General features: G+C 47.0%; 4 protein-coding genes across 4 annotated transcripts in view; 1 reads left to right on the forward strand and 3 right to left on the reverse strand.

Annotated features, from left to right (window-relative positions):
• Nucleotides 1-12,725: 12,725 nt before the first annotated feature.
• Nucleotides 12,726-152,523, reverse strand: BCR (BCR activator of RhoGEF and GTPase). Its single transcript, XM_063144376.1, has 23 exons — nt 151,002-152,523; nt 87,784-87,968; nt 73,652-73,756; nt 73,285-73,470; nt 71,599-71,706; nt 69,917-69,977; nt 69,306-69,358; nt 66,820-66,960; nt 57,852-57,973; nt 57,241-57,409; nt 56,312-56,431; nt 52,985-53,060; nt 52,347-52,451; nt 50,360-50,434; nt 48,644-48,741; nt 42,172-42,303; nt 34,083-34,142; nt 30,432-30,541; nt 27,248-27,387; nt 25,524-25,658; nt 22,715-22,820; nt 19,302-19,464; nt 12,726-16,629 (listed from the first exon to the last, which is right to left on the reverse strand). The coding sequence occupies exons 1-23, from the start codon at nt 152,521-152,523 to the stop codon at nt 16,540-16,542; spliced, it is 4,062 nt and encodes a 1,353-aa protein (XP_063000446.1). The 3' UTR covers nt 12,726-16,539.
• A 7,573-nt stretch (nt 152,524-160,096) lies between these two features.
• RAB36 (RAB36, member RAS oncogene family) lies at nt 160,097-178,078 on the reverse strand. Its single transcript, XM_063144025.1, has 11 exons — nt 178,023-178,078; nt 176,482-176,569; nt 176,194-176,285; nt 174,591-174,656; nt 173,309-173,410; nt 167,297-167,361; nt 167,154-167,205; nt 165,581-165,662; nt 161,384-161,474; nt 160,858-160,974; nt 160,097-160,357 (listed from the first exon to the last, which is right to left on the reverse strand). The coding sequence occupies exons 2-11, from the start codon at nt 176,548-176,550 to the stop codon at nt 160,293-160,295; spliced, it is 801 nt and encodes a 266-aa protein (XP_063000095.1). The 5' UTR covers nt 176,551-176,569; nt 178,023-178,078; the 3' UTR covers nt 160,097-160,292.
• A 9,171-nt stretch (nt 178,079-187,249) lies between these two features.
• Nucleotides 187,250-236,641, forward strand: part of RSPH14 (radial spoke head 14 homolog) — a 98,855-nt gene continuing 49,463 nt past the window's right edge. The window contains exons 1-3 of the mRNA XM_063144024.1: nt 187,250-187,448; nt 188,345-188,447; nt 189,923-190,041. Coding sequence (XP_063000094.1) covers nt 187,250-187,448; nt 188,345-188,447; nt 189,923-190,041 — 421 coding nt within the window. The remainder of the gene's footprint in view (nt 187,449-188,344; nt 188,448-189,922; nt 190,042-236,641) is intronic.
• GNAZ (G protein subunit alpha z) overlaps nt 199,151-236,641 on the reverse strand; it is a 68,736-nt gene continuing 31,245 nt past the window's right edge. Inside the window, exon 3 of the mRNA XM_063144020.1 lies at nt 199,151-201,186. Within this exon, the coding sequence (XP_063000090.1) occupies nt 200,842-201,186 (345 nt within the window). The 3' untranslated portion in view covers nt 199,151-200,841. The remainder of the gene's footprint in view (nt 201,187-236,641) is intronic.

A 236,641-nucleotide genomic window follows, 5' to 3' on the forward strand; every position in this document is an offset into this window, starting at 1 on the left:
CGGCCGCTTAGAGCACTAAGCTAAGAGGGGCGCCGGGCACAGCGCAGCACTCACGTGCGTTGGTTGTAAGCCGGCCCGGCCCGAGGATTCAGCTGGGCCTGGGTGGGCGAGATGGCGCCCCGTGCCCACCCAGCTGAAGCAAAGCCAGGGATGCTGGGGTGGGGGTGGGGCGGCTCCACGTTCGGACTTCCAGAACACGCCCAGAAGAGAGAGAGAGAGAATGTATGGGTGAATGGGGTGCAGGGGGTCTTTGAGTGAATGCATGTGTTCATGTGTGTGTTTGTTTGGAGTGAGTGATGCGGAGTGTGTGTGTGCGCACGTGTGTGTGTGAGTTGGGGGGATGATTTGGAGGTGATATTCCTATTAAATAATGCATTTTAGACCCATAGATGTCCCTTTCCAATTTGTTTGCTATAATTGGCATGATGTATTTCTTGCACTTTAAAATAAATTTCGCCGTTTCAAGTTTTGTGCTTCTTATTTTTTCCAGGAAACATTTGTTCTTAAAAATCAAAGTTGGCATTTTTTTGCGGGTGTGTGTGAAAGTAGCTCACCTTGCCCTAGGGCGCAAAATAGTCTGGCACCGGCCCTGCCCAGCCTGCATGGCCAATGGTTAGAAATGCTGGAACTTGTAGTCCAAATTATCTGGAGGGTACCAGGCTGGCATACATGTTGTGTCGGTTGCCACTTGAATGCCTCTAGTGTGGGAGACCCCATGACCTCCCTAGGTAACTGGTTCCAGTGTTGTACTGCTCTAACAATCAGGAAGTTTTTCCTGATGACCATCTGAAATCTGTCTTCTTGTAAATTGTGTCCTGCACTCTAGGAGGATTGAGAAGAGATCCTGGCCCTTCTGTGTGTGACAACTTTTCAAGTATTTGAAGAATGCTATCATGTCTCCCCTCAATCTTCTCTTATCCAGACTAAACATATCCAGTTCTTTCAGTCTCTCCTCATAGAGCTTTGTTTCTAGACACCTGATCATCCTCATTGTCCTCGTCTGAACACCCTTCAGCTTGTCTGCATCCTTCTTGAAATGTGGTGCCCAGAAGTGGACGCAATACTTAAGATGAGGCCTAACCAGGGCTGAATAGAGGGGAACCAGTACCTTGCGCGATTTGGAAGCAATACTTCTATTAATGCATCCCCAAATAGCATTTGCTTTTTTTGCAGCCACATCACACTGTTGGCTCATATTCAGCTTGTGATCTACAACACGATCCTTCTTGTTTCTAGTATTGCTGAGCCAAGTATCCCCCATCTTGTAACTGTGCATTTGGTTTCTTTTTCCTAGATGTTTCCTAGATGATTTATAAAACCCTTAATGACTTGGGACCAGGGTACTTGAAGGACATATTTACCTGCCCAGACGTTAAGATTTATGTCTGAGATCCTGGTCCAGGTGTCCTTGCATTTGGAAGTGAAGTGTGTGTGGGACCATAAGTGTGATAATACAGATCACTCTCATGTTCGTTTGAATTCAGAGAGGCTGAGATTGTGGGCTGAGTTGGAATCTAGACAGGTTAGAGATACTGCTGGTCTGGAATTCAGTGTATAGCCTATTGAAGGATAAAATTTACTGTTTGGGTAGGGGGTTCTGGAACTTGGTTCTACTCCTGGGTTCTTAGATGGCAGTTGTGGCCAAGAGTGCTTTTGCACAGCTTTGGCTGGAGTGCTAGCCTTACGCTTTCCTGGGTAAAACATCTCATTTAGCACACATACCTTGGTCATAATCAGATTAGATTGCTGTAATGCTCTCTATGTGGGTCTATCTCTGAAGCATTTGGAATTTTCAGCAGCTGCAAACTACAGCTGCCAGAGTGTTTTGGGGGCATGGTAGTGGTAATGTTAACTTTAAAAACGGGGTTATTTCAGGGGTGCTGCAGGTGTTATTTGTCACCCCTCCTTATCTACAGAGTTAAGTGGTTCATTGACTGAAGCCCCTTCAACTACTGGCAAAAATGCCTTCTCTTATATTACAAGACGTAGAGAAGATTTGCTCACTCTTTTTAGCATAACACACACACATGTCTTTTACATAACTGCTTTCATTCCTCCTTTCACACCTAAAGTATGTTGTGACAATTTAAAGTTGATTGATACCAGTTGAGTCTAACTTTCTAAGCTAGACAAATTATTAACCCCAGTATATCAGGTCCTCTTTGGATGAAAATGAGAGCTAACACAACAGTATGAATTTTATACACTATTTATGTAACATTTATTAATGGAAGTGTAGGCCTTAGCTAGATGGGGCAAAATTCTGGGGCGATCCCTGGGATCGTCCCTGTGGGTCCACATGACGCACAAGGAATCCCAGGGTCAGGGAGGGATGATCCCTCCCTTGCCCCAGAATCTCGCCCTACACTTTAGGCCTGCTTTTTCCACGGTCTTGGGTCTGAGACCATGGAACATGTGGCCAGGCGTCATGGTTTGTCACAGTTCCTCGCGAGGAGCCGGGACCCGTGCATGGGGTGCAGAGCTCCTCAGGAGCACTGTGCCCATTGGGAGTGGGGGGAACGAGGGGGAAAATTAAAATTAAAAAAACCTTACCTTTTGCACGCAACCATTTGTGGGCTCTTCTAGGCGACCAACCAAGGACTGGGATCGAGAGGGCAAGTCATTTTTCTCACTTGTCCAAGCAGCTTGTCTACGTCCTCGGTACTCACCAACTGAAACTGATCCAGTGTAATCCTATTCACAGAGTTGCTGGACACTTCATTGTCAGCTTCTGCTATAATGACAGCATCTAAGTTGGCTCTTATCTGAGAGATTTTATCTGTGAAATGATCGTTAAAGGCATCACAGCGAACTACTGAAGGCTCTAAAGTCAGGTTCAGGGGGGAAGGTGTCTGAGTTAACCTCTCACCACCCTGAACAGTTCAGCTGGACGCGAATACGCAGACGCAATGCGTGCAGAGAAGAAAGCTTTCTTCGCTGCACATATTGCCACCCCATAGGAACGAAGATGTTCTCTATGTCATGTCTTGTCGGATATAAGTTGAGTTTTCCACCATCGGCGCTCCAGTTGTCATCCTTGCTGCTTCATCTCCTTGAGAGCTTCTGTATACCAGGGTGCCCTGTTAGAAGCAGGCCAGAGAGGACATTTGGGAGCGGTGTCAATAGCCCTAGTCAGGTCTCGATTCTATCTGTTAACCAGGGTTTCAACAAGATTGTTGCCAACACCAGCCATAGAACCCTCTAAGCCTTTCTGGAATCCAAGAGGATCCATCAGGCTTCGATGGCAGACCATTTTAATAGGTCCGCCACCCCTGCAGGGGCGGATAGTAGCCGCGATACTAACCCTGACCAGTGAGTGATCTGTCCATGACAACTCAGAGGTATTTAGCACCTCCGCCCACAGATCTGTCTGTTCGGAACTGAAAACAGCATCGAGGGTGTGACCTGCTGAATGTGTGGGTCTAGAGACCAATTGGGATAGGCCCATGTTTGTAATGGATGCCATGAACTCCCGAGCTGCACCTGACAAACCGGTCTCGAATGGGATGTTGAAGTCGCCCAGGACCAAAAACCTAGGCGACTCCAACACCAGCTCTGAGACCAGTCCCGTGAGCTCGGCCAGGGAGTCTGCTAGGCAGCGGGGTGGCTGGTACACTAACAGAATCCCCAGTCTATCGCTCGATGTGATTCAGTTTACGGACTGGAAGTCTGGCCTGGTTCGTTCTCCAAGTTCCCCAGGTTGGCAGGGCGACCGGAAGGTAAGATGGGTGAACCACCCAGAGAGCTTCGGCTATGGGGCAGTATACAAATGCAATAAATAATAATAATTGACTTCTTTATAATCTGCTCCAAAATTTCCCTAGGGATGTATGTCAGACTGACTGGTCTGTAGTTCCCAGGTTCCTCCTTTTTGCCCTTTTTGAAGATAGGGACAACATTAGCTCTCCCCCAGTCGTCCGGCACTTTACCCGTCTTCCATGATTACACAAAGATAATAGACAGTGGTTCTGAAAGTTCTTCCTCCAGCTCCTTTATTACTCTATGATGCAGTTCATCGGGCCCTGGAGATTTGAACTCATTCAAAGAGATAAGGTGTTCCTTGACCATTTGTTTATCAAGCTTCAGTCCTCCCCCTTCAGCTCGTACTTCACTTTTTCCGGGGGGGGGGGGGGGAGGTCATAGACCTGCTTTTGGGAGAAGACTGAGCCAAAGTAGGAATTGAGCACTTCGGCCTTACCTTTGTCATCTTATCAATTTGCCATCCTCATTAAGCAGTTGAACCACCATTTCTTTCCTCTGTCTTTTACTATTCACGTATCTGAAGAAAGCTTTTTTTATTGCTTTTAGCATCCCTCGCTAGTCTCAGCTTTAGCCTTCCTGATGCCATTTTGGCACTTCTGTGCTACCTGTCTGTACTCTTCTTTTTTTAGCCTGGCCTTCCTTCCACTTCCTATATGTGTTGTTTTCAGGTAATCTCTAAGCTTTTTGTGAAGCCACATTGGTTTCTTTTGTCTTCTATCTTTTTACCTTGTTGGAATTGTTTGTAAGCGTCCTTTTTTTAAAAAAAACTCCTACCCATCTTGGACTCCTTTTCTCATTAGGGCTCCTTTTCTCATGGGACCTTACTTATCATAGTTCTGAGTTTATTAAAATCAGCTTTACTAAAATCCAGAGTACATGTATGGCTACACTCAGCTTTTGCTTCCTTTAAAATCAAGAATTCAAGTATGATGTGGTCACTTTCCCCCAGAGTTCCTCTAACGGCCACTTTATTCACGAAGTCGTCCCTATTGGTCAGTATTAAGTCAAGGATAACCAATCCTCTAGTTCCTTCCACTTTCTGTAGGAGAAAGTTACCACCCACACATGTCTGGAATTTCTTGGAAGGGCCACTTTTGGCAGAATTTGTCCCCCAACAGTTATCAGGGTAATTGAAGTCCCCACCACTACTACATCACACTTCTTTGAATTTGCAATTTGCTTTTCAAATAAGATCAGCTGAGTCCATTAAACAGGTACAGAAGAAATTTATTTAACATTGTGTACAAACAAGGACTTCAAGTGCCTTGGATCTCCTTGTTTCCAAATACAGTGCTTTTCCAATCCCATTTCATATCCATCAATTTTTTAACATGACACCTTTTAACTTTTACTTTCATTGTTCTTCTTGGACCTGTTCTTAGACAAAAGCAGTACAAAAACAATTGTCTTCAATAGCAGTTCCAAGTGCTCAGCACTACTTCAGATTAATTCATTGCTTCTCTTTTCTGATTTGGAGCATTTGGAATATTGAAGCAGTATAAAATACCAAAGCAAAATGCTTTAGAACATGAAGGCAATGTTAAAAACAATGACAACAAATATTAGCTTCATGGTGGAAAACAGTGAACCAAAAAACCCTTCTCCTACAGCTGAAAATGCCAGCAGTAGTTATATAATTTAATTGCATTTATTTTTAAATAAATAGTTTTGTTCATTTGCTTTCCTATCAATTCAACCTGGACTACAAATGCTTATAACAGCAGAGAAAAGGAAAAAGTTACAGAAAATAAGAAGTTATGTAGGCAAGAGAAGTCTACATGAAAACATAGAAAAAGGATGCATGTTTCATATTGTCCTGCTTGGAAGTGTTCACCTTAATAGAGCTTATTTAATCTTGATTGCCACAATTGTACCACTCTATACTTTTACTCTTTATTGTTACTGCTGTGTTTAAATTTGTTCTGGATATAGATGTAGTGAACAGAATCATCCCTACATTGAAGATTTATGTGATGCATTTCCAACTGTTAAGACAGTTTTGTGATCCTATTTTTGAGATAATTCGTCTGAGATAAACCCTAAAACTAATTTCTTACTTATATAGTCAAAACTCCCTGGACAATCCAGAGTATTCCCAATTTGAGTATCTTTTTAAACCTTGGGGTGAGTGTAATGTAACTGTCATGAGGGCACGAACCACACAAAATCGCTTCTCAGTTTCCCTGATTTCAGGGGGAAGCAAAGAGAGCTTTGGCTATGGGGTAATATAGAAATGTAATAAATAATGTTACTTAATAATTAGCTCTCCCACTGAAATCAGTGAGATTTAAAAGGGCAAACTTTGCGTCATATGCCTTGTCATATATGCATTGATGAGGTGTCCTTGATCTGAGTCAAGACAGAAAATAAAAGGTCATGATTAAAAGTTTGGGATTCCCTGCTTTTATAAGCAGTGGTTGTTGAAGCAGCATAACAGTGCAAAATCAACCTCATGTTTTCCAGCTTGTTCAAGCAAAAAACTCACTCAAGTTGTGAGTGTTTTAGGTGAATAAAAGGAAAGATTAAGTCAGAAACTCCTGATTAATAAAGTACCCTATCCACTATTGTTCTTTCCACACAGTAACTTACAACCATATCTAATAACTTCCTCTAAATTCTTTATAGCTTACTTTGACTGTAATACAGTTTTTATGGACACACTCAAGGGCAAGCCATTCCTATGCTATTCATGTGATAAATGCAGCAATCACATGATAAACCTTCATGAATCCTTGCCTTTATCATGGGAAGCAGTTATGCAAAGGAACCTATCTTGGTCAAAACATGCTGTTGCTTTACCAGAATGTTTATATTCATCTTGAATCTCATTTATATGAGTGGCTTTATTCCCTGGTTACTGATTTAAAAAGAAAAAGCTGGCTTCGCACAGGACATGAGCAGAGAGGAGGAATTATCAACAAACTTCCCTTAAAAATGTATCATCATCATTTTACTGATATAGAGCTGATCACTTGTGATTAGCACTCCCTACTGGAAAGATGATGGCCAGATCTATCCCATCAGGATATAACACTTTGAAAGTGGTTTGAAAATGGTATATGGAATTTGTCATGGGCCTCAACAGCTGTCAATACCGTTATAAAGCAGTAGTATAGATCCTGCCTATGTCTTAATATTACTTCCTTCATTATTATTATTATTATTATTATTTATTTATTTATTTATATAGCACCATCAATGTACATGGTGCTGTACAGAGTAAAACAGTAAATAGCAAGGCCCTGCCGCATAGGCTTACAATCTAATAAAATCCTAGTAAAACAATAAGGAGGGGAAGAGAATGCCAACAGGCACAGGGTAGGGTAAGCAGGTACAGGGTAGGGTAAAACTAACAGTATAAAGTCTGCACAACATCAAGTTTTAAAAGCTTTAGGAAAAAGAAAAGTTTTTAGTTGAGCTTTAAAAGCTGCGGTTGAACTTGTAGTTCTCAAATGTTCTGGAAGAGCGTTCCAGGCGTAAGGGGCAGCGGAAGAAAATGGACGAAGCCGAGCAAGGGAAGTAGAGGCCCTTGGGCAGGCGAGAAACATGGCATCAGAGGAGCGAAGAGCACGAGCGGGGCAATAGTGTGAGATGAGAGAGGAGAGATAGGAAGGAGCTAGACCGGGAAAAGCTTTGAAGGTTAACAGGAGAAGTTTATATTGGATTCTGAAGTGAATTGGAAGCCAATGAAGAGATTTCAGAAGCGGAGTAACATGGTCAGAGCGGCGAGCCAAGAAGATGATCTTTGCGGCAGAGTGGTGAACAGAAACCAACGGACTGATGTGAGAAGAAGGAAGGCCAGAGAGAAGAAGGTTGCAGTAGTCCAACCGGGAAATAACCAGCGCATGAACAAGCGTCTTGGCAGAAGAGACAGACAAAAATGATCGAATCCTGGCAATATTATACAGGAAAAAACGACAAGATTTAGCTACTGCCTCAATATGAGGAATAAAGGAGAGAGAGGAGTCAAATATAAAGCCAAGGCTACGAGCTTCCTTGACCGGAGTAAGCGTAACATCATTGACAGTAAGAGAGAATGAGAGATGAGGAGAAGGTTTAGGAGGAAAAACAAGCAATTCAGTCTTTGCCATATTAAGTTTCAAACGACGATGAAGCAGCCAAGCTGAGATATCTGAAAGACATGCCGAGACACGATCGTGAACATCAGGAGAAAGTTCCGGAGATGACAGATATAGTTGTGTATCATCGGCGTACAGATGATATTGGAGGCCATGAGATTGAATAAGCTTGCCCAAGGGCAACATGTATAAGGAAAACAACAACGGGCCAAGCACTGAGCCTTGCGGAACCCCTACTGAAAGGGGGAAGGAGGAAGACGAGCTGCCATTAGCCAACACGCTGAAAGAGCGACCCGCTAGATAGGAGGCAAACCAGTTATAGACAGAGCCACAAAATCCAAGGTCATGAAGGGAATCTAAGAGAAGATCATGATCAACCGTGTCAAAGGCTGCAGTTAGATCAAGGAACTGAACGCACCTTGAGCGATAGGTAACTTTGAATATATGACAAGTTACTGTATGAGGTTCTACAGTCACTATCATGTCTCAGGGATTGAATCCACTTAAACAGCCAAATAATGCTTCTTAAGACAGCCATGTGGATTCCACCACACTTCTAGGCAATCTGTTCTACTGCTGTACTAGCCCTAAAGTTAGAAAGCTCCCCCTTACCCCCACCCTGTGACTTCAAACTAGTGGGGACTCCCCACACGAGGGCCCATTTTTGCTGTCCCCAAGTCCTGTATCTTTCCCTCCATAGGAATGAATGGCAACCACACATTTCTATAAAAGAACGTAAATAGCTGTTAATTGATGGACAATAAATGCAGACTAAACTTGCACCTGATGGCCGGGGTGGGGATGGGGACAGGGTGTGGCAGGCTTTGGCTCTCCTAGTAGTCTGCCTGATGATAGCCAATTCACTCTGCCCTATGGAACTCTGCAGGCGCTACTGATAACTAAGCAAGCTTCTGCCCCTTCGAACTCAACCCTGCCCTTGGTTGTTTCTTGACTAGAGATGGAGCCCAGGAACTAGCTTTTACATACTAGAAAATAATTGGACAGACCACTACAACAGAAAGAATTGTCAGTGAAGAGAGAACTGTAAGTTAATGGCGGGGAAGAGAAGATAAAAGGCAATGTACAGTTTCTTCTCAAGCCTCTTTTTCTTAACAATTTGAGTTCTAAGAAGCTTTTGGATGGAAAACATTCCTGGACACCAACCTGGAGAATGAGGTTTATAATACAATGGCTATACATTCCCACTGAGATATCATAAGTGGCAACTGTTTTCTAAGAGTGATGAAGGCATCCTGTCTTTGGAGCCTCTTCATGGTCAGAGCCAAGAACTTGGCAGAATGTAGGAGAATAAGAAGTTGGGTTGTCACACTCTACTAAAGAGTAGTGAGAGCACCCACTACACTGTTTTAATTGCAAATGTTAGGCAGTCATGGCCCAGTAACTCCAATGTGTGCACACAGCTTCATTCAGGTAGAGAAGTTCCCCATTCCCTCCTACAATTGCAGGAACATTTGGTCTGTGAAGTTTTGCAGATGGTAATAGGAAATACTTGCCTATATTAGGCTTTGGATTGCTCCTATCTATGGGTTCATCTACACCAAGCAGGATATTCCACTATGAAAGCGGTATATAAAAGGCAGGAGCCACACTACTGCTTTATAGTGGTATTGAAGTGCACTGACAACTGTTGGGGCCCATTGATACATACCGCTTTCAAACCACTTTCATAGTGTTATATCCTGCTGGTGTAGAGGTGTCATGGGCCTCAACAGTTAATAGTGCACTTCAGTACCACTATAAAGCAGTAATGTAGATCCTGCAGTGCACTTCAATACCGTTATAAAGCAGTAGTGTGGCTCCTGCCTTTTATATACTGCTTTCATAGTGGAATATCCTGCTTGGTGTAGCTAAGCCCTATGTCTAGAATGGTGAAGGTGATCCCAGTAGACAAGACAGTTTTGCAAAATGGTCCCGCCAGCTCAGGATCTTATGTTTTTGCCTGTGAGCCTCTTCACAGGTACTTGTTACATGGGCACAATCTTTGTGTTACCTCCATTATGGTGTATGTGAAATTAAAGCAGCATCAGATTCAGCACATGCAGGGATATGTTGCTTGTCAACATTATGTGATTATTTAATTTACAGCCTGCCCCTTCTCAAAGGGTCAATGCAGGTAATGGTAGATTAAAAGGCAAATCTAAAGATATCCCATTATAATTCAATTACACTCCAAATAAAGCAGCTAATCTCTCCACTACTGGTTCCCCTGCAAGTTCAGCTTAGGGTTCCAAAAGCCTATCTAAAGATACCCAGAATTGTCTTGAGTGCTCATAGGAAGAGAATTCCATAGTTGTGGTTCACACTGACAATGCACTTTATGAGTCCTTGCTTCTAGATGTGGCCCATGGGTGATCTAGGTCACTCTTAGGGCTTTGCTAGACCTGCCTGTATAAGCCGGCAGGGAGACGGCGCGCTGACGTTAGTGTGCACGCCCAGGGCTTCCAGACGCCGGACGCGCAGGGACCTCACGATCCCTGCAGCGTCCGCCATTTTTTTTTCAGTTTAATGGGGCCATGTACGGCCCGAAGACTGCGGAGAAGGTAAGGTTTTTTTAAAAAAAATTTAGCCCCCCCACCCGCTGCTGATCCCTCCCCATAGGCCCCTGCCTGCTCGCTCGTCCTCCCCGCATCCGCCATCCCCGATCCCGTCCCCGATCTTCTCCCCCCCTCCCTCGGCAGCCCCATCCCCGATCTTTGCCCCCTCCCTTGCCATCGTCGATGTCCGGCTTCCCCCCCCCTCTCCTGGTGGGTCCGGCCTTCCCCCTGCCCCTCTCCCCCCCCCTTGGGATCTCCCCTGGCTGATGGGCACAGCGCTCAGCGCTGTGGCCAGTCCGCGGCTTTCTGTGGCTACTCGTGAGTAAGCGAGTAGCCGCAAAAAGCCACGGAAGTAGCTAGACGTTTCGCAGCTCCGGCCTGAGGCCGGGGCTGCGAAAAAGGCGCACCATAAGCGACTTTGCTTATGGCGCGTTAGGGGAGGCTTCAGCGCGGCCTGGCGCCGGATTCCCCTGTGCATCATCTGGACGCACAGCAGGGAAACCGGCCCACAAAGCGCGCTAAGGCCTTGTCTAGGAAGGCCCTTAGTTATTAAGACACAGGGGAGGTAAGATTATAAGGGTTTAAGAGTTTTACTCATTCTTATCCAAGAACTTTAGGATTTGATACTTTTGATAGGATGTTATGAAATGGAATATTTGGTAAGTTATTTTTAACACCATCGCATTGAGGAAGCTGGATCTGGAACGACAAAGGGAGGAATAAAAACATGCTTGGTTTCTAGAGGTTATAGAGACTTGGCCTTCTAGAATTGTGTTCTGTAATATTAAGGCCTTGAAATTAATCTCCAAAAGATTCCTTAATAGGCCCCTACATGACCTTGACTTATCCCTGATCTACGAAACTCGTAACTTACATGCCTGCCCAGTTCTAAAACTCTTATGCCCAGCTATCCCTGAAAAATGGAACTAGGTAAAAACTGCCTTTTGGAATTGGTTAGCTGATGCCCAAAGCAATCCTAACTTGTGAGAAATAGCTTAAGCACACAATGGGGCAGAGACCTCCTCTGGAAGGAGGGAACCCCAGTCTGTGTTTCCATAGGAGAGCGACTGGCCATACTGATATGTGAAGAGGCAGTCATAGTGGTTTTAAGAAAATTCCAAGTATGGAAGGAAGGACACCTTCACTTGCAGTTCTGAATCTTTTTACACTGTGTTCCCTGCATAACTTTTTTTTTTTAAGTAATCCTTTCTCAATTTTCTTATCAGTTTGAATTGTGTGGACTAGTTTTCCCAGGCCAAGAATAACACTTTTGAGGAAAGCTTAGGTTTATAATAATAAAAAATGAAATGACGAATGCTTAAATTATGTACTCTCTCCTATATCAACATGCCTGCATGTAAGAATTTGGGTAACAAAGCAGCCCTCTTAAGGATTACTAAACCAAATCACCACCTTTGCAATACAAAGCATCAGTTCAATATTAAAATTACAACTATACATAAAATTTAAAAAATCAAAAGAAAAATCATGCAAACTAAATTGGCACATATGTAGTCTTTGAAAGTATTGCTTTTCCAGTTTTAAACTGCAGCCATGAATATAGAACAATCAATGAAGCAAGGAGGAAAAGAGCAATCATCCCAGAGAAGTGGTGCAGGTCTAAAGTTATCAGGCAAAAAAGGTGAAGCCCTTAAGAAACACCAGTTTTCAAAATAAGATAAAAGCAAATCCCCCCTACCCCTCAAAATAGTCTGGAAACATGTTAGCCTTTCCAAAAACTCTTGTGACATTTTAGGGATTTGATTTGTATTTTTAACGCCACTAATCTCTGCAGCTTTCTTGTACTGACTCTTCAGAGAACAGTGATCCCGCCTGCCTACACAAAAGAGTGTGACTGTGAGGCATGTGGGAACTGACATGTCTGCAAAGTATTGAGAAGGGGAGGAAAGGTATCTGTTTCTACCACCTTCCTGCTCCAAGTACAGCTGAGATCTTGGGCTGTCCGCTGGAAGGACTCCTCCTTACAGATTAAGCCTGTATAAATATTTTGGGTCTGGCACGGCATCTTTAATGCCAGACCCAAAATTGGCTCATAAAGGATAATGAGAACTTTTTGCTAACATGGTGTCTTGACCTGTGCTCTCCCTGCTTTTCCATATAAGACAAGAGCCAAGGGAGTGGAGCCAAGCTCAGTTCTGCCTGGATCCACCAAGTGCTCCTAGTATCTGAATTCGCCATTCCCCAGTTCCCCAACAAATAGTGGTTTAGTACACAGCATTGATAATCAACCCTGGGTTGGGATTCATTCCAATTCCTGGATTGTACTAAAGCCGGGGGGAGGGGGGGGGAGAATGGAGATGATTTAAGCAGTCATTTCCTAGCCCTGTAACTCACATGTCCCTATGCAGGTTCACTTCACCATGTGAGAACCATTGCCTTAGGTCAGCGATGCACAACTTTTTGCCCCCCCCCAAAAGGTTTGTTATGACTTTGGGGCCAGGGCCAGGCCCACCCCACCCACCTGCTTATACAAAAGCCTCAGCAAACAGAAATGGGGAAGTTTCCTGTCTGCTGAGATTTAGGGATTGCAAGTGGGTGATAGAGATGATGCCTTCTCTTGTCCTCCAGCTATCTTCATGGAAATTGCTGTGGGGACAGGGGGAGTTTGAGAGAGATGATGAGGTGGATTTGGTGGTGCAGTGGTCAGTTTTGTCTACTGCCTTAGACAAACAGATATGCGAATGGCTGATGTAAGGAGACAAAGCAAGGTAACTGCAATTCAGAAAACAAATTATTTCTCAATATAAAACTATCCAATTTGTCTTATCAAATACAAAATAATATAAGGTGAAGCAAAATTTATTAGCATATTTATACCTTTAAAGTGCTTTGTAGCACCTTCTCAAATTTTTGTAAACTATGTTTTGGGTGTATATGTGCCAAGGTTGGTCCACAAGCAAGGAAAATGGGAGAGGCAGAATTTGGAATGTAGTAGAATCAGTCTAGAGCAGAACTGTTGTAATGCTTTACGGCCCAGTTCATATGCAACATATCTTGGCTTATCAACCTTGTATCCCCACAATCTGCCCCTGCCCTCTTCCCTTCTTGGTGTGCTGCAATTGAAGACATTTTGAGTTAACTGACCATAGTTTCCTGTTGCATCCAAACTGAGAAACAATTTCCCGAAGGGCAGCCATGTTAGTGTTTTGCAGCAAAAACAATCAAGACTGTGGTATGTTAAGGACTAACAAATTTATTATGGCATAAGTTTTCACAGGCTATAATCCACTTCATCAGATCATCACATTAGCATGCTTGGATCTGAAACTAGCTGAAACTGGAAATTATGCTTAATTAACACAGGAAGACTTCAATTATGCTGTGCTATAAGAGCATAAGGAAAGCCCTGCTGAGTAAAACCAATATCCTCTCTTGTCCAGCCAGCATCCTCTTTCCCACAGTGGCTAGCCAGATATCTTTAGAAAGTTCATAAGCAAGACCTGAGCGCATTGCCCCCCCTCTCATCTTCCCCAGCTACTGGTATTCACAGGCAGTAAGTCTGGAGATAGGATAGCCATCATGACTAGAAGCTAGTCCAGCTTTAGCCATCATGAATACATCTAGTCCCTTTTAAAGCCATCTACATTGGTGGCCATTGCCACATCTTGTGGAAGCAAATTCCATAATTTAAGAAAAGAATGGAGGAGAAAAGGGGTGATGCATGCAGGCACAAGGCTTGTGCATAACTTCACTTAATAAACAGATTATTATTACATCCAAACTGGGACAATATCACAGATTCAGCTTCCAGATCTAGAGAGGAAGAGGAGCTATGCAATGTGAATTTCTTGTATGAATAATTTCCAAGAGCATGAAAGATGTTGAAATACTCAAAGATGACAAAACCTCTCCTCTCTTTCAGAATGGTGCTGTTTGCATGACATGACAATCCACAACATGACAGCATGTGGCCAACATTTCAAATATGCAGCCCCCACTTGGGGGTTGTCATGTGCGAACCTGTTGAGTGCGGGTGTTATAGAGTTATGTGAGGGGTAACTCTTGCATAACCCACGCTCACCAATTTCGCATGACACAACAATCCCTGAGCAGGCCTACCCAGATGTTTTTTTAACATGTCCAATTGTTATTTTAATACTGTATCAGTTTAATGCATTTTTAATCTGTTTTATGCATTTTATGGTGATTTTGTATTTAATGTTGTTCCCCGCCTTGATCCAGAGGGAGAGGCGGGTAAGTAATAAATATTCTATTCTATTCTATTCTATATGCAACTTGGCGCCCGTGGGTTAAATAACTCATGACAAGCCATCCGAACCCAGTCAATGTGTGAAGGAGCTACCAAAGACAGCTGGCATTATGTAACAGTAAGAATCAGACCAGCTGTCAAAACGTGCTTTTCCCCACTGCTTGTTAGTCCTCTTTAGTCATCTGTATGAAATATGAGGGACCGGGGGTGGGGGGGATTCTTCATTCCCTACTTCAAAATCTTCCCCTGGACTAAACCAACTATTTAACTTCATAGCCCCTTACACTTTAATAAGTGTGAGGAGGTCCGTCTCCTCTCTTGCCTGTAAGTAGTTCCTGAACTTTTTGCTAACTGGCAGTAGTGGGGGTATGACCAAAAATTACACTGTGTGACTAAGTAGCAAGTGCTTCCACACGAGGCTGTTATGCTGCAATTGCCCTGTTTCAAACATGGAATTTTATGTGTGTGTGTGTGTGTGTGTGTGTGTGTGTGTTCAGACAAGGCTGTCTTCCATTTATAACCCTCCTTCTTCGGTCTTTTTCTTACCACAAAAATCCATTAAGGAGGGAAAGGCAGAACAGCTGCACAGTGTCTTTTCATTAGACGCACTAGGAGTGACCCCATGTGGAAGCACAGAGCAAAAGCCGCACTTCCCTGTCCTGGGACTCTGCAATTAGTTCATGTTTTTAATTCCCAGCACTGATACTTTCCCAGTGCTACACTTCATTGATATGGCTGCTTTGATGCCATATCTCCTAATGGAATGGCTGGAATTTCTGAAAAATACAAAATGATCCCTGCTCATCAATCATCATTGTATAGGCCATTAAACATCTTATCAAAACATTTCTTTTTACCTGGAAAAAAAGGGGAGTGGAGGTGGAACAGATACCAAGTCTCAAGAAAAAACAAAAATTCAAGTATCAAAAAAAGCAATTCTGAGAAAAGTGTGGTTAAGTAGCCAGGGAGACAACCACTGGCATCTGTCTCCAGATCTTTATGTGGTTCTTATGCTTGTATGGCCATCATCTAGTTGGGTTGAGAACTAGTTTCATGTGGTACACTACCCATCTTCTATTATATTCAGTATGCCTGAAGAATTTAACAAGTCTTTCACACTACTATTACTCATTATTTTTGGTCCATATAAAAAGGAGGATTAGCTCATCCCCTCCCATTATCTCACTTTCCCCCATCTCCCTTAGCACAATGAACTTTATATTATATGACATAACGGAGTGTGCTCCCTTTTAATAACTGCTACCCAAAAAGGGTCAAAGGGAAGATAATGGGATTCCCCTTCCTTTAAGATTCCAAGAAAAGCCTGGGGGGGAAAGAGCTCTGATTGTACATAAAGCCTCTAATTATGTAATTAATTTATTAAAAAGAAACGTGGAGAAATCAAGATTTGAATTTTCAAGTAGAGGGTGTTATAGATGAATATGTTCTGCAGTATTCCATTAAAAACTGAAACAATAGCTATTAGAGCCACAGTTTTGATATAACCATTTGCCCTTCACAAGTGGTCCAAGTAGAAATCTCAAAGCTTCCCAAAGATAAAATTAATTCCATAAAAAACCCACAGGAATCGGTTCTTGCACATTCCCCACAAGAACAGTTTTTGCTGCCCATTGCTTCCCTCTGCTGGTAGAAACTCATGGTGCAGCTGCTCTGGCCCAGTTCTTTTCCTGATCTAATGATCAAGAGAGGAAGGAATCTCTTCTTTTTAGCAGCGTCTTCAGTCTGCCATTGCCTGACAAAAAGCAAAGGGACTGAACACTTCACTTCCTCTTGGTAGACAAGGACAGGACAGGAATGTCTGAAGGAGGAATGAGTTTCTCCCAAGCCCAGAATGGAGCAGTTCAGACCAACAGCAAAGTTCCACAAGGCCTTTCACTGACCAGTCAGGTTCCTACACTTCTGTGGAGAACAGGATACTCTGTCTCTTGCTGTCAGGGGTCGGGATAGTCTCTAGTTGCAGGAAGTAAAGAAGAACTTGAACCTGGAAAGTAGAGGAGGAGAAACTGGATCAATGAGAGCTCTTATGCTGGGTGGGTGGAGCCAGTGCAATGGCAGAAGGGACATGATCATGAGCATTGAGTCAATGTGAGGCAACTGTTTTATGTAGAGGTTTTGGGTGCCGTATCCAGGGAACAGAGTGGGAGAGTAAGCCATGACTACCCAGCATAGGCCAGTATGTCGTGCGAACCTGAACAGCTTTCCATGGGTTGGATTAATTTTTTAAACAACCCACAATAACTACCAATGGGTTGTTCTAGGAGTTGTTTTACCCACGATGGGTTGGTGCGTAGTTCAAACCTGGGACAACAATCCATCGTGGGTAGAGGGCACTGGGCAGCGACCTGTTCTGCAAGAGCGGCAGAATCCCCTGCTGCTCTTCATGACCGTGGGCAAGCTGCTTCCACTGCCCCTTTGCCCTTGCCTGGTATTCCAGGGGACACAGTGGCAGAACCTGTCTTTTCTGCCGCCAAGCCCCCACTCTATGATCCTGGCCACAGTCCCCTTGCCAATGGCAGCCCCTCCAGCTGTGCTGAAATGACACTTCGGTGGTGGTGGTGGGGCGTTGGTCCTCCCTCCGTATATCATCACGTATTATTATTATTATTTATTAAATTAATTATTTATTAAATTTATATACCGCCCATAGCCGAAGTTCTCTGGGTGGTTTACAAAAGTTAAAAATAGTGAACATTAAAAAGTATACAAAATTTTAACCCATCAAAAATATACAAACAACAGTATAAAACAACAGTATCCATTTAAACCACAACAGTTCTGGGGTCCATTAAAAAAACCCAACAACTTAGCATATGTTGTTAAATGCTGTTAATCATAGAATCATAGAATAGCAGAGTTGGAAGGGGCCTACAAGGCCATCGAGTCCAACCCCCTGCTCAATGCAGGAATCCACCCTAAAGCATCCCTGACAGATGGTTGTCCAGCTGCCTCTTGAATGCCTCTAGTGTGGGAGAGCCCACAACCTCCCTAGGTAGCTGATTCCATTGTCGCACTGCTCTAACAGTCAGGAAGTTTTTCCTGATGTCCAGCCGGAATCTGGCTTCCTTTAACTTGAGCCCGTTATTCCGTGTCCTGCACTCTGGGAGGATCGAGAAGAGATCCTGGCCCTCCTCTGTGTGACAACCTTTTAAGTATTTGAAGAGTGCTATCATGTCTCCCCTCAATCTTCTCTTCTCCAGGCTAAACATGCCCAGTTCTTTCAGTCTCTCTTCATAGGGCTTTGTTTCTAGACCTCTGATCATCCTGGTTGCCCTCTTCTGAACACGCTCCAGCTTGTCTGCATCCTTCTTGAATTGTGGAGCCCAGAACTGGACGCAATACTCTAGATGAGGCCTAACCAGGGCCAAATAGAGAGGAACCAGTACCTCACGTGATTTGGAAGCTATACTTCTATTAATGCAGCCCAAAATAGCATTTGCCTTTCTTGCAGCCATATCGCACTGTTGGCTCATATTCAGCTTGTGATCTACAACAATTCCAAGATCTTTCTCGTTTGTAGTATTGCTGAGCCAAGTGTCCCCCAAGTGTTAAATGCCTGGGAGAAGAGAAAAGTCTTGACCTGGCGCCGAAAAGATAACAATGTTGGCACCAGGCAAGCCTCATCAGGGAGATCATTCCATAATTGGGGGGCCACCACTGAAAAGGCCCTTCCCTTGTTGTCATCCTCCGAGCTTCCCTCAGAGCGCAGTGTACAGGTAGCTTCATGTCAGGAGAGGTGGTCCGTCAGGTATTGTGGTCCCAAGCCGTCATGTATAATCACCCTGCATAGTAGGCATTCATAGCCTTTCTATTACCATCATCAGCATCGATGGCCCTATTCAGATAACACATTAAGCTATGATGGTTAAGTGTTATGAGTTAAACATGGCTTAGCGTGTTGTGTGAACCATGGCTACATAACCATGGTTTAAACATGCTCACTAACCACTTGCTGCAAAACAGTTAGCAGCTTAACCATAGCTTAGTGTGTTGTCTGAACAGGATGATGATGATTTGGGGGATTTAACTGGAACATGATGTCCCTGGCTGCTGTCAGTTGGTCCGGAATTGCAATAGAGTGACATGAAGAAAAGACAAAAAATATAAATTGGTAAAGGGAGCAGTTACTTTCATATGAAAAGCTGATATGCTTCTTCAAATCCCCATTTGCCCGAGTCCCCAGCAATGGTTTTTAAAATGTTTTTACGATGTTTTTTAGGAAGTTTTTAACAATGTATATTATGTTTTAATTATTATGTATTTTATCATTTATTCTTGTTCCCCGCCTCAATCAAAATGGAGAGGTGGGCAAGAATTATTATTATTATTATTATTTAGCGTGCCCCATATAGCTCCATTTTTTACTCCCTATTACTTTAAGAGAGGTTAAAGGACAAGGAGTCACATAATGGGGCACCCTAAAAAATTGTCACTGGGGACTCGGGCAAGTGGGGATTTATTTATTTATTTATTACATTTCTATACCGCCCAATAGCCAGAGCAGGGCACCCCAAAGTTCAGGGGAAACCCTTGAACCCTGTGGACAACCGTGCTTAAGTCAAGCCTCTCTATTTTGGACAACTGCTGTTGTGCAATATCACAGCCAGAGCAGGGTCGAGGGTAGCAAAGGGCTGGACTATACCGCATCATTTTTACCTGGGACATGACTTCTAGTGACCAGCTATCAGCCATTGCTATAGGCTGGGTTGGATTAGCAGGGATTTTGCTGTCCTTTTCTGATGGTCTGAGCAGCGTTGGTCCAAAAACAGTTGCCAGATTGTGAAGTGACATCTTGTTGATGTTCTCCTTCTCAGCAACTCTGAAGCAGTTTTCAGGGAGGAAAAGAGAGAGAAAGACACAGTTGGAACAGTGTTCTCATCCGCATCGCTTTTTCCAAGGCTTTACTCCTACCAAATCATAGTTTAAGTTTTCATTCTAAAACCAAGGTCTACACTGCTGAAAGGCACTTTTCATGATGACAGCTGTTCTCCTTTGTGGCAGCAGTAGCTGCAAAGGAGATGCAAGAGTATGAATGCTCTTAACCCAAGGTTCTAAGCATGCCAAATTTTCAGTAGAATCTGGCCTGAAATCTGCATTATGGATACTCTCAACTTCACAGAATCATGGAGCTAGAAGGGGCTTTAGAGGCCATCTAGTCTAATCCCCTTCCTCATGCACAATCTGTAAAGCACCTCTAGCATTCCTGACAGACGGCTGCTTAAATACCTATAGCAAAGCAGAGCCCACTACATCCCAAGGCAGTGGGAGTACTGTAGGATAGCTATTACACCCATGATCTAGACACTCTGCTTCTGTTAATGCAGCTGAAGATGGCATTAGATTTTTTTTAACAGCTGCATTGCACTGCTGGCTTATTTCAGGTTGTTATCAAATATTAGATGCTTTGCACATGTACTGCTTCCAAGTCCAATGGGAGAGGTGGGTAAGAAATAATAATAATAATAATAATAATAATAATAATAATAATAATAATAATAATAGTGTCCCCACCTAATAAAGGATTGTGCCTTTGACATGCTGGATTTTACATTTATCTCCGTTGAATTTCACTTTGCTGGTTTCGGAGCATTGTTTTAGCCTGTTAAAGTCATTTTGAATCTTTATTTTGTCTTCTATGATGTTAGCTATAACTCCCAGCTTTCTACCATCCCCAGATTTGATAAGCATTCCTTTACACCCCCCAATATTTGTAAAACATACTGAATAGCACATTGCCTGGGAACAAGCCCTTTGGGGTTCCACTGGAGAGCCTTTCCAGGTTGATGATGCAGAGCCATTCAGTACAGTTCTTCAACCAGCTGTGGATCCACCTAGCAGTAGTATTGTCCAACCCACATTGAACAATTTTGTCAACAAGGATATGGGTGATTTTGTTAAATGCTTTTTCATGACACGTCCATGATTTATCAAAAAAAAAAGGAGATAAGGTTGGACTGACTATTTGGCTCCTTGTAATCAATGCATTTTTTCATGATGTTCACAGCTTCAATGTAAAAAGAAATGTTTTTATTCTTTAAATGTTGTTGGATATTAATTTCAAAACTTTGGGCAAAGATGGGTGGTAGGATGGTTTCCCAATACGCCCATGAATGTTGTATTTACATGGAGAGAAGGGCAGGTATCACAATCCACGATGTGTTCAGAGAGAAATGGGGACAGGATGTGACACCCCAATACTTCTGTGTATAAACTACCACTGCAGTCAAGCCAAGATGGAACACTAATCCCTGTTGACCAAGCTGAAAAGAAGTGATACCTTGAACAGTCTATATTTACCTGTATTCAATTACCAATCCCAATAGTGCTAAGTGCCTAAGAATAGGCTTAGGCTTCACTGTCAGGAGATCTATGATTGGTTCACCCTCTGCAGCAGGTACAGAGATCATGGAAGAGGATCCCACTGGGTCTATGATATGGGAATATGTTAACCCTTTTGCCCTATGGCACTTTCCCAATGAAAATCCTCTGTTACAAGGTAGCTTCTGTGAGCAGTACTGACTCCATTTTGAAACAACCCAAAACCCCACCTACAGACTGAGAGCATTCACAAAAGGCCTGGGTCAAGTAACCATTTCCTGACAGACTTCTTCAAATGCATTCCCCAGAGACAAAGGTAGGGGTAAAACTAAGCAGAATATGAATGCTGGATAGCAAGAGTCATACCTGGTCGTACACATGCTAATGCAGCCCTGTGGCTGAACTCCAGGCTGCATCAAGTACAGCCATCATCCCAAATCACCCTCTTTTGTTCCAATAGCAAGTAGATCTTTAGATAAGATCATACAAAGACCCTCAGGTTTTGGGGGACAGGGAGAAGCTAGCTCCCTCTGTCTCATACCAGAAGCACAGAGCATACTACTCAATCCAGCTTGTGCGAGCAAGCTGACATTGGTGAGTGTATTTTTTCCCCACCTAAGGCCAGGAGTTGCAATGCTCCCCAGTTCCAGTCTACAGGAAAGGGCTGCAGCCCAAGGAAAGGTATATTGCCTTTAAAGATTCCCTCTACTCTTTCCCCTGTTGGCTCTGTGTGTATGTTCTTAAGTCTCAAAAGGTCTATTTTTCAGTCTTGAAACTGCTTCTAAGCCTCTACTTGCTCAGCTAACTTCCCCAAAACTAGCTTGTGCCTTTGTATTTGTTTCAACCTCAATAAATGTGCCATTGTGGCGTTATCCCCTTCAGTGCTGTAAGAATTCTTGAGTAAGAATCTTGAGTAAGAATCGCCTTACTTAGCCACAGACGCTCTATTGCCAATGTCAAAAGATTCCTTATAAGCGGGTGTAAATCTCATTAGAATGTGTACACGGGTCTAATGAGAGCACATCATGTAACACCTCTCTCCCACGTGCTAGTTTCCCTCTGGGGCAAAACATACACACAGATTCCATGCATCATGTCTAATTTAACCTATAGTCTCAATGTGTGGCGCAGAGCAGTAAAGCAGCAGTTTCTGCAGCTGAAACTCTCCCCACGGCCTGAGTTCGATCCCAGCGGAAGCTAGTTTCAGGCAGCTGGCTTGGGTCGACTCAGCCTTCGATCCTCCCAAGGTCGGTAAAATGAATACCCAGCTAGCTGGGGGAAAGGTAATAACGGCTGGGGAAGGCAACGGCAAACCACCCCACTATAAGGCCTGCCAAGAAAACGTCAGCGAAAGCTGGCATCCCTCCAAGAGTCAGTAATGACTCAGTGCTTGCACAAGAGGTTCCTTCTTCAATGCTTATTTCACAGAAGGCTCAACCTGCACATTCTATCAATGAGGGATTACATTTAAATAGACAAGACATCTCAGTTCCCTATATGCAATAAACTGAGCGTTTGCTGAAAATCAGAGGTATATGGATAAAAACCTTGCATCATCATGTGTGCTTCAAAAAGCAAGATGCCAGAACTATGTTGGCCAATTCCTTGGGGAGTAAGTAAGGACATGTTCATTTGGATAATCCAGTTCCTTTTACATGAATTACGGCCCCCAGACTGACCTCCATTTTTTAATTTCTCCAGTGCTAAGGGCTCAGAGATGGTCAATACTGAAAAAGGAAATCAAGCATTACCTTTTCAAATGGTCCAGGAGGAAAAGGAATGTGACTAGGTTGGGTTCTGGAAGAGACAGCAGTAAGTTCAGCATACAGCTTTCCTTTGCAACTGGATCTGAAAGTGCTAGAGGGGACAAGTACAAAGATCAGAAATGCAACAGGAGTTTTACCAAATGTGCAGTTTCACAAGAAATGGAAAGGGGATAACACAATGTTTCATAGAATAGCAGAGTTGGAAGGGGCCCACAAGGCCATCGAGTCCAACATTTTCTTGTAATTTTCATGCCCTGAAGTTACAAGAAAATCCAGAGACAAATGAATCCTCACCACTTCCTATGCAGCCCAGCATAGCTGCCTAACTTCTCTTGGGCAGCTGAATCCTCTCCTAAGCAGAGGTCTGTAGCACCTAAGAGTGTGTGTCTGGGAGCTGAACCTACTTCCAGTTTGGTAGAAGCCCTCTAAAAATCGCTGCAACATGGTACAGTGCAAACCCAGGCCCACGTCACACACTGCAGAGCAAAGCTAGTCAAGTCCTTAAGCCCCAGTTATGAAAAGGGCTAATTCCATGCTAGGGATACTTAAGAAAGGGATTGTAGAATTGTTAAAATCTATTGCACAGCCACACTTGGAATACTGTGTACAATTCTGGTTGCATATCTCAAATAGGATTCCCTAGAACTGGGGAAAGTGCAGAAAAGGACAACAAATGGCAGATGTGGTTCAATGTAAGCAAGTGTAAGGTGATGCATTTTGGGGCAAAAAAAACCAACTTCAAGTATAACCTTATGGGATCTGAGCTGGTGAGGACCGAACAAGAAAGAGTTGTGGACAGCTTGATGAAAATGTCAACCCAGAATGTGGCAGCTGTAAAGAAGGCAAACTCCATGTTAGGCATTGTAAGAAAAGGAATTGAGAAGAAAACTGCCAGTATCATACTGCCTTTATACAAATCTATGGTGCGACCACACTTAGAACTCTGTGTACAGTTCTGCTCACCACACCTAAAAAAAATATAGAGCTAGGAAAAGGGCAACTAAAATGATTAAGGAGCTGGAGCATCTCCCCTATGAGGGACAGTTACAACAGCTGGGATTGTTTACATTGGAAAAAAGGAAGCTATGAGGAGACGTGTACAAAATAACGCATGGTGTGGAGAATGTAGATCGGGAGACTTTTTCTCCCTCTCAAAATATTAGAACCCAGGGTCAACATTAAAAATCAATATACAAAACTTAAAACCATAGAAATGTAAAAATAGACAACATATAAAGACAATATACATTTAAAACAACTTTAAACTCTCAGCGAGGCTTAATGATAGATCTGGGGTCAATTAAAAACTCAACATATACTATTAAATTTGTTGGTCCCTTGTTGACAGCTGGCTGGCCCCTGTGTGAACAGAGTGCTGGACTAGATGGACCCTCGGTCTGATCCAGCCTCAGGGCTCTTCTTATGTTCTTATGTCCTTAATCTTCCCTGAATCCCCCACCATTTAGCTTCATTGGATGGTCCCATGTGAGAAAGGGAGAAAAAAAATCTATCCATACCATGCATCCCCCCTCAAATGTTTGAACCTTTCCTCACAGGGGAATAGCTTCAGCCCTCTGATCCTTTTTTTGTTGTCCTCTTCTGCACTTTCCCCAGTTCTACAATAGCATTTTTATGTGTGGTGACCAAAACTATACAAAATATTCTAAGTGTGGTCGCACCATAGATTTGTATAAAGGCAGTATGATACTGGCAGTTTTATTCTCAATTCCTTTTCTAATTATGCCTAACATGAAGTTTTCCTTCTTTACAGTGGCCGCACACTGGGTGGACATTTTCATCGAGCTGTCTACTCCAAGATCTTTTTCTTGGTCAGTAACCTCCAGCTCAGATCCCATAAGGTTATACTTGAAGTTGGCTTCTTCTTTTTTTGCCTCAATGTGCATCACTTTACACTTGTATACATTGAACCGCATCTGCCATTTGGGCCTCTCTCCCTGCTTGAAGATCCTTTTGGAGCAACTCACAATCCCTTTGTGTTTTAACAGCCTTATATAATTTGGTGTCATCGGCAAACTTGGCCACTTCACTGCTCACTCCTAATTCCAGATCATTTATGAACAAGTTGAAAAGAACTGGTCCCAATATAGATCCCTGTGGGACACCACTATTTACTTCCCTTCATTGGAAGAATATGCCATTTATTCCTACTCTCTACTTTTGTTCTTTAAGCAGTTACTGATCCATAAGAGGACCTCTCTCCTTATTCCATGGCTGCTAAGTTTGCTCAGGAGTCTTTGGCCGGAGACTTTATCAAAAGCCTTTTGGAAGTCCAAGTAAACAATGTCTACCGTGTCTCCTCTGTCTACATGTCTATTGACATTCTCAAAGAACTCTAAAAGATTAGTAATATGGGACTTACTTTTGTGGAAGCCATGTGGATTCTTTTTCAGAAGGACATGTCCTTCTATATTCTTAGTAATTTTGTCTTGAACAATGCTTTTCAACTAATTTACCTGGAACAGACGTTAAACTAACCAGCCTGTAATTTCCAGGATCCCCCCTGGATCCCTTCAGTTTGCTGGCCGACTGTGGGAACCAAAATGCCGGACTGGATGGACTTTTGGGCTGACTGAACATACGTTCAGCTGCTGTGCAGACAGGCTGATAGGAAAATGGACCAGCAAAGTCTGCAAGATCTGTAGAAGTGCAGATTTAAGGCAAGGGGATGCCCTGAAGGCGTTTCTGCCAAACATCTTCAGCTCTATTTCCTCAGATCTGATTAGGCAACTATATGTTCCTTAGCCATCACATCTGGACCAATACCAGTACTCACCAATTCCTTCCGCAAAGTTGGGATAAAGCTCGTCTGTGAAGAGGGGCTCAGGCAGCTCTCTGAAATAGAGCTTTAGTGTCCCTGCAATCGCATTGACATCCATCTCACTCATCATGATGGAGACATCTTTGTTATCTGAAAGAGAGAGACAGCGTATGTACAGGGAGAGAGATATGAGGAGAGCAGAAACCGATGCTCTTGAGCTTTCCTTCTATTAAGATAGCTCAAATCAGACATGATATTCTCCAAATCATGATTTGGAGTCCTAAGCACTACTGATTAACTACATACTCTGAGGACTGTGTACTTTTGGGTGTGCCACATGTTCATTTCTGCTCCCTTGGATTGGGAGAGCGAGTTCCTGCTCCATGTTCAGCTTTTACAGGGGGCAGGCTTCTCAGGAAAGCAAAAGGGATAGAGATCAGCACCATGGAAAGCTCTGAGTGCTGATGGGGCTGAAAGCCAGGAAGGGTTGTCTTTATGTTGCTCCAAAAATGAGCAGATCAAGACTGAACCTTAGGGACCTGGTCTATTTTAGCAGCCTCAAGCTGCAATGATGTAGCAGTGGCTGTGCCATGTGAGTGTCCTCATGGAAGCCTCCTCTGGACATGGGAGCTGATTCCTGGGAACTTTCTAGGGAATTGCGTCCTAGGGAGGTGGAAGCTTTGTGATAACTTTCTGTGACCAGATCTTCTCCCTTAAGTGTTAACTCTCTAGCCTCTTCTTCAGAGGAGAAGGGATTAAGTTCCTGGTCCACAACAATATGCTGCCTTTGAAAGCACATTGAAGCCTCGTCCCTGTTTGGTATTTCGATGTCTGGTTAAAATCTGGCTCTTTAGGAAAGTGCTCTATGTTGGCTGAAGGTGATTAGGTTCCATTTCTGTTTGTGCTGATGTTTTTGTATGCTTTTATGACTGTACTTTAATTGTGGCTGGTTTTTGGTTTGTTTGTTTTTACAAACAGGATGTTTATATTGTTTTAATATAAATAAATATACAACAAAAAAGGGATAGGACACATATTCTTCAAGAAAGAACAGGTTCAGAGGCGGTCAATAAGGTCAGAGGAGGTGAATGGTATGGAAGGCAAATACTATGAGGAACCGAGTATGTTTAGCTTGGAGGAGATTCGTAGGGGACATGATAGTATCTAAAGGGATGGCACAAAGAAGAGGGCAAGGACATGTACATAAGCTACAGGAAGCTAGATTTTGGTTGAACATTAGGACAAACATCTTGAAGGTAAGAGCACTTCATGGTGCTATATAAATAAATAAATAAATAAATAAATAAATAATAATAATAATAATAATAACAACAACAACAACAAAAGAGCCAATTTCTTCAAGGGGTGGTGGTGTTTGCTCTTTAAACAAAGGCTGGACAGGGGGATGCCCTAGCACTGGATTACCTGTGACAAGCCTGGTGTTTGATTAGATGCCCTATGAAGCCCCTCCAACTCTATGATTCTATGACAAGGTCTGGAAAGTAGGAAGGGAACAGGAATTGGAAGCAATTACAGGGGAAGGACTCCCTATACATGGACACACACAAACATCTGGCATCTTCCAGAAATTGGTAAGGAAGAGGAAGTGATGGGCAAATGGATCACTTCCTTTTGCACACGACGTCAGCTGTGACTGGTCCTGGTCACTGCTAGGCGAGATGGAGCACAGGCTTGATTCATTCTTAGTGGAAAGGAAAACCTCAGAAGCAAATACTCACTGATATCAAAAGCAGCTTTTAAAGCCTGGATATCTGTAGCAACACCAGAGACTCGATAGATGCCCACCTCCTCCATGCCACGGCGCTCTATCTCCTCCACGCACTGGCGCACAATGTAAGGCACCTTTGATCGCTCTCTCCTGCAAGAAGTGGTTGGTTTAGTAAAGGCACAGGGCACTTGGAGTGTCAGTCTTTTGTTCTACTTTATTTATTTATTACATTACATTTCTGTACTGCTTAATACCTGAAGCTCTTTGGAGGGTTCACAACAATTAAAAGCCTAAAATACAACACAATAAAATCCAACATAAAAGTTTAAAACTACAGTATAAAATAAAAATAATAACCAAATAAAACCTAGCAGCAGTACAAAGATTTAAAATACAATAACAGATTTAAAACAACAAAAACAAATACTTAAAATTCCTGGGAAAATAAAGAGGTTTTCACCTGGTGTCAAAAAGAGTACAATGTAAGCACCAGGTGAGCTTCTCTGGGAAGTTCATTCCACAACCTAGATGCCACAACAGAAAAGCCCCGCTTCTTAGTCCCCCACCTCACTGCCTTTGGAAGGGGCTCTCGGAGAAGGACCACTGAAGACAACCGTAGGGTCCAGGCAGGAATATATGTGGGAGATTTTCCTTCAGGTAACCTGAGCCCAAGCCATTTAGGGCTTTGAATGTTAATATTAGCGCTCTTGAGTTGGGACTGGCAGCCAGTGCAGATGGAAAAGGACTGGCATAATATGAACATAGACTAGCCTTTTCCAGCAGGCCTACTCAGATGAATGTGAAACCAAGAAGTTTTTAGATCTGTTGATTTGTTGTACTAATGTTGTTCCCTGCCTTGATCCAAAGGGAGAGGCGGTAAGAATTATTATTATTATTAATAATAATATTATTTATTATTAATATTATTATTATTATTATTATTATTATTATTATTATTATTATTATTATTATTATTATTATTATTATGGCCAGTCTCTATTAACAATCTCCCTGCCCTATTTTGGACCAGCTGAAGTTTCCAGACCATTTTCTAAGGCAGCTCCATGTATAACACATTACAGTAATCCAGACATGAAGTTACACTGTCCAGATAAGGATGTAGTTGGTGTATCAGCCTAAACTGATAGTGGCACATGTGCTCTGTGCCACTGAGTCCACCTGTGTCTGTAGTAATAATGCAGGATCCAAAAGCAACCCCACACTACAAACCTGATGGTTTATGGGGAATGCAACCCTCTCCAAAACAGGTTGAACATCACTTAGCCAGGCAGATGAACCACCCACTAACAGTGCCTCCATCTTGTCTGGATTGAGTCTCAATTTATTGGCCCTCCTCCAGTCCATTACTGCACCCAGACACTGGTTCAGAAGGCCCACTGCCTTTCCTAGATTTGATGAAAAAGAGAGATAGAGCTGGGTGTCAGCCACATATTGGTAACACCTCAGCCCACACCTCTGGATAAACTCCCCCATCAGTTTCATGTAGATGTTGAACAGCATGGGGGATAAAATAGAGCCCTGTGGCACCCCAAGGGACAGAGCAATAATCCCCCAGCACCACCTCCTAGAATTGGCCATCCAAGTAGGAGGAGAACCACTGCAGAACTATGACACTCCCTTATTACCCGCAATATTTGTGGAACATTCCATCTCAAGGGTATTTTCAGGGGAGGGTGATGCCCAAAACACTGGCTGCTGTAACCTTCTGTCCAGTGTAAATGAGTTGAGAGAGAATCTAATTTCACTGATAAAAGTGATTTCATTCTGCACCAGATTCTTTAACTTCTAAACTTTGCATTTTAGACTTCAATTTGGCAAAAGCTTTTCAAATGCCATCAACTTCCTATTAACTCCATATTGTCTTACCAACTGTCCTAGAAACTGCAATTATTTGGCAATATTGAAATGGATTTAATATTCTTTCCTATATTCACAAATGTCACTGTGCTGGTGATTCTCCATTTATTTTTTAAGAATCAGCTTCCCAAACCTGGAAATTCCTGATTAATCTTATCTTAAATGTTTAAATGAATTTAAATACTCTTAAAGAAGAAAAGAAAATGATGAGGTTATTATCTTCTTCATCATCATCTAACAGATATCTTCATTCTCCAGAGAGGCTTGAAAGTGGTTTAAGACAGGATTCACTTCCTGTGGTATAAAAATAATTTTTCATTCGTCCATCTGCCACTTCTGGTCAAACAGGTTTAAGCAGGTTTTCAAAACAATACAAAACAAGCTGCAAACCTTGTTTGACCAGAGGCAACAAGTGCGTGAATATGCACACCACAATCACCAATTCCTCTTTCAAATTGCCCTTAGCTCTATAGACATTTATGCACTAATCATGTGGACACCATTTTGAAGCACTTGCCAGCCTCTGACATGCTGTGCTACTTGAAAGAACGTTTATGGGTGTGTGGAGAAATAACAGGGCCAAAACTGACACCCATATCCTCCCACTTCAACACCCTTTCTTAAGTTCCACACATTCCTAGTCACCTCTATTCATACAGGGCTATCAAAAACTACCTATGTAGCTAAAGTATTCATTTGATTCCAGAGAATCACTCTTTTATGTCCTCTTTTAAAGAAAAAAGCTAGTATTTTGGAAAACAAAATTCTCATTCAGCTTCTCAATCAATGTGTGCTATTTATTTATGCATTCATTCATTGTCTATACTGCCCAATAGCCGAAACTCTCTGGGCAATTCACAAAAAAATACACATCACAATACAAAAATAACTATGTTTCTTCCCAATGAATAATAATTTCCTTCCATATCCTCCAACACCAATAAACACTGGGCAAATGAGTCATGCTAAAAGATCAGGAGTTAAAACTAATGCAGCAGAGTCAAGATGGTGTGAACATTTCTGAGCATGGAAGAAAACAGCTGCAGCCTGGAAAATCCCAGGATGAGTCATGTCAACAGACCAGGGAGAGTCCAAGATCTGGTTCTGGTGAACAGCAGAGCACATAATGCTCAAAGTAAACAAACAGGTTCCAAGCAAAAGAAGGTGGACATAGTTACATTGTTCTCCTTGAAGGTGATGCAACTAGCAAAATAAGCTATTCACAAGAAAGCAGTCAAGCAATACATGGCACAAGGAAAAGGTACCTGCTTTGAGACAAAACCGTGAAAGTAAAAAAAAAGGGTGGAATGACTCACTTGGTGACAACCGCGATCTTTACTCCAAACACTCCTGTCTGCTTGCGAGAGGGCACCCTCTTTAAGCTGAATTCCCTGCTTGTGAACTTCACAGACAGTTTCACTTCAACCTTGGAGAAAAGGAGCTGCACAGTTAAGTCTTTCCAACTTCAGCAATTCTCATGTTTGATTTTCCCTTTGCAAACCATTCAGAAAATGAGTTTGCACAGCATGTTAACCCACTCTCAGGGGTTGAGTGTGATTTGTTTTCTGAACGGGTTAGCGTATTGACTGAACCCAGGACATTTTTTGCAGGGTGCAAAAAACCCATGGTTCATTATTGGGTTGTTCAGGGTGGTTAACAAGCCACAATGCATCATTAACAAGCCACCCTGCAGAAAATGTCCTGTGTTCCGACAATACACTAACCCATAGTTCAACAAACAACCCACACAGTTCAACAGCAACCCACACTCGACCACTGATTGTGGGTTAGCTTGTTGTTGTATGAACAATACTAAAGAGTTCCATGGACAGACTGCTGGCATGAATGCAGATGACCTGGGTCTAAGCCCCTGCTCTGCTCTGAATTACATGGCCAATGTGGGTTAGTTTCCTTCACCCAAACTGCCTTCCCTGAACTAGGAAGGGAAAGAAAGCTCAACAGAATAATGAATATCATTCACCATTCTCAATGCCATACCATAGCAGTGTCAAATCATTACAGAGTCCTCTGACATTTTAAAACAGTAAGTGCCAAAAGGTAATAGAAAGAGCAAAACTAGTGGGAAGAAAAACAAAGACTAATATAAATTGAACAGAAGGGAAAAAATGTCCCGAACCCAACCATCCCCATCCCCGCCACATTTATAGTTTTAGGCCTTATACTTGCAAATTTTTGTTTCTTGAATTTACACTGAAAACAGTGCTGTTTCAGCAAGAATTCATAAAGTATAGTCTCTAATTTATTAATTAAATTTATACCTAATCTTTCCACCAAAAATGGCAACCAAGGCGGCTAACTAATATGCCTTACTTTGAGCTATGTTTACCACTGCTTTTGACTAATTTCTGATGCCTTATTTATGTTTTGTTTTAATGTGTTGTTTATTATTTGTTGTTTCATAATAAAAAGTTTGTATTGGGGGATTCCTGTTCCATCCCATGGCCACTAAGCTGTGGGGTGCCACAGGGCTCTATTCTATCTGCCTTGCCGTTTAATATCTATATGAAGCTGCTGGGTGGGGTCATTAGGGGTTCTGGGGTTGGGTGCCATCAGTATGCTGATGATACTCAGCTCTATTTCTCCTTGTCATTGGAGTCAGCTGGGGCAGTGAAGATGCTGGACCAGTGCCTGGAGACTGTAATGAGCTGGATGAGGGTTAATAAACTGAAGCTGAATCCTGTTAAGACGGAAGCTCTGTGGGTTAGTGGTTCCCGAGTCTGGGAATTGAGTGAGCAACCTGTCCTGGATGGGGTTGCACTTCCTCTGAGGGAGCAGATGTGTAGCTTGGGAGTGCTCCTAGACCCATCCTTGTCACTGGAGGCCCAGGTGGACTCCAAGGCCAGGAGTACTTGGGGTCAGCTTTGGCTGATCCACCAGCTACGGCCTTTCCTGGACAGGGATAACCTAGCCACAGTAGTGTACGCACTGGTAACTTCCCAATTAGACTACTGAATGTCCTCTTACTTGGGGCTGCCCTTGAAGACAACTCAGAAGTTAGAGCTACTGCTAAATGGAGCAGCTAGACTGCTGACATGTACATCCGACAAAGACCATATAACACCGGTCTTAAAGGAATTACACTGGCTGCTTATACGCTTCCAGTCGGAATTCAAGGTATTGGTAAAAGGATTTAACGCCCTAAATGGCTTGGGACCTTGATACTTGTGGGAGTGCCTCTCCTTATATATGTCTGCCTGAGAGTTGAGATCTGTTGGAGGAACCCTTCTCTGCATCCCACCAACATGTGACATACACTATGGTGGGACATGGGAAAGGGCTTTCTCTGTGGTGGCTGTGGAATGCCAGGTTGGACCCAGCGCTGGCCTCACTTTGACACCAAATTATGTCATGATTAATGGTTTGATTTGTTTTTAGCTGTGTATATTGTTTTATATTGTTTGTATGATTTTATCTGTACTGTACCCTGAGATCCCAGTGATACAAATGTAATAATAACAATAATAATGATTATGATATTGTCTGAGGAAAGAATCTGTTGCATTAGATGAAATTAGATGAAATTAAGACATTTAACACCACAATAAGCAATTAGTTGTACCTGAGGGCCAAAGACAATTCTATATATTAGATTTTATTGTCATTGGCTGCCTTGCAGATTTTTGTAAAAAAATGGAAGGGTGAGATATAAAATGGTGATTGGAGCTCTTTAAATGAAGAGAACCTGGTGGATCAGATGCCTATATAATGAGGATGCCCATGTTTTGATTGTGGCCAGGAGTGTGTTTGTACAGCTGAGGTGAATGCACCAACTGCACTTATTTCTAGAGCTGTCTGATCTGGGCAGTCACACATGCCTTAGTTACATCCAGTCTGGACTACCGCAATGTGGTCTTCACAGGGCTGCCTTCGAAAACTGTTCAGGAACTAATTGGTCCACAATGTTGCAGCCAGACTGTTGACCAGGGCTAGTTAAAGGAACCACAGGACTCCCTTCTTACAACAGCTTCACCAGCGGCTGGTCTGTTTCCAGGCAGAATTCAAAGTGCTGATTATGACTTATAAAGCCCTATGAGGACTGGGGAGGCCATATGAGCCTACCCAGTCCTTAAGGTCTTCTGGAGAGGCCCTTCTTTTGAAAGCACCACATTCAAGGGTGTGTTTGGTGGCAAGGGGAAAGAGGGCCTTCTTGGTGGCTGTTCCCTGGCTGTGGAACTCCCTGCCCAGGTTGGCGAGGGTGTCTCCCTCTCTGCTGTCCTTCCACTGACAGGCAAAGACTGCTCTATTCAAGCGGGCCTTTGGTGTTTAAGTGGGCTGGTTGAGCTGGATGCCGTTTTTACTCCGTTGTTGTATTTTTAGTTGTGTTTTACTATATTTACTTATTGGTTTTATCAAGTTTTATTAGTGCCTTGAGTGCCATTTTTTGGTTAAAAGGCAGGTTACAAGTGAAATAAGTAAATAACTAATAAAGAGGCATAAGGAAAAAAACAATGAATATAAGTTTGCATGGGTATCAAGGTGGCTATGGGGTTCTGTTGCCATGCATATTCTGCGTGCTTCCTGGTCCTCTGCAATGCAACACGATTGCGCTGGAAAAACAGCTCTGACATCTCTCCCACCCAGGAGGTGTGAAGGCACTTAACTTGTGGGGAAGATGCAAAGACAACAGCTCCATCCAACCATGGGAAGCGCAGGGAACTCACACAAGTTGTTCCTGGATGGCCGCCCTTTGCGATCTATACCTGCAAATGGCTCCTGCAAAATCTATGATCTATGAAGCTGGCTCCCCAGCAGTTCACAGGTCTGGCAAGACATTTGACCTGTATGTTATATCATCATTGGACATTTACAGATGTGTGCAGTTATTGTTCCATGTTTAAGGAAGAACAAACATTGAAAACTGGTGGTTGGTGACAAGGAACACAAACACAAAAAGCAAATAAGAAAGGAGCAGTCAGCGGCAGCCAGACTGAATTATTGGTACTTACTCCATTCATCAAGATGACTGTGCGTTGCCAGTCTTTATCTTGCAATGCCTGGGGATCCAGCTGAAAAATGTAAAATTGTCAGAGGGTTAGCTTGCATTACATGAATTAGTCAATCACATCTAATTAGCATGGATTAAGGGTATCTGGAGAATCTTACCAGCTTTCCTTATAAAACAAGAAACCAAGTTTATAGCCCTCAAGAGTTCTCAAAACAAAAACTTCATTAACTTTGATTTTCCTCTATCACCCTTTTCCATGTGGAAAAGAAGAAATATAGATGTTTGAAAACAAGGATCAAATTAATATATATTCTTGTTTTACTATATAATAAAACATTGCTTGAGAGATATGTACTATCTAATATATTTAGTTCAGTTTACATTTAATTCATTTTTGGATGTTTTCAAATTCTATTTTATACTAAATTTACTTAATTTATCCTTGGAAGTTAATAGGTATGTTATGCCGGGTATTGCTGTTGAGTAGCTGAAATTATTGACAGTGTATAATGAATATGTTGTATAACAGTATGTTGTATATTTTTATTAAATAAATAAAGCATTTAAAATTAAAAAAAGAAAACATGGATCACAAAAGCAATATAGAAGTTCTGCAAAACTAAGCAAATGCATTCAAATATAAAATGTACCTTATTGATCTTAATCACTGAAGTTAACATTTATTTATTTTTTGCACAGTGTGCCTACTTCCACCTAACAAGCTAGCAGATGACTTTGAGCAGAGTCTGGTTTGCTGATCTTCCTCAACCTCACTGTGGCTTGCTCCCAAATCCATTTTGGGTCATCTCCTCTCATAGAATCATAGAATAGCAGAGTTGGAAGGGGCCTACAAGGACATAGAGTCCAACCCCCTGCTCAATGCAGGAATCCACCCTAAAGCATCCCTGACAGATGGTTGTCCAGCTGCTTCTTGAAGGCCTCTAGTGTGGGAGAGGCCACAACCTCACCAGGCAACTGATTCCATTGTCGTACTGCTGAATCTGGCTTCCTGTAACTTGAGCCCGTTATTCCGTGTCCTGCACTCTGGGAGGATCGAGAAGAGATCCTGGCCCTCCTCTGTGTGACAACCTTTTAAGTATTTGAAGAGTGCTATCATGTCTCCCAAAGACTCTCTCTGTCTTTGATGAGGTGGCAAACCTGTCTCTGAACTGTGCCACCAGGTGACTGCAGATTGACACAGAGCAGGGAGGCTCATATATGATAATACTTTCACCAACCAACCAACCAACACCAACACCCCCATACATACAAAGAAAATTCACATGCCAGGCTGAGACAATTTCAATGAAAATCACAGGTTCACCAAGTCTTGTGTAGTTTGTGAGAACTTGGTGTTTGCCTCCACTGGTTGAAATTCTCCACCAACTTTGCCAATAAGTGGAAGCAGGTCCTCAACCTTCACATACAGTGCAGCTCAAACAACTGAAGTGGAAAAAAGGAAATAAAGCCAACCTTTCCTTGGTACGCTTTGCTACAGAACTGGGTCCACAAAGTGGTGCCTCTGGCATATGTATGTTTCCCAGTTGAATCCAGCTGAGTCCTGCAGGAACAGCTGTGGCATAAATACTCGAACACTCGCTGAGTGGTGAAGTGGGTGAGCAGCAGCTCCCACATCTCTCTCCGTGCTGTGTGAGGGTCTGGCAAGTTCACTGTTGACTCTCTAAGCCTGTTCCTCTTGCTCTGTCAGGAGCTTTTTGACAAGAATTCTTCTGGGGGGACCTGCCCACTCCGGTTTGGGCAGCCAAGTCCCAACGAACCTTCTGTAATATTTGTTGTTTTCCTTCCCAAAAGCATTTTTCATCAAGGTTGTTGGTTTCCCAGAATCAAGAGGAAATTGCTTCTTGTGTCTGGTTTCCTTTGGGGAAATATTGAACTCAACAAACCTAAACGAATTTCAGTGATTGCTCTTCACAACATTACTGTCACAGAGTTAACAGTAAGCCCAACTCACAAAGCACCAAACGAGACCAAGTTAATCTACATTGCAGATACTGGGAGAATTCACATGCTTTAGCATTATGGGGATAAGCTTCTATGAGCTTTGGGATCATACACTCCCCACTCCTCCCTGAGCAGAATGGAAGCTTCCACTTCTGTTTTAGATTAACCATAGTTTAGCATGTTGCTAAACCCTAAACTATGATTAATCTTAACTATGGTTTGTTCAAATAAACCAGCAACATAACCTATGATTTGAAGTTGGCTTGTTTTAATCATCTGTTGTAACTACAGTGTCAGATTATTTATTTATATATTTATTTATTTATTTTAATTTTTTTTACTAAATAAAATACTGATTCAAATAACATGAAAGTAAAAGCTTCCAAATGCTCACGATGGAGGAGACAATGGGAAGAGGGGTCTATGCATGCCTGGGGCTCACTGCAGTTCAACTCATAATGCTAAACTATGAGTCAGCATTGCACGCCAACCAGCTCCCTAACTAAAACTGGTGTTATTGTAAGTCATTCTGAGACTTATGAAAAATCTTGGTGAAAAAAAATCTATATAAATAAATGGAAATGCTGCCCAAGTTACTACACATACATACATACGTATGTACACACGCACCAAGAATACACACTGCAACAATTCAAGGCTAAATTTGGTTCTAACTAACGATGGGAGAGCCCTACCCAATTCAATTTGAAATCAGAATAGTCTTTATGAGCTCTCTCAACAGGTATTCCACACACACAAAACCTCTTTTCCAAGCGATTCCTCCTTACTCAAAAGGGTGGCATATGCATGCCAACCTTTTGAAACATGACAAAGAGTCAAGAGGAAGTACATGTTCAGATTAATTATATTCCGTAATATTAGGATTATCTTTCCAAGTTGGCCAAGTAAGCGGCTTACATGATCAACTAGGCAGAATGTAAAAAGGCCCAGTATTGGGCAAAAGGCAGGATACTAAGAAGAAGAAGAAGAAGAAGAAGAAGAAGAAGAAGAAGAAGAAGAAGAAGAAGAAGAAGAAGCCAAACAGTGTGGAAATAAACAAAAAGTGGGTAGCAAATGAGAAAGCAGAGAATCAAAGTTGCTTAGTTATCTATAGTGTGACTCACTGGAAATCCCAGGTGTAATACCTACGTGGAGATCACCTGTGCTGCATGAGTACATTTGACAATACAAATTCCTTGTGACAAAGCAAGGGTGCACCAATGACACAATCCATGTATTTGGGTGGGTTCATATGTTCACTTCTCTCACACCACATGATAAGTATTGCAGTTGACCCAAGGTGAAATCCACGTACAATTCAGCCTTGTGAAAGGGCTTGAACCATCATGGATTCCCAGGCAACAATTCAAAATGTCAGGCGCAAAGGGGTGGGGGTGGGGGTACCTTGTGATCGTATTTCCAATGGCAGACCGGATGAGCACTCCAGCACGCCCTGAGATTGAAGACTCTATGCCAACATGGTGGCAGCTCAGCCAAAGACTTCAAAAGGTAACAAAAACAGTTGGGTCCTCTATCTTGGAAAAATAAATTATTTCATAATTCTAGCCATTGAGAATGGGCCTAGCAAAAGAAGGGCAAAGACTCTAGCATTCATGTGCTCCCCAAGTAGTAATCAACTGCTGTTCATGAAGGACCTCATAAAAACTTAATGCTTTCACACAGGGAGTGGTAACAATGGGAGGATATTTCAGTGAGGTATTTAATGAGAAACTAGACTGGAGCACTTCAATATTTAAATCCACTAGGATTTCCAATAACCCTTTAAACCTAGACACTTCAAAAGTCTTGCCAGATTCTCAGAGGAGCTGGAAAGACCAGGAAAAGATTTTTTATTTGGCTCAGCAGTGAAACTATTTCAGAATTGATTGCATCTTAATTTCCAAAGACATGTTGCCAATAATTACTTGTGCAGACATTGGTAATGTAACAGTATCAGGCCATACTCCAGGCAGTCTTAAGATAACTCTTGTGGAACCACAAAAGTCTTCTCTAAACGAGTGATTTATAGCACGCTTGTGACTGACCACTCACAGAATTTTCTGCAGGTCAATTAAATGACTTCAGCAACAGCCAGACATCAACATATGCGGTTTGTTTTTTAATGGACCCCAGAACTGTCGTTGTTTAAAATGGATACTGTTTTACACTGCTGTTTTTATATTTTTGATGGTTTTAAATTTGTATACTTTTAATGTTCACTGTTTTAACTTTTGTAAACCACCCAGAGAGCTTTGGCTATGGGACGGTATATAAATTTAGTAAATAAAATACAAATAAATAAATAAATTTAAGATGGAAACCTCTGAGCCTCCACCTCTCAGCCTCCATTGTCTGGGTTGTCTAAGCAGAGAAAAAAGCCTTGAGACCATACAGGAGTTGGACTAACGAACACAGCAACCGTCTGTGCACATCCAGCCCATTTCCAGGACAAGCGCCAGGCAATCTTGCTGACGCACAGCCAGAAGGGCAAACAAAAGGCAGCTGTTCCACCGAGTGCAAAGCAGGCCGGCCTGGATCCAGTGGGTAAAAGGAGTGCCCAGATGTCATGACAACGAAATGAACTGAGTTAAAACAGACATTACCGTTCCTCCCAGTCGAAAGGGGCTGGCTGTAGGCCTTGTATTTCAGCTAAAATTGTGTTTTTAACCTGTTGGATGTTTCTGTGGTTTTAATTTTTGTGAACCGCCCAGAGAGCTTCAGCTATTGGGCGGTATAAAAATGTAATAAATAAATAAATAAATAAATAAATAAATAAATAAATAAATAATAAAAATAAACCAACCAGCATCTGATGCAACAAAAAGACGACAGAGAACCAAGAAAGACTCTAGGCCTCCATTTTGCTACAAAAAGTAGTCTTACAGCACCTGAAAACTGGGCTAGGAGGGCTAATTATGGGTAATATTAATTGCATAGTTTACAGCTACATCAAAAATAATAATAATCCTAGCATGATGATAGAGGCTCTTTCCTGTGTCCCTTTCCTTCCCCAGTCACACGCCCAACTGCCGTTCTGTGCTGCAATTCAAGAGTGGAGAAAGCTCCCACCGGTGCCAAATAAAAGAGAAAACACTTTCCAATTCCAGTTTGCGGAGGCATCAAATGCTGCTAGGGAAAGTGATACACAAATGTAGAGCAACGATAAGTTGTGGGTATTTTTTAGCATGAATGGAACACTGGGATTCTTCTAAAATGTTACATTCTGAGGAACCCCTCCCTGCACCCCCACAAATCCTGAGGTAAAAATGCTATGGAAGTCTCTGTCTCTGGGGAAAAACCAAAACCATTGTTTCTCACAATGAAAAGAGACCCTCATCTTCCAAAGAAATTGGAAAAGGAAACATTACATCTCTGCCTTTCGTGCTTTCAGGCACATGGACTCAGCCAATGGCTTTCCTTCCTATTCAGCCTGCTGCATGAAACCAGAAGGGGAGCGAGCTCACCCTGCCCAGTTCAGCCACCAAAGCTCATTGCCTTCACCATAATACAAAGGGTTTTGCAATCTACAACTCCCAGACTGCCAATCATGCAATAATAAGTATAAAAATACAAGGATTAATTACACCCAACAGGCCGCTTACGGCAGAATAATTCATTCTTAGCTCTGGCAGAGGAAGGGGAAATCTGACCTCAGAGGTCGTGCTCAATTCCCAGCAGTTCCAAAGAAGTAAAACCAGGTTTCCCCCAAGCGGGGGCTCTGATGTTGGGGAGGGGCACCACCACCACCATCAAAGAAAATTGGGGCAATATCGAAGTCCGATGAAGAGGAGGGCAACCAGGATGATCAGGGGTCTAGAAACAAAGCCCTATGAAGAGAGACTGAAAGAACTGGGCATGTTTAGCCTGGAGAAGAGAAGACCTGATAGCACTCTTCAAATACTTAAAAGGTTGTCACACAGAGGAGGGCCAGGATCTCTTCTCGATCCTCCCAGAGTGCAGGACACGGAATAACGGGCTCCAGTTCCAGGAAGCCAGATTCCAGCTGGACTCCAGGAAAAACTTCCTGACTGTTAGAGCAGTACGACAATGGCATCTGTTACCTAGGGAGGTTGTGGGCTCTCCCACACTAGAGGCCTTCAAGAGGCAGCTGGACAAGCATCTGTCAGGGATGCTTTAGGGTGGATTCCTGCATTGAGCAGGGTGTTGGACTCGATGGCCTTGTAGGCCCCTTCCAACTCTGCTGTTCTATGATTCTATGATAAGTACCCCAGGGAGGAGCAAATCTGTGCTTTTTGGTTTCTCCCAATTTCTCGTTCAGTTCATTCCATCCTGTTTCCAAAACAGCTTGCAAATTTTTTTTTAAAGAAAGCACAGAAATTCCTGAGGATTTTTGCATACATTTCTCTTAATATGTGTATTTCTGTATGCACTTTTGCCTAATATATGCATTTTAATGCTGCTTTCCCCTATATAAAATTTTGGTATGTTTATTTCACTAAAAATGCATTTTGAGGTGCATTTCTCCTAATATACCATTTTTTGTACATGTTTTTTGTTTAGAGAACTGAGAACTTGAAGGGCAGCGGTGTTCCAGTTCACATACTGATCCAGAAACTGTAAGTTTGGTATCAGTTAAATTCTCCCTCAGTCCTCACCGCACAAGCATGGACTGTCAGAAGATTTGACTCATTCTCATCTCAGAGTTTACTCTACAGAGATAGCAGAGGTTCCTTGAGAATGCGCAGGAGGGCACATTTCTTGCGGAAATCAGAAGTGCTAAACCAAGGTAGGAGCCTTGTTCAGTCCAAAAGACAAATTCCATTTAGATAGGATGACCCTATGAAAAGGAGGACAGGGCTCCTGTATCTTTAACAGTTGCCTAGAAAAGGGAATTTCAGCAGGTGTCATTTGTATTTGCGGAGAACCTGGTGAAATTCCTTCTTCATCACCACAGTTAAAGCTGCAGGAGCTATACTAGAGTGACCAGATTTAAGAGAGGGCAGGGCACCTGCAGCTTTAACTGCTGTGATGAAGAGGGAATTTCACCAGGTTCCCCATATATACAAATAACACCTGCTGGAATTCCCTTTTCAATACAACTTTTAAAGATACAGGAGCCCGGTCCTCCTTTTCATAGGGTCACCCTAATTTATAAAGCTCTTGGGGGCTGCACTCCATCTGTGGGTGGAGCCCAAAGGGAAAGTGGGCATGGCCAGAGGCAGAGTGGTCACGGCCACGATGTGATCCTTCCTGATGCTATGCCTACTCAAAAGTAAGGCAGTACAAACTTCAGAAGTAAGCAAGACTGCGTCAACCAGCAACTTTCTCCACACGGCTTGCCCTCTTTCTCCTACAGGGAAAAGTTCTTGTTTTGTATGAGAAAGGAGCTTTTCCCTGCCAGGAGAAGTGGGAGGCTGGAACATGGCGAAGAAGCTGGTGAGGGATGGGCAGGGAACCTCCGTGGGCTCCTTTTGGCCGGAAGGCGGGAGGCTCCCCATCCCTGCTCCAGACCAGAGGTGGGAACGCCAAGAAGAGCACTCCCTCGGGTGAAGACGATTGGGAGCCACATGCTAGCCGTGGGAGTGGCTAGACCCACTCCTCCCTCCTCCCCTCCCTCCTATGCACACTTCTGTTCTCCCTCCCTCTTCCTCCCCTCGCTGCCTCCCCACTCCCCTCAGCCCTTCCTCGGTGTAAGAATAACAGCACAACTATTCGCTCCAGTGAGAGCTTCTTTCAAAGCCTTACAGTACCACTGGGTGGTTTTCAGGGGGTGTCACAGCATGTGGAGAGGGAGGACAACGATTCCCCCTTCGTCTCCCACCCTGCAATCACACCCCTTCTCTTATGCAACACTTAACGCTTATTTTTTTTAAAAAACACACACACCACTCCATCAGTGCCAACAGCAGCTTTTTTAAAATACAAATTGCTATATGGGGAGACTGTTTGGGGAGCTGTGGTGCACAGCAATTAAACTTTTAAAAAACTTTCATTGGCACTAATGGAGGTTTTTTAAAAAGCTTAACTCCTGGTGGGGGGGGGGTGCTGGGGGCCAGATGCAGATTCCTGTGGGCCAGATCTGGCAAAAAGGCTGCCAGTTCTCCACCCGTGCGCTAATCCAATACTTCCAGCTTGCCTTTTTAAGAGACTGGATGGCAACAGCTCACCTGGATTTGGCCTTTGCCCATAATTCGGTCTGTGGTCTCTCCATCTTCTTTGGCGAGCTTGGTTTTGTTGTAGCATTTCTCATAGCACAAGATCCGCAGGGTCTGCGAGCCCTCCAGTTCTATCTCAAATTCCTGCAGAAGGAAAACAGCAGCAGAGGTAATGGAAGAGACAGAACAGACATCCAACAGAGGGATGCAGACAAACCTCTTCCGCTCAATGGAAACCATGCTTGTACCTAACCAAAGTTCTTCCTATTTGCAGTCTCTGTGGGGGTGATACCCAAGTGATGGGCTGTACCCTTCCCTAGCAGGACTCAGTCAGCTTAGGATGACACACCTTGTCCCTGCCAGAGGGAGATACATTCACCAGCAAAGATACTGCAGCTTCAACACACATTTATGTATTCATTTCATTTGATTCGTAGCCTGCCGTTCTACCAAGAAAACATTCAAGGCATTTCCTTACAAAATGTTCGTGAGCTAAACTATCCAGAACAGGTTTCTAAATATGGACCCGTGACAGAACACTGAGGCCTGCAGGAGCCACAGAAAGCAGAAGGGCTCTTTGGAGGCCTTGCTGCTTAGATCCACAGTTCATTGCTCCGTCGCTCCAAATGACAGCCCAGATAGATGCGACGGCCAGGAGTGCCTACTATCAGCTGCGCCCCTTCCTAGAGTTCGAAGACCTAAAGACGGTCGTGCACATGCTGGTAACCTCAAGGTTTAACTTCTGCAATGCGCTCTACATAGGGCTACCATTGTACCTAGTTCAGAAACGTTGTTGTTGTTTATTTGTTCAGTCGCTTCCGACTCTTCGTGACTTCATGGACCAGCCCACGCCAGAGCTTTCTGTCGGCCGTCGCCACCCCCAGCTCCCCCAAGGTCAAGTCTGTCACCTCCAGAATATCGTCCCTCCATCTTGCCCTTGGTCGGCCCCTCTTCCTTTTGCCTTCCACTTTCCCTAGCATCAGCCTCTTCTCCAGGGTATCCTGTCTTCTCATTATGTGGCCAAAGTACTTCAGTTTTGCCTTTAATGCCATTCCCTCAAGTGAGCAGTCTGGCTTTATTTCCTGGAGTATGGACTGGTTTGATCTTCTTGCAGTCCAAGGCACTCTCAGGATTTTCCTCCAACACCACAGTTCAAAAGCATCTATCTTCCTTCGCTCAGCTTTCCTTATGGTCCAGCTCTCGCAGCCATAGGTTACTACGGGGAATACCATTGCTTTAACGATGCGGACCTTTGTTGTCAGTGTGGTGTCTCAGCTCTTAACTATTTTATCAAGATTTGTCATTGCTCTCCTACCAAGAAGTAAACGTCTTCTGATTTCCTGGCTGCAGTCAGCGTCTGCAGTAATCTCCAGAAATACAAAGTCTGTCACTGCCTCCACGTTTTCTCCCTCTATTTGCCAGTTATCAATCAAGCTGGTTGCCATAATCTTGGTTTTTTTGAGGTTTAACTGCAACCCAGCTTTTGCACTTTCTTCTTTCACCTTTGTCATAAGGCTCCTCAGCTCCTCCTCGCTTTCAGCCATCAAAGTGGTGTCATCTGCATATCTGAGATTGTTAATGTTTCTTCCTGCGATTTTAACTCCAGCCTTGGATTCGTCAAGCCCAGCACATCACATGATGTGTTCTGCATGCAAGTTGAATAGGTAAGGTGAGAGTATACAACCCTGCCGTACTCCTTTCCCAATCTTAAACCAGTCTGTTGTTCCGTGGTCTGTTCTTACCGTTGCTACTTGTTCGTTATACAGATTCCTCAGGAGGCAGACAAGATGACTTGGTATCCCCATACCACCAAGAACTTGCCACAGTTTGTTATGATCCACACAGTCAAAGGCTTTAGAATAGTCAATAAAACAGAAATAGATGTTTTTCTGGAACTCCCTGGCTTTCTCCATTATCCAGCGGATATTGGCAATTTGGTCTCTAGTTCCTCTGCCTTTTCTAAACCCAGCTTGTACATCTGGCAATTCTCGCTCCATGAATTGCTGGAGTCTACCTTGCAGGATCTTGAGCATTACCTTGCTGGCATGTGAAATAAGTGCCACTGTCCGATAGTTGGAACATTCTTTAGTGTTTCCCTTTTTAGGTATGAGGATATAAGTTTATTTTTTCCAGTCTGATGGCCATTCTTGTGTTTTCCAAATTTGCTGGCATATGGCATGCATCACCTTGACAGCATCATCTTGCAAGATTTTAAACAGTTCAGCTGGGATACCGTCGTCTCCTGCTGCCTTGTTATTAGCAATGCTTCTTAAGGCCCATTCAACCTCACTCTTCAGGATGTCTGGCTCTAACTCACTGACCACACCGTCTGAGCTATCCCCAATATTATTATCCTTCCTGTACAGATCTTCCGTATATTCTTGCCACCTAGTTCAAAATATGGCAGCCAGGTTGGTACATCTAGGGGTGAGCATATTACCCCAACATTAAAATCACTCCACTGGCTGCCGATTAGTTTCTGGGCGAAGTACAAAGTGTTGGTCATTACCTTTAAAGCCCTAAATGGTTTGGGTCCAAGTTACCTATGGGATCGCCTTCTCCCATACAGTCCGCCCCACACACTCAGGTCCTCTGGGGAGAACTTACTTCAGTCAGCCAAGACTAGGCTGACATCAGTTTCCCAGAGGACCTTTTCTTCTGTCGCCCCTGGATTATGGAACGGCCTGCCAGAGGAGATTTGTAATATTAACTCACTCTGTGATTTTAAGGCAGCTTTGAAGACTAGCCTTTTCCGGCAGGCCTACCCAGATTAATGTAAAATCAAGAATTTTTTAAAAATGTGTTGATTCCTGCACTAATGTTGTTCCCCGCCTCGATCCAAAGGGAGAGGCGGGTAAGAATTATTATTATTATTGTTGTTGTCACCCACAAGCAAGTCTTGGGGATGCAGCCTGAGCAAACAAGCCACAGCATTAGCCTTCAGTTTTGCAAGAAGTACCTTTGTTTCTAGATGTCACTATGAACTCTGACTGAATTTTCAGAGAGAGATTTAGATCTGTTTCCTGACTCCTAGCTGAGCAGAGAAGAAGAAGCTGCCCCAGCTGGACTGGAAGGTACCTAAGGAAGGAAGCTCCCAGAGAGTGAGTGATCAGAGCGAGCAAACAGGGAGAGCAAACAGGAGTTTGTCAGGGGGAGTGTAGTAGAAGAGGAGACCAAGGCAAAGAGGAGGGAGGCTTCGAGTAAATCCAGGAGACTGCCTGTTCAAAGTCGCCATGTGCTCGCCATTTTCATGTCTAGCCCTGCTCCCCTTAGGTTGGGGGGAAGGAGTTTCAGGCAATCAATCAGAATCAGATTCTGAAGCCAGAAACATACCCGCCTATACTACAGTGGGAGAGGCGGCTCTCATGGGCTCTTCACCAGCTGGGAATGAACCTTCTCCAGAGCTTAGCTCCTCAAGGGTAAACAACACAGTCAGTGGGAAATCAGTATTCTTTCGAGAGGCTAGCCGATCCGAGAGTACACCGCAGACTAAAATGGACGGAGCTAAAAGAAGGTGAGAGAAAGTCAGCCTGACTAGCATCTTGTCAGAAGCTGCATCAGAACCAGTCTCCATGAAGTTAAAGCATTTTGGGAAAAGGCTTTCCGTTCTTCTTCTTGAAAGGACAATTGTCTCTCTTAGTTTGCATAGTTTTGCCTAGAGGAAAGTTCCTAGAGATTAGACTCTCTTCAGGTATGAAGAGATGTTTATTGCTTGAATAAAGCTTTGAGGATTACTTGGCAGGCCTCTTTATTGTCTCCCAATAAGGCAGGAGTTCTTGGAAAACACGGCAACCCTGTGCGCTTCAGAGCTGTGATTCAAGGGGTGTGTCCCGAGAGCTGCTGCTGGGCTGGAAGGGTCCTTGGCCTAATGGCTCTCAGTAGCTGAGTGGGAGTTTCATTCTGGCTACGTTCAGGCAACACTTTAGTCAGTGGTGGATTAATAATCAATTTACAGTTGGTTATTTTGCGGGCACTCCCCTCATGTTCCTACACAACTGTGGAGTGGTTGGGGCTGGCGCTGAGTGGACTAATAGTCAACCCACTCTTTGACTGACACAGCCCCCGCCTCTCTCCTTGTCCTCCCTCAGTGTTCCCAGTGCTATCCCATTAGCCTCTGTGAGTTGTGCTGGCTGTAGCAGAGTGGCCAGTGCAGTTTTAGCCACTCTTCCCCTGGAACTCTGTAGCCAGCTGAAATAGTCTACTCAACCTTGCAAAATAGTCCACTGAGCCCGACAGACAACATGTTAACCAATGATTGTGCAGATAGTCAACTCTGCAGAGCGTTGGTTATCTCAGTTGGTTATTTTGGAGAAATAGTCAAGTGTGGGGTGGGTTTTGCCCAGCAGACAACACAATAACTAACCGTTGACCATTCAACTGATGGTTGACTACTTAAACCACCGCTGGTTATTGTGTTATCTGAACCTACCCTCTGTTTCCTGACTCCTAGCTGAGCAGAGCAGAGCAGAGGAAGCTGCCCCAGCTGGACTAGAAGGTACATAAGGAAGCAAGCTCCCAGAGAGAGCAAACAGGAGTTTGTCAAGGTGAGTTCGGCAGGGGAGGTTCCTAACAAAAAAAATATTTTTTCTTATAACACACACCCATATAAGGTACTGGTTCCCCTCTGTTCGGAACTGGTTAGGCCTCATCGTGTGTATTGTGTCCAGTTCCAGGCACCACACTTCAGAAATGATGCAGACAAGCTGAAGCGTGTTCAGAGGAGAGCAAAGTGGATGATCAGGAAACAAAGCCCTATGTGGAGAAAGAACTGGGCATGTTTAGCCTGGAGAAGATAAGATTGAGAGGAGAGCTTCGGCTATGGGGCGGTATATAAATTTAATAAATAAATAAATAAAATACTTGGAAGGTTGTCACACAGAGGACACAATACACAAGATTAGGCCTAATCAGTTCCGAACAGAGGGGAACAAGTACCTTGCGCGATTTAGAAGCTATACTATACATCCCAAAATAGCATTTGGTTTTTTGCAGTCACATCACATGGTTGGCTCATACTCAGCTTGTGTCTATAATTCTAAGACCCTTCTTGCTTGTAGTATTGCTAAGCCAAGTGTCCCCCATCTTGTAACTGTGCATTTGGTTTCTATTCCCTAAATGTAGAACTTGGCATTTATCTCTATTTAATTTCATTCTGTTGTTTTCAGCCCAGAGCTCCAGCCTGTCAAGATCACTTTGAAGTTTGTTTCTGTCTTCCGGGGTGTTAGCTATCCCACCCAATTTTGTGTCATCTGCAAATCTGATCAGCGTTCCCTGCACCTCCTCGTCCAAATCATTAATAAAAATGTTGAAGAGCACTGGGCCCAGGACTGAGCCCTGCGGCACCCCACTCGTTGCCTCTCCCCAGTTTGAGAAGGTTCCATTGATAAGTACTCTTTGAGTCTGATTCTGTAGCCAACTGTGGATCCACCTAATAGTTGTTCCATCTAGCCCACTTATAGCTAGTTTGTTAATCAGAATATCATGGGGCACTTTGTTAAAAGCTTTGCTGAAGTCAAGATATATTATGTCTACAGCATTCCCACAGTCCACTTCAAGAAGGATACAGACAAGCTGGAGCTTGTTCAGAGGAGGGCAACAAGGATGATCAGGGGTCTGGAAACAAAGCCCTATGAAGAGAGACTGAAAGAACTGGGCCTGTTTAGCCTGGAGAAGAGAAGATTGAGGGGAGACAGGATAGTACTCTTCAAACATTTAAAAGGTTGTCACACAGAGGAGAACCAGGATCTCTTCTCGATCATCCCAGAGTGCAGGACACGGAATAATGGGCTCAAGTTACAAGAAGCCAGATTCTGGCTGGACATCAGGAAAAACTTCCTGACAGTTAGAGCAGTACGACAATGGAACCAGTTACCTAGGGAGGTGGTGGGTGTTCAAGAGAAGCAGCTGAGGTGTTCAAGAGAGGCAGCTGGAGAGCCATCTGTCAGGGATGCTTTAAGGTGGATTCATGCATTGAGCAGGGGGTTGGACTTGATGGCCTTAGAGGCTCCTTACAACTCTACTATAGTATGATTCTATGATCAAAAGATTCTCCTGTCTATAGATGGGAAATCCAAAAGTGAATGCTCTTTTCCTCAACCCATACAATTAACAAAGGGCACAATCCACCAGGAAGGTCTCCCGGGCTAGCCTCCTTGAAAAGATTGGGAGGGGTCAATAATACTGCCACGTTGACCCCAAAATCAGGGAACTGAATTTGGTTCTGACAAGTTTTCAGATGGGATGGCTTGTTGTAACCACTGCTGCATAGACTGCTCTGGTAAGATGAAATTCATCTGCTGTTGAAGACTTTGCTCTATTAGCAGACATACAGACACACACACACACACACACACACACACACACACACACCCCTACAGGAATCAAGAAAACCCTAGACAAGGAGAAGGCATTTTAACTTTTCAGAAATACTTCTGAAAGACCCTGTTTGCAACTTGTGCATAAAGGAAACACTGTTTCAGCTTACCTCATTCCAGTTGGGCTCTGCTGTGTCTCGATAAACTCTAGTTTTTGCCTTGTTCACAAAGTACCCAAAGGAATCCACTTCTAAGGTGCAGTACAGATCTAGGAACAGGAGGACAAAGAAGCAATCACTCAGTTAGGGTCACCAGCATCTCTCACTGACGCACAGAATGCAGATTCAAACTCAGAGGATTACTGCTGGCCCTCTTTGCAATGGTGACTTACATTTTGAACTGGGACCAGGCATTATGGGCAGATGATGCCAGGACTTTGCTGTTGTCACTGGCTCCTGGCGAGGCGTCCCTTCCTGGCATCCCCCTTCCTGGCATCCCCCTTAGCGCTGAGGGGGAAAGGAATGAGGGAGCAGGAACAAGGCAGGCAGGGGCAGTCAGAAGGACAAGGAGAGGGACACCTGGTGCCTAACAACCTCTCCTCCCTCTGACCTCCCACTGGCTCCCTGTTCCTCCCTCCCCCAATACAGATAATAACAAAAAGGGGGGAGGAATGGGCCCCGTTCCTCTCCCCCCCCCTTTTTATTATTTTCCATGGGGCACAGGGCTCTCCTGAGCTCCTGAAGTCCACCCCCCTCCTGTCATGTCTAACCCTACTGCCCTTGTTTTGGGAGGTGTTTCAGGTAATCAATCAGAATCAGATTCGGAATTAGAGGCGGCAGCGCCAGACACCAGCCAGCCTGTACCAGTGGGGAAGAAAGCTCTCATAGGCGATTCACCAGCTGGGAGTCAGCCCTCTCCAGAGCTTATCTCCTCAAGGCCAAATCCTACACACTGAGTGGGAAGTGAGCTTTCTTCCAGAGGAGAATGCCCCGACAAGCTAGCTGATGCTAGGGTCCGCCGGAAGCTGAAACGCATGGAGCGGAAGGAAGGCGTAAGAAAGTCAGTCCGACTAAGGCCATAGCTAGACCTAAGGTTTATCCCTGGATCGTCCAGGGGTCAAACCTGTTCATCTAGGTGACACACAGGGGATTCAGTGCTCAGGCAGGGGTGAACCCTGGATGATCCCAGGATAAATCTTAGGTCTAGCTGTGGCCTAAGATTGTGCCAGAATCTGCCTCCACACCAGGCTCTTTGAAGTTACAGGTGTTTGGGAAAAGGCTTCCTATTCTCCTTGATCGGACAATTGTCTCGCTTAGTGTGCATAGTTTTGCCTAGGGGGAAGTTTCCAAAAGATTAGACTCTCTTCAGGTGGAAGAGATGTTTGTTGCTTAATAGAAGCTTTGCAGATTACCTAGCGGGCCTTGTCCCATCGAAAGCAGGAGTTTTCTGAGAAACACGACACTTCCCTGTCCAGCCCATGGTGACCAATCAGGGGACACCATGGGCTGTGACAAGCCTCCACTGCACAAAAAGTTGGGGTAAGTGCCCAACTTTTTTTCAGCAGAGTTTCTGGGGTTTGCCCCTGGTTGGCTTCGCAATGGCGGCTGTGTCATGTAGACGACATGCTGCTATTGCGAAGCCACTCCAGGGGAAACCCTTCGTGTAGACGTGCCCCTGGTCTCTCTCTCCTGTCACAAAGAAGGCCATGCTAAGGCAGCAACGCTAGTGCCCCTCTGTGGACAACCAGAGTTTGGCTTGAAGAAAGGGGGATGACTTTCATTTGGTGCAAATCTAGTTGCTAACCAGGACCCTATGTCATACTTAGCACATTAGTTATTCCAGCCCTTTGCAGTCACACACACACCTGTCGTGCAATTACAACTCACTTGAGCTCTGCTTGAAGCCAGTGGCTGAATGGACAATGACATTCAGGAATCCATAGAGACCAGGTGATTCATCATCTGTGTTCAAAAACATACAAAGGTGAGACTAGCTCTGAGGATTCAGCAGTGAACAGATGGAATCTCCCAAAATCTGTTAACATAGCATAAATTCCAGCGTTATGGGTGGGGTGTGTGAGTGTGTATAAAGCTTGTAGGCCAAAATCTGACAACCTCACACACATATGATTGTGGTTTGGGATAAGATCTCCAAAGATTTAGTCTCATAATGTTAGGCCTTTATAGTTCCAAATACAACAAATTTGTCAGCATCACTCCCAAAATCCAGAGAGTAAATGAATCTAAGGTTTATTTTGGATGTCCCATTTGTGTGGAGAGAACTGGATGATGACTTTTATCACTGCAATCTCGGTGCGTTAGATAGAAACATCCCATATTTCCCTCCTAAGGAAAAGAATGCAGTGGGACCACCCACAAGTCAAGCAGTGGTTCCTGCAGATGGAGGGGCCTCTTCAGGCACACAGAATACAGACAGACAAAGACACAGACCCGCAAGCACGAGTGAGGAAGGCCCGGCCCATGCGGACTGAGCACACTCACTGCTCTTCAGGAGGCACACAACGCTGAGGGAGTCAGGCTGTGTGTGTGTGTGTGTGAGTGTGTGTGTGTGTGTGTGTGTGTGTGTGAGAGAGAGAGAGAGAGAGAGAGAGAGAGAGAGAGAGAGAGAGAGAGAGAGAGAGAGAGAGGCTTAACTGAGTCACTAAACTTAGTGCTCTCACTCCCAATTCCCCCCACCCCATCCCAAACACTGTTGCTGCCAGAGGTCTGAGGCCCTGCAGCCAGGGGCAACCCAGAGGCACCACAAATTGCTGGGGACATTTGGGCAGCAGCAGAGCAGAGTTGTGCAACAAGGGCCAACATGGCAGCTGCATACTATTTTACTTTAAGTAAGGCGAGACTGGCAGCAAATCCAGCAAATCAGGCTCCACTGAACCCTTTGCCCATCCCCTTGCAGCTCTGGTGCTTTCATAGGCCGTGCCTCCCCCCCCCCTCCCCAAAGTGGCATCTGATTCGTTGACCTGGCTGCCACTAAGGGCGGGTGACTACAGCCTTGGAGTCGGACAGTGCAACGCTTTGCTTTCCCGTGTGCGCCTCCAGCAGCTGCCCCCTGTGCTGCTTTGCCAGCCCGGGGAGGGCACAGAGCCCAGCTCAGCCCCACACAAGATCCATGCCATGGTGAAAAAAGGGGGGGAGAACCACGGGGCAACAGCAGGGAGGGAGCAAGCAGAGTGGTCTTGCTGCTCAACAAAAGCTTAAGAGCAAAGGAGGGGGCTGCCCAGGATAGCAGCCTCCCCCCCCCGTAGGGGCTTTGCCCCGCATCCCTCAAGCCTGGGTGGTGTGCGGTGGGCAGCTCCCTCCCCAGCTGGCCCCAAGCCCAGCAGTCTGCCCTTCCTCTAGGGCAGCTGTACAAGACCACAGCGGTTTGGGGTGAGGTGAGCGGGAAGAAACACACCTAGAGCCACCAGTCCCACCACACTGGGAGAGGGCATTTCCTGCTCGCCGACGTCCCTGCCACCAGGCCCCCAAATTGTACCCTGCGTAAGGCAAGCTCGGTACGTTCTCCAGCTTGAGAATAAAACTCTTGAGGCAGAATCTCCAACAGCAATCTGACCTGAGCAGACTTTGCACTTCCTCCAAAGCTCCAAGACTACATCTGGCACACCAACACTTCATTCCCACTCTTGCTCAGTGGGGAAGATGGCAATGCAATGAACCACTCCTCTTTATGCACAAACAACAGGGACAGAGAGCGCCCCGTGCCTAGAAACACCTTTGTGCTGTGAAGACCCAATGCCCGGCAAGAGTGACCATCGACCATCAGTGGCCACATGAAAACTCACACTCCAAGTGCTGTCCTTATACCGAACCTAAGGGCAATGGCAGAGGAAGTGGTCTGGTCCTAACGCCTTACCTTCTTTGTTTATTGTGAGGGGGATGTGATGCACAGTCTGGAGTTTCACACAGGAATTGGTCAGCATCTGGAGCTCCACTGATGTCAGGGAGAAGCTTTTGAAGCCTGCAATGCAGAGGAGAAGAATGGCTTTTCCAAGCGGTGGCAGAGGCAGTCTTTGTACTTCTGCAAACTTGGGGAAAGAAAGAGCTGCAAGGGGAGGTGTGGGCCAGGCGCCCTTCGCCTCTCTGCTTGGAAATTAGTGCCGCAGAGATCGCTACATGGCTTCCTCTGCAAGGACTGTGGGAACAGAATACTCCGGCGGTGCCTGCTTTGCGCGATTGGCCACGTCTGCCCAAACAACGTGCCATGCGGAGAAGCCTCTTCTCACACTTGAAGACTTCTCTCAGCACGGTCCCTGATGGCAGGACCAGGGAGACCTGATGGGTGATCTACCACTGCACAGAATCCGGAGATGATGCCACCTGCATCTCGGGGTTGGGGAAAGTGCTGATCCAAGCAGACACACCTCTTTCTGGCATGGACTCTGGCTGAGAGCAGCTTTCACACATTCAGCCGCCCACACAGAGACAAAGGGCATGTTTAGCCATAGGAACGCAGAAGAACTGGCCCCAGAGCCGTGAGCGAGGGGTACGTACATTTCTTCTGCTGCTCCCGGATGATCTCTCGCCATTCTGCCCGTTCATAATCGGACGAGATGAGGAATGTGTAGCTCTAAGTGACCAGGAGAGACAGTGGGAGAGAGGGAGCTTTCATTTAACTTTATACCGTTTTATCTAAAAAATCATGGTGATGTACAAAAACAATCTGAAGTGTTAATTTAAAAAAGGAACATACAAAAGTCATGACACAGCCAACATATATGTATACATTTTTTAAAATACAGGTTATTCATTTATTTATTTATTGCATTTCTATATCACCCAATAGCCAAAGCTCTCTGGGCGGTTCACAAGAACATTTTCCTGAACACAAAAAGCAATGCCCAGAGCCTTACGATACCTCTGCAAGCTTTGGCTCAAGCAGATTCTCACAAGCAAAGGAGGACTAGAAAGTCTTGATGCACAAAAGCAACGCCTAACTTGCACTGGCTGCCTGTATGTTTCCGAGCCCAATTCAAGGTGCTGGTTTTGACCTATAAAGCCTTACACGGCTTGGGACCACAATACCTGACGGAACGCCTCTCCCGATGTGAATATACCCGGTCACTACGTTCAACATCTAAGGTCCTCCTCCGGGTGCCTACTCCGAGAGAGGCTCGGAGTGTGGCAACGAGGGACAGGGCCTTTTCCGTGGTGGCCCCCAGACTACGGAACGATCTCCCTGACGAGGCTCGCCTGGCGCCAACGCTGCAATCTTTCCGGCGCCAGTTTAAGACTTTCCTCTTTGCCCAGGCATATGGTGGCACATCTTAATCACCCACATGTTTAGTTTTTTAACAGTTTTTAATGCTTTATGTGTGTATGTTCTGTGTTATAGAATTTTAAATTTTGTATACTCGTTTTTATCTTAATTTTAGAATTTCTGTAAACCGCCCAGAGAGCCCTGGTTATGGGAGTGGTATATAAGTGCAATAAATAAATAAATAAATAAATAACTGAAGCAGCTGCAAAGCTAAACTAAACGGAAATCCCATGGCTACCCAGATCTATGCATTTCTATTGTTCCACTTCAGAAATTGGTTCCTTAGAGGAGAACAAGCAGCACTTGGCCACTGTTTTTCAGAAGTTCTTGGATGTCATTGACTCTAATTTCTTTCTTCAGTGTGAAGAAAGGGGACCAGTTCTAGAGTTAACCCATCACTACCCATCACACTAGTTTCCTAAACCTGCTTCCGTAGCATGCTAAAAAGAAGCATTTCAATGCCATCTGACCTGCCGCTGCAAGAAAAAAAACGTGTCATTCAAGCCATGCAAAAATCAATGTGAAAGATGCAAGACATCATCTTTGAAATATTTATTGCTGTGTTTGCTAAGACTAAACTAGAGATGTAAAATGCCCGGAAATTTTGAAGCCATTGTGGAAAAATGTTTTCCCCCCGGGGGGTTTCAGAAAAGAATGGAAATTTTCAAAAAAATTGAAACAATGCAATATTAGCACTTTTTACAGATTGAAAGTCACTTTGTAACTTTAGGAACATAAAAAGTAATTATATCCAAGTTGGTTTGGCATAAAATTATTACATTTGGTATATTAAAAGTACAGTGTATTCAAACAACTATTACAAATTGAATTTACTTTTTTAAATTTTAAAAAACTTTTTTTTGGTAACAAATGGAGCTACAAGCTCCTGAACTGCGAGGAACCTCTTTGGTTCTGCCAGTTTATGAGGGGCAGGAAAAAATCAATTTAAAACAACAACAGAAGAAACCACCAACATTAGTAGCAAAGAACATTATTTATGTCTCCTCTAGTCCTCCAGTGTCAAGACATAAAGCCCCCATTCCCATAAAGAGAACTGAGAAAAATGGGGGGGGGGGCACCAAGATTCAGTGAATATGCATGAAATTAAGCAGACTCATTTTCTGACCTATAGCTATCAGAATTTGTTTCAGTCTCTGCTTCCATGGCAGTGCTGCCCCCTAGAGGCAGAAAAGCATCTTGCTCTTGCATGTGAGAGTTGTAGTCTCAATTTGCAACCTGGGATTTTTTCCGATTTTTTTCCGGGCCTTCACACCTCTAGACTAAACCGGCAAAATTTAGGCAAATCTAACATTTTAATCACTTCAGCATCTCTGTCTGGATCAGAAGAAGAGGTCAGCAATGAAAGACTGAGAGAGGTATCTGCTGCAAAGTACTGGGACCTTTGTATGGGGAGAAACTTGAAGGCACACAGCCTGAAGAGTTTGGGATATAATTTTTATATAAGGAAAATAACCATTTCACAAAGTTCTAAGTTAGGGTTGCCTCCATCAGAAAATGTTGAGCAGAATACTAGCTGCCACATGTCCATTCCCAGCCCCTCCTCACTCACAAGGCTCTTTGTAGCCACGTTCCTGTCCTTACAGCCAATGATAGGAAAGGGTGGATAAAGAACTCCAGCCAGTCACAACTGACTTGAGTCTTGCACTGGAAATACTACTGAACACCATCCAATGGGCTCGCAAAATTATCAGTGAATGAGGTGCACACCACAAAGTTACAGGTGGAATGAACAGAACTCTGTAAAAGCTGTTGTGGAAAAGACTTTGAAATTAAGGATTGGCCAACAGAGACTATGCAGAGGACCAAAATATGAAGTGTAGTATGTCAGAAGCTTGGAGTGGCCTCTCAGATTTCTCACTAACATTTGCACATAGAAAAATCTCTTGCACGTTCTTATTTATTATTTATTTGTTGCATTTCTATTCCACCCAATAGTCAAAGCTCTCTGGGCCATTGACAAAAAATAGCCTACGTAACTGTATACTTCAGAAGTTTTGTGCTTGCAGTTGTCCCAAGGCAGGATAAAACAAAGTCGTTTCTGCAGGACTTGGTCCCATCGTGCGGAGTTCTTTTTAAAGTACTATGCTGCCTTCAAGAGAGCAGCCTCATCTGGTAGAAGGCTTGTAGAAACAGAGGTTTTACAGGTAAAATGCAGCATATTGACTTGGGTCTGGAAGTCCACCAATACAGCATTTGAAGCAAGGATGTTATATATACACAAGGCAACCACATTGTGCAATGGTTAAAGCTTCCAAGACACAGTTCACGAGCAGCCGTATTTGCCTTGAACTCTCCTTAGTATTCTTGCCCTCCTCAAGGGTAAGAGGACGCTCCCTTCTTAAACTTTTGGGGAGGAAAGATAGTCACAGATGTATGTCTGGTTTCACATTCCTTTCCTGGGCCAGTGGGCTGCTGTTGAACTCAGTTTCAAACCACCACAGGTAAACCCAAACAGAGAAGGCTTGATGACTGAGCCACCTGGGGTAGACTCACAAGCAAGCCTTCAACCAATTTCCTTAGAAATCCACTGGGCCTCTCACCTTGCCATTGCGATTATGCACTCGGAACGCCATGTTAGGAGACATCAGCAGAAGCAAGGACTCCTGCTCCGAAAGCTTCTTTTTCAACCTCTCCATATTCTTGCTGCCCTTATTAGCCCTCTGAGAAAGAGAAAAAACCCAAGAAGTGATCACATCCTGCCCCCTTTTACGATTCGATGGAAACAGGAAACTCGGCATTGAATCCAAAGGTGTGGGTGGCTCTGCCCAGGAGTCCCCACCACTCAACTGCACCCTTACGCCAGAGCTCTCCTGCCACCTAGCCTGGGAATGACCATCCCCGCGCTCCTGACAGCCATAGAGCCAAGTGTGGATACCCCGGGGAAAACCCACTTCTCAGGCCCCCTGGCAGCAGGGATGCTGCCATAGCAGCGTTCAAGCGAGTCCCAGCGAAGGCCTGTAGCGAAGGCCTCCTTGCTCGCTGCTGCTGCTGCTGCTGCTGCTGCGGCCACCACTATCACCCAGGCAGGAAGTGAGAAGGGGGCCGCCAGGCAACCGCGAGGTCTCGCGGCAGTGGCTGGGTGTCCAAACTGGCCCAGCACTAATTTTGAGTTTGGGTTTTCCATGGCACCAAGTGTGCCCAGCGTTGTCCACATGGAGTCATAGGAAAGCACCCCACACCAAATTGCCTTTGCAGGGTCAGGACTATGCGGAGGGCTCTTCACTCCAGCTGGCTCTGCTCTTAGCTGGCAAATTCACCCCGAGCAACTCACAGGGCTGCAGCTAAGAAGCTGAGCCGGTCCAGATTTCTCCTCTGCACACACTGAGGCAAGCGGCTACCTCTCAACCTAAACCTCCCACAGGGCTGCTGGAACATGTGTCCTTGAAGACCCTCCACAGCCACACAAATGCTACGTATTAGTGGTGCTATTCATCATCATCATCATCATCGTCTCCTCCTGCGGCTTTACTTTTTCTCGCTGGATGTCACTCTTGAGCTGAGAAATCTTAATCTTCATGGCATCCAGCTCCTCGTCCGGCACAAGGGAGATGTTGGCCATGGCCTCTGAATCGTCCACCATCTGGAAGCTGAGGTCCGGCAGTGGAATGTACCATTTGCAGTCATACTGCTGGCTCTTCCTGCACGCGAAGGACAGGGACGGCAAAGCGTTAGTAAGCTCTGCCCTTCCGCTCTTGTGGGGAGGGGGCTGTAGCCTGCAGCTTCCCGAAAGGAGGTTCCAAGGGCAGGCCCATGTGCAGCACAGGAGAGCAATCAACCCTGGCAGGCTGCCACCTAAGGAGAGGAGCCAGGAGTCAAGCCTCTTAACGAGGAGTCCTCCCTCCCCCCAAGCTGGTGGAGGGCAGCTTCTCTGACGCGGTGACGCGGCACCCTGCACATGCTCCGGCCCGCTACTCTTCTACATCTGATACAGGGGAGAACAAGAACAGAGGCTGACCACTCTGCCGGGGGAGGCACGGCGTCCCTGCCCCCGCCAGCCGTCCAAGGCTCTCCTGCACCTCCTCCTCCTGCCCGCGCCCACGTCCTCCCCATGGAGCCCCCTCCCCGCCAGGAGAGCCTCACCCTGCAAGCTGCTTCTTGAGCTTGGCACACAGGAGCAGGTCCGTGAAGAGGAAGACGTGGCGCAGTTTGCGGGCTCCTTCGACCAGCTCCACCATGAAACTGTCCTTCAGGAGCTGCCGGTGCTGCCAGAAAGAGGGAGGGAGGCGGCTCAGTTAATCCACAGCCAGAAATGAGGGCTGGGCTGGGGAGAGGCAGGAATTGCCCACTGCCCGTAAGGGGCATTGTGGGGAGGGGGCATAAGAGCAAGACAAACATAATTGTGTGCACTTCATTTGAAACAAAAAACAACAACAACAACGGCATTTATTCCAGCATTTCATCTCATGGAATCGGCCCTGCCCAGACTAACTAACAGCTCCTGCTCCCTTGGAAGCTCTGGGCTTTCCGTTTCTGCAAAAACACAGGCTAGATGGGATTGTGTAGCTGTGCAGGGGGTGTAATGTTTTAAAAAAACACATTAAAGATTGGATTGGATTTTTTTTTCAGCCCGGTAATGTTCAAACTTTGCTTTACCCTATCAGTCATTGACAGTTTGTTTTTGTTTGCTACTTTGCTTGGTCTTGACAGACTAAAGCAGGATGGAGCAACACTAGAAAGAAAAAGGGAAGACAAACTTGTCTAGGGTGCATCTTCCTGAATTCTCATACTAAGGCTCCAATCCTGTGCCTACTTAGGAGCAAGCCCCACTGAACTCAATGGAACGTATTCATGAGGAGAGAGATATAGGGTTGTGCTCTTAACCTCAAGCTCTCATGGGTTCTGGTCATTGGAAAAACCTTATATGGGTGTATTTTAAAGATATTCCCTCTATAGCCAAGGTAGAATTCACGGACAGCAGGTTAGAGTTGAGGAACCGGCCTATGCAGTTCAGCAGTGGTCAGAGGTTAGTTCAGGAGGCTGAAAGTGAGGGCAGGAGGGGCATAAGCCCTTGGGCCAGCCAGCCAGCCAGCCAGCCAGCCGGGGCCGGGCAGGCAGCCACGGAAGGGGGCCGGGCACAGCTCTCCTGGCAAAATACAGCCTGCCTGGTCAGCAGCAGCTCACGATATGTACAGAGCACCCTCAACTATGAAGTCGCTGCAGAAGCAGCCTGCAGCGCCCCTGTGCCACACTGTCTGGATAACAGGTGAGGGGAATGCTGCTGCACACGAGGGTTGCACGAGGATTCCGTCTGCGCTCGCAAAACAGTCAGACAAGCCCCATTTGCAACCCCCAAAGCAGGTGCAAGCGGGAGAACACGTTCTCAGAAAAAGGCCACAAATTCTCAAGCACACAGTCCTGTTAAAAAAATGCACAAATTTTATCAACAAAAAAATGGGTTGTGTTCCACTGTGCAAATCGAACACAATTTAGTTGTGGTCAATTTGCACAATTTTCCTTCACCAAAGGGAGGGGCTGTGGCTCAGAGGCAGAGGCCTTACTTTGCATGTGGAAGGTCCCAGGTTCAATCCCGAGGGAAGCCCTGGAGAAGCATTGCTTGCTAGTCAGTGCTCACAGTACTGGGCCAGATGGACCAATGGTCTTTCTAGGTCTAAAGCAGCTTCTGATGTTCCTAACCCTGGAAACTGTAGTTCCATGAAGAGGCTGGGAAACTTTAAGGGAAATTCCTTCACACTTTCCCTAAATTATTCTTAGAGGAACACCAGGGTAAATGAAAACAGATTCAAACTGGTTTGAACAGGCACACTGGTTCAGTCCCAAGAAACTGAACTGAAACTGAAGTCCCAAGAATGTCCAAACCTACGGGCCTCTTGAAACTGAATGAACAAAATCCTTATGTGTCACTGGCAGTATGGCAGGACTTCACCACACGGGGGGACTGGTTTGATGTTGCACGAAACAGCTCACGTGGTTTTCTAACCACATTCAACAGGGTGGGTAGTTCTGGTGCCAGCGTTACATACTCCTGAGGAGCAGAGGCTTTCCACAGGGTAAGTGACTTGCAACGCCCCCTGTTCCCATGGAAAGTCACGCCTGCATGACCATTTCCACGTGGCAGCCATAGCCCTTGAATGGCCTTCCGCTCCCAGGCGACGGCATTCCCTGTCCTGGGAGGCCCCGTTCAGCTGCCCTCTGCTCTCCTCCTGTCGGCAGGCAAAGGTGTTACTATTCACGCAGGCCTGTGGCGTGTCAGCAGGTTTGCTGGTGAAGGGTTTTTTTTTCTTTTATTGCTGTGTTTTTCACTGATATGTTTGTTATGTTTTAATCAAGATTCTATTTTAATCTATATTTTGTTACTTTTGTCTGCCTTGACCACCATTTTTGGTGGAAAGGTGATATGTATATTTATTAAATAAATAAAGTAGTTCCGGGAAGCATCTGCCCTCCACTTGCACTTTCCTTGCATTGCCAGCTTTGTCCCTCTTTTCAGCTACTCTTAACCTCCTCACGAAGGCAAAAATTCTCTGCATTTACAACTTGCGCTCCATGTTCCAGGAGGCTGACTTTACGGTAAGTTTACGGCCAAGCATCCATGACACCACCAGAGGGCAGCAGAAAACTATTCATCAGCTTCACCTCTCCAATGACCCTACAGGGTGGAAATGCCCTCTTGCCCTTTTAAGGGATGGCTTTACAAATGCAGGCTCCTGGTGGCTGGAATCCAAAAGCCACAGTTGGGTGATACCTTCAGTAGGACTAACCCAAATGCTGCATGGTTGTGCCCAAGCTGTCAAGTCCCCCATAAAACTTTTCTTCCAGCTGGAGGTTAAAGAAACCAGGGTGGGGCATAGATCCGTTGAGAAAAGCTGGTGTTTGCAAACTCACCATAAATGAGCAGAGATATAAACAGCAGCAGGATAGGTTTCATCAATTATGAAATATTATTATTATTATTATTAATTTATTTATTTATATAGCACCATCAATAGGGCTGGGCAGCGTGTGGCCCTCCAGATGTCGCAAGACTGGTTTTCCTATCATCCCTCACTACTGGCTAGGGCTGATGGGAGTTGCAATCCAACAACACCTGGAGGGCCACAAGTTCCCCACCCCTGATATAAAGCCAATGTAGATTTCCTCTGAAGTCCACCACCACCACTATTCTTCCAGAACAAAATTCTAAAATTCCAGACGCAAAGGAGGTTCCCCAAGTTCATCTCAGTAGTCCCAAGGTTAAGGTTTTCGATCTGAGTCCATTCTGATGTAAGTTTTCACCCAGGCCATGCAGCTCTCAAGGGCATGTGCACCTAAGACTGTTCCCCCCTCCTGAAGGGCAATTGTCCATGAACAACCCAGGGGCTTCTCTACAACCCAGGGGCTTGTCTACAAGGACCCCTTCAGACAGCATGTCTTCACCTACACGGAGCCAGCCGTGGTCCCAGGCAGTGATTGAAAACATTCCCAGGAACATCAGAACATCAGAAGAGCCCTGAGGCTGGATCAGACTGAGGGTCCGTCTAGTCCAGCACTCTGTTCACATGCTGGCTGACCAGGAAGGCCCAGGGAAGCCGCTCCAGCTACAACAGAAGCACAACACACATACACACACACCCTCCCCGGTGGGAGCTCCAGGGCCCCAGCGCTGCATGCCAGAGCAGCCCCAGGCAGATGGAAATCGGGGCAGGGCCCCCGGCCTCCTCTATCCCCAGCAAATGGGGCAAAACCCTCTTCAGAGCACAGGCAGTCCAGCCAGCTGCTTCTGAACGCAGCCGGCTCATCCCTTCAGACCTTACCTGCTGGTCGGGATCAAACAAAAACACCGGCATGGCCCCCATCACTTTCCCAGTCAGTAAAAAGGGGGAGGGGGAGGGGCAGACACAAAGGAGACAGAAACACCAAAGCAGCACTCGCCGGTCACGAGAGACCCTCCTTTCGGGCCAGAGGGCCCAAACGCCGCCCCCTCCCCACAGGCAGGAGGACAACCTGCTCCCTGGCCCACCATTCCAGCCTCCATCTCTGGCAAGGAGAAGAAGAGTCCAACATGGAGCCAAGCCAGGAGGGGGCTCCCGGCCCCTCCCCCCGCTTCTCAGAGGCTGCAGCAATGTCGGCCGGTGTTAATATCTCCGCCCTGCCTGCCTGCCTGCCTCTTTGCCCCCAAGGACTGACTAGAGAGAGCTACAACGCCAGACAAAGACAAACGGGGGGGGGGGGGGATTTGCAATCCGCTGGGTTCTGCTGCACAGGGCCATAAAACGAGGCATCCCTTCAGCACCCGAGAAGCCCACCTTCATGCTGTTAAAGAGGAGATGAATATGGATTAGAAGGCAAATCCGCTCGGCTGCGCTGGGGCACGACAAGCCCTTGCATAGGGTCGGCCATGCCTCTGCCGAGGTGCGAACGTGCTCCTGCGCTCCAGGGGCGCGCTCCGCTGCCCTTCTCTCCGGCCTGCCCTGACACTGCCTTTGAAGAGGAGGCTGGGGCGCTTGATGCTGCAAGCCAGCTGAGCCTCCTTGCCCATCCCTGGCACACCAGAGAGCCTCAAGGCCAGGACAAGAGGTCTGGCAGGCTGTTCTAGGGTGGAAACATCAGCGGAATCCGGAACAAGAAACCGCTTGTGGTGGCGAGTCATTCCAGGGTGCAGCACTCCTCTGACCGGTATTTTTCAGGGTGTGGGCAGCCTCCATTTGGACCTCCGCCGAAGCAGCCTCATGGCCAGCTGGCCTACGGTGGCCCCCCTCCACATAGGTTTGCCTGCATCAGCCTCCCAGCTCAGGGCCCTCCCAATCCCTGCAACGGCCGTGCGCCCGTGTCCTGCTCTTTGAAAGGGCTGGGGGGGAGGGGCTCTTCTGTATCTCCCTCCGCCGGGGAAGCCAATGCGCGGGTGAAGGGCTGCCCAGAAAGCCCCGGCGTGGCCCTGGCAGCCTCCCTGCCCAAGCTGGGGGAGAAGCTCCTCAGAGCCGCCCTCTAATGTAAAAGCATCCTCCAGACACAAACAACTCAGGCCGCCTCTTTCCTCCTCCCAGGAGCAGGACATTCATGGGAGGCAGGATTTGTGCCAGCAAGGCTGTGTTCCTCTTTCCAAAGCCAGGCTGCCATCTTTGAACAACATAACCTTTTATTATTATTATTATTATTATTATTATTATTATTATTATTCCTATTATTATTATTCCAGACAAAATGTTCTCTGGGCCGATCACACGATAAAAGAATAAAAACAGTACACAATAAAAACAACAGTGATCAGCACAGGAAACATATAAAAACAGCCATTCTGGCATCTGTGAACAAATCTAAATTGTAAGACCGAGAAACTAAATTCTAAAATGCCTGTGAGAAAAGGGAAAGCGTTTGCCCAACGCGGTGAGCGTGCTTGGGGAGGGAATTCCATAAACAGGGTGCCACATCCAAAAAGGTCCTTTCTCTTGTAGCCTCCCTTCCTGCCTCACTGGGCATCCGAGGCCCTCTGAAGATGATCTAAGGGTGGATGTTCCTTCCATACTCTGGTCCCAGGCCATTTGGGGCATTAAAGATCAACACCAACAGTTTGAATTGGCCTGGAAATGGACTGGAAGCCAGTGCCAGCTGAAAAAGTACTGGTGTCACATGATGGTATCAGGCAGTCTCCGACAGTAGACTATCAGCTCTATTTTGGACTAACTGAAGTTGCCAAATCATTTTTAAAGGTAGTTGCACATACAACACTTTGCAGGAATCCACCATCACCACGAGTGACAGTGATCGATCCATAAACATCTCCAAACTGTGTACCTTCTTCCTCACAGGGAGCACAACCGCCTCCAGAACGGGTTGAACACCAATCAACTAGACAGACAAACCACCCACTCACAGGACCTCTGGCTTAACTGGGTTGAGATTCAGTTTATTGGCCCTCATTCAGTCCATTACCCTGCTTAGGTACTGATTCAGAAAGTCAGAATCGGGAAATCAGAAACAAAACAGAAATAAAGAACATGGACGGAAAGGAGTCTCTAGTGGTGGTGACCTAGAAAGTGTGTGCAATGTTCGTGTTCCTGCCTGAAATCGACATGGCGTACACCTGCAAAAAGTGCAAACTGGTTGCACTATTGGAAAAAAAGTGAGAGGACTTGAGTGGTGAGTGTCCACCCTCCAAGGAATAAGAGAAGGCGAAGAGTTCTTAGACAGAACAGTGGAACTGCAACAGAAACAAGAAACACAAGAGATTGAAGAGCAATAGGAACATGAAGCAGAAGCGGAGAATGCCGAGATGAGGAAAGCCAATGAAGAGGAAGCTCGCTGGAAAGGGTGACAGTTAGGAGCAGAAGAACTAGAAGACATTCTGCACCAGTGGAACCATTAGGGTTAAGCAACCGCTTTCAGCTACTGGTGGATGAGACAGGAGGACAGCCTCCAGAGGAAGAATTACAGGGGACACCATGCAACAGTGAACAAGAGGCAGAAGGCTGCAAAAAAAGCAAATGCTATTTGGGGCTGCATTAAGATAAGTACAGCTTCCAAATTGCGTGAGGTACTGGTTCCCCTCTATTTGGCCCTGGTTAGGCCTCATCTTGAGTACTGCATCCAGTTCTGGGCACCACACTTCAAGAAGGATGCACCTCAGCTCACATCCCTAGATAACGTGCCCCAGAGGTTTTATGTAGATGTTAAATAGCATGAGCTTGAGGGATAAAATCGAGGCCTGTGGAACCCCGTAATGTAATTGCCACAGAACAGAACAACCATCTATTGGAAAAAGCTGCTCAAGTGGGAACAGAACTATAGAACAATGCCTCCAACTCAGACAGCCTCTTCAGAAGGACACCTAGCATAGGGACCAGGTTTAGGTCAGGTTTCTCAGGAAGAAAGACAAAAAGATATCAGCACCATGGAAAGCTCCAAGTGTTGCTAGGGCTGGAAGCTAGATAGGGTTCTGTGTATGTTGCTCCAACAAGGATCAGAACAAAAATGAGGTTTAAATAGGAGTGCTGGCACAGTTAGACTGGTTGGCCCTACCTCCATGCTGACTGAGGATTTGTCTCTTAAAGGGGACTGGCCTGCGACAATGTAAGAGTGACAGTGGCAGCATGCCAATTTCCTCATGGGCCAAGTCCACAGAGTCTGAGGACAGTTGTACAATCTCCTCTGGATGCAGTGGTCTCAAAAGTTGCTGTAAAGTCCAGGAGAATCAGTAAGGTCATCACACTCCCCCTGTCCATCTCCTGGTGAAGGTTAGGGTGACCAGGCTTGCAAGTGCCACCATCTTCATTTCCTAAGAACCCCTAAGTGTGGCCAGAAACATTCATGGGAGCAGTTAGAGGCACTCACTTTGCCATGAAGTGATCCCAGCCGCCATTAAACAAATCTGTTAATTATATATATATATATATATATATATATATATATATATAGTGAAAGGCGTAGGGTCTGATGACGCAGAAACCTTGTCCCAAGCTGGCTTTTGAAAGGAACACTCAACAATTGCCGTGATAAACACTTTTCTTGAAACGTGTGGGAAACCAGGTCCCCTTGGGCACCAGTTCTGGACTTGGGGGTTTCCACAGCTGTACTTGATCCTCTCCATTTCAGCCTCTACCACACCAGCCCCCAGGCTGCAAGCCACATGGATGAGCTCCAATGGACAACATCACAGGAATGCCACAAAGTGAGTGCCAGGGGGAGGCACTCAGGCAGCCTGTGTGGGCCCCTCTGCCGAGTCCGCCTGACAGGAGGCGCTGACCATGCTGCCCCTCCCGCCCCCCATACCCACCGCAGTGAGCAGGGCCATCCATCCCTGCAGGCTCCCCCCAGTGCAAAGCCCAGGTGAGAGAGCCGGAGACCCTTGTCAGCTTTGGTGCCGAAGGATTGGGGGCAAAGCCAAGCCCTCACCCTGCCAGGATAAAAAGAGGCCAGACTGGGAGCAAAACAAGATTGGAAAAGCCCCCCACCTGGGGGCTTTGAGCTTTACAGCAACATGGAGAGAGGTCTCCTCTTGTGGGTAGGTGTAGGGACCCCCACCCCACCGCTTGAGGGAGAGGGCACACCTCTCCAGGTGCATCAGCAGCTACTCGTTTCAATGGTGCAAACAACAAAAGAATGAGTGGCCCGAGGGAACGCCAGCCCACGCACAGCCTTGCCCTGCCAGCCAGGCACTCTTGGCCTCCAGCGCCACCTTAGTAGGATGCTGACGGCGCTCTTCAAAGCCAGAGACATGAACAGAGAGCCGGGCCCGCTCTGCTCTCTTCTCGCTCGTAACATCAGCATCCCTTTAAGGCCGCCTTCGATGGCCTCTAGCATTTCATTCTTAATCATTGTTCATAGAGGTTCAGTTCGCAGTAAGCAACACCCTTTATCATTCTCCGTTTCTACCGGTCTGTGGGGCTGGGTTACCAAGGTGGCAGAAACACCATGACTTGCTCCAAGCCCTGGAACAGAGCCCCAATTAGAAGCCTGATCTCTCCACTCCAAATGCAACAAGACGACACCCACAAGCCTCAGCCCATTCCATCTAGATCCAGTTTAAGCCCTGAAGCTCCAACAGGACACCCCTACTGTGAGCGTCCCTGGGCATGGGCAAGAAGGCAACCAGAGCTGGAAAGCTGCGGACGTCCCTCCACTCCCACTTGAGCTAAAGGAGCCAACGCAGGGGGAGCCAACAGCCCAGAGAATGGCAGCGTGCCCACACAGCCTGGGGGGACTTCACCTGCTGCGGTGGCCTTTGGGACTCACGCCGGGAGCATCTTCCAGGCCTGGCAATTTCAGAGACGGTAAGGCCACCTATCGAACCTAAGAGGGGACCTGGGCCAAGCAGATGCCTCTGGGAAAGCCACAAGCCAGGCCTGAGATGAAGAACCCTTGCCAGCAATGGGTATCCAGGGGCAGGCAGCCTCTGGCCACGAAGGGAGCATCTAACCATAGTGACGAGCCCAATGTTCTGCTCAAATGTAAACTACGCCCCACCAGCGCATGCACCCTTCCCAACTTGCAGCACACGGTGGACACACCCCTAGTATAAAGAAGTAAATGCTGGTGCAAATTGGGTGCGCACACGCAAAATACAAGAGCCCCCCACCCCACCCCCGGCAAGTGCTGTCAGCACCAGAACACGTACCTCTCCTTTCTGGACCGTCATGGATTGTCTCCTGGGCGTGATCTCCTCATTGATGCTAGACAAGAAGTTCTGGGAGATGCGGAGGGCATCTTGCAGGAGCAGGTAGTCAGGGTGGCTTGATGGCGTGTGCTTCAGTAAATCCTGCACCACCGAGGGGAAGGGCAAAAAAGGCAAATCCTCAAGAGGACGGCAGTTGGCAATCCAGCCGGATTCAGCCCCACGGGGGAGACACACAGGCTCGCCTGCAGGCAGCACTCCAGTTTAGCAGAAAGTAGTTATCATTGTTGAATCACAGCGATGGAAGGGACCACGGAAGCCATCGGGCCCAACTCCTGCTCAGTGCAGGAACCCTGACAAGTGGCTGCGCACTCTCTGCCTGAATACCTCCAGAGCCTGCCACAATGGCTGGGTTCACAAACACGCTCACCCACCCAGTGTAGGTTGTTGTTGAACCATGGACTAACGTGTTGACTAAGTGCAGTGCATTTTCCATGAGGCTACTCGTTAACCGTGTCGTGTGGCTTGTTAGCCACCCTCAACAACCCAACAACAAGCCATGGCTTGTCTGAGAAAAGTAAGGCCACACTGCATGGTTAACAAGCTACCCTGCAGAAAACACACTGCATTCCGACATGTTAACCCCCCTCCCTATGGAAAACATGCTAAGTTCAGACAACACAATAATCCATGGTGGGTTAGTGTGTTGCGTGTATCCAGCCATTGTCTGACTGTTCTGACCATTGGGAGGTTTTTCCTGATGTTCAACCAAAATCTGCTTTCATGTAGCTCAAGCCTGTTCTTTTGTGTCCTACGGTCTTGGATGATAGAGAATAGGTCGGGGTCTCTCCCGTGTGACGATGCTTTAGGTGCTTGGAAAAGTGCCACCACAGCCACCCCGTCACCTCAATTTTTGTGAACCGCCCAGAGAGCTTCGGTTATTGGGCGGTACAAAAATATAATAAATAAATAAAGGCTCAACATATTAAGTTCCTTCAATCTTTCCTCCGAGGGACTTTGTTTCTAGTCTACTGATCATCTTTGTTGTCCTCCTCTGAAATCATTTCCAATTGGATATAACGGAATTTAAATCTCAAAGGTCTAAGATTGGTCGAGGGCCACCATCTTTCTTTGGGATGGTAAAACAACGGGAGTAAAAGCCTTGATGTACTTGGGATTTCGGTACACGAGTGATGGCACCCTTTGCTAGGAGGGTATACACTCTGTTCACACAGTGGCCAACCAACCATCGGCCAGGGATGAACAAGGTAGGACATGGTCTGTGGGGAGAAGCTTGTTTCCACACCTGACGCACTTTCTAAAAGGCACCTTAACGGCCATAGGCGAGTGTGACCAGTGATCACAACAGAATTAATCCAAAACCTGGATGAAATAAAACTGAAAATAGATAAAGAAGAAAAAACGAGTAGACAGAAAGAAAGAATAAAAGAATTCCTCAGAAACACGAGTCTATTTGGAAGCTCCTTCAAACGAGTGTTGCCACAATGGCGGTCAACAAAGAACTGAGGGTTGGGTGGGAACCTCTCGGACAAGCGCAGTAGCGGTGGGGGAGGGGTTCCCGCCAAAAAAGTTTCCCTCAGCTTTTGGGAAGTGTCAGAAATGAGCCTCCGCGCAGGCGCAGAGCCCATATGGGTGAATGCATAGATGACCACGACAAAAATCCAAAGGTGCCTGACAAATGCCAATGGGAAAGGTGCGCATCTCTGAGCACACCACAGGCCTGTTTTGTATAGAGCAGCCATTGTGGAAGAAGACAGACTCTTATTCCCAAAGGGAAATGTTATTTTTAAATTCTCTCTCTATAGCCAATATCCATACAGCTTCTTCCCGCTATGGCGTCTTGGAGCCAGACTACATGCTACCTGGGAAATCCCTGATCAAATCTCCCAATTCATTTTCTTTTATTCAGTTTTGCTCAGGCAGCAACATACATATGTGTGCACGTGCGTTTGTGTGTAACCCTTTCCACACAATCTTAAGCTGCTGTTAATTGGAGGGATGGGAAATACTGGCAGAGATGTTATCCCCTGGGGACGAGATGTGGTCCTCGTCCCCAGGACCAACAGAAACTGGGTGGGTGGGTGAGTGTGCAGGTGTCAGATTGTGAAAACAGTGTGGGAGAGGACAGTCAACTCCCCCCACAACTGCCCCAGAGGAAGTAGCGGCAGCCCTTTGCAGCTGTATCTGACGAACCCTGGGAGAGGGGCTTGTGGATCTCCAAAAGCACGCATAGCCCAAATGGTGGCCCCAAGTATCAGCAGGGTTAAAAAAGAAATCCCTTGAAAAAGGAGTGTCTCTCAAAACATCTTGGCAATTACAATATATATGTGCATATTTCTTCCAAGTCCTTTGATCCCCTTCTGCTCTTTCCTCTGGTGTCTGACTCTCAACGTTCCCCCACCTGCCCCATGCCGATCCCTCGCTTGCATGCAGAGACGGCAGCTGCACGAACGTGCAAAGGCACTTACGTGGAGCACGAGGGTGCTGCGCGTGACTCGGTCCACCGGCTTGTAGAGGAGAGCTGTGGAGAACAAGGAGCAGGGGAAGGGAGAAATACGACAGGCTAACGGAGGAGGCCCCAGGCGGTCTGGAGCAAGAGCATTGAGCATGGAGCAGGGGGTTGGACTCGATGGCCTTGTAGGCCCCTTCCAACTCTGCTATTCTATGATTCTATGATTCTATGACTCTAAGAGAACCCGCGCCACCCACTGTGGAGAGGAGCACGGAGCCAGAAAAAGGGACGCACGTTTGCGAGCCAAGGGGCTCACAGTGAAATCCCGTCTTTGGCTGGGGTCCACCAGGCAGAGCAGGACCACTCCCACACTTCTTGCACTAGCAGAGCACAAAGCTACAACCCCCAAATGCAGGCAACCCTTCCCCCGACGCCCCGTGAAGGGACACACAGACCCTTCTGTAGGTGAACTCTAGTAGTCGTGTCCAACTACTGGTACTGCTGGCCAAAAGAAAAAAGAGCCGTCACCCCCTGACTCCCGTCAAGAGTGCAGACAGAGCTGCCTGCCCCAGGGAGCAGGAAGCCCTGGCAGCAATGGGGCCCAAGCCCCTGGGCGCTCTCACTCACTTTCCAAGGAGTTTTTTGTCGTCTGGTCTTTTGAATCCTTGGTGCTTCTTGCTTTGAGATTCTACAGAAGGGGAGAAAGGGAACAGCCCTTGGTTAGTTGTTGCCAAAGTCCAGCATGGAACCACCAGCACTTCTCCGAGTGAGCTCCTAGGCTGCACGTGAAGGACACGCCACATGCCAAGGACAGGAAGCACCGGCCAGGGCACACGTCCCTCTCCACATGACGGCGGCCTGTTTGGAAGAATGTGATGCCTCCGGGGACACGGAGCACACCCCAGGCATGCAGGGCCGGGCCCACTCCAGCAGAGCCCCCAACCCAGGAGCCCCCAGCGCTAAGAGCAGAAACTGCCGCTGAAAGCCTGCGAAAGCGCTGGGGGCCCTTCCAAACTCGGGGGCAGATCCCTGTGATTGGACTTGCCCACAAGTAAGAGGGCTTCCTTGCAAAGGGAGCAGATGTGACACAGATCTGCACATGGAGAGTGGGGGGCGGGGGGAGGGTCTGCGCCACTACGCCCCCTCCTTCTGCACCCCGGGTCCTCTGCATGTGGAGAGGGGGAGCGGCTGGTTCCCCCTTCGACGTGGGCAGAGGAGTGCCAGAAGCTGGCACTTCTGGCAGGGAGCCAGGAGAGCAGCGAGTTGCAGGCCTTTAGAGGGGGGGGGGACATCAAGGGAATTTTGTGTCTGGGTGGAAGCAGTTTCCCTGATATAAACAGTAACTAATACCTTTATCCATGCTGAGGAAAAGATGGAGGCAGAGAGGCTAAAAGGGGAAGAAGGGATCAACTCAATCCCCTGCCTTTCTGAACCAAAGTAGCCGCCTCTGGCAAAGTGAGATCAAGCCTGGCCCCTCTAGCTCACTATTGCCCCCAACCTGGTCCCCTCCAAATGTGCTGGACTACAACTCCCAGCTTCCCCAGCCAGCCCCAGATGGGCTCCTTGGGAGCTTCAGGGCTTGGAGGCCAGGCGTGGTTTCTTTCAGCAGCCCCAGGCATTCCTGGGCCTCTGCAGCGGGTGCGAGCAGCTGGAAGGAGCTGCCCCGTGGGAGAGGGCCTCCCTCCCAGATTAATAAGCACTCGGATGATTCTGCTGACCGTGTGGAAGACCAGCCCCGTCGGGCGCCCTCCTGCCTTGCGGTGCGCCAGAGGTGAGGGAAGCCTGCAATAGGCTAGCCAGGGATGGATGGCTGCCACCCGAGGGGGCCTTTTTACAGCTCACTCGTGCCTCTTTTGCCAGTCATAATTTCACCACAGGCTTTCAGATCACCCATCCAGCCCTTATGCGACACAGCAGTGGTGCTAGAACAGTCGACGGCTAAAAGGGACCAGCCCCCACCAGCAAACGGTGTGAGCCAGGAGCCACGGCCTGCCAGCCTGGAGAGGGCCCTGCGGAGGCGAGCACCGAAGGACAGCCAGGCCTCTCCGGCGCGGCCGTAGCAAAGGCCGATCAGAGGCAGCTCCAACCCGGGAGGAAGGGAAGACCCTGGGCACCACGCAGGCCAAGCCATCTTGCCTGGGGAAGGCCTCTCGTGCAAGCACCACTGAAGCAGGCAGGGGCCGCGCGCACGCCTGAGCACCACGGCGGAAGGCCGAGGGCCGCAGCGGGAGCGGCAGCGTCCCACGGGCTCCGGCCAAACGCATTCACCAGGCCGAGGCACTGCGTGTGCCTGAACATCAGAGCGTTACCTCGGAGATTTCCGCAAACTGAGCGTTGGCCTGACAACACTTCTCTGCCGTCTCCATGGCAACCTCATAGTTATCCACGAAGGCCCGATACACTCCCAGCTGGCTGGCCTACAGGAAGCAAACGTGAAAAGAAATAAATACTGGGGGTGGGGGTAGAGAAGATGGCTGCTGGCTGCCTTCAGCTCCAGAGGGACAGAGGGAGACCCACACAGAAGCCGCACAGGGACACGTCCAGCAAGAGAACCCAGAGGATACACGGAGCGTGGGGGGGGGGAGGTCACTCGCCTGCTCAAGCCTCTGAGCCCACCTCTGGATTGCCTCCCCTCCCCTCACCCCCGGCTTTCAGGAGCCTCCAATTCCCATCTGAGCCAGGAGATGAGGCGTCGCTGGGGCCTTTGTCAGCGCCTCCAATTCACACAGACAAGGCCCAGCTGTGCATGCCGAGGGGTGTGTGTGTGTGTCACAAAGGAGACCTGCATGCCTCCCAGCTGCTGGAGACCCGCGACAGAGACCCTCCGCGAAGAGCAGCAATGAGCGCAAGTGACAGGCGAGCCCACAGGCCCCGAGGGAGGAGGAGGAGGAGGAGGCATTCTCTGCATTTGGAATTCACATGCAGCAGCCAAACAGGCCTTCGATTTAAGACGTCTCTCTCTGGAATTGTCCTGGTTTGGTTTTTTTAAACAGCCGCTTATTTTTATTTGCCTCTTGCTCATTCTGCTGAGCTCACTGGAGGAAGAATACACAAAGAGACACGACTTCAACAACATCATCATCATCATCATTATGTCCCACAGAGGAGGGCCAGGATCTCTTCTCAATCCTCCCAGAGTGCAGGACACGGAATAACGGGCTCAAGTTAAAGGAAGCCAGATTCCGGCTGGACATCAGGAAAAACTTCCTGACTGTTAGAGCAGTGCGACAATGGAATCAGTTACCTAGGGAGGTTGTGGGCTCTCCCACACTAGAGGCATTCAAGAGGCAGCTGGACAACCATCTGTCAGGGATGCTTTAGGGTGGATTCCTGCATTGAGCAGGGGGTTGGACTCGATGGCCTTGTAGGCCCCTTCCAACTCTGCTATTCTATGATTCTATGATTCTATGATTAAAAGAAAACGGGTTTTATTCAATGTTTAGCCTGTAGCAAGGCAGACCCTATTTCCGAGGGGCTCCCAGCCTCTTCTCCGAGAGGAAAATGTGAATGCCCCGCCCAGCCAGAGGCCAGCACAAGAACTCGGACCCTCTTCCCTGAGCAAGGGCTGTGCAAGTGGCTGACCAGCCAGGGGATTCAAAGCAATGTCTGGCCTCCAAACCAATCCTGATGAAAACTTACAAGGGTGAAAAACGAGCCAGAAAACGCATTCTCTGTACCCCTGCACGTACACCCCTGCACAAAAGCCCGCCACACCAGGATGCAGGAGATGCCAGAAAGAGCGGAGGGTCAGAGAGGCGGCAGCGCCAGGCTCCATCCTGCCACAGGGCAGCACCGCATTGCCCTGTCCGCCCGCTCTGTGCCGCACGGCTGCTGCTCCCAACCTGGCTCCCTGTTCACCACACAAGCACAGCCGCAGGGGGGCAGAGGACAATGGTGGCAGCTGCGGGGGGGGGGCTCAGCAGGGGCCAGTGGTCCGGACGCGCCCTGCAGCCGTTTGGCCAGAGGCCGCAGGGAAGAACGGGGGTTTGGCTCACCAGCTTCTGGAAGAGGTCCCCCACCCGCTGCTGGTGGCTCCACTGCTGAACCCGTGGGGAAAGTCCGTCGTAGAATTCCTTGTGGATCTCGTAGAGCTCAGGCACTTTGAAGAAGATGGTTTCAACCTGCTGGCTCGTCAGCACTGGCTGGGAGGTGGTGGCAGCTGCTTTCAAAGGCTTCATGGGCTGAAGGAGAGAGGCAACAGGCTCAGACCGGCCCTACGCACAGCCGGCTGGCCAGCCAGCATTGGGCCTCCTCCTGGCCCAGCAGAGACTCCCAGCCTTCTCACCAGTCCATCAAAGCACACGTGCCTTTAGTTGTCCCTCCCCCCCATGCCCCCACTGACACATTCCTGGGTGCCCTTACCAGCAGCAGCGCCTCAAGGTGGCCTAAATAGGCTTCCTCGCTAGCCAGGATTCCAGATAAGACCCATTTCCTCATCTCCAAGCCCTTTTCCAAGTCTGGCTCACTCTAGAGAAAGTGAAAGAGCAAGAAAAACAATGTTAAGTCAAGGGAAAGGAGTTAGTTACTGATTTATTGCACTTCTAGACTACACAGTAATCAAAGTTCCCTGGCTGATGTACAAGTACGGTAAGTAAATAAAAACAAACAAACCATAAGATATAAAATCACAAAAATATAAAACAGCATAAATAAATAAATAAATAAATAAATAAATAAAGTAAAACTGGTGGTAAGGGTGCTTTACATTATTCTGTACATTATTATGTGCTTTACATTATTCTGTAAAGCACAGAATAATGCTACCAGCCAAAAATAGGACAGGTCAGAGATCTAAAAGATCTCAAACAGTTCAGTGCCTTCAGATTTCTTCTGTGTGGCTGGACGTGGCTGCCACTCGAGCCTGGCTTCTTGATGGGCCCAAGGCCTGCTACAAAAGCTGGCCTTTTATTCCTTATGAGAGTGGAGATGACCCATCATTCCACTAAAGAACCTTCAAAGCAGCTCATGAGATTCCACAAGGCAACAAGCCATGGCAAAGCAGCCACCTAAAGCCAGGACTAAAAGCCAAGTTGTAATTCCAACATGCTCACCCACTATCTGAAATGAAAACAGCTGCTTCTCCCGCAAAAGTTTGGAAGAAAAGAAACATTCTGAAGTTTTTGTACGAAGGAGCCAGGCGAGGCTGTCTGAGGAGGCTGTGCACAGGGAAGGTGCATGGCGGCTCCCTCTGAGTCCAGGCTGAGGATGAGGGCTGAGGCCTCTCCGGGACAGGGATAGCTTGGCCACGGTGGTACAGGCATGAATAACCTCTAGGCTGGATTACTGCAATGTGCTCTATGTGGGGCTGCCCTTAAGGCTGCTCTGGAAGCTGGAGCTAGAGCAGAACGCAGCAGCTCGGCTGTTGGACAATCATCTGTCAGGGATGCTTTAAGGTGGATTCCCGCATTGAGCAGAGGGTTGGACTTGATGGCCTTATGGGACCCTTCCAACTCTACTATTCTAGGATTCTATGTTGTCAGGCGCTGCCCCTTTTCAGCATGCAACTCCTTTGCTGAGGGAGCTGCGCCAGCTGCCTATTCTCTACCGGACCAGGTTGAAGGTTCTGGTACTAGTATACAAAGCCCTAAACAACTTTGGGACCAGGAGACCTGAGAGAGCGCCTCCTCCCTCACCAACTTTCCTGGCCACTGAGGTCATCCAAGGGCCTGCTCCTGGTGGTTCCACATGGACCTGTGGCCTGACTGGGGTCCACCAGGAGAAGAGCCTTCGGTGTAGTGGCCCCCTTCTTATGGAACTCCCTGCCATTGCAGGTCAGGCAGGAGCCAATGTCTTCGGCGCCTCCTGAAAACATTGTTATTCCAAGAAGCTTTCATGGATTTCTTACAGCTATCCCCTCTTCTGGTTTTCCCCCCAACCAAATGGTTCCTGGCAGCCTTACCAGCTTGCCCTCGGGTTTGGTTGTGCTTCTGCTGAACGCCAGGTCGGTCCAAAATAAAACCTCCCTCATCCATGATTTGATTTTGGATGAGGGGGCTGACCTGGCATGTATCACAGAGACCTGGGTGGGTGAACTGGGAGGGATTACTCTCACCCAGCTTTGCCCTCCTGGGTATTCGGTGCAGCACCAGCACCGACTTGAGGGCCGGGGAGGGGGGGTTGCCGTGGTCTATAGAAATACAATCTCCCTCTCTAGGCTTCCTGTTCAGTCGAGTGCTGGTCTGGAGTGTTTGTACTGTGTGTTGGGTACTCGAGACAGATTAGGGATTCTGCTGGTGTACTGTCCACCCCGCTGCCCAACAGTCTCCCTGCCTGAGCTGACGGAGGTTATCTCAGATCTGGTGTTGAGGACCCCCAGGATGGTGGTTCTGGGGGATCTCAACTTCCATGCCGAGGCTTCTGTATCCGGAGTGGCTCAGGACTTCATGGCTGCCATGACAACCATGGGGCTGTCTCAACATGTCATCGGCCCAACACATGCAAAGGGACACACACTTGACTTGGTTTTCTCGACTGGGCAGGAGGATGGTGATCTGGAAGTGGGGGAACTAACATCTACTCCCTTGTCATGGTCGGATCACTTCCTACTGAGGTTTAGACTCTCGGCGGCCTTTCCCCTCTGCAAGGGTGGGGGGCCTATTAAAATGGTCCGCCCCCGGAGGCTAATGGACTCCGATGGATTCCAGAGGGCTCTGGGGGATTTTCCTGCTGATATGGCCGGTGCTCCTGTCGAAGCCCAGGTCGCTCTGTGGAATGCAGAGATGACTCGGGCGGTTGACACGATCGCGCCCAAGCGTCCTCTCCCTCTGAGCAGAGCCCGGTCAGCTCCTTGGTATACACCTGAGCTGAGGGCAATGAAGCAAGAGGGGAGACGGCTAGAACGCAGGTGGAGGAAAACTCGTGCTGGGTCTGATCGAACACAGGCTAGAGCTCACTATCGAGCCTATTCTGTGGCGGTGAGGGTGGCAAAGAGACAGTTCTTTTCCACCAGCATTGCATCTTCTCAGTGTCGTCCGGTGGAGCTTTTCCGTGTGGTTCGTGGCCTGTTACACTCTGGGCCAGGGCGAGAGATGGTGGAACCCTCGGCAGCATGCTGTGACGAGTTTGCACGACACTTTGAAGATAAAGTCACTCAGAGTCGTCATGAATTGGACACCACACTTAATGCAGCTCCACTAGTAGAGGTGTTCAGAGCGCCATCCCGTTCAGTTTTATTGGATGAGTTTCAGTTATTGAGGCCCGAGGATGTGGACAAGCTGCTTGGCCAAGTCCGGTCGACCACCTGTGTGCTTGACCCTTGCCCCTCGCGGCTCATTACATCAAATAAGGAGGGGATCGCCGGCCGGGTCCAGGAGGTTGTAAATGCCTCCTTGAGAGAGGGAGTGGTGCCGGCCTCTTTAAAAGAGGCGGTAATTAGACCACTCCTGAAGAAGCCTAACCTGGACCCGGAGGATGTTAACAACTACAGGCCGGTGGCTAATATCTCCTTCCTGGGCAAAGTGCTTGAGCGGGTGGTTGCAGGACAACTCCAGGCACTCTTGAATGAAACGGATTATCTAGATCCATTTCAATCGGGTTTCAGGCCTGGTTTTGGAACAGAAACTGCCTTGGTCGCCCTGTGGGATGACCTCTGCCGGGAGAGAGACAGGGGGAGTGCGACCCTGTTGGTTCTCCTGGACCTCTCAGCAGCTTTCGATACCATCGACCATGGTATCCTTCTGGATAGGTTGTCTGAGCTGGGAGTTGGAGGTACTGCGTTGCAGTGGTTCCGCTCCTACTTGGATGGCCGATTCCAGAAGGTGGTGCTGGGGGATTATTGCTCTGTGCCGTGGCTCCTAAGCCATGGGGTTCCACAGGGCTCTATTGTATCCCCTATGCTGTTTAACATATACATGAAGCCGCTGGGGGAGGTTATCCGGTGATGTGGACTGAGGTGTCATCAATATGCGGATGATACTCAGCTCTACCTTTCCTTTTCATCAAACCCAGGTGAGGCAGTGGCTGTTCTGAACCAGTGCCTGGGCACGGTAATGGACTGGATGAGGTCTAATAAACTGAAGCTCAATCCAGACAAGACAGAGGTACTGTTAGCGGGTGGTTCATCTGTCCGGCAAGGTGATGTTTGCCCTGTCCTGGATGGGGTTGCACTCCCCCTAAAGGATCAGGTTCGTAGTTTGGGGGGTGCTCTTGGATCCAGAACTGTCACTTGAGGCACAGGTGAACTCAGTGGCAAAGAGCACCTTTTACCAGCTTAGGCTGATATACCAGCTGCGCCCTTATCTGGACAGAGATAGCCTAGCTACAGTTATCCATGCTCTGATAACCTCTCGTTGGGATTACTGCAATGCGTTATACGTGGGGCTGCCTTTGAAAACGGTCCGGAAACTTCAACTGGTACAAAACAGGGCAGCACGCTTACTAACAGGGACTGGCCGACGAGACCAGTCCTTTTCCAGCTTCATTGGCTGCCAGTCCAGGCCCGGGCCAGTTCAAAGTGCTGGTATTAACATTTAAAGCCCTGAACGGCTTGGGGCCAGGTTATCTGAAGGAACGCCTCCTCCCATATGTACCTGCCCGGACCCTAAGGTCATCCTCAGGGGTCCTTCTCCGTGAGCCCCTGCCAAAGGAAGTGAGGCAGGTGGCTACCAGGAGGAGGGCCTTCTCTGCTGTGGCACCCCGGCTGTGGAATGAGCTCCCTAAGGAGGTTCGCTTGGCACCTACATTATATGCTTTTAGACGCCTTGTGAAGACCTTTTTATTCTCCCAACATTTTAACAATCTATAAATACATTTTAACATGGTGTTTTAAATTTGTAATTTTGCATTGCTGCTGTTTTTATCTGGTTGAGCTTTTATATTGTATTTTATATTATGGTTTTATACTGTTGTTTTATACTTTGAATGGTTTTAATTTTTGTGAACCGCCCAGAGAGCTCCGGCTATTGGGCGGTATAGAAATGTAATAAATAAATAAATAAATAATAAATAAATAAATAAATAAATGACTGGCCGTGGTTTCATCTGCACCTGTTCCTTTAAAATGTAATTCTTTAATGATGCTTTCATTCTTTGATTTCATTTGTTCACTGCTCTGAAATCCTCCGATGAGGAGTGGTACAGAATTATTGTAAATGAATAAATAAAATAAAATGAGGGATCCAGAGATTGTGGCTGCCGGTACAAGTGGAGCCCTTTTGGAACTGGGGCTGCCCGCTCCCTGCAGGGAAGGCCAGCTGGATGCCTGCGGGGGAGGGGGCTCGCCTTGTCCACAGCCCCCCACTCCGCACCTCCGCTGACTGCAGCGTCTCAAAGAGCTGCCACCTGGTAGAACACAGGTAGCCCTGTACGCCTGGCTCCCCCACTCCTCCTCCTTGTAGCTTTGGCCTGAGAAGCTGTTTTCTCTCTGCAGCCCCCCCCCCCCCCGCAGCCCCCTTTTGAAAACGCTTCCCCAGTCCACGGCTGAGGAGGAGGAAAGGGAGAAGGGGAAGCAGCCAGGGCGGTTTGGGGCCGTTGCCAAGGCAGAGCCAGCCGCCCCTCAGCTGCTCCAGCCCCTTTGGAAACCTGAAGACGGCTCCTTTGGGGCGCAACTGGGGGTGGCGGTGGAGGGGGGCTCTTGTGTGTAACAGGCTGCTGTGGCGTTCCTGGGCTCCTCGACAGGACTTCCGTATCCGAGGGGGAGTCAAGCGCCCCCGTTTCCTCAGCAGCTCTGCTCTCCCCACTCCCATTTCTGCTTCCATCCCAAGGCCGCCGCGGCCTGTGGCTGCTGTTCCCTCCCTCCCTCCCTCCCTCCCTCCCTCCCTCCTGGTCCTCTGCTGTTTTAATGGTTTTGCCTCATGAATGTTCCAGCCCTTCCTGAGCAGCGGTTGGCACAAACCCCATGGGGTGGTTATAAATACTGCTGGCTCCTCTCCCCACGCGACCGACCGACCGACGCAGAGCGGCCCGGCTCTGCCAAAACATTCCGGTTCGAGCTGGGAGGCTTCCGCGGCGGGCTCAACAGAAGCCTCCTCGGAAGGTGGGGGCCGTGAATCCCTCCCCCTGCCGCCTCCAGGCCTCTCCTGCCCGCCCCCCCCCCGCCCTCTTTGAGCCTGCCTGGAGGGCTTTGCCCTGGAGGGGTGCCTTGAGCCCCCCACCCCCACCCCGGCAGCACCAAAGGCAGCAGGAGAGGCAGAGGTAAAGAGGCCTCTTGAAGAGACCCACTGGGGAGCAGCACGTGTCCCATGCCAGAGGGCGTTCACTGTGTTTTCGGACCTGAAATGCTTCTGCTCAAAGGGGGATTGTACTGGGGCTGCTTCCAGAAGAGGCTTTTATCACACATACCCCGGCCTTGTTCTTTGAATTTCATGGCGGGGTGGGTGGGGGATGGTTCCAGATGATGGTAACTTCCAAGCATGAGCCCCCTGGGTTTTCCTGCTGCTGCTTCTGTCTATTTTCAGACTGCAGAAAATCCATTCAGGACAAAGGGAAGGAGCAGCCGCACAGGGGCTGCCGACGGTTACTTTTGGGGGGCCCTTTCAGGAAGCGCCCTGGGCGGGCTCCGACCTCCCTGCCTGGAACTGCCGCCACAGCCACCGCGTAACAGCCCACCCAGGAAAGCGTGGAGGAAAAGGGACCGCCAAGTTGCCCCTTCCAAACTGGTTTGACTATCCTTTGATTCCACGGTGCAACGACCCAAACTCCCTGCCTCCACCCCCATTATCAAGGAAATGTAATGGGGACGGGGGTGGGCAGCACCAGCTCCTGACACCCCGCAGGTTGTTTCTAGAGTTGCTGCCCCAGCGGCACAGGAAGGCGCTGCAGCCAGAGCCTCAACACACAGAAGGACAGCTTTGACAAACATTGCCGCTGGCAGGCGTGCGGCATGCGCCCTCCCACTCCTGCAGAAACAAACCCCGGGGAAATTAAAGGCCTTGCTTCATGTTCAAGCTGCTGCAGCTGATGGATTGTAAAGAAAAAGAAACCACAAGAAAGGTGAGCTACTGAAATGGCTTCGGAAACTGAAGCCCACGCGAAAGAGGCCAGAAGCTCCCTGCGGCAGGCAGAACGTGGACACAGAGATCCATCTGGGCAGAATGTTGTGGCCTGATTCTTCTTCACCATCTTATAGCAAAGAGTGATCAACTCTGAAAGCCAAGGCACTGCCCCACCCCCACCCCCACCCCCACCCCTGCTCAACACACACTGCCCAAGGACAACGGCTCAGTGAAACGAGAGTGCTCCTGTCTCGCTGGACGTTGCTCTGCGTAGTGCTTCTCCAAGCACAGTAGGATCCGTAAACAACCAAGGGTTAAATTCTGCTTGGCTCATCACCCACCCCAAACCCTCTTAAAGGTGCTCAGGGAAGGTTATTTTAACTGGCAGCTTGGCAGGCAAAGGGCAGAGACAGTCTCTGGAAAGGTCGACCTCTGTGGATTCAGATCAGCACAGAAGAGCTGCCCTTCTCCTGGAGTAACTCAGTGGCACCGGATCCCACAGGTCAGATCCCAGGGGGAAATATAGGAATGAGGACAGCTAACAGAGAGCCCTGTGCAAAGCTCAGTGCCTGGCTGGCATAGGTGCCACAGTCCACGTCTGACCAGTGGTCTGGGTGGGTGTGAGAGAGGAGCTGAGGATGCGTTGTCCTGACCCCAAAGCACCTTTCATTGGGAAAGAAAGGGTGTTTCCAGGCCATAGCTCTCTGACAATGAACCTGAAAGCAATTGGGCAATCCCTGAGGAAATCCCCCAAGCTAAAGGAGACCCCTGGAGCGGGATTCCCACACTTGGAGTGGCGCTTCAGTGCCCTGCACAGCTCTGAGCATGTACACACACCTCCACTGACAACAGAACAAAATGCATCCAACACTTCAAAAACTTGAACTCTGGCAAACTGAAACAGTTTTCTGAAACAGGTTGCAGAATCTAGCTTTTCTTGGTGCAGAATTTTAATATGACTAGTGGCAAATCATAATGCATGACATATCACCCCTTTATCATCAATCAGCAAATCGTGGGAGCATTGCTCTTTCTGTCCCCATCTCTCTGGCCACCTTCTCCACAGCTCTGGCCCAGTTCGCACGATCACTGCAGCCCAGTGGGGCTTATTAAAACTACGTATCTATTCCAGCAGGCCTATCCAGTGAAATTTTAGAATGTTTTTAGGATGTTTTAAGGATGTTATAAAGATGTTTTAATCATGTATGGTATGTTTTTAATCAGTTTTTAATGTGTATTTTATATCACGGTTTTATACTTTTTGTTTTATACTTTGAATTGTTTTAGTTTTTGTGAACCACCCAAGGAGTTGCGGCTATTGGGCAGTATAAAAATGCAATTAATAATAATAATAATAATAATAATAATAATAATAATAATAAATGCAGGTTGCTTACCTGTAACCGTAGTTCTTCTAGTGGTCATCTGTGCATTCACACACTATGGGCTTTTGCACCTGCGCAAGACCAGTGTCGGGAGCTTCAATAGCTGAGTATGACTTTTGGCGGGATCCCCGCCCACCATCCTACTGCGCATGTCCAGGGGGTCCCGCCATGCTCCTCAGTTCCTTGAGGCCGCGGTCAATAGAGCCAAGGATCGCTATACGTATATGTATATATGCATACTTGTATAATAATGTGTATGTATGAATATATATATATATATGTTGACACAGTAATATGTGGCTAGATAGACATGCATGTCTACGGATATGTTCAATCATGATGAACGATACAGTATGTGTGACAGGTGTCACATTACAATGCAGCATACCTCAAGCCTGAACGAGACAAGAGGGGATGGTGGGTGGGTTGTGTGAATGCACAGATGACCACTAGAAGAACTACGCTTACAGGTAAGCAACCTGCATTTCTTCTGATATCCTGGTTGAGATGGAAAGATGTCACAACCTTTGGAAGGAACTGTAGATCTGGCCGAAGTGTGACTTTGTCAGGGTGGAAAGACAGATATGGTGGGTTGGCTCGAAGGGCTGTAAGTTCAGAGGCTCGACGAGCGGACGTAATGGCCACGAGGAAAGCTACTTTCATGGAGAGGAGGCGTATGCTGATGGATGCTAAAGGTTCGAAAGGTTTTGCCGTCAGAGCTTTTAAGACGACCGACAGGCTCCATTGTGGAGTGATGTGTTTTATTGGAGGAAATAAGTTTTTTGCACCTTTCAAGAATTGTTTGATGAGAGGATGAGTGAAAACAGACTGTCCTTGGATTGGAGGGTGTGTAGCTGATAAGGCTGCTAGATGAACCCGGAGTGAAGAATTTTTAAGACCTGAATCCACCAGGTGTTTTAGAAAAAGAAGGACATCTCTGATGGAGCAGTTTTGGGGATCAAATTTGTGCTGTATTGCAAAGGATCTGAACCAGCGATGTTTGGCTCGATAGGCTTTACGGGTCGATGGTTTCCTCGCTGAACGTAATATGTGTTGTATTTGGGGGGGATGTCTAACACTGGTTGTTGATTCTCCATGCAGTTAGTCGAAGTGTTTGGAGATCTGGGTGGTGGATGTGGCCGTTGTTCATTGTGATAAGGTTCGGTATCGTGGGCAGGCGGATGTAGGTCTGGTTCGACATGGAGAGAAGGGGAGCGAACCAGGACTGGCGAGGCCACCAGGGAGCTATGAGAATTGCCGTCATTGGCTCTGTCCGCAGCCTGGCAATGACTGTGTTGAGGAGTGGAAACGGTGGGAATATGTATGCAAAGGTGTGTGCCCACTGAATCTGAAAGGCATCTCCGAGAGAGGATCTTCCGTGCCCAGCTCTGGAGCAGAAGAGTCGGCAGACAGTGTTGGTCTGGGAGGCAAAAAGGTCTATGGATGGGGTTCCCCATCGGCAAAACAGTTGGAGGAGGATGGTCTGGGATAGTTCCCACTCGTGAGTCGGGGAGAAGGTGCGGCTGAGGGTGTCCGCAACCTGATTGGATTTCCCCGCAATGTGGATGGCTGTTATTGAAATGTTGTTGGGAATTGCCCAATTGAAGATGTTGAGTATTATGTTGAGGAGTGTGGTGGAGCGTGTCCCTCCCTGTTTGTTGAGGTACCATACGACCGAAGTGTTGTCAGACAGGATCAAGACGTGCTTGTGTTGGATGTTCGGCTCGAAGCCGACGATTGCTTTGTATACCGCTAAGAGTTCGAGGGCATTGATGTGCAGCTTGTGCTCGTTGGTGGACCATCTGCCCTGGGTGTTGAAGTGATCGGTGTGGGCGCCCCAACCGAGGTTGGACGCGTCGGTAGTGATGGTGATGTCTGGTTGAGGTCGTCGAAAAGGCATGCCTTGGCGGAGATTGCGTGGTTGAGTCCACCAGAGTAGGGAGGCATGAACGTCTGGTGGAATGATGAGGCGGGTTCGCCGTGGATCGGTTGTGCCGTTGTAGGAGCGTATGAGGTACGCTTGGAGAGGACGCATTCGTAGGCGAGCCCACTGTACGACGTATACGGTGGATGCCATGAGGCCGAGGAGGCGTTGAATTGCCCAGACCGTTGGAAAAGGTCGACGACAAATTGTGTGTGTTTGAGCGATGAGGGTTAGTAGTCGTTTTCGAGGTAGATATGCTGTGGAGGTTACCGAGTCTATGTCGACGCTGATAAAGGAGATGTGTTGGGAGGGAAGGAGGTTTGACTTTTCGTTGTTGACACAGAGGCCTAGAGAGGCAAGAAGGTCGAGGGTGTATGTGGTGTCTCGACGTGCTGTTGATGGGGAGGAACTGTCAAAAGCCAGTCGTCGAGATAAGGAAAGACTGTGATTCCTTGGGTGCGAAGATGTGCGCATACTGGTGCCACACATTTTGTGAATACCCTTGGAGCAGAGGAGAGTCCGAAAGGAAGAACTGTAAACTGAAAAACGTCGGCCCCGATGGCGAAACGGAGAAGTTTGTGGTGGGACGGGTGGATTGCAATGTGAAAATACGCGTCCCTTAGATCGATAGAGGTGAACCAGTAGTTTTCTCTGAGAAGGGGAAGGATGTAAGCCAATGTGGTCATTCTGAACTTTCTTGGTTGAATGTATGTATTGAGATTTCTGAGGTCCAAAATCGGGCGCAGTCCGCCGTCGGCTTTTGGTACGGTAAAGTACCAAAAGAATCCTCGGGTGATGTTGGTAGAGACTTTGCAGATGGCTCCTTTGCTGAGGAGGAGGCGCGATTCGTCTATGAGAGGTTGTGATGGGGAAGTAACTTTTACGGTACCGAGAGGTGGAATGTCTTGGAGTTCGAGGTGATAACCTGTTAAGATTATGGTGAGAACCCAGGAGTCGTTTGTTATGTTGGACCAGGCGTGGTAGAATGGTTTTAATCTGGAGCCGAAAATTGGTAGTAGTGGAGGAGAGTGGTTGTCAAAGACGACGTTTGGGAAAAGCATCCGATTTTGAACGAGGCTGACGGAATCATGGAGAAGGCATTTGTCGTTTAGGTTGGTTGAATTGCTGCTGGTAGCAGTTAAATTTATCATGATGTTGTTGTTGGTGTTGGTACCTCGATCAAAAGGAGGATTGTGGGCGGTGCCACTTCCTTTTATAAGACGGAAGGAAAGAGGGTTGGGAAATTCCCATTTTCCGTGCCGTGAGGTGAGCTTTTTGAATGGTATCCATCGCTTTGTCGGTGGTGGAATTGAATAGCCCTTCCCCGTCGAACGGAAGGTCTTCGATCCTCGAGCGGGTTTCAGGGGTCAAACCGGCAGCACGAAGCCAAGCATGGCGACGGAGGACGACGGAACTGATCATAGACTTGGAGGCGCAGTCAGTGAGATGACGAGACGCGTTGAGTTGGAGACGGGAAATTTTAGCTGCCTCGGTGTGGAAGAGTTGGGCGAATTCTCTTGGTCACCTTGAAGGTGTGATGTCAGAGAGGCCATTTTGTCCCAGAGAAATATCTGGTAGCGTGCCATGAGGGCAGTATAGTTGGCTACTTTAATAGTAAGAGCCGCAGAAGAATATAACCGTCTGCCTATTATGTCGAGTCTACGAGATTCCTTGTTGGAAGGCGTAGCGTGGGCCTTAGTGGAGAGGCCTTGTGAGGATTCAACAATGACGGAGTTAGGTTTAGGGTGGCTAAAGAGAAAGGAAGCGTCTTTTTCCTGCACCCTATAGAGACTCTCGAGTCATCTAGATGTGGTACCGAGAGTGGCTGGTGTCTTCCAGGACTGTCGAGCAATATGCAGAAGACTCGGGAAGATCGGTATCGACACCGGAGGTGTACTATCCGGATAAGCGGAGTCAAAGATAGGGTCAGAAACGTCATCGGACGGTTGCTGGGCATCTATGCCGAGAGATTGGGCCATGCGAACGATTTGCTCTGTGAAATGGTCGGTGTCGTCGGAAGGAGACACGTGTTGAGTTGTATTGACAGTGTCAGTTGGTGATGGTACCGATCTCGGTACCAATACGACCAAAGATGAATCAGATTGATAGTCATCGGAAGGAGAGGGTGATCTACGCCGATCCTGGCGTCGTTGCTGTATTTGCAGGGAGCGTTGTAGTGATGCAAATCTGGGAGGTACCGGCGGAGGTGGTGGAGATTGCGTACGCGGAACTGGTCGTTCATGATATGGAGAACGGTGGTATGCCGCGGTAAACTCTTGACCCCGACGGCGATCAGGTTCTCGGTCGATGATGATACGAGTCGCGTGGACCTAGTATGGACCAATTTGACTCGGAGTCCCAGTCACGTAATGGTGAGCGTGATCTGTAAGAAGGAGGGCGAGTGGCCGCTTGGGTTGAAACCTCTTGCTCGGGAGGTTGTTGTGGAACTGGTTGTGCCAATGGAATGGCCCTAGACGATAATGGGGAATCCCGGAGTTCACCTTCTGACATCAATGCCGTAGGCAACGGTACCGAAGGGAGTGGCGGCGATGTCGGTGGCGGCGGAGGCGACTTTTCTCGGCGAGGTTTTTTCTTTTGCTTTCCGCTTTCCGCTTTATGATCCCTTGCCCTTTTTGAGAGCTTTTTAGCTGCTACAAAGGTATGGAATTTCTTGCCCGTAGCTGCCCGTTGTTCCATGATAGGAGATAGGGGCAGGGCAGTCGATGTCGAGGCCTGCGGAATTGGTTCATGAACCGATTCAAGGGCCTTTTTCCAAAGTAGAGCTTTCAGTCGATCAGCTCTATTTCGTCGAGACTGTTTGGATAGCTTCATGCAGCACGAACAGGCTTCAACGATGTGCGACTCTCCCAAACATAAGAGGCACAAAGAGTGTCCATCAGAAAGAGGGACCTTTCCATTACAGGAAAGGCATCTTTTAAATGGTCCTTTGTTAGAGTCAGACATTAGAATAGAAACCGAAAGTAAAGAATAATGAAGACTAACAGTTTTTTTTTTTTAGGAAGAATAAGGAGAAAAAAGAGAAAACAAGAAGAAAGGAAGGATAAGAATAAGATAAGGTAAGAATCTCAGCTAATATTCTCTTTGAAGACGAGCGAAGCTCCGGACGTGCTGGTAGCAGCGCGGTCGAAAGAGAACTGAGGAGCATGGCGGGACCCCCTGGACATGCGCAGTAGGATGGTGGGCGGGGATCCCGCCAAAAATCATACTCAGCTATTGAAGCTCCCGACACTGGTCTTGCGCAGGCGCAAAAGCCCATAGTGTGTGATGCACAGAGACCACACAGAATAATAATAATAATAATAATAATAATAATAATAATAATAACAACAACAACAACAACAACAACAACAACAACAACAACACGTTGGGCCGCACCACCACATGCCAGTCAACTTTTGAATACTCAAGCCACAACCAAATATTCAAGTACAGTGGGCCGTGGCACGTGCGGGTGGCCATTGTGACTAGTCAGGCTGTGGTCACGGCTTGTTGTGTAGTCTGAACCTGTCGAGGGTGGACTGTTGGTGTGGTTAACAAACTACCCAGAACCCATGGGCTGTTTTAGGGTTGTGGGTGGTTTGTTCAGCCGACACAACAAGTCTCGCTAGGTTTGAACGACAACAACAAACCGTGGTTGCAGCTTGAATATTCAAAATGGCCACCCGCACGCACCACAGCCCATGACTTGAACATACAAACCAGCCATTTATCATTTCTCTGGTGTATGCCTTGCTTGTGGCAGCCCTTCACAGCCGCCCTACAACCACTCAGCGTGAGAGTCTTTGGTTGGTTGGTTTATTTTGATGTAAAGTACAACACAAGGCATCCTGAGTAAACCCGAAGCCTGCAGCAGAAGCGGCTGGCCCACACGTGGATCCCAAAGCCCCTGAACTTTCCTTGGGTCTCTGAGGAAGACCAAGCCAACCTCCCTCCCCACCACCCTCTGACAGAGCGGACGGCTCTGCACACCGCCAGCAGATCAGGTGGTCTGCACTCAGGCTGGCCATGAATGGTGCTGCAATGTTGGTGCCCGAGGCTGACGGAGCGCATCCAGACAGAGTGAGAACTGCGGAGTCCCAGGGCCCCAGCAGACACGTGGCTGTACTGAGCCTGCCTATCAGCAAAATGCATCCACAAACATCTTCCTAAAGGCAGATGCCCATGTTGTATCTTTCAACAGGTGCAGGCAAACCCCTCTATCCCAGCCCCATGACTTTCTGAAGAGGCACTCACAGATTTGGTGGATTCCAGCGACCCTGAGGAAAGAGTATCTCGGCTGCCTCGGCTCTTGGAGCTGAGCTGGGGAGAGGAGGAGGGTGAATCATCGATGTAGGGCATCAAGTCGTGGTGCCGCCGCTGTTCTTCAGCCCTATCCGCATCGTAGGTGTAGCCGGGTGGCATCCCACTGAAAGAGAGGTCTGTGAAGGAGAGGAAACAAGCTGTGAGCAGAGAGGACTCTTTGCCTGGAGGCAAGCCCACCACACGCTCTGCTGCTCCCTGCCCTCCCCCCCCGGGAGTCTGAGCCTGTTCTGCAAAGGTCCCACAATGGCCCTGTTCTTCATTACAGGCTTTTTGGTTCTCCTGAAGTCATGTTTGCTGGAGACCATCACGATTCCTCCCAAACTTGCACCAACACACATACAGACAACCCACACAATCTTCTTTCCAGTGACTGTATTGTTGTTTCAGATAACACCTTCTTTCAGAGCATTCCTGGGTGCTTCCAGGCATCTGGCTCATAGTGCTGCCAATCAAAAGGCATTGGACAGCTGTTCTGACTTTCCCTCCTTAACGGATTTGTGGGAAGGCCAAAGGTGGAACAGTAAGAACACATGGAAGGGTTACAGGCATCCCCTGGACCCTCCCCTCTGTCAAACTCCAGGAATGAGGAGGCAGAGCACAACCTTGCCTGGAAGCTCCCCACCCACCCACCCACCGCTACCATTAACTACAAAGCCGTGCTAGCAGGAACGGGACACGGTTGTGCTGAAGGCCCTGGGCAGGCTGGGTGGGTGTGACGCCGGGGTACCCTTGGGCTCCTCCCAGGGCAATTCTGCAGCAGCCGCACAATCTGCATGTTGTGTGGTCATTCACAACTGCAGTTTGAGTCGGGGTGACCGTTGGTTCTTTCCCAACCTGGCGGAAGGCCAAAGAAGCAGGCAATCTGTCATTCCCCTCTGTGCACACGCCTTCCAAGGGCAGATGCACCTCTGGGAATACCAAGAGGGACTGCCCTGCTCTCCCCCAACTGCCCCATGGACCTAATCTCTCCCATGGCACTCGTGTACGGAGGTGGCATCCTCCTTCCTGTAGCTGCTGAGTCGGGGCAACTGAGAGCCCCTGCAAAGAACGGAGGAAGGGAGGCGCCCACTGCGATGGGGAGCAGCAGGGCAAACTCAAAGATTCCCGGGCGGGCAGAGGCTCACCTCAGGGAAAGTGGGAGGGGGGATTTTCAGGGTTCATAGAAAAAAGACCCTTGTTGCATTCCTCCCTCCTCCCTCAGTCAGTTTTGCAATTCAATGGACCTTTCATTTACGCTGAATTACAACAGAATTTACAATTTTACAATGAAAATTTCAGGCAATGCTTAATTGGAAAACATACAAGATGGGTGTTATTTTCCTTTATAGGAAGGCAAATAGATGCCTGTGGCACCTTTTACAAAAATGTATAGCTTGACAGCAGTTTTGTTTTAATCTACAAATAACACCAACTCCTTAATCTTCAAGCCATGTAGATAATGACTGATAACATAAGAGAAGGGTTCCAATGGACGGTTAACATCTTAGCTTTTCCCCCCAGGCAGAAGCAAGACAAAGGCAGGCCTGGCGTGAGCCAGTTGGCCATGCAGAGCCAAGGGCTCTCTTCAAACACACATGCAACGTGGCGGGGAAGGGGCACAGTCCCCCCCCCGCCCGCCCCACTCAGCCTGATTTTTCGTAAGGAGGATTCCAGTCTTTGGCTGGAGACAGATAAGAGATTATTCAGAGCCGAAAAGAGGATTTTGCCTGCGGAACCGCAGCCTGTGGAGGGCCCGCTTGCTTTCACCTGTGGTCTCACAGGTCTGTGTCATGATTCAAAACGTTGTGTGACCAGAGGAGAGTGTGGGACAAGGAAATCCAGGCACGTTCACCCTGGGAGATAATAGCTGTGGCGCTCTTGAAACTATTCTCTCTCTCTCTCTCTCTCTCTCCAGCATTTGGGAGTTTTTATCCACTAAGCAAAACAGCACAGAAAGTGCAATGAGAACCACGGGGGCGCAGGGCAGAGCTGGGCCCAGGGCAGGCAGCTCCCCACCCTGCCAGACTCTCTCAAGAGCTCCCTCTCACCCCAAGAGAAGGCAGGCAGCTGGAGGCTCTTGAACACCTGTGCTGATGCCAGGAGAATGCAACTAAATCTCAACCCACCCACTAGAACCAATACAAGATAAACCATGGAGCTTCACAATCTTAAAGGAGTACAGAAGAACACAGAGAAGGTGGAAGCCAAGAAGTCACACCACACACACACACACACACACACACACACACACACACACACACACACTAAACTGACCCTTTTCTGAAATATTCAAAGTGGCATAGATATATATTCCGTGCCCTCTTTACGGGTGAGGTGTAGATTCTGCTTCTAATTCAAGTTGAGTGAAGGGAGGCCTGGAGTTATGAGTGGTAGCCATCTCCAATTGGTTAGTGCAATGTGGAAATGGTACATAGAAGAGTTTATTCAAGAATTTATTCAAGAAAGCATATTCGGTTGTCTTTACATGTGCTATTACTACAGCAATTCATTTCAAATTAATTTCAGATCGAAGTGTTGAAAGTTTTCTGTCAGCATTAAGTTTTGTTGCCGCCTCTGGACAGTGTAGTGCCAAAACCTTCAAATGAGACGATCCAGATTCGAACAGGGCTTTGGTGGCAAAGAGATAAACAAAAATTTTGAGAATTCTTTGGAGAAAGAGGGATTACTTCAAAATTCATTGTTCTGTGAGGAGCCTGGTAGGGACAATTTTGAGAAAGATCTGTCTGGACTTGCTTTAAAAAGATACTAGGAAGAGCTGCTTTATCATATGAAGAACTTCAAACAAACTTAACTGACAGCACTGAACTCAAGACCTTTGTTTGAATAAGACAGAAGAACCATTACTGCTGAGTCCAGCTTGTTTTCTTGTTGGGCAAAGGTTAACAACACTACCTCCTCAGGAAAATAAAAATGTCACTCAAGACAACCTTTCCAAGAGGTGGAAATATCAACAAACTTTGATGAATTTATTTTGGAACAGTTGGAGAAGGGAATTATGTCATGGAATTAAGACCTGCCCATTACAGCAATTCCCCAAAGAGGAGCACTGAGCTCAAGGTGAATGACTTGGTCCTGATCCATGAGGATAAAATGCCTTAAACACATGTGGAAAGTTGGACGAATTGACGAAACCCTCCAAGAATGTGATAACCGGGTCTGCTCATGGTCTGTATGTCTGCCATTCCGAACAATTATAACAAGTCCTGTCCAGTTGTTGTATCCTCTGGAACTTTAAGGAGATGAACTCAAAGTGAGGCTCATCGGGCTGGAGGATGTTCAAACTTTAAAGGGTTAACGTTTTTTCTTAAGAACCTGAAACCAAAGCTCCCGTGGTGCCCTTTGTTAGAACCAGTTGGGCCGGCCCTGTCAGTCCGTTCTATCAGCAGACATTTGTGCTCTGCTTGTTTGTTTTGCTTGTCTGACATAAAACAAGAGACAAAGAGTGTCTCCAGAGTCCTCACGTTCAAGGAAGTGGTTCCGCTGGATCTGGTCTGCGACAAAGGCAGAAAAACAAGCGTGGCTCCTGCCCTGGTAAGCTTGGGAGTCTTTAAGCTGCCACATGCCTCTCCGTGGTTTGAACCCGATGGCAACGGTATCTCGCAGGAGACCACTGCAACACTTCCTACCAGGAAAGACCCCTGCCCTTTTCAGGACATCCCCTGCTTCACTTACTGAATGGCAGCTTTTGGGTAGATTCCCAGGAAAGGTGGGCCCTCAGCTCTCACACCTGCTACAGTTAGCCTGCACGTAAGAAGGCCTTTTAGCACGGGTGCTTCTTCTGGCGGTCGTGTTTCTGGAGGAGGGGCCCTGCAGGAGAAGCTGCATCCATCCTGCCACACATCTGTTAGGACCTTCCGCAGCACCCAGAAGGCTCTCCGCTCCCTTCTGCCATTGATGTTCAATGCAAACCTTGAAACCCATTGGAGCACCAGTTTCTCCCTCCTGTTCCTGCACCTGCTGTGGATCAACTGTTGATGGGCAGCCAGGGAAGGAAAGAAACATACAATTGTGGAATTGGAAGGGACCACAAGGATCATCTAGTCCAACCCTCTGCAATGTGCATGAAAACCAGTTAAACCATCCATGGGAGGTGGCTGTCCAGCCTCTTCTTGAAAACCTCCAGAGATGGAGAACCCACAACCTCTGTAGGTAGACTGTTCCACTGTTGTACAGATTTTACCATCAGGAAGGTTTTCCTTATATTTAATCAGTATCTAGGTAGCTATAACTTATATCTTTATTTCGGGTCCTAATTTCTGTGGCCATGGAAAATAGTTCTTGACCATCCTCCCTGTGGCATTCTTTGATGTACCTGAACCCTGCTCACATGTCTCCCCTCAGTCTTCTTTTCTCCTGGCCCGCCCAATTCCTCTGCCCACACAGACCTTTCACTTTGCTCTCTCACCCCCCCACTCACACCCAGCCACTAGCCCTGCTATTTCTCCCCTCCCCCGCCAAGACCTTCCCTCACTGTTTCTCTCCCATCCCCAGCCCACTTCCTTCTCCTTTTCTACCCCTTTGCCTTGCTATTGCCCCCTCCCTCCCAGCATCTAGCCTCACTGTTTCTCTTCCCATCAGTGTCTCTTTTGACTAGCCAGGCCTCTGTGTGAGCCATTTTGTGGTGGTGCTCAGAGGTGCCCCTGGGTCCAAAGCGGCTGGGGACCTCTCTCCTGGAGGGCTTCATTCCCTTGGGGCAATCGTTTAGGAGCTGCATTCTGGCGGGGGGGGGAGCAAGCAGAGTGCAAGGCCAGACTCAAGGTGGAGGGGGCTACCACCCCTTCCCCCCCCCCTTCTGCATTAGCCTGCAGGCTGCCAAGGAGGGAAGAGGCAGCTCTGGCCAGCACTCCGGTCGCTTCCAGAGGGTTTTTGAAATTAATCTGAAGGTCAGAGGTTGCCATCCCCTGTGCTGTGCTGAGGATGTCCAGGGCTCTGCTAATACAATTTGGGCAGCGTCATCTGAAGAATCAAACACAGAGACGTGTGAAGTCACAGCCTGTCTGTTGAGACCATGGACTGAAGGCTGTGTAGTACTGGGGCACTACAATCATGGTGGATTATTATGTCCTGTCCTGTTCCATTTTCTGGGACGCCCTCCTCTCCTGGTGCCCCCCACCCCCAAAACTGCTATTCAGCAGCTGTCTGCCCTTGAGCCTGGAGATGGGCTTTAGCCATCATCACCGATCACCTCCAGCTGAGCACCAGTACCACCTCCTCCTCCACGAATGTAATCAAATCCCATTTTAAAGCTATCTAAGTCAGTGGCCAGCCACACACCCCACCCCACCCCACCCCACCCCACCCGCTTTTCACATTTTTCTTTGTTAATGTATTTACTAAGGTGTCAGCATATAGAGAGAGGGCAGCATACAACGGACCAAGAAATAAAACCCTGCGTGGAAGGCAGCAACACAAACTCAGTACACAACCTTTCAGAGATATGTAAACTATTGGAGCAGCACATGGCGGTCAGCTGAGGTTCAATTTGTGTGGGGCTGCTAAAACCTAAGCTGTGTGGTTGGGGGCTGTGCAGCAAAGACGGCAGAGTAGAAAACAGGCCATTACCGCATGTTTACAAAACTGCCACGTTCTTCAGTTCCTCGAACGACGCTCAGTGCGCGCGTGTCGGTTCCTCTTCCCAGTGCTCTGTCCATCCATGTCTGCAGAGCGAGCCCAGGCGAGGCTCTCCAGCGTGCCGCCCTCACTGCCGCCAGGACCGTTTTGTCTAAGCTTCCCGTAAAAGAGCTGCCCTCTCCCCCAACCTGGGGCCCTCCAGAAGTGTCGGGACAGAAACCCCCACCGTTTCCAGCCCACACGGCCAACAGCCAGGCTGCCTGGGAAGGTCAGGAGCAGCCGTCCCACACATCTGGAGGGCACCAGGTTGGAGAGGGCCATATCAAAACATCGTTTTCATCTTGAGAGACTGTTAGCAAGGTGAGGGCCCTGCAATACTTTATGGGTTGCCCTGTGACTTTGGAGGGGGGCAGGCATTGAAGCCCCTTTCTCCAAAACTCATAAGCTGTTGTCAAGGCAGGCAGGCAGGCAGGAATTCCAGAGCCCAGTAAGTGTAAATTTACAGATTCATCTAGATTCAAAGCCTCAAACACTTTAAACTGAGCTTGGAAACAAATTGGTAGCTAATGCAACTAATGTGGCCCCTGCCTCACGCCTATCAACACTCTGGCAGCCACATTCTGAACAAACCAGTTCCTGAACAGCCATTTCTTTAAAGACAGCTATGCATAAAATACAAGACTTTAGGAAACGCATGGATAAACAAGGTCAAATCCGCTTTCACTAGAGAGGGTCACCACTGATGTTCTGCCCCCCAGAAACTGATGAGCGCAGATGGTTTTCTGACCTCTCTGGGGAGTTTCCTGCAACGTTAGCTAACAGTCTGGCTTGAAATAAGGGGACTTCAACATATTTGTTTAATTAATTAATTAAAATATTTATAGGCCACCTTTCAGGGGAGGAGGCCTTCCAAGTCAGCATACAAAAATAAAATGCATTTTAAAAAAATGCTTCAGTAATAAGAGCAGCAAACATTCCACAAAACAACTAACACCAGCAGAAGACAGAAACTACAACACAATTGCAGCTATAACCCAGTTTGATAAAACATAATCAGAGGAAGGCCAGAGGAAGCAAGTACATCTTCAGGGCCTTCTTAAAAGCCTGCAATGATGAGGCCTGGCAGACCCTTGATGGCAACTTATTCCAGAGGTGTGGGGACCACTGCAGACAAGCTCCTCTTTGTACATTCACCCACCTAACTGCCTTTCCAAGTGAGCAAGTGAGCAGAGCCTCTCTTGCTGATCTTACAGTGCAGGCAGGCTGATAAGTGCATCGATAACTGAGGCAGGTTCCGTCCTCTCTTGAAAGGGCAGCAGCTGGTGTACCAGCTTAAGCTGGTAAAATGTGCTCCTGGACATTGCAGCCACCTGGGCTTCCCCAGATAGTGCAGCATCCAGGAGGATTCCCAGACTACGCACTTGGTCTTTTAGGTACAACCTCATCTAGGACCATTCATAAACCTCCATCCACAGTGGGTGGTTTCTCAATCCACAGTGCCTCCATCTTGTTTGGATTAAGTTTCAGCTTCTTCACCCTGATCCATCCCAAAGCAGCCTCCAGCCACTGGCTCAAGACTTCTACAGCCTCTCTGGGATGCGTAGCTGGAAACGAGAGGTGAAGCAGAGTATAATTTGCCTGCTGATACTTCAGCCCAAACCTCCAGATGACTCCCCAGTGGTTCCAAGAAGTCATTGAAAAGTATGGGGGACTAGACGGAAATTTGCAGCACCCCACAGGCTAATGGCCATGGGCTGGAACAGAAGACCTTCTGAGACTGCTCTTCCAGGAAGGACCAAAACCATTGTTTTTCACTGAAGACTTACTCTTTGTAGCCTGTGCTCCTCTCTCCCTGCCCCTATCCTGGGGAGCTGCACAGAATCCCTTGTGGGGCCACATGCTATGCACCCCTACTTAAGTTCATCTTTGAAGGCCCTTCTCACTGGCCCAACACTAAGGTCTGTAAGCCCGGCAGGATGGAATTCCTTCTCAGGAAATAGTTGGCTGCAGCAGTTTCTGCAGCTGAAACTCTCCCCACGGCCTGAGTTCGATCCCAGCGGAAGCTGGTTTCAGGCAGCCAGCTCGGGCGACTCAGCCTTCCATCCTCCTGAGGTCGGTAAAATGAGTACCCAGTTAGCTGGGGGAAAGGTAATAACGGCCGAGGAAGGCAATGGCAAACCACCCCGCTATAAGGCCTGCCAAGAAAACATCAGCGAAAGCTGGCATCCCTCCAAGAGTCAGTAATGACTCAGTGCTTGCACAAGAGGTTCCTTTCCCTTTCCTTCCACCTATTTTAAGAGCCTCTAAGAGAGCTCTTAAAACATGTAAGAACATAAGAGTAGCCCTGATACTGGATCAGACCAAGATCTATCTAGTCCATCATTCTGTTCACCCAGTGGCCCACCAGCTGCATGCAAAAAACTATGCAAGCTATGAATGCAACAGTACCCTCCAAGCCATGTCCCCCAGCAACTGCTGTACAAAGGCTTACCAATAGGCTGATCCTGGGGGTATAGCCATCAGGATTAGTAGACATTGATAGCTTTATCTTCCATGATTTTGACTAAATTCCCTTTTAAAACCATCCAAATTGCCGCTCGTGCTCTTCGCTCCTCTGATGCCATGTTTCTCGCCTGCCCAAGGGTCTCTACTTCCCTTGCTCGGCTTCATCCATTTTCTTCTGCTGCCCCTTATGCCTGGAACGCTCTTCCAAAACATTTGAGAACTACAAGTTCAACCGCAGCTTTTAAAGCTCAGCTAAAAACTTTTCTTTTTCCTAAAGCTTTTAAAACTTGATTTTGTTCTGACTTTATACTGTTAGTTTTACCCTACCCAGTGCCTGTTTACCCTACCCTGTGCCTCTTTGCATTCTCTTCCCCTCCTTATTGTTTTATTATGATTTTATTAGAATGTAAGCCTATGCGGCAGGGTCTTGCTATTTACTGTTTTACTCTGTACAGCACCATGTACATTGATGGTGCTATATAAATAAATAATAATAATAATAGTAGTGAGTTCCATAATTTAACTATGCGCTGTGTGAAGAAGTCCTTCCTTTTATTTGTCCTGGATCTCCCACCAATCAGCTTCATGGGATGACCCCATTGGGTTCTAGTATTTTGAGAGAGGGACAAATTTCTCCCTCTACACATTCTCCACACCAGGCATAATTTTGTACACTTCATGTCTCCCTTTACTTGCCTTTTCTCTAAACTAAACATTCCCAGATGCTGTAACCTTTCCTCATACTTACTGATCTATAAGAGGACCTCGCCTCTTATTCTGTAACGGCTAAGTTTGTTCAGGAGACCTTGGTGAGCCTTTAGGAAATCCAACAATGACCACGCAATTATCCCTGTCCATTGACACTCTCAAGGAACTCTAAAAGGTTAGTATGACAGGACTTACTTTTGTGGAAGCTATGTTGATTCTTTTTCGTCAGGGCCTATCCTTCTATGTACTTACTAATTTTATCTTTAATAATGCTTTCAACCAATTCACCCGGAACAGACATTAAGCTAACCAGCCTATATTTTCCCAGATCCCCCTTGGATCCCGTTTTAAAAATTGGTGATACACTGGCCATTATCCATTTCACTAGTACGGAGGCTGATCTTACGGAAGTGTTACATATTTTTGTTAGCAATTTTACATTTGATTCTTTAAGAACTTAGGATGGATACCATCTGGGACCAGTGGTTTATTAACTTTCAGTTTGTCAAGAACTTCATTTTTGTCACCCCTATTTGCTTTGGTTCCTCAGACTTCCTTACTAAGAACACCAAGTTCAGGTATGTTCTACATCTTCCGCAATGAAGACAGATGAAAAAAATTCATTTAACTTCTCTGCAATCTTCTTATCCTCTTTAGAATTCCTTGGACTCCATTGTCATCCAAAGATCCAACCACCCCTTAATCCGATTTCAATTTCTGACGTATTTAGTTCTCTCAAAATTCTTTTTTGGATCCTTTACTGACTGCTTGTATTTCCTTTGAGCAAGTTTGTGTTCTTTTTTTGTCCTCCTTGTTTCGGGGAAGACTTCCAATTTCTGAAGTAAGCCTTCTTTTCACTAACAGCTTCCTCAACGCTGCTTGTTTGCCATACTAGTAACCTCTTGAACTTGTTGCTACTTTTCCTAACTTGTGGTATATATTTTACCTCAGCTTCTATTATTACGGTTTTGAGTAAACTCTAAGTATTTCGAAGGGATTTAACCCTCTTGATTGCCCCCTTTCAGCTTCCTTCCTCCCAGTCCCCTCATTTTATAGAGAAGGTTCCCTCTGTTAAAGTCAAATGTGGCTGCGCTGGATTCCCTACTTAAATGTATATTAAATCTCATAGCATTGTGGTCACTGTTTCCAATGTGTTCAACAACACTCGCATCTCGCATTAGGCCCTGGCTGGCAACATGTAGGAGGATTACATCGAGGGCCGCTGCTCCTCTGGTTGGTTCCATGACCAACTGTTCTAGAGCACATTTGTTTAGGGCTCATGAATGGAACATACATTTATCCAGTCAATGTGGGTAATGGAAGTCACACATTGTTACAACACTTCCTTATTTGGATGCCTCAACTAGGACCATTTGTAAATCTCCATTTGTAAAAATAAAATTTAAAAAATGCCTCTCTGATTTGGTTTTCCATCTATTGATCATGCTAAGCATTCTGGTCGGGGAACAAAAGCTTGTTCCTAGTACTAAATGCCTTTTGGAGCCTGATCCCACAGCGCTCCTGGGGCGCATTCTGCCCCCTTTAGACTCTCTAGTCTGCTTGACCCTGTGCCCTCTTTGACATACAGAGCAACACCTCCCCCAGGACACCCTTCCCTGTCCTTCCTACAGAGTTTTACATGCCGAGATGACGGCATCCGACTGCTTCTCTCCATTCCAACGTAGACATACGCCCACGAGATTTCTGCTCTCCTTAGACTCTAACTCTCCCATCTGGGCTTGGAGGTGTCTAGCATGAGCACAGAACCACCTACACATGGTGTCCCTTCCCAGATGTCTCTGGCGTGTGCATCGTCTGCTACAACACTTCGGCCTCTTTGACTGGCTATCATGCATCACCAGCATACTTGTTTTCTGTGCTGTTAAAACATGGAGGACAAGATGGGGCCTTGAAGTACCGGGGTACAATAATAGTATCCCAGAAACACCTTCTAGATCCAGCTCTCCAGGAAAGGCTACAACTTCCATGTCTCCATGCCTCCTAGCCCCATCACACCCAGGTGGCCCAGAAGGGCACCACAGCTAAGGGTACTGAAAACCACTCAGAGGTTCAGGAAGATCAGCAGGTTGCACTTCTCCCACCCCATAGATCATCCACCAGGGTAACAGAGACAGCGCCAGGCCCCCAAACAGGCTGGAAACCAGGCTAAAACTGATCTAAATAGTTATAATCAAAACCACCGTGAGCTGAGACATCACTAGACGATCCAAGACTTTGCCCAAGAACTGAAGGACAGTTTCTTCAGAGGGGATCACACAACTGCCTCCTTTAGGAAAGCAGTAGCCCTCCCCCACTCTCCGAGATCCAGCTGCCCAGTTCTCCTCAGGCAGCTTTCATTACCCAGGAAGGGAGCAAAGGTCAAGCACTCAAATGATGCATCCACGTCCTCAGGCGGCACAGTCTGAAGGGTGTCCAAGAAAACCTGGCCAAATGGTACAGGAGCTCCACCCATCCCTGATCAACCTGCGCAATGCATTGAAAATGAGTCACAGCAGCCTACCGAGGGCTCAGCAGAAGTCCTGGCAGCAGAAGGACAAAGCTTGCGGCATGTACGGAGTCGGGCCCTGGGTCCATCTAGCCCCGTATGGCTGACATGGACCGGCAGCAGCGGCTCTCCAGGGTCCCAGGCTGGGGAGGAGGAGGAGGAGCCATGGCAGGGAAGAGCGGTGGGGCAGACGGGGGTCCTTCGACGGACACAGGAGTCGGCGTGGGATCGTTCTGCTTCAAACTGGTTGTCACAAAGGGGCTTTCAGAGAAAACCTGGCTAAGCTTAGGGCTGCGGTGCTTAATCCATCAGACTGAAAGACTTTAGGAAAAATTAAAAACCACCCCAAGAGTCTGGTAATAGGTTTTTATACAAACACCACGTTATATATCCCAGATGCATCTGGGTGGGCTTTCAAGAGGGTTGAAAATACCTCTTTAAAATAGCTTTTTGGGAGCTGAATTTTATCCTCTTGTTGTGTAGAAAGCAATTCTTTTTGTCTTAAGATTTATTGTTTTCACATTGTATTGTTAATTTTAAATGTGTTTAAATGTGTCTGTACCTGCTTTAGGAATTGAAGAGCAGGCTATAACTTTGTTAAGAACAGGTCTTGCATCCTAGCCAAGGCCACTGCCACAGAGAGACCCTTCTCTCTCCCGCCCCCACCCCACTTCCCTGTTCTGTACAGCCCATTGCAGAAGTTGCCAACCAGCTGCCCAGTCCTTTGCCAGCTCTGGCTCCCCAAGAGCCTCTGAAGACCCAAGAGGCTGCCGGCAGGAAGAGTCAACGCTGCGGATGTCCAAGGGTTGAAAGCAGCAGCCGTGGACATTCAAAGCAGCAGTGTATCGAATGTCCTGCCGGGTCCATGAGGGCAGCGGACACCCCCCACATCCAGCCCTTGAGGGCCCAGACGGACCAGCCCAGTGGTAGGAGAGGCCCACGCCCGACTGCTCTCGAGCTTTCGAGAACGTTCCAGCACAGATCCACCCTGACCCACGTTTTTTGTACCTTTTCCCATCCACATCCTCAGGCACCAGTCATAGAATCATAGAATCATAGGACAGCAGACTTGGAAGGGGCCTACAAGGCCATCGAGTCCAACCCCCTGCTCAATGCAGGAATCCACCCTGAAACATCCCCGACAGATGCTTGTCCAGCTGCCTCTTGAATGTCTCTAGTGTGGGAGAGCCCACATGGGTTCCATTGTTGTACTGCTCTAACAGTCAGGAAGATTTTCCTGATGTCCAGCCGGAATCTGGCTTCCTTTAACTTGAGCCCATTATTCTGTGTCCTGCACTCTGGGAGGATCGAGAAGAGATCCTGGCCCTCCTCTGTGTGACAACCTTTTAAGTATTTGAAGAGTGCTATCATGTCTCCCCTCAATCTTCTCTTCTCCAGGCTAAACAGGCCCAGTTCTTTCAGTCTCTCTTCATAGGGCTTTGTTTCTAGACCCCTGATCATCCTGGTTGTCCTCCTCTGAACACGCTCCATCTTGTCTGCGTCCTTCTTGAATTGTGGAGCCCAGAACTGGACGCAATACTCTAGTGGAGCCCAGAACTGGACGCAATACTCTAGATGAGGCCTAACCAGGGCTGAATAGAGAGGAACCAGTACCTCATGTGATTTGGAAGCTATACTTCTATTAATGCAGCCCAAAATAGCATTTGCCTTTCTTGCAGCCATATCGCACTGTTGGCTCATATTCAGCTTGCGATCTACAATTCCAAGATCCTTCCCGTTTGTAGTATTGCTGAGCCAAGTATCCCCCATCTCGTAACTGTGTATTTGGTTTCTATTCCCTAAATGTAGAACTTGGCATTTATCCCTATTAAATTTCATCCTGTTGTTTTCAGCCCAGCACTCCAGCCTATCAAGATCACTTTGAAGTTTGTTTCTGTCTTCCAGGGTATTAGCTATCTCACCCAATTTTGTGTCATCTGCAAATTTGATAAGCGTTCCCTGCACCTCCTCGTCCAAATCATTAATAAAAATGTTGAAGAGCACTGGGCCCAGGACTGAGCCCTGCGGCACCCCACTCGTTGCCTCTCCCAAGTTTGAGAAGGTTCCATTGATAAGTATTCTTTGAGTCCGATTCTGTATCCAACTGTGGATCCACCTAATAGTTGTTCCATCTAGCCCACTTTTAGCTAGTTTGTTAATCAGAATGTCATGGGGCACTTTATCAAAAGCTTTGCTGAAGTCAAGATATATGACGTCCACAGCGTTCCCACGGTCCACAAGGGAGGTTACCTTATCAAAAAATGAGATCAAATTTATCTGACAGGACTTGTTCTGGACAAATCCATGTTGGCTTCTAGTGATCACCGCATTGATTTCAAGGTGTTTACAGATTGACTTCTTTATAATCTGCTCCAGAATTTTCCCAGGGATGGATGTCAGACTGACTGGTCTGTAGTTCCCAGGTTCCTCCTTTATGCCCTTTTTGAAGATAGGGACAACATTAGCCCTCCTCCAGTCGTCCGGCACCTCACCCGTCTTCCATGATTTTGCAAAGATAATAGACAAAGGTTCTGAGAGTTCTTCTGCTAGCTCCTTCATTACTCTAGGATGCAGTTCATCGGGCCCTGGGGATTTGAACTCATTCAAGGAAATTAGGTGTTCTTTGACCATTTGTTTATCCATCTCAAACTGCAATCCTGCCCCCTCAACTTCTGCTTCACTTTTTCCAGGGGGGTCATAGACCCGCTTTTGGGAGAAGACGAGGCAAAGTTCGAATTGAGCACTTCAGCCTTTTCTTTGTCGTCTATTATCAATTTGCCATCCTCATTAAGCAGTTGAACCACCATTTCTTTCCTCTGTCTTTTACTACTCACATATCTGAAGAAAGCCTTTTTATTGCTTTTAGCATCCCTTGCTAATCTCAGCTCATTCTGAGCTTTAGCCTTCCTGACGCCATTTCGGCACTTCTGCGCCACTTGTCTGTACTCTTCTTTTGTAGCCTGGCCTTCCTTCCACTTCCTATATGTATCCCTTTTTGTTTTCAGGTCATCTCTAAGCTTTTTGTGGAGCCACATTGGTTTCCTCTGTTGTCTTCTATCTTTTCTCCTTGTTGGAATTGTTTGTAACTGTGCCTTTAAAATTTCATTTTTTAAATACTCCCACCCATCCTGCACTCCTTTTCTCATTAGGCTCATTTGCCATGGGACCTTACTTATCATAGTTCTGAGTTTATTAAAATCAGCTTTCCTAAAATCCAGAGTACGTGTATGGCTACGCTCGACTTTTGTCTCCTTCCTAATCAAGAATTCAAGTAATTCAGTCTGAAGGGTGTCCATGAAAACCTGGCTGCCATTAACGCAGCAGGGGAAAATACACAATTTCCCCAAGGCTGGCAAAATGGCGGGTTCTCTCCCTCCACTCTAATGCCATTAGGAGAAAAACATGTGATTTCCCCACCCTTGGGGAAACTGCATATTTCTACCTCCCCCTGGGCCAATTGGGCCCTTAAGGCCCCAATTGGCGCACGGGGGTGGGGTGGGGAGATGGCAAAATGCACTTTCCAGGGCTTCCAGAAAGTGTGCAATTTCCCCAGCCACACCATTACCTGGGCTCGGCATGCTCGTGGGGCGCCCCAGCACACACACCCTCCGGCAAGTTCTCCAAAGCCTAATTTAGAGTTCAAGGTACCTGGGAGCAGCTGCAAAAGAGATGTGGACATCAAAAAATGTCCTCACAATGGCAGCAGGGATGACACGGGCCTTCCATGTTCTGAAGGAACACCGGAAGGAGCATCCCTGCCTGGCATGGCATTCAGTCAAGGAGACCACGAGATGTATCGAGGAAGACCCCAGGGGTCACACTACACAAGCCGCTTCCTCCCCACCACAACCCTGTAACATTGGGATAACAACACTAGCCGGCCTTATAGGGTTGTCATAAAAATTACAACACAACGTACAGCACCATGTACATTGATGGTGCTATATAAATAAATAAATAAATAAATAAAAATCTGAAGTGCTTGGAGATTCCAAAGCACCTTTCCCCTGGGGTTCTCCAGATATGCTGGACTCCCCCAGTATCCTCCAGCCAGCCAACACATCTGGAGGGCACCAGGTTGGGGAAGGTTGCTCTACAACCATTAATTGATTAAAGTATTTTATCAACGCAAAGCATAGATCCAGGAGAGCAGTCAAGCCCAGAGAACACACAGGAGCCATAAAGAAGGGCCTGCAGCAGTTTTTGCAACAAGGAACGGCTGCCTAAAAGGAAATAGCCTTTGCCACTGCAAACTGCAGGCACATCAGCTCCAAACAGGAGGAGGAGGAGGAGGAGGAGGAACTACATGATGGAACAGACTGTGCTGCCCAGCCCCCACAACACACACACACACACACACAAGCAAAACCATTTCCTGAACTGGTTTTTTTATGGATGCGTGGAAAGTAGCCGGGAAACACCCAGAGCCCTTCATGATCTCCCAGGCGCAGCTGCGGCAAGTTCTCCTAACGCGTGGCCTGGGCCTTGTGCCGGCCTTTGGCCATCCACACACACGTTGAGGGAAGGGGCAGGGCCGGTGGCTCCCTCGAGCCACCGGCCGAGAGTGGATGCATTTAGAGCAGCCCTTCCAGATGGGCAGGGCACTGTAGCGCCCATCGCTGCGCCAGCTGCAGTCCTCCCCATCTGGTCTGGGCAAGCCTGGCTGAGGGAGAGCGGCGCCTCCGCTGCCCTTTCGGAGCCCTGGCTTGCTCTGGCCGCTGCGCTGGCACGCAGAGGCGCTTGGAAGCGTTCAGCCACAAGTCCCCTCACCTTCCAGTACGAGCAAAGGGTTGGAGAAGAACCCTTTGGTTGAAGAAAGAATCTGTTTCTTCTCCACCGCCAGGGCTGGAGAAGAAAGAGAAAAGGCTGCTTGTGGCCGTGCAGAGCAGCTAAATTTAGCCCTTGTTTTTGCTGAGACTTTGGCAGAGAGTTGCTGCCTTTGTCCAGGCTCAGTTCAGACCCAGATCTGAAGGTTCTTCTCAAAATGGAGGTGAGCCTGAGACAGAAACTGACTGACCGTGCTGCAAAGCAACCCAGAACCAACCCCACTCTTTAGATAATATTGTGGGGTTCAGGAGTTGCTACTTTCCGTATGCCAGAGGTCTTCAAGCCGTGGGTCAGCACCTGGGTTAGGTGCTGACCCACGGCTTGAAGACCTCTGGCCACCTCAGATGGTTTGCAGCAAAGCAAGTTCTGATGCCCCACATTCCTGGGGTCTCCAACAGAGCCCACCCATGGGTGCAAAGACCACCCTGAGGTCTTCCAACTGCACTTGCAAACCCTCCACTGCCAGGTTCTCCTTCCTGCTCCTGGCCCTGCAGCTGACCTTCCTGTGGGCCGGAGGAGTAGGAAATGGTTGCCTCCTGGCCCTGTCCAAACTTTTCCTGCCCACACAGGCCTTTCCCCCTTTGCTCTCCCTCACCACCGCCAGCCTCTCGCCTGACTCTCCCCCTTCACCTTGCTTCTTCTCTCCACCCCACCCCACCCCACCCCTGGCCGCCTTCTTTCTCTCACTATTTCTCCCCCACCCCTTTGCCTTGCTGTTTCTCCCCGCTGCCAGGCCTACCTTGCTCTTGCTCTCCCATCACCCATTTACGAGTTCTCTCCCCTTCCAGACCCTTTTGCCTTGCGTTTTTCTCCCTCCCTTTGTCCCTTCCCAGCCCCTTCTCTCGCTCTCCTTCACCCACACCCACACCCACAGCATCTTGTCACCCAGGGCTCTGATGGCCCAGGAGGAGGAGGCAGGAATGCCAGCAGAGGGACACAGCAGCCGAGCTAAAGGGACTAAAAACTTTTTCTTTCTTTTGGGGGGCTGGAGTGGGGGTGGGGGTGGGTGAATTTTCTGTGTGGGGCTGGGATGAGAAGGGGTGGGAGTGTTTGTGTCTTATCTGTGTGGGATGTCTGTGCACCCGTGAAGGAACGTGTGAGGTGCCTGTGTGCCCATCTGTGTGAATAGGGCATGTGTGAGGTGTGTGGCTGGGAGGTGTATGAAAGTGGGTCAGTGTTGCAGGCTGGGAATCAGAGGTGGGTCTGGGGTCCAGCCAGGCGGAAGACCCCAGCCTTGACCTCATGGGATGGGATGGGGACTGGTGGCTGAATGGACGGTGCACAACACATGCTCTCCCTACCAGGCTGGTCCTCCCGTGTCATCAAAGCCCCACCCGCTGCGTGAGAGAGAGCACATCGCAGGTGGCCAAACTGAGGGAGAGCTTTCGCCCATCCAGCCTAGTACTGTCGACGCTGACTAGCAGCGGCTCTCTAGGGTTTCAGGCAGGCGGTTTTCCTTTTGCCACAAAGCCAACGCCCTCCCACTGAGCCACGGCCCCTCTCTCCTTCCGATTCACTGGACTCAGCGAACAGGAAGAGCAAACAGGAGTTTGACAGGGGGAGTGTAGGGGAAGAGGAGACCAAGGAAAAGGGAAGAAGAGAAGCCTCAAGGAAACCCAGGAGGCTGCCAATTCAAAGAGGCCGTGTGCTTGCCATGTGCTCCTGAGTGCTGAGTGAAGAGGGTCGGTGTGGAGAGTTGCTGCAGGAGCTGAAGGGAGTTCGGCAGGGGAGGTCAAGGGGGAGGCCTCTAAAAAAAAAAAAAAGAGGTGGGAAAAACAAAGAAAAACATAAAGAGAAAAAAACCCACAAAACCCCCACCAAAACAAACAAAAAAACCCCCAAAGATCTTACTTTCCCTTAAGACATCCTCATATAGTTGTGTACCTTCAGAGAGGACACGACAAAGCAAAGGCAATTCTACTATAATCAAAAAGGAAAAAAACCAAAGCAGAAATCGACATTATGGATGGAAAGGAGTCCCTAGAGGTGGTGACCTGCAAAGGGTGTGCAATGTTCGTGTTTCTGCCTGAGCTCAACATGGCGTATACCTGCAACAAGTGCAAGCTGGTGGCGCTTTTGGAAGAAAAAGTGAGAGGACTTGAGGGGCGAGTGTCCACCCTCCAAGGAATAAGAGAAGTCGAGGAGTTCTTAGACCGAACGGTGGAACTGCAACAGCAACAAGAAGCACACGAGATTGAAGAGCGACAGCCAGCTGAAGCAGAACTGGAGTATGCTGAGGGGAGGAAAGCCAATGAAGAGGAAACTCTCTGGAAAAGAGTGACAGTTAGGAGCAGAAGAACTAGAAGGCATTCTGCACCGGTGGAACCATTAGAGTTAAGCAACCGCTTTCAGCTTCTGGAGAATGAGACTGAAGGACAGTTTGCAGAGGAGGAAGTACAGGAGACACCATGCAACAGTGACCAAGAGGCAGAAGGTAGGTCAACCAAGAAGAAGAGAAGAGTAGTCGTTGTGGGAGACTCCCTGCTGCGTGGGATTGAAACCCAAGTATGTCGTGAAGACCCATGGACTCGCCAGGTGTGCTGTCTCCCTGGAGCACAGATTAGAGATGTGACTGAAGGGCTCCCAAAACTCATAAAGTCCACAGACACTACCCCTTTCTTCTCATCCATGTGGGAACAAATGATGTCGCCAAGCAGAGCTACGAATAAATCATTTCAGACTTTGAAGCTCTGGGAAGGAAACTGAAGAACTTTGGGGCCCAGGTAGTTTTCTCATCCATCCTCCCGGTTCTTGGAAGAGGATTAGAAAGGGAAAGAAAAATACTCCGGATGAACGACTGGCTTCGAAGGTGGTGCCGTCGTGAGAGTTTTGGATTCTGGGACCACGGGCTACGCTACCTGGAACATGGACTGTTGGCAAGGGATGGGTTGCACCTCACAAGGGCTGGAAAGAATGAGTTCGGCCACAGCATGAAGAACTTGATCAGGAGGGCTTTAAACTGAATCTTACGGGGGCGGGAGACGTAAATTTCGAGGCAACAATGGATGAAGGCCAATGCACCACAGTACAGAGAACAGCTCCAACAGTGTCCCAAAATAGTGTCTGCAACAAGGTAGAAACAAAGCCAGACTATAAAAAACATGGTCTTCGATGTCTATATACTAATGCTCAGAGCATGGGAAACAAACAGAATGAACTTGAACTCTTATTACATGAAGGCAAATACGACTTGATAGGTATAACTGAAACTTGGTGGGATGACTCCCATGACTGGAATATAGCTATTGAAGGATATAACTTGTTCAAAAAGAACAGAAGAAATAGAAAGGGAGGTGGAGTTGCACTATATGTTAAAAATACCTATCCCTGCACAGAAATACAGGCGGATGAGACTGGGAGCCCCGTCGAGAGCGTCTGGATTAAAATAAATGGGGCTAGGAATAAAAAGAATATGATAATCGGAGTCTACTACCGACCACCCAATCAAGGAGAAGACGAGGATGAAACTTTTGAGAAACAAATTGCCAGTGTTTCAAGGAAGTGTGATGTAGAGTAGTGATGGGGGACTTCAATTACCCTGATATCTGTTGGGAGACCATTACTGCCAAAAGCGGCCCTTCCAAGGAATTCCTGACATGTATGGGTGATAACTTTCTCCTACAGAAAGTGGAGGAAGGAACTAGAGGATCGGCAATCCTTGACTTGATATTGACCAATAGGGATGACTTAGTGGATAAAGTGGCAGTTACGGGAACTCTGGGGGAAAGTGACTACGTCATACTTGAATTCTTGATTATGAAGGAGACAAAAGTCGAGCGTAGCCATACACGTACTCTGGATTTTAGGAAAGCTGATTTTAATAAACTCAGAACTATAATAAGTAAGGTCCCGTGGCAAGGGAGCCTAATGAGAAAAGGAGTGCAGGATGGGTGGGAGTATTTAAAAATGGAAATTTTAAAGGCACAGTTACAAACAATTCCAACAAGGAGAAAAGATAGAAGACAACAGAGGAAACCAATGTGGCTCCACAAAAAGCTTAGAGATGACCTGAAAACAAAAAGGGATACATATAGGAAGTGGAAGGAAGGCCAGGCTACAAAAGAAGACTACAGACAGGTGGCGCAGAAGTGCCGAAATGGCGTCAGGAAGGCTAAAGCTGTGAATGAGCTGAGATTAGCGAGGGATGCTAAAAGCAATAAAAAGGCTTTCTTCAGATACGTGAGTAGTAAAAGACAGAGGAAAGAAATGGTGGTTCAACTGCTTAATGAGGATGGCAAATTGATAACAGACGACAAAGAAAAGGCTGAAGTGCTCAATTCCGACTTTGCCTCGGTCTTCTCCCAAAAGCGGGTCTATGACCCCCCTGGAAAAAGTGAAGCAGAAGTTGAGGGGGCAGGATTGCAGTTTGAGATGGATAAACAAATGGTCAAAGAACACCTAATTTCCTTGAATGAGTTTAAATCTCCAGGGCCCGATGAACTGCATCCTAGAGTAATGAAGGAGCTAGCAGAAGAACTCTCAGAACCTTTGTCTATTATCTTTGCAAAATCATGGAAGACGGGTGAGGTGCCGGACGACTGGAGGAGGGCTAACGTTGTCCCTATCTTCAAAAATGGCAAAAAGGAGGAACCTGGGAACTACAGACCAGTCAGTCTGACATCCATCCCTGGGAAAATTCTGGAGCAGATTATAAAGAAGTCAATCTGTAAACACCTTGAAATCAATGCAGTGATTACTAGAAGCCAACATGGATTTGTCAGGAACAAATCCTGTCAGTCTAAATTTGATCTCATTTTTTGATAGGATAACCTCCCTTGTGGACTGTGGGAATGCTGTGGACATCATATATCTTGACTTCAGCAAAGCTTTTGATAAAGTGCCCCATCATATTCTGATTAACAAACTAGCTAAAAGTGGGCTAGATGGAACAACTATTAGGTGGATTCACAGTTGGCTACAGAATCGGACTCAAAGAGTACTTATCAATGGAACCTTCTCAAACTGGGGAGAGGCAACGAGTGGGGTGCCGCAGGGCTCAGTCCTGGGCCCAGTGCTCTTCAACATTTTTATTAATGATTTGGACGAGGAGGTGCAGGGAACGCTGATCAAATTTGCAGATGACACCAAACTGGGTGGGATAGCTAATACCCTGGAAGACAGAAACAAACTTCAAAGTGATCTTGATAGGCTGGAGTGCTGGGCTGAAAACAACAGAATGAAATTTAATAGGGATAAATGCCAAGTTCTACATTTAGGGAATAGAAACCAAAGGCACAGTTACAAGATGGGGGATACTTGGCTCAGCAATACTACAAACGAGAAAGATCTTGGAATTGTTGTAGATCGCAAGCTGAATATGAGCCAACAGTGCAATATGGCTGCAAGAAAGGCAAATGCTATTTTGGGCTGCATTAATAGAAGTATAGCTTCCAAATCATGGGAGGTACTGGTTCCTCTCTATTTGGCCCTGGTTAGGCCTCATCTAGAGTATTGTGTCCAGTTCTGGGCTCCACAATTCAAGAAGGATGCAGACAAGCTGCAGCGTGTTCAGAAGAGGGCAACCAGGATGATCAGGGGTCTAGAAACAAAGCCCTATGAAGAGAGACTGAAAGAACTGGGCCTGTTTAGCCTGGAGAAGAGAAAATTGAGGGGAGACATGATAGCACTCTTCAAATACTTAAAAGGTTGTCACACAGAGGAGGGCCAGGATCTCTTCTCGATCCTCCCAGAGTGCAGGACACAGAATAACGGGCTCAAGTTAAAGGAAGCCAGATTCCGGCTGGACATCAGGAAAAACTTCCTGACTGTTAGAGCAGTGCGACGGTGGAATCAGTTACCTAGGGAGGTTGTGGGCTCTCCCACACTAGAGGCATTCAAGAGGGAGCTGGACAACCATCTGTCAGGGATGCTTTAGAGTGGATTCCTGCACTGAGAAGGGGGTTGGACTAGATGGCCTTGTAGGCCCCTTCCAACTCTGCTATTCTATGATTCTATGATTCTATGACTCACGGCTGGCTCCGGCACACCAGAGACGATAAGAGAGAGCAGCACGCTCTTACGGCCAGTTCTTATGGACAGCTGGTACAATCCACAGAAGAAGCTGACACAACTCTTCCCAGACTGTTCCACCTCCAGCTACATGAATGCTCCCCCATGGGGAAAAGGAGAGCGCAGCACATAAAAAAGGGGTGTGTGCCACGTAGCGCACGAGGCTTATTGCCTCTCCTTGATATGCATCTTCTGCCCACGAGGAAGCAGCCAAGCACATGATCCTCCCAGATGGCCCGGATAGTCCAGAACACTCCACCACGCGATTCCATTCACGGCAGAAATGGCAGTGCTCCTGCACAGCTCCCATCAGTTCCACAGGAGCTCCTCTCACTGGCCATGCCCCTTGGCTCAGGTTCATTTCCACGCTCTGTCTGGGCGGCACTGAATGGCCACATTACTTGCCAGAGATCTCTAAAGGGCCTTCATGTCAGGCAGCTCTTCCATCTTATTTAAAGGACTCCCACCCACCCGCCCACCCGCCGCCGCCTTCCAATGTTTTTTAAAGTCCATCATGCACCCACTTGTGAGTTTTGGTGCTTCGCTGCAAAGCCCAGGCATACTTTGCTCAAGAGGTCAGCCAACAAGATACATTTGATGTACATAGATCTAATACATTCAAGACGTCTTGGTTTCTTTTATGGCTAGAATACATGGCTTGGGACCGCAATACTTGATGGAACGCCTCTCCCGACATGAACCTACCCGTACACTGCGCTCAACATCTAAGATCCTCCTCCGAGTGCCTACTCCGAGGGAAGCTCGGAGGATGGCAACAAGGGAGAGGGCCTTTTCGGTGGTGGCCCCCCCGACTGTGGAATGATCTCCCAGATGAGGCTCGCCTGGCGCCAACATTGTTATCTTTTTGGCGCCAGGTCAAGACTTTTCTCTTCTCCCAGGCATTTTAACAGCATTTAACAGCATTAAGTTTGTTTTTAACGGACCCCAGAATTGTTGTTTTTAAATGGATACTGTTGTTTTTATACTTTTTTGTTTTTGATGGTTTTTAAATTTTGTATACTTTTAATGCTTACCATTTTAAATTGTTGTAAACCGCCCAGAGAGCTTCGGCTGTGGGGCGGTATATAAATGTAATAAAATAAATAAATAAATAAATAAATAAATAAATAAATAAATTCCTATCATGCGACTGGTGGATATTTTAGGTCTTTAAGAACTGCATGCAGTTAACTTATGATGAGCAAAGGAAGTGGCCAGCTTTGGATTATGCTACCTTTCCTTAGCATCGTCTTTAGATGCTGGCAAATGCATACCAATTGATTTCCAGTTTGCAAAACCAAAACCGAGCGTAACTGTTCCTCAGTGTAACCCATGGCACAGATTCCATGGTGGTGGGGCTGGTTGCTAAAGGAACTCACTTCCATTCTGCAGCCATTCCAATTCTCTTGGTGCCCAGAATGATGGCGGTCTTGCTGGAGGTCCAACACAACGGTTGCCAGGGTTCAAAGGAGGAACTCTGACTACTTATTTACTTGAAACCTACCTTTCCTCCAAAGAAACAGTGCTCAAGGGAGCTTACAAGCTAAGCACCTGCCATTATGTTCATTAAAGCCAGTACTGAAGAGGGCTGAATGAACGAATGAAGGGATACGAACTTTTCTGAGGCTGCAACCCACACATTAGCAATGCCCAAGAACCTCCACTGAAGCTGTGTAGACCCACTGACTTCAACCATGACCCTACATTGTCTACATCTTGTATATGATCCACTTTTATATATTGTTTATTTAATATAATGTGCATTCCTTGCCATGGAGCAGCCAGACACAATCTGGTGCCCCTCCTGCAGATGTTTTTGACTGCAAATCCCAACATTCAATTGCCATACTGATTGGGGATGATGGGAGTTGGGAGACTAACACATCTGGTTGGGGGAGGCTGCCAGAGAGCCAAATCAGGTTTGCTCTCAAGTTTCTCTTCTGCAGCAATGGATTTTCAGCAAATTTAAAAGTGTTTGACATCCAATTATTTTTCCACAGCGGTCCACATTTGATCATACCCGACAGCCAACATAAAATGGCATTCAATGTTCTGATAAATCCATTCATTCATTAGTCAGCCAGGAAACATCCTCTGAATAGGTGGAGAAAGGGGAAACCTGGCCTGAAACAGGGTCCTCCCTCTGTTTGAAAGAGGAACCTGTACAGCAAGCGGCACCTCCGAACTCTGAGTCATGAACAAGAACAGGCTCAACTGGTTCGTTGGGCGGATGGGACATTTGTCCCCAGAGGCACGGAGCAGTCGCAGCCCATCTGGTATTTGGCTATGCTCAGAAAAAGAAGGATTATTCCGTACGCAGGTAGCACATTTTCATGAGTCTTTTAAACAGTACTATGAACTGAATGACCAAATCTTGCAGAAGAAGTGTGAGTGTCTTGTTATCACTCTCAGAATGCCACAAAGAACGTCCGCTGGATTCCTAACATGGGGGATTCCTAACCACTGTCTTCCTCAATGCCGCTCCCGCCTCCTTCCCAGCTCCACGGTGTAGCGGAATGCTGGAAGACCTGCTTCTGCACCATGTGCAAGGCTTATTTCCTTCGGGGATTGCTCCAAAGTGGTTTAGCAAAGACGGTTTTCTCCTGGCATGAGAAAACTAATGGCAGCAGATTAAAAAATGGCACCTGCTCACAAAATAAACAACGGGCCGTAACACCAGCCCCCGTAGTCAGACACTGTATGTCCAAATCACAGCTTCCTGCCAAATCACCTCTAGCTGTTCAAAACTGCAAGCTTTTCAACAGCACAGAATTCTCAGGCCACCACAACAAAATAAATGTAATGGAGAGTGGGTGATCAGAGTTGCCAACTTTTGCTTTCAGATGTGCTTCCAAACATATGCAGAACAACATTCAGCAATGCTGCTGTAAAGCAGTAGAGAAATGAGTACACACCACCCGGTGGGGGGGAGCAGGGAAAACATGCCCTAACATGAAGGAGCTCATTTGCATACAGTGTTGTGCATGCAACAGTCTCTGGCTGCAGAAGGAGGAGCTGAACTTTGACATGGTTAGTGTTGGAGGTGGTTCCTGTTTTGGGCCTGCTGAATCAGCTCTCTTTTGCAGCGCACCCCAGTTCCTGGTTTGGGCCTGCTGAATCAGCTCTCTTTGCAGCGCACCCCAGTTCCTGATGCTGCTGAATCAGTTCTCTTTTGCAGCGCACCCCAGTTCCTGATGCTGCTGAATCAGCTCTCTTTGCAGCGCACCCCAGTTCCTGATGCTGCTGAATCAGCTCTCTTTGCAGCGCACCCCAGTTCCTGATGCTGCTGAATCAGCTCTCTTTGCAGCGCACCCCAGTTCCTGATGCTGCTGAATCAGCTCTCTTTGCAGCGCACCCCAGTTCCGGTTGCTGCCACCTACCATCCACCTTATTGCATGCCTGGAGGATCCCTATTCATTCACTGTCTCCTGGGCTTGTGAATAAGGCTAAAGGACACAGGCTTCCATCGGCCTACCTAGACCTTGGGAGGGAAACGTGTTAATCAAAAGGTTGTCTCCCATGTTCTATTTTTGTTGCTTGTTGTCAAACTGAATAAATACCAGTACTTATACCTCAGGTGTGTGGGTGAGGTTGCTACTCAGACATCTCTAAATTGGTGTCCCAGGTTTCCTGGGTGGGGGCTTGAGCCTGAGCTAACCTTAAGGGAAAAACAAACAACCCCTAGACATAGAACCCGGCCCTGGGTACCGACCCAAGGGTTACACTACATTTTTCCAGCGTAACATTTTCTATTTCTAAAAACCCACAGTTTCATAAATTAACTGGTATCATAAAATTGATATAGCACCCGTCAAAATTGTAATATGCAGTTTCAAAGTTGCAGTTTGAAAATTGTAATTAGCTTTTTTCAGGCGACTGTACCTAGGAAATACCCAGATCTGAAAAGCACAAGCGCACAGAAAATTAGCACTGGAATAAAACTGCAACCACCCCTTCCACATGCAGCACTTGTGTGCTATTCACCTGCATGCATGCACATAACAGAGGAGACCTGGAAACGTTTCTAGCTTTACACCTTCCAATTCCAGAGACCACACAAGATGGTGAAGCTCTGGCTGGGTCGGGTGGCTGGAGTTCCTTCCTGCACGCTGCCAATATATACCCAATCCAGGGTGTCCTTGAAACAAGGGGAAATTCTTAAGCAATGCGTTCATCTTTTGCTATGATCACATGTACTTCATTTACAATGATCGACAGGGACCCCGTCCATTCTCCTCTCAGAGGGTGAACCATCAGTACACGTAGCCCTAGAGAAGCAATCACGGAAAATCAACCCAAGGCTGCTCTCACCCACCCAGAACCTTTCCCCCCACCCAGACCATGGCCATCCATCCAATCCACTTCCCACACCCACCCACTGGACAGAGGTCATGCATACAAGTGGACGTCACAGCGGACAATGCGCTCAGCAACCAGAGAAATCATTCCAAGAATGAATCACCGCACGCAGCGGGAAGGCCAAAGGAAGCAGGCATGCCCCCTCCCACACAGAGCAACACTCAGCCCCACAACTGGCTCACTCGTTTGCGAGGCACATTCAAGCAAGGTCCTGCCCTCTCTCGTATGCTCCCTGATACCACCCAGCATTCAAGACAAAGCCTCTATTTGCCAAGGGGGAAAAATAACTTTTTATGATACTTGAGAGAAATGTTGGCCAGAAGTTGACTAGCTGGAGGAAAGACGAACCCTGACTCACAAGAGGTAAGGATATGCAAATCAGAAGGACCGTTTCTTCCAACGTGACCAGCTGTTCTAGGAGTTCAGATCCAGTTTTTAAAAACTGATTACTTCCCCCCATCAAAGGAATCAATAAAAAAAATTAAAGTAAAATCATTCCACATGTGTACATTACAAGCTGGACTTTAACCAATTTCCATTTGAATTATGACAGTATTAAAGTCCACTGGATCAAAGCAAGGGCATGCAGAGAACGAGGAACCCTCCCCCCATTGCAAGGGATGCCAGCCATGCCCCCTCCCCAAACCCACCCAGAGAGGCTGCCCAAGGTGTAGGGGGCATTCTTCCTGGTGCTGGGCCAAAACTGGCCCAAAACTATCTTTATAAAAAGACACACCCTTTGGGTGCTTTTACTGGGTTTGGATCTGTTCTTACTGTTTAATATTGCTATCACAGATATTATACTGGTTTTATTGTGATTTGTATTTTTATTGTTTATATAATAATTTAACCATTTTTATTTATGCTGCCCACAGATCTCTGGCTATGGGGTGGCATAGAAACACTGGTAATTAATTAATTAATAAACTAACAAACACATTTGACTTATGTACTGACTAATTACGAGTCTGGTGGCATCGCTACAGGAAATGGCCACGCTCTTTCCTGGAACCTGGCGCCTCCGCAAGACTGCCCCGATTCCCGCCCCACCAGGCCTGTTCCTCAAGGTACATTGCTAAAGAAAAAGGCTGCAAAAGGGAGGGAAAGAAAGAGGGAGACAGGTGTGCAGGTGGAGGCCTCTTGTCCCCGAGGATTCTTTGCCGAAGGGCTGAGCTGGCACAGCCAGGGTTCAAGGCGGCACAAGTGCACGCCTTCAGCTCAGCAGCGCACATTCAACATGACTGCTGGGGGTGGGGGGGTGAGAAGAGGGCTGCCGTGTTGCGCTGCCGGTTTGGGTGAAACTGTTTTTAATGGGCAGCTGCTGTTTGGTGCCCAACCCTGTTTTGATTTAAACACCACCACCCCCGGTCAGGTAGTAAGTGGCGATTCTCTTGTTCAAGCGTGCTTCCTCCGGGACATATGGAGAGAAGAGATAAGGCTGGCCTTTCAGTCAGCGTCAGGCAGAGAATGGGAATGGCTGATCAGAATCGTTATTTGCTCTCTCACACGCACCAAAAGCCTCCCTAGCTTCATCGGGCAGACAGGACTGAGCCTCTGCAAAGAGAAGATTGCGACAAGCCTCAGCTCTTCAGGAGAGACCAGTGCCGTTCCGGGATAGAGGCGGCAGGAGAACTGGCCAGGGGGGAGCAGGAGGGCCAAGCCACGCTGCAGCTCTGAAACGGGAATGCCGCCCAAATCCTGCTCTGTTGACAGTGAGGCCAATGGCTGCTTGGCAGTATGGCTGCTGCTCTATTTCAATGGGGGTCACACTTTTGGTGCAGGTAGCCAAAGGGTTCTCGTAAATAAGCACCTGAACAAGAGGAATGAGGAGGCGGGAGGCGCAAACACGCACCAACACCCTTTGTCCAAAGGGATGCTTTGACTGTCCTTGTGGCCCCTGGGCGTGGGGTGAGAGGGGCAACCCTGGGGTTGCTACGTGCACATGTACATGCCGGGAAAGTTTGCTGAATGTTGCTAAAATTACCAAGGCCAGGTTGCCGTTTTGATTTGTCTGAGAGCTTTGTGCAGCCCACCAGGCCTCCACATGCAGCCTGCCAAGACTCAGCCAAGGCCAAGGCCTGCCCCTTGCCTGAACCTTCACCTCTCAGGAACGGCAAAAGCTGCAGGGAAGGAGGAGCCCCCTGTGTTTCAGTGCTGCGCAGAGAGGAGGGGGCACACAGAAAGATATCTCTCTCTCTCTCTCTCTCTCTGTCCAGATTGCTGGGTTTCTAGGCTGCATGGCGAGGAGAAGACCCCTTTCCCAACATGCAGCACAGAAGCCAAACTAGGCAGTGGTGTGTGGCACATGCACAAGGTTTGTATGTTTGTGTGTGTGTGTGTGTGTGTGTGTGTGTGAGAGAGAGAGAGAGAGAGAGAGAGAGAGAGAGAGAGAGAGAGAGAGAGAGAATGAATCAGGGGCGGGGGATGAGTGAGAGAGAGAGATCGAATTGGCTCTGACCAAGCGTGAAGGGACCGCATGGCAGGGGTGGCGGTAGCCCTGCCCACTGGCTGGTCTTGACTGGAGCCAGTTCAGCCCTAAAAGTCCCTGAAGTAAAATACCTGCAAATGCAAAATTTGCCTACACAAGACATATTGTGAATCCTGTGCCTTTAAAGTAGGAAAAGCTTGGCTGGGGTGGAATTCCCTTGATGTTAAGAGTCCCTGGCTAAAAAAGAGACGAAAACAAGCCCTGTGTGGCATCTGCTCAGCAAAGCTATAAACATCCCAGGCAAGGATGCTGGTGAAATATGTGGAGATCACACCTGCCACTGGTGCGCCCCATCAATTGTTTCCAGATCTTGCTCTCCCCACCCCCCACTCCGGCTCCCCCGCCAATGCTAGTGTGGTGTAGTGGACACAGTGTCAGACTGTGGGTCGGGAGATCCGGGTTCTAGTCCCCTCTCGGCCATGGAAACCCACTGGGTGACTTTGGGCCAGTCACAGACTCTCAGCCCAACCTACCTCACAGGGTTGTTGTTGTGAGGATAAAATGGAGAGGAGGAGGATTATGTATGCCGCCTTGGGTTCCTTGGAAGAAAAAAGGCAGGATATAAATGTAGTAGTAATAATAATAATAATGATGATGATGATGATGATGCACAAACGTTCATACAAACATCATGTGGGAAGCATTCCCACAACCAACCTTACCACAACAGCTCCCCATGGACCTGGTCGCTTGTGCTGGGTGTGGAGGAGCTCGACATCCTCCTGGATCCATCTCTGTCACTTGAGGCCCAGGTGGCCTCAGTGGCAGGGAGTGCCTTCTACCAGCTTTGGCTGGTGGCCCAGTTATGCCCCTATCTGGACAGGGATCATCTGGCTTCAGTTGTCTATGCTTCAAGTTAGATTACTGCAATGGAGTCTACATGGAGCTCCCCTTGAAGACTGTTTAGAAACTTCAGCTTGTGCAGAATGCAGCTGCCAGATTATGAATTGGGACCAGAAGGTCTGATCATATAAAACCCAGCCAGCTTGCATTGGTTGCCTGTATGTTTTTGAACCTAAGGTGCTGGTTTTAACCTATAAAACCTTACACGGTTTGGGAATGCAATACCTGACAGAACACCTCTCCCGACTTGAACATACCCAGACACTACGATCAACATCTGGGCCCTCCCTCCTTTAGACTAATTTTATTAAGTTGTATTTTGTATTGTTATCAATTGTAAAAAAGAGAGCTTTGGCTATGTGGATGTACAGAAATGAAATAAATCCTCCTCCTCCTCCTCCTCCTCCTCCCTGGGCCGTGGCCAGGTCGCTCCCTGAGAGGTTTGGACTTACAGAGATCCTTAATCTCCACAGGGCCGGGGGGGGGGAGGGGGGAGCTCCAACGGCCCACCAGCCCTTGGGGGTTTCCCAACCCTGCAACGGGCTGATCAGCCTTTAGAATAGAGAAATGACCCAGGCGCTGCCACATGCACACACCCCGAACTCCCATTGTCCCCTTGGTGGTCCAGGGGCTTCATGGGGTGAAACCAGGGCGACTAGCATCACAGCTGCGGAAGACTCTGATTCAACATGGGCTACAGCAGAGATGGCGAGCAGCCGGCCCTTCAGATGCTCTTGGACTTCAACTCCCACCTGCTGTAGCCAGCACAGCCAAGAGCAATAATAAAATTCACTGTATCAGAACGACTGCAACGTACTCCATGTGCCTTTGAAAAACATGGGCTTGACAAAATGCCCCAGTGAGGATGCTGACTAGAGCCAGGTCTCAGGAGTCCGGCTGCTGAAACTTTGCCCATAGGTTTATGACATTTATATCTGGAAAGAGACAGTGGGGAGAGACTGGCATTTGTTTTCAAAGAAAATAAAAGGAAATTAAGCCCCCAAAATTGGGCTTAAAAACATGCTGCAGCTTCTGGACAAAAACAAAAACAAGACCAGGAAATTCCAAGTCCTGTTTGTCCTCCACTTACTCCATTGCATATTGTGTATGTGTGATGGGGGCGGGGGGGGGAGGAATTTATTATTATTATTATTTATTTATTTATTTATTTATATAGCACCATCAATGTACATGGTGCTGTACAGAGTAAAACAGTAAAATAGCAAAACCCTGCCGCATAGGCTTACATTCTAATAAAATCAAAATAAAACAATAAGAAGGAGAAGAGAATGCACCAAACAGGCACAGGGGAGAGTAAAAATGCAGGTTGCTTACCTGTAACTGTAGTTCTTCGAGTGGTCATCTATGCATTCACACATATGGGCTTTGCACCTGCGCAGAGACCAGACCGGAACCTTCTATAGCTGAGTGGAACATCTTTGGCGGGAACCCCTCCCCCACGCTACCGCGTATGTCCATGGGGTTCCCGCCCTTACCTCAGTTTACAGGAGTCCGACATTGTGCCCCCATAAACATGAGTGTAAATAAAATAAAGTACATTCCACATATAACTGTGTTATTTGTAAGTCTCACACCACCAAGTGGGGATGGTGGGTGGGTTGTGTGAATGCATAGATGACCACTCGAAGAACTACAGTTACAGGTAAGCAACCTGCATTTCTTCATCGTGGTCTCTATGCATCACACATATGGGCGAGTAGCAAGCTGACATACTCTTGGAGGTGGGTTGGTGCATCATCTGAAGATCTCCGAGAGCACTGTCCTTCCAAACGAGCAGTCCTGCCTCGCACGGGTGTCCAAACTGTAGTGCCTAACAAACGTGGATGGAGTGGACCACGTTGCAGCTCTACAGACTTCTGTCAAAGGAACACCTCTGCCAAAAGCAACAGATGTTGCAACGGCTCTGGTAGAATGAGCTGTCACAGGTTTCACCAGCTCTAGTTTAGAGATAGAGTAGGCAAGTTCAATTGTCTCTACAATCCAGCGTGACAGACGCTGGCATGAAACAGGGAGTCCCTTAGAAGGCTCCCCATAACAAATAAACAATTGCTTTGTTTTTCTAAAATTCTTTGTCCTAGCCTTGTAAAAGGCAAGAGCTCTCTTTACATCAAGTGTATGTAAAGCAGACTCGACAGGTGATGTAGGATTCGGAAAGAAAGCTGGTAGAGTGATATATTGGGACAGATGAAAGGTTGACACTACCTTAGGCAAGAAGGCAGGGTCTGTGCGTAACACAACCTTATCTTTGTGAAAGATAGTGTAAGGAGCATCTATCTTGAGAGCCCTAAGCTCACTTGCACGTCTAGCAGAAGTGATGGCTACTAAAAAGACAGTCTTGAATGTTAGAAGCCTAAGGTCAGATAAGGCCATGGGCTCGAAGGGCTTCTTTGTCAATGCCTGTAGCACCACTGACAGGCTCCATGGTGGAACGATACACTTTACTGTTGGTATCGTATTTTTAAGTCCTTTTAGAAATTTCCTCGATGTTGGATGTGTAAAAGGTGTAAAACCATCCATGCCTCGATGAAAAGACGTAATAGCCACTAGGTGAACTCTGATGGAAGTGAGTTTGAGTCCCTGCTGATAAAGTGCCAATAGGTATTTGAGAATCAATGACAAAGGGCAAGATTCAGGTGCTTGATCATTTCCCAAGGCAAAAGTTTGAAATCTCTGCCACTTTGCCGCGTAAGATTTTCTTGTTGAAGGCTTTAGTGATGCCAACAATATATGGTCTACAGTTAAATCCTTGGTACAAGAGGAGGAATGGATGATATTCTCCATGCCGTCATCTTGAGGGTCGACAGGTTTGCGTGTCGAACCCTGCCCTGGTGTCGAGACAACAGTGTCGGTATCGGCGGGAGTCTGATGTAATTCCCGTCCGACAGTCGAAGGGCGTGGGAGAACCACGTCTGTCGAGGCCACCACGGTGTGATAAGGATGCAGTCCGACCTGTCTGACTGGATTTGGGCCAGCACCTTCGTCAACAGTGGAAACAGAGGAAAGATGTAAAGAAGATTTCCTTTCCAGGTTCTGGTGAAAGCATCTCCTAGTGAGTGCTTTCCTCTTCCTGCTCTGCTGCAGAACCTGGAACAAGCTGCGTTTTCTTCGGTAGCGAAGACATCGACAGCAGGGAGGCTCCAGTACCGAAAGAGAACGTCTCTTACTTCGGTATCGAGCTCCCATTCGTGGTCGACGTGGAAAGACCTGCTGAGGGCGTCCGCGATGATGTTTTCCTTGCCCGCTACATGGATCGCCGTCAGGTGAGTATTTCTCTTTATGCACCAGTTCCAAATCCTGAGTGCCGATCAATTCAGAGGATGAGACCTTGTCCCACCTTGTCTGTTGATGTACGCCACTACCGTGGTGTTGTCCGTCGCGATCAGGACGTTTCGGCCCTCGATCATTTGTGAAAAAGTTTTTATTGCATTCTCCACCGCTAGCAGTTCTAGGTGGTTGATATGATGTTCCCTCTGGGAAGGAGGCCAACGGCTCTGAGCTGTGAGGGAGTCGCAGTGTGCTCCCCATCTGATCAACGATGCATCCGTCATGATCGTTACCGAAGGAGTTTCTTGCTGGAAGGGAACTCCTTCTAGGAGCGTCGACATCGAAAACCATCATTTCAGAGATGCCCTTACTTGCGTCGGGATCGACAGGTAAGTTCGCCGGGCATCGTGTCGAAGATCGAAAGTTCTTAAAAACCAGGCCTGCAATATTCTCATTCTGAGTCTTGCAAACCTGATGACTGCAGTTGTAGCTGCCATCAAGCCTAATAGCCTCTGAATTGTCCATGCCGAGACCTTTCGGCGGCTCTCGGTAGCGATGGCTAACTCTTGAAGGGTGCTTGCTCTGGTCGAGGGCAGGTATGCTCTCCCGTCCCGAGACGATAGGGTTACCCCTATGAAGTCCAGCTTCTGCTGTGGAGTCAAGATGGATTTCTCCTCGTTGACCCACAGACCCAACGAGACCAACAGGTTGAGGGTGGTTGAAATGTCCGCTACCAGATCTTTTTTCGGGACCGTGAAGTATCGGGAGAAAAACCCCTGGTTGAGTTCCTCTGCGGGTACTGGAGAGATGGCTCCTTTCGCTAGGAGGGTCTGTACCTCGAGAAGCAGAGGAGGGGATGGCGCCGTTACTTTCACCCCCGAAGAAGGAGGAAGGACATCGAGCTCAATGGCATACCCCGAGTTGATGATCGTGAGCACCCAGGAGTCCGATGTTATTGACTCCCATTGATGGTAATGTGGTGCTAGGCGGTTCGCAAAGGGAGGTGGATCTAGGATAAAGAAGTCAAACCCGCTGCTTCTTAGAGAAGTTGGGCTGACGTTTGCTTTGGAGCTGTTGTTGCTGCTGCCTCTGCTGACCTTTCGCTGTTGACAATTGTTGCCTGGCTATGGCTGAAGCTTCACTCTGGAAAACTCGTGCCAGCTCTTTTTTGTCCTCTGGGAGATGTTCACATAGTGATCCTATTTTCTCCCAGAGGAAGAGCTGGTATCGTGCCATGGTAGCCTCGTAGGCTGATGCCCTGATGCCCAAAGAGGCAGAGGAGTAAATCCTCCTGCCCGTATGGTCCAACTTTCTGCCTTCTCTGTCCACGGGTGCAGAATGTGCCTTCTGTGAGTGGCCTTGAGCCGACTCCACTACGATTGAATTAGGTTTGGGATGTTGGACCAGAAACTGTACATCTTCCTCTTGGACTCGATAGAGGGTCTCTAGCCTTTTCGATGTGGCTTGAGTCATAGCCGGTGTTTTCCAAGATAATTGAGCCGTTTGCTTTAAAGCATGTGGAATAGGGATGGCAAGTCGTTGGTTGGTTGTGGACTGGAAAACGTCGTAGATTGGATCGACGACCGATTCAGCCATTTGCTGGATCTCCAGTCCTAATGCCTGAGCCATTCTAAGCATATGGTCAAAAAATCTGACCATATCGTCGGAAGGGGAAGAAGGGTCCTTGTCATGAACCTCATCTTCTGGTGAAGGCATCGATGGAGTAGCCGACAACCCCGACTCAGAATCCGATGGGTAATTATCCTCAGGCAAGGATACTGTAACCACCTGGAGGTCTACATGCTCCGTCGGTACCGTGGTAACCGCGGCAGTCGATGCCGATGGCTGCGTACGATGTCGAGGCGTCGACACCGTGGACGTTTGGTGGGCGGGCAGTGGAGGCAACGGTAGATGACACATCCTCGTAGGCGGAGGGTGCGCATAATATTCTTCTTGAGGGTACTGGTGGTCACCCTGGAAGTATCGTTGTGGGCGATATCGATCCCATACATAGTCGCCACATACTGATTGGGGATAAGAGTACTGAAAAGCTCCTTCCCATTGACGCCTTAGAGTGTGCCTTGGCGAAGGCGGTAGAGGGATTAGTCCCTGAACTTCTTGCAGCCTGGCAGGCTCTCGGAAAGAGGCCGCTGAAGCCGAATCCCGCAACTCGCCCTCCGATAGACTGGGAGGATGTGTCGGTACCGACTGGGATCTTGATACCGAGGGAGGCCTCGGTATCGAAGCGGTTGGTATGGCAGGAGGAGTAGAGTGACTCCTAGCCAGTTCCGCCGTGCGGGATGACCCTAACGAGGGTTTTTCCGCGTCTCGCTTCTTCTTCTTCTTCTTTTTCTCCATTTCAGAAGAAGATTTGGGAATCCGGGCCTTTTTGGAGATTTTCCTGGCCGTGGAACTCGCCAGTGACCGTCCAGGCGTTAGGGGTATCTGAGCCCTATTAGCCGCTCTGGAATGTTCAGGCACCTCAGTGCAACGGTCATCAACGGACTTACTGGCTGCCATTTGTCCAGGCGTTAGGGGTATCTGAGCCCTATTAGCCGCTCTGGAATGTTCAGGCACCTCAGTGCAACGGTCATCAACGGACTTACTGGCTGCCGTTTGTCCAGGCGTTAGGGGTATCTGAGCCCTATTAGCCGCTCTGGAATGTTCAGGCACCTCAGTGCAACGGTCATCAACGGACTTACTGGCTGCCGTTTTGTGCATCCTCAAAGATTCAGCCAAGACTCAACTTTATGGCCTTCACCTAGGCACAGGACGCACAGGGAGTGCCCGTCAGTTGGAGGGAGCTTAGCTCCACATTTCACACACTTGCGAAATGGGGCCTTAACTGCCATACGGCTAAGCGCCGCGATCGAAATCGCTGAGGAAAATCTAACTACTAAAAAAAAATAATCCCATGGATATACGCGGTAGCGTGGGGGAGGGGTTCCCGCCAAAAACGTTCCATTCAGCTATAGAAGGTTCCGGTCTGGTCTCTGCGCAGGTGCAAAGCCCATATGTGTGATGCATAGAGACCACGAAGAAGAACTAACAGTAAAAAGTCAGATCAAAATACTCGAGCCTCTTGCCGTCACCCCCCAAAGTCTGTTTCTGGCCTTCTCCCCCAACCTGGCCCCCTCCAGATGTGGTGGATTGCAACTCCCATTATTCGCAGCCACATCTGGAAGGCCCGAAGTTGGGGAAGATAGCTGTCCAGGTTTTTAGGAAGTTCACCATCCAACTTCCTGCTGGTGGCCTCTTCTTGCTCCCTTCCCCTGCAGGGTAAGCAGTTGGGTGTTCAGTCTTGGACCACACATCCAAACTGCATCCACAGAACACCACTTGGGTATGTCCTTGGCACACGGGCTGAAAATAAAGCCAGGCAAGGAAAGAGATTGCTCATGGACCTCTGGAAGGCCTCTTGCAAGCCAGAGGGCAACAGGCCTCTTACAAAACTGCTGGCTAGAATGATAGGAAAATCCTGAGAGTCATCTGAACACCATTTGGATCCACCATCCTCCTGTGGCAGATCGTCCCTAGGAGGACAGTTCTGGTGCCCAAACCTGAAAATTGTGAAGTTGGAAAAAGTGCAGACACTAAAATGATCAAGGGGCTGGCAGCGCATCCCCTATGAGTAAAAGTTACAATGTCTGAGACTGTTTAGCTTAGAAAAGAGGAGACATAATAGAGGAGTTCAACATTATGCCTGGTATGGAGAAAATGGATAGGGAGACATTTTTCTCTCCCCCTCCTAATACTACAATGCATGGTGGGGGGGGACATCCCATGAAGCTGATTGGTGGGAGATAAAAGGCAGATAAAAGGAGGTACTTCTTCATCAGCACATAGTTCAAATTGCTACCACAAGATATGATGATGGCCACCAATCCGGACGGCTTTAAAAGGGGATTGGACAAATTTGTGGAGAAGAAGGCTATCAGTGGCTACTATGTGTGGACTATGTACACCAGTTGCTAGAAAACCCGAGTGGGAGGGGGCTGTTGCACTCATATCCTGCTGGGGGGGTGGGGTCCCTTTGGCAGCTGGTTGGCCACTGTGTGAACAGAATGCTGGACTAGATAGGTGTTTGGTCTGATCCAGCAGGGCTCTTCTTTTGTTCTCCGTCCCTGCAGAGGTCAGGTCTGTTAAGAAAACTAAAGTCGGGTTTCTTCATGAGAGAGAAGATGAACGACCGTGCTGTCAGGCTGGTAGAAATGTGAACACATAATTTGAGCTAGGGAGTTGGGAGGACATGAAATAGGAGGGCACGATCACCCACCTGAGCTCAGGGGACAATCTTGAGGATTGTCCCCTGAGCTCAGAGATGCATACAGGATGCATCTCTGGGACTCTTCTGAGGCAGAACAAGACAGCCCAAACGATCAAGGAGCAAATCCCCTATCCAGAGCGTTTGGGGAAGGCTGAGTGAGACTGATGCAGCTGGAAGATATGTGACAAATGCAGTCAAACATGGGCAAGAACCCGTTTCAGAACCTGAACTCCACAGCAGCGATGGCAGTAGAGAAATCTCACTTTCCTGTCACCAGGACATCCACTCAGAGCTGTCCAGTGGAAGTTTTCTGAATGGCTGGAGGGCTTTTCACCAATGTAACCCATTTGCTAGATGCTTTGCAGACAAAATTGCTTGTACTTGCTCCAACTTAGTTAAAACAGGCAAAGAAAGGCACTGTCAGCAGCTACTTCTCCAGTGCTATCAGATACTTCTCAATCTGTACAGCCTGAGACCGCAGACACCATTCCTGGAGAGCTGAGGCCGGCCACACGGGCCCTTTGCCCTGCCTGAGGAATGCGAGCTGTCAGAGGGCAACTGGGTGAAGGGTGTGGTAAAGGCCTCCTTGCAGGAAAGCTTGGCTCCAGCGAGTTTAAAAGAGCGGGCTGCAAGAGCGTTATCGAAGGAGGAGGAGGAGGAGAAGGCCCTTAATCCCATGGTATTGGGTAATGCATATCTGGGAAATATATGCATTTCAAAACCGGAAAATTTTAAATCCATAATATAGATTCATCTTTTTTTCTTGGGGTGTTATACCAATAATTTCAAGAAATCCAGCCTGCTCAGATTTCACTAGCTTGCAATAAAAGAGAGCATTCAGGAATTACGAAGACAGCAACAATGACATGTACTGAAAGTGAACAAAGCTTGACTTTCGATGGAAGAGCAGAGCTTGAGGCATCCCACAAATCTAAGACAAATTAATGAACAAGAAACCACAAAACTAACTTTCCAGAAATGCAAAGCAGCAAGACAGCAGCAGAGACTCAACCCCAGGTTCCTGGGCACGCAGGGGGAGGCGGACAGGCCATTCTGTGCCTGATCCACCTGAGAGATGCCCGCAATAGATGAACCAGCGTTCCAACAGCAACTCTGTGTTTTCACAACAGAACTGCACTGAATATTAACATAGCATCTAAGCACCTTTAGTGATGGAAATGGTCGGGCTGTGCATCATAGCGAATCGTAACTATACCACCCAGGAAGTGCGGGGGGGGGGGATTACTATTCACTTCCCACAGCAGCATCTGGCTTGACGTGATGCTTTTCTAGGATTGTCACATGCCACCCTCCATTGCTCTCTTTTCAAAAGAGAATGGACTTTATTCTAAATGGCACCTCCAGAACATGATTGCTAATTTCCAAAGAAGCGATATTAAACCTTTGTAACTCCAGCACCGCACCAGCTGGCTAAATGGGAACTTCGCAGCACCAGAGGCAACATGAACCATGAACCAAAGCCCCAAGTAACCACAAAACCACGTTGTTCCTGAAAGAGCTTTAATTGTTTGGGCAAAGGCCAAGAGGCACTTCAAGGAGCTAAAAGTGAGCAGGAAATTCCATCCTTTGCCCGGGATAGAATTAAAGTGGTGGACCTCTAGCTGAAACAGTGGGTTTCCGTGGGAGTTATTTTTAACTGACTTTTTAAAAACGACATTACGCTGTATTTGCACAGGTGGCATCTCTCCCTTCAGACAAGGATCGTTTGCAACGCCCAGCTTGTTCTGTGTGAACATCCAAAGCACACCCAGCTCTGGAGATTTATTCAGTGCCAACAGCCGTAGACCATGGGGGCAATTCCTCTCCTGTGGCAAAAGATGCGTGGCGCTCGCCCAGGATGCGGAGAGAGCTCGCCCTCAGTGCCTGCCAAGGAGCAACACCAGCAACACCCTGTGTTCAAAAGGAGAGATGCCCAAGCACCCGCCGTTGCTTACACCAGAAGGCACGCGGAACCTCAGGCCTGGGGGTGAAACCAGCCCCCGGAGGGTCCCAACCAACTCTTCAGGGTTCCCCAGAGGGCTCCCCCCCCCAGATTGTGTGCAGTTTCCCCCCACACACACTCTTAAATGCCTCTTCTACAGCTTAATTACTGGCAGTAAAAGCTTCATGCTGGCATTTTGGCCCCACCCCGTTTTTCCTTGGCCCCTCCCACCATTGGAACGCAGCCCCCGAGAGCGGCTCTGAAATGGACTTTGGTTCTCAGGCTGAAAGAGCTTCAACACCCAGGACAAGCTCCGCAGCACACGCTCCATGTGACAGGCCCCGTAAGGTCCCCATGGGCCCCGCAAGCGCCCCCTGCTGCCACCACCCCTTCTCCCAGCATCTTACCCCTGGCGACAAGACAGGAGGCAGGGGCGCAGATTCCCCAGCGAAGTCTACACCCCTGGACAGCGAGCGGTGGGGCCTCCCTGCTCCCCTGGGAGCTGCCTAGCATGGCACTGTTGGAAAAATTCTGCCTCAGGAACACCTGTCATATGCAACCGTCCGGCCCCCCCAAACATGCACTTCCTTTATAGTCAAGGAGGAAAGGCCCCATCACCTTCTAAAGCATGTTCTACCACCGAACACCTGAGACCAGCCCGAGCCTTAGTAGGGAAGGACAAGGCAGGGCCACAGATTGAGAGGAGCCTTTCCAGGACTACTAGTCATGACCGCCAGTCTCAGTGGGACTGAGAACTTGAGAAGAGCCATGCTGGATCAGACCAAGGGTCCATCTAGAATCACAGAATAGCAGAGTTGGAAAGGGTCTAAAAAGCCATCGTGCCCAATCCCCTGCTCAATGCAGGAATCTAGTCCAACACTGTTCACACAGTGGCCAACCAGCTGTCGACCAGGGACCCACAAGCAGGACACAGATGCAACAGCAGCCTCCCACCCATGTTTCCCAGTAACTGGTGTAGACAGGCTTACTAGCTCTGATGCTGGAGGGTGCACTTAGCTATCAGAGCTAGTAGCCATTAATAGCCTTCTCCTCCAGGAATTTTTCCAACCCCCTTTTAAAGCCATCGAAATTAGTGGCCATCACATTTGTAGTAGTGAATTCCAGAGTTTAATTATGTACTGTGTGAAGAAGTGCTTTTTTTATCTGCCTTGAATCTCCCACCAATCATGGGATGACCCCATTGGGTTCTAGTATTATGGGAAAGGGAGAAAAATGTCTCCCTATCCACATTCTCTGCACCATGCATCATTTTGTACACCTCTGTCATGTCTCCCGTTAGCCTCCCTTTTTCCAAACTCAACAATCCAAGCTGTTGTAACCTTCCCTCACAGGAGAGATGCTCCAGCCCCTGGATCATTTCTGTTGCCCCCTTCAGCACTTTTTCCAGCTCTACAATTTTTAGGTGTGGTGACCAGAACAGTACACAGTATTCTAAGTGTGGTCACACCACAGATTTGTATAAAGGCAGTATGATACTGGCAGTTTTATTCTCAATTCCTTTTCTATTAATGTGTAATATGGAGTTTGCCTTATTTACAGCAGCTGCACACTGGGTTGACATTTTTATCGAGCTGTCCACCACAACCCCAAGACCTCTTCCTTGGTCAGTCACCACCAGCTCAGACCCCAACATGCATCACTCTACACTTGCTTACAACATCTGCATTTGGACGCCCTCTCTCCCAGCTTGGAGAGATCCCTTTGGAACTCTTCAGAATCCCTTTGCGTTTTAACAACCTTAAATAATTTGGTGTCAATGGCAAAATGCAGGTTGCTTACCTGTAACCGTAGTTCTTCGAGTGGTCATCTGTGCATTCACACATTATGGGCTTTTGCGCCTGCGCGGAGCCAGTGTTGGAAACTTCAATAGCTGAGTAAGAGTTTTGGCGGGATCCCCGCCCACCATCCTACTGCGCATATTCAGGGGGTCCCACCATGCTCCTCAGTTCCTTGAGACCGTAATCAGTGGAACCAATATAGCTCGATATGTGCGTGTATATGCACACATAGGTATATGAGATGTATGTGTACACGCACAAGGAGCATAGGAGCAAGAAGAGATGCTATACATAGTAATGCAGTGTACCTCTGAGCCTCAACGAGACAAAGAGGGGACGGTGGGTGGGTTGTGTGAATGCACAGATGACCACTCGAAGAACTACGGTTACAGGTAAGCAACCTGCATTTCTTCTGCGTGGTCTCTGTGCATCACACACTATGGGCGAATAGCAAGCTGACTTACTGGAAGAGGGCAGTCTCGTTGATGACGTTGGTTTCAGAGGAGAGAAGACAAAACAGCTCTACCGAAACTGGAATCAGCTCTGGCTCTGACATCTAGTCGGTAGTGCTTGATGAATGTAGAGGGCCTGGACCATGTGGCTGCTCTACAAAGTTCTTGGATAGGGATTCCTCTGGAAAAAGCTGTGGAAGTAGCCACGCCACAAGTGGAGTGTGCTGTAACTGGAGTAGGGATAGGCAAGTGTTGTAGCTGGTAAGCTAGGTGGATCGTTTGGGTGACCCATGTAGCGAGTCTTTGGGAAGATATAGGCATGCCCTGCTTGGGTTTGCCATAAGACACGAACAAGCATGGGGTGGATCTGAAAGGCTCTGTTCTAGCCTTATAAAAGGCTAAGGCTCGTCTTACGTCAAGGGAATGTAATGTTGTCTCTAAAGGAGAGGACGGTTGTTTGAAGAAGGTAGGAAGGATAATGTCCTGGTTGAGGTGGAAGGGTGTGACGATCTTAGGGAGGAATTGCAGATCCGGTCTGAGTGTAACCTTATCAGGATGAAAGGAAAGGTAAGGAGGGTCGACACGGAGTGCTGTGAGTTCGGAGGCGCGACGAGCAGACGTGACGGCGGCGAGGAAGGCTACCATCATGGAGAGGAGGTGCAGGCTTGTCGAAGCTAGAGGTTCAAAGGGTTCTTCAGTCAATGCTTTTAGAACGACGGATAAGCTCCATTGTGGAGTGATGAGCCTTGTAGGAGGAAATAGGTTTTTTGCTCCCTTTAGGAATTGTTTAACTAGTGGGTGAGTAAAGATTGTATGTCCCTGAATTGGTGGGTGAGTGGCAGATAGAGCTGCTAGGTGTACTCGCAGTGATGAGAGCTTGAGGCCAGAATCGATGAGATGTTTAAGAAAGAGGAGAATGTCTTTAATAGAAGAATTCTGAGGATTAAAGCCATGTTGCTGAGCAAATGACGTGAATCGGCGACGTTTGGCTCGATAGGTTTTTCTGGTCGATGGTTTTCTTGCTGACCGTAATATATGCCTTATTTGTGGTGGAAGATCTAGCAATTGTTGATTCTCCATGCCGTGAGTTGTAACGTCTGTAGGTCTGGATGGTGAATGTTACCGTTGTTCATCGAAATGAGGCTCGGTGTCGAGGGTAGGCAGATGTAGGTTAGATTCAGCATGGATAGGAGAGGTGCAAACCATGGTTGGCGGGGCCACCATGGAGCTATCAGGATTTCCTTCATTGGTTCTATCCATAGTCTGGAGATGACTCTGTTGAGAAGAGGAAAGGGGGGAAACATGTAGGCGAAGGTGTGAGCCCACTGAATCTGGAAGGCGTCCCTGAGAGAGGATGTGCCTTGCCCAGCTCTGGAGCAGAGCAGCTGACAAACAGTGTTGATCTGCGAAGCAAAAAGGTCTATGGAAGGAGTCCCCCATTGTTGGAAGAGTCTTGAGGAGGATGGCTCGGAAGAGTTCCCACTCGTGCGTTGGGGAGAACGTGCGGCTGAGTGTGTCCGCAACTTGGTTGGACTTCCCCACGATGTGGAGAGCAGTCAGAGAAATGTTCCTGGGAATGGTCCAATTGAAAATGTCAAGAGTCATCTCGAGGAGTGCAGAGGAGCGTGTGCCGCCCTGTTTGTTGAGGTACCATACGACTGAGGTGTTGTCGGATAGAATTAGGATCTGTTGGTTTAAGACAATGGGCTCGAAAGCGAGCATGGCTTTGTAAACTGCTAGGAGTTCGAGAGCGTTGATGTGTAGGGCATGCTCGTTGGTGGACCATTTTCCTTGGGTGCTGAGATGATCGGTGTGTGCGCCCCAGCCGAGGTTGGACGCATCGGTGGTGATTGTGATGGTCTGCGGGGGCTGTCGGAACGGCATGCCTTGTAGGAGGTTGTGAGGGTGAGTCCACCATAGTAGAGAGGAGTGAACTTCTGGTGGAATGACGAGGTGGGTCCGACGTGAGTCGGTGGAGCCGTTGTATGCGCGGAGGAGGTAAGATTGTAGGGGGCGCATTCTTAAGCGTGTCCATTGTACTACGTATACGGTGGATGCCATGAGGCTGAGTAGGCGCTTTATGGTCCATACGGATGGGGACGGATGGGGACGGATGGCCTGTGCGTTTGCGATTAGGGTGCGTGCTCTTTTTTGAGGTAGGTACGCGGTGGAGGTTCTCGAGTCTATGTCGACTCCGATGAATGAGATGTGTTGAGAGAGAGTGAGATTTGACTTTTCTTCGTTGATACAGAGTCCCAGGGAGGTAAGGAGGTTGAGGGTGCATGTTGTATCCCGAAGGATTGTGGGTGCAGATGGGGCCGAAAGAAGCCAGTCATCCAGATAGGGAAAAACTGTGATGCCCTGGGTGCGTAAGTGAGCACACACTGGTGCCATGCACTTTGTGAATACCCTTGTGGCAGAAGAGAGCCCGAGGGGAAGAACTGTAAATTGAAAGACTTCGATGCCGATGGCAAAACAAAGAAGCTTGTGGTGTGATGGGTGGATTGCGATGTGAAAATACGCGTCTCTGAGGTCGATAGAGGTGAACCAATGGTCATTCCAGAGGAGTGGGAGGATGGAGGCTAAGGTAATCATTCTGAATTTCCTTGGAGTGATGTGTTTGTTGAGGTTTCTGAGGTCCAAAATTGGACGCAGTCCGCCGTCGGCCTTCGGTATCGTGAAGTAGCACGAGAAATATCCTCGACTGATGTTGGTTGTTACTCGTCGGATGGCTCCCTTGCTGAGGAGGAGGCGTAATTTGTCGACGAGAGGTTGTGATGGAGGAGTGATTTTCACGGTACCGAAAGGAGGGAGGTCGCGAAGTTCGAGGCGATAACCTACGCGAATGATGGTCAGGACCCAAGTGTCATTTGTGATATTTGACCAGTTGTGATGGAAGGGTTTTAAAATGGAACCGAAGAGTGGTCTTGTCAGAGGTAGCGAGTGGTTGTCAAAGACGACGCTTGGGAAAGGAGTCGGCTTTGGGGCGAGGCTGGCGGAATCGTGGAGACGGAGCCTGCCATTTAGGTTGGTTAAATTGCTGTTGGTAGCGGTTAAACCTATCGTGGTGTTGTTGTTGGTGTTGCTGTTGTTGAAATCTTGGTGGAAAGGTTTGTGGACGGTACCATTTCCTTTTATAAGAGGATTGAGATGATGGTTGGGATATTCCCATCTTTTTTGCTGTAAGACACGCCTTTTGGATGGTGTCCATGGCTTCATCTGTTGACGAATTGAATAAACCCTCGCCGTCGAATGGGAGGTCCTCAATTCTTGAGCGGGTTTCTGGAGTTAAACCAGCGGCATGAAGCCAGGCATGGCGGCAAAGGGCAATGGAGCCAATCATAGATTTTGATGCACAGTCAGTGAGGTGACGAGAGGTATTGAGTTGGAGGCGAGAAATCTTGGATGCTTCATTATGGAATAGTTGTGCAAGTTCTCTGTGGTCATCATGAAGGTGGGAAGTAAGGGATGCCATCTTATCCCACAAAAAAATTTGATAACGAGCCATGAGGGCAGTGTAGTTGGCTACTCTAATAGTGAGAGCAGCCACAGAATAAAGGCGTCTGCCCATCATATCAAGGCGGCGAGACTCTTTGTCAGAAGGTGTTGAATGAGTCTTAGTCGATCGACCTTGTGACGATTCAACGATGACTGAATTCGGCTTGGGGTGGTTGAAGAGAAAGGACGCATCCTTCTCTTGAACCCTGTATAGACTTTCAAGTCGCCTGGAAGTGGATCCAGGAGTTGCTGGTGACTTCCAGGACTGACGAGCGGTGTGGAGTAGTCTCGGAAACAGTGGTATCGACACCGGAGGTGTGCTGTCGGGGTAAGCAGAATCAAAAATGTGGTCTGAAATTTCTTCGGATGGCTCTTGGGCGTCAATGCCCAAGGATTGGGCCATACGGAGAATCTGCTCGGTAAAGTGGTTAGTGTCATCAGATGGAGATGTTTGCTCAGTCGTGTCAACGATGTCGGTAGGTGAAGGTATTGACCTCGGTACCGATATGACGGAGGAAGAGTCCGATCGGTAATCGTTTTCCGAGGGTGAAGGCGACCGTTGTCGGTCTTGTCTCTGTTGCTGTATTTGCAGAGAAAGTTGTAGTGACGCAAATCTAGGAGGCACTGGTGGAGGTGGTGGAGAACGGGGAGAGCGCGGCGCTCTGCGTTCTCGGTATTGAGGATGGCGATAGGCACCGGTAAAGTCCTCATCTCGATGTCGATCTAGGGTCTGAGACCTTGGCATGGACCAATTAGAGTCGGAGTCCCAATCTCGGCGTGGTGAGCGTGACCTGTGGGATGGAGCCCGAACCACTAATTGAGCAGAGGCATGTTGCTCGTAAGATTGTTGTGGAATCGGAGATGGTTGTGCCGAGGGGAATGCTCTGGATGAAGGCGGCGAATCTCGGAGCTCGCCTTCCGAGATCGAAGCCGTAGGCGGCGGTACCGAAGGGATCGGCGGTGAGATTGGTAGCGGAGCAGGCGACGATACCGACTGTAGCGGTTGCAGTTGTGGAGTCGGAGGGCGAGATGGTGGACACGCCTCTTTCTCCCGACGAGGTCTTTTCTTTTCTTTTCCATTATCCGCCTTATGTCCTCTCACCCGTTTAGACAGCTTTTTTGCTGTTGTAAGGGCACGGGATTTATTACTCAAGGACAAAGCCCCTTGCTCCATAACGGGAGAACGTGGGCGAGCGGTTGATGTCGAGGCCTGTGGAGCGGGTTCGTGAACCGTCTCAAGGGCCTTTTTCCAAAGCAGAGCCTTTAGGCGATCAGCTCTATTTCGGCAAGATTGCCTCGACAACTTCATGCAAAATGGGCAGGTTTCAACGATATGTGATTCGCCCAGACATAAGAGGCACAATGAGTGTCCATCTGAGAGAGGAACCTTCTCATTGCAGGAGAGGCACCTCTTGAAAGGGCCTCTGTTGGAGTCAGACATAGAGAAGGGAAAGCGAAAGTAAAAAGAAAAAACAGCTCTAGATAATAATTTATTTTTATTTATTTTTTGTATAGTAAGAAGAGAAGGAGAAGAAGGAGGAGGAGGAGGAGGAGGAAGAATAAGAGAAGACTCAGCTGAAAATTCCTTTGAAGAAGAGCGAAGCTCCCGACGTGCTGGCAGCAGCGCGGTCGAAAAGGAACTGAGGAGCATAGTGGGACCCCCTGAATATGCGCAGTAGGATGGTGGGCGGGACTCCCGCCAAAACTCTTACTCAGCTATTGAAGTTTCCGACACTGGCTCCGTGCAGGCGCAAAAGCCCATAATGTGTGATGCACAGAGACCACGAAGAAGAACTTGGCCACTTCACTGCTAATTCCAGATCATTTATGAACAAGTTGAAAAGAGTTGGCCCCAATACCGATCCCTGTCTCTCAAAGATAGTTGTGGAGGACCATTAGCCAGAGGGTGCAAATGTATTCATGTCCACCTTGTGGGCTGCCCTTCAGGGCAGCTGGATGGTCACTGTGGGAACAGGATGCTTTTGATCAAGAGGCCTTTGGTCCAAGAGGCCATGTAGGCAGCGCCTATTCTGAGCCATAGGACTTCTCAGAGGGAGACACAAGCTGAATATGAGCCAACAGTGCGATATGGCTGCAAGAAAGGCAAATGCTATTTTGGGCTGCAATAATAGAAGTATAGGTTCCAAATCGCGCGAGGTACTGGTTCCTCTCGATTCGGCCCTGGTTAGGCCTCATCTAGAGTATTGCGTCCAGTTCTGGGCTCCACAATTCAAGAAGGACGCAGACAAGCTGGAGGGGGTTCAGAGGAGGGCAACCAGGATGATCAGGGGTCTGGAAACAAAGCCCTATGAAGAGAGACTGAAAGAACTGGGCCTGTTTAGCCTGGAGAAGAGAAGATTGAGGGGAGACATGACAGCTCTCTTCAAATACTTAAAAGGTTGTCACACAGAGGAGGGCCAGGATCTCTTCTCGATCCTCCCAGAGTGCAGGACACTGAATAACAGGCTCAAGTTAAAGGAAGCCAGATTCCGGCTGGACATCAGGAAAAACTTCCTGACTGTTAGAGCAGTACGACAATGGAATCAGTTACCTTGGAATCAGTTACCTTGGAAACTGACAATGGAATCAGTTACCTAGGGAGGTTGTGGGCTCTCCCACACTAGAGGCCTTCAAGAGGCAGCTTGACAACCATCTGTCAGGGATGCTTTAGGGTGGGTTCCTGCACTGAGCAGGGGGTTGGACTCGATGGCCTTGTAGGCTCCTTCCAACTCTGCTATTCTATGATTCAGTGATTTGCAAAATGGCACACAGCTCCCAAGGGAGACTCTTATGCTGCTGTGGGACTTGGCTGAGGAGCACAGGAGGAAACAAACCAGGTCTCACAGATGCCTCTGTCCCCAGGAGGCCCCGCTGCATGGTGGGCTATTACAGGGGGAGCCAGAAATGGGCAGGCTTTTCTCTACTGACATTTTCATGAACCACTTAACCTGGGCATACATCGCAGAACCTCAGATCCCGGAGAAAGGGCCCCCACTGTGGTGCCTCTTCACTCAAAAACAGCATCCCTGCGGGTGGAAAGGCCGCTTAAGAGCCCCCCTTGCCAGTGGCTTCTGGGGCACCTGCTGGTGTTCATCCCCAGGCCCATCTGGTTGGCCACAGTGGGAAATGGGATGCCGGCTAAGGTGAGCCTTTGGTCCAACCCAGCAAGGCTCTTTTACGTGCAAACAGGGCTGTGCTGGACATTCCTTCCACATTTGTAGACTATTCTCATTCACGTAGGTAGGTAGAAAAGAAACAGTTTTCAAAACAACTTTCAAAGGAGGAGGAAAGGTCTGTGTAGTTCTCCTGAGTGCAGAGCTGTTGCGCTTGTCTTCGCTATGTGGAGGCCACGTGTGGGGTGGGGGGGAGTCCTTAGTCTTCCACTCTCTGATAGTCTGCAGTCTCTCGGGATTCCTGTGCTTCAGTTAAGGCCCGGGGGGGGGGGGGGAGGAAAGCCCAGCCCCAGCCCCCACCCCCACCCCCGGCCATCTGACAACATTAAGACAAGCTATAAAATAAAGGAAGTCAAAAGAAATCCTGGGCACCCTGAGAAAGTGACAGAAAATAGGAAGAGTATTTCTGGGAAGTCAGAGGACAGATTTTGGTCCAGCACGACATCCAAAGTCACCTTCCACAACTGATGTTACGTAGCCCTCCCCCCCCAACTCCCCCCAACCCTCAGCACTTTTTATGCTTGACGCAAGAGGGGACAAAGGAGACCCAAAGGCTTCCTCCTCTGAGCGCTTCAGTGGAACCAGATCCCAAGCCCAGAGCTGGCAGCCAGATGACAACAACAACCAAAAAACGGAAGGAGCTCAGACGCGGGAACAGAGAGTGATGCGCTTTCAAAACACAGCGCTCACTCTGCAAGCCGCTTCCTCTCAGCCTTCCCGCCCTGAGCTTCGGCTCATGTGGCCTTTGGCCGCATCCAGAGGAAACCGGAGGGGCAGCGAACGGGAAGCGGCTATGAGCAAACCGCAGGCAGAGCAGGCAAAGAGGAAGCCCCAGAAGCCGAGAACGGGGAGCCCGCAGATGCCAATCAGGGACACAGCGGGCGACTGCACTAAACCCCCCTAGACTCGTTTCATTATTCCCAGTGCTCAGGCTCACTCCTCACCCCCGGATGTCGAGCACACATGCACACACGCACACGCTCTTGCTACACTGCAGGGCAACTCAACTAACTGTGGATATGGAAAAAGATTGTATTGCCCAAGAGTATGGGCAGATCTATCCAGAGAGACCATGCAAGCCCATTGGCTACAAAAGCCAGCCCCAGCCTGGACCCCCCAAAATGCAGGACGTGGCGCTGAGCACAGGAGAAGAGCAGGCTGATCAGGGCAAAAGCCTCTCTAGCCCAACGTCCCACAGCAACCAGCCAGATGCCTCTCAAGCCCACAAGCAGGACACGGGCGCAGCAGCAGCTGCCTCCCACTCATGTTCCCCCGCACCTGGCACCCAGAAGCACCCGCCTCCCATCCTGGAGGGAACATGCAGACATCAGGACTAGTAGCCACTGATAGCCTCGTCCTCCAGGAATTTGTTCGATTCCCTTTTAAACCCATCCATGTCGGTGGCCATCTTGTGGCAGAGAATTCCATACTTCAATTACGCACTGTATGAAGATGTGCTTCGTTTTCAGTGATAACTGTAGAGCATACTTACAAGCTGGCTGGGCTTCACTCCTTCAAAAAGCTCACGCGTGGTGATGTCCACCGCTAGGACTACTAGCAGAATTAAGTCCAGACAGAGTTGGCTTAGCCCTCCCCTTTCTGACTGCCTTGCCACGCTTTCCCAATTAGGTGGCAAGAACCCTACATCCCACAGTCCCATACCCAATGGGCTGCCCAGCTACGCACAACACCCCTGCCAAGGCTCTGCAAGCGAAGTCACAAGAACGGGCTCCAGCCTTTCAGTACTTTGCCCGGACCAAGCGGCCAAAGTGATCAGTGTATTCCAGAAAACCAGAGAGAAAGAGCTTTATGTTCGAATTTTGTTTCCCTAAATTAACCTTACTTTTATTTAACCATGGATCTCTCTGCCCAGGTTGTTCAAAGCTCCTAAGAGCCACACCCACCTGCTTGAAATGCATCCCTCGCAGCTATTACGGAAAAGAGTTAAACTGCAGCTTGGCAAACGATCTGCCTTAAGCGAAGGAGGCCTGCATGGAACTACAGCAGCATCTCTTTCTCCCACAGACTGCTAGCCAAGGTGGTCAAGAGCTGGTTGAAGCTACCTGGCAGTGTGGACGAGTTGAGCACAGAGCAGCCTCTGGACCTGCTGTGCCAAGCGACTCCCTGGACATAATCATTTACACACAGGCTGCAGAATCCCACTTTCTCTGGTGCAGAACATCAAAATGTTTCGCCCAGGACGCGCACCACCCAGACTGATCCTCATCAGAGACATTAAAGCAGGGATGGCGTTGGGGTTTGTAGCACAACACACACACACACACACACACACACACACGAGAGGACATGAGTGGGGAAACACAGCTTCCTCCCTGGCTCTGACCTCTCCCTAGCAGGCCAGAGGTTCTGAATGGACTAGACCAGCAGCCGCACCGCCAGGCTGCCAACAGCTGCTTCTTGCCCCTTGTGGAGGGTTCGTCCTGGGGCAGAGCCAGCAACAGTGCTGGCTGCGCCCGGCAGCATGGCTCGCAGCCAGGTCTCTGAAAGACCAGGTAGGAAACAGCCCCGGGGGGGGGGGCAGGAGCGCTCTTCCTTCTCCCGAGACTCTGACAGAGGCCTTACCGGAGGCCTTTGAAGCAACCGGCCACCATCTTTAGAACTCCTTCCCTTGGCATAAGGAAGAGAGGGGCTCCAGAGGGGGCTTTGCCAAACGGCCCATCCTCACGCACGCATCGACTGAATTCAGTCGTCCAGATGGAGAGCTCCATCTCAGATCCAGCCTCTTAGAAGCAGCAGAAGCTGCCTTAGAGTGAGGCCAGATCTACACCAAGCCGGATATCGCACTATGAAAGCGGTATGAGAGCGGTATATAAAAGGCAGGAGCCACACGACTGCTTTGTAGCGGTATTGAAGGGCACTGACAACTGTTGGGGCCCACTGACACACAGCATATACCACTTCCATAGTGTTATATCCTGCTTGGTGTAGATGGGCCACGGGCCCCAACAGTTGTCAGCGCACTTCAATACCGCTATAAAGCAGTTGTGTGGCTCCTGCCTTTGACAGACCCCGGGTCCATCTAGTCCAGAACTGTTGACACTGACTGGCAGCAGCGGCTCTCCAAGGTTTCAGGCCGGATTCTCTCCTAGACCTACGCTGCCCTAGCTGTATCTGGCCATGCATAGGGCGGACAGCTTGAAAGGGAGTGGCCGTTTCACTTCATCTGGAGTGGGGGTGGGAACAGTAGTGGGAGGAACGTTTGTTTGTAGGAAAAGGGGGGGGGGAGACAAAGCCATAGCAGCTCCTCCTGAAACAGAGCAGAACATTTGGCTCCCAAGGTAAACAAAGAAGCGCTGCATTTTGCCACCTCTGCTCAAGGGTGTGGCAGCCCTTCTAGGCTAGTCAAAAGGTTGCCCAGAAACAAAACTGGCCTGAAAACCTTCCTCAATCTAGATGGAAGCATGTTTTAGCCAGAAGAGAAGGGCCTTGAAGAGGAAAGGCTCCAAGGCACCACAAGACAGACTCCCAGATATGCACACCTGGCCTTCAAGCGTGGAGACGAAGTACAGCCTTTCAGCAAGGGGAAGAATGCAAATGGAGCAAAGCCAGATGGGCTGGAAATTGATCCGGCAGCACAAGACTCAATTTGAATTCCTGCCTGTTTGTCATCAAGTGGCTTCGTTTCGTACAAAATACGCAAGAGTGAGAGAAAGACTAGAGGAGCGTACAACCATCCGTTCTCAGCCAGAGGACCTGAAGTAGTCAAACAGGCACCACGAAAGAGATTGTGTGGAAGGAAGGGAGGGGGGACGGGCTCTAGCTAGGCCACCCATGCTTTTCCAGCCTGCCTCACACACACACACCCTCCCTGGCGGTGAAGGGACCAAAAGCAAAGCTTTTGACAAAGTGCCCCATCACATTCTGATTAACAAACTAGCTAAAAGTGGGCCAGATGGAACAACTATTAGGTGGATCCACAGCTGGCTACAGAATTGGACTCAAAGACTGCTTATCAATGGTAGTTTCTCAAACTGGGGAGAGGCAAGGAGTGCGGTACCGCAGGGTTCAGTCATGAGCCCAGTGCTCTTCAACATTTTTATTAATGATTTGGACGAGGAGGTGCAGGGAACACTTCTCAAATTTGCAGATGACACAAAATTGGGTGGGATAGCTGGGCTGAAAACAAACTTCAAAGTGATCTTGATAGGCCAGAGCGCTGGGCTGAAAACAAGAGAATGAAATTTAATATGGATAAATGCCAAGTTCTACTCCTAGAAAAAGAAACCAAATGCACAGTTACAAGATACTTGGCTCAGCAATACTACAAGCGAGAAGGATCTTGGAATTGTTGTAGATCACAAGCTGAATATGAACCAATAGCGTGATGTGGCTGCAAAAAAAGCAAATGCTATTTTGGGCTGTATTAATAAGACGTATAGCTTCCAAATCGTTCCCCTCTATTCGGCCCTGGTTAGGCCTCATCTTGAGTATTGCGCCCTGTTCTGGGCACCACACTTCAAGAAGGACGCGGACAAGCTGGAGCATGTTCAGAGGAGGGCAACCAGGATGATCAGGGGTCTGGAAACAAAGCCCTATGAAGAGAGACTGAAAGAACTGGGCACGTTTAGCCTGGAGAAGAGAAGATTGAGGATGATCAGGGGGGTCTGGAAACAAAGCTCTATGAGGAGGGCTGGGTGCAGGGAGAGCAGGAGTAACCGTCTTTGCTTTTTGTGATGCCTTGTCACACCTTAAAATAACATCTCCAAATCTGTAATAGCTGGACCTGGGACCCACAGCCCCCACACTAGAGATGTGCCAACTCTGAAAGGGAGGGAAAATTCAGACATTGGATCGTAGGAGCCTTTCCTCTTGTCCCATTTAGACCTGACACCAGATAGTCTGCCCTGGACCGGTCCAAAAGGGATCCATACTAACCTCAGAAGCAGCAATGAAGGCAAGGCCCAGGGCCATAATGCTGAGTCCAGGCCATCTTGAGAAATTAACCTCATTGCTCCAAATTAAATACTGTTGGACATTGCAGCACGAGGCCAGTCCTGGAATACTCCCACACCAGGGTGTTCCAGGAGAAAGGGGGGATGTGAATCATGTTAAAAGCATCCTAAAGCTTCCTTCCTTCCATTTGATCTCATTAGAGCCTTTGAAGTCTGTGGTTTCTCTGTTTCTTCCATTACTTATATTCCCAAATAAGAAACCTTGAAAAAGATCATACAGGTTGTGACATACAAGATAACGCTAACCACTCATTTCGGCATCTCATTGTAAGTGCACAATAACCCCACTTGAGGAACTTGTGATACGGCCTTATACCAAGGCAGCCCAGTGGTCCATACAGGCCTGGGCTGACAACTGAGGGCCTCTACTTCCCTTGCTCGGCTTCGTCCATTCTGTTCTGCTGCCCCTTACGCCTGGAACGCTCTTCCAGAACATTTGAGAACTACAAGTTCAACCGCAGCTTTTAAAGCTCAACTAAAAACTTTTCTTTTTCCTAAAGCTTTTAAAACTTGATGTTGTGCAGACTTCCACTGTTACTTTCTACTGTTAGTTTTTCCCTACCCTGTGCCTGCTTACCCTACCCTGTACCTGTTTGCATTCTCTTCCCCTCCTTATTGTTTTACTATGATTTTATTAGATTGTAAGCCTATGCGGCAGGGTCTTGCTATTTACTGTTTTACTCTGTACAGCACCATGTACACTGATGGTGCTATATAAATAAATAAATAAATAAATAATAATAATAATAACAGCGGCTCCCAAGGTCTCAGCCTGGAGATGAGGCTCTTCTCCAGACTCTGCCACCCAAGTTCCCATAGTTAAACTCACTGGCACATTGTTTCAACTGCTTTTAAATTATATATTATTTTAACTTGGATTATGGTTTAATTTATTTTTAACTGTGCATTTTTATTGTTTTATATTGTATGTTTTTATCTGTACACCACTGTGAGATCATAATGATCTAGGACAGGATATAAATGTTTTAAATAAATAAATAAATAAATAATAAATAGCTCAGTGGTGGGGAGTGGAGGCCCCTCCAGGCAATACAGGTACAGCGGGCAGAGAGCCACTTGGAGGGGCAATTTGGATCACAGGAACGGCAAGCAAGGAGCAGGTGAAACGCCTTCGCCCCTCGCCACTTCTGCAACTCTGCTCAAGACCAGCAGCAGCTTCTCGTGTTTCCAAAGGGGCACCAAGGTGACGTGGCATGCATGTGCCGGGCGTGACAGCCTAGTTCAGTCCCAGGGCAGAAAGCGCATAATGCTGCACAGGCCACACGTGCCCTCAAGGTAGCCCTCATGGCTGCCACGTTCTGGAGCTGCCACGATAACTCCAGTTCTCCCCTCAAGATCCCACCTGATCCAAAGAGGATGCGGCAGCAGTAGTAACACCCAAATCTTTGCAATGTCGCAGCAGCCTGACTTTCTCGCAGTGTATGCAGAGCAATCTCAGGCATGTTCACTCAGCAGACCCACATGTAGTCAAGTCTGCATAGGATTGTAACCTGAGTCAATCAATTAGACAGATCAAGAGGTTTCTGAAAATTAAAAGTGCCCCCATTTGATTAGTAAGCGGATTTGTAGGAAATGATAAGAACTTATGAAAACTGCAGCTGGACACCACCTCAGAAGAGGCATCCAACCACTTGGTCCCCCTCTCTGAAAGGAATGCTTCTTCCACGACTGCCTGCAATGGCATCATCTAAAATGAAGGGGTGCCTTTTTCTCCCTTCAGAATTTATTTATATGCAAACGTAAGCAGATGAAGCCAGAATCGATGCAGGATCAGGATGGAAGGTTAAGGTATAGCCGGGGGAGGGGAGGGCAAAGTGAGAGACGTCTCCGAGCACGGGGTGCTTCACACTGGACGTCGTGCAGCCGGATGGCCGCCCAGTTGACAGAGGTGAGCAGGGAGCAGGCAGGGCCCTGGGCAAAGGCAAGGCCCTGGGAGGGCTGGAGGGGACAAGGGTTCTGGCCCCTTCTATGATTCTATGAGTGGGGGGAGGGAGAAGCCCCTTAATTCAACCCCATGCCCACTGAAGCAGGTAGATGCAGGCCGGAGGTTGCGGAGAGGGGCAACGCTCAAACTTAGCCTGCGCCCAGTGGAGCCACCGACTCTAGCCCTGCCTCAAACAGGCCGGGCACAATGAAGGAATGCTACTAAGCGTGCTGGCTGAGAATGACAGGAGTTGCAGTCCAACACACCTGGAGGGCACCAGGTTGGGGAAGATGATACACAAACCCTGCTTATCATAATCCAGGCCACAGGGGTGGTGCACATGGTCTGCCTTGCTTCCCGGGGGGTGTCAACAGGAGCCCCACAGCACCCCATGCTCCCCCCTCGGCTGAAGCTTCAGAACACAGAGTGAATGGGGACGTGGATTTACAAACAAAGGGATTTATGCTGCTCCATGTTGCTCAGCCCATTCCTTCATCCAAATTGGGCATCAGTGAGAAGATATGGAAAACAGGGGGAGCTTTGCCATTCACCCTCCCCTGAGAGCTTTAGCGTCGGACACTTCAGAGTTAAAAAAAAATTGGAGGACGTTGCAGACTCTCCAGCCCCGGCACAGTGTCACAGCAAGCCTTGATCTCGAAGAATGCGTTTACGTGTACATAGCCTGCCCCACATGCCACACATCCTGCACAACGTAAAAACACAATGAGAAAAATGCTTCCACACCTGACTGGGTTCACACAACACGCTAACCCATGGTGGACTATTCTCTGGAACAACCCATGATGGGTTATTTCCCTCAAATAAGCCACCCTGAGAACCCACAGTCTGCAGTAAGGGTTATTTTAGCTATGGTGGGTTAGCGTGTTGTCTGTCGTGCCAGCGTGGTGTACCTTAGCCACACAGCTGCCAATCACTTCCTTCACAAAAACTCCGTCAACGCCCTTCCTGCCCCCCGTTCTGCCTTGGAACGGACCATCCATCCATTGGAGGGTAAAAGGCTTCACCTGTCTTTTGGACACGTGCAATGGCCAAGCCACGTTCTAAGTCAGTAGTGGAACTCTCCCATAACCACTACATCCCAAGCAAGAAGGCAAGGTACAAATGAACTAAAAGAAAATGAAGGCAAATGGTAAGATGGAATAACAACAACAACAACAACTTATTAGTTACCCACCTCTTCCTTCGGATTCAGGCAGGGTACAACATAAATGCAAATGCCATAAAATACATTTGGCAGCCAGTGAAGAGATTTTAAGACTGGTGTGATGTGGTCACCCCTAGGTGTACCAGCCTGGCTGCCATATTTTGAACTAGTTGAAGTTTCCAGACTAGGCAAAAGGTAGCCCTATGTAGAGCACATTGCAGAAGTCGAGCCTCAAAGTTACCAGCGCGTGCACGACCGTCTTTAAGTCTTCCGACTCTAGGAAGGGGCGCAACTGGCATATCAGCCGAAGCTGATAGTAGGCACTCCTGGTCGTCGCATCTATCTGGGCTGTCATTTGGAGTGACAGATTCAGAAGCACCCCCAAGCTGCGAATGCAGTCTTTCAGAGGGAGTGTAACAGCAGGAGGCCAGTGTTCTGGGGGAAGGCAGTTCTATTCTACTCTGCCCTCTTAGCAGCTGGTTTCTGGGCATTTGGGGGACCCACTGTGGGCGGCAGGTTGCTCTCACAGGGACAACCCCAAAGGGAATATCTCTTTTAGGGCAACCCACTATCTTCACGTGGACTAGGCTGGTTAACTGGGGCTGCAGGTTTTTTACTGGATTTATTGCATCTCAACTGCTCATCTGAAAATTGCTGCCCGATTAGGCAGCAAGAGGGATTCATTTTGAGAAGGACTAAGGTGATGAGGAGAGTTGAGGTAGAGAGAGATATAGCAGTGGGAGGTGGGAAGTAGTTGAAGAGGAAGGGATCCCGACCATGTCTTGGCCGTCGCTGGAAGAACAGGTGGAGCAATCTAGCCAGAAAACCTGGGATGCATCTATGTGGGCACTGGCTGGAGTGCATTTTAGGGGCTACTTCCTCTGCCACCACTGCATCTGCACAGTCATCTAGCTGAGCTTTTCCAGGATCCTCCAAGGGACCTTTACATCTTGCCCCAAAAGGAAGTAATTAACACCACTTGGTGGTCCACTGTGACCCATCTGCACTTTGCAGATATAGGGTTCATCTACACCAAGCAGGATATTCCACTATGAAAGCGGTACGAAAGTGGTATATAAAAGGCAGGAGCCACACGGCTGCTTTATACCAATACTGAAGTGCACTGATAACTATTGGGGCCCACTGAGACATACTATATACCACTTTCATAGTGCTATATCCTGCTTGGTGTAGAGGTGTCCTGGGCCCCAACAGTTGTCAGTGCACTTCAGCACCACTATAAAGCAGTAGTGTAGATCCCGCAGTGCACTTCAATACCGCTATAAAGCAGCCGTGTGGCTCCTGCCTTTTATATAACACTTTCATACCGCTTTCATAGTGGAATATCCTGACTGGTGCAGATGAGCACATAGTTGCTCTACAGCCCTAATATTGTGGTTATGGCAAGCAGTGATGTGGGGCACAAAACTAGCTTTGCAATTTCAAATGTGTAATGTTTTTCAGGTGATGATCCCTTGCAAGTATGCGTGAGAATACATGCATGTCACTGAAATACATCTATGGCCATAGCTAGACCTAAGGTTTATCCCTGGATCATCCAGGGGTCAAACCTGTTCATCTAGGTGACACACAGGGGATCCAGTGCTCAGGCAGGGGCGAACCCTGGATGATCCCAGGATAAACCTTCGGTCTAGCTGTGGCCCGTGTCTCAGTGTGAAATGGAATAAGCAGTGACAGTGAAATTAAAGATTCCCCAAACAACCTCAGTAGAAGAGTTGAACTCTGTTGAAATAGACGTTGTCAGCATATCATGCGCAATCTCTTTATTAATGTGTCAATACTTTTCAATGATTAAGGGATTTTTTCCTTAAATTTTAGTAATGTAAGGGAAATACTTATTATTGCCTTAATTTTTTATTATTTTCTTAATTTTTTACAAGTATTCCAATAAAAGGTTCTACACAATATAACATTTAAATCACATTAAATGCATTTTATCACCCTCAAACAAAATAAACATCCCTAATTAAATCACCTTCTGATGCAAACTAAAAGTTTCTTGATGCAACTTGCCTTTGCATAGGACATTCTTCTGGCAAACCCACATCCCTAACGGCAGGTCCTGTTGATAAAACTTTGGCATTTACTTGGCCAGTTGCAGACAGGATTCTTGGAGATGCTAAGCTGATCACGTTTACACGTAACCCTTTGCCCTTCCTGCCTTATAAACAGAGCCAGGGGGGACTGTTTGTGTGGGGAAAGGGAGTGAGGAATGTCTGAATGAGGGAGGGGGAAGATGTACCCTTTTTTAAAGCTCTGCCTGAATCCCACCATGTTGGATCATTTCTGGCCCTCCTCCAAAGTGTTTGAGTGTCTGATGACATCTCAGCCCTAGGATTTTCTAGATCCACCAATCTGACCTCAGGGGCAGAGAGGTCTGGTCACCACGTTTGGATAGTCCAGTTGGTTCAGGATGCAGCAGCCAACGTCACCGAGTGCTGAAAACAACCAAGGAGCATGCAGCTCCCCTGGCCCATGGCAGCACAATGCAGCGTGCCGCTCCCATCCCAGAAAGGCTCCCCTTCTCCCAGGGAAGCCCAGCTGAGAGTTGAGGTCTTCTGGGAAAGCCCTTCGCTCTAGCCCAGCATTGCCAAGTGCCAGCGCTCCCTCCTCACAGGGAAGCCCATTTCAGACAGGCCTCCAGTCCTCGAGGTGACTGGTCTCCTTTACTGTGCGAAATATTTTTTCCGCCTGCTGTTTTAGGAATGTCATCATTTCGACCAAATGTCTTTATCTGCTCTTTTACGTTTATAGTGCTGTGCATTTTTATTGTTTTTACAGTGTGTTTATTGTATTGTTGGCTGCCTTGAGAGGCACGAGTAGAAACGCAGCAAACGCAGTGTGGAATAAAGAAAATCATGGCAGCAGGGGAAACCGCTGGCCAGTAGCACGGGCAGCATTGTCCAGAGATGGAAGGAGGCCTTTCTTCCGGCATTAAGCCTGCTGGAAGGAGATTTGCAGCTGCACCCTTTAAGTGCCTGCACTGCTAGCGGTGGGGCAGGGAGAGGCCAGTCTCTCAATTCTACACACACTCCAGTATCAGAACTCGGGGCTTGCTGAAAACCCGACGCTGCATCCCCTTTCCAGGCGCCTCATCATTAATGAGGGGTTCACCTGCTCTGAGAGCAAACGCTTTGGCAAAGCCTCATCTTTCCATGAGCCTCATCATCACCTGCTGAGAGCAAACATTGTGGCAAAGATTGCTGTGCTGCTCTTGCGGAACCGGAACCCGCCCTGCAGTGCCGGCCGGCCTGGGCCCCCTCCCTCCCCCCCAGCTCATTGTTCCTTCCCAGAAAGGCTCCCCAGACACCTAAAGAGCATCACGAGACAGATGGCTGCCGCCCAGCTTCCATCGGCCCTCAGCACCGGCTTGGGCCGCCACCCTCACATCTCCTTCAGAAGAGCAGAGAAGCCCAGATGGAAGGCAGGCAGGCATCTTGCATCTCTAATCTGGGCGTGGGGCGGGTTGCTTTGAGGGTAAGGAGGTGCCTTGGGGGGCTCCAGAGCCAGTTTAATGTCCAACAAGCCTTGCCCCCCCCAAGAAAGAAAAGTAACAACAGTGCAATGTGATTGGTGAAAATCCACCTCACCAAATAACTGCAGCCACGAGCACATGCGCACACACGCACGCACGCACACGCACACACACGTTTGCATACCAACGGGGAGACAGAGGAAATGAATGCAAAACTTGAGAGGCAGAAGCCCTCCGCCCCTGACAGGAACCCCCCTCCGCTTGGGATCTCTCCAGGCACCCCCAGGCACTCATCCCCCAGTCCAGACTGGAATTCAGTTGTTTGCAGATGTCAGGCAGCAAATCCCTTAAAATATTGACTCTGAGAACGACAAAGGGCGACACCTGGCAAGAGAACGGCCAGCCGGGGCGGTGCTGGTGGCAAACTGGCCTCCCTCGGCAGGCCTCAACATCGCTCCGTTTAGCACCTCCAGCAGCCAGAGGCGCAAACCATTTTTAAAGAGAGCGGTGCAGACATCCAACATCAAATTCATTTTCGAGACATTGTCAAAATACAAGGCAATATTCCCCCATGTTCAGCATTTTGTCTCCCACACCTTTTTCAAGGCTCTTCCCTTAATCAATTTTCCTGAGCAAAATTTGTAAACATGGAATGCCATTGTTGATATTGGAAATATTAAGACTGTTGGATCGTGAGCTGCCTAAGGAGTCCTCCTTACAAGCTGGCCCTCAGCTTCCTCCACCCGGCTAACCCTTTAGCAAGACACAACCCTCTTCCCAGGCCCCCTCCCACTTCAACGCCTGGGCCGGAGGACCGGTGAGGGAGGGGGGCCACCGGCCTTCGCCCCCTCCCCCATGCCCCCTTCCGTCCTCCTTTCCCTGCATGAAGCGAGGCGGAGGGCCACACGAGCCTTTGGGTGCATCACAATCCCCAGCCATGTTCCAGGCAGAGGCTGTGCGCTGTACAGCGCCTGGTGCGCTGCTGCAACAACTTTACGTTGCAACAGCCACTGGCCACGACCCTCAGAACTGGAAGGTGTTTGGGAAGTGGTCACCTGTGGCACTTAAATGGCCTTGTCCTAGTTAAGACCGGCCTCTGCCTGGGCACACGCAATGTGTGGCCCGGGGTTCCTCAAGCAAGGAAGACGTCCCCTCTCCGCCCCCGGCTGGGCAGAACTCTCTCAGGCCCAAGCAGCGCACTCATCCCAACATCTCCTCCAGCCACCTTGGTGGCGAGAGGCTCCCTACAGGAGGGTCACCCAAGCAGGATGCCAAACAGAAGGGCCAGGGCTCTCCAGGAACCCCCATTCAAATACCACCAGGGACTCAGGGCCCAATTCACACACTCCCAATGCATTACAGGCAGAACTGGGCCTGTTCCTCAATGCAGAACCAGCGGCCAGCCATCAGGCATCAAGCCATGCGACACACCTGCCAACCTGGTGTGTAAGTAAACCCAAGGACCACCCATTCATCGCTTCCAACACACAACGCGGAGGCCCTGCTGAGGAAGTGGCACCAGGTGACCCACAGAGCACCTGAGCCGCCACATTGCACAACAACTCAAGGCCATGCAAGAAGATCTGGGCGGCTCATCCAGGACCTTTGGTGGGTTTTTTTGTCTACCAGCACTTGGGACCAAGGCATTTGGAAGCGCACCTCCAGAAGACCCAAGACTAAGGAAGATGACTCAGCAGGTGCCTCAAGACCAACACCCCCCCCCCCCGCCCACACACACCAACTAAGTCCAGTGCTCAAAGAAGGGGAGGGGAGTAAACCCAGCCCCTCCTCCTGTGCACTTATTTCCCCCCTGGAGTTTAAGGCCATAATCTCCTCTGGAGTCTGGGTCCTTGTGGATCCTGACTTGGCCCCAGAGAGAAGGTGACCTCTTGAAGCAGCTGCTTGGCTCAAAAGTTCCTTCTGCCAAACTCCCCGGACTCTAAGGCAGGTAAGATTTCCGGGGGAGGGGGAGCGCCAGGGAGGCTAATTGACAGAAGGGGGAGTTGCCCTCCCCTTGAAGATCCAGGTGCACAGCTTGGGCATACTCCTGGATGCGGTCCTGAGCGTGGACGCCCAGGAGTGTGTTTGCACGGCTGGGGCGCCCAGTCCTCGAGATTGGCCGTGGAGACCCATGCCTTGGTTACACCCCGTTTGGACTACTGTTGTGCAGACTTCTACTGTTACTTTCTACTGTTAGTTTTTCCCTACCCAGTGCCTGCTTACCCTACCCTGTACCTGTTTGCATTCTCTTCCCCTCCTTATTGTTTTACTATGATTTTATTAGATTGTAAGCCTATGCGGCAGGGTCTTGCTATTTACTGTTTTACTCTGTACAGCACCATGTACATTGATGGTGCTATATAAATAAATAATAATAATAATAATACTGCAACATGCGCCACGTGGGTCTGCCTCTGAAAACTGGTCAGAAACTTCAGCTGGTCCTAAATGCTGCAGCCAGACTGTTGACTGGGGCAGGTTACAGGGCTCACGTGGCTCCCTTGAGATAACAGCTCCACGGATTGTTTTCAGCCACAATTCAAAGTGCTGGTTATGGCCTGTGAAGCCATAACTTGGGACCAAGGCATTTGGAAGCGCACCTTCTTCCAGACAAGCCTGCCAGGGTGCTTAGGTGGTATTATTATTATTATTATTATTATTTATTTATTTATATAGCACCATCGATGTACATGGTGCTGCACAGACCCTTACAATGGTGGGCAAAGACATTTCTGTTCAGGCTGGCCTTTGGCACGGAAGCTGATTTGCTGCTGAAGAGGGTTCTAGTTGGTTGAGGCTGTTTATTTTATTACTATGTTTTAATTGTGCTATTGACTTACTTGTCTAATGGTTGTTTTAATCAATTATTGGCCTTAATCTCGGTTTTATTCTTTTTAGCCTCTTTGAGCATCATTTTTGAGTGGAAAGGCAGGATGCAAATCAAATACCAAATAAGAAATGTCCAACCAAACCAAGTGCATGGGGGAGGGGGGCAGGGAGGTGCAGCCAGGCAGACAACATGGGGCAGAGCTGGAGACCAGCCTGCCCTCCTCAGCCAGGCCCAGAGCCACAGTGGGAAAGGGGACCAACCCTCCCCTCTTCAAGAAAAACCTATGACAGGCTAGTCCAAGAGCCCAGCCGGGCATCCCGTTCCAGGAACCACAGGCAGCCAGCCCTTCTGGCCACCACGGCCTCATAGCCGCCCTTCCTGTGGCCCCAGCTCAACCCCCTGGCCTGGCTGGGCCTGTGGCCAGGGACCTCCACCCTCAGGGCGCCCACCAGATCCTCCCTTTCAGTTCTACCGGGGCGCCGCGCGGGGGGGGGGGGGGAGTTCCCACCTGCGTCGCCATGGAAGCAGCTGTCCAGGGCGGGTCTGCCGAGGGGCAGGTCGCCATCGCAGGCCCAGATCTGCCCGGCCTTGCGGACTCCCACGATGGTGGCCTCGGACACCACCACCTGCTGCTGCTGCTGCCGCCGCTTCTGTGACTGGGGGGTGGGGGGGCTGCTGCTGCTGTCGAAGGACTGCTGCGACGGGGAGCGGCTCTTGTCCCGGTAGAGGCGACCGGAGGCGGTGGGGCTGGGCGACACGTGGCTCGACTGGCCGGACGAAAAGTCCTCCTCGCTCGACGTGAGGTTCTCGTTGGAGCTGCAGTCCGGCGTGTAGCCGCCGCCGATGTCTTCGAAGCCGCGGGGCGGCGGCGAGTAGGCGCGGCGGGGCCAGGTGAAGCTCGGCTTCTCCGGCTCGGCGGCGCTGCTGTGGCGAAGCAGCGGGGCGCCCTTGCCGCCGGGGTCGCCGTCGCCCAGGCCCGCCGCCGCCCGCATCATCATGCCGCCCACGTAGACGCTCTGGTAGGGCTGGCAGTCGGGCGCCCCCGGCCAGCCGGGCCGGCCGCCCCCGCCGTTGGGCGCGTCGCGAAGCAGCAGCAGGTGCTCCCGGAGGAAGCGCGCGTTCAGCTCCGCGTCCTCGTAGTCGCCGTCGCCGGCGAAGGCGGCCTCCGCCGAGCGGCCCCGCGGCGGAGGGAGCTTCTTGCGCGCCTCCAGCTGCATGGCCTGGTTGCCCAGCGAGCTGAGCTGCTCCGACACCTCCTTGTCGTTGACCTTCACCAGGCCCTTCTCGTGGTGGTACTCCAGGTTCACGTAGAAGGGCTTCTCGGCGGAGGCCGCCTCCGACGGCGAGGACTTCTTCATGCGCTCGAAGTTGGAGCGCAGCGCCGCCACGCTGCTGTTGACGCCGCCGCCGCCGCGTTCTTTGCCCGCCGTCTCGGAGGTGCCGTCCTTCTCCGAGGCGGCGCTCAGTAGGCGGCGGCGGCGGCTGCTACTGCTACCGCCGCCCCAGGGGGCGGGGCGGGCCTTGGCCGGGGAGCCGAGCGCCGCTTCCCGGGACAGCTTGTCCCCGGCCGCCGCGGGCTTGCCGCCGCTGGGCTGAGGGCTGTCAGCCTCCGAGCCGTCGCTGTGCGCCGAGAGCTTGCGCAGGGCCGGCGGCCGCGGCCGGGGGGGCTTGTCGCTCGGCGGCGGGGGGACCCTGGCGTGGCCGGGCGGCTCGGCGTCGTCGTCGTCCGCGTCCCCCGCCTGCTCCTCGGCGTCGTTGTCGTCGTCGTCGTCGTCGGGGGCGCCGCGCGAGGCGCGCTTGAAGCCCCAGCGCTGCCGGTCGTAGCTCTTCTTCTCCTTGGCCAGCAGCGTCTGCAGGTAGATCATGCGGAAGCGCTCCTTGTTCACCTCCAGCTCCAGGCGGCGGATGGACGCCTTGCAGCGCTCCAGCTCCGCCTCAATGTCGCCCACCGAGCGCAGCGCCATCTGGGGCGGCTCCGAGTCGGCGAACTGGGCGCGCCACGCCTCGGCGAAGCCCACCGGGTCCACCATGGCCGCAGCCGCCTCAGCGCGCCGGGCACGGGCGCCCGCAGCTCCTCCGCTGGCGGCGGGCAGGGATCCCCGCGGCGGCCCCGAGCGGCGCCTCTCCGCCCGGCTCGCTCGCCCCGCTGCCCATGGCCGGGCGCCCAGCAGGAGGGGCCGCCCCCTTCTCGCGGCGGCAGGAGGACGAAGGCGAAGAACAAAGGGGCGGCGGCGCGGGCGGGCCGCCCAGTCCACTGAGGCGAGCGCGCCGGCCGGCCGGTGCCGACTGGCCTCCGCGGCTCCTCCACCCCTGGCTGACTGCCGGGCGGGCGGGCGGGCGGGTGGGACGGTAGGCGGGCTCTCTGGCGGCGGCGGCGGCGCTGCCTCCTCGGCGCGGCCCTGGTTATCCCATGCTGCTGCTGGCGGGGCTCGCCGGCTCAAGATGGGCCCCGCTGGCTCTGGCTGCGCCGCGCCTGCCCATCGCTGGCTGGCCCGACTTGCTCTCCCGAGAGCCGCCGCACCAACGGGGAGGGGAAAGGGCGGAGCGGCCGCCTGGGCGGGACCCTGGAAGGGGCGGCGGAGGGAGGGGAGGGGCCGGAGCCCGGGCCCGCTTCTCCCCGCGAGCGAGCCGGAAGAGGCAGCCTGCGGGCCCACCTCGGCGCGCCCCGGCCTCGCTGCTGCTGCTGGAACGGGGCCCCTCCGGGCGGCTCCGGGCACGCTGGGGGTCGCGTCAGCCCTCGGGCTCAGCCCCGCGGAGGCGACTGGAGGCCTTGCGCCCCGCGGCTTGTTGCCGCCTTCGATTCGCGGCGCTTCCGCCCTGCTTCTGCCCAGAGTCCACAGGGCCGAAGGCGTCTAAAATTAGCCCCAGGATGATGGGCGCCTTCCCGGCGCTTTGCACTTCGGCTCCCATCAGCCCTGGCCAGCATAGACAATATAGGCCAGATAGGCTGGGAGCTGTCATCCACTGCAATCGGAGGGCACCTGGTTGGGGAAGGCTGGGTCAGAGTATTGGCGAGGCTTGGGTTCAAATCCGTCCATGGCCTTTAAGCGCCTGGGTGACCAGTCGTTCTCTTAGCCTAACCCACTTCATAGGGTTGTTGTTAAGAGGATAAAATGGTTAAAGGGAGTAGAATTAGGGGGCGGGAGAATGTTAATAATAATGATGATGATGTTGCGCTTCCGAACCTATCTACTTTTAAAAACCAAGAACACATTACTGAGATTTTTCTGGCAGCCTCAATTCTAGCATCCTGCTGTCTGAGGAATGCTGGGAGTTGTAGTCCAAACGTCTAACGTGCCGACGGGTGGGGCTGGCTGCCTTCGAAGCCCGGCTCCCCCCACAGCGCCCCCTTGCGTTGCATACCGGGGGCTGCAGACAGGCAGGTCCAGCTTCTGCGGCGAGGCAACGCAAGGCGGCCTCTTGTGGGCAAAAAGAGCATCGCTTACAGTCATCTCTCAGAGAAGGAAGGAGAGAGAGAGAGAGAGAGAGAGGCATAAGCATGTCCTGCGACGGTGGCCGAATCAATCAGCCTTCAGAAACCCCTGTCGAAGTCAGTAGGACTTGAAAGTGCCTGACTTTGCCTTCATGTTTAAAATGTTTGGCTTAGTTTTAAGTTTAAGTGAGCAATGGCAATTTTTTCTCGCTTCATTTTAAACCCAGTTGCTGTCCTAATATTGCATGTCCTAATTGACGTGTGCATTTTTGTTCATATAATACAATCTAGCCATCCAATTACCATCTCTTAAGTGAATTAAGGTTAGCCTTTGTGCTGGAAGAAACTATGGCTGCTTTCCTCAAATTTCCCCATAGCAACGTGCTCCCCACATAAGCCTCCATAAATAATTCCCTTATGAGAACGCTGGGAGCTTTTTCTGCCTAAACATGCATAGGATTGAGGCCTTAAGGCAGCAATGGGCAACACACAGGAATTGCAATGGCCCATGGACCGGCGGGGGCGGGGTGTTTGCCAGCTGGCCCCTATCACATATTTCCCTAAAATCTACCTTGCTGCTAACAGTAATTGTTCGTCCCCCACGTGGCAGGAAGGCTTCCAGGAGCCAGCAGTTAGGAACTTCCTCTTGCAGGAGCCTTCCCTTATTAAAACACACCAAATTAAAGCCCCAGGGCCAAGAAATTCAAATCTGTTTGAGAAATTGCAAACACATGGGTGGGGGGTTATTATCATCTAGCCAATGTTTGCAGGCCTTTCCTTGCATCTGCCGTCTATCTGTCAGCAATAGAGTGACTTGAGTGCAAAGAAGTGTGTGTTACAAACCCAACTATTAATACATTTATTTATTTAAATACCTTAAATTGTGTTTTTTTAAAAAAACAACAACTTGGCCTTCATGATTCTGCCACAAAGAATATTGATAGGACACGGCTGTTTCTCAAGGTGGTTTATTCTTGCATCTCTAGATGAAATTAAACAATTGTGGCATCAAACAAGCAACAGTGTCATTTCTGTCGCTAGAGAACGAGGCATCATTTTTTTAGCTTCTTTGGACTCAAACGACGTGTGTTTTTAAAGGGTCCCGCTGCAAAGCTCCTGTGCGTATCAAGATGCCAGAACTGCCCTGTTCAGAGTTGAATAAGATGGAGGGTCCCTCTGTCCCAGCCTCCATGGCCAGCCTCTGGATGCCATGGAGGGCCTGCCCTTGTCCACCCTCACATGTAACTCAGGTGACACTGCCCAGGTAGAAGCAGCCCCCGCTTTTAGAGCTTTTGATAACCTCCCCTTCATTAGTTCAGTATTTTATTATAAAAGACGAGAGCTTGGTCAACAACCCCAACATACAAGCATGCAAGAGTGAGGGCCCCTGATTATGTCAGAGAAATGCTGGAGGGTGCCATGCCAAGGCAGGAAGAACGTGCATACTAGTGGAAGCTGCTTTTGTGTTCCTATTTCAAAAGGAGAGTAGAATATCATTTTTAGAATGACTTTAAAAAAGAAACCCAGGAGAAGAGGCCCAGGCCAGGTTGTCATCAGCTCCTGAGAGGACTGTCTTCCTGGATTTGCTTGTGTGTGTTGACATTTGTTTCTGGATTTAAAATTTGTAAACCACTTTAGGTGCCTTGTCAGAAAGGCGGTATACAAATGTAATAAATAAATACAAACATTTAACAAGCTAAGATCTTTACTTTCATTTTTTACAGGGTACGGTTGGGTGGGGATATAACCATTAAAGAAATTCTGTCAGTCACATGTAAATCAATTTGTGGAATACTTTTATAAAGCCACTTCTGCTAGTGGCCCCTTCACCCCACATTCTGTGGCAGTAAGTTCCATAAAGTAATGGTGCATGGTGGAGATGTTCTCTTTTTGTCCTTAAACTGCTTCACGGGGTGACTCTGCATCCTAGTTACAATGAGAGCCGAAGCTGACAAAATGCATGGCTTGCAGCCACGTTTGGTTCCCCTCTACCACTCCCCCACCCCCACCAAACAGGTATAGGATTTACCTCATGTTTCAATGGCATAACCTTCTGCATTCCCCCCTCTCTCCTTGCCAGCAGCCAATGATGTGGAGCAGTGCATCGTAGCTTTGGGGGAGCCCTTGCCAGGATGTCTATTCCACACACCCCCACCCTGCTCAGTGCCAGGTTGCAGGGAAGGAGGAAGAGGACCCCTCACACACACACAGGCCATTGCTTCCTCTGTGAAACTGCTCTGCTATTCAACTGAAATCAAACCCCGCTTGTAACTGAACTCCAGTCATCTATGTGATAGTCCTCCGGTTGTTTGAAGAGTGCCACCATGTCCCCACCCCAGCTCTTCCCCAGGCTCAACATACCCAGTTCCTTCAAGGTGTCCTCTTAGGACTTCTTTTCTGTACTGCAGTTGCCTCCTCTGAAGCTGTTTAAATTTGTCTACAACTTTCTAAAACAGGTGGGCAACACACAGCCTACATGTCCGTCCGTCCCCATGGCCATTTTTGCAGCTCATCCCCCGCCCCGCCCCGCCCCCTGGTTGAATTTACTTATATTTATATACCGCTCCCCATTCAAAATTTCGGAGCTGTAAACAGATAAAAATAGAATAAAACAATAAAAAGCACATTAAAAATAGATTTTAAAAGAAATTACTGCCACAGTAGTGGTGGTGGTGGCAGCAAAAACAGCAGTGGCTTTCCTGGGAAATGAGGTGTGCTCCTTCTGTACAAACAGAATTGCTCTCCTGGAAACATGATTCTGCTTCTCACATGACTTGTGTCCTGGTTTTGGCATGTTTTTTGCGGTCACTGCAGTAAATGTGGTGGCAGCAAGCAGCTCCAGTGGGCAATGCAGACAGACGTCCACCCAGGGATGTTGTCCGCACCTGTTCCAAAGAATGTTGCCCAGAACTAAAGCAGGGGGCAGGAGCAGAGACATGCCAGACGCTGAGCCTGCAGGCCATGGGGGGCCATGCTCCATTAGGCCTTACGGAGGAAGGGGGAAAGAGCCCCAAGGACTGCGTCCAGCAGCAGCCACACATTTGAGGTGGCCTTCTTCTCCAGATGCATTGAACTAAAAGTCCCATTATTCCAGAGGGGATGATGCCAGCTTTAGTCCAACACATCTGTGGTTGGAGAAAGCTGAATTAGGGTAACACTTCAGTTTGTGCCAATGCAACAATGCAACGGAGAAAAATATCTTCTGCTTGCTCTTTAGTCCACTTGGGCTTCAATGAAGCCCAGTTTCTCCCTGGCTGTTGAGGTCTTCATCCTACACAGAAAGGCCGAGGCCCTTCGCTCTTTTCCTTTTTGAGGGGGTGAGAGGTTTTGGGCTACATTTTGCGTGAACCAAACTGAATATTGTTTGTAATCAGCTTGATTTTAAAGGATAATATGCATTTTAATTTGCAGCACATGCTGAAACAGTGGGAGAAGTTGAGCCAGAAATCAACATTAACATGTTGGCAGGAGCCCTCTGATCAGCCCGTGAGTCGGCCCTGGCCCTCCGTGCGCTTGGGGTGCCGCCACATCCCTCCCTCCCTCCCGCTTTGCTCACCTGGCTGGCTGTGCTGCCCACTGAACAAGAGATACATCACAAAGTACCATCACTGCCTGCCAAACCAGGACTAGTTGCCCAGACTGTTACAATGTTGGGTAAAAAGCATTAAAAATGCTCGCCCCAGTGAAGCCCTCTGCCTCTGCCTGCGCCCACATGTTCACTTCTCCTTCCCAAGGGAACATCTGCTGCCCTTGGCAATCAGAGGAGTGTGAATGGGAAAGTGGAGCGGTCTTCCTCAGCCTGGAGCCTGCCAGAAGGGCTGGACTGCAGCATGGCCATGGAGAGGTGCAGTCCCACACATCTGGGGGCACCAGGTTGGGCAGGAAGGCTACCCAAGAAGAACACCCGTCACCACGCCTTTGGAGGTCCCCACCTGAAGACAGAGGCAAAGGCGGGGGGGGGGGGGTCAGCCCCCTTCTCCAATTCTCAGCCACAATGCAGGGAGATGCAATCCATAACCGTGCAGCTTGTTTTCTTAACTGGTTCTGAGTTCTGAGAAATGTCCCCGTCCCCTTTGGTCTTTTGACAAGCACAGCTTTGATTAGATTCAGTTAAGCTGATAAGTTAGACTCGGTTAATAAGTTCAATGCTCTGGTTGTGTTGGTTAAGAAAAGGTGCTTCTCTCATCACTTCCTTTCTCTTGAATGGAGCAGCTTCAGTTAGGGGCTGGGGCTCCTGCTCTACTCCTAGGTCACAGGGACTTCTACCAACAGCACAGATTTTGATATAGGCATCACCTCGGAGAACAAAGCTACTTCTAACTTGTCATGGGCACACCTAGGGGTGTGTCTGTGACCTGGTCAAGGGATGCCCCCCCCCTTTTCTTCCGCCACTGGCAGTAGCGTGCTTTTTGGACACAGGCTTCATGGCCTGCTCCTGTTGGACTCTTCCCCCACCCCCACAGGGCAAACTGTCATCTTGGCCCTGTGGGGAAGAAGAAAGAACAAGGGGACAGGAGCAGGCAGAAGAAACATCATGGCCTGCTACTGTTGGACTCTCTCTCTCTCCTCCCCCCTCCCTCCCTCCTGAACTCCTGTTCCTTGTGTGTCATGTCTTTATTAGACTGTAAGCCTGAGGGCAGGGACTGTCTTTTTTGCTAAGTGTAAGCCGCTCTGAGAGCCTTTTTTGGCTGAGGAGCGGGGTATAAATATGATAAATAAATAAATAAATTCTTTTCCCACCAGTTAGCAATAATTCACAGTAGCAGTGTTTTGCAATAATGCTATTTCACCCTTTCGCTACTACTACTCCCCCTTGCTTCTCTACTGTTTGTTTTCTTACTTTGCACTATTTCGCAGGAATGCCCTTTTAACACTTCAAAGTTCTGTGCTTTTGAAATAGGGGGCTTCTCTGAGCAGGGAAGAATGAAGTGGGGCAGGGAGCAAGCCTCTCTCATTGGCTGGGCAGCACCTACAGGGTTAAGGGCGGATATTTTTAATTGCTGGACTTCAACCAATTGTTTTTAAATGGATACTGTTGTTTTTATACTGTTGTTTTTATGTTTCTGATGGTTTTTAAATTTTTCATACTTTTTAATGTTTATTTATTTATTTATTTATTTTATTACACTTATATACCGCCCCCCCATAGCCAGGGCGCTCTGGGCGGTTTACAGAAATTCTAAAATTAAGATAAAAATGAGTATACAAAATTTAAAATTCTAAAACCATTTTTAACTGTTGTAAACTGCCCAGAGAGCTTCGGCTATAAATGTAATAAATAAATAAATAAACCAACCAACCCCAAAGTATGGCAGCTTCAATGCTGTTGGACTTGTGAAAGTGGGTTTTTAGGTAGCATCTTCTCCGTTGTTGTTTTTTGCTTTGTTTGCTGTTGACGGACCAAAGCAATCTCATGAAAATCTGGATATAAGCAGAAAGCGCTTCTCATACTGTTTCCATGTAAACCAGGTCAAGAATGAACCAGAAGGTCATCCAGAAGTAGCTGAGATGCCTACTCGAAAGCAAGACGGCAGCATACTGGACCCTTGAGCCAAGCTATTCCAGGAGTCTTCGCTGTGTCCTTTCTGCTGTGTCTGGAGGGACAGACATGTTCGCATATAATTGTGATTCCTAAAGAATCAGTCTTCAGAGGAAATTCAAAGTATATTTAATGCTATGATTGACAGGAAAACAAAGCCCTGTTTTGTACAACAGAACCTCATACCTCAGGCCTGCCTTCCCAAACCTGGTGTCCTCCAGAGATCATCACGCCCAGCCAGGGAATGATGTGAGTTGCAGGCCAACAACTCCAGAGAGGTTTGTCTCCAGCAACTAGCCTAGTGGGATTTCCCCCCAACAGTAATTCAAAACCAGAGAGAAAACTGATTCTGCCACTGTTCACCATGGGCCAGTGCAGGAGAATGCAGCTGACCCCTTAAACGCAATCAGGGGTGGCCACTGGGATTGCAAGCTTCTTCCTCCTCCAGCCCTTCTTCATTTCCTCCTGGTGGTCTTAACCATGGTAAAGAGCTATGACTAACCATGGTTAACACTAGCCAGGGGTCCCACTGAAACAGAATTTGGAGCTTCAAGAAGGTACCAGGCATCCTAACCTTTTTCAGGACTACAACCCACTGGCAGACAACCCACCCACCCACCCCATGCTTCCTGCTCCTGCGGCCTCTCATTGCCAAGGAAACGGGCTGCATGCATCCTGGATACAGTGGCCTTCCTAGAGAGAGCAAAGGAAGGGGAGGCAGGGTTTGCTCGGCTTCCTTCTCGTTGTCCTCCAAGACTCGGTTCCTTCCATCTTCCTGAAGTGCTGCCGGCACATCCTACATGATGCCAGACCAAGCGCTCGCACCACTAGCAGCAACCTGGGCTGGCCTGATGGCCGGCTTCTGAAGCCTCGAAGGAGCGTCCTTCTATTCCTGCAATGAAGGGACAGAGAATCAACCCTTGGCAGCATCACTTCCTGTGGAGTGGAACCACAAAGCAAGGAGGCCCAGTCACATCATCCCAGCCAACTGTCATCAACTGCCCAGTGGGAAGGAGTGCCAGGACAATGAGGCAGGCAGGCAGGCAGGCAGGCAGGCAGGCAGGCAAAGCTGGCATCAGTAGAAATAGTTAATGGACCAGGGCTAAGTTCCATCCTTCAGAAACACTTGCACAGATAATGCTCTACAGTCAAGCAGCCTCTATGCTCCCAGCCTTAGGTGGCAACTCTTACATGCATTGACCTGGGAGTGAGCTTTAGTGAATGCAATGAGACTTACATCTGAGTAGACATGTTTAGGATTGTTCTGTAAGTTTCTAAGTTAAGACTAACAGAATTTGGCCATCACCAGCCACCTCCTGTAAAATGTTAACTATTTCCCCCTCCCCCCCCCCCCCCCCCCGCAGCAAATTAAGGAAACAAAGTTGAACATACTAATGTTTCCCACACCGATCTGGGCCGTGTGGCTGTTGCTCTTCTCCAGCTCCAGCAGCACGGACTTCTCAAAGGCCAAGGCAGCAACTCGGCAAAAGAAACCCTTGACATTTTCTCCTGAGGAAAGAGAGAAAGCGCAGTGGTGGCGGTGGCGGTGGCGCCTCCCCATCATTCCAGGGACTTCGGTGCCTCGGCTTAGGGCTGCAGCTACAGGAAGCTGCTGCATCCAGAGAAGGTGTCAAGTGTGGTCCTTTCTCAGGGGAGAAGATGCGCTTCAGGCAGCCCCACTACAGAGCGAGGGATTCGGGTCTGCCTCCTTCCCCCTGCAAAAGGGAGGACTCAAGAGGGTCGCCTTGGAGTGAGCATCAAAGCACGTGTGTGCAGCACCATTCACAAGGCTCAAGCACTGCAGCCCAACCGAGGGCAACGTGGCCCCTGAAACCCTGGAAGGAGGCAGCTGGGATATGCCTAAGTTCTGCCATCCCAGTGGGGCACCACACAGCAATCTTCAATGAGCTCAACTGACCTGTTTTGGCCGAAACTGACCAGTACTCTGCCTGCATCTCATTGGCAAAATGAATGGCATCCACTTCCGTCCGCTCACATTCAGCATCGGACTGAAAAACAAATGAACCAAAGCCAAGGAACTGCTAGCTCTGCACTCTACACTGCAAGCATGTTCGCTTCTCCACCCAGCCCCGGCGACACAAAGGTTACGTAACAGACATTTTTCCTATAAAGGAAGAGTGGAATGCACTATGACACACCAGTAGCTTAGATGGCTTTTTTAAAGGAAGAAGTGAATGCATGGATGAACCAGCCAGCCAATTGGCATTCGCCAGGTCAGCTCCACAGAACCTCCGTGGGCAGAGGGAAAGGGCCTCAGATGATCAGAGGTGCCAGCAAGCAGCAGTGGCCATCTCACCTCCGCGCCCTGCCTGTTAATGCTTAGAATTGGGGAGGGCGCAAACATTCTGGATCAGTGGGCACATTTGGAATGTTGCAAGAGTGTCACAGGTGCTCTCACAAAATGGCTGACATGCCCAGTTTGCCCATTCACAAAATGGTGGGCATGGCTGGTAAGAAACCTTGAATATAAAAATAAAAACAAGGACAGGCAGGGAGTGTGTTAGGTGCAAAGAGAAATGTGCGTGGGCAGTACATGGGAGATGCCAGGCGTAGAAGCATTTGGGTATCTAGTGTTAGAAACAAAAGAATTGCCCAGCAAGATGGGCCTTTGGTTTGATCCACTAGGACAACTGTAATGTTGCTCTTCATCATGTCCTAGGTGTCATGCTCCACTGGAGGAATCCTACTCAGAGGAGGAACTAGAGTGTGCAGAGACGAAGAACACCAAATAAGAGCCCATGCCAGAAGACCAGGAGGAGCCTGGGTCCTCCCCCAATTCTTGTTTGGATCGATCTCTCATGTGGCTGACACCCTGGACTCCTGCTAAGACCATGCTCCTTGGACTGTGCTTGTTTTAAATGGCTGCCCTTGCCATGTTTAGCCCTGCTCCCCCTAGGTTGGAAGAAGGTGTTTCAGGTGATCAATCAGAATCAGACTGAAGTAGAGGAGTCAGCGTCAGAAACAGGTCAGCCTGTACCAGTGGGGGAGGCAGCTCTCACGGGTTCTTCTCCAGAGCTTATCTCGTCAAGGGCAAATCATACACAGGCAGTGGGAAGCCAACATTCTTCCAAAGGAGAGAGCACGGATAGGTTAGCCGATCCTAGAGTATGCCGCTGACTGAAATGGGCAGAGCTAAAGGAAGACGAGAGAGAGTCTGCCCGTCTCGCATCCTATCAGAAGCTGCCTTAACGCGTCTTGGGAAAAGGCTTTCCCTTCTTCTTGAAAGGACAATGGTCTCACTTAGTTTGCATAGTTTTGCTTACGGGAAAGTTCCTAGAGATTAGACTCTCTTCAGGTGGGAAGAGGTGTTTATTGCTTGAATAAAGCTTTGTGGATTACTTAGCAGGCCTCGTTATTGTCTCCCAGGAAGGCAGGAGGTTTTGAGAAACACGACAACCCTGTGCTTGACCCCAGCTTTGACCGCAGCTCTCTTCCTGACTGGTAACAAAGTGTTTCTGACCTCTGCCTGCCTTTTGACCTTGCTATACAGATCTGACCCAGGACTGACCCTGACCTGGCCTAAGCAGGACTCTCTTGTCTCACAATACAGGGAAAATGTAAGATGTGAATCTGTCTATGACTGGTTTGCCTCCTATCTCGCAGGTCGCTCATTTAGCGTGTGTGCTAATGGCCACTCGTCTTCTTCTTTTCCCCTTCAAGTTGACGTGCCACAGGGCTCAGTACTTGGCCCTTTGTTGTTCTCTTTATACATGTTATCGTTAGGTGATCTTATTCATTCTCATGGCCTCCAATATCACCTGTATGCAGACGATACACAATTGTATCTCTCATCTCCCGAACTTTCTTCTGACATCTCAGCCTGTTTGTCTGATATCTCAGCCTGGATGCTTCAGCGTCGCTTAAAACTAAACATGGCAAAAACAGTTTTGCTAGTCTTCCCTCCCAAACCGTCCCCTCGCTCTTCATTCTTTGTTACTGTTAATAATGTCACACTTTATCCGGTGGAAGAAGCTCGTAGTCTTGGGTTCATATTTGGTTCTTCACTTTCTTTCTCCTCACATATCGAGGCTGTAGCCAAGTCCTGCCAATTTTTCCTATATAACATTGCTAGGATCCATCCGTTCTTATCTGAATCTTCTGCTAAGACCCTTGTCCATGCTTTGGTTATCTCCCGTTTGGACTTTTGTAATCTTCTTTTGACTGGTCTTCCTTCTGCTCATCTCTCCTCTTTGGTCTCTCTTCACCATTCTGCAGCCAAGATTATTTTCTTGGCTCGTCGTTTTGACCATGTTTCTCCTTTGTTGAAATCTCTTCATTGGCTTCCGATCCCATATAGAATTCAGTATAAGCTTATTTGCTGACATTCAAAGCGTGTCATGGTCTTGCACCTTCTTATCTTTCCTCTCTCATTTCACTCTACCATCCCCCTCATACCCTCCGTTCTTCAAATGTTACATTGCTCTCCCACCCAAGAGTCTCTATCTCTCTTGCCCGGCTTCGCCCGTTCTCTCTGGCTGCCCCGTTTGCTTGGAATGCTCTTCCAGAGCAACTACGTACCACGAGTTCCATTGTAGATTTTAAAACGCATTTGAAAACTCATTTGTTTTCAATAGCTTTTGGTATTTTAGCTTGATTTACTGTTCTTATTACTATGATTATTCTCTTATTTCTGTTTTGTGAACCCCTTTCCCCTTTCATATGTTTTAATGTGATTTTAAGGTTGTAAGCCTCTAGGCAGGGTATCGCTGTTTTATTTGTATATTTTGTACAGCACCAAGTACATTGTTGGTACTATATAAGTTATTATTATTATTATTATTATTATTATTAATAATAATAATAATAATAATAATAATAATAATAATAATAATAATAATAATGTGAGCCTGCCCTTAGAGTAGGACCCCAAAAGAAAAGACCAGAATGTTGATCTGTTGCGCTATGCCAGGAGGGACAGAAAAACTGCCACCTTCAAGCTTGGGTTACTCCAACTGCACCAGAGTCCAGACAGGCTGCTTGTGTCACCCCGAGCTTTAAACCGTCATGTTCCTCTTCCTGTCTTCCTGCCATGATTCCCACCCCAACATCTGTCTGCAGTTGACAGCACCATATTAGCACTGTTTCAGGAGGATGAGAAGCTGATGAACTGAAACGATGTGAAAAGCCGCTGGAGGCAGCAGCTGAAAAACACACTCAATAGCAAGGAAAGAGGGTTCTGCCATGTTAGGTGTTGGCTGGGCCATCATGGCAGAGGGGCCGGGGGAAGGCAAGCCTGAGTCTACAGGGATAACCGGAGTGCCATTTGGCAGCCTTGTGTGCCATTTCCTAGTATAAAAGCGAGGCATAAATGAAATAAATACAACTTGCGCCCACACCACCACACCTTTTGGTCTGCACGACCTGCTTGGATCAGAGCAGCATTTGCTCACCCAGCCTTTTCCTCTTCCATCAGAGGTAGACAGGTGAAGTTCTCATGTCAGCCAACCATTTCAGAGTAACTGACTTTGCTTCTGTTCACACCTGTCAGGTGCTGCACAGTTGTAGATTATCTACCTGTCTCATCTGCATGCACCAAGGATTCCCATATAAGGACCAGAGTTATAAACCAAAAAGGAGAAAGTCAGGTGGGTCCAGCTGCGAAATGGAAAGCACTCCAAGGGACTGGGAGGATGTGGAGCAAAGCCAACGTCTTTCTTCCATGAGGAAGTCCTGTCTTTAAAGGGCTTCAGACAGTTAGAGTGCAGAAAAACAGGAACTACATTGGTGATCATCACAAAAATGCTTTTTCCTAGGAAGTGCTTCTGTGCCCTGAGGCATGCTGGGGTGGGTGGGTATAATCCCATTCCCCCCCCACATGCCCCCACAATATGGGGGCGGGTCATGATGAAGCTGTTGCTCTGAAGTCCAGTTCTTGCCATGCAAAGAGGGCCTCCTACCCTAGTAACCGAGGAGTTAGGATGTGCTGGGCGGGAGGCACAGTCAGCAGCCCACCAGCCGTCAGAGTTACATGCAGACTTAGTAAAGTCATCGTGCATAGGAACTGCAATTACCTAGCACGGTACAGTTCTGAGTAATGTAGCTATATTTAAAATAAATGTTGTTTGTTTTATGAGCTGCGTTTTGTTACACTTACCACCAAATCTTTTTTTGTTCCAACTAGAAAGATGAAGCTGGACCGTGGATTATTCTCCCTCAATGCATCCTCCAGCCACTGTCTGAAAAACAGAAGGGACAGAAAGCAGAAGATAATCAGCGGTGAGCTCACCTCACATATCATAAAGGGCTAACAGACCTCCGCTTTGCATCTTACCCCAGAGAGGACAAACGCTTCCTTTCAGACACCCTGCAGAAAGCGGAGCTCAAGAGCGCCTTCTGCCTGATGCTAAAGCCGCCTTGCCTGGTCCACACTGCTGCTAGGTGTGTGGGGATGTCGGAGGCCCTGATCAGATGGAAGAGTCTGGTTATGCCCAACGCGCAGGTCAGGATCGCCAGCTGAGCATTTCAGCCATGTTGCAGGCTAATGTCACAGCAGGACTGATCTGCGATGGCTCTCGGAGTTAACATCTGATCTCAATTGGACAGGTGATCGAGAGGCTAGCATTGCCCACAATTTTTCCCTAAGCAAACTTGTTTACACTTCATCTGACAGTTGTCAGCCTGCCACATGTTTGCCAATTTTATTCATCCTAAAATGAGCTCTTGATCTTGGGGCTGTTCTTATGCTGTACGAAAGGAAAGTGAATGGTAGCTGGTAGGAAAGAGGCAATGAGAGGAATGAAGGGTTAAGCATCGCAGGAGCAGGAGGAAGAGGCATCGGGGGGAGGAAATGACAACCACAATGAGATCAAGAGGAAGATGAACGCACACCATATGCTCTCCCCTCCTGAAAAACAACATCGTCTGCCATGCCAGTCCCCTTGGAGATGTGCTTCCTGCCCACCACCAAAGCTGGTTAATGATTCAGCCAACCCTGCCCATTTCAGTCTAGAGAGCTCTGGAGAGAGCAGCGGTGCGGATAAAGATGCAAGGCCCAGCAACACACAAAGCCCGAATGGAAACGATACGGGGGGGGGGGGAACACAGAAAAGCCACCTGCCACTAATCTCAGTCGAGTCGCTTCTGTGTTACAAGCAGATGAGCGCAGGAAGGCCCTCACACGTCACCAGTTCAACCTGCAGAGCAAGATACCTAATGCTCTCCCTCCACCCCCTCAATAAAGTGGAGCATGTTAAGGAAAGGCTTTGCTCCAGACACCAGTGGAGTCAGAAGATCCAACCCACCGGAGTCTTCTTAAGAGCCACTAAGCCGCACTTGAAATGAGCTGTCCTGGGCATCCCAGCTCAAGAGTCGTTGCTTCCTTTCCTAACTTGTCCCTAACAAATCTCCATTACCAGTTCAGCGCTACAAGAGGGAATGTTTCACAAAGTAAAGCTTCCCCTCTGAAAGCTAAGAGCATAAAGAGGAGCTTTGGTGGACCAGACCGGGGAGGTGGATTGAGTCCAGCATGCTTGCAGCAGTAACCAGCCAGGTATTTCTGAGAAGCCCCCAAGCAGTATAGCAAGGCAAGGCCCACCCCGACTTATGATCCCCTCCCACCTGTATCCAGAGATATAAATGCCCCTCAATCTGGAGGTTCCTCTAGGTAAGTCAGTCTAATTCCGCAATCGTTGAGATAATGTTTGCAGGACAGCGTTGTGACGACTTACTTGGTGTGCTCCAAAGTCTGGATATCAGCCAAATCAAAGACTGTTATAATTACTGCAATGGAAACAATACAGTATTATACAAAGTTCTAAGAGATCGTTGAATAAGAATAAAGTGGGGAGGGAGAGTGAAGCTCTTGACTTACCTTCCGCTCCTCTGTAGTAAGCAGATGCAATGCACTTGAACTTTTCTTGACCAGCTGTATCCCAACTGGGGAAAAGCAAAATAAGGAACATCAACTCAGCCAGAACGAGTGCAGCCTAAGCAAATGAAGCAAAAGGCTGGTACTACTGGAGACGGCGCCTTCTGGAATAATTTTCAACTTTAACAGGGAGTGCTTCTCTCACCCACCATCGTCATCAAAAAATGGACCCGAAGCATGGTCTATAGGCACCTGAGGCAGCCACCTTGCTGAGACTAAGCAGGTCTGGGTCTGGTCAGTGCTTGGAGGGGAGACTGCCTGGGAACCACAGGTACCCCCCCTCCCCCACCCGAGTTCAGCAATGGAAGAAAGGGGAATACAAATGTAATAAATAAAATCATCATCATCTGAAAATGACACTTAAGCCTTAGTTTTTTGGTTTTGTTTAAAAAAGAAGAGAAGAAAAAAAACCAAAGTACAGTGGCACTTCAAAAGCTAATATTATGCATCCCCCCACAGCCTCAGTTTATAGATTTCGTTTTGTCTAAAAATGTTCAGATTCAACATTTCCCGCAGTTCAGACATGGACTGCTCTTCTGCCTCATAGCATGGAGGTCTGCATACCATACAAAGAAAATCTGAGATAACGTTACTACACTAGAACAATCAAAAGCCAGCACTCATCATTAGCTAACAAAAGCTGTATTTAATATTTTCTCTTTCATTCAGCAACACATAAAATAGCCTCAAAAATACAAAATTGTATCTTTCAACATTCAGCCGATTAAAATTTGCCCCATGGATTAAATGTAGCCTCTACTGATTAATCAACTAACTCTGCGCGCCGTGATCATTAGCATACTCAGAAGTCCCACTGATGCCAATGGGTCTTACGCCCAAATATGTTGCAGCCTCACAGCTCAATCTTACACGCATTTACTGGGAAGTTCCATTATGTTCACTGGAGCTTACTCGGAGGTTTCCTAGCACTACCACGCAGAAGCCATTGTGCAGTTATTGCATCTTGTTATCTTTAACAAATTTCCACTGTAAGAAAAAAGACAGAAAAAGTGGAAAGAAAAGATACAGAGGAAGCGAGTGGAAGACAGCGCCTGGAGCCCCTGAAAGAATCCCCTGAAGGAGTCAGGGTGACGGTGCGATGGAAGACCTTTAGGCTGCGATCCCATGCACACTAACATGGAAGTAAACAGCTCTTAAACCACATTCCGAGAGTGAGTCCCATTGAATTCGGTAGACTTAACTTCTACATAAACACTCACAGGATCGTGTGATTTTATGACTGGTATAAAGCCTCCCCCTCACCAATGATCTGTTTCTGAGGAGCTCCAGCCATGATGGCTCTTATACACATGCAGTTTGTATTTCACTCTAGCTCCCTGTCTCATGTTCCTTCTGTTCAAGGGAAAGGCTGCATGGGGAGGGGCTTGTATCAGCTGGGAGGAAGAACATTTGGCTCCCTGCCCTTCTTGGCACTGAAGCTCCCTGACCTGGGTATCCTCAACCTTAATTGAATCAAAAGGGGCAAATGATGTCCTGCTGCTATATGTAAAGCTGGGGGACTCTGGCTAAGTGCAAATGCCTTCCTGGCTAATGAGTCACCAGACATCCAGCAAGGGTATTTATTATTTATTTACAATATTTATATACCGCTCCCCTTTCAAGAATTCCAGAGCAGTGGACAAATCGAATAAAAGAATAAAAACAGAATAAAAGCACAATTAAAAATACATTTTAAAAGAAACAAAAGGGGAAGGGTACTGTCATGTCATCCCCTTATGCCATAGTCTCAGAGGAAGAAACTGGTTCAGAGATAGAAGAATCTGATTTAGGGCCTAGACAAGTTATGGAAGGTCAGGGTTCTGGGAATTCGTCTCTGCCTGGTTTCTCAGAAGATTGCAGTCAGGGAGAGGCAGCTACTCATTTTCAACTAAAGCCAGAGCTAGCCTGGAACAGAGTGCCCGAGTAGCTGTAGCCTGAGGAAGATTATTTGAAAATTGGCCCAGAGCCAGACTTGGCTGAGGAAAAGCTACGTCCAAGGCCATCTCCTAGGCAACATCCAGGACTGAAATGGCAAGGGGAAAGACAACCAGACGGAGATCTTGACTACAGGCTACACTTTCCTGTAGGACTCGATTGACAAGCAAGGAACTCTAGTCACCCAACCCCCACATAAAAGTAGGTGCAGGGGCAAAAGAGGTTTGTGGGTACAACATTCCTGGTACCAGTCACTCCTTTGCCCGGATTACTCTTGAACCCTGAATTAATGCATTAATGTGATGAGCTCTGTGTATTGAGTCCCATTTCCTTAGGTCTGGAAGGGACCGCAGCGTGCTCTCCAGCCCTGTAGGGATGTGCTGATAACCAGCGTTCTGTTCTGGTAGGTATCACAGTAAGGAAGGGAAGGCCCTGGCAAATATTCCTTTGGTGTGTTCACCACAAGAGAGACTGCGCAATGTTTTCTGGTATGGTTAGGCGGAGCCGTCTGGCATCGGTCGTATTCCAGAAGGTTTTGAGAAACTAGTTCTGGATCGGCCTCATGTGAAGTCTCGCATGCTGAACTAAGAACACAGTTGCCGCCCTAAGTCCCAAAAGTCTCTGGACCTGGAATGCCGAGGTCTGGTGGTATTGAGCCAATCGGAGATCTAAGTTGACTAGTACGTTGATACGGTCCCAAGGGAGGAAAGCTTGTGCCTTCACTGCATCAAGAACCGCACCGATGAACGGGATGGTCTGCGCAGGGCATAGCTTCGACTTCTCTTTGTTGATGAACAGATTCAGACCGTTGAACAAGTTTCACACAAGCACTGCTGACCAAAGGATGCCTTCCCTCGTGGGGGCAACAAGCAACCAGTCATCTACGTAAGGTTCAGCCCCACACTTTGGGTGCATGGGATGCGCAGACAATTGCCATACATTTCATAAACACCCCTGGTGCCGTTGACAGGCCGAATGGAAGGACCTGGAATTGGAATCCCTACTAGCCTATCATGAACCTGAGAAAACGTGGGTGTAGAGGGTGAATGGCTATATGAAACTAGGCTTCTTTCAGATGGACTGCTGCAAATCAAACCCCTCGACGGAGAAGCGGCATGATTTTGGCTAACATGGTCATGTGGAACTTGCAGGTCTTGATGAACTTGTTTAGGTCTCTCACATCCAGTATTGGTCGAAGTCCTTTGCCCCTCTTTGCCCCTGTGAAGTAGCGAGAGAGAGAAAACGCCATTCTTCTGTGAGGGAGGAATGTGCTCGGTTGCTCCTTTTCAGAAGAGAGAGGAAGCCTCTTCTAGAAGGGTGCAGGAAGGTGATGTCCTCATTGTGCCGAGTGGAAGAAGGCCTTTGAATTAGATGAAATAATCATCTCAGGTTACGGAGAGGACCCAAGCGTCCTTGGTGATGCATATCCAATTGTCCAGGAACTGGGAGAGCTGAGAGCTGAACAAGGGAGTAAGCACTGACGCAACTGGGGGTGGGGGGAGTCAAAGCTTTGGCCTGTTTCCCTGATCCTGTTTCGAGTGGTGCGGTTGGTATTGAGTGGCAGAAGATTGCCTTTTCTGAGGCTGTGTACTTTGCAAATGGTTGCCTCAGTCAGAGTAATGGTAGTATGCATAATAGGGTGGTTGTTTACCCCACTTTTTAGGTCTGTAATGGGCACCGAGGATTGTTGACCCATCTTTTTTGCAGTTGTTTTTGCCTTTTGGATAACATCCAGTCTTGGATAACCAGTCTTGGTGTTGAAGAGGCAGGTCTTCAATCCTTGACCTAGCCTTAGGGATCAAGCCCACAAAGCACAGCCAGGCATGTCTTCAAAGCGCTATCGACCCAACCACAGCTTTTGCCACGTCTTGTCGGTGGCAGCGATCTTTGCGGAGGCAGAGTAATTGGCCTAGGAGGCGAGGAATCTCGAATTGCGCCCTCTGAGACTGCCATCGACTGCAGCTGGAGTGGCCTCAGTATTGAGAGGGCTCTGTTCTCATCTGCAGGTGCCGGCGCCAACTGGTGAGTATCGAAGATGTTTCCCTGGCGATGGGAAAATCCAGAAGTAGTGAAGGGATAACCCCTTCGGTCCCTTTGGGAGCTTTTTGCAGGGGTGAAGGATTAGGATGTGATTCGTGTGCTGGACCTTCTTTGTCAGACTTTTTTTAATGCTTTTTCTTTTTATGCCCCTTCATGGGAGGATTGGAGGTTTTAACCTTTTTCAAGATCTTTTTGGCCACTGAGATGGTCAACGATTTTCCTGACGCTGTGGGATCAGAGCGACCCCTGGGTTGAGTCGGTGATCACTTACACTCGCACCTTGTGGGGGACGATTGAGATCCCGTCGGTCCTGTAGGAATTTTGTTTCTGTGTCATACAGTCAACCACTTCCAACACCTTCCTCCAAAGGATTGCCTTTAAGCGATCAGATCAGTTGTGGGGGGTTTGTCTAGTAAATTTCATACAGTGAGGGCAAGACTTAACTACATGAGCCTCCCTGAGGCACAAAAGACAGAAAGAGTGGCCGCCGGTTGGCAGCAATTTACTCCCACACTGTCGGGGTTTGCAGAATGGGGCCTGGAGTGCCACTTGCTTCCTACGGAGACTTAACAAAGGGGGCGGGGAATCAAACAAGAAGAGAAGAAGAAAAACACTAAGAAAAAATGCTAAGTAGGAAGGACCTCACCAAAATCTCCCACCAAACCGAGCGAAGTCCCAAAGAAGCTAACCACTAGTCGATTGAAAGAGACCTGAGGGGAAGGTGGGAACCCAGTACGCATGCGCAGTGGACAGTGGGGGAGGGTTCCCACCAAAATGCTCCTCAGCTTTGGAAGATTCCTAAATTGAAGCTCCGCGCAGAGCCCATAATGTGTGATGCACAGGGACCACCAAGAAGAAACTCATATTGCTAACTCCCCTTCCCGGCCTCTTTCTGTGTTTGTTAACTTCCTCAGACTACTCAAGGGAAGACCCCATGTTTAGGGCCTTCATCCCAAAGTGTATTTTTGTAGCCACATTGGGTTTGGCTCCAGCATCCATAATAATGGCTTAGCCAGCCACTCAGTCTCCCCTATCATTGCCTGAGTTAGAACCATCTTTGGATGTATCAGATCCGTGTGGATGACTGGCCGATTTTGAATTCATGACCAAAACCTGTAGATATGAGAGTAGCCTGTGCCTGCCATGGACTTCCAAGTACCAATGACTAACCTTTTCCTCGTAAAATCACTCAATCTGTCCATTTCACCCCTGGCACTGCCCAATCTGTGCCACTAAAGCTCAGGTAAACCCTGTTGCGTACTGCCTCCTACATCCTATCACCCTCCTGGATCCTCTTTTGGCAAACTCTTAATTCCTCAGCTGTGGTATACTAATCTAACCTTCTTCCTTCTCTAAACATTCATGGAAAAATAAATTTATTTCATTGCAAACTTTGTCAGTGTTCTAATTCCCCCATTTTGTTGGACTACAATGCATGATCTGCTGTGCGCCTCCATTTCCGGGTTCGTTAGGCACATGTTCGTTAGGCACATAGCACCCTTCAAATACTTAAAAGGTTGTCACACAGAGGAGGGCCAGGATCCTCCCAGAGTGCAGGACATGGAATAACAGGCTCAAGTTAAAGGAAGCCAGATTCTAGCTGGACATCAGGAAAAACTTCCTGACTGTTAGAGCAGTACGACAATGGAACCAGTGACCTAGGGAGGTTGTGGGCTCTCCCACACTAGAGGCATTCAAAAGGCAGCTGGACAACCATCTGTCAGGGATGCTTTAGGGTGGATTCCTGCATTAAGCAGGGGGTTGGACTCGATGGCCTTGTAGGCCCCTTCCAACTCTGCTATTCTATGATTCTATGTGTACACATGTGAGTTTGTGCACAGATGTGAATGAGTACATTCAGCAACAGAATGGTGACATTTCAGCCACAGTGGTTTTGATACCACTAATTAAGGCTTGTTTTTTCTGTTAAAACATTCCATGTGCAAAGTGAGGAGGGAACGGTGCAGTGTGCCAACTTACATCTGAAGATTATATGGGACTCCAGCTATCTCAAAGCGCTCAATCTCAAAGTCCACTCCAATAGTTGCCTTATAGTCTCGGTTAAAAACATCTTTGCAAAACCTGCAATGGGGGGAAAAAATGACTGAGATGGTATTTTGGGCTTTTCTACATGAGGCTGTTAATTCTCTGCATGTACTTTCAGTGTTACTGCAGAACTGGTATCTGAGCACTACAGGAGGAGTATTTGCTTTTCTACCTTTCTGCTACATCCCCTCTAAATGACACTCATAGATTAACACAATGTGCATGTGAAAACAGCATTTTTTTCACTTTCAGAAATAATACCCCATTTTCTCTACTCTGAAAAAAAAACTCGCTGAAAAGTGCCATTTGAAAACAGAAGCAAAACTGGAGGATCATGACGTCATCTAAAGAATCCATAAACAATAGCGGGTAGAGAATGACAAGCACCCAATAAATGCCTCATATAGAAAAGCTCTTTGGCTCTTTAAAAAAGGAGAAGGGGTCCTTTTTAAAAGCTGCGATCCTATACAACACTTACTTAAGTCCAATTAAAGTCAGTCAGACTTATTTGTGAGTAGGTGCATAGGACTAAACTACAAATGTTGTACTAGAGAGAAGGGGAGGAACTGATTATTTTCAGGGGTTTATTTAATAAAAACATGAGCAAAGTTAAAATTCCTATTGGCTAGCAAACCCCCACCCCCACCACCATGGAAGCCTCCTTACTGGCAATGCAGAGTCAATGCAGAGGGCGAGGACACATCACACACACAGGCTGGTTAAATTCAGCGTTCTAACATGTAAGAGAGATGCGTGCTGAGCATTCGTGTTTTGTCCCCTTCAAAGGAACGACCAAGGCCGAGTACGGGTATAGCGAGACTCAGTTGTAAGAGAGCATCATAGGTGAACCAGTAGAATGGGTTTACTACATATGCAGTGCAGAAGTTAAATTCAGGTATCTTACCTTGCAAATTCCATACATTTTAGCAAATGAGTGGATTTATAAGTGACTTAATTCTCTTTTAAATTGAAGGTTTTTATTAGAATATTATTAATTATCACCCATGCTCTTTTCTACTTAAGAAAAAGCCCAGTTTTCAAGCTTTGTGGTTGAAGCATACATCTAAGTGTGTGTGGAGGGGCAGGGACCAAAACACTTGTGAATTTATACCAGTCTAAACTGATCAGCTGGAAATGCCTTAGAAATGGTGGTTAATTGCTGCCCTTTAGGCTGAAAATCTGCACAGTTTTGACTAGGTGTTGAAATTTACTGTACCTGTTGATGAGGCTCGTTTTTCCAACATAGAGGTCTCCCACCACAACAACTTTGGATATTTTTAGCCTGAAACATACATTTTCACATTAGACAGCGTCATTAAACAATGAAAAGCCAAAGTAGGTGGCTACCAATAGGAAAAGCCAACTAAAATATCACAAAGTAGTGATCAAGCTTTCAAGTCCTCTAGAACCCTTCTTCAAGCTGGGTGAGAAGCAAAAGAAGTGAAGTGGGAAGGAAGAGAAAGAAAGCAGGCCTGGTGATGAAGCTCAAGACTCTGCAGTTGATGACACAGATGGAGCGAGGAGGAGGAGGAGAAGCAGCAGCGGCAGTAGTAGTACTTAAGAAGGTGTTGAGCCAACTTAACCAAGCGAGGTGCAAAACAAATTTCAGGTTGCTGGGACAAAGAAACAATAAACAAGTAAATATTTGTTTGTTTGTTTATTATTAAACATTTATATCACAAGGATCTCATCCAATCAAGTCATCATCCAATCAAGTATTAATTTATCCAGTATCTGGCATATGCAAAATATATCCCAGTCCCTTGTGAGGCAGAGAACACAAAGTAAAAGCATTGGGCAAAAGGCAGGATACAAATAAATATTATAATAATAATAATAATAATAATAATAATAATAATAATAATAATAGGAAACAGGTACGCCTTTATATTAGCAAAGCTGGGGATTAATTTTCCATGATGCTCTGGGGAAATAGTTGAAATAGTTTAATTTCTTGGCATTCTGGCTCAGCTCAAGCATCATCACCTTCTTTTTTCTATTTTTCTCCCCCCCTTCCCTGACATCCTCCCCCCTCCCCCACTCCAGTGGACTCCTTCCTGCTCCTCTTGCTCCCCCTTCTCTCATCCTCACAGAGAGATGTAAAAATCAGCAGGAAGACCAGTGCAGTGATGGGAACCCCTGGCATGGGGAAACCAAAGCAACAGAGGACCAGTATTTGTGCCATACATCACTGAGGAGATCAGGCCCTGCCTAGCTGCTAAATGAGTGCTGCGCTGGGACACCACTAAAAGTGATAACCCTCTCATCAGGAACTCCCTCAAAGCAGCCACACTCCCAGGGAGAGAGAAACCACCCCCACCCCACTCCATAATTTGGATATGATGCGCTACTGAACTCTGGCGTGCTGTGTCCACCATTCTAAGACTGCATCCCATGCTTCTGCCATTCTTGTTCCACAACTGTAAATCATTGAAATAGGATTGTAAGCCTATGCGGCAGGGCCTTGCTATTTACTGTTATACTCTGTACAGCACCATGTACATTGATGGTGCTATATAAATAAATAAATAAATAATAATAATAATAATAATAATAATAATAATAATAATAGCTGTGGCTATTAGAGAGGGCAGCTCCCTGACACAAGGGCCTTACGGTTGAGACTACATGCCGTCAGAGGGAAGCTGGGAGTTGTAGACCAAAACACCTGGGGCAGGTGGGTTGGCTGTGCCAGGTTGGGTAAGTCTGATCTGCTTCTGGAATGTGGCACATGTCGCCTTTGAAATGTTATTAAGTGTTGAAAAGGCTGAGAAAATGGGTCCCTAAAAAAATTTGTTATGCGAAGCTTAGTTTCTCACCCAACAGTGCCGGTGTTCCGTCGCTGACAGGCGTTTCTCACTTGAGTGTGAAAGTGATCTTTGAACTGGAGACAGGCCTCAGGCGTATACCACTGCAGGCAGAGAGGCAGACAGAGAGACAAACAGACCGTGAGCAGGAGGCACTTGGCTCTACTGAAGGCGATACCTACGCTGCCCTCAGCTCACCACGCCAAGCCATTGTGGCAAGGGAGCCAGACTCCCTTGGAGGGAAAAGCCTCCAATTGCCAGGGAGCCGGCGAGATGGACCCAGGTGGAAAGTTTGCTTACTTTGGGGAATTGGGAGATCATTCTGTCTCTGCTCACCGGTGGTGTAACACGCAGCAGGGTGGCTGCCATTGCCCAGATTCAGCTTGTGCTGCAAAGTACGAAATACATAAATCAGATAGAAGCATCCTCGGGTGAAGTGCCAAGAGTGAAATATAAAAGAACAATACTTAGTACTTGCCTTTCTGCCATCCTCACTGTTGCCCTATGAGATAGGTCAGTATGGTCATCTCTAGAAGGCCGATGGCGGGACTGAACAAGGGAGTCTGGCCTGCCTATGGCTGCCTCCTGAGCTCCTGCCTCTGATGCTTTCCCTGGTCAGAGCTGTGTCTGCTGGTGGCCTTGCAGCTGCCTTGTTCACTAAAGGGCCAGGCCTTTCTGGGAGAAAGCTGGGCGCCAGGGAGTTGCTATAGGAGAGGTGAGTGGCATCCCCAGCTCACAACGGCCCTGGCAGGGCCCCCCCTCCAGGGCCTCAGTTCACAGTCAACACCCTTTTATCCACTTGGATTATGCTTTAACCTTTCCTAGCTCACCTTCCCCCGCTTCAGAGGCCAGGCTGAAAAACAACTTCTAGCAGTTCAAAAAGGCGGCCACCCGCCACCCCCAGGGCAGGCCCAAAGGAAAAGGCCGGCTTGCGGCTCCTGCCCTCGTCCCGCCCCACCCCCAGAAATGGCTTTTAGAGGATGTCTTTCAGCGAGGCAGCTTTTGCCTTGTTGCTTTAAAACAACCCTTGCTGGGAACCCTGTTTGCCGCCTCAGGGAAGCAGGTCGTGGCGTCTCTGGGACAAATGGAGATTCCTGTCGTCCAGGTGCCCCGCAGACGACGACCAGGGAGAAGGGTGGGCGTCTGCCTGGATGGTGGCTTGGTCTGTGCACTGACCAAGAGCTCAGGCGAAGGGCAGCTGCTCAGGCCCGTGCAAAGGAGCCCACCGCGCAACGCGAAAGCTGCGAGCCGTTTTCGGCAATGACCCCAAGAAAGGCGGGTCCCTGCCCTGAAGCAAGACGAAGCCACTGCTTGGGGCAGCGGATTGTGGGTTGCCCTCAAGAGGGAGCAGACAGAGGAGACCCCCGGGCGTCATTCTCCGGGGAGTCCAGCCCCCACGAAGCCCCCACCAGCGCGCCCATCAGTTCCAGCAAGGCCCCCACTTGCCTCTTCGGCGTGGGCGTGGCGGGGAGAGGCGGGGACGGCGGACGAGTTAAGATGCCGGTGGCCGGCCGGCCCTGGGTGCAGGGAACGAAAGCCAGGGGGAACGTGGTGCAGAACCCCGTGGTCTGTTCTCAGCCACGGAGATTTTGCATTCCTACGACAAACCGCTCGAAGGTGACACCAGCCTCGCCACCGTGGCCGAATTACTCCGCAGCGGGCCCACCGTGGCTTGCTAAGCCAGCCTCTCAACAGGCCACCCGTGTCCGGGGAGGGAGGGAGGGAGGGAGAGAGGGCCTCGCTCCACTGGGCAGACCAGCCGCTCGCCGCTGCTGCACCTCCAGAAGGGATGTGTCTAATTCAAATTCCCGTCACTGGCAAAGACGGAGAAAAGGACTCACCCAGCCTGCAGCAGCCGATGCAGCAGCTCCCGGGCTCCACGAACAGCTGTGCCTGCCGCCGCCGCCGCCGCCGCCGCCGCGAGGCCATAGCAACCGCAGCACAAACACCGCCGCCCCTCCACGCACACACAAATGAGACGGTGGAGTTCAAACGCAGAGCTACTAACCGAGCACCTGAGAGACCTCTAAAACTCAGCAACTGGTGACAAATGGTTCTGGCCGCTCTGCCAGACGCTGACCTGGGGGCGGGAGGGTGGGTGTTCCTCAGCAAAACTGAACTGCTCCCTGCTGCTACCGTTTCCCCCCTTTTCAGTGGAACCACCTGCCTTTTAACTGGAAATGTGTATCTGGAACATTTTTGCAACATCAAACTCCCATCTCTTAGAAAGTGAAGCAGCAAAACTGTGGGAACAATTTTTAGGACATTGTCCCGAGCAATCTTCATAGAAGGGAATGCTGGTCATTTCAAAGATAGCAACCCTGAAGAAGCCTCTCTCCTTTTTTTTTTTTTTTTTTTTAAGTACGTCACCAGACATACTGATTCCGCCAGAGCACCTCCGCAGCTGTGCCCCCCTTCTGCGGGAGTGGTGCTGTGGCCCCCCTTCACTTCATTTTAAGCCTCTTGGCCGACAGAAGACGAAGCATTATTTCTTCCAGCACAAAACAACATTATTATTATTATTATTATTATTATTATTATTATTATTATTAACATTTATATACTGCCCCATAAGCAAAGCTCTTTGGGCAGTTTACAAAGATTAAAAGACTGAACACTAAAAATCAATCGATTCTGGTTCCTGACTTGGAGCTGAGCAGGAGCAGGGAAGAGCAACTGGCCCAGCTCAAGTAGGAGCTATAAAAGTAAGCCAGATTCCCAGGGAGCGAGCGAACAGGAAGAGCAAACAGGAGTTTAACAGGGGGAGGTCAAGGGGGAGGCCTCTAAAAATAACAATAATAATAATAATAAAAATAAATAAATAAAATAAAAAAGAGGTGGGAAAACCAAAGAAAAACAAAGAGAAAAAACACCCACAAAACCACCACCAATAATAATAATAATAATAATAATAATAATAATAATAATAATAATAATAATAAGATCTTACTTTCCCTTAAGACATACTCATATAGTTGTGTACCTTCAGAGAGGACACAACAAAGCAAAGGCAATTCCACTATAATCAAAAGGGGGGGGGGAAACCAAAGCAGAAATCGACATTATGGATGGAAAGGAGTCCCTAGAGGTGGTGACCTGCAAAGGGTGTGCAATGTTCGTGTTTCTGCCTGAGCTCAACATGGCGTATACCTGCAACAAGTGCAAGCTGGTGGCACTTTTGGAAGAAAAAGTGAGAGGACTTGAGGGGCGAGTGTCCACCCTCCAAGGAATAAGAGAAGTCGAGGAGTTCTTAGACCGAACGGTGGAACTGCAACAGCAACAAGAAGCACACGAGATTGAAGAGCAACAGCCAGCTGAAGCGGAACTGGAGTATGCTGAGGGGAGGAAAGCCAATGAAGAGGAAACTCTCTGGAAAAGAGTGATAGTTAGGAGCAGAAGAACTAGAAGGCATTCTGCACCGGTGGAACCATTAGAGTTAAGCAACCGCTTTCAGCTTCTGGAGAATGAGACTGAAGGACAGTTTGCAGAGGAAGAAGTATAGCAGACACAATGCAACAATGACCAAGAGGCAGAAGGTAGGTCAACCAAGAAGAAGAGAAGAGTAGTCGTTGTGGGAGACTCCCTGCTGGGTGGGATTGAAACCCAAGTATGTCGTGAAGACCCATGGACTCGCCAGGTGTGCTGCCTCCCTGGAGCACAGATTAGAGATGTGACTGAAGGGTTACCGAAGCTCATAAAGCCCACGGACACATACCCCTTTCTTCTCATCCATGTGGGAACAAATGATGTCGCCAAGCAGAGCTACGAATAAATCATTTCAGACTTTGAAGCTCTGGGAAGGAAACTGAAGAACTTTGGGACCCAGGTAGTATTCTCATCCATCCTCCCGGTTCTTGGAAGAGGATTAGAAAGGGGGGGGGGGAAATACTCCGGATGAATGACTGGCTTCGAAGGTGGTGCCATCGTGAGCGTTTTGGATTCTGGGACCACGGGCTACGCTACTTGGAACATGGACTGTTGGCAAGGGATGGGTTGCACCTCACAAGGGCTGGAAAGAATGAGTTCGGCCACAGCATGAAGAACTTCATCAGGAGGGCTTTAAACTGAATCTTACGGGGGCGGGAGACGTAAATTTCGAGGCAACAATGGATGAAGGCCAATGCACCACAGTACAGAGAACAGCTCCAACAGTGTCCCAAAATAGTGTCTGCAACAATGTAGGAACAAAGCCAGACTATAAAAAACATGGTCTTCGATGTCTATATACTAATGCTCAGAGCATGGGAAACAAACAGAATGAACTTGAACTCTTATTACATGAAGGCAAATACGACTTGATAGGTATAACTGAAACTTGGTGGGATGACTCCCATGACTGGAATACAGCAATTGAAGGATATAACTTGTTCAAAAAGAACAGAAGAAATAGAAAGGGAGGTGGAGTTGCACTATATGTTAAAAATACCTATCCCTGCACAGAAATACAGGCGGATGAGACTGGGAGCCCCGTCGAGAGCGTCTGGATTAAAATAAATGGGGCTAGGAATAAAAAGAATATGATAATCGGAGTCTACTACCGACCACCCAATCAAGGAGAAGACGAAGATGAAACTTTTGAGAAACAAATTGCCAGTGTTTCAAGGAAGTGTGATGTAGTAGTGATGGGGGACTTCAATTACCCTGATATCTGTTGGGAGACCATTACTGCCAAAAGCGGCCCTTCCAAGGAATTCCTGATATGTGTGGGTGATAACTTTCTCCTACAGAAAGTGGAGGAAGGAACTAGAGGATCGGCAATCCTTGACTTGATATTGACCAATAGGGATGACTTAGTGGATAAAGTGGCAGTTACGGGAACTCTGGGGGAAAGTGACCACGTCATACTTGAATTCTTGATTATGAAGGAGACAAAAGTCAAGCGTAGCCATACACGTACTCTGGATTTTAGGAAAGCTGATTTTAATAAACGCAGAACTATGATAAGTAAGGTCCCATGCCAAATGAGCCTAATGAGAAAAGGAGTGCAGGATGGGTGGGAGTATTTAAAAAATGAAATTTTAAAGGCACAGTTACAAACAATTCCAACAAGGAGAAAAGATAGAAGACAACAGAGGAAACCAATGTGGCTCCACAAAAAGCTTAGAGATGACCTGAAAACAAAAAGGGATACATATAGGAAGTGGAAGGAAGTCCGGGCTACAAAAGAAGAGTACAGACAAGTGGCACAGAAGTGCCGAAATGGCGTCAGGAAGGCTAAAGCTCAGAATGAGCTGAGATTAGCGAGGGATGCTAAAAGCAATAAAAAGGCTTTCTTCAGATACGTGAGTAGTAAAAGACAGAGGAAAGAAATGGTGGTTCAACTGCTGAATGAGGATGGCAAATTGATAACAGACGACAAAGAAAAGGCTGAAGTGCTCAATTCCAACTTTGCCTCAGTCTTCTCCCAAAAGCGGGTCTATGACCCCCCTGGAAAAAGTAAAGCAGAAGTTGAGGGGGCAGGATTGCAGTTTGAGATTGATAAACAAATGGTCAAAGAACACCTAATTTCCTTGAATGAGTTCAAATCTCCAGGGCCCGATGAACTGCATCCTAGAGTAATGAAGGAGCTAGCAGAAGAACTCTCAGAACCTTTGTCTATTATCTTTGCAAAATCATGGAAGACGGGTGAGGTGCCGGATGACTGGAGGAGGGCTAACGTTGTCCCTATCTTCAAAAAGGGCATAAAGGAGGAACCTGGGAACTACAGACCAGTCAGTCTGACATCCATCCCTGGGAAAATTCTGGAGCAGATTATGAAGAAGTTAATCTGTAAACACCTTGAAATCAATGCAGTGATTACTAGAAGCCAACATGGATTTGTCAGGAACAAATCCTGTCAGACTAATTTGATCTCATTTTTTGATAGGATAACCTCCCTTGTGGACTGCGGGAATGTTGTGGACGTCATATATCTTGACTTCAGCAAAGCTTTTGACAAAGTACCACATGACATTCTGATTAACAAACTAGCTAAAAGTGGGCTAGATGGAACAACTATTAGGTGGATTCACAGTTGGCTACAGAATCAGACTCAAAGAGTACTTATCAATGGAACCTTCTCAAACTGGGGAGAGGCAACGAGTGGGGTGCCGCAGGGCTCAGTCCTGGGCCCAGTGCTCTTCAACATTTTTATTAATTATTTGGACAAGGAGGTGCAGGGAACGCTGATCAAATTTGCAGATGACACCAAATTGGGTGGGATAGCTAATACCCTGGAAGACAGAAACAAACTTCAAAGTGATCTTGATAGGCTAGAGTGCTGGGCTGAAAACAACAGAATTAAATTTAATAGGGATAAATGCCAAGTTCTACATTTAGGGAATAGAAACCAAATGCACAGTTACAAGATGGGGGATACTTGGCTCAGCAATACTACAAACGAGAAAGATCTTGGAACTGTTGTAGATCACAAGCTGAATATGAGCCAACAGTGCGATATGGCTGCAAGAAAGGCCAATGCTATTTTGGCCTGCATTAATAGAAGTATAGCTTCCAAATCACGGGAGGTACTGGTTCCTCTCTATTCGGCCCTGGTTAGGCCTCATCTAGAGTACTGTGTCCAGTTCTGGGCTCCACAATTCAAGAAGGACACAGACAAGCTGGAGCAGGTTCAGAGGAGGGCAACCAGGATGATCAGGGGTCTGGAAACAAAGCCCTATGAGGAGAGACTGAAAGAACTGGGCCTGTTTAGCCTGGAGAAGAGAAGATTGAGGGGAGACATGATAGCACTCTTCAAATACTTAAAAGGTTGTCACACAGAGGAGGGCCAGGATCTCTTCTCGATCCTCCCAGAGTGCAGGACACGGAATAACGGGCTCAAGTTAAAGGAAGCCAGATTCCGGCTGGACATCAGGAAAAACTTCCTGACTGTTAGAGCAGTGCGACGGTGGAATCAGTTACCTAGGGAGATTGTGGGCTCTCCCACACTAGAGGCCTTCAAGAGGCAGCTGGACAACCATCTGTCAGGGATGCTTTAGGATGGATTCCTGCATTGAGCAGGGGGTTGGACTCGATGGCCTTGTAGGCCCCTTCCAACTCTGCTATTCTATGATTCTATGAATATGCAACACTTAAAACCATAAAAACATTGCATTTTGAAATCCCAGTATGCCATACTTCTTTATGGGATGGCTGAGGAAATATGCAGGCAGGAGCCTTTTGGGGTGGGTGGGTTGCTGTTTGGCTAGGAATATGTCACGAGGGCTGATGCAGCAGAGCTGATATTGCAAGGGCTTCCCAAGCCTAAATGACCTGGGTCCAGAATACGTAAATGCCCATCTCCTGCCACGTGAGTGTGCCCACTTGACAAGTTCAGCATCCTGCCAGGAGCAGCAACTTGTTGGGATTTGGGAGAGGGCCTTCTTAGTGGTGGCACCGAGGTGACGGAACTCCCTAACGAAGCAGTTTTGCCTGTCTCCCTGTCGTGGCCATTGTGGGAGATGCAGCACAGGTAAAAAGAACTACTACTTCATACATCACATTGTTAAGCTATAGAATTTGATTCCCCAAGATGTATTGAACGCTATCGACTTGGATGGGGATTGGACATGTTCATGGAGGAAAAATCGTTCCATGGCTAGTAGCCATGATGGCTCTACGTTACACCTCAGTTATCAACAGGCAGTATGCCTCTCAACACCTGTTGCTGGGGAACATGGGCAGAAGGGTGCTGTTGCACTCATGTGCTACTTGTGGGCTTCCCATAGGCGTTTAGTTAGCTACTGTGGGAACAGAATGAAGGATTAAATGGGTCTTTTTGTCTGATCCAGCATGGCTCTTATAACTTCAACTCCCTTGGACGCTGCCCCACAGCTATGTTGCTACCTGCCTGCTACCCCAAGGTTCCAGAGGGGAGCTCTAGGAACAATGGGTGGCAATGGCAGGGGGTGGACTAGATGGTGTCTGAGGTGCCTTTCACCACTATGATTCTAATAACCCCCTCTCTTTCCCCCTTCTTCCAACATTTACTCAATGTGCATCCACAGCTCACAGGAAAGCCAGAATTTACACACTTATGTACACTATTAGCTCCCTCAAGGAGGGGGAGAGGCCAGCCCCTGGGGATGATGAGGTCTGTCAACATTCGGCAGATGGTTGGTGGTGTGGGGGGCAGCACAAAGCAAATCAAGGTATTAAAATGTGTGCGGGCTTCTGCTGCCCGTTGCTTCCTCCTGTTTACTGGTCCACGTGGCCCATTTTAGACTCTGGCCTTACAGCAGGTGGGCTTTAGGTGATCATGTCAATTTACTTCCCACCCCACCAGCTCCCCAGGTCAACATATGTGGTGTGACTGGATTCTACGCATGTTTACTCAGAAGCAACTTTCATTGCGTTCAATAGATCTTACGCAAAGAGTCTGCGTAAGATTACAACTGACAATCGTTTTCACTGAAAAAACATATGAGGGATGAGGGAGAAACAAAGCACAAAAAGGGCAGGTGCCCCCACCCCCACAACTCCATGATTTACAGCTGCTACCTTCCTGATGTCAGTATATTAAAAAAAAAAAAGTTTGCCAACGCTGAGAACTAAAAAAAATAAATATTCAAAACATGTGCAGAGTTTCTCATTTTACTTCAACCTACGTGTGGCACCGTCATTAGTGGAATAAAATAGAAGTTGCTTCTGGTAGTAATCAAATTTAGCATCACTAAGAATAAGTACCACTAAGGTGGTGCAGAACCATTATCATGGAAACCACGTGCTTTTCATCCTAACAAACAGCTGAATGTGGGGCACTCAAACCATGTGCTTCTGAAAGTGTTTAAATACTTCATGTGTTCCAGGACTGAATCTTGACTCAAACTACATTATAAAAGGAGCTTTCAAACAGACCAATAAGGAATGAATGTTAAGCACTAGACCAGAGGCATGACTTCCATAAATTAAAACATAGTTGGATATAAGCATTACTTCCATATTCAGTTAAAAGACAAGTACATCATTTTTCACTCAAAAATTTTTTTAAATATAAAAAAGACAACATACTTAAAGCACCTATTTTATTTGAAATAGTTAATATTCTGAATTTTAGACATTCAAATGGGGCTTTCTAGACTTAAGAGGTGAAATGTTTCAGCTCCATTGTTTCTGTACTTTCCTGTCACTTAAAAGAATTCCCCATGATCTACTTGGCAAAATCTGTACCCTTTCTGGGCTGAGGAGAGATGTTTAATTTCAAAGAGTGAGAGGGTATTCTATTTTGTGATTTATTTAATAGATTTACATAGCTCTTCCTGTATTTAAAAAGTATCTCTGAGGACACAATCCTATGGCCCAGGGAGAGCATGGGGGGGGGGGGAATTCAGCATTCCAACCCCCTCCCCTGCACAGCTGCTGCAGAAAGAACCTTGGCAGGTGTTTACCAAGGTTAGAAATGTGAATTTGGGGAAAGGGGGTTCCAGCCCACTCCTGAAAGTGCTTTTCCTCTCTTTTGTGAACCGCCCAGAGAGCTTCAGCTATTGGGCAGTATAAAAATGAAATAAATAAATAAATATAAGGGGAGATTCAGCAAAGCTTCTCCCTCACCCAAGTTTTACAATCTTGTGGTCTGTGGCACTTCAACAGGGGGCAGGGGCTGGGGGCGGGGGCTCCCTGCTATGGCCCCTGCTGCACCGTAAACTGGGATGGTTGCATATATCATTCTGCATTTTTGTTACTTTCTACCAAACACCAAATCCCCAAAACGAGCAGCAGAGCAGCACAAATCCAGTCCAAGGCTAGCAATTAATCTGCAGTGTTTACCTCTAGCTGAGGTTGAACCACTTTGAGATATTTTGCAGATAGAGTACTCAATCTATAAATTGCATAATGAATAAATAAACAATGGTGTTGTATTTGGTTTTAACAGTTTTATATATTTTATATACACGTCTTTGTATTTATGATGTATTTGAATTCCTGTTACAATGTACAACGCTATGGGGTTTTACCCCCTGCTAGATGGAAGCCTCTGGCAGAGGGAGCAACAGAGGCGACTTTCACCTCCCCGCCCTCCGCTTCTCATTTTCCTCTGCCAGAAGCGGGCCTGGGGAGGCCGCTGGATGGAGCAGCCCCTGGCCTTCCTCTTCGCTGCCCACCAGAATGAATGCCCCTTTTTTTACTTCCACAAGGTCACCCAAGGTCATTTTGCGACCTCGGGGAGCAGGAGCAGGAGCCGGGGCCCTTTCCGCCCCGCCCGCCCTTGTCCAACGGGAGCCTTCAGCGCCTCAAGCCCGAAGCCCCCCTGGCTTTCCGAAGAGCGCGCCTGCCTTCCTTGGCAAGTGGGAAGCCCGGCAGCCATCCGGGACTTGCACGTCGGGGCGAGCGGGCGGACGGCGTCTCCCAGGAGACCTCGGGCGATGCAGCCTGTCCTTTACACCCCTCGGCCGGGGTGGCGTTCTGGGTGTGCGACAGTCCCGTCCTAGGCACACTTCCCCGGCAGCAAATCCTAGCGGGCCGGTTTGCTTCTGGGCAGACGCGCATCGGACGGCACCGCGAACCTGCTAGAGGTCTGCGCCGCTTTGCATCGCAAGGCACAACGAGACCCGCTAAGCTGACTTGCAAGGGGCCAGCGGCGTCCCCGAGGGCGGGGGGCGAGCGAGGGCGCCCCCTCTCCAGCCACGTGCTTCGGCGCGCCCCTCGCCTCCCCCTCGGCGCCCTCCGGAACCTGCGCTCCGCCGTAACCAACGCTTCCGAACCTGCGCCGCTGGCGCGGATGGCGGCGTTTGCGCTCGGGCGCGGCCTGGTATTCGCAGAAACCGGCGTCCCTGTCGCCTAGCAACCGAGTGGCGCGCCTTGGCGGGGGGGGGGTGGGGTGGCCCCTTTCGCTCTTCCTTAGGCCCCGTCCCGGCCCCGCCGCGTCTGCGCCAGGAAGGAACGTTTTCCAGTTATTATCTTTGCTTCCTAACCCTAAATTAAACTTTTTGCTTAACTTTGGTTTTTTTGGCTACGCTTTAAAAAAAAAACCTCCATATACTTCTGCATTATTACTATTCCGGGCCGCGTGTTTTAAACCCCCCTCCTTTAAATTGCAGCTTTCCCAAGACGACTCAGACACGTGTCTTTTGACGCGGAGCCTGCCCGGAGGATGGCGCACCCGCGGATCTCCTCCCAGTTGCCCCCCGACATCGACCCCACCAAAGCCCCGCTCGCCTTCGGCCGGAGGGCGCTCCCGAAGCTCAACGAGGAGCTGGAAGACCCCGAGCTGCTGACCCGGCAGCGGGCGCTGATGGCGCTGTGCGACCAGGTGCACGACCCGGAGAACGCCTACGAAGCCATCCGCCTGGGTAAGGGAGGGCGAGGCCCCCGGCCCAGCGCAAGGCCCGCGGTCGGCACAAACTCACGAACATACACTGGCTGAGTTCGGACGACACGCTAATCAACTGGGCGGGGAATAGGAACAGACTGGGAAACAACCGTTGATTAGCGTGTCGTCCAAACTCAGCCATTCTCTCTCTCTGGCTTATGGCATCTCTAGAGCGCCCCACACGGCACGGGGAGGCCTGGAGGGCTCGGCCTTCAGGCGTCCACGGTCCTCTGAAACGGCCTTCTTTAAAAAAGGACGCCTGCCTAGTGTTTGTGGCTTTTGGGGCACTGGGGTTGCTGCCTAGGAGTAAGCCCCATTGAACTCAGTGGAACTGACTGCCAAGTAGACACCTACAGGACTCCATTGTCAAGGACTTTCTGCCACAGGCTTATGATCTGGCCAGATTTAAGTTATCTTCCCACAGCCTCTGTTAAAGTGTTCGGGGAGTAGTAGTGGGTGGGGACAGGGGGCACTTTGGTGGGGAAAGGGGGGGCTCCAGTTGCCACTGTGCATAGGGCAGGGTAAGGGGCAATCTGTACCTCAGCCTTTTGCATTGAGACAATTGTTTATAGCTGCTGTTAGTTTAACTATTGAAATGAAGAATGCAAAAGGATCATCTTCTAAAGGTCTATATTTTGTCAACTGCACCAGCTCCAGTTAATTTCTAGGCTTAATTGCAAAGTGCTGGTTTTGACCTTTAAAGCCCTGCACAGCTTGGGAACAGTATACCAGAAGGACCACTTGTCTGTACACTAAGATCTTCAACTGAGGTTGTTCCATTTTTTTATTCAAAATTCTAACTTTTTGCAAGCTGCCCTGGAAATCTGTTGAAGGGCAGGTATAAATCAAATAAACGTATACAATTATGTCTTTCAGGGTTTCTAGATAATTTGAAAAAGTTGCTTTTAGATGAAGACAGCACAGTGCGGCGAAAAACAACAGAAGTCTTGTATATTATGGCAACACACAACATTGGCAGGTGAGTATTTGTTGAAAACTTTTGGGGCTGGTGGGCGCACTAGGAATTTTGAAAGAATGTCCTGGGTGCTCTCACAAAATGGCTGCTATGGTAGATATGACCAATCACAAAATACCCATTTCATAAAATGCAAGCTGATGGAGCTCATAGATAAGTATGTTAGAGCACAATCCTATCCAGATAGTCGGCAGCCTCTGAACTCTGGGCCCGCCGAGTATCCAGTGCAGGGTGGCTCCAGCCATCCTGCATTTCTGCTAGATGGGTGACTTTGCCCATCTAACATGGTTTCCTGTCTCTGAGCTCAGAGCCAGGAAACTGAACTATCTTGTCTCCGCCCCCACAACACTGTCTGGTGGGCACAGGGTTGTTCTCCCAGATAAGGAACTGAGTTTAAGGCTCTGAACCCCAAATGCTAAATCATTTATTTACCCAACAAACCCAACAGAATACCCATTTCACAGAAAGCAAACTGATGATACGAAAAGAAATACATACACAGGTAAAACACCCACATCACACCCACACCCACACCCACAAAATAAACAGGCAAAACCACACCAAAATAAACAAACCAGTTAATATACAAATCAACATCTCCATTTCTGGAAGTTTTTAAGAAGAGGCTGGACAGCCACCTCTCATGGATGGTTTAACTGGTTTTCCTGCACATTGTAGAAGGTTAGACTAGATGATCCTTGTGACCCCATCTGACTCCACAATTCTATGATTCTATGAGTTGCAGTTTGTACATCATGACAATGGTGGTTGGTTTAAACCATAGATTATTTGCTTGCTGCTGTTTGTTTCTGCTTTGGTAAACAACCCAGGAATGCCATTTTTCTAGCTTATTTGCCATGACATCAAAATCTGGCCCTCTAGGTTTTTGAGGGAGAAGTAACCCATAGTTTTAACCCAGCAATGAATGTAAAAAATTTGAGTTATTCACTCACTCCTGTATGGTCACGAATAAAGCAAGGTTTAAACAACCACTGTTGTCATGATGTGCAAACCAGGTCAATATAAAAATAAAAAAGAGGCAAAATGTGCACAAAACACATACATACACACCCACCCCATGAGCTTACTTTTTTCTTTTTTTATGGGTGGCACAATTCAGAATGAAGTACTTGACTGCAGCCGCTCACTATTCTTATTTTCTAAAAATGCCTGTGGGACCCAGAGGCATTCTTGGAAAGAAAGATGGTGCTGGAGTCCAGTGTGTTGTTTTGCAGCATGCCAGTCTCCTGGTTAAAAAACAACAATCAACCCTTTTAAAGTTTGCAAAGCTGAAATAAAAAAATCCAGAGGCTCAAGGGATTCTGGTAGCAATCGAGGGGAGAGGAGGCCCATAGGCACCACTATTGGGATCACAGAGTTAAGCTGTTGTATTCTGCAACAAATTTTCCTGGTTCCAGAAATATTCGTTCAATGTGTTTATGTAACTAACTTCTAACATAAACACTTTCTAAATGTAGGACCAGTTTTATAAAACATGAAGTCATCCCAGCTCTGGCACAGCTTTTGAATGATCCCGTTGACATCTGTCGGTGGAACATGCATTATTCACTGAAACTAGTGTCAGAATTGCCTGCAGGTAAGAGGAGTAGAATTTCAGAATATTTATAACACAGAACACTTATTATTATTATTATTATTATTTATTTATATAGCACCATCAATGTACATGGTGCTGTACAGCACTCTTCTAAATATAGTTTGAATGTATATATCTGGCATCTTGAGCCTAATATCTGTGCTGATGTCATGTTTTGTGATACACATGTAACATCTCATGGCTAGCCTTGGGCTTTCTCAGTATCTGAGTGATTGTAACATTTGGATTCAGGAAATTGTTTGCACTCTGGCCTAGAGAATCAGATGTTTTTGCCTCAACCTGCAGCTTCTGGCTTGGCTTTCTTGCCTGAGACATCTGGCGCTAATTATGCTAATTATGCAAGAAAGCTCCAGTGCTTGTGGCCCACACGTCATGGGGGCTGGATGGATTGACCTCTGTGTGAAGGGAAATGGGGGTGTCCTGCCTTTGAGTAGGTCCTGCCTTTGAGTAGGATGGTAGCCCAAGTCACCTTGTCTTCCTTCCACAAAAGATGTGTTTACGCTTAAACTCATTTAAGAGTCATTCCCTCTCAGCATCCTCATTAAATTTCAGGATTCTTTGGCAAAATTCATGCCATCTAAACAGATTTAAGTTTGTAGTGTAGATATGCCCTCTGAGTCTGTGTTTGTTTATTTGCTGTTATTAATAGGTGTTGGAGTGTGCAAATTTGTCTGCAGTGGACCTAAGTTTAGAAAGTATTTTTACTTCTGTTACTTTCCCTTAAAATGGTGAGGGGTCTGTGAGGAATGGTTTGAACAACTTGGCATGTTCGGCCTGGAAAAGGAAAGATTAAGGGGAGATGTGATAACAGCCTCTAAATATCTGATGGGCTGTCATGCAGAAGATGCTGTTCTCTCTTGCTTCCATGAGCTGGATTAGAACCAATGGGTAGGAATGACAGGGAAGCAGATTTTGGCTAAACATTAGAAGGGAATTCTTAACGGAGGTGTTCAGCAGTGGGACAGGCTGCCTCAGGAAGTGGAGGGCTCTCCTTTGCCAGAGGTATTGAAGTAGAGGCTGGGTGGCCATCTGTCGGGGATGCTGGAGCTCTACCTACAGTGCAGAACCTGCATTGAGTAGGGGAGTGGACTAAATGATCTCTGAGGTACCTTCCAACTCTATGATTCTATGACTCTTAAAGTAATTCTCTTCTTTTTGCTGAGCTGGAATAATAGTAAAGAGATAGACATTCCAGGTTCAACTCCTAGCTTTCACTGTGGTCACTCACCATCAGCATCTAACCTGTATTAGCAATATTGCTAATTATATTGGCTCATATTGGTAATTATATTGGTAATTATATTGGCTTATATTGGTAACAATATTGGCTCATCTTACATGATTGTTGAATGAATTACTGAGTTTATGTAAATCTACATATTACTAGATATTTCAGTGCAATAAACCCTGCTGTTACCCATTGTATTTTATTGTTGTCTATTCAGGTTATCCCACTTTTGCCACTTCCTCCCTCTGTTGTCACCCTCTCCCTATAGTTTTCAGTTTAGGTCATATGTTCATCAGTGCAGGACTTTCTTTTGCTTCTGTTACCATGCAACATGCCAAGTGTACTAATATCACTATATAATGGCACTCCTGAAGAAATCCTCCCTGGACTCGGAAGATCTTAATAACTTCAGGCTGGTGGCAAATATTCCTTTCCTGAACCAAGTCCTTGCCAACCTGCCCGAGATTCTCTTAGATGAGACCGATTACCTGGATCCATTTCAGTTGGGGGTCAAGCCAGGTTTTGTTATGAAACAGCCTTGGTGACTCTGTAGGATGACTTACATTGGGAGAGAGATGGGAGTAGTGTAACTGTTGATTCTCATTGATCTCTTAGTGGCTTTCAATACCATAGTATCTTTCTGTGCCCATGGTCTGAATGAGAATGGGAGGTATGGCACTCCAGTGATTTCACTCCTACTTAGATGGTCGGTGCCAGAAGTTGGTGCTTGGGGGATATTGCTCAGCCCTATGGATTCTCCAGTATGGGGTTCTGCAGGAGTCAGTTTTGTCCCCCATGCTATTTAACTGTTGAGTGGGATCATCAGGAGTTTTGGAGTGTATTGTCATCAGTATGCTGGTGACATACACCTCTATTTCACTTTTTCATCATCAGGTGAGGCTGTGGATATGCTAAATTGGTACCTGACTGTGACAATGAACTGGATGAGGGCTAAAACTGAGATGCTATTAGTACATGGTTCTTCTGACCCAATGGAGGGTGTTCAACCTGTTCTGGATGGGGCTGCACTGCCCCTGAAGGAGCAGGTTTGTAACTTGGGAGTTCTTCTGGAGTCCTTGTTGTTACTAGAGGCTCAGGTCACTCCAGTGGTAAGGAGTGCCTTCTGCCAGCTTCAGCTGGTGGCCCACTACACACCAGAGATAACCTGGCTTCAGTAGTTTATGCTCCAGTGACCTCCAAGTTAGATTACTGCAATGCGTTCTACTTGAGGCTGCCCTCATAGATGTTCAGAAGCTGCAATGGCTAGAATGATAGCAGAGACCAGAAGGTCTGAACATATAGCACCAAATCTGGCTGCCTCTACCTTTCTGAGCCCAGTTCAAGGTGCTGCTTTTGACCTATAAGGGCTTACATGGCTCGGGACCACAATACTTGATGGAGCACCTCTCTTGGTGTGATAATAGTATCTTGGATACCTGAGAGAGTGCCTTCTCCCTTATCAACCTGCCCGGTCACTGAGGTCATCCGAGGGCCTGCTCCTGGCCCACATAGATCCATCCTCCGATTGGAATCCACCAGGGGAAGAGCCTTCAGCGTGGTGGCGCCCCTCCTGTGGAACTCCCTGCCTCTGGAGGTCAGGCAGGCACCAACCTTGTACTCCTTTCCGTGCCTCCTGAAAACATCTTCATTCCAAGAAGCCTGTCCTTAATATGCAGCCTTGGATCTGTTTTTGCTTCTTTTAAATTTTGTTTTAACTTTTATTCTGTTTTTATTTTCATTTTATCTTGTATACCACTCCGAAATTTTTCAATGGGGAGCGGTATATAAATATTATAAATAAATAAATAATAATCTGATGCCCTGATCATTCTGCTTGAAAGCAACAAGGGATTAAGACTTTCCTCTACTCCCAGGTAGTTGGCAGCATATGATATTTAAAAGGGTTATGAGATTTACTTTTGGTCATATTTTTCTTATTTGGGTTTTATATTAATTATTATATTGTATTTCAGGGGGTTTAATTTCGTAAACCACCCAAAACTTAAGAAATGAACTGAAATATAAATAAATTATGATTGATTATTTAAGAAATGTATCTATTGTATCCCGTGTAGTAGTAAGTGCAATTGTCTGTTGGTGGTGCCAGAACATTACAAATTGCTCTTCAGAACTTCTGCATAAAGAACAATTCACTGCTAATTCATTCAGGGTGAGATCTGGTTCTTTGTGACTAGTGAATTCCAAAATAGAAGCAAACCTGTCCCTCCTTCCAACTGTCAAAAGCTTCCCTGCTTTGCCAACCAGAGGACACTCTCACCTGCCACAGGCAACTAGGCAAGGGACTATTTACAAACCTGGTGAAAAAGTGTCAGGTTTGAAAGATTTTACCAGCTTGTCCCTGGCATTTAAGCCTGCACATTAGATTGCTGGAGTAATGAATTGATTTATTTAACATATTTCTATACCACCTTTCTGGACAGTTTACAAAAACAAATCTGAAAAATAAAACGCACAAACCCTTAAAAAAAGCATTAAAAACCATAACAATACTTTTAAAAGCCAAATTAAAAAGATGTGCCTTCACTTCCTTCCTCAATGCAGAGAGAGTGGGGGCCATTCGTAACTCCACCTAGGTGTGTTCCAGAGTCTGGAAGACACACAGGAGAAAGCCCTTTTCCTGTGTGCTTGACAGATGTGCCTCTGCAAGTGTGTGTGTGTGTGTGGGGGGGTCTTCTTCAAAATGGCCTCTCCTACTGATTTTAGTAACCAAGTAAGCTTATCCTGAGATAAGTAGTCCCTCAGATAGCTAGGCCCCAAGGCGTTTAGAGATTTAAAGGTTAAAATCCAAACCTTGACTTGATCCCAGAAAACAGTTGGCAATCAGTGCGGATCTTTCGGCATTGGGGTGATGTGATCATGGTACTGTGCACCGGTGAGCAGCATAGGTGCTGCATTTTGCAACAACTGAACATTTCAGACACTGTTCAAGGCCCACATCGAATGCAGTGCAGTAATGTAATCGTGATGGAGCAAAGACATGGATACTGTGGTCAGATCAGACTCAACTCAGAAATGGCCGTAGTTGTGCAAACGTGTTCCTTGCCAGTGCTCCCACCTGAAGATCCAGGAACAGTGTAAGATCCAGGAGCACTCCTAAGCTATGAACCTGATCTTTCATTGGGACTACAACCCCACCCAGAACAGGTTAAATCCCAGTTTCAACTGAGCAACAGCACCTCTGTCTTTTCTGGTTTTAATCTCAACATCTGCACCCTCATACAGCCCATTATCAAACCTAGCAATATTCAAGGGTGTTGACTGCTTCCTTGGAGACAAAGTGCAGTGGAGCTGAATGTCATCAGCATATTAATGGCATCTCACTCCAAAGCTTCAGATGACTTCTCCTGGTAGTTTTATGCAGATGTTAGCTAACACTGGGGTCAGGACTGAATCCTGTGGGACACCGTAGTGCAATGGCTGCAGTGCCACACAGTAATCCTCCAGCACCACTGAGTCACAACAAGTAGATGGGTAACTGTAGAAGTACTAGATAAAAGTGATAAAACTTCTGTAAAAAAAACATATCATACCTACACGGATTCACCCAATTTAAAGCAAAACAAAAAGACAAACTAAGGAAGCTTATGCAATCTGTTCTATAATTATCTTTTATGGGAAGAATATTCCTATACCACCCAGAGAGCTTCGGCTATTGGGCGGTATAAAAATATAATAAATAAATGTAATAAATAAAATTTCCTTAATCACCATACTTTATGATGCTATCCCCTAATACCAAGGCTGGAAAATTTCACTGGAGCGAACTGTTCTTTTGGCAGAGTCATGGAAGGGAGGAATTGGGCCTTTAATGCTTGACTTCAGAGTCTAGTCCCCCTGCCCTCTCTCAAGGAAGGTGAGGTAGCCTCCCCAGAAGGTGACAGCAACAGAAATATGAGAGCCAGAGGGTGCAATCTACCAGGAAGGACTCAAGTACAAGCCCCATTAAAGTGAACAGGAGGTGTGCAAGAGCACTCGCCACTGTATTGCACTAATGTTAACGAGTGCAAGGGCATAGTGCCAATTGAAGTTCTTGCTGGGCAGAGGAACCCTAACCCCCTCAGATGGCTGTCTGAGAGGGGTGAGGATGGGCGGAGTTGCGCTTCTAGCAGCAGAAAGGAGCGCTGCTGGTGTGGGGTCCAGGTCCACCCCAGAAACACATGCCGGCAGGGAGCTCCAGAAAGGCAAATACCTCTGCTAAGGACTTAGTCCCTGGCCATCTAGAACAGGCATTTCTTCATGCTTTGGCCTTGCCCCTTCAGCCCTCTCCACCATGGGCATGGCCACCCTGAGCGCTCCTCTGGCGTTTCATTCAGCCCTCAGGTGAAAGAAGTTCCCCACTCTTGACCGAAAGGGCTGGCTTCTGTTGTGCCTCCCACTGCCATCTGAGGTTTGTCTGGTGGGAATGCAGAATGGGACCTGACGCCTGGCCCTGGGAAATCAGTGTGGCTCGCTCTTTGATGTCATTTTGTCCTAAACTGAATACTTTCCAGTTCTGCTGGACGTTTGACTTTTATTTGATACACTGCCAGACTCCCCTGTCGTTATGGGTTCACAGCTGCTGTCTCCTGTGCTTTGAAAAGTGAGATCTGCAACAAAATGTTGCAGTGCAGTGTTTGCATTCAGTTAGCCATGCCCTCCTCCACTATTCTCCGTTTCATCCTCCCTTCATCCCAACCCGTCAGTATTTTGTGGGCACTGAACATTGGGCAGTTTGGTCTCTCCCTCTGCCATTTTTCCTAAATATTTTGGGGGGTGCTTGATGTTGTTGGTGGGGTGGGGTGTACACACATGTGCCTAATCCCCACTACGTTAAAATCTTTGATTTGTCCATTGATGTCTATGGGCAACTCACATTTCCATCACTGGGGGAAATAGTTTCACGGTCTACACTACGATAGTCCTTTGTACCCTTGATATCTATATGTCTCTGTCCCTCCTCCTTTTTCAGCCACTCCGCTCCTTTCCACCACTACCACCACCACCCTTTCAGCATTCTGAGCTCTGATGGGGCTGCTTTGAGGGAGCTCTCCCCCCCCCAAGGTTATTTTTCTTAAAGATCTTTTTTAACGACTGCAAATCCTATGTTTATATGTTGAGCCTACTGGTGCTTCACTTTTATGGGTGGATTACGTCAGCAGAAGCACAAGCTCAGGAAGTATGAGTAGATATTAGAAGGAAAGATGGTGGTGGGTTTTATTCATTTGTGATGTAAGTCACCGTCGGTATTTCTAATAAAGGCAGAAAAGGATTATATAATAAATAACAAAATAAATCTTCCCACATCAGGGCAATAGGGGCAATTAATTACCTGTACTGTTTTCACCTCTGCAGTATCTCTAAGCAGTTGCCCCTACTGTCCCCCCTAATGCCATCAGTGAAACAACTCCCTAATTAAGTAGGTTGGACACTGTTGCTGCTTACATCTATTAACATTGCCAAGTGTTTTGAACTCTTTCAAAAAAGCAGGACTGGAGACACTCCTATCATAAATACTGCAGAAAGGTCAGATTCAGGGCCCTGCTAGACCAGGCCAGCTGAGCCGGCCTGGAGGCGGGGCTACGGCGCGCTAACTTTAATGCGCGCCGCCCAGCCTCCTAGACGGCCAACGCGCAGGGACGACAGAAGCCCTGCAGCATCGGCCATTTTTGTTTTGTTTTAATGGAGCCCGAAGCCACCAGACAAGGTAAGGTTTTTTTTTTACTTAAGCCCCCCCATCCGCCCTCCCTCGCCATCCCCGTTGTTGCCCTCCGCCATCCCCTCGCCGTCTCCCATGTGTCGCCCTCCGTCGCCCCCACTTGCCATCTCCCGTGTGTCGCCCTCCGCCATCCCCCTCTCCTACCGGTCCGGCCTTCCCTCCCCCATCTCCCCGTCCCCGGGATCAACCCCCCCGGCACGATGGGCACAGCGCTCGTATGAGCGCTGTGCCAAGTCCACAGCTTTTCGCAGCTACTCGCTTACTCGCGAGTAGCCGCAAAAAGCCACGGACCTTCCTAGATGTTCCGCAGCCCCGGCCTCAGGCCGGGGCTGCGAAAAAGGCGCGCCATAAGCAACTTTGCTTATGGCGCGTTAGAGGAGGCCTCAGTGCGGCCTGGGCCCAGATTCCCCTGTGTGTCATCTGGATGCACAGCAGGGAAACTGGGTCTCAAAGCGCGCTAAGGCCTCGTCTAGCAACACCCTCAGTCTAGTTTGTCTGGCAGAGGAGTTAATGGTAGAATGCTTCTACTTCAAAACTTGAAATTTGGTTTAGGATTGCGTTGGATTGTGGAATTTTATGTACACTTGACGGAAAACACACAAGTGCTGAGAACTTGGAGAGCAAAGGCAAGTGGATGGATTTAGTGCTACCGTTCAAAAGAGACTGGGCAGCTAATTCGTCTTTTCCTTAATGGTTTTTTGTGGGAAGAAAAAACAAGATCCCATGGGAAAGTGTAAGAAATTTACAAGTGGAAGACAGTGTTGTCTGGGCCCCCCATTAAATTCTGTAAATTAAGTATGGTAATTTCATGATAAACAGCCTCATCTGGAAGCACCCCATGTCCTGCACAGCACTACCCACCCAAAGGTAAATCTCACTGATTTTCGATGAAGCATCCTCACATGTGACGATGTGCAGGACTGCTGCTTATGTTGTTAATCTTGACATGAGCTTCAATAGGCAACAGCCCATTTCAGCAGGTGCTACACTTGTTGTGAACTTCACAAGAAGGAAGCCATTGCCTAAGAAAACTTATTTGATAATAAACCATTTGGGATTAATGTAGACATGCAGGCTATTCGCACAAAGGGGAGCAGCTGTGTCCCATGATCTGCCACAGCTTGTACTCTAGTTCTGATTCTTTTCCTTCTTATGTTGTTGATGTTGTTGTTGTTATTTTGCAAAACTGCCTATGCCAACTGCAATGAAATGAAATCTTTATTGCTAAAGCTCATACTGGATCACAGAATTGCTTTGGATGGAAGTTTTCCTTCCTGGCCATCATCCCATCACTCCACCATTGTCAGTGTCCTTTTATTTTTAAATAGACTATTTTATTCTATGACCTTTCAGCTGTTGTTGGACTTCCATCAATCCAGACAATGGTAAGGGATTGTGGGAATTGTAAATCCAACAATGTCTGGAGGCCACAAGATCATAAACGCTTAACCATCATGGCTTAGTGTGTTGTCTGAACAGGCACACAGAAGCGAAACTGGAGTGTCACAACATTGTCTAAAGAACTCATAAAACAACCATGAGTAGGGAATGATAAGTGCACAATAAATAACTCACGTAGAAAAGCCCAGTGTCATGTGAGCACTGCCCCCTCTCTCCATCCCCACTCCCAAGGAAATTATTTGAATGAGGCAGAACGACTGCATAATAAAAGCTATGCCTGGAAGTACACAATCCTTTTTCAGGCATTTTGCCTTTTTGACTCCACAGTTGGTTTTCAATTGGTCCCTAAACCCGCCTTATATTCCACCGCATTGGCTCCCACTGGAGCCAGCAATTCTGAGAAATGCAGCCCTTTAACAGCCATCATCCCTTAAATCCACGGTGCTTGCGAGAGGTGCCACCACGAGTTAGGAAACCTTGTCCTGGGAAAGAGTCTGCCAGAAAGAGCCATTGGTACCCTACAATTTTGAGATGCTTCAGCCCCTTCTAAACAAATCTGCCCTCCTTTTCCTGTTAAAGAGAGTACTGACTTTGTTACGTGAAGAGTAAGTATTAAGGACTAAAGTGGCTTTTAGTTCAGAAGAACACAGGTTTGTACCAAAGTAAGTGGGAACCCAGCTGTGTGTAATTTTGAATCATAAGATCTACAAACAATGAGCACACCATGGACCAGTTGAGATCGTTCAGATTATTTATTTTCTTAAAGTAGACAGCCTGTAACTTTGTTTTCATTCATTGTTTTCTCTTACGTTTTACTTAAAGCCCTTGGCTGAAATTCTCACTTATCTTCATACAGCTGGAAACTGAGTGAGGGAGGAGAGGTGTGTGTGTGTGTGTGTGTGTGTGTGTGTGTGTGAGAGAGAGAGAGAGAGAGAGAGAGAGAGAGAGAGAGATGGAAGAGTGTATTCATGTGCTTTACAATTCTTGAATGTATATTTACACCTTTAGTTTACACTGAAGTATGTAAGAAGCGGGAGAAGAAGGTGTCACATGACCACTAGTCATATGAGTCATGTGAGGTTTTCCAGTAAAGTTGCACAGAGCTTCTCAGGCATTCAAACTTAACTGTAAATTTGATAGAATAATATGTCAGCCTGTATTATTTGTATACAGGATGAAAGGGAGCGGAGAAATGCATCACTTCCATTTCTTTAATTCCACTAAGTTTTAAAAATTTAAATATCAAGACATTTAAATATTGTTCATATCACTCATCTGTTCACCTAATAATTACAGCACATTTTAAAAAAATAAACACCGAAAAGAAAAGAAAGAGACTGAAAAGGCTATATTATTATACAGTTTCATTGGCTCCTGTGTTTAGAAAAGCTGTTACAAATGTTGCCATCCCTACTTCTCAGGATTTCCTTGGAGCAATGGAATAGGATTGTCCGTTGGCACACTCATAAAATCCAGACACAAATCAATAATTTAAAAAACAAAATCTTATACTTTTTATATCTGTAAAACCTCAACTACTTATTAAACTTTCAGGGTTTTTGTGAAACAGCACAATTATTTGGCAAAAACAGATGTAAAAGAAAACTTCCAATATATAAAATTTCTCAGTAGTAGAACAAACACTGACCTTAATTTGGCCTAATCTCATATTTAGTAATTCCATTCCATTAATTTCCCATTTTTTTCTTCCTATCTTTTCTCTCTCCCCCCCACCCCCCGCTGCATATTTGGAATCTGAGCAGGAAGGGCTACACAGGGTCAGAGTGGGAACTTTCTGCACTACCAGTTCCTTTAACAGGCAGAGAATAGTCACAATAAACCATGATGCAAAGATAACGTGTATAGCTAGTATGTACTTCGTATTAGCTGTAAGTTATGTGCCTGTATATACAAGATCCATTTGTATATGATCTACAGGCTGTTATACCAGAATGTGGGCAAGGAACACTTCACTCAGATATGCCTGTTTGCTATTCTCTCAACTGGAAGAAGCCTTCTTTTTCTGTGTAGGGGAAATCGCAGTGCAGCCCCCGTCTCCCTCTCACCAGTCTTGCATCTTCCCAACAGTAAAATGGTTTTTAGGACAGTAACAACAATGATCTGTCTTATTATACATAGAACATAGTAGCTCTACCATCTCAAGAAAAAATAAATGAAACAGATAGAATGATCCAGTGACGACGTGATTGTAGTGATAACACTTCCATACAGTTCAAAATCTCACCATTTTGTGGGAGGTTTGCACACTCGAAGACATTTGTTTTTGCAAAAGCATGTGTAGGCAGTTGAAGGGCTCTGTGAATGTACTTCAGACTGCTCCCTTCCAAGGGCTGCCCCGTTGTTTCCACTGTGAGTGGAGGTGGTTCACCTCTTTTGCATCAGATTAAGAAATCAGACTCATTTACAAGGACCCTCAGCAAAGACCAATATACTTGAGGTTGTTCTGAATGATGACATCTGTCACCGCATCAAACACAAACTGGATGTTGCTTGTATCAGTGGCACAAGTGAAATGTGAGTAAATCTCCTTGGTCTCCTTGTTGCGATTCAAGTCCTCAAACTGACGTTGGATATAGACGGCTGCCTCCTCGTAAGTGTTTTGACCTTTGTACTCAGGAAAACAGACTGTTAGCGGGATGCGGCGGATTTTTTCTGCCAATAGATCCTTCTTATTCAGGAAGAGGATGAGGGAGGTGTTGATAAACCAGTTGTTGTTGCAAATGGAGTCAAAAAGACGAAGGCTCTCTGCCATTCGACTCTGTGGGAAAGGACATAAATGTCACCAAGAATATTGCTCACAAAATGCTCAGTCACTTAAATAGTCACAGCCCTCTTAAGTGAATCAAGTTGGAGGTGTTTCTCATCCAAGCGGAACTGTAGATGGATTTATTTATGTATTTTTTTAAAAATGTTAATTTACATACACTTACGAATCACATATCAAGATAATGTGGGCTCTCTGTGATGTAAGAACCAAAGAACCACTTGTGGAGTGAAAAATATGTTTTCCAAAATCACTTCCATGCACACGCACAATCCTTCCACAACAACGACAACTGCAACACAAATTCAGATGAAGACAGATTCAAAAAACATTATGGATGCTGAATAAGCATGTTCAAACCATTTGCTGGGAATCAATTTCCCCCATCCTTCAGAAAAAATTAAGAATAGCAAATCTATTGAGTTTTAAATAGAATAGTACTTTGTTATTATCCTTTATTAAAAAATATTTATAAAAAATATTGTTAGGCCACTGCTCAAGGCAGCTCAAAAAATAAAAACAGCACAACAGTAAACACCAGAATTAATGATAATATTAAAACAAACATGCCACCAAAAATACTAAATCCAAATTACACCTTACCCTCTGAATACTAAAAATGCACACCTAGGGAGTCTTAGAGAGCAATATTATGGGGCCATTGGGTTGGGTTTTTTTGGTATTCCTGGATCTGAGCATGGAGACAGTGATCTAACCTAAGATGCAGGAGTCTGAGCTCCCCCTCCCCTCACAGTTGTCGCAGAGAAAACTGTTCAGGCTGCCTCTCTGAGGTGGCAAAGGCAACCTCATAGGGAAGGGAAAGTGGGGGCATGCTGGTTGGTGTGGAGGGGAGGGAACCGGGGGAGTGGGAATATAAGTTATCCCCAGCCTCCTTCCCCCCTGATGCCTCAGCTAGATGGGCAAAAATACCCATCTAGCTAAATTGCAGAGCAAGTGGATCTGATTCAATTCCACCCTTAAATGCATTAATGAAACCCAGATGTCTGCTCTGAAATAGAGCTAATTATACCAAAGCCAGAGATAACTTTAAATAAACATCCAATGAGGGCTCAAATCTCCACAGGTAGTTTGCACTGATGCTTAACTATCACTAAATGTGTTTCTGACGTCTACATCTTGTCTTTTACAACCACTCTGTTGTTACAAGGAATAATTCTTAACATTTTTCTAAAAGCATCTCTTCCTTTCCGTTGACATTATCTTGTTGTCTCTTCATACACATTCTCTTTCCTACCACAGTGCATCAAGTGGCTAACTTGCAGCTCTGTTATTATTAGACTAGCCTTTTCCGGCAGGCCTACCCAGATGAATGTGAAATCAAGAATTTTTAAGATGTGTTGATTTGTTGTACTAATGTTGTTCCCTGCCTCAATCCAAAGGGAGAGGCGGGTAAGAAATAATTAAATATTATTATTATTATTATTATTATTATTATTATTATTATTATTATTATTATTATTATTGAAGCTATGATACTTAGAAAGATGAATATTCAAGGTTTTTCTGACTACTGTTTGCAATATTTAGATGCCATTAGAGTAACTGCATGGACCTGCTTCAATTGCTTCTATTGGACCATTCCACTCTGGGATGATATGATAGTCTTATATTTGACCACTTTTCATGTTGGCCTAGATCCCAAAAAGGAACAGTTTCACATAACTTTTGCAATTGTGTTTCTGTTCCTTCCTTTGCCACTAAAAACAGACCACATTGGATAATTTTTGAATGTTAAGGTGGTGGCAGTGATTTTGGAAATAACGGCTTTTGGAAATAGTGCCTCTGAATTAAGGTTGGACTTACAGCCACGCAAAACTGTATTGCGTCTCCTTGTTCATCTAATCCAGCATTACGTAGTCTGTCTAGAAGTGGTTCTCCAGCAAAGGTTGCTCCCATCATCTGCTAGGAGGCACAGGGGGGAGTTGAGCCTGGGCCCTCCTGGATGCTCCGTCTTCTGCTCTAACCCTGGGCTTGGGGCCTTCCCATCAGTCTAAGCAGCGCATGTGCCGGTTTACACATGGATTCCGTGCTTTTTCTATACAGACTGTACCGAAAGCTGACATTTCAAGCAACTCTCAGACATCATTTAACAACACACAGTTCTGTACTAACGGTGCTGTTAGCAAGATTTCACCATGGAGCTGTCCATGGTGCATTATTTGCTGTCAAGTGAAGACCACTGTTGCGCAGAGTTCAGAACTTTAAGATCCAAAAGTATTTTTACTAATCACTTTCAGGAGGAAGTCCCCAGGCTACTAGCATTTGTGTCTATTCAGTTCAAGGATTTCACCAGCAGTCTTCGGGCACCTGATATATTTTATCAGCAGAAAACTTTTACTACTTTTGTTGTCAAATATAGCAGTTCTAAATAAAAATGTCTTTCAGTTATTTATTGTTTATTAATGTTCTAGGTGCTGTACAAAAGTAATCAATCAATCAATCACTTTATTACGGTCCAAGACCAGCACAACATTAGTTCAGCAACAGCAACCATACAAAGTAGTACAGATCCTTAGTTCCCATCTCCCAGAGATTTAACAGTCCTCTGAGGTTAATAGGTGACGACGTGTCCTCATAGTCAAGTGGCAGAATTTAGCAACCTTATAGGTAACTGAGGGGTTTCTATTGGCAAGGAGGAACTTGGTATAAAATTCATCGGTGTTACCTGGAAAGTCCTGTAGTAGAGGATGGATTAAGCCTGACCGGGCCTCTGAGTAGAACGAGCAGTGTAAAAGCACATGAGAGGATGTCTCTATCTCACCAGAATCACATGGGCATAACCTTTGGGAGACTGGAATTCCTTGATATCTGCCTTCTGTGAACTTGGAAGGGAGAACATTATAGCGAGCCCTAGTAAACGCCCACCTGCATTTATAATATGTAAGGGAGCTCAGATAGGCTGCAGGGCCACCGCCCTGTATATCTTGAGGAGAACGGTAAATATATAGGATTTGGCTTAGATCGTTCTGCAGTTCAATATCCCAAATACGCTGCTTAACAAGGTCTTTGGCTTTTTCTAAGCCTATGGCTAGTAGATGTTCTGTAGAGAGCCCATAGGTGCATAATTTCTCTTTGATAATGTTCCACCATTTCATCTGATAATTGTCTTGTAAAATTAGGGGAAGCAGCCCCGCTGGGGTCAGCTTAAGTCTAAGCCAGGTAGATATAGTAATTTGCCACACATGAGCTTCAATTCTAATTAATCCACTCTCCATTCGTAATGTCGCATTGGAGACACTTCTTGGTGTCAGAAATAATGACCTTAAGAAGCCCGATTGTATTTTCTCATATATGGCTAAGTTGGAAAATGGTCCCAATTGTGCTCCATACAAGAGCTGCGCTCTCGATTTTGCCACAAACAGTTTAATTGCAGCTGGAATAAAATTTCCTCCTCGTGTCCGAAAGAACCTCAGAATGGCTGCTGAACTTTTCTTGGCAAGTGAGCAGATATAATTCATCTGTGCTGTTTTCCTTCCAGAAGCTTGGAAAACGACACCTAGATATTTAAAACAAGAGACTTGTTGTATCCCATTGTTATCTATATACCATCTGTGGATCTTGTTGCTATTGGCAAACATCATAATCTTTGATTTAGAGTAATTGATTTGTAATCGGTCCTCCTTACAATGTCGGGCAAGGGCCTTTAAGGCTCTTCTTAGGTCTATCTGAGACAAGGAGAGAATGACTGCATCCTCTGCATACAGCAGTATGGGTAGTCTTTTGGTTGCTATTTTGGGGGAGTGTATGTCTAAAGCTTGGAGCTGTTGGATCAAGGAGTTTATATATATGTTAAACAGATGTGGGGCCAGAGCGTACGAAAGTAAAAACACAGGCTCTGCCTGCAGGGATAAAATTGAGTAGACAAGAAGGGAAAGGGAACAGGGAAACAAGCAAATCAAGGCATTAGTTCTCCATCGGAGTTCATTTCAGACGTTGGCAGAAAGCATCGGCCGAGGCCACTGGACACAACCCAGCCATGGCGAGGTGCTTAATCCCACTTATTTCACTGAGGGGATTAGGCACATGCTTGATGGGATTTAAAAGTGCTTAACTTTGGCTAGATTGTCTTCAGCAGATGGTGTTCAAAACCATATGTGTGTGTTAGTGCAGTTTTAAGCTAGAAAAGCAAGAAGGGAGCAGCCTGGTCTTCCTAAGCACTTCCCAGATATTGTACCTACTTGATGTTATAAGAATAGGGGGGGGGGGGGACTCAGTAAGGCAGTTACAATTTATGCGGCTATTTCAGGGAGAAAGTACAAAATGGATTGTCAGAGTTAAGATGATCTACCTTCCAGACAAACCTTTCCATGAGAATACCTCAAGTTACCAGCAACCTATGGATTCTGTAGAAAAAGAGAAAGGAACGAATTTGGCTTCTGGACTTTTAAAATATGGGTGAATCAGAGTTGGAGGGTGCCCTTGTAGTCTAACCTGCTACTAGATGCCAGAAATCCAGAGTGAGAGCACCCACACAGATGGTTGTCCAGACTTTGCTTGACCTCCAGCAAGGAAGAGCTACACCACACCCCTCTAGGCCATTGCTTCATTGTTGAACTGCTCTTACTTCAAAGAGGTTTCTCCTAATGCTCAACCAAAATCTACCCTCCTGTAATCGAAGCCCATTAGATCTAGTCTTGTTGCCCTCTTGAGGAGCAGAGAGTGAGTCTTTTCCCACTTCCATATTACAGCTTTTCAGGTATTTGTGTCCTTCCTCAGTCTTTTCCTCTTCAGGCTATAAGTAGCTCCTTCAACCATTCTTCACAGGACTTGCTTTCCATATGTCTGGCCATCTTTGTTGCCCTCCTCTGAACCCATTCCAATTTGTCTCGATCCTCCTGGAAAGAGTGATATCCAGATGTGCACAGAGTATTCCAGATGTGGTCTGACTAGTGCAGAATGAAGTGGAACTATTGCATCCAGTAACTTGAAATCTGCAGTTCTATTAATGCAGCCTAAAATTGCACTCACCCTTTTTGTAGCAGCACCACAGTGCTGACTTTTAAACTTGTGATTGCCCCACAATCCAGAAATTCTTTTCATATGTCCTATTACAAAGTCAGGTATCCCCCATCCTCTGCTTGTGCACTTGAGGATGTTTTTTTTTTAATTACCTAAATACATAACATTTGCTGGTGTCTGCGCTAAATTTCATTTTGCTCGTTTTGGCCCTGTTTTCCATTCCAGTAAGGTCATTTTTAATTTTATTCCTTTCTTCTGACATGTTAGCGATCCCACTTAGTTTTGTTTTGATAAGGATTTCTTCCTTCCCTTCATCTAAGTCATTGATAAAAAATATTGAAGAGCTCCAGGCCTCGAAGAGAACTCTGCAGCACCCCTTTCAAAATCTCCTTCCAATTTGCAGAGGAACCATTAATGAACACTTTGGTTTCTCATCCAGTTGTGAATCCATCTGAAGTAACATGATCTGGTCCAATTTAAACTAGTTGAATAATGCAGAACATTTCTGTTATGAACAAGTAGAATAATAAAAAAAAATGTTCAATTGATAGGGGTGTTTATTTTCTTCTTTTTTTGCAAGGGAAGGAAACACCCTGGGACTAGATGAGCAGGCAAAGAATGCAGCTCACTGGTAGAGGACCTGCTTGGCATGGAGAAAGTCCCAGGTTCAAACTCTGGTATTTGCAGGGAGAGCTGAAGAGAAGAGTTGCTGCCAGTCAGTGTAGACGAGACTGAACTTCATAAACCGTAAGGACATAGTAACAGACCAAAGACCCCCCTAGGACAGCATGCTGTTTCCCACAGTGGCCAGCCAGATGCCCACGGGAAGCCCTCAAGCAGGCTGTCAGGGCAATAGCCCTCTCCCACTGTTGTCCCCCAGCACACTCTCTCTCTCTCTCTCTCTCTCTCTCTGATCCTGGAGGTAATCTATGCCATTGTGGCAACTAGCAGCCTTTGGCAACCTTAACCTCCATTATTTTGTCTCATCCCCTTTTAACGCTGTCTAAGTTGGTGGCCATCACCACATCTTGTGGAAACAAACTCCATAGTTTAAATATGTGCTACATGAACAAGTACTTCTAGTTACCTGTTCTGAATCTCCTGCCATTCAGTTTCATTGGATGACCCTGGATTCTGGTATTGTGAGGGGAAGAAAATTCCTCTCTATCCTCTTTCTCCACATCATGCATAATTCTATACACCTTTGTCATGCCCCTCCTTAGTTGCCTTTTTTTTCTAAACGAAAAAGCTCCAAATGTCATAATATTTCCTCATAGTGTTACTCTAGCCCCTTGGTCATTTTGGGCACCATTTTCAGCTCTACAATTCCTTTTTAAGATTTGGAGATCAATGGTCTAACTTGTTCTGGATCAATGTTACTTTAGGGGACAGCTTATTCAAGGCTGAAATCTTGTCGTAGTATCTCTCTGGAACTTGCGCAGTACAATAGAAACAGATAGCTACAATGGCAGAAACTGCTTGGATTGTGTGTGTGCACTAAGGGAAGCTAAGTAGAGATGGCTTTGATCTGCAGTGAACATGAGTGGGCACAGATAACAAAACAAAGTTATAGATTCTAAATTCATTCTCTAGAAGTGAATCTAACTTGAGTCCAGCAGAATTCACTTTGTTTTAAGCATTGCTCAGGATTTGTATCATTAAAAGCAGGAATGCCCATCACTGGGAATTCTGTTTCATTCAAACTCACAAATGGAATCTTCTGACATCCTCAATTAAAAGTATATGAAAATCACTAAACTCTCACAGAATAAAGGTACAAAATTTGTAACAAAGAATGTAGTCCACCATTGAAGTCTGTTTGCTTTCTCTCTCACAAAAAAGAAATTAGGAGTAGGAACAGGGCCATAAAAGCATGTCAGAAGATTTTCTAAGTGTTCAGGCGTCCCTGGTACAATAAATTTCAATGCAGGAGATTTCATATTGTGGGAAGCTAAGCATATACTGCTGTTTTTGCAACTCCTTTTCTCATGTGCTAAAAATCATAGAAATATTAAATCTCACAACTATCCCTGGCTGAATCAGTGAAAATGCCATTTCTCTATATGAGTCACTCTCTCTTAAAATGAGAGTAAAGCCCTCCTATCAGGATCACAGTTACATAGAGAGAAGATTAATGGTGCATGTAGCAAAAACCTCCAACTGTGGATAGGACCATTGAAATGAATGGGATTTAAATTGGCCATTTCAATGGGTCTACTCTAAGTAGGATTTTAGCTGGATTCTACACATTAGCCTCTGCAAATTTTCAGAAAGCAATGCCAGGCCTTCATAAAAAGTAATCATCACAGGTAGACTTGCCAGATTTTGGAGAAATCAGAGGATTAGGCAGTGAAATATCCGAAGTTGGATAACTTTTCCCTGTTCTTGTTCATTCAGATTAGTCCATTCCTCCCAGTACTTTAAAATTTCACATACTACTACTGGTATTAATTCAAGAGCTCTCACGACATCCCTAAAAGCTGTCATCTACATTGTTAATGCCCCTGCAGGTTAATAGTCTTCGTGTAAGATGCTCTTATTTAATGGCTCTATGACTTCATCATTCTGAAAACCATGCTGCTGGGAAGATTCCAGCCAGATCATCACCAATTATGAAATTGAAAATCCATCATTTGATTGGAGCACACTCTCTCATAGTTTCTCCTGCTGCCTTTTTAAAAATGGGAGAACTCTGAACCACTGTAGCAAAGTTCCCTTCTGTACTGTTCCCATTTTCCCCCATTTGTGTTATATTGTCAGTGTCACACACACGCCCCCAAGGGAGTAGTGCAATGCACCTGCTAGATAGTGCTATATATTTGCTGGAACTGCAAAGCAGACCCAGGCTGCTACTTTCCATCATCATTTGGTTTGGGGCTTACTCTCCCTCCTTCTCTGGAGCACAAAAGGAATTCTGCTCTGAGGGAAAGTGAAAATGACCCCTGCCCCAGGTGGGCTGTATGAAAGTTGCACTCTGCCCTACCAGTAACTCTCCTGTGGACCTTAAATATTTCGGGGGGGGCACAGTTTCAGGATGTTATTATTATTATTATTATTATTATTATTATTATTATTATTATTAATTTATATAGCACCATCAATGTACATGTTGCAGGTGGATGGAAGACTTAAGTGGATGAAGGAAAATAAGCAAAAAGATCAGGCTGTGGCGAGGAGGGAGAGAAAGGGATGGTTTGGGAAAGACAGCCCCCGTCAGAAAAGGGCACTGAGCTTCAAATGGAGAGGGGCAAAGCAGGTGGAAGGATGCCAGAGCTTTCAGTCCTGCTGCAAACCTGGATCCTGTGCGGTTTAGTGCACAGTTTCAGAATTCACCTGTATGTGTCTTTTTGTTTTGTTTTCAAATGGTAACCTGCTTTGAGCTATTAAATTCAGCCATGATATATACTGGGGGTTAGTTTGAATCAGCTCAACCAAAATACAGCCTGAGAACATTAACCACTGTAACTGAATGCAATCACTCCCGTTCCTCTTCAGGTTTCCATGGAAATAGCAAATAAGTAATATTATAGGTGTTAATATATTCAGAAACACAGAAAAAGATTATTTATGTGACAGTTGCTGTAGTGCTGAAGTAGGCACAGAGGCAGAACGTCAGCTTCTTGTTCTACGCAAATGCTCATGTACCCAAATGCTTGCATGTCCACACACGTGTTTCACGAAGTGGAAAAGTGATTTTGTTCTATAGAGATGAGATCCATGATACTCAAAAAATGAAACATTAAGCAGGCCATGTTTTTTATTGTTGGGAGGTGGAGAGGTGTTTACACTTTTAAGAAGAGACCTGTGGTATATAGGCAGATTCTCAGCAAGGATAGAATCATAGAAAAGTAGAGTTGGAAGGGGCCTATAAGGCCATTGAGTCCAACCCCCTGCTCAATGCAGGAATCCACCTTAAAGTGTTCTTGACAGATGGCTGTTCAGCTGCCTCTTGAAGGCCTCTAGTGTGCCCACAGTCTCCCTAGGTAAATGGTTCCATTCTTGTACCGCTCTAACAGTTAGGAAGAGGTTCTGGCTATGAAAGTGGTGCCGACGTGAGAGTTTTGGATTCTGGGACCACAGGCTACACTTCTTGGAAGATGGACTGCTGTCAAGGGATGAGTTGTACCTCACAAGGGCTGGAAAGAATGTGTTCGGCCACAACATGAAGAACTTGATCAGGAGGGCTTTAAACTGAATCTTACGGGGGCGGGAGACATAAACTTCAAGGCAACAATGGATGAAGGCCCATGCACCACAGTACAGAGAACAGCTCCAATAGTGACCCAAAATAGTGTCCACAACAATGTAGGAAGAAAGCCAGACTATAAAACACATGGTCTTCGATGTCTATATACTAATGCCCAGAGTATGGGAAACAAACAGAATTAATTCGAACTTTTATTACATGAAGGCAAATACGACCTGATAGGTATAACTCAAACTTGGTGGGATGACTCTCTCATCTCACACTATTGCCCCACTCGTGCTCTTCGCTCCTCTGATGCCATGTTTCTCACCTGCCCAAGGGTCTCTACTTCCCTTGCTCGGCTTCGTCCATTTTCTTCTGCTGCCCCTTACGCCTGGAACGCTCTTCCAGAACATTTGAGAACTACAAGTTCAATCGCAGCTTTTAAAGCTCAGCTAAAAGAAAAAAACTTTTCTTTTTCCTAAAGCTTTTAAAACTTGATTTTGTTCTGACTTTTATACTGTTAGTTTTACTCTACCCTGTGCCTGTTTGGTGCATTCTCTTCCCCTCCTTATTGTTTTATTATGATTTTATTAGAATGTAAGCCTATGCCTCAGGGTCTTGCTATTTTATTGTTTTACTCTGTACAGCACCATGTACATTGATGGCGCTATATAAATAAATAAATAATAATAATAATAATAATAATAATGACTAGAACATAGCAATTGAAGGATATAACTTGTTCAAAAAGAACAAAAGAAATAGAAAGGGAGGCAGAGTTGCACTATATGTTAAAAATACCTATCCCTGCACAGAAATACAGGTGGTTCAGACTGGAAGCCCCGTCGAGAGCATCTGCATTAAAATAAATGGGGCAAGGAATAAAAAGAACATGATAATCGGAGTCTACTACCGATCACCCAATCAAGGAGAAGAGGAAGATGAAACTTTTGAGAAACAAATTGTCAGTGTTTCAAGGAAGTGTGATGTAGTAGTGATGGGGGACTTCAATTACCCTGATATCTGTTGGGAGACAAATAGTGCCAAAAGCGGCCCTTCCAAGAAATTCCTGACATGTGTGGGTGATAACTTTCTCCTACAGAAAGTGGAGGAAGGAACTAGAGGATCGGCAATCCTTGACTTGATATTGACCAATAGGGATGACTTAGTGGATAAAGTGGCAGTTACGGGAACTCTGGGGGAAAGTGACCACGTCATACTTGAATTCTTGATTATGAAGGAGACAAAAGTTGAGTGTAGGCATACACGTACTCTGGATTTTAGGAAAGCTGATTTTAATAAACTCAGAACTATGATAAGTAAAGTCCCATGGCAAGTGAGCCTAATGAGAAAAGGAGTGCAGGATGGGTGGCAGTATTTAAAAATGGAAATTTTAAAGGCACAATTACAAACAGTTACAACAAGGAGAAAAGATAGAAGACAACAGAAGAAACCAATGTGGCCCCACGAAAAGCTTAGAGATGACCTGAAAACAAAAAAGGATACATATAGGAAGTGGAAGGAAGACCAGGCTACAAAAGAAGAGTACAGACAGGTGGCACAGAAGTGCCGAAATGGTGTCAGAAAGGCTAAAGCTGAGAATGAGCTGAGATTAGCGAGGGATGCTAAAAGCAATAAAAAGGCTTTCTTCAGATATGTGAGTAGTAAAAGACAGATGAAAGAAATGGTGGTTCAGCTGCTTACTGAGGATGGCAAATTGATGACAGATGACAAAGAAAAGGCTGAAGTGCTCAATTCCTACTTTGGCTCAGTCTTCTCCCAAAAGCGGGTCTATGACCCCTCTGGAAAAAGTGAAGCACAAATTGAGGGGGCAGGATTACAGTTTGAGATTGATAAACAAATGGACAAAGAACACCTAATTTCCTTGAATGAGTTCAAATCTCCAGGGCCCGATGACCTGCATCCTAGAGTAATGAAGGAGCTAGCGGAAGAACTCTCAGAACCTTTGTCTATTATCTTTGCAAAATCATGGAAGATTGATGAGGTGCCGGAAGACTGGAGGAGGGCTAACGTTGTCCCTATGGAAGTCATGTGGAAGTCATATATCTTGACTTCAGTAAAGTTTTTGACAAAGTACCACATGACATTCTGATTAACAAACTAGCTAAAAGTGGGCTAGATGGAACAACTATTAGGTGGATTCACAGTTGGCTACAGAATCGGACTCAAAGAGTACTTATCAATGGAACCTTCTCAAACTGGGGAGAGGCAACGAGTGGGGTGCCGCAGGGCTCAGTCCTGGGCCCAGTGCTCTTCAACATTTTTATTAACAATTTGGACGAGGAGGTGCAGGGAACGCTTATCAAATTTGCAGATGACACAAAATTGGGTGGGATAGCTAATACCCTGGAAGACAGAAACAAACTTTAAAGTGATCTTGATAGGCTGGAGTGCTGGGCTGAAAACAACAGAATGAAATTTAATAGGGATAAATTCCAAGTTCTACATCTAGGAAATAGAAACCAAATGCACTGTTACAAGATGATGGGTACTTGGCTCAGCAATACTACAAAAGAGAAGCATCTTGGAATTGTTGTAGATCACAAGCTGAATATCCGCCAATATGACTGCAAGAAAGGCAAATGCTATTTTGGGCTGCATTAATAGAAGTATAGCTTCCAAATCACGGGAGGTCCTGGTTCCTCTCTATTCAGCCCTGGTTACGCCTCATCTAGAGTATTACGTCCAGTTCTGGGCTCCACAATTCAAGAAGGACGTAGACAAGCTGGAGCGTGTTCAGAGGAGGGCAACCAGGATGATCAGGGGTCTGGAAACAAAGCCCTATGAAGAGAGACTGAAAGAACTGGGCATGTTTAGCCTGGAGAAGAAAAGATTGAAGGGAGACATGATAGCTTTCTTCAAATACTTAAAAGGTTGTCACACAGAGGAGAGCCAGGATCTCTTCTCGATCCTCCCAGAGTACAGGATGTGGAATAACGGGCTCAAGTTACAGGAAGCCAGATTCCGGCTGGACATCAGGAAAAACTTCCTGACTGTTAGAGCAGTACGACAATGGAATCATTTACCTAGGGAGGTTGTGGGCTCTCCCACACTAGAGGCCTTCAAGAGGCAGCTGGACAACCATCTGTCAGGGATGCTTTAGGATGGATTCCTGCATTGAGCAGGGGGTTGGACTCGATGGCCTTGTAGGCCCCTTCCAACTTTGCTATTCTATGATTCTATGATCCCTGCCTGCTCCCTGGATCCCCTGTGTGTCATTTGGATGCACAGGGATTATCCCAGGACGATCCCGGGATAAATGGCTCGTTTAGAAATGGCTTGAGAGACAGCATTCTGCACCAGCTGCAGCTTCCACATTGCCTTCAGGGGCCGCCTCAAACAAAATGCAATATAGCAGTTAATTTTGGAGGTTACAAAAGCATGAACCAGTTTAGTAAGATCACTTGTCTTTATGAAAGCACAAAGAATGCAGCTGATAAAAGACACCCCTGATCACCATCAGTACCTGTTTATTCAGGAGTAAGAGCAGACCTAGGCTGCAAGTATGTTGAACATGAATACTGCAATACTCATCCATCACAGACATACTTGGTTCAGTGCAGCACCCAAGGTATACAGTATGAATTTTGGCCATGCACTTTAGAAGTGCACACTTTCAGTCGCCTACTGATCTTTTCTGTGCTGGTTACACAGGGTGTAATTACTTTCAGGGTAGTAATAGTGCTAAGTCCAGTTGCAGTTTAACACAGCAAGGGCTACTTAACTAAGATAACAGCCTGAGGGTGAAACCGTAGCCCACGTCCCTAATATTTCTCTATTAAAAGTTGACTGAAATGGACTGGGTAATTTTCCAGTGCATAGTATAATTCATCTTCCCCCCCCCCCCCGCCCCTTTACATTCCAGTCTACATAATCTTTTAAGCATAGTATAGGGAAACATTTCCCTATTAAGGCTTTTACAAATGTGTTTAGAAATAAAATAATTGCTTACCTTTCCTTGTTTTATTTGCAACAGTGACACTTAAAAGCACTAATGGCAAATATACGGTAATGTGATTTTGAGCTCATTCGGATGAGCATTTTAATAATAATAATAATAATAATGATGATGATAATTTATTTCTTACCCACCTCTCCCTTTGGATCGAGGCGGGGAACAACATTAGAACAGGAATCAATACATCTTAAAAATTCATGATTTAACATTGATCTGGATAGGCCTACCGGAAAAGGCTAGTCTTTAAAGCTGCCTTAAAATCACACAGAGAGTTAATTTTACGAATCTCCTCCGGCAGGCCATTCCACAATCTGGGGGCGACAGAAGAAAAGGTCCTTTATTTATTGCACACGCATTTCTGGGCACTCACAGATTTTCGCGGGTCCCTCTCATGCCGTCGTCTGCCTCCTGTGTGCCTCCCACCCCTTCTTCGCGTCCCCAAAAAACACCCCAGTAAGTCCAACTTAAAATAAAGGCAGAAATTGCCGCAATCTCCTGCTGGGTGTAGGAGAAGCAGTGCAATCAAAACAGCCTGCTGAATGGGCCATGTGCACGTTGTTTACTTCCTCTTTCGAAAAAGGAAGTAATGAGGGACAAACGCACGGGTGGAGAAGCGACGGTAAGGAATGCCATTTTCCCCAGTGTGATCACGCTCATTGTATAGGCAAGTGGGCAGTCCTTCCCTCTTCCATTTTGATCTGTGCAGGATGCATTCTTGACATCTTCAGTACAAGGCAGGAGATAACTGCCTGCTTAACAGTGTAGATGTTTTCTTTTCCAGCTCCCACAATGTCCTCATTTTGCAGCTCTGCCAGATCTGTGGTTTAAAGTTACAGATAGGCAGCCAATCCTAACGTACCACTTTAGCTGCAGCACGATAAAGATGTTTGCATAACTTGCACTTAGCTCAGAATGATATATCTCTTCAACTCAATCTGCCAGTTATTGAGCTGAAGGGATATATCATCCTGAGTTTCTTAGAAAGCAATTTTAAAGCTACCCCTGAAGAAGCACACTAAAATATCAGGGCAGAAATGCGATGAGGTTTATTGAAAATATAGTTATATTTTCTAGCACTCTGAGATGCATTCCCTCTACGTAGATCTGTAGTGGATGCTTTCCAGTTTGTCTACACTCAAGGTTCTACACCAAACACAAGTGACATCTGGCTTGAGAATCCGAGACCGCAGGATCTGATGTAGCACCAATACATTGTGCTCTAGTAGCATTCCATGATCCATTAATGAGGGCTGCAGTGTCCTCACAGAAGCCACTTAGAGGCCTCACCTTGGCCACACTGCATTCTTGGAAACATCTACTGCACATTTAATAAAATACTATGCTGTTATCTTTGTGAAAAGTATACTATAGCATTAATACTAGTTTTCAAGATATTGTGGGTGCTTACATGGTGCAGAATTCTTTTTTGTGGGACCAAACAATAGTAAAAGCCACACAGAACTATTCCAGCCACTGTATAAAATCCTCCCAGAGCAGATCATAAAAAACATAATGTAGGAGAGGATTGTTCACAATCTTATACAAGAATACAGTGGCTTATTACTAAAAATCTACTAGACCAATTTTGCTCATATTTGTTTTAAACTAAAGCTTGAGCATTGTAAATGTGCAGAAAATTTTGAAACTCTGAAAAAGAGCAAAGCTTGAGCTTTGAGCAGCTTGAGAAGGGAGAGGGAAGACACAAAGGGAAGGATAATGCATATGGCCCACACAGTGCGTGCAATGTCACGTAATGCTTTCTCCTGTGAGCTATCAGAGTGCCGGGCCAATGGAAGGACAGGCACAGAATGCTGAGAAGCGGCTGAAGAAATGTCAGTTGGGGATAGAGGAGGAGGAGGAGGAGCAGCAGCGGCAGCAGCTCAAAGGACACCAGAGGGAGAAGGGGGGAAACTTACATTACACGAGTTTCATTTAAAATGTCTGCCCTCAAGAGGTTTTTTTTTTTAAAGAATCAAATCCATTCCAAATACATCAGCAAATCAGAACCTTTGGTAAAGAAGCGTTGCTATTAAATATTTTTAGTGATATACTTCAGTGAAGAATAAGAAAAGTATGTAACACTTGTATATTTTGTATCTACATTTGCATTATATAGAAAGTATCAATCTGTGCCTAAGGAAATTTGAGGTTTTTAAAAAGTTGGTGGTCTATTTTTAACACACAGTGCATTCAGCCACAAGTGTATAAAACAGTATGTCAAGATGATAATGTTGTCATTTTCAAAAATAAAATGCAAAAGGCAGAAAGTTAAGTAACATTACACTGCCCTGTCCTTAAAACTTAACTCCAGTTAAAATGCTCTTAAATGGGGCCTTCCTAAACATGGGGACATGAACATAAGTGCAGCCCTGCTGGAACAGACCAAAGGCCCATCTGATCCAGCACCCTATTTTCCCACAGTTGCCTAACAGATGCTTCCAGGAAGCCCGCAAGCAGGACAGGAGTGTAAATAACAGCCCCACCCTGCTGTTGTTTCCCCCTCTCAACTGGCATGGAGGCACATGGTGCCCCTGCACATAGGCAGCCATCTTGACTAGCAGGCATTAATAGCCTTATCCTCCATTAATATGTCTAAGCAGGGTTTTTTTAACGCCAACCAGGTTAGTGGCCATCACTACATCTTGTGATAGTGAATCCCTAACTGTCCCCTGTGTAAGCAAGAACTTCCTTTTATCTGCCCTAAATGCCCCACCATTCAGCTTCAGTGGATGGCCTCAGGTTCTAGTATTATAAGGGCGGGGGGCGGCTATACAGTTCCTTCACACCACGCGTAATTATATACACTTCTGTCACAGACCTCTTTAATCATATAGCCCTTTTCTGAGCTAAAAAGTTGTGAATGTTGTAACCTTTCCTCATGGGGGAGGGGCTCCTGCCCCTTAGTCGTTTTGGGGTGGTCTTTTTCTGCAACTTTTCCAGCACCACAATACCTTTCCACCCAAAAATAGTACTAGGGAGCTAGCCATAATAAACTACAGATTAAAACAAAATCCTTGTTAAAATATAACATAAAAATAAATAATTAAAACACCATTTAAAGAACAACAATAAAAAGCATAGCTAGTATCCCACCAGTTTAAATCCTTTTAAAAGCAGACTAGTTTCTGCGCCAAAAGGCCAGCATGAATAAAAACAGCTTTTCCTGCCAATGGAAAGACCACAGAGAAGGGCCACCCGAATATCCCTCAGTGGAGCGTTCCAGAGCCTGGGAATGGCCCCTTAGAAGGCCCTCTCTCAGTGGTAGTGGCAGCAAGAGACGGGCCTCCCCTGAAGATCTTCTGATTATAATCTTACGATATAGATCATTTTAGTTTTGATCCCTTTCCTTATGATGTCCAGCATAGAATTTGCCATCTTACAGCTGCCGCGCAGTGTCAGCGTCTTCACTGAACTACCCACCAGAACCCTAAGATTAGTTTCTTGGTCAGTTACCACCAGTCCTACCTCACCATATATATATATATATATATATATATATATATATATGTCAGATTAATTTTGCCCCAATGTGTTTACTTGGCTACCTCACCCCTAACTCCAGATCATTACCGAACAAGTTAAAAATTACCAGCCAAGGGGGACCTGACTGTTTATATACCAACACTGGAGAACAGATCATTTATTTCTTCTCGCTGCTTCCTGATCCATCCTATTATCTCACTAATTTTGCTTGGGAGCCTTTTAGTGAGAGATTTTGTGAAAAACCTTTCAAAAGAGGAAGTATACATTGTTTACCATATCACCCATATCCACAAATTTGGTGACACGCTCAAAGAGCTCTAACAGAAAACATGTTGATTGTTTTTCAGCCACTATATGACAAATATATTAAATTTTGTATTAGTTACATATATTAATGAAGCTCAAGCAGGTTTTGTAAAAGGAAAATATTTAAAGAACATAAGAAAGGCTAATAATTTGATATTTAAGGGTAATAAATCAAAGGAATCAGCAGTTAACATTCTTAGACACTGAGGGCATAGCTAGATGGGGCGATATCCCAGGGAGCCCCCCAGGATTGCCCCTGTGCATCCACATGATGCACAGGGCATCCCAGGAGCAGGGAGGGATGATCCCTTTCTTTCCCCTGGATATCGCCCTACCCTTCTGTTACGCTTTTTCCACAGTCTTGGGATGATCCCGAGACCGTGGAACATGTGTTCGGGTGTCGTGGATTGTCCCAGCTCCTCGTGAATAACCGCGAGGAGCCTGGAGCTCTGTGCCCATCGGGGGTGGGGTGGGGGGAGGGTTGTTTCTTTTTTAAAAAAAACACCTCACCTGTTTGAGCATGACCACTCGTGCGCTCCTTCTCGTTTAAAAAAAAATGGCGTGTAGACCAGGGCGACAATCTCACGATCATAAAATCATGAGATCGTCACCGTACAACCCCCTCGTCTAGCCATGGCCTCAGAAAGGCTTTAACCAGGTTGAGATAAATTTTTAGATGGCTTGGAAAAGTTTGTAATTGGAGAGAAAGTCAGGGCACGGGTTATCTCAAGTTATAATAAAGTGAGGGCCAAATTGTTTTTTAATGGATTCTTATCAGAATATATTTGGATAGAAAAAGGTATGTCAGGGTTGTCTCCTCTCATTGGTGCTGTTGGCCATTTTTGCAATAGCAAAAAGGAGTCATCGTGAAAAAAGGGGGATTAAACTAGAGATGCAAATTAACAGTAGATGCTATAATTTATTATTTATCTATTATTATTTATTTATTATTTATTTATTACATTTCTATACCGCCCAATAGCCGGAGCTCTAATGTCACTTAGATCCTGTTAATTCACTTCAATAAGGAAATTACATTCAGATGATAGGAAAAATCTCAAAAAGCTAAATTAGTGGGTGGGAGGGTTACTCCTAAACTGATCCAAGATGTTTCTGTAAATGATGATGCACTATTTAAAACAGTTATGTCAAACCAAGTTGTGGTTCAGTGGAAGCAAGTGTAAAGTGATGTACATAGACAAAAAATCCTAATCACATATATGCTAATAGGATCTGAACTGGCAATGACTGTTCTTATTGGGGTTATAGCAGGCCGCATGATGAAAACGCCAACCCAATGTGCTGGCGTTGTGAAAAAAGCAAATGTTGTGTTGAGCATCATCAGAAAGTGACGGAAAATAAAACTGTTGATATAATAATGCCCTCATACAAATATGTGGTGCAACTACCATACCTCAGAAAGAATACTATAGGATTGAAAAAGTTGGAGAAAATGGCAACCCAAATGATCAAGGGGCTGGAGCAACTCCCTTATGAGCAAAGGTTACAACTGCTGGTATGGTTTAACTTGGAAAAAGGTCGAGTACAGAGAGATGTTATAAAATTATACATTGTATAGAGAAAGTGGATAGGGAGACATTTTTCTTCCTTTCCCATAATACTAGAATCAGGGTCATCTCTTGAAGTTGAATATTGGAAGATTTAGGACAGATAAAAGAAAGTACTTCTTCATGCAGCACACTGTTAAAACTATGAAATTTGCTACCACAGGATGTAGTGATGCCCACCAACCTGGACAGCTTTAAAAGGTGATGAGACAATTTCATGGACTACACTATTAATGGCTACTAGTCATGATGGCTATATGCTTCCTCCAGTACCAGAGGCATTACCACTAGTTGTTGGTTAAAACAGATAGGGGGTGCTGTTGCATTCAGGTTCTCCTGGGGTCGGCCATGTGAACAGAATTCTCGACTACATAGGCTTTTGGCCTGATCCAGCATGGCTCTACTTCAGTTCTTACAATGCAAAAAAAAAGGGGGGCATTTGGATATGCATACCATTAATAATATTAAAACCAACGATAAACACTTATTTAAATTCAAAAAAAGGAATCCAGATATGGAGACATTTGGACCACTGGATGAGAAAGAAGTTAAAGGAGTACTAAAGTAGGGACTGCATAGAACATGAATTATTTACATATATGCCTTCACTGCAGAGGATGTAGGGCAGATGGAACCTGATGGGCTAACAAGAATCAAACGAATCTAGAAACTGTCAGACATACCAAGATTAGACTGAGAAGAAACTGAATTTGAAGGAAATTGTGTATAAATAAGGGAATGCTTTGTAAGTTATAGGCCATGAATAAACAAAACGCATACTGTAAATGAGTAAAACATTCCTGATAATATAAAGAAATACGTATGGGGAAAAGAGAATCAAGTTAACTATGAATATCAGTTTAATGAAAAATTAATAGAAGATCTATGCAAGATGGTATTTAACTCCAGAGTAACAGATGTACCAGCCCCTTCTAATAATTTTGTAGAAAGAAATTCTAATTTGTTTCCTTTTAATTGAGGGGATAATATTAACAACCATCTGTCAGGGATGCTTTAGGTTGGATTCCTGCATTGAGCAGGGGGTTGGACTCGATGGCCTTGTAGGCCCCTTCCAACTCTTTTTTTTTTTTTAATAATAATTTTTATTCATTTTCAACACTATATAAACATAGATAAACATTTCCAAAATATAACTGAAACTAACACAATAAGAAAAAAAAATACATCAAATATCTGCTGCATACATATTGAATAATTGTTGAGTACAAATATCAAAAACTATTACATATGCCTTATCACACTACAACATCTTCATTCTTAACATAAATGTGCACCCCCCACCTCGGGATCATTCTTGAGTCCAAAATCTAATCATTTCTTCTGCTGGTGGTTTCCCACTTCCCTTAGTAAACACAAACACTAGGAACTGTTTCCAGATTCCTTCGAACTCATTTATTTTAGTTACGCCTTTTCTCCACTTAATATTGCATGTCAGTTTATCATTAATGGCTATGTCCCATACTACTTTATACCATTCCTCAATAGAATATTCCCCTTGGATCTTCCAGTTCCTAGCTATCATCAATCGTGCTGCAACCAACAAACTCGATATCAGCTCTATAGTTCCTTTTCCACACTTTATATCTTCAAATAGTGACAGCAATGCTATTTTTGGTGTTTGTTCTATTTTCATTCCCACTATTTCTTCAATTTCTGAAAACACCATCTTCCATAATCTTTGTACATATTTGCATTGCCACCACATATGTAAATACGTTCCTTTTTCCCTACATCCTCTCCAACAATTTGCTGAATGTTGATCACTTATCTTATTCAATCTAACCGGGGTTAGGTACCACCTCCATAAAATTTTAAAATAATTCTCCTTTATTCTTACTGATAAACTTCTCAACACTCTTTGTTTCCATAGTCCCTCCCAGCTCTGTCGCCCTATTTGTATCTTCAAATCTGATTCCCAAATCATTTTCTCTGTATTCTCTCTAAACTCCTTCTCTAACAATATTTTATATATTTCACTCATTAATCCTTTTGAAACTATACTACTTCCTTTTCCTTTCTCCTTACTTACTACTAATTCTTCAAACCTCGTCATCTTTCTGCACATTCTATTATCTTTAATCCACTTTTTATTCCATTGTTCTAATTGACCATATTCTAGCCAAGATAGCTTCTTCTCCTTTAACAAATTTTCCATATCTTCTCTTGTTTTAATATCTCTTACCCAATCCTTTAATTTTATTTTATTTTTCTCTTTTAATATTTTACATAATCTACCCTTTAGATCCTCTGGGAAATTCTTTAACATTATTATCGGTGCTAAGGGAGAGTTGCTCGGAAGCAGCTTCCCTTTAAATTTACTCCAAATTTCCCATTGAGTCCTCAGGAGTGGATTATCTATACTTCCAACCCACTTTCTTCCTCCATCTTTAAAAAAAACATTCTCCAGATTCATCTCTACCTTACTTATGATTTTTTCTTCCATCCAATATAAATCTCCTACTCCCATAATTGCTTCTACAACATGTCTTAATCTATTTGCTACGTAGTATAATTTTATGTTTGGGAGACCCATTCCCCCCTTTTTTTGGCTTAGGTACCAATTATTTTTATTCACTCTTGCTCTCTTTTCTCCATTACAATATTTATTAATAATATTTTGCCAACTTTTTATCTCGGTTTCTGATATTTTTATAGGTAGCATCCTAAATACAAAATTAATTTTAGCTAATATCTTCATTTTTATCAAAGCTATTCTCCCAAACCAAGATAAATTTAATCTTTTATATTTTTCCAATTTCTCTAGTACCTCCTTCTTTAACCTCGTTAAATTTTCCCTTTCTAAATTCTCTAGATTTTTTGTAATTTTAATTCCCAAATATTTAATCTCGTTCTTAACTTTCAATTCCATTCCCTTAAATTCCCAATCCTTTTCTTCCTTCTTAGTATAGTTAAACAACATCATCTCTGATTTAGACCAATTTATTTTTAACCCTGTAATTTCCTCAAATTCCCTCAACTGATATTTAATTCTTTCTAATTTTCTTAATGGATTCTTAATGGTCAATAAAGTATCATCCGCAAACATGTTTAGCTTTATTTCCCTTACCTCTCCAATTCCTTCTAATTCTTTATCCTCCCTTAGTGCCTTCGCCAAAACTTCCATAACCATTACAAAAAGGACCGGCGAGAGCGGACATCCTTGTCTTGTTCCTCTGGCTAGTCGTATCTTTTCAGTAAGTCCGTCATTTACCACCACTACCGCCGTATTTTGGGAATATAGCTGTTCTATTACATTTTTAAATTTATTTCCAAATCCCAATTTATCTATAATACTCTTTAGTGCCTGCCAGCTCACACAATCAAAAGCTTTAAAAATATCTAATGCCATAATACCTGCCTTAATATTTGCTTTTTTTATTACATTTATTACATTTAAAACTCTACCCACTAAATTATGCATATGTCTTCCTACCACAAACCCACATTGATCTGCTCCTATATATTCTGCCAAAAATTTATTTAGTCGTTTGGCCATAATAGATGTAAAAATTTTAGCATCCTGATTTATTAAAGAAATAGGTCTATAAGAATCGGGATTAGTCAAATCTTTATCTGGTTTTGGGATCAGAATTATCACTGAATGTTCCCATGATTCGGGTATCTTCTCTCCTGATAATATCCTATTATAAAGTTCCATTAATTTTGGAACTAAACAATCTTTGAAGACCTTATAATATTCTGGACCCAAACCATCTGCTCCTGGTGATTTACCCACTTTTAACTTATCAATAACCTCTTCAACTTCTCTTTGAGTTATTACTGACTCCATTAACTCCTTATATTCTGATTTTATTTCCTTCTTTATAAACCTTCCAATATACTCCTCCACCTTTTCTTGTTGAATTTCTTTACCCTTGTACAATTCCTGATAAAATTCCTGAAAAATTTTTATTTTAGCTTTCATTGCATGACAATAATTCCCTCGGCTATCTTTCAACGTTTCTATCCCATTCCTCCCTTTTTCTTTTTGTGTGAGCTTGGCAAGCAACCTCGAGTTCTTATCACTGTTTTCAAAATATTCCCTTTTCATATACATTAAATTCTTTTGAATCTCTTCTATATTTAAATTTTCTAATTGTTTCTTCTTAGCTTGTATTTCCACTAATTTATATTTATCTTTACTTCGCCAATATCTTTCCTCCAAGTTTTTAATTTCTATCTCTAACTTTTCCTGTTCTGCACGTTGTTGTCTTTTTAAACTACATGTTTCTCTAATACAGATTCCTCTTGCTACAGCCTTCATGGTGTCCCAAATGACTGACCCAGCTGTTCCTCCTTTTTCATTAATTTCCCATGACTCCGACAGTTCCTTCCGAATTTTATCTACTATTTTATTGTATTTCAATATCTTTGTGTTCAACTTCCATCTATATGCCTCTTTATAATCTTTCTTAACTGTAAATTCTAAACTTAACAAGGCATGATCAGTTACTTTTATTACCCCCATTTCCATTTTACAAATCCTCGTTGCAAAGTCTTTTGAAACAAATATATGATCTATCCTGGAGTATGTATGATGAACTGGGGAAAAGTATGAGAATCCAGGCCTATTCCCGTTAAATAAGCGCCACGAATCTAAATAATCATTTTCTTTTACTAATTTATTCAATATAGTCATATTGTTCCTCTTTTCAGCATTAGTGGGATTTGACCTGTCTCTTTTATTATCCATAACCATATTAAAATCCCCAGCTAATATAGCATACCCCTCCTTAAATTCTTCTATTTCTTTAAACAACTTTATAAAAAACTCTCTATGCCTCTCATTTGGGGCATAAACATTAATCAAAGTATAGACCTTTCCCTCAATTTTACCTTTTAACATAAGATATCTACCCTTATCATCTTTTTTTACCTCTTCTAATGTAAACCCACTTTTTTTTGAAATCAAAGTGGCCACTCCATTTTTTTTTGATGTCCCTAATGACTTTTCATAATAGGCTAGCCACTTTAATTTTATCATATTCGAATTCTCGGAGCCTTGGTGTGTCTCTTGGATCATTATAATATCTGATCCCTCTTTATTAAGCATTTGTTCTATTCTCTTCCTTTTCACGACTGCCCCTAAACCTTTAACATTGAGTGTTGATACCTTTATCTTTTTATCCATAATCACCCTTTTGAAATCTCTTCCGATCCCTTGTGCTCAGCAGTTCAAACTTGCTTACATAAAAACACAAACTCCATACATAAAACCCCCACCCTCCTACCCCAATCCCTCCTCCCCTACCTTCCCCCCCTCCCCACCCCCCCACTCTAATCCCCCCCCCATATCCCCGTGAGTCTAGTACTCCAGCCATCTACTTTAAAGGGGGAGGGGGGAGGCAGTGCTGTGCCTGGCCGGCAGGTTTCTATATTAGCATTTTTATTTGCAATTATCTCCAAACATAATTAACAATTCTCTTACTCTCCAGATGTCCCAGCCTCATTCCCTCCCCCACCCACTCCAGCCCCATCTGCTTCCCCATCCAGACCCAGCCTCTTCAGCAAATCTTTACCTTGATCCAATGAGGTTACTCTATGTTCCCTCCTCCCATATGTAAATCTTAAAAAAACCGGGTAACCCCATGCATAAGGAATTTTATTCTTCATTAATGTTTCCGTTATTGGTTTAAGATTACGTCTCCAATTTAATGTACGTTGAGAAAGATCATTGTAAATTTGCACTGGTTTGCCTTTATATTATATCTGATTCTTAAATCTCAATTCTTTCATAATTTGCTCTTTTTTATAATAATTACCAAATTTCACCAAAATGTCTCTTGCCCCTTTGTGGTTTTGCCCCCCCACACGATGGACTCGATCCGGATCCAATCCGTCTATTGATATATCAGGCATCAGCTCCTTGAACCAGTTCACGATGATTTCTCTAAGATCTTCTCCCTGCGACTCCTTTAGCTGCTTTATTCAAAAAATAGATCTACTAGATTAATCTTCCAAGGCAATCGATCACAGTACCCATTCTTTAAATTGTATATTAGTTGATTTCTCAAAAGCCTCTTATTTCTTCTGGTCCAAATCCGCTTTAGCCTCTATCTTTTTGATCTTATCCGAATTTTCCGCCTTTTTATCCGCTAAATACACAATTGATGTCTAAATTCACTCATATGCTGATCCATTTTTTTAAAATATAACAATGTTATTTTCAGCTATAATGGGCCTGATCTCCATCAACGAGGGAGGGTTACTACCACTTTCTCCTCCTTCAGTCATATTTTTTTCTTTATTTGGTATTGTATCCAAAGGGACTAGGTCTTTATCTTCCTCCTCTTGCTCAACTCCAGGGGCTGTCCTTTCCAGGAGGGAGAGGTATGCCAAATTATGATTTGAAAGTTCCTTTTTTTATGATTTGAAGGTTTCTTTTTTTTTTCTTCTTCTTCTTTTTTTCTTTTTTTTTTTTTCTTTTTCTTTTTTTGTATATTGAGCTTTGCCCAACTTTTGATCTTTCTTTTAACGTTAGGCATGGGACTCTTCTGGGTAGGGCATAAATCTTAGAGTGTAACTCACTTCCTTAGCAACTTATGCTGGCTTCTCTGTTATATATCAAACACTTTTTCCTTCTTCATGAGGGGGGGGGGGAATATCCAGTTCACAACAGCATTCACTAGAGGGGATCAGTTTAATCATTCGCAGCCTCTCAGCTTCCCACATCTCCCTCACCGAATGCCGAATGCAGCTTCTTCCACCTTCTCTCCCCCCCTTCTCACCACGCCAATAAATCCAATCAACAACTTCCACTTTACAAAGCCAGCATTTCAATCTTTCCCATGTGAGATAAGAATGAAAGGTTATAACACAAATCAATGTCCAGCAAGCATAAATTCCTTCTTTTTAAACTGCGTCAGTGTTACTTTCGGTTTCGACAGTGTTGCCGTTTACACAGACATTGTATTAAATATCAATCATCTCACCTCCCTTCTTCAAATCTCTCTGCTTTTCCAGCTCCTGTGACTTTTATAATCATTTTCTGTCGTTTGCTCAAAGATTTATGCCCATTAGAAGAGAGATAATTGCTTTTTCCGGCAAACGCCGCTTAGAGCCTCAGAAGAAACCCGCCATTGCTCAGGCGGCCAGCTCCGCCCCCCCGGCCCCTTCCAACTCTGCTATTCTATGATTCTATAATCCTAGCAGACCATTGCTTCCTTGTTGCTGATACTTTACAAAAGGCTTACAGCCAGTTTGATTGTATATCACTGTTAAAATGGAGCTTTTGGCTCAGACTTTAAGGACCCCATAGTAGCATTAACTTATTCTGAGCCTCCTAATAAGGGTAGCAAGATCATCGTGGATCAATTAAAAAGATCAATTTTAATTTGTATTGCAAATTAAACAGATAGTCTAAAATATACATATTTTCATTTCAGTGGTGTATGTTTTCTGGGGTTCAAAACATCAAGCGTATCTGCATATGAGCTTTCTATACCAACTCCTTCCACTCCATACAGATCTGACAATAGTTGATTCTGTGCAAAATTGACAAGTCGGCTAAATGATTTCTATTAATTTTGATACTCCTAGCATATTTCTGATAATGCACAATACGAATGAGTTGTATAACTATGGGCTTATTCCATCTCCACATCATGCATAATTTTGTACACCTCTATCATGTCTCCCCTTAGCCTCCTTCTTTCCAATCTAGTTCCAATTCTTTTGTCAGAGAACATTCTTTCATTAAGCTGGCTCATAAACTAATGACTTCTAAGGAATGAACACAAAGGGCATATATCTGGAACCCAATGAGCTGGGTCAGTCTGCAGAAAGCACTTTGAAAATTCCTTTAGGGCCCAACATAGCTCTGAGTCATTCTACCTAAAGGGATAGTGGCTTTGAATTCATCTGTTCTATTGATATTCTACTATTCCAAGAAATGTAAGCTAAAGGGGAAAAAAGGTCCATTTCATCTACCTATCTGGCAGAAACCTATAAAATTATGTCAGTTCATAACGAAGCGTCCCTTGGACATTTCGAGACATAATGTTCCATACTGCACAGATTGGTAGGTAATAAATAAAAGAAAGAACAGATTATTTGTTTTAAAACAGTTCAGCTACCTGCGGGCAATTTCTGGTTTCCTTAACTAGTGCACAAGAAAATAAATTTAACCTTAGTTGTATGATTGTGTGTTCTTAATTTTGCCCCAGATTATGGAATCATTGGCCTGGTTCAGACAACACGCTAAGCAGCATGGTTTAGCGAGTTGTCTGAACCAGGCCATAGAATAATAGAGCTGGAAGGGGCCTATAAGGCCATTAAGTCCAACCCCCTGCTCAATGCAGGAAACTACCTTGAAGCATGACTGCAGTCTTTCATTTCCTTTAACTCAGGGGTGCATAAGCTTTTCAGCCCTGAGGGCCCTGTTAGATATTGGCTGGAGGAGTTGAGAGCCACAGATGTGTGTGCATGCACACTCTCTTCAGGATCATTGCGGGAGGGAAGAGGCTAAAGTGGCAGTAGAGGAACTTCGGCTATTGGGCGGTATAGAAATGCAATAAATAAATAAATAAATAAATCTGGACAGCTTCCGGGTTGTGCTGATGGTAGTGGTAATGAAGAGATCCTGACACTGCTCATGGCAGCAAGATAGTTTTTCGGTGATGGTTTTCATGGCGGTGGCTGGGGGTTCTGAGGGGGCAGCACCTGTAACATTTGTCTGCAGATCATTTAAACATCAGGTAAAACATTTACAGATCAGTTACTGCATGGGCACACAAATATTTGCCCTGGGCACTATCATAAATTGACTGCTACGGAGGGATCACAAAAATGCTAGGAGTGCCCCTTATCTGTGAGTGTGTGTATCTGTGCATGAATACTCTAGTGTTCTTGCTATCTTTTTCTGGCTTCTAATCTCTCTCTCTCTCTCTCTCTCTCTCTGGCTATTTTTTCTTTCTTTCTTTCCTTCCTTCCTTCCTTCCGTCTCTCTGATCTCTCTCTCTCTCTCATCTATATGTACCTATTTCTAAGTATCTCATATGGCTTGATCAGAAGTGAATAAGAGGTTCAGCAGCAGGTGCCAAAACAATCATCCAACCATACACAAGTAACTGTGGCTACTGAGGAGGAAAGCAGGGCTCCTGCACTGTACCTTTAATGTTTGTGTAGAAAAAGGTCCTTGCCAATACACCCTGGTTGTTATTATTATTTATTATTATTTATTTATATAGCACCATCAGTGTACATGGTTGTTGTTGTTATAGAGTTTAACCTGATCTGTGGATCCACCTACTTTTTCCTCCTTCGCTCCTAAATCGACTACTTGCTTGAAGTAACATATATCTCAATACCCTGGAATGGTTTTCTACTCTAAATAATACTGCAGTAGAATAAACTTTTAAACATCCTATGACACACTATACACAAAATCTCCCAAGTATCACCCAAACCAGCTAAACAGTTTTTATTTTCCTAGAGACCTCCAAGTGGAAGGACTCAAGTCCACATGACTCAGCTATTCACCTCTCAAGTTAACACTCTGTTCACATAAAAAAGTAGCTGTAAGGAGACATGAAGGAAAATTAAGACACATGTAAATTTGCATATGGACCACCCTTCTTTCTTTTCCAGCTGTAACTGTTGCATGTGAAATTCGGAGGGCCCTGTGCAGTCCACTGCTGCCCTCAAGATGCTGTGAGCCTGGCCATGACAGTGCCGATGTCTACCCAATGCTGGCTTGGGAATTTTTTTTTAAAAAACCCTCTATGGCAGGAAGTCCCCAGGCTCTGCTGCAAGAATTTAGAAAGAGTTCAAGACACAAGCGAACCAAGTCAGGGCACTGCTGTAAAAACAACAACCTCAGAATGCATTTATATGCTCCATTACAGGGATGTGTTGTTATGGAAACAACACAGGAAAGAACTGGGGCTGCTGAAACAGAGGGAGCTGAAAATTCCTTGAGCACAGGAGCAGGAGCAGTCATGGCAGTCCCAACACATCTTGTCAAGCTGACGAGGGTCTGTCTGTCAAGGAGAAAAAGCCACTCGGTACAAAAATTCAGCCTTCACCATTTGTGGTCTAATAAACTGGGCTAAACTCGTACCAAGTACCTCCAGATGTTTTTACTTTTGCAAGAGCTCCTGCACAACGTATGGCCTACTGAGCCAAATGCAGCCCACTGGCTCGGTCTTCTGGCCAGCCAGATGGTTGCTTGACAACTCCCCCTGATTTCGCAGTTCCAGCCGGCAGAAAAAACAACACAGCCTGCTTATCAATTTCCTGGCAGGCTGCATTTGACATGCTGGGGAACAACTTGTGCAAGCCTGCCGTTACCAACTTGAAGGATTTATGTCCTGCTTCTTGAGGTGGCACAAGGTCACCATACGTATTAGTAACAAAACCCAAACCAAACGAAATTACAGAATATAGTAAAACATCCAGACAAGCAGTACGTGACCACCCAGCTCAGCTGGTCCTCAAGACACAAACACACCCTTCTGAATAAGAAAGCCTGGCAACCCCTTCTGGAAGCCTTCAGGGCCATTTTGGCAAACCTCCAGCAGAAGGCAACTGCACAGCCCAGGACCACACATCCCCTCACTCCTAGGGTGACCATATGAAAAGGAGGACTGGTCTCCTGTACCTTTAAAAGGGAATTTCAGCAGGTGTCATCTGTATGCATACAGCACCTGGTGAAATCCCCTCTTCATCACTAGTTAAAGCTGCAGGAGACCAGCCCTCTTTTGTATCTCGTCAAAAAGGCAGGGCTCCTGCAGTTTGAACTATTATGATGAAGAGGGAATTTCACCAGGTGCTGCATGCCTACAAATGACACCTGCTGAAATTCCCTTTTCTATGCAATTGTTAAAGATACAGGAGCCCGGTCCTCCTTTCCATATGGTCACCCAACTTGCCCACTTCCAAAGCTTCACCTGAATTGGATGAACAGAAGTAGTAGAGTTGGGTGTCATCAGCGTATTGATGTTGCTTGACCCCGGATTTCCAGATAACCTCATGCAGCGGCTTACGGAGTCCAAGTCATGGCAGGTCTCAACAACATCATGCTCATAGTGCAATGCAAATGGATGGCAGGAAGCAGTTGAGGGCACAATTAAATCTGACCAGCCTGTAAAGGCCACAAACCACCCAAAAAAGCTCTGCAGGGTGACGATGAGGGGATGCAATGATGGTGTAAAAGAAAGTCTTCTTTACCATCATCACTGTCACAGGGCAGCATGGATCTATTTTAAAAATCAGATTTTTAAAATTTAAATCAGTTCTTTAAAACAACAATACAAAATACTATTTTTTCTCTTATTAAAAATTAACAGCTTAAATTAAGTCTCAACATAAATATACTAAACCTGCATTTAGTCTCATGAAGATGAATTAATAGCTTTGTCAGTCACACACATTGGTAAGAAATTCAGTCAAACATGGGCGTTCATTTTTGTTTCTCATCTCATGCAACTGGCTTTGCCCCATCTCACTGCCAGCTCTGGCTTCTTGACAGTTCTGGGCTTTTGGTTTCTGTTTCTTTCACTAAAATCACATGTGCAAAGAAACAAGCTAGATAGGGTTGTTGTTTTGTGCTTATGTGGTGGTGGAGCTGAGCCAAGCAAGGCAAAGGAATGAGTGAAGATAGTAATAGCACAGTAGCTAAAAACTTATTATTGTTGTTTTTTTAATAAAAAAACCCTTATTTTTAAAAACATAGATTGGATTTTTAATTTTAAAAATATAAATACTATGTTTCTCTTACATAATAACTAGGTTAACATTAAGTAACCTGGATATAAGTGTGTTGTGCAGTTAATCTCTAAACTGAACTGTTGGGTGCGTTCGGATGGCACTTTAGTCAATGCTCTGTTAATAGTCAACTCCACAGTTGACTATTTACTCACCACACAACATGTTTTTAGTCAACCATTAGATCTCTATTGTAAAAATGAATTACTGTTGATTAACCATCTTAAATCTAAAGTTATGGTTTTTTCCAGAAGAAGGTTAAAGCATAAATGGCAGATTAACAACCATCCCATTGAACAAGTTTCATCCTTTAGATACTTGGGTATAACATTCCATTCTTCTGGCTTATGGAGTTTGCAAACTAAAAATGCAATTGAGAATGCACAGAGAAGCATCAAGGCTCTCCTCTGCTTTTTCTATACGAAAGGAGGCCAATATATTCCCTCAGCCATTCAAGTTTTCAAGGCGAAGGCCATCTCCCAGATGTTATATGGATCACAGTTGTGCGCATACAAAATTTTTGCCCCCTTTGAAGTCACTCAGACTAAATTTTTGCGTTCAGTTTTGGGAGTCCCAAGTTGTGTTCCAAATGTAATTGTCCGTTTAGAGACAGGGCAAATTTCTGTTGAGGCCCGTATATGGATCCTTAGGATTCATTACTGGCTGAAGCTGATTTTCTCCCCAGTGGGCCTGGCCCCACTGACATTAATTGATACATTCCAGACAAAATGGAAAACTACACTATAACATGTTTTTAGTCAACCATTGTGTGCGTTAGGGCCAGCATAGAGTTAACTACTTAGTCAATGCAGTGTTTGCTTGACACAGCCCCCACCCTCTCTCCTCCCTCAGCCATTGCTACACAAGATCTATCCCAGCAGCCACCATGATCCAGAAACGTCACCACTCCTCCAGGATTGGCTCCTTCTCGGCTGTGGGCATTCCTGTTCCCCTCTGCTCACTGCTAGGATCTGCCACTTGTACTGGGGGCTCCCTGCTCCTGTGATCCTCCCTTGTTTTCCATCAAAATTCAGATTACCGAAAGCATGCTCAACAGGCATCCATGCACGGCTGTGGTAGTAATCATTCTGTAGTGACCCCGGTGGCTGCAACGAAGTCCTTCGCCACCTGCAGCCTGTCCACTTTGCGCTTATTGCACATCTGGGCACACCTCTGGACGTTAGTCAGTGGGTGGTCATCTCAAGGAGGGGGTGCTGGCTCCTCGCTGGCTGGTGTTGGTGGCGGCTCGTCTTCGAGGGCCTCTGGCTCAGGCATTTCTGCATCCTGCTCTTCTGTACTTTCCTCCATCTCCACCACCATGGGCAATGGAACCTGGCTTGCACCTCCATCATTGAACGTGTCGCCCTCCATCCTGGGGGAATCCATGGAAGGTTTCATAGTTGTGCTGGGTGAAGATGCAGTATAGCTCAGCGTGTGAAGGTGACAGCTCAGGTAGTGTCACCTGAGACACCTTTCTTAGAATGATGCACTCCATTTGGTCACCCAGATCAGGGGCTACTGCCATGGACTGCATAATGGACTCCAAGTCCAGAATTGTGCGTCCTGAACTCTCCAGCTCCTCTTCCTTGCTGAGGTGGTGCGCTGCAATACAGGGGCAAGGGAGGCCATCTCGGGGCTATGTTCCATCTCCACACGCATCTTGGGGGGGGGGGGCGAAGCAGTTCAAGCAGCCTCCCAGATGGCTGCTCTGAAACCACTGGCCTGTGGCCCTGATGGGCACTGCTCTTTCTGGACCAGCTGTGGGCGCGAGGGGCCAGGCAGACTCTCTAGGGAGATGGGCTTTGCGTAGACAGCCCCTGGCAGAGGGTCTCATTGAAAAAAGGTCTTGAAAGCGGTTCGGCTGCTGGTACTTGATGAGACAGTGGCTGGTGAGCTGGTGGAGGTCAGAAGGGCCCTGAAGGGGGCGGTGGGACAGTGTGGTGGAGCAACAGACCGTGACCATCCATGCTGGCGGAGCTGGAAGGCTACAGAGGCAATGTGAAACTTCCAGGGTCATCTTCCAGGAAGGATCCTCAGCAGCAGCAGCAGGGGAGTAAAGATTAGGGACCTGGCGATAGCTGTGAGAACTAGGCAGGGACACTGGGGAAAGGAGGGGGTGCTTGCAGAACGCAGCTCCAGGGCCAGGCCAGTGTTATGATACTTTCAAGAGTCACACACAGCAAACACAGGTGGCAGCAGGACATGGTTTTCCTGCCAGGTTGCTTGCCTGCGTGCCCCCAGTCAATGGGCATTGGTGCAGCTTGGGGAAGAGGACAGCAGGGAGGAAGCCATAAGAAGCAGTGGGGAAGAAGGGGGAACCTGTCTCCTGCTGGATTGCCTGAGTGTGACCAATCAATGGGCAGCAGGGAGGGGCAGTGAAGAAGTGGTGGGGGAAGGAGGCGGGATCAGCTGCATGCACTTAATCATTGCCCATTTGGCATGGCTTGAGGAAGAGGGACAGTGGTGAGGAAGCGAGAAGGATCCCTGCCACCTTGAACATCCTCGCTTGGAATTGCGGCAGAGGAGGAATGCTTATATCTCCACGAAGAATTGTTGGAGCATGACCAAAGATTGTACATGGCGCATCTTGGACATGGAGTTTCAAGGAGTGTGTAGCCCCCCATGGATGGTGGGATATTAGGAGAAGTACGTGTTGACTCCCTCCCAGCCCCCCTTAGAACTGCACTGTGCAAGCCCACACGTCCCACGTCATGGAAGGGCAAAGGCGTCAGACACTTGCGCAGCATTTCGTGGGCGGGGTTAGGGAGGGACAGAGCTATGTTCGCAATCTGTTGCTAGACAGATTACAGAAGTGAGTTGTGGCAGCTGGACTAGAGCAGCAGGCGCTGTTTTGGCCGCTCTTACCAGAGGACTCTGTAGCCCCTGAAAATTGTCAACTCAACACTATGAAATAGTCAACAGAGCCTGCCACACAACACACTAACCAACGGTTGTGCAAATAGTCAACTCTGCACACAGTTGACTATTTGCATTAGTTATTTCAGGGAAATAACCAACCGTGGTGTGGAAAAGTCTCTCCAGATGACACAATAGTCAACAGTTGACTATTTAAGCAATGATTGACTATTTAAACCACCTTTGACTATTGTGTCGTTTGAACCCGGTCAGTGTGTCTACATTAGAGGCTTTTCTATCGAAATGAAGAACCAATCTGATCATTGCTCAAATACGAATTATTTACACTCAACTCCAGCAGTCTCCAACCTTTTTGGATCCATGGGCACATTTGGAAATTTGAGAGACTTCCATGGGCACCACCAAATGCTGGCTACCATGGAGGCCTGCCTAGTAGTCACAAAGTCTGTTGCAGCAAGGATGAAGAGTCTACTGGCTTAAAACTCTGTTCTTTTTCATAAAGCAAGAAGTTGGGTCTGAGCTCCAAATGTCAAATCACATACTGGCCTCCACAAAACACAGCATGGTGCTGCTTTCACAGAAGGAAAACTGGTGCTGCTCAAAGTCATGGACATGCTTCTCTTAGCTATGGATTTCTGTTCTCTTTGACTGAAGGACAGCTAGCTTGGGGAGGCCCTGCCCCTGGGGTTGGAGGCAGCCTCCATCTTCAGCTTCCCGGTAGAGGCAGGGCCTCAGCCAGTAGCTCCAGTTGAGTTCTTTAAACAAAGTGGCCTGTGTAGCACACCCATCCAAACTAGAAACCTTAGCACTTGTTCTGATTCTGCTGCTCTGACAGAGCTCTGGCACGAAGTGTGAACGAAGGAGAGAAGCTGCTAGTGCCTGCCTACCCGAATGTCCCCCCTAGGAAGAAGGACCAGCTCAAGCCCCCTTCATTTGAGAAGAGCGAAAATTCACAGATAAGGACAAAATTTCCATTTCTCCCTCTTATGCAAGAGGCCCACTAGCTTTGGGATGTGAAAACATACGGCATCCACAGGTGAACCAACAGACAGCCCCCGAAGCCATCCTCTTCCTGGAGATGTTCTCTTGAGAATGCACCTGCAGAAGGAACCCTCTGCAGAAGAGAATGATTTGATTTTAATAGTGTCTGGTGAAAGTGTGAACAGACAACTAGGTAGCTGTCTTTCAAGTCTTCACTAGTGGAGCTCTTTCCAAGAATGCTATGGAGGCAACCATAACTCTGAGTGTGCCAGGATCCCCTCCGCACTACTAGGTTACTGGAGATGCATTCCTGAGGCCACCAGGCACTCGTGGGCACTTTCTTACAGACAAGTGAGGAGGACAACTTGCCCTCTCGATCCTTGTACTTCGTGGCTGGTCGTCTAGGGTGGAGATGCAGTTAGACAACAACAAAAGCATATTATTCATGCATCTCTCAGAGAGGGGAGCTTTCCATCATGCTTAAAAGAGGCGGGACTACGGCCACTTCTAAAAAAGCCCTCTCTGGACCCCCTGGACCTTAATAATTACAGACCAGTATCAAGTCTTCCATTTTGGGGAAAAGTGATTGAGAGGGCAGTTGCCTTCCAACTCCAAGCAGTCTTAGGATGATGCAGATTTTCTAGGCCCATTTCAAACTGGCTTCAGAGCAGGATACAGAGTTGAGACAGCTATGGTCGCCTTAGCAGATGATCTATGCCCGAGTATTGACAGTGGGAGGGTGTCCCTGCTGGTGCTTTTGGACCTCTCAGCGGCTTTCGATACCATCAACCATGGTATCCTTCTGGATCGCCTGAGGGGGGCACTGTGCTTCAGTGGTTCTGGTCCTACCTCTCAGGCAGGTTCCAGATGGTGATGCTTGGGGATAGCTGCTCCTCAAAGAAGGAGCTGCTGTGTGGCATGCTACAAGGTGCCATCCTTTCCCCAATGCTATTTAATATTTACATGAAACTGCTGAGAGAAATCATCCGGAGGCATGGGGCGGGGTGCTATCAGTATGCTTATGACACCCAAATATATTTCTCTATGCCTTCGACAACAGTGTCACATATGGATAGTGTGTCTCCTCTGAATGAATACTTAGAGGCGGTAATGGGCTGGATGAGGAAAAACAAACTGAAGCTGAATCCAGACAAGATGGAGGTGCTTGCTGTCAAAGGCCATAACTTGGGTTTGGAGTGTGTCAACCAGTTTTGGATGAGGCTACACTCCCCCTGAAAGACTGTGTTTGCAGCTTGGAGGTGCTTCTGGATCCATTGCTCCAAATGACAGCCCAGATAGATGTGACGGCCAGGAGTGCCTACTATCAGCTTCAGCTGATATGCCAGATGCGCCCTTTCC

Source organism: Elgaria multicarinata, chromosome 18 (genome assembly GCF_023053635.1).
Source record: "Elgaria multicarinata webbii isolate HBS135686 ecotype San Diego chromosome 18, rElgMul1.1.pri, whole genome shotgun sequence".
Lineage (NCBI taxonomy): Eukaryota > Metazoa > Chordata > Lepidosauria > Squamata > Anguidae > Elgaria > Elgaria multicarinata.

What these genes read in the sequence shown, in the direction of transcription:
- BCR (XM_063144376.1), bottom strand. Translation starts at nt 152,523, where the DNA reads ATGGTGGACCCGGTGGGCTTCGCCGAGGCGTGGCGCGCCCAGTTCGCC. An exon ending in AGTTTGCGGAAATCTCCGAG is followed by an intron (nt 69,978 to 71,598) that starts GTAACGCTCTGA and finishes CCCCTTCTGTAG; the next exon opens with AATCTCAAAGCAAGAAGCAC. An exon ending in CTCCTGGACCATTTGAAAAG is followed by an intron (nt 19,465 to 22,714) that starts GTAATGCTTGAT and finishes AAACTGCTTCAG; the next exon opens with AGTTGCTGAGAAGGAGAACA.
- RAB36 (XM_063144025.1), bottom strand. Translation starts at nt 176,550, where the DNA reads ATGGCAGCCACCCTGCTGCGTGTTACACCACCGGTGAGCAGAGACAGA. An exon ending in TTACTACAGAGGAGCGGAAG is followed by an intron (nt 167,206 to 167,296) that starts GTAAGTCAAGAG and finishes TTTCCATTGCAG; the next exon opens with TAATTATAACAGTCTTTGAT. An exon ending in CAGACTTTGGAGCACACCAA is followed by an intron (nt 165,663 to 167,153) that starts GTAAGTCGTCAC and finishes TCTGTTTTTCAG; the next exon opens with ACAGTGGCTGGAGGATGCAT.